This window comes from Phodopus roborovskii, unplaced genomic scaffold (genome assembly GCF_943737965.1).
Source record: "Phodopus roborovskii unplaced genomic scaffold, PHOROB, whole genome shotgun sequence".
Classification (NCBI taxonomy): domain Eukaryota; kingdom Metazoa; phylum Chordata; class Mammalia; order Rodentia; family Cricetidae; genus Phodopus; species Phodopus roborovskii.
The window spans coordinates 56,510,320-56,756,459 of NW_026126480.1; the positions used below are offsets into that span (position 1 = coordinate 56,510,320).

At 43.2% G+C, this 246,140-nt stretch overlaps 6 protein-coding genes and 1 non-coding gene across 8 annotated transcripts; 3 read left to right on the forward strand and 4 right to left on the reverse strand.

Moving 5' to 3' along the window:
- Positions 1-8,534: 8,534 nt before the first annotated feature.
- LOC127228797 (solute carrier family 22 member 19) lies at positions 8,535-38,008 on the reverse strand. The gene is made up of 10 exons (XM_051193866.1): positions 37,580-38,008; positions 36,427-36,530; positions 24,080-24,234; positions 23,819-23,987; positions 22,041-22,164; positions 15,142-15,257; positions 11,242-11,456; positions 10,648-10,756; positions 9,594-9,797; positions 8,535-8,782 (listed from the first exon to the last, which is right to left on the reverse strand). The coding sequence occupies exons 1-10, from the start codon at positions 37,979-37,981 to the stop codon at positions 8,725-8,727; spliced, it is 1,656 nt and encodes a 551-aa protein (XP_051049823.1). The 5' UTR covers positions 37,982-38,008; the 3' UTR covers positions 8,535-8,724.
- Positions 38,009-54,630: 16,622 nt separating this feature from the next.
- Positions 54,631-90,219, reverse strand: LOC127228796 (solute carrier family 22 member 19). Its single transcript, XM_051193865.1, has 10 exons — positions 89,692-90,219; positions 87,600-87,703; positions 87,092-87,246; positions 86,821-86,989; positions 83,796-83,919; positions 73,809-73,924; positions 65,291-65,505; positions 64,745-64,853; positions 56,439-56,642; positions 54,631-54,799 (listed from the first exon to the last, which is right to left on the reverse strand). The coding sequence occupies exons 1-10, from the start codon at positions 90,091-90,093 to the stop codon at positions 54,739-54,741; spliced, it is 1,659 nt and encodes a 552-aa protein (XP_051049822.1). The 5' UTR covers positions 90,094-90,219; the 3' UTR covers positions 54,631-54,738.
- Positions 90,220-97,686: 7,467 nt separating this feature from the next.
- Positions 97,687-129,139, reverse strand: LOC127228798 (solute carrier family 22 member 19-like). Its single transcript, XM_051193867.1, has 6 exons — positions 128,709-129,139; positions 127,624-127,727; positions 118,098-118,252; positions 117,424-117,592; positions 102,186-102,309; positions 97,687-97,806 (listed from the first exon to the last, which is right to left on the reverse strand). Exons 1-6 carry the CDS (start codon positions 129,108-129,110, stop codon positions 97,687-97,689), a joined length of 1,074 nt encoding a protein of 357 aa, XP_051049824.1. The 5' UTR covers positions 129,111-129,139.
- Positions 129,140-154,239: 25,100 nt separating this feature from the next.
- On the forward strand, positions 154,240-171,208 carry Slc22a8 (solute carrier family 22 member 8). The gene is made up of 11 exons (XM_051193868.1): positions 154,240-154,375; positions 155,107-155,463; positions 165,393-165,496; positions 165,976-166,130; positions 166,640-166,808; positions 168,509-168,632; positions 168,812-168,927; positions 169,771-169,985; positions 170,321-170,429; positions 170,566-170,769; positions 170,856-171,208. Exons 2-11 carry the CDS (start codon positions 155,131-155,133, stop codon positions 170,947-170,949), a joined length of 1,623 nt encoding a protein of 540 aa, XP_051049825.1. The 5' UTR covers positions 154,240-154,375; positions 155,107-155,130; the 3' UTR covers positions 170,950-171,208.
- Positions 171,209-177,913: 6,705 nt separating this feature from the next.
- Positions 177,914-185,583, forward strand: Slc22a6 (solute carrier family 22 member 6). The gene is made up of 10 exons (XM_051193870.1): positions 177,914-178,379; positions 178,712-178,815; positions 179,057-179,211; positions 180,873-181,041; positions 181,491-181,614; positions 181,750-181,865; positions 182,796-183,010; positions 183,151-183,259; positions 184,982-185,185; positions 185,471-185,583. The coding sequence occupies exons 1-10, from the start codon at positions 178,011-178,013 to the stop codon at positions 185,559-185,561; spliced, it is 1,656 nt and encodes a 551-aa protein (XP_051049827.1). The 5' UTR covers positions 177,914-178,010; the 3' UTR covers positions 185,562-185,583.
- Positions 185,584-194,302: 8,719 nt separating this feature from the next.
- Positions 194,303-194,409, reverse strand: LOC127228985 (U6 spliceosomal RNA). The gene has a single exon (XR_007835078.1). It is a non-coding gene; the product is annotated as a U6 spliceosomal RNA (small nuclear RNA).
- Positions 194,410-222,136: 27,727 nt separating this feature from the next.
- On the forward strand, positions 222,137-236,273 carry Chrm1 (cholinergic receptor muscarinic 1). 2 transcript variants are annotated; one of them, XM_051193871.1, is made up of 2 exons: positions 222,137-222,619; positions 233,775-236,273. In XM_051193871.1, the coding sequence occupies exon 2, from the start codon at positions 233,845-233,847 to the stop codon at positions 235,222-235,224; it is 1,380 nt and encodes a 459-aa protein (XP_051049828.1). In that variant the 5' UTR covers positions 222,137-222,619; positions 233,775-233,844; the 3' UTR covers positions 235,225-236,273. The 2 variants fall into 2 exon arrangements, with proteins under 2 accessions (XP_051049828.1, XP_051049829.1); XM_051193872.1 differs by lacking the exon at positions 222,137-222,619 and adding an exon at positions 223,054-223,149.
- Positions 236,274-246,140: the final 9,867 nt, after the last annotated feature.

Genomic DNA, 246,140 nt, shown 5'->3' on the forward strand with positions numbered 1-246,140 from the left:
GGGCATTTACTGCTATGAACTTTCCTCTTAGCACTGGTTTCAAAGTGTCCCATAAGTTAGGTTTGTTGTGTCTTCATTCTCATTTAATTCTAGGAAGTCTTTAATTTCTTTCTTTATTTCTTCTTTGACCTAGTAATGGTGCAATTGCCCATTGTTCATTTTCCATGAGTTTGTAGGGTTTCTGCAATTTGTGTTGTTGTTGAATTCTAACTTTAAAGTATGGTAGTCTGATAAGATACAGGGGGTTATTCCAATATTTTTAAATCTCTTGAAGTGTGCTATGTTGCTGAGTATGAGATTGATTTAAGAGAAGGTTCCATGTGGAGCTGAGAAGACTATTTTAAACAAAAGATACAAATGAGAAATTGTCCCCTGAGATGTGGTCGCTGACCATGATCTCGTTTCCAGGTAAACCAGCACTTTTCAAATCATTCACGTCATTCACAAAAGTACAAATAGTATTGATGAAAACTTTCCCAACAAAAAAACTTTATATGGCTGTACATGTGTAATTGAGAGTGTGTAAAATAAAAAAAAAAATTTAAAAAATAAAATTTAAATTTAAAAACAACTAAAACTAGTTAAAATTTTTAAAGAGAGAACATAATTTAAAGTAATATCCAGAATGTTAAAACAGTATTTTAAAACTCTATTAAAAACCATGTCATTAACAAATAAAAGATCTAGGGTATTATGTAGTGTTGCTATATCTTAATTTTTATGTGGAGTAAGATGATGTTTTTTAGTATTAACCAATACATGTTATGTCTTATCCCAATGCTATCTCTCTGTGTCTCTCCCTGTCTCTTTGTCTCTCTTTCTCTGTCTCTCTGACTCTCTGACTCTCTCTTTCTCTCTCTGTCTCTGTCTCTGTTTTTTCTGTCTCTTGATCTCTGTTTCTCTCTGTCTCTCTGTCTCTGTTTTTTCTCTCTGTCTCTTGGTCTCTCTCTGTTTCTCTGTCTCTCTGTCTCTGTTTCTCTCTCTGTCTCTCTGTTTCTCTCTCTCTTACTTTCTTTATTTCTGCCCTGCTGCCATTCATCCTGGTTTGTCCCAAGTGGAGCTGATTTGTGCCTGTGACCTGGGCTTAACTATGTCAGTTTCCTCTCTCCCTTCTGGAAGTGCTTTCCTTCAAATTGTAATGATTATCCTACCAAAGCTTTTCTTTCCAAACAAGGCATCCAGAAGTGAATGTTACACCTTCTCACCAGGAGTTAGCAGGCCATGAGAAGGAAATTATCCAAGTGAAACAAGGCAATGTTTGACTCTGGGTTCAAAATAAATTGCTCTGGTATTAATTTACTTGTCTAGTCACCCATGCTGAGGAACAAAGGTTGGAGTAATCTATCATGGAAGGACCTGGTCATCCAGAACAGACCCACTTATCCCACCAAGGACATGAAGATATGCATTTATACTGTGAACTTGGAAGCTGTGTGTGTGTGTGTGTGAGAGAGAGAGAGAGAGAGAGAGAGAGAGAGAGAGAGAGTATGCACGTGTGTGTGCACATACTTGTTCTAAGTGGGTAAGAAGAGGGCATTGGGTCCCCTTGGAGCTGGAGTTACAGGCATTATTAGTGAGCCACCCAACAGAGACTGTATCATGGGCCTCTGAAAAAGCAGCAAGCACTCTTAACCACTAAGTTATCTCTAGGCCCCTGAAGACACTTTTTAACATTCACTAGGACTCAGGCTTCACTTTATCATCACATGCATTTGCAGTCTTATTCAAGGGATAAAGCAAAACCTAAGCAGAATTAAATCATTGTTTTTGTAAAATATTTTCTATTAGAATGGTGACTATCTTAAATGCCATCCTAGAGCCTTCATCCAGTAGCTTATGGAGTCCAGTTTCAGAGAGGGAGGAGTGATGAAGAATGGGGTCAACACCATGCTGGGAAACCTACAGAAACAGCTGACCTAAGCAAGTGGGAACTCATGGACCCCAATCTTACATCTGGCGAATCAACATAGGACCAAACCAGGTCCCCTGAACGTGGGTGTCAGCTAGGAGGACTGGGCAGTCTATAGGGCCTCTGGCAGTGGAGCCAGGATGTATCCCTAGTGTATGAACGGACTTCAAGAGCCCATTTCCCATGCAAGGATACTTCCTTAGCCTAGAGACACAGGGGAGTGCCTAGGCCTTATAGAGACACAGGGGAGTGCCTAGGCCCTATCCCAAATGACTTGACAGATTTTGATGATCCCTCATGAAAAGCCTCACCCTCCCTGGGGAGTGGATGGAGGATGGGATGGGGGATCGATGGGGGGAATGTGAGGATGGGAGGGAGAGGGAACTGGGATTGATATATAAAATAAAATTGTTTCTAATTTAAACAAAATTTATTAATAAAAAATATTTTCTAAAGCAGAGAGAGAACATGCAAATTAACAAAATCAGAAACATAACATAACAACATAAAAACAGACACAGGAAATCCAGATAATTTTCAGGTTATACTTTCAAAATCTGTATTCCACAAAAATTGAAAATTCAAAGGAAATGGACAAGTTTCTGTCCAAAATTAAATCAAGAACAGACAAACAACTTAAATAGACCTATAATCCGCAATGAAATAGAAGCAGTCATCGAAAGCCTTCCAACCAAAAAAGGTCCAGGGCCAGATGGATTCAGTGCAGAATTCTACCAGACATTCAAGGAAGAACTAATACCACTACTCCTCAACCTGTTCCACAAGATAGAAACAGAAGGTTCATTGCCAAACTCTTTTTATGAGGCCACAATAACTTTGGTACCCAAACCTCACAAAGACACAACTAAGAAAGAAAACTACAGACCAATATCCCTGATGAACATCGATGCAAAAATACTCAATAAAATACTGGCAAACCGAATTCAAGAATACATCAGAGAAATCATCCACCATGACCAAGTAGGCTTCATCCCTGGAATGCAGGGATGGTTTAACATACGAAAATCGATGACTGTTTGATCTGCCACCTTGCACACGGACCCAAAGATACATTTGCTACAATGTCCTACTAGGGTGCATCTTTCTTGAGAGTTTGGAAGTCCTGTGTCATCAGTTGTCACATTTAGTGATTCTCCTGGCTGTAGAAGTTTATTCAGGCCTGTGACCATGTGGAGAGACCGTGTAATGTGTAATCCAAGTTGCTTCAAAATGGCAGAATTCCTGTTGGTAATAGTGTCTAGTTCTCCAGTTAATCAGTTTATAGAAGTAATACTAAAAGACCTAAAAAGTAATGTTAATGATGGACTAACCTAGAAACCAATATCTGTTCCTTGGAATTTGCTAGCTTCCTCTCACAAGGCCCTGAGATAAGAAGATTCACACTGCCCCTCCTTTCCTGTGAGTCAATAGGTGGTAAATAGAGTCAAGAGATAGCTGTAACTCTGGTTTGCCCACACAAGATTAATTAGCACACCTGAGGCCCTAAGGTCTGCTGACCCTAATAGCAGACCATCCTGCCTCCAAGGGTCATGTACTCAATGGACAGAGGGTCCCACCCCCTCCCTAAGCTTGTGGGGTTGCCTTTAAAAACACCTGGGCCCAGGGGAGGGGGCTTCTCTCTAGCCTGCGTGCTGGAGGAGCCCGTTTGAGCAAACGTTTCCTGTTCATTAAAGCCTCTTGCGTTTAGCAGCAACTGGACTGGACATTGAGTTCTTGGGGTATCGACCGAACCTGGAAGACTCCTCATTCTGAGGGTCTTACACCTTAAATTCCAGACCCTGTCCCCTGGCAGTAAGTAGGCAAAAGGTCACATTCTTTGCTGTTTATGACAGGACCTGTGATCTTGGCTTCATAAGATAACAGAAAATGAGCTTTGTTAACCCACCCAGGAGCCCTTGCAAATGCAGACCTCCGGGGCTAAGGAAAACTGATTGGTCTATAAAGCGCAGGCTTGGATGGTTTAAATTCATTGGCCGCACCACCGGGGCTCTGGATGCTATGAAATGATTGGTTTGTGATGTGCAGGCTTTGTTGTAAACCTATAAAAGCTGTCTCAATTCTGTACTCAGGGTCCTCAGTCCTCTACCCCTGCGTGGCGCATGACTGTGGACCCCAGTGCACTTGGAATATGAAAGACCTCATGCTTTTACATCAAGACCGCTTCTCGTGAGTGATTTCCTGAGCGGGAGTGTGAAGGTCCACGCTCTGCGGGTCTCTTACCTGCTCAGTCTGTATAATGTTACTTGCATGTACGACCTACTGGTAGTGAATGACACATTTGAGGTTCTTCCCCGGGAAGATTATTTCTCCTGCTCTCAGCACTCCTTAGTTGCCTGTAGTTCTCTGTCTTGGGTTGAGATTTCCCCTCCCATGGGCAGAAAGACTGTAAAATCAAAATAAATGAAAAACTTTCTTATTCCAAGAGGGAATGGCCAGGCCATGGTTGATCACAAATCTGGACTAAGCAAAATCAAATTTCAACAATGTAAAAAGTTCGGTGACTGACGCATGATACTCTGGGCTCCAAAGGGCTTTTTTCTCCAGCCCTGCTGTTCACAGCACACAGTTTCTAGGCTCAGGCTTCCTGCTCCCCACAGCTGCTGCTGTCCTTGGCAGTAACTTGATGGTTCTGCCATCTCCAAAATGCTGTAGTTTCTACTGCACCTGGGCTGTACCTTTCCAGGTAGCCTCTTTTGGGATCTCTTCAGAGTCTCAGACCCTGCCTTATGCTGACAAGTCTCAACTTCTCTCCATGACCTCTTTACTCCCTGGACTTCTACTTCAACTGAGGGTACATATTCACCAATGGCCTCTCCCAGCTCTCGCGGTGCCAAGCCTCACTTGCTCCGCATGACCCCTTTATGCTTGCAAAGCCAGTACCATCAAAAAAACTCTTACATTATCAAGTTTGGCTTCCAGTACACAGTACTTGGACTCCTCTGAATCAGAGCTTCTGTGTGCTGACCCTGAGGAAACATTTCCCAGAAAATTTCCTCTCAATGGTGCTGAAACCTTCTTAATTACAGCTGATTCTTCAGCCCTGATGACCAGCACCAATTGTCCCAGCAAAGAAGTTTCATTTTAGTGGCTCTAACCCAAAGTATCAACCAGATAGAGTGTTTAGGGCACTTTCAAAACTTCCTTCTCAAACTTCACAAGCAAGGCCTCCATTGTCTGCACTGATTTCTGCACTATCTTCTAAGTTCCCACTATTTTTCATTAACTTTTCAATGGCTTTCCCAGACCAGAGTTCATAGATCACCACACCCCTCCTTAAAACATATAGTTAGGTAGCTTTGGATGCTGTCCTGGAACTAGCTCTTGTAGACCAGGCTGGTCTTGAACTCACAGAGATCTGCCTCCTCTGCCTCTCAAGTGCTGGGATCAAAGGTGTGTGCCATCACCACCTGACTTAGTTAGCTTTCTGTTGCTTTGATGAAACACCATGACCAAAAGTAACTTGGAGAGGAGAGGATTTATTTCATGTATGTGTCCACATCACAGTCCACCATCAAAGGAAGTTTGCAGAAATTCAGTGCAGGAAACTGGGAGCAGGAACCTGGGAGGCAGGACCCTGAAGCACAGGTTGTGGGGCATAGTGCCCTCAGGCCATCCTGGTGGGGACATTTTCTCCATTGAGATTCCTTCTTCCCAAATAGCTCTAGTTTATGTCACATTTATGTAAAACTAGCCAACACAGGTATGCTTTTCCTTCTCTTCAGAACAGAGTATTGTTTTAGTGTCTCCCTAGGGCTGGTTTGGTGGCCATATTTACTTTAGTCTGCTTTTATCATGGAAAGTTTTTCTTTCTCCTTATACTATGGAAGATATTTTTGCTGGGCAAGCTCAGAGACTGGTTGGTCTTCCTGCTCAGGGATTGGTTGGTTTTTATGCTGAGTTGTTCAGTGGCAGAGTGTGTTATTTTTGGCTCTGGTCTCAGGACCAAAGTGTGTTATTTGGCTCTGGTTTCAGAGTCAGGTTGTGTTTCTTTGGCTCAGGGCCAAAGTGTTTGTTTCTCTGGTTTTGGTTTTAGGGTCAAAGTGTGTTTCCTTGGTTCTGGTTTCAGGGCCAAAGTGTGTTTGTTTCGCTGGCTTTGTTTCAGGTTCAGGGTGTGTGTTTTTTGGCTGGCACTTTGTCCTACAATAACCAACCTAGGTGCCAATTGTCAGATGAGTAGATAAAGAAAATGTGGAGGCTGGAGAGATGGCTCGGGGGTTAAGAGCATTTGTTGCTTTTTCAGAGGATCTAGGCTTAGTTCCCAGCATCCACATGGTCATTTATGACCATCCCCCACAGCAGTTCCAGGGCATCTGTAACCCCCTTCTGGTCTCTACAAACATAAATACATGCAGGCAAAGCACCCACACATAAAATAAATCTGGAAAAACGAAAATGTGGTATGTATATATACAATGGATATTTAGTCAGCTGTGAAGAAAATAAAATTACATCACTTGCAGGAAAACTATCACATTGATTTTATTGTTTTAGTTGTCACAGAGAAATGCATCTAAGGGTTCTCACTGTATTTCATAGAAGTCTTTAGAATTGAACTTTAGAGAAATGAGGGGGAAAGTTAAGAGCTGTGGGGAACCTGTAGTAGACCTAAAACTTTTAGCCTTGTGAGATGAGCACTCTCTTAGTGTTTCTGTTGCTGTGATGAAACACCATGACCAAAAAGCAAGTTGGGGAGGAAAGCGTTTATTTGACTTATAATTTCAGATCACAGTCTGACACTGAAGAAAGTCAGAACTGGAACTCAAACGGGGCAGGAACCTGGAGGCAGAAGCTGATGCAGAGGCTATGGAGGGTGTTGCTTACTCACTTGCTTCCCCTGACTTGCTCAGCTTGCTTTCATATAGAACCCAGGACCACCAGCCCAGGGATGGCACCACCCACCATTGGTTGGGCCCTCCCCCACTGAATACTAATTGAGAAAATGCCTTACAGCAGGATCTCATCGAGGCATTTCCTCAACTGAAGCTCCTTCCTCTCTGATGCCTCTGTGTCAAGTTGGCATATAAAACCAGCCAGTACAAACATGGACAGGCCGCTAAGGGACTGTTACATGTTGGGTCCTAGGTGTCCCCAGCAGGTGACACTATTGGGAGGTGGTAGAGACAGAGGGTGATACCTTGGAGTAAATTGTGACTCTGACGTTAGGTTACTGGGAACCTATAACTTCCTGGGGTTTTTTTTTGTTTGTTTGTTTGTTTTTATTACAATCATGAAGTTAACAACTTAATTACACTACAGGCTGTCTGCTTTGCTTCACCAAAGGGCAAGGAAATAGATGAAGCATCTACAACTGGAATCTTCTGGCAAAATACCTGTTTCTCAGTCTGAGTTTTTTACATTATTATACATTTTCAATGTCGCAACACTTAGCAGGTGCTTACACTATTATTGTTAATCTATATAAACTTAAATATATTTCAAGTAATTCCAAAGTCTGATGTTATCAATTATTTGTAATCCACCTTTCCCCCATAAACCGTAAAAGAAGCCGTGCTTAAGGCCTAGTCTACCTTCCTGTTACAGCCTCCCACAATCTCATTAGTTGAAGATGTTTGTCTTAGTTAGGGTTTACTATTGCTGTGAAGAGACACCATGACCACGGCGACTCTTATAAAGGAAACTGTCATGGTGGCTTACAGTTCAGAGGTTTAGTCCATCATGTGGGAGCACGGCAGGGTGCAGGCATATTTGGTTTTGGAGCTGAGAGTGCTTACATCTTGACTCAGAGGCAATAGGAAGCTGACTGACTGTCATACTAGTGAAGTTTGAGAAAAGACCTCAAAGACCACCCCACAGTGGCATACTTCCAACAGAATGTGTGACCCAAAATAAGGTGTCCTTCAGCCTGAAGGTCTGGATCAAAGGCATGTATCATCCAGTCTCCTCCAACAAGGCCACACCTCCTAATGATGCCATTTCCTATGAGCTTACGGGGGGCAAATACATTCAAATTACCACAGCATTACTTCAAAAATAATGATAATTTTCAGGGGGCTCCTTCATGGAGGCAGTGGATTAATAGGGTAGGATTTGAAGGGTGTTTTGTTTGTGGACTTATATTTCTTTTCTCCATGCCCCTTCTCCTCCTCTTCTCTCTCCTCTTCTCTTTCTGTCTCTCTCTGACTCTGTCTCTCTCTGTATTTATTTTTTCTCTCTCTTTCTGGGTCTGTCTGTGTGTCTGTCTGTCTTCTCAGCTGCCATGAAGCAGGCATCTTCCCTTCAGCACACACTCTCCCTCCATGTGATGCCTCACTCAGGCACTGATGTAGTGGACTAAAAGGGCCATGGCAACAAAGCCAATGATACAGGGACCACTATAACTCTTTCTTCCTTCTGTTAATTTTCTCAGATATCTCATTACAGCAGTGGAAATCTTCAAATCTGGGTTTTACCAGACACATGGCCTTTTGTTTACCTAGTGAGTCTTATGAGGTACCCACCCACCCTTAGACTCCAAGACTTAGAGGGAAGGTTTCAATCCATGAAACTGCCATGGATCTACATTCTATCCATAAACTTGACCACTATCACTGACTACAGAAATTTTGGTTCAGGTTTTCTTCGATATATTATGACTTTCTGCAAATTTCTTGCTGTGGTTTATTATAGTTATTTTATATATGGTAAACTGGTATAATTTTAATTTAATTCACTACTTATACATATGACTTATATGGAAAAACTGATAACATTTACGAACAATCCTGGGGCACTGTATCTTGAATGACCTTTTTCTTTGTTTTTCTCCTTGATTAGAGGTCAGTCGTTGGAGTCCTTTAAAATGGTGTCACTTTGGCAACAGCATCCTTCTTTGTCTCTCTTGAGCTTTTCCTCCTGGAACAAATACAGCAAATACCATAAACCAAAACAACATGGGAAAGGGCACAGAGAAGACGGATATCCCAGCATTCATTAGAGCAACCTTGTCCTTTACCCATCAGTTTCAGGAAAAGCCACAGTTCTCACAAAGATTGGAATAAATCTTGTGGATAAAAGACTGAACCCTCTGGAAACTTCTGGAAACCAGCTCTGATTCCTCCTACTTTTGTTATCATGGTGTTCTCCTTTCCTTTTATGGTTTTATTGATGATTCCATGAACATTTTATTGTCTGAATTACATAGCAAACACAAGAGTCCTTCCCTCAGATACATTGTCATGGGTGGCAGGTTCTTCGGTCTTGCATATAATCTGTAAGTTAGGTAGTGACTGTCACATCCTAAGTCTTAGTTTCAGGAAGCTTACCAGCATTCACTGGTCTAAGGAATGAAACGCCATTTATATTTGTGTGTTATTGTGAAATATCTTCCTGGATATGAACTTCATAATGGGGCAAAGTAGACATAAGTTACATGAACTTGTCAGGATATGTGTTTCATAATGTCAGTGTAAAACAGAGGATACATGCACTTATTATATTTACCATTAAATCTTCTATCACCACCTGGTCAGAACTGGTTCTTGTGATGTAGAGTTTTCAGGTATGTATGAAATCCCTATATAGAGGGATGTACAAAAGGTCCCTAAGCCAATGCCAGTGACCATATGTGAAAAAGCAGTTGTCAGCTTGCCGAGAGACACTGACCCTGAATTCACAGACCACTGACACACAAGTCCCTGACAGGGAAGGCTGAGGTATTACTCACTCATTTTCCACATCTTGGATGGAGTCAGGCAGAGGCTGATTCTTGGTCTCAGGAAGGAGAAGGGCAATGAGGCCACCGATGATGGGGAGGACTCCATAGATGATCCAGGGCAAGGAAGCCGAGTACATGGTGAGGATCATAAACAGAGGAGATATGGCGGCCCCAGCACTGCCTGCAATTCCAGTGACTCCTAGACTGGTTGCCCTTGGGGCACAAAGTATAAATCAAAAGTAATCTAGCAAGTTCACACAGAATTTGTTACTTTACATCTCATATTAAGTCAATGAGCTGTGTAATTGACTGAAGGATGCTGGTAACTTATTCTTGACCTTCAAATTTTGGTTTCATTTGGTGTTATCTTTTTGTCAAGATCAGAGTATTATGATACTTGTCTATCACTTACAATAAAATGTGCTATGGAGGATAAATACTACATATTTTCTGTCATATGTGTATGCTACACTTTAGTTTTTATTTGTGCATACATGTGGGTGGGGGTCTGGGTATTGACTATGAAACTAAAAGAAGGTCTTAAGTGGAGGGAGGGATTTATAGTATGTGACATGAAAGGAAAAGGGGGTACTCAGGAGTAGACTGGGAATGTAAGTGGGAATGGAGAGATGGGAGTTAGATAGATAAAAAGATAGTATCTGAAAACATTCTATTGAAATAAATTTTCTATGCTAATTTAAAGACACACAACTAAAAAACAAAAGACATGTGTGGAAGAAGTTAGCAATAGTGGGCAGAGATAAGAGAAGGAAGATAATGGACAGTGAATGTCATCATACCTGCATAAAATCATAAAAAATAAAAAAACGACCAATCCAAAATAAAACATTAAAAAATTGTATTTTTCTAGGTGATCCCAAATTGTACAGGAGATGCTGGTTAGTGCTACATTGGGTTTGGATCTATCTGACAAAAATAAAATTGTGGCCATTCTTGTTATCATCACAACTGCTTGCTTAATTACCCAGCAGTTTTTCTTTATCCTTGTCCATTCAGGAATAGTGAATAAATGGAGAAGAATCTGCCTGACCTTGAGTCGTACCTGATTACGGTGGGGACCAGCTCATTTGCATGTACAAGAATACTCGTTATACAGGCAGAAGAAATTGCTCCTCCCAATGTTATCAAAATTATGCGCAGGGTCTGCATTTCTGGATAGAGACAGATAAATGTGCATGTAGAAATTTGCAGCTCCACAACCCCAAATGATATTAATTTTGTTGGAAGTTTGTATAGCTCTAAAATACAGTGGAGTGAGACTGCAGAGAGGTGTAAATTGTCAGTGGTTACAAGCTGAGAAAGGGGACCTATCTTCGTATATTAGTTTACAATGAAGAAAAGCTTCTGAAAAAATTGTAATACACCAGTGACTGATCCATTGTTGACCTAAACCCATTTGAGAATAAATGTAGCAGATACTTCTTGCATGCAATAAAGACACATATCTGAACCAAATTTTACTGAAATTTTGGCTGTTATTTTAATATTTCAATGGAACCATGTATTCTAAATGCTTGAACTGCTTATAGCAAATCCATAGGGTATCCTTTCCCCCAATACCTATAAGGTAGGAACTGACAAATCTGGAGAAAAGGATGGGTGTATTTTCTGTGCTCATCCTGTATTCTATTCTCACCTTGAGGCAAAAATATGGTGGAGAGAATGAAGATTCCCAACAGAGACAGGAAAATCAGTTGGGTTATTCTGCGACCCATGTGGTTCATTAAAAAATTTCCAAGAACATTGGCTGGAATGGATATCACACCATAGAGACACTGCAGTAGGAACACATTACTGCTCAGGTATTGGAGGTGGATAAGCAGGCCCAAAACAGGTATCAGTGACAAAAATCTGTAGTGAACAAAGAGAAAAGTCACATTATAAGGTTTGGAGTGGTTGCTCAAACATAACATAATTATCTCAGGCAGCTCATTTTAGTTTTTAAAATATTGAGGCATCTGTTTTGTAATCACAAAAACATTCTATGATGAAGGAAACAACATCAATGTTAAATTTTGTTGTTAAGGGATTAGGGAATTCTTGGGATACAAGCTGGGTCCATCCAGGGTTTTAGAGTTTTTCTTATATCTTGATCTGAATAAAAGTTCTAACTTTATATCTACATATACCTACTGATATGTATACAGTTATGTAGTTGATATTTGAAGTTTTATTTCCTTTGAAGTGGAAACAAATTATGAAGTTTTGATTCCAAGTTTTGCTATGACTGAAGTTCTAAGCAACAGTTTCTAGTAATGAACTTGTCAGAGTGATTAGGTAAACACCCTGTGGTAGTATGATCCAAATCCTTTGGATTTCCCCAGCCATATAAATTCCTCATTGTAAGGAGTAAGGTTTTTCTGCCTGCCGCTTGTCTTGTCCTGCCGCCGCGCCAGCCCCAATTAACACACTGAGACTCTGTATTTGATATAATGCTGTTGGCCAGGTACTAGTTTCTTATCGGCTAGCTCTGTCTTAAGTATTAACCCATTTCTGTTGATCTACGTAGTTTCACGTGCTTTCATCTTACCAGGGAGTGGGGCCGGCGTATGGTCTCCCCAGTCTCTCCATCTTGACTCCTCCTTCCTACTTCCTCTTTCCTCCTTGTCTCCTAGTCCCTCCTATCTTCCTTTCCTATTGGCCAACAGTGCTTTATTCATTAACCAGTATGAGAAACATATTTACAGAATGACATCTCTCATCATCTCCTCTTTTCTGTCTAAATAAAAAGAAGGGTTTTAACCTTAACATAGCAAAATATATCACACAATAGTTATCAAATAAGAATCACAGGTAACAATATTTAGTCCATTAACATTTAGTAAGATTTAAGAAAATATTCCATCATCTATTCTATCTTTGTGAGCCTAAAGTCCTATATGTTTATCTTTAATCTAACTAAGGTAAACTATAGCCATAACTATCTGTCTTCAACTCTCTCAAAGACCACAGAAGGATAATATGTAAACTCTAGAAATGACAGAGACAACTTACTGCCTGGTCAGTCATCTGAAGTTCTGTAATCTTTCATCTTCAGCCCATAGGGCATAGTGTGTCTGGCAGACTCTTCAGCAAAGCAGGAAACTTTAAACTGTCTTCTTGTATTGGCAGTTTGTCAGTCCCTTTTCTCTGTGTCCTGAAGACTGTCTGGCAGACTCTTCCATGAAGCAGGAACTCTGTAGCAATGTCCATCTTGAATCAGCAGTCACTTTTCTGTGAGTCCTGCATGTCCAGTTTATACAGCATAAAGTCAAACAGTCCAGACAAGAGCAGTATCTTGTCCAAATGGCTAGTCTTGCCATATTGGAAGTAAACTCCATAACGAGTTTCTTCAATGTCCATCTTCCTTTTTGACGTGGATGGTGCTGCCAGGAGCAATTGTGCCTCATTGTCAAGAATAACCCTAAACCATTTTAAATGCCATATTCTATAGGTCTTTGAAAGGTTTGAAGAATGCCTACTTATCTCAAATATATCTCTATATATCTAGAAATCCTAACTAACTTAACTATAAGTTTTGACTATCATAGGTAACTATCTAAAATCTATATTAAATTATACATTACATTTAAAATGAGCTATATAAACACAATACCTAAACAAGAGGAGAAATACAAATATCACAAAATTGACCTTAAATTGTATCAATAAATGAAAATCCATTTTAAAACAAAGTATTCATATCTATACCATAATCCCCTTTTTACCTTTAAAAAGATTTGGCTGTGATCATTAATCATTTATAACCAAACCCATTTATATGAAACAAACATTTATAAACAATATTTGGGAATTTGGGCATTGTTCTTTCCAAACTACTTCCTGCTGATAGGGGGCGCTGTCATGGGGATCCTAAGAAGATACAGAAATCCTGGCTGTAGTCTTCAAGGCTGCCTTGTTCAAGCTGTTTTGAATGTTGGATCACCAGGAATGCTGTTTCAGGGGCTCTGGCTTGATCAAACCACATTAGCCTGGAAGGAATCCATAGCTTTTCATTTTCTGTGGAAACAAAAATAGAAATCCTTTTCCCCAGTAACATGTCCTTAGACTTAAATTTTGAAGTCAAAGCATTTTTAAAATATATAAATTGAATTAATTCAGCAGTATGTCCTTTAACAGTTTCTGTTATTCTCTCAGCAGTCAAAAGATACAAAGACAATATAATGCCATGCAGTATGCATATTCTCTCTATTTATTTATTTATTTTATATAACCAAGTCCATTTAAATGAAAACAAACATTTATAGACAATATTTGGGAATTTTGGCATCGTTCTTTCCAAACTACTTCCTGCTGGTAAGGGGTGCTGGATTCTCTCCATTTTTATGTGGCCTTTTCATTACTTTGTACATGCAGAACATGGCATTTAAATGTTTTAATATTAGTACTCCACTGACATGAGACACTATTGCTCCTGACAGCACCATGCACTTTCCCGAAAATATGTTGGACACTGTTGTTGCTCCTTCTGGAGTCCATCCTCGCCTCAGCTAATGGCCTCTTAGGCAGAGAATTGCCCCCACCTTGACCACTGATTTGGACATGCGGTCCTATGTGCTTGCAGGAGACAAATATAAAAGACTGCTGAACCTTGCCAAGTCAGGGTAAGACAGCCTTTCTACCTCCCTGCTGTTGTTGTGGTCTGTCAAGTACTCTTGGCCTTAGCCAAAACTGGGTGTACCAATGTTGCTGTGAGACCTTGGGTGACTGTCCAAGTAGCCTGCTGTTTCTGTCCTCGCTGCACTTTTTTGGAAGTTGCCCATCCACACTTCCTGTCTACCCTAGTATCGTTATTTTCCTTCTCAGGTCTTGATGAGGTTGGAGATTAAAATATTATGCTCTCTTTCTAGTTAGATATATTAGGTACTAGACTTAAGTTTTCCAGCTTAAGACAACTCTATTGTAGATTCCATTATGCCTTCACCCTAGGACTAGATATCTAGGTCGTTTTGTTCTCGATTTTCCTTTTCTTAGAGCACCCTTGTTTTTGTATACAAAACCTAGTTTTGTATAAAGCCTAAATCTTTTCTTTAGACTAAAAGGGGAATTGTAGTGGAATATTCACTTTGTCTCCTTCTGTGGCACTGACCACACCCATTGGGGGATGGAGCCAGGGGTGGAAGTGACCTGTGGAACTAAGTTGGAGGAGGCATGGGAGAGTGCTCTCTTGCAAGCTGCAGCTGCACGGGGACAGGAGGACTTCCGGAGGAATTCTTGGAAGCAGGAACCTATTGGTGTTCACCTGTCTATATTATGAGTTATTTCTCCCTGAATAAACATCTGTTCGGCCTAATTGTTTATCCTGATCTTTATTAAACCTCGATACCTCATCACTTATATTCAAGTCTATTAATGAGAAGATTAAAGTCTACACTGCATTTTGAGACAGGGTCTCAATATGTAGCCTGGGCTGGTCTTGAACTCTGTATGTAGACCAGGCTGACTTCAAACTCATAGAGATCTGTCTATATCTGCCTCCTGAGTGAGGGATTAAAAGCACCAGCCAGCACTACACCATTTTCAGAGTGAAGCCCACCTCACAGAGCACAGGACACAGATCCGCTTACGTAGGTTGGGTGCACGGAACAAGTCCAGCAAGGAATGCTTTGTCTGTGCTGCTTCCAGTTCCTCCTCCATGGTGCTTCTCACAACCTTCAACAACACCAACAGACTGTTGTCACAAAATGATAAACACTGTGAGGCATGCTGGTAACCCACAGAAGATTAGATCGATAATTATTGTTTCTGTCTACTGAACTTATATAGACATCATAAAACACTGCCAAGTATAGTAGTGGTGAGAAATGTGAGCCCAGGAGAGGAAGGAAACTCAGGCATTTCTGTTGTGGGAATTTGGTCTGATAAGCCAACAGTATTTGGGAGGCTTGGCCCAACAGGCGTGGTCTTCTCTGGAGGTACATGACCCAATAAAATTAGGAGAGAAGAGGATCATCGGATCATGCGATCTTGGGTGTAGGCGAGCTGGCAGCGAGCCATGTGGGAAAGGGGTTATTGCACAGTGGCAGAGAGCTGGTTCCTCAGGAAGAAGGGTAGAGAGACTGATGATATAACCCAGAATCCTCCTTCTGTCTTGTAATCATTGTGCACGGAGTTGATATTAATAAACTGTAAAAGCAATCCCCAGGCTTCCCACATTACATTTCTACAGTGAGGACATGTTAATCAGGAGACTATAGTTGAGTGTAGATTATTGAAAGGTAGGAATAGGTTAGAGATACAGATTAGGAAAGGAAACAAGTGAAGACTTATTTAGAATATGGTCCCACACTCCACATACAGCAGATGAATTTACATGACATGGCATCTGAGCCTGATGTTCCACTGATAACTCAAAAAAGTTTTTTTTGAAATAAAAATATAATTACATAATTTTATCCTTTCTTTTCCTCCTTCCCTCCATCCTATCCTATGCAACCTGCCTTGCTCTCTCTCAAATATATGACTTCTATTTCTTTAATTACACACACACACACACACACACACACACACACACACACACACACACACGATATGCTCAGTCTGTATAATGTTCTTTGTATATGTGATTCCAGGGATGATCACTCGGCATTAGACAACCAATTTGGCCCTCATCGCTAGGGAACTCTTTTGTTCCCTGCATCCCTTAGTTGCTGCAATTCTTTGTGGTTGAGGCTCTGTGGAATTTCCCTTTTCTATCGTCAGAAAGGTTGTAAGAGCAAGAGGAACAGAAAGTCGGCTGTGAGATTTTTGTCTTCCAGATATGTCAGAGAAACTACATTCATGAAGTCTCATCAGTATGGTTGCTTTAACAAAATATGAACAAGGGCGACACAAGCATACATGCTAACTCAGAAGGGGGAGAGCCATTGATTGTTAATGACTGAAAAAACAGTCTTAGGCTGGACCCAAGACTGATGAACTCCTAGTCATGTTAGTGAAAAGAGTTAAAGTCTGAATTAATAAAGTTAGAGATAAAGGGAGAGACACTAAAATGATAATAAAACAGAAAACCATAAAGATACAACACAAACTAATATGCCAACAAATTATAGAACCTTAAAAATAGATGAAATTATAGATGCATATTGCCTAATAAAATTAAAGCAAGACAAAGAGAATAATTTAAACAGATATATAAACTTCCAAGATTCAATGGATTCGCTGTAGAATTCCCAGCATTCAAAGAAAAACAAGCATCAACATGGTTAAAATTATTCCACAAAATAGAAGAGAAAGGAAGGCTTACTTTTTTTTTTTTTTAACGAAGCCAGTATGACCCTGATGCCAATACTGTCTCAACAAAACAAAAAGTTTTAATTCTGGCCAATAAAATTAAAAAAAAAAAAAAACTCATCATGGTCAAGTTGGCTTCAGAGATTCAGTTCTGACATAGGTAAATTAATAAATCTAATCAATTACATAAATGCACTTAAGACAGAAATCATATAATTATCTCAATAGATGCAAAAAAATTCAACAAAATCCACTATCCTTTCAGGATTGAAATCATGGAGAGGCTAGGAATGGATGGGCTGTATCTCACTCAACATAGTAAAGACTACATGTTACAAACATGTAGATGACTCTGTTGGTTTCTTTTCTGCCATTATGATAAATGACAAGAGAGAAAGGTCTACTTTGGATTACAGTTTCAGAGGGCCAGAGACTTTCATGGTATAAGTCTGGGGAGACGTGGAGGCATGAGCGGAAACTGGGTGAGCATGCTGCACCTGGACATAGGAAGCAAAGAGAGCAGCCAGTGGAACCAATCTATAAAGTCTCAAAGCCCACCACCACTGGCTTACTTCCTTCAGCGAAGCTCCGTCTAAATGTTTCATAACTTTCGTGAATATTGCCACCAGCTGGGGATTTAGTATTCAGACATGAACCTACAAGGGACATTTTATACTGAAACCACAACATGCCATTGCCTCGATGAGCTTGTAACTACCTCGTGATGCAAAATGCATTTACTACAATTTTAAAAATCCCCATAGTCTTTAATAGTCCCAACATTGTTCAATAGTTTAAAGATTCTTCTGGGACTGAAGGCAATCTCTTAACTGTGATCACCTGTAGAAACAAACATATTACATACCAACATGATAGATAGCATACAGTGTACATGCCCATTACAGAAGATAGGAGTGGGGGCATAGTGAGGAAATAATTGAGCAAAACAGGACCAAACCCAGCAGGAAAACATCAAGTCCTATAGTTCCATGTCCAATGTCTGGGACATTAGTTTTAAAGGGATTAGATGGTGCCATATCTCCAGCTATATATTGTTTGCCACACATGACTTCTATCTTAAGTTAGTTCCACTTAGTGCATGTGGCTTTTGTTGGCAACTGTCCCACAGCTCAGATACAATATCTTTGCATCTCCATCTCAATTTAGTTTCACCTTCACAAATTCATGCAATGGCCTGTCAAAGTCACATTGCAGTGACTCCAACTCTGCCACATAATTGTCTGGCTTCCTCTAATACCTATAATTGTAGAACAAAACTCCATGAACTACTCTGTCTTGCATTCTTAATATCTGCAAAGCCAGTTCATGTTGCCAAGTACTGTTACCAGTTAAGTATGAATCCTGGCCTTCTTGGACCACATTTGTATCAGCATCTGTATGTTTATCCCAGGAAAATAGTCTACTAGGCCATTGCTTTTGAGGATCAGGGAATCTTATCAACTGTGTCATCAGCTCATGCTTTGTACTTTTAAATAAGTTTGAATTCCCACAAGTGGGTGTTGTAGTGAGATATCCACCCTGCTCATACCTGTTACACTGATCACACCCATTGGAGCATGGGCACAAGGGCGGACATGATGGGAAAGGCTAGGTCTGGGGTCCGGATACCAGCTTGCTCTATTGCTTTGCTCTCTGGGTGTCGTCCATGGAGCTGGAATCCGCGGCAGTCATCTGTTTCATGTGTAAGTGAATTCTCCCAGAATAAACATCACACAACCTATACTGAGTTCCAGTGAATCTTATTTCCATTCTATAAGGTGGTGGTACACACCTTTAATCTTAGACAGATCTCTGTGAGCTCAAGGTCACCCAGGGGTATATGAGATTGAATCAGTCTAAAAGAGTAACAAATCATACGGCTTTAATCCCAGATCTAGAGTGCTATAAAAGATAGAAGCAGGGACTTCAGCATTCATTCAGTCTCCAGCCACACTGAGGCTTGGTGAGAGCTTGTGGAGACAGGATGAGCCCACTCAGCCTGAGGTAGAGATATAAAACGAGTCACTGGCTGCTTTGCTTTTCTTAACTTCAGCTTAAAGTTTGAACCCCAATACCAGTCTCTGGGTCATGTATTTATTTGTGTTGCACACTGCCACTCCTTAAGGAATTATAAGTAGTGAGCTACTGCTATTTAGGAAAGGCTCATAAATCCCTCCTGAGGATGCATAGGGAGTTCATTAGATAATGGTTGCTGGGGGAAGAAAAGCCATTTTTCTTCAGTGGGGTAGCCAAGCTATTGTAATGAAATCTTCACAGTTCACAATGTTTCTATAAGAAACTTGAATTAAAATATTTGTTTAGAAAGAGAGAGAAAGAGAGAGAGAGAGATTAAAGTAGAAGTGGGACTAATTGGGAAGAGGAAGGAATCAGCAGAATTGTGAGGGTATAAAAATGGAGTTGGTATGATGAAAAAAGACAAACATACACTATGTACATGCATAAAGCTGTCAAAATGAAAACCAATACAACATATAACCAATATATTCCAATAAAAGTAAAAAATAAATAAATACAATCCCATGAAGAAGGTTCTAAAAACTGAGTTTTCCCTAGTTTGCTTTTTTATTGCTGTGATAAACACCATGGCCAAATACACCTTGGAAAAGAAAGGGTTTGTTTTATCTTACAGCTTACGGTACACCTTGGAGGGAAGTCAGGGTGGGAACTTGGAAAAGAAAAGGTCACAAGGAATGCTGCTTACTGGCTGACTCTCTTTGGTTCTCTCAGCTTGCTTTCTTATATAGCACAGAACTGCCTATTCAGGGGCGACACCCCCACAGAGGGCCAAGTCTCCCCACATCAATCACTGATTTAAAAAAAAAAAAAAAAAAAGGCTCTACAGATGAGCCTACAGGCCAATCTGATTTTTCTCACTTCAGAGTTCCTCTTCCCAGATGACCTTAGCTTGTATTGACAAAAAAGAGACCAGCACAAAATTTATGAAACAAAATGAAGAAAAACAGAGGGGGTTTCTCTGCATAATCCTGGCCATCCTGGAACCTGCTCTGTAGACCAGGCTGGCCTCAAACTCACACTACTCTGCCTCTGCCTCCCAAATGCTGCAATTAAAGGCATGTGATTCTTTTTCTTAGTTGTGTCTTAGTGTGTTTTGGGTACTAAAGTAATTGTGGCCTTGTAAAAAAAGTTTGGCAATGACCCTTCTGTTTCTACTGTGTGGAACACGTTGAGGAGTATTGGTATTAGTTATTCATTGAATTTCTGGTAGAATTCTGCACTGAAGCAATCTGGCCCTGGATTTTTTTTTTTTTTTTTTGATTGGGGGACTTTTGATGATGCTTCTATTTCATTAGGGGTTATAGGTCTACTTAAATTGCTTATTTGGTCTTGATTTGATTTTGGTAAGTGATCTCTATCTAGAAATTTGTCACTTCTGTTGAATTTTTGAATTTCGTGGAATACAGGTTTTCAAAATATGACCTGAAGAGTCTCTGGATTTCCTCAGTGTCCATTGTTATGTCTCCTTTTTTCATTTCTGATCTTGTTAATTTGCATGTTCTCTCTTTGCCTTTTGGTTACTTTGGATAAAGGTTTGTTTATCTTGTTGATTTTCTCAAAGAGCCAACTTGTTGTTACATTGATTCTTTGTATTGTTTTCCTAGTTTCTACTTTATTGATTTCAGCCCTCAATTTTATTATTTCCTGGATCCTACTCCTCTGGGGTGAGTTTGCTTCTTTTTGTTCTAGAGTTTTCAGTTGTGCTGTTAATTCTCTAATGTGACTAATCTCCAGTTTCTTCATGTGGAGAAAATGTGGTACGTTTACCCAATGGAATACTACTCAGTGGAAAAAAAAAATCAATGGAATCTTGAAATTCGAAGGCAAATGAATGGAACTAGAAGAAACTATCCTGAGTGAGGTAACCCAGTCACCAAAAGACAAACATGGTATGTACTCACTCATATATGGATTTTAGACATAGAGTAAAGGATCAACCAGCCTATAATTCACACCGCCAGAGAAACTAGGACACAAGGAGTAGTCTAAGAGATTCATACAAGGTCCCTCACAGAAGGGGAGAGGAACAAGATCTGAGCATGTTGGGAGTTGGGGGGCAGTGAGTGGAGAGGGGGCTAGGAGAAAGAGAAGGGAGGAGAGGAAAGCATGTGGGACTAGGAAGATTGAGTCAGGGGAGGAATAGACGAGAAATCTGGCACTAGGGAAATGTCCAGAGATCTACAAGGATGACCCCAACTAATAATCTAAGCAATAGTAGAGAGGCTACCTTAAATGCCCTTCCCCAGTTGTAGTGAGATAGTCTGTCTGTGGCACTGACCACGCCCATTGGGGGGTGGAGCCATGGGCGGAGTGACCTGTGGAAGGAGGTCAGAGGGGAGCCAGGAAAGGCGCTCTCTTTCTGGCATGACTCGGACAGGAGAGGATCGGGTTGAATTTCCTGGTGTTCATCTGCCTAGGTTGTAAGTTATTTCTCTCTGAATAAACATCTATTCGGCCTATTTGTTTATCCTGATCCTTATTTAACCGCGATACCCAGTAATGAGATTGAAGACTATCTTTATATGCCATCCTAGAGTAGCTGCTGGAAGCAGAAGCAGACACCCACAGCTAAACACTGAGCTGACTCTTGGAAAGGGTCAGACCAGGCTGGAGAAACCCATAGAAACTTCTGACCTGAACAAGAGGGAGCTCATGGACTCCAGTCTGATGGCTGGGAAACCAGCATAGGACCGACCCAGACCCCCTTAATGTAGGTGTCAGTTAGGAGGACTAGACAGTTTCTGAGGCCTCTGGTAGTGGATCAGTATTTATCCCTAGTATAAGAATGGACTTTGGGAGCCCATTCCACATAGAGGGATACTCTCTCAGCCTAGACACATAGGGAGGGCCTAGGCCCTGCCCCAAATGATATGACAGACTTTGAAGATTCCCCATGGAAGGCCTCATCCTCTCTGAGGAGCAGAAAGGGGATTGGTGGGTGGAACAGAGGAGGATGGGAGGGTGCGGAAACTGGGATTGATATGTAAAAAAAAAAACTTGTTTCAAATTTAAATAAAAAGTTATATATAAAAAGGCATGTGCTACTGCCACTGTGATTTTAATATTTTTTAATTTAAATATCCTTATGAAGTTTTTTAGTGACTACACATTGTATATCAGGCACTTACATGAGTACATGTCAAATTTGTGTTCCATTATGCTTACCTCCATGGTTAGGGCATCTCTAGAACTCTTCATTCCATTCTTGCATGCAGCTTTTTGAAGTTCCTTTAAGCCCTTTTGTAGTTTGTTGGTCATAATCAGCCACCGAGCTGACTCTGACAGCCACCTGCTCAAGATGTTGGAAGTCAGACTATTCTTAAGCAGGCATTTTAAAACCACATTGATCCTTGAACAATTATATTCTTTAATTTAATACCTACCACTCATTCAGTTATATTAATAAATATAATCTTACACTGTCTAGACCAACACTAGGAAAATGGGAAATCACTCATGTATACATTATACTCATATTTCTAGAATGCAGACCTGGAATTAGGGTGGTCTGCTTATTCTTACCAAAATATGTATTACATGGAGTTCACAGAACTACAACATGAAGGATGCTTGTATATAGACATTTTCCAAATTTCTTGTTAAGGTGAATAGTTAATGTATTCTTACTTTGTTCTTTTCCTAAAAAATGAACCACTGGATAAATTGTGTACTTTAATTCTATCATTTAGAGTGTAATCATTCCTACTCCTAGCAACTATTGCTTTTTGGCCACAAAATGAAGTTAACCCTACCTTCATTTACAATCTATAAACCAGGGAGAGCAGCATTTTAATTTTTTTTTCTGTTTTTTGTTTGCTTGTTTTGAGATAGGGTTTTTCTGTGTAGCCTTGGCTGTCCTGGAACTCAGTTTGTAGAACAGGCTGGTTTCGAAGAGATCCTCTTGCCTCTGCCTCCCAAATGCTTGGATTAAAGGCATGCACCACCACTGCCCAGGTATAGCAGCATCACAATTTTGATGGATATGCTGTGAGGATGAAGTGGTATGGAAGAACATACTAGAGGTTCTACCTCTTTTCTGTGTGGATTCATCTCACTATATTAGCCTATAAACATTTAATGGCCTTTCCTAACCAAATATGCCTCCTTTGCTGATAGTATCATCATAGCACTGCTTAATTCTTTTTCTTTTTTAATAGAAAGCAAGGGAATCCAAAGAGCCAGTGAGAGAAGTAGGCCATTCTGCCTACAGCTTTAAACTGGAGAGGCCATGATTTTCCTTCATTGAACAGTTGTGAAGATAAACTTACTTTATATACCTTTTATTAATATCAAAATTACCATAATTTTCAAAGCATATTTTTTGTTTGCAAAATCACCCATTGAAATACAAACCACAACAGAGACAAAATGATCTTTAAATGCTTATTCTATTACTGTCTGGATAATTTAGACTTAGTAACAGGGACAGGCAGAAAGGCCAAGAACATTCTAGTAAGGATTCATTGCTAATTTCTGCTTTTGGGTGTTTTTTTCTCTAGTATATAAAATAAATTTGTACACAGTAAAATTTGAACATCAGTATACTTTTTTTCTGTAAATACATCACATGCATTACTTTGGATATACTTACATGAAAGTATTTATGAATACACTGAAATGTTGTGTATTTTATCCAGCTATTAAACAAAAATGCAGAACTAACAGGTAAACAGAATTTTCAAATAAAGAATGGGTATTTGTCAGAAAACGTGGGTCTTTCCCACATATGTACAGTGATTTTATAAAATTACTTATTGCTTATCTTGAATTCAGCCTCCACAGTTTTATCTGACAGAGCTGCTTGTCCTTCTGTCACATAAGTACAAAGAGGAGTGCACACTGCTGCCTCATGGAGACCAAACACAAATGCATTTCTTATGTCCTGATTCCATGTACATGGTCATCCCTGGATTCCATAACAGAAGAGGAAAGAAATCTCATACCTTGTGGGAATAAGGAAGAGGAACATTGGTACAGACATTGCCAGCTGGAGGTGGTGCCAGTTTCGAATAGCAAAAGCCAGGCCTCCCAGTATTACCTGTCCAATACCCCCAGCAGCAAATGCCAGTGCCATTACCAAAGCTTGGAATTTAGGGCTTGTCCATTCTAATACTGAAAGAAACGAAAATAAAGTTTGACTTTTAAGAAAGCTGCAAAGGTCAAACCCAAAGCTTGGACAATGTCCATCAAAAGCTTTGACTTACTGAGCAAAACACTGTTTGTCCTCATGGATGAGGAAGAAATCCCTGCCAGGAAGCGAAATGAGCAGTAGATGAGGAAGGAGGGAGCAAAAGCCACACAGGTTTCAGTGATGGCCAGCTGCAGTAAAGCACCTGTGAAAACAAACTTCCTCCCAAACCTGAGGAAAAGGAAGGGTTTGATTATGGGAACAATAAGAGTTTGCATAAACAATGAAGACAGAAATTAAAAAGGACAGACATCCTCTACAGCAAAAACCTTCCTTCCAACCTCTTTTAGATGGGGATCTTACCATGTAGTCCTTGCCAGTCTGGAATTTACCATGACTCCAAAGCTACCTTCAAACTCTGAGAGATCTGCGTACCTTTGCCTTCTGCTCCTTTTGATATCTTTTCTTTTCTTTTCCTTTTTTTTTTTTTTTTTTTTTTTTTTTTTTTGGATTTTCATGACAGGGTTTCTCTGTGTTGCCCTGGCTGTCCTGGAACTCTCTCTGTAGACCAGGCTGACCTCGAATTCACAGCGATCCACCTGCCTCTGCTTCCCAAGTCCTGGGATTATAAGCATGTGCCACCACTGCCTGTCTCTTTTCAGTTTCTTATCATTAGTTTTATATGTGTTGAGCCATCTATGACAGTCTACAAACCTGGAATTTTAACATAAGTGTGTCATACTAAATTATGCATGTAACATATCTACTAGCTATTTATTTAATCATAGTGGCAAAATATCTGATGGAAACTACTCAAGAGAAAGATTTATTTGGGCTCACAGCTTCTGAGGGCACCACCAGCCATCTATGGTGTCAGGAACAGATAACAGAGTTCCTCCTTTGCAGTCTAAACCAATTAGATTCATTCGAAAACCAAAGTGGGAATCTCCTTTAACATCAACCACAAGCAACCCAATTCTGCCAATCAAGTCCCACACTCTAAAGTCTCATAACCTTCAAAAGAGCATCCCTCAGCTAGGGAACAAAGTATTCAAATACACACACCTATGGTTCAAAAGATTTAAATTCAAAGGAGAAAATATGAAATGAGAATCAATCACTTTTATACGAGTGCTTATATACAACCTTTTGATTATTGATTCTATAGAATCCATTGATTATTCCTATAAAGGATGATCTCTGCATTCAGTGTCTTACATTTTACCTTCTTGAATTTATATATTAATATATTATATCAAACATAACACATTTTTCAAAAAGTCTGTTCCTTCCCCTCTTTCCTCCTTCTTATACTCACATGATGCATATTTTTGGCCAGCTTGCTGATGTCCCATGACTTCATTGAATGCTAGTAACTTTTAAATCTATCTTTTGGATTCTTAATTTTTACAGTTTTACTGTCATGTTTCTTTTCTCTAATTCATTATTGTATTAATGTCATCTTATACTAACTGTCTCTAGGGAAAATTTTGATTTCTTGTATTTTTAAAATCCAGATTTCTATTTTGTTCTTTCATGTACTTTCTATTGTTGATGTTCATATACACTGGTTTTCTAATTGACATTAATACTTTGTCCATGTCCTATAACATCCTTTTGTATATATTTAAGATATATCTTTTAGAGTATTTATCTAGTAAATCTCTCACAGAGACCATTCCTAGTATGTTACATTTTGAATGAGTTATACTTCTTTTTTGTTTTCAGAATTATTACTTTATTATTCTTATAAGAATTCATATTTGATTGTTGTAATGTGGAAATTTGGAATTCAGATTCTTACTTTTGCAAAGAATGTTCTTTCTTTATTTTATTTTTGAAGTATAGGGGCCTGGAACTTTTATGTCTTTACCAAACGGTTGCAAAGACAATTCCTTTGTCCTATGTTTTCACTGAACCCTTAAATTTCTTTACATCATACTGTCTAAAGTTTTTATGCATATTTCATGGAATGCCAGGATAGCTTCAATTTTTGGTGGTAGACTGACATTTGTCAGGATACTCCTTGAAGATGAAACTTATCTTTCTCTAATATTAGAACTAGTTTGATGTATAAGCTTAAGATCTCCATTTTGCAGGAGTGACGCACATCTTTATTCCCAGCACAGAAAAACCCTGTCTAGGAAAAAAACCAACCCCCCCAAACAAACAAACAAAAAACCAACCAAACAAACAAAAATCAAAACAAAAACCCTCTGTGTTGTTTACGGATGTGTGTCACCATTAGTTATATGATGTTGTTCTATTTTCACACACGTCTGCTGGATTAGCTAAAAATAAAATGATAGAGCAAATGCAACCATATTAGAAAAATACTCAATGTGTAAAGGCTAAAAAACCTCAATAAAAAAACAGAGATAATGAGAATGAATTAAAGATAAAGACCTAGACATGAGCTAGTTCTTTGAACAGATGAAATAATATTGTCAATTAACATATCCTATTCAAGAAAGAGATGGTTCGAGAGACTATTGGACAGATATACTTTCTAGAAGACTATTTATCCAAGTGTAGTTGTATCCATCTGTAATTCTATAACTTGGTAAACTGAGGCACCAGGACCATGATTTGAATGCTACTCTAGCACACAAAGAAATTAGAGGCCAGTGTGATTTTTATAGTAAGGCATTATTAGGAGTTTTGTTTGCAGAAGTCTTGTTTCTTATGCTGCCAAAGTATAGGAATTCACAGCAGTCCAGACATAACAATAAGTCATAGCTTATTTTTAATCAGGGAAGTGAGCAAGAGCACTAATTCTACTCCAGAGTGGAAAGCCAAATGAGCCAAATGACAGCAAAGCTTTCCTCTAATATCTGAGATTGTATATCTGTATCTATTAGATGCATTCCTCTTGTCACTTCCTAGAATGGTCTGGGTATTCCCTCCTTGGAAGGGGAGCAGGCTTCTTAGAATCTGTTTTTAACCCACAAGTCAGACTATTAAAATTAGGTACAAACATTACTTAACTGTTTATGAAGGTAGAAGTGCCCATGGAGTTGAGAAATTTACTAGAGCAAAGTTACTTTGGGCATGCCCCTCAGAGGGGGTCTCTGTGGGTACCAGCTTTATTTTTCACAGACTACTGCCCTTCCCTTTGTTTATGTAGTTTCCTATCTCATGGCCAACTGCTTGCCTTTCACTTATAATGCCCTGTATTCCCAAATCTGTTTCAACCTTAACATCTGTTTCAACCCTTGTTGTGGAATATTAATTTAAGATGTATTTCACTTGTTTATGTTGTGGAATATTTATTTATGATGCAAAGCCTAGATCTCAGTGCAAAAGCACAAATATGGTTTAATAAAGAGCTGAATGGCCAATAGCTATGCAGGAGAGGGATAGATGGGGCTTCCAGGCAGGAACAATAAATAGAATGAAATAATGAGAAGAAGAAGCAAGAAAAGGGGAAGGAAAGAAGATGCCAGGGGCCAGCCACACAGCCAGCCACAGAATAAGAAGGAAAGATATACAGAAATAGAGAAAGGTAAAAGCCCAACGGCAAAAGGTAGATGGGATGATTTAAGTTAAAAGCTGATTAGAAACAATCTAAGCCAAGCCCAGGCATACATAAAAAAGAACAAGTCTGTGTGGTTATTTGGGAACTGGATGGCGGGTCCTTCAAAGAGCAAAGAGTAACTACCATCAAACCCTAGTAATCCTAAAGTTTGGCAACTTGAGGGAATACACGTAAAACCAATATATGCTACCTAGTGCTACATAATGAGACACTGTCTTTAAAAAGGGAATAATAAATTTACAAACCAAGTAATTAATACTTTAATGGGGTTTCACTGAGATATGGAGAGACATGTAGACACTTACTTGGCAAAAATAGGTTTCTGTTTAAAAGACATGTTTTCAGGTACAGAATCCAAATTCTTTTTCTTTTCTTTTCTATTTTTTATAATTTTTTTAATTTTACATGTCGATCCCAGTTCCCTCTCCCTCCCTCCTTCTTACCCTCTTCCCCCCTCACATGCACCCTGACCACCCTCCCCTTCCACTCCCCTACCCCAATTCCACATGTAGGGCTATGCCATCCAGGTGGGGTCATGTAAATCTGCCAAGTCATTTGAAGTAGGGACTAGGAATCCTCTCCTGTCTCTAAGTTAAGGGAGTATCCTCCATGGGGGATGTGTCCACAAGGTCCTTTTCTGTACCAGGAATACATCAGACAGTGGTCTGAGGTCCCTCAGTCCTTCTAGCTGAGACCTATATTCAGGGGGTCTGAGTCAGTCCCATGCTGGATTCCCAACTATCAGTCTGGGGACCCGTTAGCTCCTCCTTGTTCAGGTCAGCTGTCTCTATGTGTTTCTGCAACCTGGTCTTGTCCTCTCCCTCTGCATCTGGATTCTAGTTCGACTCAGTGTTTAGTTATGGGTGTTTGCTTCTGTTTCCAACAGGTACTAGATGAAGGCTCCATGATGGTGGATAATTTAGCTGTTGATCTCACTATCCGGGAAGGGCATTTATGGTAGCCTTTCCATGGTTGCTCAAATTGTTAGTTGGCGGCAGTCTTGTAGGTCTCTAGACTTTTCTTTAGGTTCAGTTTTCTCTTCAAACCAATAATAGCCCCCTCTTTTATGTTCTCTCTCTCTCTCTCTCTCTCTCTCTCTCTCTCTCTCTCTCTCTCTCCCTCCCTCCCTCCCTCCCCTCTCTCTCCTGTCTTCTATTCCTACCCTGGCTCAATCTCCCTAGTCAGCTCAGCCGTTAAAGACTAGGCTCACAACCATAAATATCAGAATCCAAATTCTTATGCCACCAATTGTGATGACCATTGTTGTTAGATGGTCTTTGCATGACTAAAAGTGTGACTTTTAGAAATCTGCTTTGAGACAATTTAGCCCTTTCCACCTGTCCTCTCAGCCTTTCTTCCCAGCCCATCTCCATTCCTTTATGTTGCCCACCAACCAGAAGCACTATCTACCAGGGACCTCATAGCCACCACACTTGCCTAGCGTCCACAGAAGACAACAGCAATCAAAGAAGAGAACACCCACCTAACAAAGATAAGACCAAATATCTGCACTAAGAAACACCTCAAATATCACAGTTCCAGATGCCTAGATCTCAGTGCAAAAGCACAAATATGAACTACCAAGATTATATGACTCTGCCAGAACTCTATTACAGTAGGTTCTGAGAAACACAATACAGCTTGAGCACAAGACAAGTTCAAAATAACAATCATGAACACATTCAAGGACCGTAAAAAGGATAATGATTAAATACCTTAATGAAGTCAGTAAAAACAAAAATCAACAGTTGAATGAAATAAGAAAATAATATAAGACATAAAAGGAGAATTTAACAAAGAAATAAAATCACTAAAGAGCCCAAACTGGAAATTAAAAATTTAGGATGTCAAATAAAACCCTCAGAAGTAAGCTTCATCAACAGATTACAAAACATGGAAGAGAGAACTTCAGGTTGAAGGCAAGGTAGAAAAAATAGCTCAGTCAAAGGAAATGTTAAATATAAAAATACCCAGGTAGTTTGGAACAACACAGCTGGGAAATCTGGAACACTATGAAAAGACCGAATGTATGAATAATAGTGATAGGAGACGGAGAGGAAACCCAAGTTGGAGACATAGAAAATACTTTCAACAAAATCATAAGAGAAAATTTCCCCCACTTAAAGAAGGAAATGCCTATTAAGATACAAGAAGCATAAAAAGCACTAAATACATAAAAACAGAAAATAAATTCCCCATGACACTTAATCAAAATACTAAATGTACAGAATAAAGAAATGATATTAAAAGCTGCTAAGGTAAAAAAAAAACTAAGTAACATAGAGAGACAGGCCCATTAGAATAACACCTGACTTCTCAAAGCAGACTAAAAGACAAAAGGACTTGGATGGATTTCTACAGACTCTTAGCAACCTCAGATTACTGTACCCAGCCCAGACTACTATAACTAGCAAAATTATCAATCATAGTTGACATAGAAAGAAAAACATTCCACAATAAGACCAAATTTAAGCAATTTCTACATACCGACTCAGTTCTACAGAATGTTCTAGAGAGGAAACTTCAATTTGAGGAGGCTGACTGCACCCAAAAAGTCACAAGGAATAAATAATTCTAGGAGAAAAAAATCTCTACATGGTAAAGAAAGGAAGAAAGAAAGAAAGAAAGAAAGAAAGAAAGAAAATAACAGGAATCAACAGATACTGCTCATTGATAACTCTTAATATTAGTGTTCTCAATTCCCCCAATAAGAAGACACAGAAGTAACATATTGGATTAGAAAACAGGATGCATCTTTTTGCTGTCACTCAAAACACATCTTAGCACCAAGGATAGGCATCACCTCAGGGTAAAAGGATTGAAAAAAGTATTACAAACAAATGGACCCAAGAAACAAGCAGGTGTGGCAATTTTAATATCTGATCAAATAGATTTCAAACCAAAACTAATCAGAAGAGATAGGGAAGGACACTACATATTTACCAAAGGAAAATATCCACCAAGAGATATTACAATTATAAATATTTATGCACCAAACACAAGGATACCCAAGTTCATAAAAGAAGCACTATTACAGTTAAACTCACATGTTGTAGTTAAAAGCTATAATTCATCAAATGGATATCTACAGATGTTTTACCCCAAAAGGAACTTTACAAAGTCGTGGAAACTGAACAAGTCACCACTGAATGAAAAATGGTCAAGACAGAAATCAATTTGGACACTGTTAGCACAGGCACTAGGAACTGTAATTAATAAATGGGACCTCATGAAACTAAAAAGTTTTAGTACAGCAAAGGATAGCACCATTAAGGCAAAGCAGCAGCCTACATAATAGGAAAAGAATCCATATCAATTACACATTTGATAGAGAATTAATATCAAAATATATAAAGAACTAAAAAAAACTGAACACCAACAAACAGAAACCCTATTAAAAATTGGGTACAGAAGTAAGCATAGAGTTCTCAAAATTCAAAGCACATTATGGCTGAGAAATAAAGAAATGTTCAACATTATTAGGCATCAAGAAAATGCAAATCAAAATTATTTTGAAATTTCACCTTACACCAGTCAGAACTGCCAAGATCAACAGCTCATGCTGGAGAGGGTGTGGAGTTAAGGGAGAACTCTCACACATTGCTGGTGAGACTGCAAACTTGTACAGTCACAATGGGAATCAGTGTGGGGTTTCCTCAGGAAGCTGGGAACAAGATTTACCTCAAGACCTAGCTACACCACTCTGAGATATATATCCACAGAACTCTACATCCTACCGCAGAGACACTTGCTCACCCATGTTCATTGCTCTATCCATAGTAGCCATAAATAGGAAACAACCTAGATGCCCATCAACTGAAGAACAGATAAAATGTGGAACATTTATACAATGAGCTATTATTTAGCTGCCAAGAAATAATATAATTTCATTAAATTATAAAATTCAAGGTAAATGGATGGAGCTAGAAAATAAAATCCTGAGTGAAGTAACCAAGACCCAAATAGACAAATAGTGTATGTTTTCTTTTATGTGTGTGTCTTAGTTAATATTCTACTGTTGTGAATAGATGCCATGACAACAGCAACTCTTATAAAGGAAAACATTAACTGGGGCTTGCTTACAGGTTCAAAGGTTTGGTCCATTATCATCATGGTAGGAAGCATGGTGGCATGCAGGCAGATATTATGCTGGAGAGATAGTTGAAAGTTTAACATCTTGATTGGAAGGCAACCTGGTCCTAACTTAAACATTTGAAACCTCAAAACTCAAGCCTCCAACAAGGCTACTCATACTCTAACAAGGGAACACCTCCTTATAGTGCCACTTATGATCCTACAGAGGCCATTCTTATTCAAACTACAATGTGGATGTTAGCTTTCAAGCTTTTTCATGTGTATGATAATCTCATAACTACAGAGTATATAGTGAGTAGGGAGGAAGAGAAGATCTCTGAAGAAAGGGAAAATGGGATATATTGTTATGGAGAGACAAAAGGAAAACTATAATAGGAGGATAAAGTAAAGAAGGTGATGAGAGAGAAAGGCAAAGGAGGGATACAGGAAAAGACAACCAACATTAAGGGGCATTTGAAAAACCATATGGAATTCTACTACCATAAAGGCTCCCTAAAACACACACACACACACACACACACACACACACACACACACACACACACACACACACAGTCTAAATGGAGACAATGTCCCAACTAGACATCTTACGCTACCAAGGAACACTTCTAATGCCAAGAAGAGGTTACATTTTGTAGAGTTATAGGCAAAGGGATCCCATGGAAACCCTTAGACTTCAGACTATTGCCAAGGTTACTGGTTACTCACCACAACCTGATGGCAAGACCCTATTTATTTTTTAAGGCTTCACTTACATATATCACTGAAGATGGAAAAGTCTAAGTGGTGCCTAACTAGTAGGCTCACCCCTACTAGTTCACAGTACTAGACGGTTCTCTGACTATCACCCAAAGAGAAAGGCAATCATCAATAGCTCCCAGCTACAAATCCTGTAATCTGTGACAATGACCTGCCCGCAAGATGTACTGGTGCAACAAAAACATAAATGTTAAGGGAGTAATCAACTACTCTCTGATTGGATGGCCCCTGCATAAGGTAAATGGTCAATTCTTAGGTATTGGAACCCTGTCTCAGGTAAAACAAAGCATGAGATGGATTGAATGTATAGGGCCAGGAGGACAGAGAGGAAGGTTGAGATCATATGTGGCTGATGTATTGATAAATTTATGGGGTCGTGATCTATTACAGCAATGGAATTATACAGATTAACATTCCTCCATTATTAGATAGGAACCATAAACAACCTCATGATTGTGGAAAAAATATTATAAAGTACTATACAAGACAGATACCAAATATCCAGGCTGTACAAAAACAGAATACACGTGCTGAACAAACAGAGGAACCAAAAGCCCTACCTTTAAAATGGCTAACAGAGGAAACTGTCTGGGTAGGACAATGGCCTATGACCTCTGAAAAGTTATAAGCTTTAGAAAGCCTGGTTCAGGAACAGCTAAATGCTAGACATATCGAGGAGTCAACCAACCCTTGGAATTCTCCTGTATTTGTGATCAAAAAGAAATCTGGTAAATGGAAAATGCTTACAGACCTGAGAGCCATCAATAAAGTTATCCAGCCAATGGGCTCTTTACAGCCTGGAATGCCCTTGCCTTCTTTGATACCCAAAGAATGGCCTATTATAGTTATTGATTTAAAGGATTGCTTCTTCACTATACCTTTAAAAGAACAAGATAAAGAGAAATTTGCCTTCACGGTACCTAATTACAATAATTCTCAACTGGTGAAGAGACGCCCCCTTTCCCTACCCTTGTAATTTTGGGATAATAGTCATCGTCTTTGGGTTGGTTTTAGTTATTTAGGGTTGGGTATGGAAGGTGATGCTTACACTCGGGTTTATCTTTTAGACAGTAATAGGAAATGGTTGGGAAAGGTATGGTTTAGATGGGATATAGGTAGATTAGCCTATTTTCTTGTGAATTTGAGTAAGAATGATATAGTATTTTATAGCTTACATTGTTATGTATTCTTATATGTGGTAAGCTATGTAAAATTAAGTTTATATTTTGTTATATTGTGTGAAATCTTTCCACTTACAATGTTTTATGCACATTATTCTTTACCATATTCTATGTATGTATACTTTTCTTGTATTCAAGACATTTTGTATATTGATACAATTTGGGATATTTATCATGCTGCCCTTTATAGTTCTACCTCTTGTCTTGACATTTCTACTCTACCTCTATTTTAGAGATTTATATGTATGTATATGTATATAGTTATATTGTTTAAGTATTTGTTCCTGCTTTACTCAGGGAAGTTTTAATCAGTTTTTTAGCTAAGTTCCTGAGTATTACAGATTATAGTCACTCATGTTTCCTGTACCTATGAGATTAGTCAGATATAGATGCTTAATCTTCAGTCACTTCATAGACATGCAGAACATGGCATTTAAATGTTTTAATATTAGTACTCCGTTGACATGAGATACTGTTGCTCCTGACAGCACCGTGCACTTCCTGAAAATATGTTGGACACTGTTGTTGCTCCTGCTGGAGTTCATTCTCGCCTCAGCTAATGGCCTGTTGGGCAAAGAATTGCCCCCACCTTGACCACTGATTTGGACATGCAGTCCTTTGTGCTTGCAGGAGACAAATATAGTCCTATGTGCTTGCAGGAGACAAATATAGAAGACTGCTGGACCTTGCCAAGTCAGGGTAAGACAGCCATTCTACCTCCCTGCTGTTGTGGTCTGTCAAGTTCTCTTGGCCTTAGCCAAAACTGGGTGTACCAACGTTGCTGTGAGACTTAGGGTGACTGTCCAGGTGGCTTGCTGTTTCTGTCCTCACTGCACCTTTTGGAAGTTGTCCATCCGCACTTCCTGTCTACTCTAGTATCGTTATTTTTCTTCTCAGGTCTTGATGAGGTTGAAGATTAAACTATCACAACTATTATTCTCTCTTCCTAGTTAGATATATTAGGTACTAGATTTACGTTTTCCAGCTTAGGACAACTCTATTATAAATTCCTTTATGCCTTCACCCTAGGACTAGATATGTAGGTCATTTTGTTCTCGAATTTCCTTTTCTTAGAGCACACTTGTTATTCACTGTTTTGTATATAGTTTTGTATTAAGCCTAAATCTTTTCTTTAGACTAAAAGGGGAATTGTAGTGAGATAGTCCTTCTGTGGCACTGACCATGCCCATTGGGGGTGGAGCCATGGGTGGAAGTGACCTGTGGAGGGAGGTCAGAGAAAGAGGGGGGGGGAGCTCTCTTGCTGGCGTGACTCGGACAGGAGAGCATCGGGTGGAATTTCCTGGTGTTCATCTGTCTAGGTTGTAAGTTATTTCTCCCTGAATAAACATCTATTTGGCCTATTTGTTTATCCTGATCCTTATTTAACCGCAATACTAAGTGGCCAAGAACCTCAGACTAGTTAGGTCATGGGAATAGGGAAAAACTACTATTTTTCTGCTAAAGGAACATAGCAATATGATGTTGCCTACTGACATACTGCTAAGCCCATAAGTCAGTACCTAGCTCAGTTATCAGCATAGAAGCTACTTCTTGCAAGAGACAGGAATTAACACAGAGACCCACAACTGGACAATGGGCAGCGAGTGAGAGACTTTGGGACAATTGGTTCTACCTGGGCCGTTTCCATCTCTTACTCTCAGGGATCAGGGAACTATGTGGAAGAGGTGGAGAGACTGTAAGGTCCAGAGGGAGGGTGTCTCTAAGAAAAGTCTCCCCAGACACACAAGGATCGATGCACATATGAACTCACCAAGACTGTGTCTATGCACTCAAGCCAGACAAGGTCCTAGCCCTGAGAGGGAGGGGGCGAGGCCCCAACCCTAATCAAGAAGCTATCTGAAATTTATACTCACCAGGATAGGAAACTTAAGTTTTTTGCCAATGGGGTCTCATTGAGTATTTCAGACACACTTCAGGGTAGGTCCCAGGCCCAGGAGTAGTTGGCCATCACAAATAAACTCAATAGTATCTTTGTTGACTTTTGATCTCATTTTAATTTCTTTAGACATTTTTTTGTCTCATTGGTCTTTTGCTTATTTTGATTTCTGCTTTTGTGCTTTTTGTTTGTTTGTTTGTTTTTCTTCCTTCCTTCCTTCCTTCCTTTCTTTCTTTCTTTCTTTTTTTTTTTTTTTTTTTTTTTTTGAATTCTTGTTTGTTTTAAAATGAGAGAGAAAAAAATAACCTAAAGTTGGATGGGTAAGGAAAATCTTGAAGGAATGGGGAAGGGGGGCAAACATGATAAAAATATATTGTATGAAAAATTTCTTTTCAATTAAAAAAAAAAAAGAAATCCCCTTTGGCAGAAGTGAAAATAAAAACAACAGGCATAGCTTCCCAGCACGTCAGTCAGTTGCACCTTTTACTGGATGCCCCAGGAATCAAAGAACATTCGACTGTCATGCTTGAGCAATTATGGCATAGTTTCTGTTCTTGTCACCATGATTGTTTAGGGCAATGTCTGAGAAGCATGGCTAGTAACCCAGGCTAAGAGTGACAATGGTGTTTTCTACTAAATATTTTATTACAATATTCAAATAGGTAAATTCTATATGGTGAAACATATTTGTCTCATTACCATAGTTACCTTCGTATCTTTCTAAATCATGTGGTTTCACCTCTTCTCTAAACCATATGTTGAATAGCTACTTCGGTGTTCACACAATACACGGACTTTTAAACACTTAACATTTCCATTTGTGTTCAATGATCTCCAGGCTCAAAGATACATATAGAGAAATAAAATCTGCAATGATTATTTCTTAATGAATGAATAAATGACTCACAGATGATAAAAATACATAGAGAGAGTTTTAAAGCACAGTCACTCACCTGTCTGATAAATGGCCACCTACAATATGTCCTAAAAACATGCCAGACATGAATATAAATTTAGCCACTGAATTCAGTGCCTGAGATCCACATACCAGGTCCCACTGAAAGAGAAGAAAAGCAACATGACAGCCTGTCAGTGTAAGTTGTTCAAATTTCTTCAACATGAGCTTCCAATTATACTGTACCAGCCCCGTATTCCTCTACACTTGCCATTTTCATCGCCACCTGACATCTACCAGTAAGTCTCAGCTTAAACAAACCTGTTTCTGGGAATCTCCTGTAATTCTGAAGGTTATAGTGATGACTTGTAAATTGTGCTAAGAAGTTCTCAAATATCTATGCAATGGTGGAACATACCTTTAATTCCAGCACTTGGCAGGCAGATATCTAAGTTTGATGCCAGCTTGGTCTACAGAGCAAGTTCCAGAACAGCCAGGGTTATACAGAGAAACAATGTGTCAAAGTCCCCAACCCCCAAAATAGAAGTTTTCAAATGTGTCCCAATAATGTAAGTATTTGAGACCATTGAAGAGTTTGTTGGATCTTGTTTGTTGTTGCACAATCTCCCAAATGACTACTTCAAGTGTGGAGACTAGGCACTGATTCTATCTATCTATCATCTAGTCTATATCTATCTATCTATTATTTTGATAGTGATGAACTGTAGGGCTTTTAACATTTGGAAAGTGTGCTAGCCATTAGCCACATTAAAGTCATAAAGGAAGGTAACTTTCTGGGGGGGTTAGTGTTAGAGTTTGAATCCTTGACTTCACATGCGCTACACAATTGTTACAGCACCGAGACACATCCCTAGCCAACCACTGTATTTTTGCATAGTCTTCCAAATATCTTAAGTTTGAAATTAAAGCTAAATTATACTGACTTGTCATGTTTTGAGGTTCCACATGAATCATTCGCTTACACTGACTTGGCACAAAAATTACTTCTTAAGCAATGATCATCCCTATAATGAAAGGACAAGGAGAATAAATTCTTAACATTTTCAAAGCGATCACTAGATGCATTAAATATGTGCCTTACAATAAATACAGAGATCATCACAGTAGTTAAAAGCAAAGGCTAGTCTCAAAACATGTGCACTATTTAGGCTACCAGTAAAGCACCATCATGAACTCTTGAACTGACTGACCTTGGACACAGTGGTGGAGAGGAAGGTGCTTCTGTCGTACACCCAGCCGTCCACACAGGGCTCTGTGTCTGCCTCTGTCACATTAGAGAAGGTGCCATTCAGATGAAGGAGATGCCACTGTGGCTGGACAAAGCGACGGCACTTGTCTGGCCTCAGGTTGGAGTCCAATGGGATGGAGATCCTCAGGAGGTCATCTTGGCTCAGGATTCCGCTGTCATTGTCAGAGACAGTGTCATTGTCAAGGATGGGGACCCAGCAGCGATGACTGGGTATGGCTGCAGTGAAGTTCTCCAAAAGAGTGTGAGGAACCACCAAGCCATTGCAGATCAGGAGGAAAGCCATCTGAAGTAACTGGAACCTCCCCAGGCTGCCAATGTGAATAAAAAGGTCCTGAAAGGCCATCTAGGCTGAATCTGTATCTCCAGTGGGAGGCAATAAAAAGTTCTTTTTCACTAAGACACACTAAAAAGGTTAATCCTGTGCTCTTCTTCCTGTGCTCCTCTTCTGAGTCAGGGTTAGACAGGGACCAATAGGAATAGTCTGATGATTTGCTTTAAGTAACTGAATCTGTTAAAGATCTACTTTGTGAGAAATTTTGTCAGTGCACTGCCCCCTATCAGCTGTGAACATTGATCTTCAAATTCTCTGAAAACAGTTGAGTTAACTTACTATTTCATGCAGTCCTTTATAGAATATATAATTTCCCGGAATCCAGCGTAAAGTGGTTTTCATTTTTCTGCTTCATGGGAGTAAATATTTTGTTTAGTATTTGTTTGTGTAAAAGGGTCACTGGAAGCCAGTAGATCTTAAACTTTGGAAGTGAACTGTGGTGGGCCATGTCCCTATGATAGCTGGGGTCTGCATCAATGTCCGTGGCTCCTGTTCCACTGAGGGCTGTGTAAATGCTCAGGGTCTGGTCAGTCACCTGAGACCATGGCAGAGGCATATGAGTGCCCTTGGCCTGATGGGGCGGTCCCAGCATCCCAGAATGACAAGCTCAGCTACCATCCAGGTCCACATCCTGGGCTTTGGGTTAGCACACCCTAACACCTACTTCTTCTATGACCCGTTGGAGCATGTGAAGGGACTGGTCCTATAGGACCATAGCTGCAGGATCTCCGTGGCTTGAGGCAACAGCAGGATAACCAAGAGTTTTGGTGAGGGTCAGTGACGATGGTGTCCCAGAGGCCTTGAACAAGACCAATGACTCATTTCCATGAACATTTGTGGGTGGGGCTGATTAGACAAAAGAGTATACCGAGTATCTTAGAGTTTCTATTGTTGTGAAGAGACACAACCAAGGCAACTCTTATAAAGGAAAACATTTAATTGGTGGGTGGGGCTTACGTTTTCAGAGTTTCAGTGATATGGTGGCATGCAGAAAGACATGGTACTGGAGGAGCTGCTATATTTTGATATGCAGGCAACAGGAAGTGTGTAGTGGCATCTTGTTCGGCAGTGGTGGTGGTTGCATCCCAGGGGCATGGCTTCAGGTGTGCAGATAGGACTCCTCCTAAGGAAGCGTAGGAGTTGGCTCCTGGCAACCCGCCTGCGTGGCCCATTGCGCCCCCCCCCCATTTCCCAGAGCTGCCAAAGGCTTTTCTTCCGTATCCACATGCCTCTTTTGCGCAGTGCCCAGCACAGTGACCTGTCTAAAGCCATCTCTCAGTTTTCAGGGACCCACCACTAGACACACCCCTCCATAGCTGAAGCTTCAACCCAGTACAGCTGCCCAGCTCTACTGGCCCGTCAGCACCTGCTGCGCCTGCAGTTTGCTTCATTTCCTTTCTCTCTAACAAAAATTCATTCAGTTTGGGTTTGTTGTGTGTTGTTTAGAAATCATTGTAATATATTAGGAACAAATCATAGTTTAACATCTTTACCCCTTGGTTTGCTTTGGTGGTATACCTCTGACACCTGCTGGCCAAACATAGTTATTGCAACTTAAGGTCAACGAGGAAACCACCAAGCACCTAGACTTCAATCTTCTGGGATTTTACTTGAAGTACATTACTCTATATGTTGCAATTTAAGCTAAATAGATGGATGGATGGATGGATGGATGGATGGATGGATGGATGGATGGATGGATGGATGGATGGATGGATGGATGGATGGATGGATGGATGGATGGATGGATGGATGGACGGACGGACGGACGGACGGACGGACGAATGATAGATAGATAGAATTAACTGCTCCATGCCAATTTCTGCAATGTATGGAATTTTAGAAGAGGTATACGACTAAGATTAATGACAAGCTTTCAGATAGAACATTGTTTTTGGAAGGCAATCTATATGCCATCCAAATAATCTCTAAAGATGGGAATATTAAATCTCTAGAATCATATGTGAATGAGGAGAACAAGAAACTGACTGATTTAATGAAATCATTGGAAGCTTTTGCTGTCCAGGGAGTTCAAAGACTCTGAGAAACAATAATGAATAGATTACAGGCCATAGAAGGCGCTCTTAAAACGGATACACTAGGAGTTAAGATACCAACAAAAGAGAAAAAAATATTTAACATCACCTGGACCTTTCAGAGTCAGAGGTGACTTACCAAAGGTTGTATCATCATCATCATCATCACCTGCTATGATCTATCCTGCTACTATTTCTGAAAAACCAGCAAATATTGAACACCCAGAAGGCTATTTCTGAATGTAAATAGGAGCTGATACATATGAAAGATTCAAAAGATAGTAAGGAAGCAGTGGTTTCTTATGGCATGCATTTACCAAATATGAGGTAGTTAGTAAAGGCATGGGCTACAAGAAACAGAATAACTCCAAAAGGCTGGCTTCAATTAGTCTCAGCTATTCTAGAACTTGGGACACAGCTGCAGTGGAAGTCATATTGGAGGGAAGATGCCAAAGCCTTTGAACATCAAGGCAGAATCAAAGGTTATGTGGCTTCCCAAGAACAAATTATTGATGAGGGTCTTTATGTTGATACAGATTCTCAGGCTACATACATTGAACACATCTTGTCCCTATGCCATACAGCACCCTTGAATGTTTGGGACAAGATTCAATAATAAGGGAAAAGAATTGGGTCATATACTAAGGTTATACAAGGCTCAAAATAACCCGTTAGGGACTTTTTTGCAAAGACTGACCAAAGCCATACAAATAGGGATAGCAGATACAGAAGCTAAATGAGTACTCATTTAATCTCTGGCTTTTGATAATGCTAATTTAGAATGTAAAAATTGCTTGGGACCTTAACAATAAGATCAGGACCAATGGATAAATGGATCCTGCACACAGCCAATGTTGAATCTTTTGACTATAACACTGATGTTTGGATAGGAGAAGCAACCTCCAAAGGTATGAGGAAACATCAAAATACCAAATGTTTTAATTGTAGTAGAATAGGCCATCTGAAAAGAAATTGTAGACAAGGCATTCCTAGAAATAATGCTTCTTCTAGGAGTAACCCAAATAGAAGGCCCCAATCTTCAGGATTATGTAGATGTGGCAAAGGCTGACATTGACCAGTGAATATAGATCAACAAGAGACAAACAAGGCAACACTTCACCATCAGGAAACTCCTTGAGGGGCCTCTGGAAGGCCTCCATGTCCAATGTGGTCCAGTCATTCCCAGTCACTGTGGAAGACAATACTTCCAAGAACAATTAGGAAATTCAGTACCTATTGTAAAAAAAAATCACACTGCTCTGGATGGTAGAATATATTTGGAGGGTGAATCAAAACTCCACAAAGGAAACAAACAAACAAACAAACAAACAACAATTTTGGCAGACTTCCATAAATGACCAAAGACCAAAACTAAGGGTACAGGTAAATAGCACTATACTGGAGGATTGCTGGACACAGATGTGGATGTTATCATTATACCTTCAGAATCTTGGCATTCAAGTTGGCCTTTTCAGGAGGTAGATGTTCAGTTCTTAGGGATTGGAACTCTATCTCAGGTAAAACAGAGCACAAGATGGGTTGAATGTATAGGGCCAGAAGGACAGAAAGGAAGGCTGAGGCCATATGTGGCTGATATAGCAGCAAATCTATGCAGTCATGAGCTGTTGCAGTAATGGGATACCCAGCTCAACATTCCCCCATTATCAGAAATGAACCATAAACAAACGTTTTTATGAAAAAAAAACACTATAGAAAACAGACACCAATAATACAAGTGACACAAAAACAGAATACAACAGTGTCAAACTCACAAAGGAACCAAAAGCCCTACTCTTAAGGTGGCTAACTGATGGACCTGTCTGGGTGGGGCAATGACTTACAACTTCTGAGAGGCCAGAGTTTCTAAAACAGCTGGTTCAGGAATAGCTGAATGCTGGGCATATTGAAGAATCTACAGCCCTTGGAATTCTCCTGTATTTGTTATTAAACAGAAATCCGGAAAACGGAGAATGCTTACAGACTTGAGAGCCACCAAAAAGTAATTCATTCAGTGGGCTCTCTAGAGTCTGGGAAGCCCTTGCCTTCTATGACACCTAAATAATGGCCTATTATAGTTATTGACTCAAAAGGCTGTTTCTTCATTATACCTTTGCAAGAAAGATAGGAAAGAATTTGCCTCCATGGTGCTTACTTAAAATAATTCTCATCCTATCAAGAGATATCAATGCAATGTCCTTCCACTGGGAATGTTAAATAGCCCTACCCTGTGCCAATATTTTGTGCAAAAACCATTGGAAATAATTTATACACAGGTTCATGGATGATAGTTCATTGGCTGATTCTAAGGCAGAGATGTTAGAAAAAAAATGTTTGAGGAAGTGAAGAACGTTTTACCTCGCTGGAGATTACAAATTGCCCCCAAAAATACAGAGAGGAGGGAGTCTATTAAATACTTAGGATATGATATAGGTCTACAGAAAGTGAGACCACAAAAAGTACAGATCAGAAGAGATCGACATCAGACTCAATGATATTAAAATATTGCAAAGAGAGATTTCCCAGCTACAGACTATTATTGGAGTAGAAAGACATGATCTAAAAAATGTGAAAAAGACCCTAAAAGGGAACAAGGACTTAAATAGTCCAAGATTATTATCAGTGGAAGCTGAAAAGGAATTCAAACAGGTAGAAAAGAAAATACTAGAAGCACTTGTGAACCGCATGTATCCAAAGCTTGACTGCACTCTGGTTATGTAATCATCTAGGGAATGCATTCCAGGGATTTTGATGCAGAGGGAAGATATCATATTGGGATGAAGACTTCTAGCAGATAAACAGAATTTAAAAATTAAAAACATACATAGAAAAGAATTCTGATTTGATTTTGTTTTATTTGAAATTTTTTTATTTAAATTTGAAACAAGCTTGTTTTACATGTCATTCCAAATTCCCTCACCCTCCCCTCCTCCCCGTCCCAGCAGCAACCCCTATCCCATCCCCTGTCACATCATTTGGAGCAGGGCCTGGGCCCTCTCTATGTGTCTAAGCTGAGAAAGTATCCCTCTATGTTGACTTGTTTCCCAAAATCCATTTGTATACTAGGGATAAATACTGATCCATTACTAGAAGCCCCATAGCCCCAGTCCTCCTAACTAATACCCTCATTCAAGGGGTCTGGGTCGGTCCTATGTTGGTTTTCCACATGTCACACTGGGGTCCATGAGCTCCCGCTTGTTCAGGTCAGCTGTGGGTTTGTCCAGCCTGGTCTTTTCAATTTCAGGAGGTCCCATTTATTAGTTGTTGATCTCAATGTCTGTGCTACTGGTGTTTTGTTCAGGAAGAAGTCTCCTGTACCAATTCATTCAAGGGTACCTCACACTTTCTTTTCTAAGAGGTTCAGTGTGGCTGGACTTATGTTGGGGTCTTTGATCTACTTGAACTTAAGTTTTGTGCATGGTGATAGATATGGATCTATCTGCAGTCTTCTAAACACCAGCACCATTTGTTGATGATATTTTTTTTCCATTGTATAATTTTGGCTTCTTTGTAAAAAATAAGGTGTTTGTGGTTGTGGGGATTAATATCAGGGTTTTCAATTCAATTCCACTGGTCTACCTGTCTATTTTTGTGCCAGTACCAAGCTGTTTTCAGGACTATAGTTCTATAATAGAGCTTGAAGACAGGGATGGTGATGCCTCTGGAAGTTCCTTTATTGTACAATGTTGTTTTGGCTATCCTGAATCTTTTGTTTTTACATATAAAGTTGAGTGATTGTCCTTTCAAGATCTATAAAGAATTGTGCTGGGATTTTGATGGGGAGTGTATTGAATTTGTAGATTGCTTTTGGCCAAGATTGTCATTTTTACTATGTTGATCCTACCTATCCAAGAACTAGTATCTTCTTTAATTTCTTTATATAAAAACTCAAAGTTCTTATTATATAGGTCTTTCACTTGTTTGGTTAGCATTACCCCAAGATATTTTTATGATGTTTGTGGCTATTATAAAGGGTGATGTTTCTCTGATTTCTTTCTCAGTTCCTTTATTGTCTGTATATAGTAGGGCTAGTGATTAATTTTAGTTAATCTTATATCCTGCCACTTTGCTGAAGGTGTTTATCTGCTGTAGGAGTTCCCTGGTAGAGTTTTTTGGGTTGCTTATATAAACTATCATATCATCTGCAAATAGTGACAGTTTGACTTCTTCCTTTCCAATTTGTATCCCATTGATCTCTTTTTGTTTTATTATTGCTCTAGCTACAACTTCAAGTACAATTTTGAAGAGATATGGAGAGAGTGGGGAGCCTTGTCTTGTTCTTGATTTTAGAGGAATCACACTGAGTATCTCTCCATTTAGTTTGATACTGGCTGTTGGTTTGCTGTGTATTGCTTTTATTATGTTTAGGTATGTTCCTGTTATCCCCGATTTCTCCAACACCTTTATCATGAAGGGATGTTGGATTTTGTCAAAGGCTTTTCCAGCATCTAGTGAGATGATCATGTGGTTTTTCTTTTTTCAGTTTGTTTATATGGTGGATTGAATTTATAGATTTTCATATGTTGAACTATCCCTGCATCCCTGGAATGAAGCCTACTTGATCATGATGGATGATTTCTCTGATGTTTTCTTTGATTTGATTTGCTAGTATTATATTGAGTATTTTTGCATCAATGTTCATGAGGGATATTGGTCTGTAGTTTTCTTTTTCAGTTGTGTCTTTGTGTGGATTGGGTACCAAGGTAATTGTCATCTTGTAAAAAGAGTTTGGTAATGAACTTTCTGCTTCTATTGTGTAGAACAATTTGAGTAGTATTGCTATTAGCTGTTCTTTGAATTTCTGGTAGAATTCTGCATTGAAGCGATCTGGCCTGGGCTTTTTTTTTTTTTTTTTTTTTTTTTTTTGTTGGGAGACTTTTGATGACTGTTTCTATTTCATTAGGGGCTATTGCTCATCTGTTCTTGATTTAATTTTGGTAAGTGATATCTATCCTGAAAATTGTTCATTTCCATGAGTTTTCGAATTTTGTGGCATACAGGTCTTTGAAGTATGACCTGAAAATTCTCTGGATTTCCTCCGTGTCCATTGTTATGTTCTCTTCTCATTTCTGATTTTGTTAATTTGCATGTCTTCTGTCTGTCTTTTGATTAGTTTGGATAAAGGTTTGTCTGTTTTGTTGATTTTTTCGAAGAACCAGCTCTTTGTTACATTGATTCTTTGTATTGATTTCCTAGTTTCTACCTTATTGATTTCAGCCCTCAAATTGATTATTTCCTGGCTTCTACTCCTCCTGGATGAGTTTGCTTCTATTTGTTCTAGAGCTTTCAGTTGTGCTGTTAATTCTCTTGTGTGACTTTTCTCCAGTTTCTTCATGTGGACACTTTGTGTTATGAACTTTCCTCTTAGCACTGTTTTCAAAGTGTCTCTTTGCGCATTCATTTTCATTGAATACTAGGAAGTCTTTAATTTCTTTATTTCTTTCTTGACCCAGGAGTGATGCAATTGAGCATAGTTAAATTTCCATGTGTTTGTAGGGTTTCTGCAATTTGAATTCTAATTGAATTCTAATTCTAGTTGAATTCTAATTTTAAAGCATGGTGGTCTGATAAAATACAGGGGGTTATTCCAATTTTTTGTACCTGTTGAGGTTTGCTATATTGCCCATTATGTGGTCGATTTTAGAGAAGGTTCCACGTGGTGTTGAGAAGAAGGTATATTCTTTCGTGTTTGGATGGAATGTTCTATAAATGTCTGTAAAACCCAATTGGGTCATAATTTCTGTTGGTTCTTTTGTTTCTTTGTTAAGTTCCTGTCTGGTGGACCTTTCTAGAGGTGAGAGTGGGGTGTTCAAATCTCCCACTACATGTGTGTGATGTTTTATATGTGATTTGAGTTTCTTTAATGAATGTGGGTGCCCTTGTATTTGGGGCATAGATGTTCAGAATTGAGACGTTATCTTGATGGATTTCTCCTGTGATGAATGAGAAATGACCTTCTTCATCTCTTTTGATTAATTTTAGTTTAAAGTCTAATTTGTTAGATGTTAGGATTGCTACACCCACTTGTTTCTTGGATCCATTTGATTGGAAAATCTTTTCCCAACCCTTAACTCTTAGATAATGTCTGTGTTTGAAGTTGAGGTGTTTCTTGTATGCAGCAGAAGGATGGATTCTGTCTTTGCATCCATTCTGTTAATTTGTGTCTTTTTATAGGTGAGTTAAGACAATTAATATTGAAGGAGAGTAAGGACCATTGATTAATTGTTTTGGATTTGGTGGTGGTGTCGTATTGTGTTTGGGTTTCCCTCCATTTTTTTTTTTTTTTTTTTTTTTTTGGCTGTTGGTAAAGTAGGATTATCTATTGCCTTTGTTTTTGGGGTGTAGTTAACTTCCTTGAATTAGAGTTTTCCTTCCAGAACTTTCTGTAGGGCTGGATTAGTTGATATGTATTATTTAAACCTGATTTTGTTATGGGATATCTTGGTTTCTCCACCTACACTGATTGAAAGCTTTGCTGGGTATAGTAGTCTGAGCTGGCATGTATGGTCTCTTAGCATTGGTAGAATATCTATCCAGGACCTTCTGGCCTTTAGAGTTTCCATGGAGAAGTAAGGTGTAATCTGTAAGGTTTACCTTTATATGTTATTTGGCCTTTTTCCTTTGCTACTCTTAATATTATTTCTTTATTCTGTATTTTTTTTTTGTGTTTTGATTATTATGTGGCAAGGGAACTTTTTTGTGTGTGGGTCACTCTATTTGGTGTTCTGTAAGCATCTTTTATTTCATTGGCATGTCTTTCTTTAGGTTGAGAAAGTTTTCTTTTATGATTTTGTTGAATATATTTTCTGCACTTTTGAGTTGGGTTTCTTCACCTTCTTCTATACTTATTATTCTTAAGTTTGGCCTTTTCACGGTGTCCCATATTTCCTGGATATTTTGTGTTAGGGATTTGTTGAACTTAAGATTTTCTTTGGTCGATGAATCTAGTTTATCTTCAGTGCTTGAGATTCTCTCTTCCATCTCTTGTATTCAGTTGGTTATGCTTGCATCTGTAGTTCCTGATTGTTTGCCTAGCTTTTCTATGTTCAGTATTCCATCAGACTATGTTTTATTTTTTTTTTATTGTCTCTATTTCAGTTTTCAAGCCTTGCACTATTTAAATTGTTTCTTGCAATTTTTAGTTTGTTTTTGCCTCCATTTCTTGAATTTTTTGTTTGTTTTTTTCTTCCATTTTCTTAAGGGATTTTCTCATTACCTCTTTGAGGGTCTCTATTATTATCATAAAATTATTTTTATGGTTGTTGTCTTCTGCTTCATCTGTGTTGGGATGTTCAAGTCTTGCTGGTGTGGAGTCCCTAGTCTCTGGTGATGTCATATTGATCTTTCTGCTGTTGACTGTGTTCTTACACTGTCGTCTACCTATCCCTTCTTCCAGTGAGTACTGGTGGCTTCTCTCCCTCTCCTGGTGGGTACAGGACCATGTTTCTCTTCTGCTGGATGTAAGCAGATCCAATAGTCTGATGGCTCTTCTCTTCCAGTGAGTGGTGGTAGGACTTCTCTCGTGGTTGAAGATGGGGCCAGGATGCTGGCAGACTCTGGATGGGCTGGTCCACTGGTCTGGGCTCCCCCAAACATAGTGCCCATTCCTCAGGAGGCTCTGAGCAGGGCACCAGAAGACAGGCCAGAAACAGGCCCACACTTACCCCCACCCGTGGGTAGAGGTGGGACTAGGACACAGGCAGACTCTGGATAGGCTGGTCTGCTGGGATGGGCTCCCCTGTGTGCAGTCCCCAGTCTTCAGGATGCTAGGAGCAGGGCACTGGAAGGCAGGCTCCTCCTGTGGGTGGAGGAAGGACCAGGATGGCAGGCTCTGGATGGCCAGTCCACTGGGACAGGCTTCTCCACACACAGTCCCCAGAAGAAATTATAGTATCTTCCAGTAATGAGGAAATATCCTCCTTATGGAAAGATAATGAATATTGGCAAAGAGCTTGCAGTAATTTTTGGGAAAGATTAGCAACAATTATCCCAAAAGTGAGAGAATAAAATTCATAAAAAAGACTATTTGGACCCTTCACACATTGTAAGGAAAACACCAATCTCTGGAGCAAATCAGGTAAGGCAGGATATATAGTTGATATAAGTAAAGCAGTTAAAAGCCCTTATAACTCTATTCAAAAGGCAGAATTGTATGCCATTTTCATGGTACTTATGGACTTTACAGAACCTCTCAATATAGTTACCAACTCCCAATCAATATGCAGAGAGAGAGTTGTCTTACACATTGAAACTTCTGGATTTATTCCTGATGATACAGAATTAACATCATTATTTCTACAATTACAAGAAATAATCAGGAATAGGAATCATGTATGTATGTATGTATGTATGTATGTATGTATGTATGTATGTATATATCACACCAGATCCCATACAGGTTTGCCAGGTCCTCTAACACAAATAAGGTAATGATAAAATTGATTATTAATAGAAGGTTCTGAGTCTGGAGGCCTCAGCATTTCATTTAAAAAGCACCACATGAATAGCAAAGGTTTAAAAAAGGATTTTTCCCCCACCAAAATCCAGAGACCCGAGGGCAGGCCCAAACCATCCAGCACCTTATCAGCAAATCTCTCATTTCAGAAAACACAGAATGAAGCAAAGAGACGGCATATTCCCTTCAAAGGCCTGCCTTTATGATCTACTTTTGACACTTTGAATATTGATCTACTCTCTGGGGACTAATGCTGAAAATATAAACTTTTAGGCTACCTAAGCTCAAACATATTAAACCCTGATCACTGTGTGACTGGCACATTGATCTGACTTACTTTATAAAGAGGAGATTAGATGTTCAACAAAATAAACATACTGCAACACAATAGCATACAGTATCCAGACTGTCATTGTGCTTTCCATCTTCATGTGGCTTTTTTATTACTCTATTCTTCTTCTTTTATTGTTTCATTTTTTGAGACAGGGTTTCTCTGTGTGACTTTTGCCTGTCCTGGAATTAACTCTGCATACCAGGTTCACTTTGAAATCACAGAGATCTGCTTGCCTCTACCTCCTGAGCAGGAATTAAAGGCATGAGCCACCACACCCAGCTACTTTCTCTTTTTTCTATTTTTTTTAAACCACTTTATCCTGTTTCTTTTTCTCTCCCAAGCCTACATATATTTTAAAACACACTGTAAACCTTTAGAGGTTTTTCTTTATCTGAATCTGTTTTTACTGTAAATCTTTATCTTTTTCTGGCCACAAGTCTTTTATCTGAAACAACATTGGTCAAATGAAAGCCACAGCTGTTTTAACTGAAGTCTATGCAAGATGGTGGGGTATGTTTACTGCCAGCACTGAGAGCTGTGCTCACCACCTTGGTCTAAGCTGCCATCCAGCAGCATATTCGTCACAGAAAAAATCTATCAATACAAAATCTCAATTCTGAACATCTATGCCCCAAATACAAAGGCACCCACATTCATAAAAGAAATGCTACTAAAACTCAAAGCTCACATAAAACCTCACACACTTATAATGGAAGACTTCAACACTCTACTCTCATCACTAGACAGGACCACCAGTCAGAAACTTAACAAAGAAACAAAAGAACTAACACAAGTTATGTCTCAATTGGATTTAACAGACATCTATAGAACATTCCATCCAAACACAAAAGAATATTCCTTCTTCTCTGCTCCACATGGAACCTTCTCTAAAATTGACCACATACTAGGTAACATAACAAACCTCAATAGATACAAAAAAATTGGAATAACCCCCTGTATCTTATCAGACCACCATGCTTTAAAATTGGAATTCGACAACAACATAAATCGCAGAAATCCTACAAACTCATGGAAACTGAACAATGCGCAATTGCACCATACCTGGGTCAAAGAAGAAATAAAGAAATTAAAGACTTCCTAGAATTAAATGAGAATGAAGACACAACATACCCGAACTTATGGGACACCTTAAAAGCACTGCTATGAGGGAAGTTCATTGCACTAAGTGCCCATATGAAGAAAATGGAGGACAATCACTTAGAGAATTAACAGCACAACTGAAAACTCTAGAACAAAAAGAAGCAAACTCACCCTGGAGGAGTAGATGCCAGGAAATAGTCAATTTGAGGGCTGAAATCAATAAAGTAGAAACCAGGAAAACAATACAAAAACAATCAATGAGACAGAGTTGGTTTTTTGAGAAAATCAACAAGATAGACAAACCTTTATCCAAAACTAATGAAAAAGCAGAGAGAGAACATGCAAATTAACAAAATCAGAAAGGAAAAGGGGGACATAACAATGAACACAGAGGAAATCCAGACAATTTTCAGGTCATACTTTGAAAACCTGTACTCCACAAAATTTGAAAATTCAAAGATGAACAAATTTCTGGATAACTATCACTTACCAAAATTAAATCAAGAACAGACAAATAGACCTATAACCCGCAATGAAATAGTAGCAGTCATCGAAAGCCTTCCAACCAAAAAAAAAAAAAAAAAAAAGCCCAGGGCCAGATGGCTTCAGTGAAGAATTCTACCAGAAATTCAAGGAAGAGCTAATACCACACAATAGAAACAGAAGGTTCATTGCCAAACTCTTTTTATGAGGCTTGGTACCCAAGCTACACAAAAACACAACTAAGAGAAAATTACAGACAAATATCCCTCATGAACATTGATGCAAAAATACTGGCAAACTGAATCCAAGAATATATCAGAGAAATCATACACCATGATCAAGTAGGCTTCATCCCTGGATTGCAGGGATGGTTTAACATATGAAAATCTATCAATGTGATCTGCCATATAAACAAACAGAAAAAGAAAAACTACATGATCATCTCCCTAGATGCTGAAAATGCCTTTGACAAAATTCAACACTGTTTCAGATTTCTTATTTTCTCTATGCTATTATTGTCTTAAGACCTCGGAAGTTCAGTTTTAGTGTTGATCAGTGGAGTTCTGGTAAGCTAGTAGAGCACTGATTGCTATTATCAGTCACAAGCTCAAGATTTTAAATTTACTTTGGTTGTTATTAGATTCCTTCATTCTTACCAAGACATGTAACTTCTGCATTCAAGTTCATTTGAATCCTCAAGTGTATTACTATTCAGGAGGAGGAGGCAGGGTACCTTTAGAACTTTTTCACTGGAGTTGCTGATGCCCCTAGTAATAGCGTTGAGGATAACAGACTCAGTAGAACTGGGAATTGCTGGGCTTGTCACTGATAGTCAAAACTTTAAGCACCTGAGTCAATGGATTGCTCAAGATCTACCTGAACTGAAAACACCTGTCAGCTACCTGACGTCCTCTCTAGACTCCCTGACAGTGGTTATACTACAGAACAGATGTTCACTCTTCCTGGCTCTCAGAGAACATGTTATTTTTATGTCAATAACTTGGGAATAGTCAGAGGAAGTTTGAATCTAGTTAAACAAAAATTTAAGGAAAAAGAACAATTGCATTCAAATAGTCAAAATTGGTATGAGTCCCTATTCTTCTGGTCCTTATGGTTAAGTATCTCACTTAGCGCCTTGGTAGGTTCCTAATTACTTACTTTACTCACTCTCACTTGTGGGCCATTTGTTCTGAATGCATTATAAAATCTGTAAATCATTATAAAATCTGAAACTAATGGTTCTGAGGAGACATTATGAACACCTGTGACCTATTTCTATCAGAGAAGATCTCTAATGATTTACAGAACTTTGTAACAGGAGAGAGGCATGTTGCAGAACAGCTGACTCTGTTTTTTTCTTTATAGTTTAACTCTGCATTATTCCCTACAGTGTCTGCTGTCATCATCCCAGAAGCCACAGACTAAACTGATGCTCAACTTCTTGATTTGTTATTCATCAATGGTATTGTGAATTGCACATTACAAATCGTTTCCATTGTCTTGAGAATCAACTTGTCATAAAATCTTTCGTGGTATGTTAACTGTCTGACCACCAGCCTATAATGTGTACCTTTCCAATGATCATAACAATTACTGCAAAATTCTCTTTTTAATCACATGCTTGCTTACTATAAAGTGGTTCCTCAACTTTAGTTGATTGTCATTTTTATGTTGCTACCATGGAAAACTGAGAATTTGCCTCCGCCATAGGTAAATGTTTCCCTTGAAACATCTTGGTGGTGCTAGCTCCTGGTATTGACACCACAACACAACAAAATCCTTCCGTTTATGATAGCTTGTTACCCATTAGCCATTTGTTTCAGACTCCAGTCCCTGGAAGATATGTTCCCAGTAACCCTGACTTTATGCACCCCCCAAAAAAAATGTACAGCTGTAACCACCTAGTTGTTGTTATGACTAAATGCTTTCTTGGCTTCTGTAACCTGCTTTTCAGACCTTCATTTCACCTTAACTTTGTAACCTTGAAAGATCAAAACACCTCTTGCTTTTCTGGCTCAGATACTTGAGGTCTTCTTGAGGTTTTTGCCTTTAAAATCCTTTCCTCAGCCCCATGCTCACAGCAATCTCAAGTTTGGCTCAGAGATTTTTGTCCTGCTAGTAGTAATCAATACATTATTTGATTATAGTTGGAATGAGTCTATAGTCTTTCCCTAGGGGGTCAGAAACTGAGAACATACATATATTCAAAAATGGCATACCCTACAGCTTTGGCACCAGGGGATATAAAAATTCTTTGACTGAACTTAATTACTGTGGTTATCTGTTACGATCTCCCTTAGGTCATTTTATTTGGAGGACACCAGCAAGATCCCCATGCCTTTAGGAACTCAGCCTTTCTTTCTAGAGAGAGGGTTTCAGTGGAAGTATCCCTGACAAACCTTGTAGTCTTCTGCTCCTCTCAGTAAGTCTAGAGCAGTCTGGAACAACTTCAGTGTTCCCATACAACAAAACAGAGTCCTTGTAACATTCCTAGTGAGTGGTTGAGGAAGACCAGCCCTATGGGGAGCCTTCTTCTGGATCTGACAGGTAAGCCTTTCTGGGGGAGGCCTCTTCTAGACTGGGAAGAATATGTGAATATGTCTCCAGCAGTCCCCCAGTGCTTAATTGGGACAGGCATACAGAGAGATGTGATTTTGTAGTTCTGCTCTCAAGAGAGATCCAGCTTCAGTTTTGTTTGAACAAATAGCCAGGCAACTTTGTAAATTACCAAGGAGGATATTTAATTGATTTTCTTGACTTTGCTAGTGGGGCTTTTTTTTTTTTTTTTTTTTTTTTTTTGTCTGTTTCTTGAGAGGGATGTTTGGCTGACTGTGCAGTGTGATTTAAAGAGAGAATGATCATTGGCCTTTGACCAAGTTTCTTAGATTTCACTGCTTGGTAGCACTCTCTGTATGCCCATTGTTTATGCTCACTGTTCCTTTGGTTTGTTTTATCTTTTTGTCTGCAAAATACCTATTTCCCCCTTTCCATTCTGGGATAGGAAGTTTCCATCCACACAAAACCACCCCCAGATCACCCCCAGGGTCACCTGCTCTCACTTGGATTCTCACTTGTCCCCAAAACTTGGGAACTATGAAAGGAACGTTCATAGCACCTAGTGCCTTCATAAAGAATTTGGAGAAATTTCATACTAATGTGTACTGAGATATTTACTTTGTCTCCTTTTGTGGCACTGACCACTCCCATTGGGGGTGGAGCCAGGGGCGGAAGTGGAACTAGGTCTGAGGAGGAGCTAGGATTGCTTGCAGCACTGTGACAGGAGCACTTCCGGAGGCATCTTTGGGACCAGGAACCTGCTGATGTTCATCTGTCTATGTTGTGAGTTATTTCTCCCTGAATAAACATCTATTCAGCCTATTTGTTTCTCCTGATACTTATTAAACATCAATACTAACGACTTAACAGCACACCTGAAATCTCTAGAACAAACAGAAACAAAGACACCCAAGAGGTTTAGATAGCAGGAAATAATCAAACTGGGGTTGAAATCAATAAAGTAGCAACAAAGAGAAACATACAAAGGATCAATAATAAAGAGTTGGCTCTCTGAGAAAATCAACAAGACAGACAAACCCTTACCCAAACTAACTAAAGGGTAGAGAGAATGTCTAAATTCACAAAATCAGAAAGGAAAGGGGGGGAAATAACATTAGACACTGAGGAAATCCAGATAATTATGAGGTCATACGAAACCTTTACACACATTTGGAAAATCTAAAAGAAATGGACTTATTTTCTTGATACCACATACCAAAATTAAACCATGATCAGGTAAACAATTTAAACAGACCTGTAATCCCCTAGGAAGTAAAAGCAGTCATTAAAGGTCTCCCAACCAAGGATCTATACCTCTTATTTCCTTTTCATCTTCCTATGTAACCACCGCAACCCTTCTGATGGAGACATCCCTACGGCATCCACACTTCCTTGGCCACTCTTGGTCTTGTGTGAGTGTCCACTATACTCACAGTCAATGTTGGCCTCTGTCTTTCTATTGTGAGAGGCCCTGTACCCTCTTGGGAGTGGGGCAGGCATAGACTTAGGGGTGCTACCCTTTTCATGCCTGTGTCCCCTTTTCTAATTCAGATCCCTATAACAGGAAAGCCCGACTATATCCTCAGTTTTCTGACAAAATCAAAGCCCTACATTTCCTTCTGGCATCTGTTGTCTGTACCCATGGACAGATCAGGAATGATTGTCAGGACTTCTTTTGTCTCTGTTTACTTCAGTGGACACGGAAGGTACTGTGGCAAAGGCAAAATTATCCTGGAACATGACATTTTGTGTGACATGTTTCTTTATCCTGTTATTTATTTGATCATGGGCCAATTCCTGGAGTTCTTTAAAACTTTGTCACTTTGATGATAGTGCCTTCCTCTTTTGTTTGTCTTGAAACTTTCAACCTAGAACACAACAAACACCAGTAACATGTAAATGAACCTGAAAGGGCACAGAGAATAAAAGTATCACCTGAATTAATAAGAGCAAACTCATCCTTCACCTATCAGCTTTTATAAAATCCAAGATTCCTACTAAAGGATTTGAGCAAATCTGAGGATCTAAGAACCAACTTCTCTCTAGTGACTCTGTGAATCTGCTTTGATGCTTACTATTTTGGTGGTCATAGCATTCTCCAAGGAGGTTTGAAGGTAAAGTAACATGGAAATACATAACAATTTAAATATCCTCCCCATTCTTTTCTGCTCCATGACCTCATTATTGACTATGCCATTTTTTCTTTCTTTCTTTCTTTCTTTCTTTCTTTCTTTCTTTCTTCCTTTTCTTTCTTTCTTCCTCTCTCTCTCTCTCTTCCTTTCTTTTTCTCTCTCTTTCTTTCTTTTTTTTTTAGACACTGTGACTACTTCTCTCTCAGTAATTACATGAACAAACAGACAAAAAGTTCAGTTAATATATAAAAGGGTTAACTAAATATCTACCAGTCTTCTCAGACTTGAATATTTGTTTTTCACACAGTAATTGTTACAGCGAGAGTGTGACGTGCCCCTCACAGGGCTGTGTGTTTGAACACTGAGTCCCCTGCTCATAGTGGTGTTGGGGGGCAGTGTCTGTGGAACCTTTGGGAGTTGATGCCCAACAATTGGACATAGTTGCCAAAGGTGGGCCTTTAAACAGCTCATAGAAGGTTCCAGACTAGCTCTCCTGTTTCCTGTCTGTGGTTACATGTTCAGCCTGGACTATGTCATCTTTTCTATGTGAATGTTTCATCCTTTGCAAAACTGAGATGTTCTGAGTCTAATAACAAAGAGTCCTTCCCTCGGTTGCACTGTCGTCTGTGTCTGGTTATCTAGGCTTGTATGGGATTGTCTCTAAGCTGTTCAGTGATCATAGCAGACTCCCAAGCCTCAGTACTCATTGGACTGTTGGTAACTGAGTTTGAAGTGTGAAATTCCATTTGCATTTGTGCATGGTTGTGAAATATATACAAGAATATCTGTTTCATGGGTTAAAGCAAATCCTCAATGGAGACTGTTTCCTGCCAAAGAAGGAGGTCCTGAGTTCAATATCTAGGACTCGTATAAAAGGTAGGCATGGGCACACATGCTTCTAACCCTAGTACTGTGGGAAGAAGAGTCAGGAATCTCAGTGGCACTTGTTGGCCTCCATCCCAGGCCCTGGCTAATTGACAGAAATCTCAAAATGAAACAAAACTGAGAATATAAGAGGCCCTTATCTGGCCTCTGCATAAGTACATACATCATACATGTAACACATTAACGCATACACTTCATATGTCTTATAACAAGAACATATTGGACAGAATACATAATTTTGCCTACTTACCAAAAACTCTAGTATATCCTAGTAGGGCTGGTCTTTGTGTCTAGAGAAATCCAAGCTCATTTGAATCTCCTTTATAAAGGGATATAGGTAAGACTCATATGCCAAATGCAATGACCAAATGGGAAAATGCCTAAATGTCTGACTGCTTAAGAGATATGGTCTGAATCATATTTTACATTCTATATTATAGACCATTGACATACATGTCCCCTCTAAGCAAGAGATAGATGTGTTACTCACTCATTTTCCACATCTTGGATGGAGTCAGGCAGAGGCTTATTCTTGGTCTCAGGAAGGAGAAGAAAAATAAGGCCACCAATGATGGAGAGTACTCCATAGATGATCCAGGGTAAGTTGGTAGAGTACATGGTGAGGATCATTAAAAGAGGAGACAGGGATGCTCCCATATTAGTAAAAAGTCCAATTACTCCCATTGCTCTTGCCCTTGAAGCATAAAACATAATTCATAAAAATATTGTGCAAACTTGAGCTCATTGCACTTGTGATTTAGCATCTTGCATTAATCGTGAGAGTCAAAGTGCAGTACATTTTAACTCACGGATGTTGGTAACTTACTTTGCTTTGGAAATTTCTGTTTTATTTGATAGTAGTTTTTGACAAGGTCAAAGTATAAAGCCACCTATAATATAACCCATACTCAGAAAGGTAAATGCCACATTTTCTCTTGTGTGTAGTTCTTAGATTTTAGCATTTGTGGAAGTCTCTCTCTTGTGTGTGTGTTCGTGTGTCAGTGTTATGGGTATAGGGTATGAAACTAGGAAGGTCAACATGAAAGAGGCAAGAAAAAGTCCTAAAAAGAAGAGATTATTTGTTTCTGTAGGGCTATACATGACTTCATGTCCAGGCCTCCAGTAGCACAGACACTGAGATCAACAATTAATAAATAGAATCACCAGAAATGGGGAAGTTTCTGTAAGGCAAAGGACACTGTCAAACAAGACAAAACAACAGCATTAAGAATGGGAAAAGATCTTCACCAATCCCACATCTTTCAGAGTGCTGCTTTCCAAAATATACAAAGAACTCAGGAAAATAGACATCAAAATACCAAATAATCCAATTTAAAAATGAGGTACAGATCTAGTAGAGAATTCCCAAGAGAGGAATCTGAAATGGCCAAAAGTCTCCCTGGCTCTCCTACGCCCTCTGCTTGAGGTGGTTGTTTGGCCAGCTCAGGTCCAACACCTCCCACTCTCTCCTTGGAACTTCCTGGGTAGGCTCTGTGCGTAATGGACTTTCCATGCCACACAGGATCATCCAGAGCCTGCCCTCACCTCAATCTTGAACGTCCTATGCCCTCTGCTTGAGACCTCCAAGATAGCTCTGACCATCCAGAGTTATTGACATCGAAGTCCTGACCCACCTATACCCACCAACACTGGGAGAGGAGAGTAGAGAGAGAGACCCCACTTTCACCCTCCAGAAGAAGGAATGGGAAGATGGCAGTATAAGAACACATTTAACAGTAGAAAAACCAATATGACACCTCCAGAATCTAGGAACTCTGCACCAACAAGACCTGAACACACCAATGCAAATGAAGCAGAAAAGAATTACCTTAAAAACAACTTCATGAAAATGATATGGGCCCTCAAAGAGGATATGAGAAAATCCCTTATAGAAATAGAAGAAAAATCAAACAAACAAACAAAAACAAAACTGAAAAAAATAGAGAGAAAGACGAACCAAAAAAATTTCAAGAAATCAACAAATCTCTTAAAGAAAGCAAGGGAAGCCAAGAAAAAAAACAATAAAACAGATGAAGGAAAAAATTCAAACAATTAAAGACCTGAAAACTGAAATAGAGACAATAAAGAAAACACAAACTGAGGAAATGCTGGAAATAGAAAAGCTGAGTAAATGATCAGGAACTACAGATGCAATCATAACCAACAGAATGCAAGAGATGGAAGAGAGAATCTCAGGTGCTGAAGATAAACTAGAGGAAATCTTAAATCCAACAAATCGTTAACACAAAACATACAGGAAATGTGGGACACTGTGAAAAGGCCAAACTTATGAATAATAGGCATAGAAGAAGGTGAAGAAGTCCAGCTCAAAGGTGCAGAAAACATTCAACAAAATAATAGAAGAAAACTTTCCCAATCTGAAGAAGGACATGCCCATGAAAGTACAAGAAGCATACTGAACACCAAATAGACTGGACCAAAAAAAAAAAAAAAAAGCCCTCGCAGCATAATAGTCAAAACACAAAGCATACTTAATAAAGAAAGAAAATTAAGAACAGTGAAGGAAAAAGGCCAGGTAACATTGAAAGGCAGACTATCAGAATTATACCCAACTTCTCTATGGAAACACTGAAAGCCAGAAGGTTCTGGATAGATGTTCTACAAACACTAAGAGACCATGGATGCCAGCCCAGACTACTATACCCAGCAAAACTCTCAATCACTATAAATGGAGAAAACAAGATATTCCATGACAAAACCATATTTAAACAATACATATCCACAAATCCAGCCCTACAGAAAGTTCTGGAAGGAAAACTCCAACCCAAGGAAGTTACCTACACTCACAAAAGCATAGGCAATAGATAATCCCGCTTTACCAGAAGCCAAAAGAAAAATCGAGGTAAATCTACTCACAATACCACCACCACCACCACCAAATTCAAAACAAACAAGAATTAACAACCAATGGTCCTTAATTTCTCTCAATATTAATGGTCTCAAATTGCCTATAAAGACACAGGTTGAGGCCTGAGGTCTGCGTGCAGGGGAGTCCACTGTAGCAGCCCGGCCCATTCTGAGGCTGCCAGCAATCTGATCCCACCCCTCCAATCACAGGAGGGGCAAGCATGGGCCTGTTTCCAGCTATAGTCCTGATAACAGTCTGGTATTGGCACAAAAATAGACAGGTAGACCAGTGGAACTGAATTAAAAACCCTGATATTAACCCACATACCTATGAATACCTGATTTTTTTTTTTTTTTTACAAAGAAGCTAAATTCATACAATGGAAAAAAGAAAGCATCGTCAACAAATGGTGCTGGCATAGCTGTGCTGGTGTGTAGAAAACTGCAGATAGATCCATATCTATCACCATGCACAAAACTTAAGTCCAAATGGATCAAAGACCTCAACATAAACCCAGCCACACTGAACCTCTTAGAAGAGAAAGTAGAAGGTACCATTCAAGGAATTGATACCACTTCCTGAACATAGCACCAATAGCACAGACACTGAGATCAACAATTAATAAATGGGACCTCCTGAAACTGAGAAGCTTCTGTAAGGCAAAGGGCAAAGTCAACAAAACAAAACGGCAGCCCACAGAATGGGAAAAGATCTTCACCTACCCCACATCTGTCAGGGGGCTGATCTCCAAAATATACAAAGAACTCAAGAAGCTAGTCACCAAAACACCAAATAATCCAATTAAAAAGTGGGGTACAGAACTAAATAGAGAATTCTCAATAGAGGAATCTAAAATGGCTGAAAGACACTTGAGAAAGTGTTCAATATCCTTAGCAATCAGGGAAATGCAAATCAAAACAACTCTGAGACAACATCTTACTCCTGTCAGAATGGCTAAAATAAAAAAACACCAATAACAGTTTATGCTGGAGAGTATGTGGAGAAAGGGTAACACTCCACCATTGCTGGTAGGAGTGCAAACTTGTACAGCCACTTTGGAGATCTGTATGGCAGCTCCTCGGGGAAAATGGGAATCAGTCTACCACAAGATCCAGCAATTCCACTCTTAGGCATATACCCAAAAGATGCACATTCATTCAACAAAGACATCTGTTCAACTATGTTCATAGCAGCATTATTTGTAATAGCCAGAACTTGGAAGCAACCTAGACATTCCTTAACTGAAGAATGGATGGAGAAAATGTGGTACATTTACACAATGGAGTACTCTCAGCAGAAAAAAAAAAAGGAATCTTGAAATTCGAAGGCAAATTGATGGAACTAGAAGAAACCATCGTGAATGAGGTAACCCAGTCACAAAAAGACAAACATGGTATGTACTCACTCATATATGGATTTCAGACATAGAGCAAAGGGTCACCAGCCTACAATTCATACCAACAGAGAAACTAGGAAACAAGGAGGACCCTAAGAGGGACATACATGGTCCCCCAGAGAAGGGGAAAGGGACAAGATCTCCTGAGCAAATTGGGAGCATGGGGGAGGGGAGAGAGAGTTAGGAGAAAGAGAAGGGGAGAACAGGAGGGGAGAGGAGAATATAAGGGGGAAAATAGAGGAGAGCAAGAAAAGAGATTCCTTAATAGAGGGAGTCATTGTAGGTTTAAAGAGAGATCTGGCACTAGGGAAATGTCCAGAGATCCACAAGGATGACCCCAACTAACAATATAAGCAGTAATGAAGAGGTCACCTTAAATGTCCTTCCTCTATATTGAGATTGATGACTACCTTAAATGTCATCCTAGAACTTTCATCCAATAGCTAATGCAAGCAGAAGCAACACCCACAGCTAAACACTGAGCAGAACTCCTAGAATCCAGTTGTAGAGTGGGAGGAGTAATGAGAAAAGGGGTCAAGACCATGTTGGGGAAACCCACAGAAACACCTGACCTGAGCAAGTGGGCACTCATGGACCCCAGACTGACAGCTAGGGAACCAACATAGGACTGAACCAGTCAGTTAGAGGTCCTGGGCAGTCTATGGGGCCTTGAGCGCTGGAACCAGTATTTATCCCTACTGAACGAATGGACTTTGGGAGACCATTCCCCCATGAAGGAATATCTTCTCACCCTAGATACATGGCGAAGGGCTTAGGCTCTCCCCCAAATGATATGATTTGATGATCCCCCATGGAGGGCCTCACTCTCCCTGGGGAGTGGATGGGGAGTGGAATGGGGAGTGGATGGAGGGCATGGGAGAGTGGGAGGGAGAGGGAACTGAGACTGATATGTAAAGTAAGATTGTTTCTAACTTAAATAAAAATTATAAAAAAGTAAAATAAAGGCTGTATACAATAATTAAATGGAAAAACTGGGAGTAATACTTCTAAAATCAGGAAGGATACAACATTGCATACTCTTTCTTCTCTTACTTGATATAGAGCTTGATGTTTTAGCTACAGCAATTAGACAGATCAAGAGAAGCACACAAAAAAGATGACAGCAGGAAGGGAAGAAGTCAAACTGTCCCTATTTGCGGTTGACTGATTCTTTACTTAAAAGATTTTATTGACTTTACTAGAAAACTCTTGGACCTACTAAATACTTATTAAATCATTATTTGGGGGAAAAAAAGCAGTAGCCTTCATTTGTATCATCAGTTTACTCTACGGAAAAGAAATTAGGTAAAATATCCCATTCAAATTACCGCCCCAAGAAGTATCTAGGAATATGTTTCATTTGGTGCAACACTCAATTCAAAGTCTCTTTCTCTTAACACCTTAGGCTTAATACCTAAAGTGATGAAATGTCTAGAAAAACTTTAGGGTTACCATTTAAGATATTAGATTGGCCAAACTTTCCAAATAGAACACCAAGTAGATTCTGTGTGACACAATGGTACACAGACAAATCTCAGGTATCAAGAGATGGAACTACATGAAAAGAAAAAGGTATTGCACAGCAAAGCAAATGATTGGGAGAAGAAATAGCTTTGAAGAAAGCTTTACTAGCTACACGCCAAAGGTTTTCTATCCAGAATTTTCAAATTGCAGAAACTAAACACCGAATAAATAAAACAGTTCATCAACAAATGAGCAAATAAATCAAATAGATAGTTTCTGAAAAAAATCAAAGACAGAAACACAAATGGCTGATGCTCTTTTAAGAAATGTTCAATATCCCTAGAAGTTGAGGTAAAACAAATTTAATCTACTTTGAGATTTTACCTCACCTTAGTCAAAATGGCTATCATCAAGAAATCTGACAGAAAGCAAGGAAAGAGATACCATAATAGAGAGAGCCATTATGGGCTTAACGAGAAATCTGGCACTAGGGAAAGCTCCAGGGATCCACATGGATAACCCCAACTAAGAATCTAAGCAATAGTGGAGAGGTTACCTTAAATGCCCTTCCCCTATAATGAGACTGATGACTACTTTAAATGCCATCATAGAGCCTTCATCTAGTAGCTGATGGAAGCAGAAGCAGAGATTCACAGCTAAGCACTGAGCAGAACTCTTGGAATCCAGTTATAGAAAGAGAAGGGTGATGAGCAAAGGGATCAAGACCATGCTGGGGAAACCCACAGAGACAGCTGAACTGAGCAAGTGGGAGCTCAAGGACCCCAGACTGACAGCTGGGGAACCAGCATAAGAACGAATTAGGCCCCCTGAATGTGGGTGTCAGTTGGGGAATTTGGACAGTCTATGGGGCCTCTGGTAGTGGATCCAGTATTTATCCGTAGTGCATGAATGGGCTTTGGAAGCCCATCCGTGTGGAGGGATACTCTCTCAGCCTGGATACCTGGGGGAGGGCCTAGGTCCTGTCCCAAATGATGTGACAGACTTTGATGATCCCTTATGGGAGGCCTCACCCTCCCTGAGCAGTGGATGGGGGTAGAGTGGGGAGCTGGTGGGGACAATGAAATGGAGAGGAAACTGGGATTGATATGTAAAATAAGGTTGTTTTTTATTTAAATAATGATTAATTAAAAAAGAAATCTGATAACAAATATTCAAGAAGCTGTGTGGAGAGAGTATCACTAATTCACTGTTGGTATGATGCAAATTAATATAGCTATTGAGAAAGTCGGTTTGGAGATTTCTCAAAAAAAATTAAAAGTATAACTACCAAAGAACCTAACAATTGTACTTTTGGACATGAATCCAGAGACCTCCATATTCTGTTATAGAAATATCTGCACCCCATGCTTATTGTTGGCATAATTATGATAGCAAAAACTGGGATGAAACTAGCTATTCACCAACAGTTGATTTGAATATTGAAAATGTGGTTTGTATACATAGACAAAAAAATGGAATACTAATCTGCTCTTGGGAAGAATGAAATTATATAATTTATAGGAAAATAGATGGACTTAGGATGTATAATAATGAGGTCTCACAGCTCGGAAAAAGCTACAGGTTATCCCTTATTTCTAGACTCTAGTCAATAATGTGTATGTATCTGTAAATAAATATACATGTGTGTACAGTATAACAAGTAGAAAAGAGAACAAGAAAAGTGGAGCGTTAGGGAATGCAGAAGGAATGAATTCTTGTAATGGACAGGAAATATAAAAGTTATTCATTGAAATATATATATTTTAAGTCTAACTAATTTTAGTGTGTGACAAAGCTGCTTTGGAAATCAGTATGGTGGTTTCTCAGAATATTGGGAATCAATCTACCTCAAGACCCAGCAATATCACTCTGGGGAATATACCCAAAGGATGCACACTCACACCTCAAGGACTCTTGCTCAACTATGTTCATAGCAGCATTATTCTTAGTAGTCAGAACCTATAAACAACTTAGATGCCCCTCAACCAAAGAATGAAAAAGGAAAACGTGCTACATGTACACAATGGAGTACTACTCGGTGGTAAAAATAAACAATGATATCTTGAAATTTGCAGGCAAATGGATGGAACTAGAAAAAACCATCCTGAGTGAGGTAACCCAGACCAAGAAATAAAAATATAATATCATATGTACTCACTTAAAACTGTATATTAGACATAAAGAAAAAAAACAATCTACAGGCCACAACCCCAGAGAACCTAGATAATAAAGATGACCCATCCATAATACGTGGATCCATCTATGAGGGGGAAAAAGATGAGATCTCCTGAATTAAATTTGGAGCATGGGGAGGTGGGTGGAGGGAGGAGGAGAGAAGGGGAGTAGGGAAAATTGTCTAGCTCAATAACAATAAAAAATGGCAAAAAAATGTGTGTGATATTTTTTGATTTGCAAATATTTCTTATTATAAAGTTTATAATGTTAAAATTTAGAGGTAGGGGAGATTGGTAGTGTGCATTGATATGAAATGATGAGGTGGCTACTGGCATGAGGAAGAGCTAGTAGAAGAGGGAACAAGGGGGTGAAAATGTTTGTGAAAATGTTATTATTAAATCCATTACTTACAATACACAGGCAGGTACACAAGTACATGCAGGTGTATGTACCCACACACAAGTGTCTGTACCCCCCCACAGATGTGTGTGTGTGTGTGTGTGAGAGAGAGAGAGAGAGAGAGAGTGCAAAAAGATGTGATGTAGCACCAGCTGAGAAGAAAGAATTCAGCAGGAATGGGTCATAGTTAAGAGTGATTGATAGAAGGTGAACACAACCACAGTACAGTCTGTATCTGCATGAAACTGCTAAAACAAAGTTAAATCTCATAAAAACCTAATTATAAATTAAAATAACTGAAGTTCTACTCATAGCACTTATGTTTTGGGTGTCTCTAATTATTCACATAAGATATTTATTAGTGTGTACAGCTGGTTCGCAGCTGGACTTAATCTATCACACAAAAAGCAAACTTCCAATAAACGTCTATACTTGCAGCATTATAATTGATTACTGTTGATAAGTACCCAGGTGCTTACATCAACTCACGTACCTGATCACTGTGGGTAGAAGTTCATTTGTGTACAGGTTATTACTGCTCAAAAACATCATGGAATTTGTGATTGCCAGTATCATAAAAACCAAACGGAGAGTCTGCATTTCTGTGGAGAGGAAAATGACAGTGATCATTTCAAGATAAAGGAATTTACTTTTCACTTCCCAAGTGGGAATAGAGAGTGAGTAAACTGTACAGAGAGGTATAAGTCCTCACTGACTAATAATTTAAGAAAGGTGACCTATCTGCATGTATGGTCTGTGGAGAATCAACACTTGTGGTCTACTGTATTCACACACCTGGCATCTCTGACATTGCTTCAGAAGTAGAGAGCTTCTTTAGTCTAGGAGACAACTCATTGGCTTTCATCTTTACTGATTTTCACTCTTCCCTTAGTATGTGAGTGGATGAATGTTCCTAAATGTCTGGTTATATTCTCGGGATATATATTTATTTCTCATAAGTAGGATCTGAATAAACATTGAGGAAAGGTACAGGATCTTTTTTTTTTTTTTTCTATCTCACTCTAAGCTCTTTATTCACCTTGTGGGACAAACACTATAACAAGCATGGAGATTCCAAACAGGAAACTGAGAAATAGTTGATATATCCTACAGCCAATGTGGTTCAGTAAAAAGCTTCCAGCAACAGAAGCTGGGATGGACACTGTTCCAGAGACACATCGCAGTAGGATGACATTAATATTTAGATGTTGGAGATGGATGGAGAAGCCCATCAGAGGGATAATTGCTGTAAATCTAAAAGAAACAAAGTAGAGTGTCAAATCATATAAGCAAGAATATCATTACCCCAAGAAGACAATTTTTGTTGTTAAAGCATAATGGCATATCTATACTTTGGAATATTTACTTGACTAATAATTAATAATCAACATGAAATCACTGTATTCTGATATGATATGTTATTTTTTTGGATTTCTAAGGAAAGATAGAGGATTGTAGAATGCATGTTAGTTCAAATCAGCTTGACTTAGGTTATAACTTTTGTAATTTTAAAAATATTTTATTAATTCTATGAAAAGTACATGTAATGTATTTTGATGACATTCTTCCCTAACTCTTCCTTGTAACTTCTCCCTTGCCCATCCATGCATCTTTACCACCTGCAGCTTAATAGCTTCTTTTTTATGTAACTTCTCCCTTGCCCACCCATGCATCTTTACCACCTGAAGCTTAATTGCTTCTTTTTATTTTCATTGAAAATATAAGTTTTGGTTGTGAGCCTAGCCTTTAATGGATGAGCCATCTCTCCAGCCCACTGAATCCCCCTCCCCCTGGGGACAGTCCCAAACCATCCAGCACTGCATCTGCCATCATTGGAGCCTTGACCCCACCCCTACACAGAGAGAACGCCCAGAGACCTGGGGTACCCTCCCCTTCCCCAAACCATGAAGCACTGCATTGCCCACCATTGGAGCCGTGGCCTTGCCCCCCACTGGGCGAGGAAGATCAACCACCTAAGCCAAGGCTCCACCTACAACAATTGGAGAAAGAGACACCCTGAATCACTAGCTCCACCTGCACCCACTGGAGGAAGAGATGGGTAGACAACAGTATGAGATATATTCAACAACACAAAGAGTAATATAAAACCACCAGAGTCTAGGGATTCTACACCAGCAACACAGATGAAGCAAAAGAAAACAACATTAAAAATAACTTTATGAAGATGATAGAGGCCCTTAAAGAGGAAATGAGAAACTCCCTTAAAGAAATGGAAGAAAAAACAAACAAAAAATTGGAAGATATGGAGGAAAAGACAAGCCAAAAAAGTTCAAGAAATCCACAAATCTCTTAAAGAAAGCAAGAAAAGCCAAGAAAACACAATCGAACAGGTGAAGGAAACAGTTCAAGACTTGAAGACAAATAGAGGCAATAAAGAAAACAAATTGAGGGAATGCTGGAAATAGAAAAGGTGGGTAAATGATCAGGAACTATAGATGCAAGCATAACCAACTGAATACATGAGATGGAAGAGAGAATCTCAAGTACTGAAGGTAAACTAGAGGAAATAGATTTCATTGACCAAAGAAAATCTTAAATCCAACAAACCCTTAACACAAGACATCCAAGAAATGTGGAACACCGTGAAATAATAGGTATAGAATAATAATAGGTATAGAAGGTGAAAAGTTGAGCTCAAAGGTGCAGAAAACATATTCAACAAAATTATAGAAGAAAACTTCACCAACCTAAAGAAGGACATGCCTATGAAAGTACAGAACACCAAATAGACTGAACAAGAAAAAAGGTCCCTGGCCACATAATAATCAAAACACCAAACATACAGAATAATGAAAGAATATTAAGAGCAGTAAAGGAAAAAGACCAAGTAACATATAAAGCCAGACCTATCAGAATTATACCTGACTTCTCAATGGAAACTCTGAAAGCCAGAAGGTCCTGGATAGATGTTCTGCAAACACTACCAGACCATGGATGCCAGTCCAGGCTACTATGCCCAGCAAAACTCTCAGTCACTACAGGTAGAGAAAACAAGATATTCCATGACAAAACCATATTTAAACAATACATATCACAAATCCAGCCCCACAGAATGAACTGGAAGGAAACTCCAACCAAAGGAAGTTAGCTACACTAACAAAAACACAGGCAATAGATAATCCTACATTACCAACAGCAAAAAAGGGGGGTTGGGCAAACAACAAATCCAAAAATAACAGAAATCAACTATCAATGGGCATTAATATCTAATATCAATGGTCTTAATTAGCCTATAAAAAGACACAGGCTAAAAGAATGGTTAGGAAGACAGAATTCATCCTTTTGCTGCATACAAGGAACACCTCAACTTCAAAGACAGATGTTATCTCAGAGTAAAGGGTTGGGAAAAGACTTTCCAATCAAATGGAACTAAGAAACAAGCAGGTATGGTTATCCTAATATCTAACAAATTAGACTTCAAACCAAAATCAATCAAAAGGAATTTGTCACAGTAAATATCCATCAATATGAAATCTCTGTTCTGAAGAACATCTACACCCCAAATACAAAGGAACACACATTCTTAAAAGAAACATTACTAAAACAAATCACACATAAAAACCCCACGCACATATAGTGGGAGACTTCAACACTCCATTCTTACCACTGGACAGAACTACCAGACAAAAACTTAACAAAGACATAAAGGAATTAACAGAAGTTGTGGTCCAATTGGTTTTAATAGACATCTATAGAACATTCCATCCAAACACAAAAGAATATACCTTCTTCTCAGCCCCACATGGAACCTTCTCTAAAATCAACTTCAACAGATACAACAAAACTGGAATAACCCCCAACATATTGGCAAATTGAGTCCAAAAACACATAAGAAAAACTGTCCACTATGATCAAGTAGGCTTTATCCCAGAGTTGCAAGGATGTTTCAACATAGGAAAATCTGTCAATGTAATCTACCGTATAAACAAACTGAAAAAGAAAAATCACATGATTATCTCACTAGATTGTGGGAAAGCCTTTGACAAAATCCAACACCCCTTCATGTTAAAGGTATTGGAGAGATCAGGGGATAAAAGGAACATACCTAAACATAATAAAAGCAATAGTACAGCAAGCCAACAGCCAACATCAAACTAAATGCAGAGAAACCCAGTGTTTTGGGAATAAAGCAAGGCTGTCCACTCTCTTCATATCTATTCAATATTGTACTTGAAGTTCTAGCTAAAGCAATAAAACAACAAAAGGAGATCTAGTGAATACAAATTGGAAAGGAAGAAGTTAAACTTTCACTATTTGCAGATGATGTGATAGTTTACATAACTGACCAAAAAAAATTCTACCAGGGTACTCCTACAGCTGATAAGCACCTTCAGTAAAGTGGCAGGATACAAGATTAACTCAAAAAAAATTCAGTTGCCCTCCTATGTACAGATGATAAATGGGCCAAGAATTCAGAGAAACATCACCCTTCATAATACCCACAAATAACATAAAAAATATCTTGTGATAACTCTAATCAAACAAGTGAAAGACCTGTTTGACAAAAACTTTAAGTCTTTAAAGAAAGAAATTAAAGAAAATGTCAGAAAGTGGACAGATCTCCCATGCTTTTGGATAGGTAGGATCAACACAGTAAAAATGGCAATTTTTTTTTCCTTTTCTTTTTTTTTTTTTTTTTTTTTTTGGTTTTTTTCATTTTTATTTTACATATGGATCCCAGTTTCTCCTCTCCTTCCCTCCCTCCTTCCCATCCACCACCACCACCTTCCCCTCTCATCCCCCTCCACTCCACAAGTAGAGAGATGCCTTCCAGGAGGGGTCAGCTAAATCTAACCCTGCCTCTAGGTTATAGGAGTATCCCTCCATGGGGAATGTGCTCCCAAAGTCCTTTTGTGAACCAGGGATACATCCTGGTTACACTGCCAGAGGTCCCTTAGACTGCCCACGACTTCTAACTGAGACCCATGTTTAGGGGGTCTGAGTCAGTCCAATGCTGGTTTCCCAGCTATCAGTCTGGGGGTCCATTAGCTCCCCCTTGATTAGGTCAGCTGTCTCTGTGGATTTCTGTAGCCTGGTCTTGTTCCCATTTTCTTATTAAAAATGGCAATCTTACCAAAAGCAATCTATCCATTCAATATAATCCCCATCAAAATCCCAGCACAATTCTTCTCAGACCTTGAAAGAACAAAACTCAGTTCCCTCTCCCTCCCATTGATATGTAAAATAAGAAAAAATAATTTTAAAAAATTCAGCTTCAAAAAAATAAAGTGCTATTATGAAGGAAAAAAGGAAGAAAGAAAGAAAGAAAGAAAGAAAGCAAAACTCAACTTTGTATAGAAAAACAAAAACCCCAGGATAGCTAAAACAACCCTGAACAAAAAAGGAACTTTCAGAGACATCATCATCCCTGACTTCAAGCTCTACTATAGAGCTATAGTCCTGAAAACAGCTTGGTATTGGCACAAAAACAGACAGGCAGGCCAATGGAATCAAATCAAAGAGCCTGATATTAGTTCACACACCTATGAACACCTGATTTTTGACAAAAAAGCTAAAACTACACAATGGAAAAAAGAAAGCATCTTCAACAAATGGTACTGGCATAACTGGATGCTGACATGTAAAAGATTATAGATGGATCCTTATTTATCACCATGCACAAAACTTAAGTCCAAATGGATCAAAGACCTCAACGTAAATCCAGCCACATGGAACCTCTTAGAAGAGAAAGTGGGAGACACCCTTGAACAAATTGGTACAGGAGACCACTTCCTGAACATAACACCAGTAGCACAGACACTGAGATGGACAATTAATAAATGTGTCCTTCTGAAACTGGAAAGCTTCTATAAAGCAAAGGACACAGTCAACAAGACAAAATGACAGTCCATAGAATGGGAACATATCTTCACCAACCCCACATCTGTCAGAGGGCTGATTTCCAAATATACAAAGTACTCAAGAAGCTAGTCACCAAAACACCAAATAGTTCAATTAAAAAATGAGGTACAGATCTAAATAGAGAATTCTCAAGAGAGGAATCTCAAATGGCCAAAAAGTACTTAAGAAATTGCTCAGGGAGGGAAGGAGAGGAACTGGGATTGATATGTAAAATAAGAAATATATATATATTTGCTCAACATCAGGGAAATGCAAATCAAAACAACTCTGCGATACCTTCTTACACCTTTCAGAAAGGCCAAAATCAAAAACACCAATGAAAGTTTATGCTGGTGAGAATGTGGAGAAAGGGAAACACTCCTCCACTGCTGGTGGGAATGCAAACTTGTACAGCCACTTTGGAAATCAGGAAAATGGGAATCAGTCTACCTCAAGATTCAGTAATTCCACTCTTAGGTATATACCCAAAAGATGCACATTCATATAACAAGGACATCTGTTCAACAATGTTCATAGAAGCATTATTTGTAATAGCTAGAACCTGGAAGCAACCTAGATGCCCCTCAACTGAAGAATGGATAAAGAAGAGGTGGTACATTGACACAATGGCGTACTACTCACAGAAAAAAAAAATGAAATTTTGAAATTTACAGACAAATGGATGGAACTAGAAGAAACCATCCTAAGTGAGGTAGCCCAGACACAGAAAGACAAACATGGTATGTACTCACTCATAAGTGGCTATTAGACATAGAGCAAAGGATCACCAGCCTACAATCCACACCTCCAGAGAAGTTAGGAAACAAAGAGGACCCTAAAAGAGACATACATGGACCCGCCCCCAAGAAGAGGAAAGGGACAAGATCTCCTGAGCAAATTGGGAGCAGGAGAGGGGGAGCAGGAGAGGGGAGAAGGGGAGGAGGGAGTAGAACATGAGGGGTCAGGAAGGTCAAGTTGGGGGAAGAACAGAGAAAGAGAGCAAGGAAAGTGATACCTTGATAGAGGGAGCCTTAATGGGCTTCATGAAATCTGCACTAGGGAAATGTCCAGCGATGTACAAGGATGATCCCAACTAAGAATCTAAGCAATAGTGGAGCGGCTACCTTAAATGCCCTTCCCTGATAATGAGGTTGATGACTACCTTAAATGCCATCATAGAGCCTTCATCTAGTAGCTGAGGGAGGCAGAAGCAGACATTCACAGCTAAGCACTGAGCAGAACTCCTGGAATCCAGTTATAGATGGGAAGGAGTGATGAGCAAAGGGGTCAAGACCATGCTCTGGAAACTCGCATAAACAGCTGACTTGAGCAAGTGGGAGCTCAGAGATCCCAGACTGGCAGCTAGGAACCCTGATATGATTGAACCAGTTCCCCTGAATGTGTGTGTCAGTTGGGGGCCTTGGGCAGTCTATGGGGCCCCTGGCAATGGAACCAGTATCCCTGTGGAGGGATACTTTCTCAGCCTATAGGCATGAGAGAGGGCCTAGGTCTGCCCCAAATGATGTGACAGACTTTGATGATTGCCCATGGAAGGTGTCACCCTCCCTGAGGAGTGGATGGGGGTTGGGATGGTGCATTGATAGGAGGAATGGGAGGATGGAAGGGAGAGGGAACTGGGATTGGTATGTAAAATAAGATTGTTTTTAATTTTAAAAAGTTTAAAAGTGCCTCTGCAATGCCATCAAATCTACTGATTAATACTTGACTAAATAACTAAGAAAAGATGCTAGACTCTGAAGAATAAAAGTGAATGTGGACTGGCAACGGATAATCCAGATACCCAGCATTCTATACAATATTGAATGAAGAAAAATGTTAACTTAAAGACTTTTTAAAAATTGTTCACGTAAAAAATATTGTCTCCCCTGAAAACTTTATCTATTTGGTTTTATTTAGATGCCCAACAGAGGCCACACCTTGGATCATATATCACTTAGAAATTGACAGCTCTAGTCCTCTAGAATGTGAGCAGGCTTCATGAAACCACCTGAAGACCTAAGAGAAAAGATTTGAGCACAGAAGGAATTCTCTCCCCAGACTTTTTCTCTCACAGGTTGAGAAAGACAACCTAAGACAGACACAGTCAATCTGTCCTGTGACCGAAGTGCAGGTGTTATAAAAATAATTAAAAAGGAGGAACTATGGAAACCCACAGAATAGACTCCCTTCCATTTTGATTTAAGGTCAGAGAGTTTTTGCCTGCTTTTGCTCTTCTAAGGTGAAACAATAAGATGTCTGGCTTTAGTATGAGTGCACTGGGATGCTTGGTGTATGTTACGGTCACCTCATGCCCTGCCTGAACAATAGAATACTTAACTCAGGATATAATTACTTGATGTTTGGAGTATTGAGAAGGTAATTTTGCTTGCTGGTTCTTTGTATTTTGCCCTTTCCCCCTCTTTTGATGGAAGTATAAAAAGATTGTGCAAATAAACATGAGTGGTTCAGTTTTTACCAATGCCCTCCTGACTCAAAAAATAAAAGAAAGAAAAAAGGAAGGAAAAAAGAAAGAAAGAAAGAAAATGCAATATTCTCAAACAATATTCTGATTTAAATTCCCTTACTCTGCTCCTCTCAGATGTCCCCATCCTTCTCTCCCATGCAGATCCACACCCTTTCTGTCTCTCATTAGAAAACAAACACACATCTAAGGAATAATTAACTAAGATAACCAAAACAAGTCTGAATGAAAAGAACAATCAGGAAAAAAAAGACTGAAAGAGGAAAGCACAAGAAATAGATATAGATGCAGAAATACAAATGTTTTTAAATCCCTTAAAAACACAATATTGGAAGCTATAATGTCCACATAAATGACCTGTAAGATTTTTTTACAATATTATTTGACAAAATATCATCCAAAGATGCCATTGAGCTCCTCTTGTGATGGCCATATACTGTTGGTAAGGGGGCCTACCCTTAAGAGTGGTTTGTTTCCCTAGTGAGATTCCCTTGAAGTAAATTTTTTATTTGCAAGTTGACTGGGTCTTCCATGTCACTACCTGATATTTCCCCGAGTTATGGCTATAATTTTCCCCTTTGTATATATTTGTTGAGATTTATATACTTGTGTAATTTATGTTTCAAATTTTATCTCCTTTGAAATGGAAACAGAGGAATAGTCAAAGTCTGAACCAGGAATGAAAGTTCATCAAGAGTCTGTATTGATGAACCTGCCAGGATGCTCTAAAATTACCCCACACTGTATAATTCATTCTATGTTTATATATTCAAGACACCTAGAATACTTAAAGATATAGAAATCTTTCATTTTTTATCCCCAGCTCTGTTGATGAGAAAATACATTTCTATAGTGTATTTTTTTGCTTGTTTTTCAAGACAGGATTTCTCTGTGGCTTTGGAGGTTGTCCTGGAACTAGCTCTTGTATACCAGGCTGGTCTTAAATTCACAAAGATCCACCTGCCTCTGCCTCCTGAGTACGGGGTTCAAAGGTGTGTCCATCAGCACCCAGCCCATAGTGAACTTTGTTTTTGGTTATTTGAGACAGAGATTATCTGTGGATCACTGGCCATCATGGAACTTGCCCTGTAGACCAGGTTGGCCATGAACTCATTAATTCTCCTGCTTCTGCCTCCCAAGTTCTGGGATTAAAGTCATGTGCCACCATCTCCCAGCCTCTATACTGTTTTAATAGACACTAAAGGAAGCATACCTCAAAAGACACAGGAGAAACATGCGTCTTCTCAACTTGGGTGCACGGAGCAAGTCACACAGAGAAGGTTTTGTCCTTGCTGCCTCCACCTCTTCCCTCATGGCGGCTCTCACAACCTTCAGTAACAGCATCAAGAAACTTTAGTTTTCACAGAATGGTGAGAACTTTGATGCATGCTGGGCACTCACAGAATACCAAACCAGTATCTACTAGTTCTGTCTAGTGAAACACATATAACAGATCAGTATCTACTAATTCTGTCTAGTGAAAACCACAGACAGCAGGAAACCTTTAGCAAGCATAACAAAGGTGGTAAGAAGTATGGACCAAGGAATTAGAGTTCTTGTGCTGTTTCTAGAAAGAATGGACCTTTTCAACAGTAGATGGCTACAGAATGTTGACGTCAAGTGAAGAGTTATTTAGATTCTGTTCCTAAGCTCCATTCATACTAGAATGAATTTGAATAATACAGCAATGTAGTATGGTTCTCTGATGTGTTTGTTCATGCATGTATGTGTGTTTGATTTTCTTTATTACTTTTTGTCTCATACTTAATTTTAATCAGTGTTCCATTGTTTAGTCATTCCTCCACTGGTGGAAAAAAAGACTCAGAAATATCAATTCTTTATATACATTTTGGAGTCCTGTTTTTCTTTTTAAAGAATACACAGGGCACTCTTGAAATGTTGGTTGCCTGGTTGGTTCATGTTTCAGAAGCTGAGCAGCTCTTAGGAGATAAAGCTTACCTTTCCTTCATAGCTCATCCGGGGCTTTGAAGGTAGTAGGTGGCATTTGTTTATGGATATGACTCTTGGTCCACCATGATGTGACAAGTTTTTATCACAAACTCCTGCCTCAGTATTACCATGCCTCTTTACTATGATTAACTGAATGTTGTGAATCTGTGAGCCAAAATCAATTTTATTCCATTTTGTTGTTTCTGTTATGAGTCTTGGTAACAGCAAAGCAAAAGTAGCCCACAAAACAAATTGCTGCCAAATGTGCTGTTGTTCTGACAAATGAAACCATTGTGCAGACCATGTGTTGTGATTTAGTCGTGGATTGTGGGAGTTTTCAGAGGCAGGGTAGAGACAATGGCTCTTGTGGGAGTTTGGTATACAGAAATGCTGACACAAATCTGAACAGTGAAGGGTTGCTCCATGAGATTTCAGTTGGGAATAGGCACTTCACTGGGAATTTGGGAGATGGACATTCGTCTTTCCCTTTTGAAGACACCACTACCAATACGAACAACCACCACCAGATTCTGGCAGTATTCTGGCTATGTTCTGAAAATGAGTGAAGCTAAAGACAAAGAAGTGCACTATTGATCAGACGAAATGTCAAGACTGCACAGCATTTGGGATGTGATATAGTGAAGAACGCAGGTGATGAATGCCGATGCTGAGCTAGGTTCCTGTTTATGTACTCTAAGACCCAAGCTCTCAGGGCTCCCTTTTTATCCTTTAGGGTGAATGTTTCCTCCTCAGTTAATGTATTCAAGATAATCCCGATAGAGGGTGGAACCAACAGTCTAGACAACTTCAGGGTACTTCTGGGAGTGGATCTGAACACAGGAGACCTACCTATCTATGGATCACCCGTAATTTCCACCTGCCTGGTCTCTGACCCTCACCGCTAGTCCTCTACTGGAGTCCAGGGCCCCTCACAGTATCTGCAGGACCACTCTGAGCTCCTGACCACAGGATCCTTGACCCCCATAACAGGGCCTCTGCTAAAGAGGCCTCAGCTGGAGAGTGCCAGGTCCCAGTAAGACCCACCTATCGGTGCAGAAACATCCTGAGTATCAGCCCAGCCTTTGTCCTCTACTGCCAGGCCTTGGCTGGAGTTGAGTCTGGGCCCAATTGGGGTGGCCTCTCCCCTACACTCTCCCCGGGGAACTCCCTGGATTGGCCCCGATCCCCCTGCTCCTGTGTCCTGTCCCCATCGAGAGCGCTCTTGGAGCTCTGATACACCTCCACCCACCCCCACTGAGAGCCTGCCTTACCCCTACCTTGCCCACTGTCCCACCATTCTGGTTGAGCACTGGGACAGAGGGGGAGCCAACAGTCCAGACAACTTCGGGGGAACTTCTGGGAGCGGCTCTGAACACAGGAGACCTGCCTATCCACGGGAGACCACCCACAATTTCCACCTGCCTGGTCTCTGACCCCCACTGGGCCCCTCCCAGAGACCCGCCTATCTCTGCGAAACCACTCTGAGTTCCTGCCAGCAGGATCCTTGACTCCCATAGCAGGGCCTCTGCTAAAGAAGCCTCAGCTGGAGAGTACCAGACCCAGGCTAGATCTGCCTTTAGGCACAAGGAACATCGAGAGTCCCTGCCTTCGGGATCTTTGACCCCCATTGCCAGTCTTCTGCTGGAGCCTGATCGCTGACCCCCTTCCCCGGACCCCTGCCTGTGGAGAGACCTCCTAGAGAGCTTGAACCACCCAGAGCTATAGACATCGAACCTCTGACCCACCAGGGAAGTACCATACAGAGAGAGGGAGAGACCCCACCAACACCTACTGGAAGAAGCTATGGGAAGACAGCAATACAAGAAAACACCTAACAACAGAAAGACAAGCATGACACCACCAGAATCTAGGGAATCTACACCAACTAAACCAGAACCAAACAACAAAGCAGATTAAGCAGAAGGGAACGACTTAAAAATTACCATCATAAAAATGATAGAGGCCCTCAAAGAAGATGTGAGAAAATCCCTTAAAGAAATGGAAGAAAAAACAAACAAAAAAGTAGAAGAAATGAACAAATTTCTTAAGGAAAGTAAAGAAAGTACAGAAAACTAAGAAAAAACAATTAAGCAGGTAAAGGAAATGGTTCAAGACTTGAAAACTGAAATAGAGAAAATAAAGGCAACACAAACCGAAGGAATGCTGGAAATAGAAAAACTGGGCAAAAGATCGGGAACTACAGACACAAGCATAACCAACAGAATTCAAGAGATGGAAGAGAGAATCTCAGGCGCAGAAGATAAACTAGAGGAAACAGATTCATCGACCAAAGAAAATCGCAAATCCAACAAATCCTTAACACAAAACATCCAAGAAATGTGGGACACCATGAAAAGGCCAAACCTAAGAATAATAGGCATAGAGGAAGGTGAGGAAGCCCAGCTCAAAGGTGCCGAAAACATATTCAACAAAATCATCGAGGAAAACTTTCCCAATCTGAAGAAGGACATGCCCATGAAAGTACAAGAAGCATACCAAACACCAAATAAGCTGGACCAAAGAAAAAAGACCCCTCTACATATAATAATCAAAACACCTAGCATACAGAATAAGGAAAGAATATTAAGACCAGTGGGAAAAAAAGGACAGGTAACATATAAAGGCAGACCTATCAAAATTACACCTGACTTCTCCATGGAAACCCTCAAGGCCAGAAGGTCCTGGATAGATGTTTTACAAGTACTAAGAGACCACAGATGCCAGCCCAGGCTACTACCCAGCAAAACTCTCAATCACTAAATGGAGAAAACAAGACATTTAACGACAAAACCAGATTTTCCCAGTATGTATCTACAAATCCAGCCCTACAGAAAGTATTGGAAGGAAAACTCCAACCCAAGGAAGGTAACTAAGCCCACAAAGATGTAGGCAACAGATAATCTAACTACACCAGAAACCAAGGGTAAAGCAGGACAAATATATTCACAATACCACTGTCAACAACAAATCTGAAACAAACAAGCATCAACAATCAATGGTCCTTAATCACCCTCAACATTAATGGTCTTAACTCACCTATAAAAAGACACAGGCTAACAGAATGGATACGAAGACAGAATCCATCCTTCTGCTGCATACAAGAAACACATCTAAACTTCAAAGATAGACATTACCTCAGGGTAAAGGGTTGGGACAAGATCTTCCAATCAAATGGAACCAAGAAGCAAGCATGTGTGGCTATCCTAATATCTAACAATTTAGACTTCAAACCAAAATTAATCAAAAGAGATGAAGACAGTCATTTTGTATTCATAGCAGGAGAAATCCATCAACATAAAGTCTCAGTTCTGAACATCTATGCCCCAAATACAAAGGCTCCCACATTCATAAAAGAAACGCTACCAAAACTCAAAGCTCATATAAAACCTAACATAATTAGAGTGGGAGGCTTCAACACACCACTCTAACACTAGACAGGACCACCAATCAGAAACTCAACAAAGAAACAAAAGAACTAACTGTTATGTTTCAACTGGGTTTAACAGACATCTATAGAACATTCCATCCAAACACAAAATAATATACCTTCTTCTCTGCTCCACATGGAACCTTCTCTAAAATCGATCACATACTAGGTGGCATAACAAACCTCAACAGATACAAGAGAATTGGAATACTCCCCTGTACCTTATCAGACCACCATGCTTTAAAATTGGAATTCAACAACAACACAAATAGCAGAAAACCTGCAAACTCATGGAAACTGAACAATGTGCAATTACACCACACATGGGTCAAAGAAGAAATAAAGAAAGAAATTAAGGACTTTCTAATACCCAACGAGAATGAGAACACAACATACCCGAACTTACAAGACACCTTGAAAGCAGTGTTACGAGGGAAATTCATTGCACTAAGTGCCCATATGAAGAAAACAGAGGATAGCCACATAAGAGAATTAACAGCACAACTGAAAGTCTTAAAACAAAAAAAGAGGATTAGACACCAGAAAATAATCAACTTGGGGGCTGAAATCAACAAAATAGAAACCAGGAAAACAATACCAAAAAATCGATGCAACGAAGAGTTGGTTTTTTGAGAAAATCAACAAGATAGACAAATCTTTATCCAAACTAATGAAAAAACAGAGAGAGAACATGCAAATTAACAAAATCAGAAATGAAAAGGGGACATAACAACAGACACAGAGGAAAACCAGACAATTTTCAGGTCATACTTTGAAAACCTGTATTCCACAAAAATTGAAAATTCAAAGGAAATGGACAAATTTCTGGATAACTATCACTTACCAAAATTAAATCAAGAACAGACAAACAACTTAAATAGACCTATAACCCGCAATGAAATAGAAGTAGTCATCGAGAGCCTTCCAACCAAAAAAAAGTTCAGGGCCAGATGGATTCAGTGCAGAATTCTACCAGACATTCAAGGAAGAACAATACCACTACTCCTCAAACTGTTTCACAAAATAGAAACAGAAGGTTCACTGCCAAACTCTTTTTATGAGGCCACAATAACCTTGGTACCCAAGCCCCACAAAGACACAACTAAGAAAGAAAACTACAGAACAATAACCCTGATGAACATCGATGCAAAAATACTCAATAAAATACTGGCAAACCGAATTCAAGAGAAATCATCCACCATGATCAAGTAGGCTTCATCCCTGGATTGCAGGGATGGTTTAACATATAAAAATCTATCAACGTGATCCACCATATAAACAAACAGAAAAAGAAAAAAATATAATCATCTCCCTAGATGCAGAAAAAGCCTTCGACAAAATTCAACACCCGTTCATGATAAAGATCTTGGAAAGATCAAGGATAACAGGAACATACCTAAAAATAATAAGAACAATATACAGCAAACAAACAGCCAACATCAAACTGAATGGAGAGAAGCTTAAGCCAATTCCTCTAAAATCAGGAACAAGACAAGGCTGCCCTCTCTCTCCATATCTCTTCAATATCGTACTATAAGTTCTAGCTAAAGCTATAAGACAACAAAAGGAGATCAAGGGGATCCAAATTGGAAAGGAAGAAGTCAAACTGTCTCTATTTGCAGGTGATATGATAGTTTACATAAGCGACCCAATAAACTCTACCAGGGAACACCTACAGCTGACAAACACCTTCAGCAAACTAGCAGAATAAAAGATAAACTCAAAAAAATCAGTAGCCCTACTTTTTTCAGACAACAAAGAGGCTGAGAAAGAAATCAGAGAAACATCACCCTTTACAATAGCCACAAACAACATAAAGTATGTTGGAGTAATGCTTACCAAACAAGTGAAATACCTATATAATAAGAACTTTGTGGCTCTAAAGAAAGAAATTAAAGAAGATACCAGAAAATGGAAAGATCTCCCATGCTCTTGGATAGGTAAGATAAACATAGTAAAAATGGCAATCTTGCCAAAAGCAATCTGCAGATTCAATGCAATCTGCATTAAAATCCCAGCACAATTCTTCACTGACCTTGAAAGGATAATAATCAACTTTATATGGAAAAACAAAAGACCCAGGATAGCTAAAACAACCCTGTAAAATAAAAGAACTTCAGGATGCATCACCATTTCTGACTTTAAGCTCTACTACAGAGCTATAGTTCTGAAAACAGCCTGATATTGGCCAAAATTAGACAGGTAGAACAATGGAATCCAATTAAAAATCCTGATATTAACCCATACACCTATGAACACCTGATTTTCGACAAAACAGCTAAAAGGATACAATGGGGCGAGGACAGCATCTTCAACAAATGGTGCTGGCACAATTGGATGATGGTGTATAGAAGATTGCAGATAGACCCATGTCTGTCGCCATTCATAAAACTCAAGTCCAAATGGATCAAAGACCTCAACATCAATCCAGCCACAGTGAACCTCTTAGAAGAGAAAGTAGGAGGTACCCTTGAACAAATTGGTATAGGAGACTGCTTCCTGAACATAACTCCAGGGGCAGAGACACTGAGAGCAACAATTAATAAATGGGACCTCTTCAAACTTAGAAGCTTCTGTAAGGCAAAGGACACAGTGGACAAGACCAAACGGCAGCCCACAGACTGGGAAAAGATTTTCACCAATCCTACATCCGACGAAGGGATGATCTCCAAAACATACAAAGAACTCAAGAAACTAGTCAACAAAACACCAAATAACCCTATTTAAAAATGGGGTACAGAAGTGAAGAAAGAATTCTCAATAGAGGAAATCAAAAAGGCTGAAAGACACTTAAGAAAATGCTCCACATCCTTAGCTATCAGGGAAATGCAAATCAAAACAACATTGAGATACCATCTTACTCCTGCCAGAATGGCTAAAATTAGAAACACCAATGACAACTCATGCTGGAGAAGATGCGGAGAAAGGGGAACACTCCTCCACTGCTGGTGGGAGTACAAACTCGTACAGCCATTTTGGACATCAGTATGGCGGTTCCTCAGGAAAATGGGAATTAGTTTACCACAGGACCCAGCAATCCTCCTCTTAGGCATATACCCAAATGATCCACATCCATGCAACAAAGACATGTGCTCAATTATGTTCATAGCAGCATTATTTGTAATAGCAAGAACCTGGAAGCAACCTAGATGCCCCTCAACTGAAGAATGGATAAAGAAGATGTGGCACATCTACACAATGGAATACTACTCAGTAGAAAAAAATAATGGAATCTTGAAATTCGCAGGCAAGTGGATGGAACTTGAAGAAACCATCCTGAATGAGGTAACCTAGTCACAAAAAGAGGAACATGGTTTGTACTCGCTCATATATGGATTTTAGACCTAGAGCAAAGGATCACACCACCAGAGGAACTAGGATACAAGGTGTATTCTAAGAGATTCATATAAAGTCCCTCACAGAAAGGGGAAGGGACAAGTCTCCCAGAGCATAGGGGAAGTGGGGGGGGGCAGTGAATGGAGAGAGAAGTAGGAGAAAGAGAGGGAGAGGAGAGGAAAACACTTGCAACTAGGAAGATTGAGTCAGGGTAGGAATAGAAGACAGAAGAGAGAGAGAGACAGAGAGAGACAGAGAGAGACAGAGAAAGAGGGAGCCATTATTGGTTTCAAGAGAAAACTGAACCTAAAGAAAGGTCTAGAGACCTACAAGACTGCCACCAACTAACAATTTGAGCTACCGTGGAAAGGCTACCATAAATGACCTTCACGGATAGTGAGACCAACAACTAACTTATCCATGGAGCCCTCATCTAATACCTCTTGGAAACAGAAGCAAACACCCATACCTAAACACTGAGTCAAACTAGAATCCAGATGCAGAGGGAGAGGACAAGAACAGGTTGCAGAAACCCATAGAGATAGCTGACCTGAACAAGGAGGAGCTAACGGGCCCCCAGGCTGATAGCTGGGAATCCAGCATGGGATTGACTCAGGGCCCCTAAATATGGGTCTCAGCCAGAAGTACTGAGCAATCTAAGGGACCTCAGACAGTGGAACCAGGAGGTATCCCTGGTGCACAAAAGGTCCTTGCGAACACATTCGCAAGGTTAAGGGATGCTGCCTTAACCTAGAGACAGGAGAGAGTCCTAGTCCCTACTTCAAATGACCTGACAGACCTATATGACCCCCACCTGGATGGCATTGTCCTACATGTGGAATTTGGGTGGGGGATGGGAGGGGAGGGTGGTCAGGGTGCATGTGAGAGGGCAGAGAGGATAAAAGGGAGGGAGGGAGAGAGGGAGAGGGAACTGGGATCCACATGTAAAATAATAAATAAAAAATTAAATTAAAAAAAAAAGAAAAGAAAAGAAAATCCCACAGAGGAATGGCCATAGGCTGACCTAAACTAAGACACCCCTCATGTGCCTGGAGGCTTTCTCCTAGGTGATCTTGTTAAGTTGACAACTAAAATTAGCCATCATAGCTGTAATTCTTGTCAACTCGACACCCAAGCACATAATCTTTCAACCATAACCTTCCACCTCTTCATGATTGATAGGAAATGAGTCTATGGAGAAATACAAATAATTTGGAAATCCAAATACCAAGTCACATTTTTAACTCAAAGGAGTCTCTCTCTCTCTCTCTCTCTCTCTCTCTCTCTCTCTCTCTCTCTCTCTCTCTCTCTCTCTCTGACCTGTCCAATACTGCTTTACTTTGAAAATCAACAAAATATGCCAACAGAGCCCTTCTTTTCATAACTCAAGCTTTTATATAATGAACTAATTGATGTACTTCCAGCATTCCCATTTCAAAAGAGAAAAGTGAGGGTATACAACAAATGACTGGGCCAATGCAAGACTGAAACCCAAAATGAAAACCATTAAATACTGTAGATCCACGTCTGGTATCTGCACCTCATAATGGAATCTTCTGGGCATGAAAGGAATTAAATAGTCTTTAATACTTTTATTCATGGCTATAGGTTAGAGTTCATTTCAGCTTCTTGTATTTAGTGGGTGTCAGTTGTTACAGACTCAAAACTGGTAAAAGTGATGAAAATAAGTGACTACTCATTCATCATTTCTAAGTGACATATTTCTATCACCTTTTTTTCAAAGCTACAAGAAATCATGGAAAATGCAAAGGACAGGATGAAAAATTGAGAAGACATGGTTGAAAATGTGTGAATCTATCTTCCAGATATGCCATGGGCATTGCACTCTTTTAACTGTCATTAACTGTGGTCACATGCATGATACCTGACCAAAGTTATGCCATTCAATATACCATCTTTGGAAGAGCTCACAAAATCCATTTCCATTTGACAACCTATTTTTAATTACCCTTGATTGTGTGCAGGACCTCATAAAGCCATACCCTCACCTGAGGCTATATGGGCAGGTGATAGTTGCTAAGGAAGAGACAGAAATTTCTTCAATTGCCCATGTTCTGTAGGTAAATCCTCAACATGTGTCTGTAAATAACCTCAATTAAACACGTATTAGATAACAAAAAAGAAGATACAAAAAGAGACTAGGGGATCTGAATATTGATAGGACTAGTTTTGAAGACTATGAGAATCATCAGGTGTGATTATGTACTGAAGGGGTATAAATGAAACAATACTTACATGCATGTGTAAATGTTCAGACTTAATCACTATGTATAACACATATATTCTTTAAAAAGTTTAAAAGTAAAAGACATCATAAAAGATGTTATTTTTTTCCACAAAGTCCTTTTTGAATGAAAGAAGTGGATACAATGATTTAATGATGGCACATTTTATCTTGGGTACTAACTAATACATATGGCAGGCTTATATTTCCTTTCTGTCATACCTAGCTTGCATTATACTCACCTCTATGGTTAAGACATCTTCAGAGTTCTTTATTCCATTCTTGCAAGCAACTTTTCTAAGCTCCTTTAAGCCCTTCTGTGGTTTGTTGTTCACAATCAGCCACCGAGCTGACTCTGACAGCCACCTGCTCAAGAAGACATGGCCATAAATTTTAAAGGGGTCACTTTCAACACTATATTTTATTCTTGAATAGATTTATTTTTTAATCTAATACCCATCCATCATTCCATTATGACAAAAATGTATGATCTTGTGTCATGGGGTACATTGCCTAGGAAAGCAGGAAATGATTCAGTCACATGGTGCACCAGCACTTCTTGAATATAGATCTCTAACCACATTGGTCTGTCCTCATATGGATAAAGATTTTAATGCAGGTCTTAGAACTAGAATACGAAGAATATTTTTCCAGAAAAATTCCAATATTCTTGTTGTAGAGAATATTTCTTCATCAAGCATCTGTTCCCTAAATTAAGACATCTGAATAAATTTTGTTCACTAGTTATGTTACCAGAAAAGTAATGATACCAAGAAAACACTGTCTTCCAGATACTACAGGACTGACACACATGAATTCACAGAGCCTCTGATAAATGTATTTCTTATGTCCTGATTTCATGGACATTGTAATCCCAGGATTTCAAAACAATCCACACACCTATGAACACCTGATTTTTGACAAAGAAGCTAAAACTATACAATGGAAAAAAGAAAGCATTTTCAACAAATGGTGCTGGCATAACTGGATGCTGACATGTGGAAGACTGCAGAAAGATCCTTATCTATTACCACGCACAAAACTTAAGTCCAAATGGATCAAAGACCTCAACATAAATCCAACCACAAGAACCTCTTAGAAGAGAAAGTGGGAGACATCCTTGAACAAATTGGTACAGGAGACCACTTCCTGAACATAACACCAGTAGCACAGACACTGAGATCGACGATTAATAAATGGGACCTCCTGAAACTGGGAAGCTTCTATAAAGCAAGGAAGACAGTTAACAAGACAAAATGGCAGCCCACAGAATGGGAAAATATCTTCACCAACCCCACATCTGTCAGAGGGCTGATTTCCAAATATACAAAGAACTCAAGAAGCTAGTCACCAAAACACCAAAGTATCCCTGGTGCACAAAAGGACCTTGCGAACACATCCCCCATGGAGGGATAACTGTCTTAACCTAGAGACAGGAGAGAAGCCCTAGTCTCTATTTCATATGACCTGTCAGATCTACATGACCCCAACTGGATGGCATTCCCCTACATATGGAATTGGGGTGGGGGGATGGGAGGGGAGGGTGGTTAGGGTGCATGTAAGAAGGCAGAGAAGGTAAAAAGGAGGGAGGGAAGGAGAGGGAACTGGGATAGACATGTAAAATAATAAATTTTTAAAAAGTGGGATACAAATAGAGAATTCTCAAGAGAAGAATCTCAAATGGCCAAAAGGCACTTAAGAAATTGCTCAACATCCTTAGTCATCAGGGAAATGTAAATCAAAACAACTCTGAGTTACCATCTTATACCTGGCACAATGGCTAAAATTAAAACAACCATGACAGCTTATGATGGAGAGGATGTGGAGTAAGGAGAACACTCCTCCATTGCTGTTGGGAGTACAAACATGTACAGCCACTTTGGAAATCAATATGGCGGTTCCTTGGGAAAATGGGAACCAGTGTACCTCAAGATCCAGCAATTCCACTCTTAGGCATATACCCAAAGGATGCACGTCCAAACCACAAGGACATCTGTTCAACAATGTTCATAGCAGCATTATTTGTAATAGCCAGAACCTGAAAACAATCTAGATGCCCCTCAATTGAAGAATGGGTAGAGAAAATGTGGTACATTTATACAATGGAGTACTACACAGTGGGAAAAAACAATGAAATCTTGAAATTTGCAAATGGATGGAACTAAAAGAAAATATCCTGAGTGAGGTAACCCAGACATAGAAAGACAAATATGGTATGTACTCACTCATAAGTGGATATTAGACATAGAGCAAAGGATCTCTAGCCTACAGTCCACAACCCCAGAGAAGCTAGGAAGTAAGGAGGACCCTAAGAGAGACATACATGGGCCCCCCAAGAAGGGAAAAGGGACAAGATTTCCTGAACAAATTGGGAGCACAGAGAAGGGGGAGTGAGATAGAAGAAAGAGAAGGGAAGGAGGGGGAAGGAGAACATGAGGGATCGGGAAGATCGAGTCGAGTCAAAGGAAGAATAGAGGAGAGGAAAAAAAGAGATGCCTTAACAGAAGGAGCCATTATAGGTTTAAAGAGAAAGCTGGCACTAGGAAAATGTTCAGGGATCCACAAGGATGAATCTAAGCAATAGTGGAGAGGCTCCCTTAAATGCCCTTCCTCTATAATGAGAATGATGACAACCTTAAATGCCATCCTAGAGCCTTCACCCAGTAGCTGATGGAAGCAGAAGCAGAGATCCACAGCTAAACACTGAGCAGAACTCTTGGAATCCAGTTGCATAGAGGAAGGAGTAATGAGCAAAGGGGTCAAGACCATGCTGGGGAAATCCACAGAAACAGCTGACATGAACAAGTTGGAACTCAAGGACCCCAGATGGACAGCTGGGGAACCAGAATAGGACAAAACCAGGCCCCCTGAACATGGGTGTCAGTTGGGAGGCCTAAGCAGTCTATGGGGCCTCTGGCAGTGGAACCAGTATTTATCCCTAGTGCATGAGTGGCCTTTGGGAGTCCATTCCCTATGGAAGGATACTCTCTCAGCCTGGATACACAGGGGAGGGCCTTGGTCCTGCCCCAAAAGGTATGACAGACTTTGATGATTCCCCATGGGAGGCCTCACTCTACCTAGGGAGTGCATAGGGGTTGTGTGGAGGGGTTGAAGGACAGGAGGGAGATGGGAACTGGGATTAATATGTAAAATAATATTGAGTTTTAGTTTAAATAAAAAATATTTTAGAAAACCTATATTCCTCCAGAAGAAAAAGAGGAGGGGGAGAAGATGGAGGAGGAGGGGGAGGAGGAGGAAAGCTCCTACCTTGTGGGTATAATGAGGAAAAACACTGGCACAGACATTGCCATCTGGAGGTGGTGCCAGTTTCGAAATGCAGATGCCAGGCCTGCCACTATTAGATTTCCAAAACCTTGAGCACATGTTATCAGTATCGTCACCAAGGCTTGAAATTTAGGGCTTGTCCATTCTACCACTGAAAGGAAAGAAAATCAAATCTCAACTCCTAAAAAAAGGTGGAAAGGATACCTCCATAAAACAAAAACTTGTAGAATGGCCATCAAAAGCTCTGACTTACTTAGCAAAGTACTATTCATGAATATGAGTAAGTTACAAGCCGCACCCAGAAGGCGAACTGAGCAGTAGATGAAGAAGGTAGGAACCAGAGCTGCACAGGTCTCACAGATGGCCATTAGCAGTAAAGCATATGTGAAGATTAACTTCCTCCCAAACCTGAGGAAAAGACAAAAGTTCCATCAGAGAAGTAATGCAGGTGTTGTTACAAATAAGTCAGTAAGAATTTTCTCTATTCCCTGTGGTTAACTTTTATCATTTTTCTCGTCCATGCCTGCCACATTGTCTCTTAGTTTTGTTTTGTTTTTTGTTTTTGTTTGTTTTTTGTTTGTTTGTTTTACCTCTTCCATGTCTAATAATATGCTAGTTCTGTGTCAACACAACACACAGACTTCTAAATACTAAGTGAAATTCTGTTTGTGTTTAGTGATCTCTAGGGTCAAAGAGTGAATGAGTTACAGCTAATGAGGAATATTCACATGTAGAGAGGGCTGCAAAGCATGGACACTCACCTGTCTATTAAATAGCCACCTAAGGAATGCCCTATCACATTTCCAATGGTGACTGTGAATTTAGACATAGAATCCAGTGCCTGAGATTCACATACCAGGTCCCACTGGAAGAGAAAGAAACCAGCATGACAGCCTGTCAGTGTAATTTGTTCAAAATTCTTCAACATGAGCATCCAATTGCACTGAACCCATCTTCCTTTCCAGCTTCCTTTTTCACTATTACCTAATTTCTACCATCCAATTATAGCTTTAATAAATCTGCCCCCACTAGTCTTACTGTGATTATTGTAGGTTATACTAGTGACTTGTAAACAATACTAAGTTCTCAAATTTGGCCCTATAATGCAATAATCCATGACCCTTAAATTTTTTTAACTGGACTCTATGTATCAGAGCACAGCTTCCTCCATGATTCCTCTTTGAGTAGAGCTCAGCTAGATCCTGATCACTGTTTTTGTTTTACTTATTTACTTTTATACTTTTGACAATATAGTTGATGGAACTCAGGGCCCACACATGGGTAGAATACTAGCAATTACCCACACTCTGGTCTATCAAAGAATGTGAACTGATGGGAGTTTTTGCAGTGCCAAGTAACTGAATTTTGAGTCTCACAAGTGCTGCAGATATACTCTGTCATGGACCTCCATTTCTAGTCATCACTGTGGCTTTGTATAAACTTATGTTTTAAGTGTAAACCAAACATGAACACTTCACTTAAACTAACTTTATACACAATAATTACTTTTTACATATTTTTCTTATTATTATTTACACCATTCTTAGAATTTTCATACATGTATACAAAACACTATGATAATCCAACCTTTGTATCCCCCACAACTCCCTCCAAGATACCTGAACACATCCTTCTCCAACCCTCACATCTTTTTCCTTTTTCTCATATTCCATTGTTTGGTTAATGTTGCCTATGTGTACATTAGAGTGCAGACAACCTAGTATTAGCCATACCCCTAAAATATGATAAAAGTCCCTCCCCAAGCAACCATCAACTCCCAATACATCCTCAGTGGGTCCTCCTGAGCTCTGTTCCCATCTATGCTGGAATTTTGATTGATTTGACCTTGTGCTGGTCTTGTGTAAGTAACCACTTTGTCACTGAGTTCACTTATAAGGATGTTTCCTCTCTGTCAACTTCTTTTTATTGTTATTAAAATTTCAAAAATAAAATATAATTGTACCATTCCCTCCTCCCCATTCCTTGTTCAATCCCTTTCTCCAACACCTCCCTGAAGGATGGACTGAAAGCCCCATGGAAATCTGTTGTTGAGTAAGCCAATTTCAAAATACAATTTAAAAGAAGGTACAATATTTGGGTGAATAACACTGATCTCAGAAGTCCTGGGATATTTAGCAGAAACCCTAGTGCCATGCATGTGCAATAACTTTGTACAAATTATTTGTCAGGGAAGCCCCACAGGCCTCCAAAACAACTCAGGCTGTTACCATTGCTCATAGATTCCTGCCATAACTAAATGTTAAGACCCTGCTATTGAAGAGACCACTTTTTTTTTTAGGACATAGAGATAACTGTCAAACCAGATTGAAAACTCTCCTTAATGGTCATTTTTCATAGTGGTAGATGTTTCTATATAGAGTGCAGATAGACAAAAGACGTCAATGGCCTTGCTTAGCACTTGACCCTCATGCTACAATACCAACCTACAAGACAAAATGGCCATTGTTGAAGTAGTGACATAAGTGATATAAAATAACCAACCATTTGGATTGGATTTATAGCTTGGTACAGAGGAAGAAAATAATGACTGACATTGTAAAACCAGTTAGAAGCCCATGACTTGGATGAAAATAGGCCTCTACTGTTGTTATTTTGCTAAATGATCCTGTTGTCAAATTTCTTCTACAAGCTGCTTCTTAATCTGAGGTCATGCCTTGAAAGAAAGGATCAGAAACATAAATCTTCATTCATACTAGAAGTCATTAGAATTATTGAATATGATCCTTGCATTTAAGAAGACAATGAATAAGCAAAAGCATATATGCTATTTGTGCTATTGCTGAACTGTTGCAATGAATTCAGTGAGGGAAAGGTCTTTTTGAAGCCACTTACCTCAGTTACAGTGGTGGAGAGGAAGGTGCTTCTGTCGTACACCCAGCCATCCACACAGGGCTCTGTGTCTGCCTCTGTCACATTAGAGAAGGTGCCATTCAGATGAAGGAGATGCCACTGTGGCTGGACAAAGCGACGGCACTTGTCTGGCCTCAGGTTGGAGTCCAATGGGAGGGAGATCCTCAGGAGGTCATCTTGGCTCAGGATTCCGCTGTCATTGTCAGAGACAGTGTCATTGTCAAGGATGGGGACCCAGCAGCGATGACTCGGTATGGCTGCAGTGAAGTTCTCCAAATAGTTGTGGGGAATCACTATGGCAGTACAGAACAAGAAAAAAGTCATCTGAAAAATCTGAAACCTCCCCATGCCTCTGACTGAATTCAAGAGTTCCTGAAAGGCCATTGAGGCTGGATGACTGTCTCCAATGGGGAGCAGAATTGCTTACACCAAGGTAAGTATACACCTCCAAATAAAGTTCCGTTTCATAGAAACAAATTAAATAGGGTTGATCTTGAACTCCTCTTAATGTATCTCTCCTCTTGTCACAGCAGAGTCATAGAACTGGGACCTGTAGTATTGTTGCCATTAGCAAAGGACCTGTTTTCTACAAACCAAACAAAGTTCTTCTAATACCTTCTGCAATCTGGTCTGTTAAACATTTGCTTCTTAGAAATTTATGCAACAGCCCATGTTCAGCTCTGGGAAATGACCAGCAAACTCTCTGAAATTAAACCAAGTAAATTATTTCCGTGTCATGCAGACATTGGTGGAATGCTACTTTAGTAGCATCTGCAGTGAACTATTTTTCACTTTCTGTTCCTTAGAAGTATTTTGCTTCATCTTGAATTTGTTTAACAGTTAATGAAAAGACTGGAAGTTAATGCAAACAAATTATGGTGCAATTGTCCATCTTTGTTACCTAATATGATCTAGATCGATCCATTCCCATTGTAAACATATTTTCAAAGTTGTGGGAGACTGGACAAAGACAGGACCTTAAAGTCCACCAGTGAAAAGCTCACATAGATATTTGATGATTCAGATAGTAAATGAGAGGACCTTTTGACCTCTCAGAAATGTAGTAAGTGAAAGATAATTAGATAATTAGAGTTCAGAGAGTAATGGAGGCACACAAGGAGGTATATTCTGCTATTCTATATTCATCTCTATGTGTATAACATACCTATCTTCAATATATATATGTGTGTGTGTGTGTGTGTGTGTGTGTGTGTGTGTGTGTGTGTGTTGCAAGTGTAAAAGTCAGGCCTCTTCTATCACTTGGCAACAAGCTAAGGAAATAGTAAGGAAATGTCCTACTTGCTCATTCTATAACCAAACTCCTTTACTAAAAGGCAGTAACTCTAAAGGTATAAATAGAAGTGAAATATGGCAAATGGATGTGTTTCACTTTGCAGAATTTGGAAAATTAAAATACGTGCATCATACTATAGATACATTTTCAGGGTTTTAATGGGCTACTGCTCTGAGCTCTGAAAAGGCTGATTCTGTTATCACACACCTATTAGAGATAATGGCCATTATGGGCATACCTGAACAAATAAAAACTGACAATGCTCCAGCAGATGTCTCCAGCAAATTGAAACAGTTTTTTGAGTATTATAACATAAAGCACATAACGGGTGTACCACACAATCCTACAGGACAAGCAGTAGTTAAGAGATCCAATTGTACGTTAAAAGAAATGCTCCATAAACAGGCAGGAGGAACCAAGACACTCAAACACAGATTACATAATGCTCTATTAACATTAAACTTTCTTAATGCTGATGAAAAAGGAAAAACAGCTGCAGAAAGACACTGGACAATAGAAAAAACTTCTAAACTAAATCAGCCAGTGTACTTCAAAGATGTATTGACCTCAGAATGGAAACCAGGATATGTGTTACGTTGGGGTAGGGGTTTCGCATTTGTATCTACAGGAAAAGAAAAACTATAGATACCATCTAAGTTAATCAAGATCTGAGTTGAACAAGAGAAACATATTAATGAAGAGAAATGACAAGTCATCCAACAAATTAGGTCCCATGAGATGTGCAGAGACCTCTCAAAGGTAGGGGAAGTGTTATGTTCTTGTTCTTACAGGAAAACAGAGAAAACCTATCTTCAAACAGCCAAAAGACACTGAACATGTAGTTACCTACAGAGAGAAGACAGCTCTCCAGAAACAATCACTTAATGAAGAGGAATCTGATTTATGATAAAAAATATTTAATTCTAGTAAACTATTTCTATACAGAAATCTATTTCTCTTTACTATCTAATATTCTTGTAGTCCCAATTCATATAAACCAACTCTGGCTTTGGAGATGGATTTGGCTTTCCTTCTCTAAATTCAAGCATGTTGTTAAGATTAAATTCATGGTTTCTGCCTTAAATCAAGAAGCCAATTGGTGTAAGGCAGAAGAAAACAAAATCTGTGGATTCATTCGCTAATACGCAATTTTCTCTCTGAAATCTTAATTTTCTCATATACATTTGAATGCTTATTGTTGCATTTCCCTAATGCATACCTTAAAAACTTAAAAATGTTACTGTAATATTGAAGTTTAAATTTTCCACAAGGAATACTAACAATTCCTAACAGCAATCTTTGAACTCTCTGGAAAGAAGATGAGGCCCCATGTCGTCATTTCCACTTACTTAACCTGATCCATATGGACTACAAACATCACCCTAAAACCAGTTTGAGACTGTCTTGCTTGAAACAACTAATGACTAGCTAGCTGTAATGGTGCACCTTCTTATTACTCTCTGGCCAGAGTTTCAAATAGAACTACAGTCAAGCATTTTCTGCCACACAGTGACTAGCTACATGTGTCACAGCCAGTTCTGTTGAGAAATTTGGTTGCTAAAAATTTTCTTCCCATAGGATCCCATGGAGCAATCATCCTCCCATTTCAGCAGGAAGTAACCTTAAGATAACGACACCCCCTTTCCCTACTCTTGGAATTTGGAGATAATATTCATCTTCTTTGGGTTGGTTTTAGTTACTTAGGGTTGGGTATGGAAGATGATGTTTAGACTCAGGTTTATCTTTTAGATAGGAATAGGGTATGGTTGGGAAAGATATGGTTTAGATGGGATATAGGTAGATTAGCCTGTCTTCTTGTGAATTATTGAGTAAGAGTGAGATAATAGTATTGTAGAGCTTACATTGTTATATATTCTTATTTGTGGTAAGCTATGTAAAATTAAGTTTATATTCCCTTCCCAGAAGAATTGTATATTATATTTTGTTATATTGTGTGAAATCTTTCCACTTATGATGTTTTATGCACATTATCATTATTTTTACCATATTCTATGTATGTATACTTTTACTTATGTTCAAGACATTTTGTATATTGATACAATTTATGCACATTTATTCTTGCCATATTCTATGCATGTATACTTTTCTTGTATTCAAAACATTTTGTATATTGATACAATTTGGGGATATTTATCTTGCTGCTCTTTATAGTTCTACCTCTTGTCTAGACATTTCTATTTTACCTCTATTTTAGGGATTTACATATATATAATTTACATATGTGTGTGTGTGTGTGTGTGTACATAGTTATATTGTTTAGGTATTTATCCCTGCTTTACTCAAGGAAGTTTTAATCAGTTTTTTTAGCTAAGTTCCTGAGTATTACAGATTATCTTCACCCATGTTTCCTTTAATTATGAGATTAGTCAGACATAGATGCTAATCTTCAATCACTTCATAGGCATGCAGAACATGGCATTTACATGTTTTAATATTAGTACTCCATTGACATGAGACACTATTGCTCCTGACAGCACCGTGCACTTTCCTGAAAATATGTTGGACACTGTTGTTGCTCCTTCTGGAGTTCATCCTCGCTTCGGCTAATGGCCTCTTGGGCAAAGAACTGCCCTCACCTGGACCACTGATTTGGACATGCGGTCCTATGTGCTTGCAGGAGACAAATATAGAAGACTGCTGAACCTTGCCAAGTCAGGGTAAGACAGCCTTTCTACCTCCCTGCTGTTGTTGTGGTCTGTCAAGTACTCATGGCCTTAGCCAAAACTGGGTGTACCAACGTTGCTGGGAAACCTTGGGTGACTATCCAGGTAGCCTGCTGTTTCTGTCCTCTCTGCACCTTTTGGAAGTTGCCCATCCATACTTCCTGTCTACCCTAGTATCGTTATTTTCCTTCTCAGGTCTTGATGAGGTTGGAGATTAAACTATCACAACTATTATTCTCTCTTTCTAGTTAGATATATTAGGTACTAGATTTAAGTTTTCCAGCTTAAGACAACTCTATTGTAGATTCCGTTATGCCTTCACCCTAGGACTAGATATGTAGGTCGTTTTGTTCTCGATTTTCCTTTTCTTAGAGCACCCTTGTTTTGTATAGTTTTGTATAAAGCCTAAATCTTTTCTTTAGACTAAAAGGGGAATTGTAGTGGAATATTCACTTTGTCTCCTTCTGTGGCACTGACCACACCCATTGAGGGTGGGGACAGGAGGACTTCCAGAGGAATTCTTGGAAGCAGAAACCTGCTGGTGTTCACCTGTCTATGTTGTGAGTTATTTCTCCCTGAATAAACATCTGTTCGGCCTAATTGTTTATCCTGAACTTTATTAAACCACGATATCTTGCTACTCCAAATGACTTGACAGATTTTGTTGACCCCCTCCTGGAAGGTATCACCCTCCAGGAGGGTGGGAGGGTGATAGGGGGGATGGGAAGGAGGGAGGGAGGGAGGGAGGGAGGGAAGGAGGGAGGGAATGGGAACTGGGATCGATATGTAAAGTAAGAAAAAAATAAATTTAAAAAAAAAAAGTCAGGCCTTGTCCTTGTTTTTCCCTAGAGCTAGCAGGCTTCCTACTGTAAAGGGGGAAACTCACAAACAGGTTTCAATGGCACCAAACTACCAGCCTGTTGTTACTGATTGAAAATTTTCTTTTTACTCTTCCTTTATGCTCCAATAATGATTTAAAAACACTTGCCTTTTCAATGACTACTCTCAATGATCAAGCATCTAAGTTTCATGGCAAATGACTAAATATTTATGGAAGTTATAAAAATCTAAAAGAATGGTTTAAGATATGTGGAAATGAGACTTAAAATTATACATATGCCATTAAACTTTGAAATCCAAAGTTTAACACATTAATCGATTGAGTTCTGATATATATTAATCTAGCCTTGGTAACAGTTACATGAACTGGTTATTAAGATTTTTAAAAAAACAATTAAAATTATCATAGTCACAGGCTCAAAATTTTTAAACTTCCTTTGAATGTTTTCTTTTCTAAACATGGAGTTTAAAAAGATAGGATTGAGGGATGGAGGCAAAGAATAATGAAAGAGATTACTTGAGAAGAGTGCATTTTGGAGTCAGGTAGAACCCTGATGCAAGGGAAACTCACACAAATCTACAAGGATGACCCCAGCTAACACTCCTAGCCATCATGGGTAGGTAGCCTCAACTGGCCATCTCCTGTTATCAGACTGGTAACTACCCAATTGTCACTGGAGAGACTTTGTCCAGTAACTTATGGAAAAGATGTAAAGCCAAGCACTAGGCTGAACCTAGCCAATCCTATTGAGAGAGAGGAAGGACTGTATGAGACAGGGGGGGTCAGGGTCATTACAAGGGAACCCACAAAAGCAACCGGCCTGCTCATAGGAGCTCACAGAATATGGACCAATGGCTAGACCCCCTGCATATGTGTGACAGCTTGGTTTACTTGTGGGACCCCTGGCAGTGAGATCAGGGCCAGTTCCTAATGCTTTGGTGAGTTTTAGGAACCTGTCCCTAATGCTGGGTTGCCTTACCTAGCCTTAATACAAGGAGAGGAACTTACTCCTATTTCAACTTGATGTGCTATGCTTTGTTGGCACCCATGGGAGACCTTCCCCTTTCTGAACAGAGGTGGGAGAGGCATGGATTGGGGCAGAGAGGCAGAGGGGAAGTTGGTGGAGGGAATGGGAGGACTGAGGAGGACAAGCTGTGATCAAGATGTAAAATAAATGAAAATTTTAATTTAAAAAAAAGTACTTCTCCCTGTGCTGCAGCTTATATCTCTGTCCAGCTTATATCTACCCAGTCCCCCTCTGGTGGTGACGTGAGGACAGCAGGTCAGAGGAAAGAACGTCCATGCTTCTGTCACAGACCCATCCTCCAAGCCCTCAAGCTCTCCCTTCCCTTTGCTCTCTTTCCTGCCCAGAAGGCTCTGTCTTCTTACAGATGAATGTTCATGTTTATGCTGACAACTTCTCAGTCTTTGTTTTTGCTATGACTCCAGGAATGAACCTGCTTGAGCTTTGTGCAGACATTTGTTAACTGCTGTCCCTGCAGTGAGGATTCCAATACGGATGAAAACAGGCAGTGAGACAGACAACTCTTCTTACACATCCATGGAGCTTCAGGGAGTCATGACTTGGCTTCATCTGCCACAGTGCCACAGTTCAAACCTGCTTCACGCCCCTCATCTGATAAGCACTCCAGTCAGTGAACAGCTTAAGCTCTCCTGCCTACCACCTGCCAGTGGGAGTCTGTCCTTCCCCGCCCCCTGGCCTTGGGGCTCCTTTCCACCCTCCCAACTACCAGGACTGAGCAAAAGGACTGAAGGTTTCAAATATATGTCCAAAATCCCCCTAAGCTCCTTAATGTTACCTTCCATCCATAGTCTCTATCTATCCCAGCAGATCTCTGCCTCGCTGGCAAATTCTATCTGGAAATCAACCTTGGCTCTACTATGCTCCATAACCAGCTCGCCTCTCTAGCTTCAGTGATCCTGCAAATCCACAAGGCCCTCAGCTTACTGACTTCTGAGAAAAGAGGCATTTGTCTCCTCTTCAATAGAAAATTCTGTTACTGTGTAAATGAGAGCACTAAGAACCTATGTGAGCTGGTACACAGAACTGCGCCTCTGGGAGCAGACACCAATGCAGAACTTTCACACAGTCTCCTTTGGACTCTTGCCTCATGCCTCTCCTCAGCCCTCTGACCTCTATCCTAGTCATAGGAACAATTGCCATCTGTCTCTTCAGATTCTTTCAGGAAAGAATTAGTGAACTGGCCCATTGCTCAGTGAACCAAATACTTCTTACAAAATTCTCCTATCCATTGCCTGCTGGTTTCATTCCAGACTCCCTTTACTAATGTCCCCACTCAGGTGGAAGTAGTCAGAGGACAACCATCGCTTATCATCAACAAAAGACTGGGGTTTGCTAGGAAACAGAAACCTAAAGTATTTCTCAGAAGCCCTTAATGGCTATATGAACATTGCTGGCCACAACTCTCCACCCCTGACCTGTCTGACAGAATCCCCTGGCTAACCACCTGATTCCCCCTGGCTAACCACTTGAGCAGCCTCCTCTTGCCATCAACCCATGGGAAACCAACAAGCTTTTGCAGCTGCTGCTATCCTCCACTGTTCAAGGCAGCTGAACAGAATTTTTTTATTAAACTGTTCTTTCTCTCTGAGGAGAATGGCTGTGTTTGTTAATTTATCTGTGCATGCTTATAATTCGCTCTCTGGAATATTTAATGTAAATGATAATTTCATAGTCATAATTAAATCATTGTGTGATGATAGGGAATATCATTGCTACTGAATTTTTTAAGGTATAGTAGAGTTTGTGGGATACATGATGATTTCTTCCAGAGTTTTAAAATTTTCACTGTATCTTGATGTGGTGAGGGTTATACAACTATATGTATTCATTTACATTTGTGCACCTTAATTTCTTTGAAATTGAAACTGAAACAAACAAATAGATATACTCAGGGACCAAGTTTGTACTATGACAGAGGTTCTTGGCATCAGTCTCTACTGCTAAATCCAGTAGGTGGTGATGAGCACACTCCTCACTGTATAATTATGTGTTCCTATATTCTAAACTCTTTGACTACCTCCCGCTCCAGAAATTCCTTGCCTTTTATCTCCAAATATATCACTGAGAAATTTTATCTTCAAACCACCTTAATTTAATAGGCTCTACGTGAAGCTTACCTGACTAGGGACAGGAGACACATCCGCCTGCGCAGGTTGGGTGTACGGAACAGGTCCCACAGCAAAGATTTTGTCTGTGAGGCCTCCAGCTCCTCCTTCATGGTGGTTATCACAACCTTCAACAACAACATTAATGAACTGTTAAACGTCACAAAATGATGGGCATTGTGGGTATACTGGACACCTGCAAGGAACTAGATCTATAGTTACTGTTTCTGTCTAGTGAAAAATATAAATATCAAAAAGCAGTGTCCCCTCCAGAAGAGAGGATAGGCAAGAGCCTTCAACCTCTACCCACAAAGAGAGGGAGAAACCCCACCTGTACCCACTGGAAGGAGAGATGGGAAGAAGACAGTATAAGAACACATCCAACAACAGAAATACTTATATAACACAGAGACTAGGAATTGTATGCCAGCAAGACCTAAGCATCCCAACGCAGATGGAGCAGAAGAGAATGACCTTAAAAACAGCTTCATGAAAATGATAGAGGCCCTCAAAGAGGATATGAGAAAATCCTTTATAGAAATAGAAGAAAACTCAAACAAAAAAATGCAAGAAAACAACATATCTCTTAAAGAAAACAAGAAAAGCCAAGAAAAAAAACAATCAAACAGATGAAGGAAACAATTCAAACAGTTAAAGACATGAAAATTGAAATAGAGACAATAAAGAAAACACAAACTGAGGGAATGCTGGAAATAGAAAACCTGGGTAAACGATCAGGAACTACAGATGCAAGCATAACCAACAGAATATAAGAGATGGAAGAGAGAATCTCAGTCACTGAAGATAAACTAGAGGAAATAGATTCATTGATCAAAGAAAATCTTAAATACAACAAATCCTTAACACAAAATATCCAGGAAATGTGAGACACCGTGAAAAGACCAAACTTAAAAATAAGAGGCATAAAAGAAGGTGAAAAAGCCCAGCTCAAAGGTGCAGAAAACATATTCAACAAAATCATAGAAGAAAACTTTCCCAACCTAAAGAAAGACATGCTTATGAAAGTATAAGAAGCTTACAGAACACCAAATAGACTGAACCAAAAAAAAGTTCCCTCAACACATAATAATTAAAACATGTACATGTAACATACAGAATAAAGAAAGAATATTAAGAGCAGCAAAGGAAAAAGGCCAAGTAACATATAAAGCCAGACCTAACAGAATTACACCTGACTTCTCCATGGAAACTCTGAAAACCAGAAGGTCTTGGATAGACTACTATACCCAGCAAAAACTCTCAATCATTATAGATGGAAAAAACAAGATACTCCATGACAGAGCCAGATTTTCACAATACATATACACAAATCCAGCCCTACATAAAGTGCTGGAAAGAAAACTCCAACCCAAGAAATTTAACTACACTCGCAAAAAACATAGGTAATAAATAATCCCACTTTACCAAAAGCCAGAAACACTGGAAAATTTTACACAAAATACCACCACCAAAAACAAATCCAAAACAAACAAGAATCAACAATCAATGGTCCTTACTCTCCCTCAATATCAATGGTCTTAACTCACCTATAAAAAGACACAGGCTAGCAGGATGGATATGAAAACAGAATCCATCCTTCTGCTGCATACAAGAAACACATCTCAACTTCAAAGACAGATGTTACCTCAGAGTTAAGGATCGGGAAAAGATTTTCAAATCAAATGGCCCTAAGAATATGAAGACATCTGTGCCCCACTATAACATGCCAGGGAAGATATGTCTGCTTGTGAAATGTTGGCATCACTGCCATGGACTGAACAAGTCACTTTTTGATTGGAGTTGAGGCCTGTACCAAACTCCTATCTAGTACCTCAAACCTGGGTGAAAACACATAGCTGGGCAAATTATAGACCTTAGTTGGAAAATATGGTGGTCTAAATGAGAATGGCCCCCTTAGGCTCATGTATTTAAATGTTTTGTTCCCACTTGGTGGAACTGTTTAAGAAAGATTAGGAGGGGTGGTCTTGTTGGGTGAGATGTGTCACTGAGGGTGGGCCTTGAGGTTTCAAAAGCTACGCCACTCCCTGTTAGTTAGCTTGCTCTCCCTCCTCTCTCTCCCTCTCTCTCTCTCTCTCAACCCTACTCTAGTACCATGCTTTTCTGCTTGCTGCCATGCTCTCCACCATAGACTCTGACCCTCTAAAACTGTGAGTCCCAAAATTAAACACTTTCTTTTTTTATTTTTTTTTCTTATTTTACATATCAATCCCAGTCCCCTCTCCCTCCCATCCTCCCATTCCCCCCGGCCCCCCATCCCATTCCCCATCCATGTGAGGCCTTCCAGGAGGGATCATCAAAATCTGTCAATTCATTTGGGGTTGGGCCTAGGCCCTCCCTCCTGCCTCTAGGTTAAGGGTGTTTCCCACCATGGGGAATGTGCTCCCAAAGTCCTTTTGTGCACCAGGGATACATCCTGGTTCCACTGTCAGAAGTCCCTTAGACTTCCCAGGCCTTCTAACTGAGACCCATGTTCAGGGGGTCTGGATGGTCCTATGCTGGTTTCCCAGCTATCAGTCTGGGGTCCATTAGCTCCCCCTGTTCAGGTCAGCTATCTCTGCCGGTTTCTGTAGCCTGGTCTTGACCCCTTTGCTCATTACTCCTCCCTCTCTGCAACTGGATTCCAGGAGTTCAGCTCAGTGTTTAGTTGTGGGTGTCTGCTTCTGTTTCTATCAGCTACTACATGAAGGCTCTAGGGTGGCATATTAAGGTAGTTATCAATCTCATCATCAGAGATGGACATTTAAGGCAGCCTCTCCACTGTTGCTCAGATTGTTAGTTGGGGTCATCCTTGTAAGTCTTCAGACATTTCTCTAGAGTCAGTTTTCTCTTCAAACCTATAATAGTTCCCTCTATTATGGTATCTCTTTTCTTGCTCTTGTCTGTTCGTCCCCCAACCCAATCTTCCTGGTCCCTTATGTTTTCTTCTCCCCTCCCATGCAACAAAGACATCTGTTCAACTATGTTCATAGCAGCATTATTTGTAAGAGCTAGGACCTGGAAGCAACCTAGATGCCCCTCAACTAAAGAATGGATAAAGAAGGTGTGGCACATTTACACAATGGTGTACTACTCAGCAGAAAATAACAATGGAATCTTGAAATTCTAAGGCAAATGAATAGAACTTGAAGAAACCGTCCTGAGTGAGGTAACCCAGTCACAAAAAGAGGAACATGGTATGTTCTCGCTCATATGTGGATTTTAGACATAGAGTAAAGGATCATCAGCCTATAATTCACACTGCCAGAGAAGCTAGGATACAAGAAGGAACCTAAGATATTCATGCAAGGTCCCTCACAGAAGTAGAAAGGGACAAGATCTCCTGAGCATATTGGGAGTGGGGGTGGGGGGAGGCAGTGAGTGGAGAGGGAGTTAGGAGAAAGAAGAGAAGGAAATGCCTTTTTTTTATAAGTTGCATGATCATAGTGATTTGTCATGCTAATAGGAGAATTACCAAGACAGGAAGCTACTGTTGCTGTTTTGGGAGTTGTTTTCTTTGGATATGATGTGCCAGTAAATTATCATCTAAATATCTTTATTTGTGTCCATATAACAATGCTGCTGTTGGCTATGGTAAGAGAAACTTCTTTTTATAGTGCATGCAGTTACTGCAAACTTGAAACTGGTCAAAGTGCTGAAAATAAGTGATTTTTGAGCACTCATCCTTGACTGGACATCTCTATCACCCCTTCCAAGGCTCAAGGGAAAACATGAGGGATGTAAGAGCCAGAGGGAGGGGTGGAGTACATAGAATTCTCTTCTCAAGGCATTTTATGGCCATTAACATTTAAATTCTTAGCTGTTGTTGTTACCTGCACAAGACCTGCCCAGATAGTCTAGTCAACCTTCCATCATAGAAAGTAGAGAAACTTGTAACGCCATTTCCCTTCTTCAGGATTTATTGATCATTGCTAGATGAAAGGAGCCATAAAGAGCTACTGGTCTTCAAGACTGATAGTCAATTAATGATTTCTGGGAGAAGAAAGACATTTTCTTCAATGGAATAACCACTATAAGTTGCCCACTGACCTGTAAATAACATCTCATCCATGTTTCCATAGCTAACCCTAATTCAACTCTTTGGTTTATACACAATAGAAGGCATGAAAGTACAAAAGGATTATTTAAGGAGAGGAAGGAGACAAGTAGGGATGAGAGATGAATAAGATCAATGACTGATAAATGTGATAAAAGTATGTTATATATATATATATGAAAATGCTATAACACTCATCATTATATATAACTAGTACATGCTTTAAATGTTTTAAAAATGAATGAAATCCTGTGAATAAGTTTTTACAAATTAAATCCAATAAGCAAAAGTCCATTTTGAAAAAAATATATGTATGCAATATAATAAAAAATGGCATATTGCATCTTGACACCTAGACACGTGTGTGTGTGTGTGTGTGTGTGTGTGTGTGTGTGTGTGTGTGTGTCAGGCTTGTGTTTCCCCTGTGTCATAACAAACTCCCATGATACTCACCTCCATGGTTAGGGTGTCTCCAGAACTCTTCATTCCATTTATGTGTGCAACTTTTCTAAGCTCCTTTAAGCTCTTTTGAGGTTTGTTGGTCATAATCAGCCACCGAGCTGATTCTGACAGCCACCTGCTCAAGAAGATATTGAAAGTAAAATCAATTTTCATGTGGTCATTGTTTGCACGTTTTCCTTGGATAGTTTTATTATTAGTCTAATGGTTACAATGCATTCTGTTATAGCAGTAAATATAATCCTATGGTGTTTGGCACCTTCACTGGGAAACAATTCACCCATAGAGTACATTTGTACTTCTGGAATACAGAATCACAGTCACGTTGGCCTCCCTGCCTAGACTTGCATGCAAATATACATGGAGTTCACTGAATTGAGACATAAGGGACACCTATATAGTGCTTTTCTGGGTTCCTTTTTGAATGTAGGAAGCACTTATTCATAAAATTTTTTTCCAAAATTAAGGATCTCTGGGAAAATTTATGTAATAATTATAACATCAAAATTACATCCATTCCTATCCCAGGCACCTGATGGCATCTAACCACTCATTAAAGATGAATCTGACTCAGTTTCTCATACATATAATGGGAACATCAGTGCCATGATGTTGATTGATGTATTGTGAAGATTTAAATTATATGAATGAATCTGACAGAAAGTTTACTTCTTTGTCTGTATGAATTCATCTCACTGTATCAAGCCTGTAATCACCTCTTAAGAGTAATTTTTAACCAAGTATTCCTTCTCTGCTAATCCAATACTATAGCAATTTTAGAGTGTTTTTAAAAGAGGAAAGGGTATGATTTTGCTCTAGGAGCTAAGACCACATAGCCTCTTAGAAGCAGTAGAGGACCCCAGCTTCCCACTCAGGCCCATTCAGGCAGTGCAGACACTCACTTCACCAATCTGCAGAGGACAATTATGTCTCAACCATAAAGACTTCGTCCTCTAGCTAAGTGTCTCTAAGTTAAAAGAAAAAGGCAACGTAAGCAAAAAAAGAAAACACTCAACCAACAAATTTCTCCAGCTGTTTCAGTCCCCCACAGAAACAACAGGATAAACCAAGAAACATCATGCTTCCAAAAACGACTAACCCCATAATAATGGCCCACAAGAAAAATTACAAGAAAAAAATCCCAAATAATTCAACATGATTATAACTATATTTAGCCTTCAAATAATATGTGAATATGCTCCAAGAGATCAAAAACAAAGAGAAAAATAAATAAGGAAGTCGATGCAAGATACAAAAACAGAACTCTATGAAAAGGTAGAATTACTAAAGAAAAACCAAATTAAAACGATGCTGAAAATGAAAAAATTGGTAATTCAGATAGAAACCTCAGTGGAGCCCAGGCTGGCATCAAACTCATGATCCTCCTGCCTCTGCTTCCTTCAGCAAATCCTACTATCATGTGCCGCCAAAACAGGCTGCTTAGCTTACATTTTCAGTTGCACTAACAATGGGTGCCTCTGACTGTTCTGCCTGCCTTTTTCTCCTGCTGGGTTGGCTCATCCAGCCTTGATGTGGGGACTTTATGCCTGGTCTTACTGAATCCTGTTAGGACATGATCAGTGGATGTGACAGGGACGCCTCCTCTTTTCTAAAGGGAAATGGATGAGCAGTGGTGGAGGGCAGACTGGGAGGAGATGGGGAGGGGAGGCTGGGGTCAGGGTGAGGGAAGAATTCATTTAAGTAAATAACAATTTTGGGAGGGGGAAAGGCGCCTCAGTGGAAAGCTTCATCAACAGAATGGATGGGGGAGGAAATGAAGCATCGGGGATGGAAGACAAGGTAGAACAGGCCATTCAGTGGAGGCCAGTTACAGATTTCTAAATGTATATGAAAGGACTGTTGCTTGCAGAGTTCCAAGTCTTTGACCAACTTCAGAGAAAGCTGAGAGCCCATGGAAAGGCCTGTTTTTAACTCCAGGTTAAGACTACAGGTGTGTCCCAGCACTCAGGAGGCAGAACTAGACATTTTTGTGAGCTTGAGGCCAGCCTGGTTTACAAAGCTAGTTCCAGGACAGCCAAGGCTTCACAAAGAAACTCTGTCTCAATGAGAGAGAGAGAGAGAGAGAGAGAGAGAGAGAGAGAGAGAGAGGAAAGAAGGAAGAAAGGAAGGAAGGAAGGAAGAACTACAGATGTGACAGATGTGTAGAAAGTTCCACATCGCAGCAGTAGTCAAGGAACTAGGGTGAGCCAGATATGACTCTGGGTAAGAACTACAAAGAAGACAGCCTTAACTCACAGCAAAAGATATCAGCCCAGTTGGGAGGGCCTCACTGGGCCCTCAAAGGAACACTAGAGCTAGTTCTTCCAGTCCTGAAAAACAGAGGAAAGGAGTATCTCAACCCTAGGGGTACTTAGTCTTCCACTGAACATGCAAACACCCCCGCTGCCTTTAAAAGGAGACATAACTTTAAAAATAAAAAGTCCCATAACAAAAACAGAAATAACAAGGAAAAGCAACACAGCATTTCTCTTCCGTAAATCACTACTCCCATAATAATGGCTCCTAACTGTTGAAGAATATTTGTTTAACTATGCAAAGATGTGCTGCATTTGTTTAACTTTGTAAAGATGTGTTGCATTTGTATAATTATATAAAAAATATGTTGCTGTTTTACTTGGCCTGCCTGATTGAGCTAATAAAAAGCTGCATGGTCAAAAGTGAGGGGGGAAGTATAGGCAGAACTTTTGAGCAGGGAGAGTAAGTAGGACAAGGAATTTGGGCTCAGGGGAAGAAAGAAAAAAGGAGACTACAGTGAGATGTCAGGGGCCAGACAGACAGACATGGAGGAAGCAGGAAAGTAGGATATACAGAATGAAGGAAAGGTAAAAAGCCCTGAGGCAAAATATAGATAAATAGAAACAGATTAAACTAAGTTAAAAGAGTTCATGGGACAAGCCCAGGCTAAGGCAGAGCATTCACAATTGATAATAAGTCTCCATGTCTTTATTTGTGAGCTGGTTGATGGCCCAAAGAAAATGCCAACTACAAATGGTGCCCAACATGAGGCCTGAATTTCCACATAGGGCCTGAGAAATCTGAAAAGAGAAAGAGAGAAAACAAACAGGAAAACCAGATATGGAATCCTTAAAAGACACTATTGTGCTGCAGAACACTTGAGCAGCCAGCATGCTAAGTAGAAACAGCAAGCTAATAAAAATGCCTGCCAGAGGGTGGGCACTAACTTCCTAGAGCTGGGGTGGTTGAATGCAACTATTGGTTAAATGCAGTTCCCAGTTAAATGCAACTCTCAGCCAGGGCCCCAGAATTAAGGCTCATCTCTCATGAACCCAAGGAGAGAGGTGGGCCCGCCACCAGAAGGCCTAGGACCTAGTGGAGGGCCTAGCTGATGCTTACCTGTTTAAGGCTTGGCTTATGTGGTCAGAGAATGCTACATGTAGGCAGTAAAACAGGTCCAGACCAAAAAACAAAAGCAAAAAAAAAAAAAAAAAAAAAAAAAAAAAAAACTTTAAACAGGTTTCAGTGTGTGGGGTAGAGTAATATAAAAAGAATAAGCTACATAAAGATGAGAAGTTCATGGGGAATCTGGATCCTGTATGATGCTTTGTTGACTTTGAATTTTTGAATGCTGATGAATGAATGACAGCTGCTGAGAGACATGAAACTGTTAAAGGAATTTCTGAATTAAACCAGCCTAGATACTGTAGGTATGTCTTAACTTTAAAATGGAATTCAGAAAATATATTTCATTGAGGGAGAAATTATGCTTTTGTTTCCATAGGAAATGAAAGGCTGTGGATTCCTTCCAAATTAATAGAGATCAGATTTGATCTGGGGAGACCTCCTGAAAATCTTGGCGATAGACATAAAGGAATAAATCTACAAAAACTACAAGACAGGTGACATATATGCTGGTCCCCTGCCATGGGAACAGCTCTGAGACTAGATGAGACATGATTGATCTTGTTGGCTACAGAGTCCTCATGACCTATTATTACAGCCATCCTTTCATATGACAATAGATAGAGGTTTGGTTATATAGTCCTAACAAACTTATAAAGTTGACAGATGCCTTTGACTTGCTCAAACATAAAGCAAAAAAATATCATCTTTGGCTGATTTGTGTATAACGCACAGTTCATATACCTGTTAATGCAGATATGTATGTTACCTTTGAAAGTTTTGTGCTTTTAGAGTAAGAGGATTAGATATCAATGAAAATGGCTAGACCAGATTATCCTGTCTTTCTTGCTATTTCTTCAGAGTTCTGCATTCAGAACAACTTCAAGGCTGCTAGCTGAGATGGTCTAGCCTCACAGATTTTTCTAGACAGGACCCTGACAAGCCTTGTGCATTCCCATTACACAAAGACTGTACAACAAATGTTATAGCTAGTTTTGTTATTACTTGAACATTGTTTCAATTATTTCAAGATCCCTAGGAATGTGATTAGCTCCCAGACAATAGTAAGCATTCTAGAGAAGTCAACACCCAAAAGATGGGGTGGGTAGTTTTTGGTCATTCACAGGGTTATGGATGTTTGTCAGCATTTAGTGGAGATATAGACTATATAAGATAAAAAGACAACTATTCATCTCAAATATTTTACACTGGTATGGATTTTTGTATATTGATACAAATTTCAGATTTTTTGTTATACTGTGTATTTGTTTCTACTCTTGTTTAAGGTATTATACCTATGTATCTCATTTGAAAATGCGATATAAATTTCTAATCTTTGAAAGCTGTTATTACAAACTGTTTAAAAATGCAGGTTAGTGACTAATCATCTATAACAACTAAAATTATAGTCATGTTAGGTATGTTTTCTGGGTTAAACATATTTTTAGATAGGTTATCTTCAAATGCTTCAGAGACCTATAGAATATAGGTGTTTAATAACCTAAGGATTTTTATGACAATGAGACATGCCTGCTCCTGGCAGTATCAATCTACTTCATAAAAGGATGATGAGCATTAAAAACCTCCATGTGCGAGTTTGCTTTCATTGTGTCAAGGCTAGCCATTTGAGCAAGAAACTGCCCGTGTCTCAACTGCTGACAATATACTATACAAAGTAGACAAGCAGAAGACAAAAGAAAAAGAATGGCAAACTTTGCTAAGATGTGGGACAGTCCTTCAAATTTCCTGCTTCACAGGAAAGTCTACCAGATATCCTAGTCTTGTAAGCCAAATATGGATGGCCCAACATTGCAAAGGAAGCTTGGCTGACTGTCCAGGCAGCCAGCTGTCTCTGTCATTTCTATAGTTTTGGAAGTTGATTGCTCTGTACTTCCTGTTTACTCAGGTAATATTATGTCTTTCTCAGACTCTGATGAAGTTGAAGACTGGATAGTTATAGTTTTCCTTGTTACCAAATTCAGAAAAGAAATTTACATAAGAAATATAAAGTTTATAAGGTTGAGAAACATAAAAGCTTATTGTGAGTTCTAAAAAAATAATTTTGAATTGGTAATACAAGTTAAGATAGAAAGCAAATGAGGTACACAACTTTGGACTCACCAAGGTAGGATAGATAATGGAGTATTTTCTCTAAATTTGCCAAATGCAAAGGGACTAGATAGTATAAATGTAATTCTTAATAATTGTTCTTATTATATATAGCCTTACTACATTAAAGCTAAAACCTCTCTTTTTATTTAGACAAAAATTATGTAGAATATTTGTTTAACTATGTAAAGATATGTTGCATTTGTTTAAATTTTGGGAAAATGTATTTCAATTGTTTATGTGGAAGAATATTTGTTTAACTATGCAAAGATGTATTGCATTTGTTTAATTATGTAAAGATGTGTTGCTGCTTCACCTTGCCTACCAGATTGTATAGTAAAAAGCTGAATAGCCAATAATGAGGGAGGAGGTATGGTCAGAACTTCTGAACAGGGAGAGTAAGTAGAGTAAGTAGGAGAAGGAATTTAGGCTCAGAGGAAGAAAGAAAAAGGAGAAAAGGAGATGCCAGGAGACAGACAGACAGACAGAAAGATGGACATCAAAGAAACACGTTATGGAGTTTATTCCCAAAATGGCAAGACTAGACATTTGGACAAGAAACTGCTTTTGTCTGGAATGTTTGACTTTATGCTGTATAAACTGGGCATGCAGGACCCACAAAAAAGTAACTACTAAAACAAGATGGACAGTTCTACAGGGTTTCTGCTTCATGGAAGAGTCTGTCAGACATTATACAGGACACACACCAAAAAAGTTACTGACAAACTGCCAATACAGGTGGGATAGTTTAAAGTTTCCTGCTTTTCTGAGGAGTCTGCCAGACACATGGCCTATGGGCTAAAGATAGAACATTATAGAAGAACTCTGGGTAACTGACCAGGTAGCGAGATGTCTCTGTCATTTCTAGAGTTTATATACTATCCTTCTGTAGTCTTTGATGGAGTTAAAGACAGATAGTTATGGTTATAGTTTTCCTTAGTTAGAATTAAAGAAAAGTTACTATAGACTTTAGACTCACAAAGATGAGATAGATGATAAAATAATTTCTTTAAATCTTGTTAAATTTTTTTATCATGATTCAAATGGCAAATTTTTATATATATTTATTATTATTTCTTATGTTACATATTGATCCCAGGTCCCTCCTCTCCTTCCTTCCAATGCCCCCTGGACCCCCTTTCCCATCTTATCCCCCCCCCACTCTATAGGGAGGGTGATGCCTTCCATGAGGGATCATCAAAATCTGTCAAGTCATTTGGAGAAGGGTCTAGGCCCTCCATCCTATCTCTAGGCTAAGGGAGTATCCCTCCATGGGGAATGTGCTCCCAATGTCCTTTCATGCACCAGGGATACATCCTGGTTCTACTGTCAGAGGTCCCTTAGACTGCCCAGGCCTTGTAACTCAGACCTGGGTCTATGATCAGTTATGGAACAAACCTTGGTTGAACTCTGGCTGTTTCTCTTGGCTGTGCATTTAGAGCCTTCAGTTATATCACAAAGATTTGATGATTTAGTAACTAGCCCTATTTAGCAAGATCAGCCTAGCATATAACCACTAGCCCCATTACTATACTAACCATTCTTGTTCTCATAACCCCTGATCTTTCCATCCTGCCAACATCCATTCTTTGTGATTTTCTATATTCTGCTTGCAATAATACCTGGTCCTCAGCCATTCTTTTATCTCCCCTACCCCCTTTCCTACATGCTTGCTCTGCTGGCTATATAAGCTCGGCAAATAAAATTTGCCCTTGACCAGAATCCTGTCTTGTGGTCAATTCCCTGTGTCTCTTGCCCCCACCCCCCCCCATCCCTTGGGTTTTGGGGTTATAGGTTGAAATCTCTCAGGTCGAGGCAGAGACCCACATTCAGGGTGTCTGAGTCAGTCCAATGATGGTTTCCCAGCTATCAGTCGGAGGGGGGGCATGAGCTCCCCCTTGTTCAGGTCAACTGTCTCTGTGGGTTTCTGTAGCCTGGTCTTTACCCCTTTTCTTATGACTCCTCTCTTTCTCTGCAACTGGATTCTAGGACTTGGGCTCAGTGTTTGGCTGTGGGTGTCTGCTTCTGTTTTCATCAGCTACTAGATGAAAGCTCTAGGGTGGCATATAAGTTCGTTCTCAATCTCATTTTCAGGGAAAGGCATATAAGGTAGCCTTTCCACTATTGCTCAGATTGTTAGTTGGGATCATCCTTGTAAGTCTCTGGACATTTCTCTAGAGTCCGTTTTCTCTTCAAACCTATAATGACTCCCTCTATTATGGTATCTCTTTTTTTTGCTCTCCTCTATTTGTAACCTGACTCAATCTTTCTGGTCCCACATGTTCTCTTCTCCTCCCCTTCTCTTTCTCCTAACTCCTTCTCCACTCATTGCCATCCCACTCCCAATATCCTTAGGAGATCTTGTTCCTTTCCCCTTCTGTGGGGGACCTTGCATAAATCTCTTAGGTTACTCTTTGTATCCTAGTTTCTCTGGCAGTGTGAATTATAGGCTGGTGATCCTTTGCTCTATGTCTAAAATCCATATATGAGTGAGTACATACCATGTTCCTCATTTTGTGACTGAGTTATCTCACTCAGGATGGTTTCTTCAAGTTCCATCCATTTGACTGTGAATTTCAAGATTCCATTGTTTTTTCCGCTGAGTAGTATTCCACTGTGTAAATGTGCCACATCTTCTTTATCCATTCTTCAGTTGAGGGGTATCTAGGATGCTTCCAGGTTCTTGCTATTACAAATAATGCTGCTATGAACATAGTTGAACAGACAGATGTTTTTGTTGCGTGGATGTGGATCATTTGGGTATATGCCTAAGGGTGGAATTGCCGGGTCCCATTTTACTGTACCCATTTTCTTGAGGAACCACCATACTGATGTCCAAAATGGCTGTACGAGTTTGCACTCCCACCAGCAGTGGAGGAGTGTTCCCCTTTCTCCACATCCTCTCCAACATAAGCTGTCATTGGTATTTTTATTTTAGCCATTCTGGCAGGAGTAAGATTAGGTATCTCAGAGTTGTTTTGATTAGCATTTCCCTGATGGCTAAGGATGCTGAGCATTTTCTTAAGTATCTTTCAGCCATTTTGGATTCCTCTATTGAGAATTCTCTATTCTGTTTGTACCCCTCTTTTTAATAGGGTTATTTGGTGTTTCGGTGACTAATTTCTTGAGTTCTTTGTATATTTTGGAGATCAGCCCTCTGTCATTGTGGGGTTGGTGAAGATATTTTCCCAGTCTATGGGCTGCCACTTGGTCTTGATGACTGTGTCCTTTGCCTTACAGAAGCTTCTCAGTTTGAGAAGGTCCTATTTATTAACTTTCGATCTTAGTGTCTGTGCTACTGGAGTTATGTTCAGGAGGCAGTCTCCTGTACCAATTTGTTCAAGGGTACCTCTCACTTTTTCTTCTAAGAGGTTCAATGTGGCTGGATTTATGTTAAGGTCTTTGATCCATTTGGACTTGAGTTTTGTGCATGGCAATAAACATGGGTCTATCTGCAGTCTTCTACACACCATCATCCAGTTGTGCCAGCACCATTTGTTGAAGATGCTTTCTTCCTCCCATTGTATAATTTTACCTGTTTTGTCAAAAATCAGGTGTTCGTAGGTGTGTGGGTTAATATCAAGATTTTCAATTTGATTCCATTGGTCTATTTTTGTGCCAATACCAAGCTGTTTTCGGGACTATAGCTCTATAGGAGACCTTGAAGTCAGGAATGGTCATGCCTCTTGAAGTTCCTTTATTGTATAGGGTTATTTTGGCTATTCTGGGTCTTTTGTTTTTCCATATAAGGTTGAACATTATCCTTTAAATGTCTGTGAAAAATTGTGCTAAGATTTTGATGGGGCTTGCATTGAATCTGTAGATTGCTTTTGCCAAGATTGCCATTTTTACTATGTTTATTCTACCAATCCAAGAGCATGGGAGATCTTTTCATTTTCTGGTATCTTCTCTAATTTCTTTCTTTAAAGACACAAGTTATTGCTATATAGGTCTTTCACTTGTTTGGTAAGTGTTACCCCAAGATATTTTATGTTGTTTGTAGCTATTGTAAAGGTTGATGTTTCTCTGATTTCTTTCTCTACCCCTTTATCATCTGTATATAGTAGGACTACTGATTTTTTTTTAAAATCTTGTATCCTGCCACCTTGCTGAAGGGGTTTATCAGCTATAGAAGTTCCCTGGTAGTGTTTTTTGTATCACTTAGGTAAACTATCATATTATCTGCAATAGTGAAAGTCTGACTTCTTCCTTTCCGATTGGTATCTCCTTGATCTCCTTTTGTCGATTTATTGCTCTAGCTAGGACTTCAAGTACAACATTAAAGAGATATGGAGAGAGTAGGCAGCCTTGTCTTGTTCTTGATTATAGAGGAATCACCTTAAGCTTCTCTCCATTCAGTTTGATGTTGGCTGTTGGTTTACTGTATATTGCTTTTATTATGTTTAGGTATATTCCTGTTATCCCTGATCTCTCCAAGACCTTTATCATGAAAGGGTGTTGGATTTTGTCAAAGGCTTTTTCAGCATCTAGTGAGATGATCATATGGTTTTTCTTTTTCAGTTTTTTTATATGGTGGATCACATTGATAGATTTTCATATGTTCAACCATCCTGAATCCCTGGGATGAAGCCTACTTGGTCGTGGTGGATGATTTCTCTGATGTGTTCTTAAATTCAATTTGCCAGTATTTTATTGAATATTTTTGCATCAACGTTCATGAGGGATATTGGCCTTTAGTTCTCTTTCTTAGTTGTGACTTTGTGTGGCTTGGGTACCAAGGTAATTGAAGCCTCGTAAAAAGGTTAGTAATGAACCTTCTGCTTCTGTTGTGTGGAACAATTTGAGGAGTATTGAATTCTGCCCTGGTCTTTTTTTGTTTTTGTTTTTGTTTTTGTTTTTTGTTTTGTTTTGTTTTGTTGTTGTTTTGTTTTGTTTTTTGTTTTGATTTTTGGTTGGGAGGCTTTTGATGACTGTTTCTATTTCATTAGGGGTTAAAAGTCTATTTAAATTGCTTATCTGTTCTTGATTTAATTTTGGTGATAGCTATCCAGAAATATTTCCATTTCCTTTGAATTTTAGAATTTTGTAGAGTACTGGTTTTCAAAGTATGACCTGAAAATTGTCTGGATTTCCTCTGTGTCCGTTGTTATGTCCCCCCTTTTCATTTCTGATTGTGTTGATTTGCATGTTCTCTCTCTCTGCTTTTTGGTTAGTTTGAATAAAGGTTTGTCTATCTTGTTGATTTTCTCAAAGAACCAACTCTTTGTTACATTAATTCTTCGTATTGTTTTCCTAGTTTCTACTTTATTGATTTCAGCCCTCAAATTGACTATTTCCTGGCATCTACTTCTCCGGGGTGAGTTTGCTTCTTTTTGTTCTAAGGCTTTCAGTTGTGCTGTTAATTCTCTAATGCAACTATCCTCCTCCGTTTTCTTCATATGGGCACTTAGTGCAATGAACTTTCCTCATAGCACTGCATCCAAAGTGTCCCATAAGTTTGGGCATGTTGTGTCTTCATTCTTGTTGAATTCTAGGAAATCTTTAATTTCTTTATTTCTTCCTTGACCCAGGTATGGTGCAATTGTGAATTGTTCAGTTTCCATGAGTTTGTAGAGTTTCTGCAATTTGTGTTGTTGTTGAATTCTAACTTTAAAGCATGGTGGTCTTATAAGATACAGGGGACTATTCCAATTTGTTTGTATCTGTTGAGGTTTGCCTAGTATATGGTCTATTTTAGAGAAGGTTCCATGTGGAGCTGAGAAGAAGGTATATTCTTTTGTGTTTGGATGGAATGTTCTGTTAAACCCAATTGGGATGTAGCTTCTGTTAGTTCTTTTGTTTCTTTGTTAAGTTTCTGCCTGGTGGTCCTGTCTAGTGATGAGAGTGGGGTGTTAAGGTCTCACGCTATGAGTGTGTGAGGTTTTATATGAGCTTTGAGTTTTAGTAATGTTTCTTTTACCAATGTGGGTGCCTTTGTATTTGGGGCATAGATGTTCAGAATTGAGACTTTGTACTGATGGATTTCTCCTGTGATGAATATGAAATGACCTTCATTCCTGTTGATTGATTTTGGTTTGAATTCTAACTTGTTAGATATTAGGATAGCTACACCTGCTTGCTTCTTGAGTCCATTTGATTGGAAGAATTTTCCCCTTACCCTGAGGAATGTCTGTCTTTGAAGCTTAGATATGTTTCATGTATGCAGCGGAAGGATGGATTCTGTCTTCATATCCATTCTGTTAGCCTGTGTCTTTTTATAAGCAAGTTAAGACCATTAATGTTGAGGGAAAGTAAGAACCATTGATTCTTAATTCTTGTTTGTTTTAGATTTCTTGTTGGCGGTGGTATTGTGAGTATATTTACCCCCCACTTTTTGTTATAAGCAGTTTTTGCCAGCCTGGTCCCACAGCCGTGTCAGCCCCAAATAACACATAGAGACACTGTATTAGCTATAAAACTAATATTCTTATTGGCTAGCTCTGTCTTAAATATTAATCCATTCCTATTAATCTAAATATTTCCATGTGGTCTTATCTTATCAGAGAGAGGGTTGGGACCTCTGTACTCTTGGTCCTACATGTTGAATCTTCTCCTACCTCTCCCCGAATCCTCCCTGTCTCCTAGTCCCGCTTATCTTACTTTCCTATTGGCCAACTTGGCTTTATTCATTAACCAATAAGAGAAACATATTTACAGAATTACATCTCCCATCAGCTTTTGCTTTTGGGTTCTGGTAAAGTGGAATTATATATTGCCTATGTTTTTGTGAGTGTAGTTAACTTCCTTGGGTTGGAGTTTTCCTTCCAAAACTTTCTGTAGTGCTGAATTTGTGGATATGTATTGTGAAAATCTGGCTTTGTCATTGAATATCTTGTTTTCTCCGGCTATAGTGACTGAGAGTTTTGCTGGGTATAGTAGCCTGGGCTGGCATCCGTGAACTCTTAGTATTTGTAGAACAATCTATCCAGGACCTTCTGGCCTTAAGAGTTTCCATGGAGAAGTCAGGTGTAATTTTGATAGGTCTGCCTTTATATGTTACCTGACCTTTTTTTTTTTTTTTTTCCTTTGCTGCTCTTAATATTCTTCCTTTATTCTGTATGTTAGGTACTTTGATTATTATGTGGCGAGGGGACTTTTTTTTTTTTGGTCCAGTCTATTTGGTGTTTGATATGCTTCTGTACTTTCATAGGCATGTCCTTCTCCAGACTGGAAAAGTTTTCTTCAATGATTTTGTTGAATATGTTTTCTTCACCTTTGAGCTGAGCTTCTTCAACTTCTATGCCTATTATTCTTGGCCTTTTCACGGTGTCCCGCATTTCCTGGGTGTTTTGTGTTAAAGATTTATTGAATTTAAGATTTTCTTTGGTCAATGAATCTATTTCCTCTAGTTTATCTTCAGTGCCTACAATTCTCTCTTCAATCTCTTATATTCTGTTGGTTATGCTTGCATCTGTAGTTCCTGATCATTTCCCAGTTTTTCTATTTCCAGCATTCCCTCAGTTTGTGTTTTCTTTATTGTCTCTATTTTAGTTTTCAGGTCTTGAAATGTTTGAATTGCTTTCTTCATCTGTTTGATTGTTTCTCACCCCCCCCCCTTGGCTTTCCTTGCTTTCTTTAAGAGATTTGTTCATTTCTTGCATTTCTTGCTTGGCCTTTCCTCTATTTCTTCCAATTTTTTATTTGTTTTTTCTTCCATTTCTTTAAGGGAGTTTCTCATATCATCTTTGAGGACCTCTATCTTTTTTATGAAGATATTTTTTAAGTGGTTCTCTTCTGCTTCTGTAAGGATGGAAAAATTTAGCCTAACTCTCCCTAGACTCTGCCCCCTAGAAGTGAGTAGGCAAAAGGTCACATTCTTGACTGTTTACAACAGGGTGGTTTACCACAGCACCTATGAGTGAATGAACAGAAAATGAGCCCTAGCAAAAGCAGACTTCCTGGGCTTGGATAGTTCAAATTGATTGGTCTGCACTAGATGCTATGAGATGATTGGTTTGTGATGTGCGGGCTTTGTTGTAACCCTATAAAAGCTGTCTGAACCCTGTACCTAGGGTTCCCAGTCCTCTACCCCATGTGGAGTATGGCTGTGGACCCCAGTGTACTGGAACATAAAAAAAAAAACCTCATGCTTTTTCATCAAGACCGCTTCTCGTGAATGATTTGGGGGGGGGGGCACCTTTCCTGAGTCAGGGTGTGAGGGTCCATGCCCTCCACAGGTCTTTCACTTCATCTGCTTTGGTGTGTTCACATCTAGTTGATGTAGAGTCCCTAGATTCTGATGGTGTCATACTGGTCTTTCTATTGTTGGGTGTTTTCTTGTATTGCTGTCTTCCCATTACTTCTTCCAGTGGGTGCAGGTGGAGTCTCTCTCTTTCTCTCTCTCTCTCTCTCTCTCTCTCTCTCTCTCTCTCTCTCTCTCTCTCTCTCTCTCTCTCTCTCTCTCTCCTGCTCTCCCAGTGGGTATATGTGGGTCAGGAGTTCAATGTCTGTAACTCTGGATGATCAGAGCTCTCTAGGAGGTCTCCAGCAGAGGGCAGATGATGGGCCCCAAAGATCAGGTGAGTACAGGCTCAAGGTGGTCCTATGTGGGTAGGCAGTTCCAGTATGCTCAGAGCCAACCTAGGAAGTTCCAAGGAGGTGGAGGGTTGTTGGACCGGCACTCTGGCCCAATGCTCACCCTGAGCAGTGGGCGCAGCAGGACCAAGTGTAAGGGGGAGGCAGGCTCTGGGTGGTGTATGGACCAGAGTACCAGGCCTGTACCACTTTAAGACTTTATTTTTAATTTGTTTTATGTGAAAGGGTGTCTTGCCTAGGTGTATTTCTGTGTACCACATTCATGCCTGGTGCCCTTGGAGGCCAGAAGAGGGCACTGGATTCCCTGGAACTGGAGGTGATAAGTGCTTGTGAGCTACTATGTATCAAACCTTCGACCTCTGGAAGAGCTTCCAAAATTCTTAACCACTGAGCCATCTCTCCAGACCCCTGCCTACCATTTTAAACTAAAGAAACCATGAATGTTCTTCCTTAATTAAACAGTAAGAATAATTTACTTCTTATCTTTTATCCATATCACTGCAAAGATAAATGTCACAAGTTTCCAAATGGTTTTCTTTTTAAATCCACTCATACAAATACAAACTACAGTATAGGCAATCTAATTCTTTAAAGATTTTCTCATGTGAAATGAAATATTTTTGCAAAAATTCTATTATAACCTGAGTAATTAAAACTTAGTAGCAAAGACACATAGAAAGCCAAAGAACATTCTGGTAAGGATTCATTTCTACCTTCTCTTTTTTAAGGTAGCTTTTTTCTAATAAATAAAATTAACTTATGTATAATAAAATTTAAATACCAAATAGTACACATTTCTCTTAAATATTCCATATCTAATAGTCATAATATGTATGCACTAAATACACTTCCTCAGAAATAATTTATTTATCCACAGAATGAATATAAGGGGATTTTATCCAGTTATTAATAAAAAATCAGGACTCATAATTAGAATTTTCATATAAATAATGAGCCCTCCTCAGTATAATTATATCTCTTGCCACACATGTACAATTTTATAAAGATACTTATGATCTTAAATTCAAGTTTAATTCAGTTTCGTTGGTTCATCTGAGAGTCGTGCTTATCCTTATGTCTCCAAATACAAAGAAGTGTGCCCACTGTCAGATGTAGACCAAGGACAAATGAATTTCTTTTGTCCTGATTCCAAATGTCCATGGTCATCCCAGGATTCCATAACACAGAAGAGAAAAGAAATTCGTACCTTGTGGGTAAAAGTAAGAAAAATATTGGTACAGATGTCACCAGCTGGAGGTGGTGCCAGTTTTGAAAAGCAAAAGCCAGGCCTGCCAATATTATCTGTCCAATTGCCACAGCACATAATAGCAGTGCTGTTGCCATGGCTTGGAATTTGGGTTTTGTCCATTCTATCACTGAAAGAAAAGAAAATGAATCTTGGCTTCGTATTAAAGTTGGAAGGACATCCAGGTCAAAACCAAAGCTTAGAAAATGCCTATCAGCAGCTGACCGGAGCAAGCAGGAACTTTCGGACTATGGGCTGACAGCTGGGGAGCCTGCATGGGACCTAACTAGACCCTCTGAATGTGGGTGATGGTTACATGACTTATCTGTTTGGGAGCCCTGGCAGTGGCATCAGGACCTAACCCAGAGGCATGAACTGACTTTCTGGAGCCCATTCCCTAAGGTGGGACACCTTGCTCAGCCTTGATACGGGGGGAGGGGCTTAGTTCTGCCTCAACTTGGTGTGCCAGACTTTGTTGACTCCTCAAGAAAGACCTTGCCCCCTGTGATGAGTGGGTGGAGGGTGAGAAGGGGTAAGAGGGGGAAGGAAACTGGGGTTGGTATGTAAAATAAAAAATAAATTTGTTCATAAAAAAAAAAAACAAAAGAAAATGTCCATCTAAAGCTTTGACTTACTGAGCAAGCTACTATTCGTCAGAATGGATGAGACAGAGATCCCAGCCAGCAGACGTAGTAAGCAGGAGACGAGGAAGGAGGGAGCAAATGCTGCACAGGTTTCAGTGATGGCCATCTGCAGTAATGCACATATGAACAGCAACTTCCTCCCAAACCTGAGGGAAAGGAAGGGTTTGATTATAGGAACAATGCAATTGGAATACCAATTGAAGACACTTTAAAATGATAAATAATCAAAAATAACCAAGAATAACCAAGCTACTTTCTGAGTTTATAAATGGTATGAACCCTCTTCCAGAAACAGATGGAAATAGATGAAGAAATCCACAACTAACCATTGGCACAAGCTCCTGGAGTACAATCAAAGTGAGGGAGGAATGATAATATGAACAAAGGAGTCAAGACCATGGTGGGGAAACCCACAGAATCAGCTGGCCCAAGCTAGTGAGAGATCACTGACTCAGGTCTGACAAATGGGGAATCTGCATAAGACTGAACCCGACTCCCCTAATATAGGTGACAATGATGTGACTGGGACAATAAATGAGGCCACTGGCAGTGGGTCCAAGATCTAACACTAATGCACAAACTGACTTAGTGGAGTCCATTCTATATGGAGAGATACCTTGCTCAGCCTAGACACAGGGATGTGGGGTTGGGGAGGTGCCTTGGTCCTGCCTCAACAAGATGATGGGACAGACTTAGTAGATTTCCTAGGGGAGGCCTCACCTCTCTACGGAGCAGATGGAAGGTGGGAGTAGGAGGAATGGGAGGAGAGGAGGGAGGGGGAACTGAGATTGAAAAGTAAAAAATAAATTAATAAAAAAAATTTAAAAGCCACAATATATCTGGACTTTGGTGGTGCACGCCTTTAATTCAAGCACTTGGAAGGCAGAGTCAGGTGGATCTCTGTGAGTTCAAGTCCAGCCTGGTCTACAGAGCTAGTTCCAGGACAAGCTCCAAAGCAATACAGAGAAACCCTGTCTCGAAAAGCAAAAAATAAAAACAAAAACAAAAAAAGCCACAATGTAGGTATAAGAACTAGTACAAAAGTCTGAAGAAATAATTAAGCCAGATGAAGAGTGAAGAAATACAAAATAGAAAGATTCAAAAAGTCAAAAATCAGAGTTTAATTGTCAGCTAAGAGGGGAATCCTCTCTGGCCAGTTGAATAAAAACCTGTGTACTGGCTGATTTTAAATAAGCAGGGTAACTGATGAACCACTGTGCTATCTGCTACTCTCATTATGACATTAATTATACATTCAATTGTATGAAGTTTGTGCTTCAATTTAGAACAAGGAATGGATAAAAAGTAGTGTGTTAGACAAAATGATAAAGTGTCAGTCTTTGTAAAACTTAGTCAAAACAATGCATAGATAGGTACATCATCTAAACCATACGAATTCTCATCGGAAAGAGTCATCTGTAAAATTAGTGCATGTTCTACTTCTTGGACAGCAAACCTCTGATGGTAACCTAGTTATCTATTCACAGAAGGCAGCTCAGGACACTTATGAATTCCCACTGTGAAGCAGTTAGAAAACAAACAGAAAAGGTTGTACAAAAGAAAGAGAATGTTGAAATTCATGGCCCCTAGTTGTTGGCACTGTTCTAGAACCTTGGGAATATGGGGCATCGTTGGAGGAAGTACTTCTCTGAAGACTTGGAGTAGAGAGCCTGGAACCAGTGTTTATCTGTTCTCCACTTTCTGATCTGCAGTATACAAGTAGATAGCCTTCATCCCTTGTCACCATAGCCCCAACCCCTCGTTCATTCATGTCTTTCCAACATTATGAATGTACCCTCAAGCATGTGCACAAACAAAATGCAGAGAATATCTGGCCTTGGGATGCTTAGCCCCAACTGGTGCATCTACAATGCAACCACTAAAGCTCAGAAAGCATCACAGAAGAGGGGATAAAATGATTATAAAAGCCAGATGGCCAGGATGTTTACTGTGAAATAGTTTCTTTTATGTACAACAGGAGTTATAACCATAAAATCTGAAGAATATGGTCACCTAAACAAGACCAGCACACGTTGACTTGACAACACGGATGAGAGCTATCTTATAAGACCCCCACCTTAGTTGAAGAGCTATGGGAAATTAATGACTGCTAAGAGGAGAATCAGTCTTCTTCAGGGATGGACCCCCTGGTAGGTTATCCAATCCCAAGTGTCAGCCCTAACCATACACATACAGTAGGGCTTAGTAAGTTACACTTATCTGTGGGTGTGTGCATATGTAAAATAATAAAGGAAAAGCTCATGAACTTGAGGGATAGTTTGAGGAACACAAGAGAAGCTAGATGAAGAGGTAAAGAAGTGATATAATTCAGTACAGAGATTAGGATGACCACTAATATGGAACACGCCTGAATGATCTCTAACTGATAGAGGGATATTAGATGTTGAGAACATGAGGGATCAGAAAGGTTGAGTTGGGGTAAGAATAGAGAAGAACAAGAAAAGAGATACTTTGATAGAGAGAACCATTATAGGTTTAAAGAGAAATCTACCACTAGGGAAATGTCCAGAGATCCACAAGGTTAACCCCAACTGACTCTAAGCAATAGTAGAGAGGCTACCTTAAATGCCCTTGCCCTATAATGAGATTGATTACTACCTTAAATGCCATCATAGAGCCTTCATCCAGTAGCTGATGGAAGCAGAAGCAGACATCACAGCTAAGTACTGAGCAGAACTCCTGGAATCCAGTTGTAGAGGGGGAGAAGTGATGAGCAAAGGGGTCAAGACCATGCTGGAGAACCCATAGATACAGCTGACCTGAACAAGGAGGAGCTCATGAACCCAGTCAGACAGCTGGGGAACCAACATAGGTCCAAACCAGGCCCCCTGAATGTGGGTGTCAGCTAGAAGGTCTGGGCAGTCTATAGGACCTCTGTGTAACCCTGGAATATCAGGTTTCTCTGTATAATCTTTATTTTGAAGATTGACTGTACACTGTGACATTTCTTGAAGACAAATAATTATAATCAAAGATTAACAGTTCTAATGGACAAAGGTCTAAAGTTAATTAGTTCTTAGGCTAAATGGAAGAAAAGTAATTCATAAGCACTCGCAGAACATAGCACTTTTAAATCTCAAAACATATTTTCTGTACTCTGCGAAACCCTAGACCAAAAAAAAAAAAAACCATGTAACTCTTTCTTGGGCTATGAAGTGAATTATTTTCTGTACCCTGGCCAGTTAGAAAAATCTTTCCCCTCAACACTCCTCCACTGCTGGTGCAAACTTGTACAGCCATTTTGGACATCAGTATGACGGTTCCTCAGGAAAATGGGAATCAGTCTACCACAATACCAGGCAATCCCACTCTTGGGCATATACCCAAATGATCCATATCCATGCAACAAAGACATGTGTTCAACTATGTTCATAGCAGCATTATTTGATAAAGAAGATGTGGCACATTTACACAATGGAATACTACTCTGTGGGAAACATGGGTCTCAGTTAGAAGACCTGGGAAGTCTAAGGGACCTCTGACAGTGGAACCAGGATGTATCCCTGGTGCACAAAAAGACTTTGGGAGCACATTCCCCATGGAGGGATACTCCCTTAACTTAGAGGCAGGAGCAAGGGCCTAGTCCCTACTCCAAATAACTTGACAGATTTAGATGACCCCTCCTGGAGGGCATCACCCTACATGTGGAGGGGGGGAATGAAATAGGAGGGTGGAGGGGCATGGGAAAGTGGAAGAGAGGGGGGAGGGCAGAGAGAACTGGGATTGATATGTAAAATAATAAAAATAAATAAATAAACTTTAAAAAGGAAAATCTTTCTTCTCAGTATATCTGAACAAAAGGCATTTTTGTTTCTAGATATTTATTAATGGCTCCCTGTCCCATGTGCAATTTCAGGACTGAACATAAAAACTTAGTTGGCTGGTGAGCTGAACTTTGAGTCTTCAGGTTATAAACACATACCATGAAACTGAGGTTAGGAATTTGTGCAGAGAGTTAATCATTGTCCTAATTTATTGGCCAGAACTAGCAAGGAATTTTTTCACCCACTTTTTATTAATTTATTTTTTACTTTCCAATCACGGCTCCCCCTCCCTCCTCTCCTTCTTCTCCCCCCACCTGCCATCTGCCCCTCAGAGAGAGTAAGGCCTCCTGTAGGAAGTCTATTAAGTCTGTCCCATCATCTTGTTGAGGTAGGACCAAGCCCTCCACTAGGCTGAGCAAGGTATCTCTCCACATAGAATGGGCTCCACTAAGTCTGTGCATTTGGACCCACTGCCACTACCCAGCAAGCATCATTGTCCCCTATATCAAGGGAGTCTAGTTCTGTCTCATGCAGGTTCCCCATTTGTTAGACCTGAGTCAGTGATCTCTCACTAGCTCGGGTCAGCTGATTATGTGGGTTTCTCCATCATGGTCTTGACTCCTTTGTTCATATTATTGCTCCTCCCTCACTTCAATTTTACTCCAGGAGCTTGTGCCAATGGTTAGTTGTGGATTTCTGCATCTGTTTCTATCTGTTTCTGGAAGAGGGTTATGGCTTCTCTGGAGTTGTGTATTATAGGCTGGGTATCTTTTGTTTTATGTCTGGTATCCACTTATGAGTGAGTACATACTATATTTGTCTTTCTGGGTCAGGGTTACCTTTCCCAGGATGGTTTTTTCTAGTTCTGACCATTTACCTGCAAATTTCAAGATGTCACAGTTTCTTACCACTGAGTAGTACTCCATTGTATGTATGTGCCACATTTTCCTTATCCATTCTTCAGTTGAGGGGTACCTAGGTTGTTTCCAGGTTCTGGCTATTACAAGTAATGTTGCTATGAACATAATCGAGCAAATGTCCTTGTGGTATGTGCATGTTTTGGGTATATGCCCAAAAGTAGTATTGCAGGGTCTTCAGGTAGATTGATTCTTAATGGAAAGTGTTTATCTTAAAAACCACTAGCAAGGCATCTGGTCTAATCTAAAACTATTTTGAAGCTTTATATCAGCTAATAGTGCATAGCATCTTGGCAGCTAGAGAAATACAAAACTGTTTTCCTAATGTCAAATTGAGCTGTGATCTAAAACAGCTCCTAGGGAAATTCATAAGCCCTGACCATGTAGTAATTCTTTGTATTCATTTTTATTCATCAAAACTCTGTAGAAACTAACATTATAAATCCAATTAGACAATATCTCTTAAGGGGGAGTCACCTTTTAAACAATCACAGACAAAAATGCCCAGTAGACTGGGAATGTATTTATGAGATAAACACACTACAATACAGGGAATTTTGCAGCAGTACTTGTGAAGTTACAGACAGAAGCAAAAGGTATTCTGGAGTCTATAGCCTTGTGGCCTTGCCTAAATGAGGTTTCCCATCAGAGAGTTTCCTCCTGGTGTGCTGACACCTTGGATGTTAATTACCATCTGCTGTTCTTATGACATGGCTTCTGACACCATGTGAACTGTAAGAATAAAATGGTTGCATCAAAGGCTCAGGGACCATTGAGGAAGTCAAGATGGAGAGATTGTTAAGAGCCAAAGGTCAGAAAGATGGAGCAAAGCAGAGTCTTCTAGACTTAACAGGACACTGCACCCATCAGCTTGCAGAAGCTATGGTTGACCACCAAGACCTGCACAGATCAAGCCAGCCAACACCAGCATGAAGTGGGGAGGAGTTCATGAGTCCTTGTCCATAGCTGAGAAGCAATTAATAACGGATGGCTACTGAAGAAAGGAGACTCAGTTCTTCAAGGGTGTAGACTCTAGTCGATGAATGGCCTGACACCCAGGGCAGCACAAATTGAAATCAACAGCTTTTTTTTTAAAGAGGGGGTGGGGAGAACACAAAGTTGGGGGACTGTAGGAATGGGGAATACATTTGGAAGGAGTTAGGGGGGATTGAAATGAATATGATAAAATATAACACTTGTGCATATGAAATTCTCAGAAGATGGTAAAAATTATATTCCTAAAAGAATATGATGGAGGAAGAGGCTATGTTAATATTAGCAGAGTAGATATCAGAACAGATGTTTGCCCAGGTGTGGTAGTGCATACCGGCAATTCCAGACACAAAGATTGAGGCATAAAGATTATTATTGAAGACTATTTGGAACACACATAGTTTGCTAAGGTTGGCTATGTAGTGAGACTCTGTGGGAAGATCTGTCCTCCCACATCCCCTCTATCCCCAATAATCTTGGTTGCTGTCCTCTAAGGGAAAGTAATTCACACCATGTCTAGGTAGAACAAGATGTCAAAGTTTATCTTGATCATAGTTCAAAAAAAGCAATGGTCAATAAAAGTTGAAATAAAAGATATTTTAAAAAGAAAGAAATAAGCAGTGCTGGGACTGAAGAGATAGTAGATGGTCAAGCTTCTACCCTTATATAGATTAAGAGACCAAAAACAGTTCAGCAGGGTTGCTGCCTGGTAGGACCTTTTCCCACTGAGCCATCTCTCCAGCCCAATATACTTGCTTCATTTTATTCACAAATACCTTACGGTATGACACTTATGGGCTCATATCCAAAGGACTCTACATCTTTTTTTAACTTATTATTTTTGCTTTATGTGCATTGGTATGAATGTGTCAGATTCCCTGGAAGTGGAGCTACAGTTTTAAACCGGGTGCTGGGATTTGAACCTGGGTCCTCTGGAAGAGTAGTCAGTGCTATTAACCACTGAGCCATCTCTCCAGCCCCAGCACTCTACATCTTAATACAGAGATACTTGCTCAATAAGCCACAGTGTGAAGTCTACCTCTTATATCTGAACTTAGAAGTCGTGATATACCATGTTCCTTCCTGCCTTCCCCTGGGGTGGTCTTTGGGTGTCTTCCTTCCTGGCAAGAACGATACGTTCTTGGAAGCTGTCTTTACCCACAATTCAGTCTTTTACAGTTAGATATACAAATATGTATAAAGGTGTAAGTACTCACAAAGTTGAGAATACACTAAGTACAGGCAAAGGTGCCTCTTGAATGTTCCTCAGAGAGAAGCTCTGTAGGAGTCAGCTAGAACCTCCTAAAACCAGCTTTGTTTTCCCTGATCTCTCTCTCCTGCCTCATACCCAGATACCAGTCTCCTTACTCATCACCCTCAGTATTCCTGGTGTTGAAAACATTGTATTAACCACCCCCAAAAATAAAATAAGACAATCCACAAATAATACTATGAATAAATATTTTAATGAGCCTTCACTGAGAAGAGGAAGAACAAATTATAATGCTGAATCTCAAATTTGCACTTATGTAAACAGTACTTTCAAATACATACAACAAAAACACAAAGTTAAAGGAAAAATTGTTTAGTGGAGTGAGAGATTTTAATATTACTCTCATTAATCAACAAAAAAAAAAAACAGGATATATCACAAGACTTGAGTTATATGAGTGAACATTACTTCCAGCCAAAATTCCTTACTTGGCACTTGCACAGTACTCTTCCATGAAGAGCAGCAAATTTGCTACAGTCTGATGTGCCTCCAGGACTCATACTTGGGAAATTACTCTCTGGTCTGATAGTACTAAGAGGGACCTTTCAGATTTTGTTAACTGTGAGCAGGGATGCCCTGAGCAGAATGGCTATCATCAGGAAATCTGAAAACAAATATTGAAGATGACGTGGGAAAAGAGAAACATTTATTCATTGCTGGTGGGAATGAAAATAGGTGGGGAGGTTCCTAAAAAAATTAAAATTACCATATGACCTACCCATATAACTCACGGCCATAGAGACACCTACTCGTCATTTTTTATTGCTGCTATATGTGTGACAGCAAGGCCACAGAAACAGCCGAGTTGCTCATCAACAGATGAACCAATAATGGAAATGTAGTACATGCACACAACGAAATATTCTTCAGCTGTAAAGAAATCATGAGATTTGCAGGAAATGGGTGGATCCAAAGGGAATGATACCAGTTCTCCCATATGTGAGGATCATAATTATAATGCACATATGTAAACAGGTATAAATGTGGGTAAAGCCTGAGGAACCCAGAAAAGAGGCCAAATACTTGGTGATCGGGAAGAATGAGGGCGGGAAAAAGACAAGGGACATGGAAAGGAAAAGAATATAGAGGGCAGCAACAGAAAGGAGAGCTAGAGAGTGCAGGAGGGGATGTGGAGGAAGAAAACCACACAAACATACTTTGCTTGAAATACCATGTAGGGCTCAGGAGATGGCTCAGTGGGTAAGAGCACTGGCTGGTCTTCCTAAGGACCCAGGTCCTAGTCCCATCACCCACATGGCAGCTCAAAGCCATCTATCACTCCAGTTGAAGGGTAACTGACACCATCTTCTAGCCTCCATTAGCACAAGGCACACACATGGAGAACAGACATACATACAGGTAAAACACCCACACCATAAAAAACGTCTTAATAGTGCTAAAACCATGATGGCTTCTTTTAAGGGGACTATGTAAAGAGTGAGATTTGTTGGGGTACTTGTAAAGGAGTGGGGAGGGGCAGTTGGGGTGGGTAAAATATACATTGCTGACAACTGTGAAATCGTCAAAGAACTCTTTTTAAAAAAAAATATGAGTGTGGAACCCTCATGAAAGGAGTAGTGGTGGCCTTATGAAAAGGGTGCAAAGCCAGTACAGTTGCATCTCATGCCTGGCAACTTCAGTACGCTCTCCATCTGCCACCAAAGATGAAAGGGGAGAACCTGACTCCATGAAGTTGTCCTCTAATCTTCACATTGCAAATTGGGGCACGTTTGCTTACACACACACATCATGTGCATTTAATAGATAGAAAGATGGATGGGTGGATGATGGATGGGAGAACGGATAGATGGACAGACAAACAGACACTAAATGCTTAAAGTTGAAATAAAAGAGGCACAATGGAGCTGTGTGAATTGTGTCCTATCTGAGGACCCAGCGGGTCCTGAGGAACCACTACAGGAAAAGGCAGAACTTGCTTGACAGAAATGGTCCTCTATTTAAAAATAGGTGTTTTTTTTCAGGCACCAGATCTAGGTTATCCCACAAACTGTGATGACAGTTGTCATTAGATGAATTGTTTCATATGCCTGTGTCTTTGGCAGAAGCAAAAATAAAAGTGACAGACATAGCTTCCCAACATACCAGTGGAACCACAGGTATCAAAGGACATTCCACTATTGTGCTTGAGAAATGGAGACACAAAGTCCCTTCTCGTGCACCACAGCTGTTCAGTGCAGTGTCCAGCAGGGAGAAAACACAGTTCCTCTGACAAGAGCATCAATGCTATTTTCTATATTTGAACATTCAAATAGGATTAAAGCATTGCATTGAACATCTTTGTGTCATTTCCATAGTTGACTTTCTCATATTTATTAACCACGCTGTGACACTATCTCTCTGCTCCCATCCTGATATACCCCCATATCTCATGGAGGGGATTCCTGTGTCCATACAACACATAGACTTCTATTCAAACAACACTCATCACATTGACTCAAGGTACAGCTAGAAGAATATAATTTAAAGTGGCTATCACAGGTGCCTAAAATACTCATACATAGAAAGAGCCAAAAACCAGTGACACTCACCTGTCTGTTAAGTGGCCATATAGTGTATTTCCTACAAACATACCAGTCAAGAATAGAAACTTGGCTATTGAATCCAGTGACTGAGATTCACACACCAGGTCCCACTGAAAGATATGAAACCCAGAAGAGTAAGACTTATAGCCTGTCAGTCAGACTATACAAAAATGCATCAATGTGACCCTCAAGTCTCATTCTAGCAGCCCCCTAAACTCCTCTCCCATTTCAACACCACCTGACTTCTACAATCCTAGTCTCAGCTTAAACACACCTGGCTCCAGGAATCTTCCTCTAGTAACTTGGACCTAGTTCTTTAGGGTGTACTACTGACTTGCATCCCATGGTAAGAAATTCTCAAACTTGACCATATACTGCAATAATTTGAGAGCCTTAAAAAAAATGTACTGGATCCTATACCTGAGCATGGCCTCTCATAGCACTTTGAGGGCTGAGATTGGGCCCTGACTTTATTAGATTAGATAGGTAAATAGATAGATACATACATACATATGTACGTACATATGTACATAGGTGATAGACAGACAGATAGATATGATAGATATAGATGTTAAATATGGATATATGACAGTAATGAAGTTGGAGTTCAAGGCCTTGTGCACAACCCCATTCTATCCTAGCACAGAAGGGAAAGTACTGAGACTCTTTAGAGTGCTAGGAATTGAATCCTGGGCTCACACACACCATGCAAGCATTCTACCAGTGAGCCATACTCCCAGACAACCCACTATGGTTTTGTTAAATCTCCTAGATATTTATTATTTGAAATTAAAGCTGAAAAATAAACACTGACTTGTAATATTTATAAAAGAGCAATGAATTATTTGCTTACACTGATTTGACATGTAAGAATTACTTCTTAAACTGTAGTCATCCCCTAGAGTGAAATAACCAGGGGAATAAGTCCTCTTCATTTTTTGAAGTTATACACATTGAATATGTGTTTCACATTTTATAGGTAAGTGATCAATATTGGCTAAAAGATGAACTCTAAGCTCAAAGCATGTGCACTATTCATACTATTGCTAAACATCCATCATGAATTTATGACAGGAAATGAAGCCATGTACCTCAGTCACAATGGTGGAGAGGAAGGTTCTTTGATCATACACCCAGCCGTCCACACAAGGTTCTACCTCTGGCTCTGCCACACTGGAGAAGGTGTCATTCAGATGAAGGAGATGCCACTGTGGCTGGACAAAGCGATGGCACTTGTCTGGCCTCAGGTTGGAGTCCAGAGGGATGGAGATCTTCAGGAGGTCATCTTGGCTCAGGATTCCACTTTTATTATCAGAGAAAGTGTCATTGTCAAGGATGGAGACCCAGCACCGATGACTGGGTATGGCTGCAGTGAAGTTCTCCAGTAAAGAATGAGGAGCCAGTATGACATTGCAGATAAGAACAAAACTCATCTGAAGGATCTGGAATCTCCCCAGGCTGCCAACTTGATCCAGGAGATCCTGAAAGGCCATTGGTGACCAATGACTGTGCTCAAAGGAAGGCAAAAACAATTGATCCTGGGTGAGGCCAAAGGTTTTTACAAGTTCTGGTTCACTATAGAGTAGATCCTAACCCCTTCTTATTATGCCCCTCTTCCCTTGATGAGTTAGGTAAGGAGCTGCTTCCTCTAAATTCACCAAGAGGAACATTCTGCTAAATTGCTTTCTGTGATGAATCTGTTAAAGATTTACTTTGTGAGAAACTGTGTGCACTGCTCCACAGCCATCTGCAGACACTGATCTACAAATGCTGTGAAGACAAACAAGATGGCCTGTTATACAACATGCAGTCCTTTACAGAACACGCACTTTTCCAAACTTATAAGTTAGGTGGTTTTCACTTTCCTAATCTGCTCAGTATTTACCTTGGTTAATACAATTAATGAAAAGAATTGAAAGCTACATTGATGCACATGAAGTATGGAACGATTCTTGCCCTTGGCTACCTGATGGGCCTCAGGTCCAATGCCCATGAATTCCCATTGTAAATACATGTTCAGATGGTAGGATGGTGAACTAAGACAAAGTATTAGGTTTCAAAGAAACCTAGGACAAGTCCCCCTCAGTACGTGTGGCTCTTCCAGCACTCATCACCCCGCCCCTACCCTAACCCTCTTCCTCCCAGGAAGTAAACTTCCACTTCCCTTCCCCAGCTTTTGATCCCTGTACAACTCAGCCATTCTACAGTTTGCTTTTTCAGCAGTTTCTTCCATCCACCTGCTCTAACCATTCACCTATCCTCAACTCTGTTGTAATTGTTTAAAGTGGCCCACAAGAGAAAGACCCATGAGACAGAGCTTGGGTTGGAGGGCTTTTATCCACAGGAAAGTGGATGGAAAAAGCGGGGAGGGGAGAAGGAAGACAGCCCTCTGGGGACAAAAGCGACAGAAGAGAAGAGAGAGAGACTAGAGAAGGAGAGAGAGAGAGATGGGCAGAGAAGCAGAGAGAGAAGATGGGAGGTGGACTATTAAACCCCAGCTGCTTCAATGATTTGTGGCAGAAGCTGCCAGGTAACTAAATCCAAGTACCCAGTTTTCATTGTTTGTAACAGGTTTTTGACCACGGTGGGGGTGGGGGTGCAGATCTCAGCCTGTCTTGCAGAAAAACATGGCCTAAGGCCCCTCAGCAGCAAGGTTTTCTGGACAATGAGGTATGTGCGTGTGTATCGTGTGCAGCCACACAGACACACCCTCCTTTTGAGTCCCAGTGGAAGTTCTCAACCATCAAGCTACATTGACTCAGTTTGTTCTTCTGTCATCTCTAGGATACTGCCTTCATCATTATGGTCCAAAATGATTCACCCTTCAGCCTACACTCTGCTTTTCTGAAAGAGAAGATGCAAATGCTCAGATCCCAAACTTTTCTCTCTTTTTCTCACAGATTTTTTTTTAATGATTTATTTTTATTTTATGTGCATTGGTATCTGTGTGATGATGTCAAATCCCCTGGACCTGGAATTACAAGCAATTGTGAGCTGTCATGTGGGTGCTGGGAAACGAACCCGGGTCTCTAGAAGAGCAACCAGTCCTCTTAACCACTGAGCCATCTCTCCAGCTCCCCCAAACTTTTCTTTGTAGTGAGATACTCATCACTTCCGGCTCTGCCTCCACCCCCCAGTGGGCATCTATGCCACAGGTGTGGACAAGGTGAATATCTCACTACAGAGCAACCAGTTCTCTTAACCACTGAGCCATCTCTCCAGCTCCCCCACACTTTTCTTTTAAGATTTTATTTTTGTTTTTAATTATTTGTGTACTTGGGAGTGGGTATACATGTAATTCCAATGCAAAGGCCAGAAGAGGACACTAGGTTCCCTAGATCTGGAGTTACAGGCAGTCGTGAGCCTCTAGCTATGTGTGCTGGAATCTGAACTCAGGCCCTCTGCAAAAGCAACAAGCACTCTTGGCAACTGAACCATGTCTCCGGCCCTTAAACATTTTTATCTGTTTGTTTGTGTGTGAGAGTGCACTCACAGGACACTTGTGGCGGTCATAGGGCAATTTTCAGGGGTCAATAGAAAGCTTGGCTGCAGTGCCTTTAATCCTGCAGGCCCAGATCTCAAACACTGAAACACGTTATACTCAAACACTCAAACACGATATACTGCCCTCTGGTGGAATCATCTGCATTTTGCTCATTGTGTGACATCAGGTAGACAGTCACTTGTGAAAAGGGCTCCCAGAGGGGTCAGCATGAGACAAGAACAATACAAAACCTAAAAGAGACAAAATCTCAATCTTTCCTCTCCACTAGAGACTCTCACCATTTCCTTAGTGATGAGCACTGAAAGTAGGTACAGAATGACCACAGTTCCTTGTCTAAATGTCTGCACACAACATTTGCATTGTAAACATGTTTGTTGGTTATAATAGGGTTTCACAAGGCCCAGGAGGGACTTCCAACTTGGTATCAGCCTGGCCCTGAACTCTTGATCCCCACGACAATTTAAAAGCATCTCATTCTGGAGAGACAGAGGCAGAAGCAGGTAGGTAGATCTCCTTGAAGCTGGGGTCAACCTCATGCACATGGCAAGTTCCAAGACCATGTCTCCAAAAAAATAACTTAAAATGTATTTTGCACCTATAATCCTAGGACTGGACAGGATCACCAATTTGAGGATAGCCTGAGTCACATGGTAAGAATATAGTCAAAATGCAGAGGGTTGAAGGGAAGGAAAGAGGGAGAGAAAGAGAGAGAAGGAAGAGAGGAAAAAATAATTGATTCTCCCCTATAATCTCCACAAGGACCAATTCCTCACACACAACCAACCTAACTCCAACACTTCGTTGAAATAAAGGGTACTCAGCAATGTTGGTATCACTGTAACTTGTTAATTGATAGTCAATAAATATCATTTGCATGAGAATCTCGTCCCACACATAACCCTGATCAAGGTCCCAGCATCCTGGTCGTCATGTGACTTTCTTCCCAGCTGCAGCTGTACCAAGGCAGTGACATATTTGGCTCACTTACCCCAGTAGAGACCCCACAATTCCATAACTGCCACATGATGTCGCTCTCTAGCCAGTCCCTCAAGGCTGCAGGCTGAGGGGCTACCTAGGAGCTCCTAGCCTCTGTTGGATGCACAACCTACGCCCTGGCCCTCCCCAGTGTCCAGCCTAGTCTCCTGAGCCCAACATAGTCCCCAGAGCCCAGCACACGCAGAAAGCTGTCACCCTCCTTCTCTCCCACTGCACTACACACACTGATACTGGGGGGGGGCGCATTGGCAGAGCAGCCTCTTGAACTACCCAGAGGGTCAACAGCACTCCCTGTAAATCCTCTCCTCTGTCTTTGCCCCAGAGTGAACACCTCCCACACCCTCTCGGGGGAGGCTGTCCTGATAACTGCAGAGTCACTGGCCCTTCCCAAAGAAGCCACATTAGACATAAGGGCCCATGGGACCTTAGTGGGGCTAGAAGGAAACAGCACCATTTCTTTCTACAGGAAAGATGACACACAAGCACACATCTCTGGAAGGTACACACACCACCTGCCAAGGAAGCACAAATTAAAGGCACCGTCTCCTGGCAACACAGAACGCCTGCAAAAGTGGAAGGGAAAGAAATACCAAGTAAGCACTAAACCGGAATAAAACATTCAGCAAGCTACCAAGAGACTGCAAAGAAAAATGCTCTCCCCATTTCGTGTAGTCAAGCAGAAAGTTCCCCATTATAGCGTATATCTTGATAGATGATAGATATATAGGTAGGTAGATAGATAGATAGATGATAGCTAGGTAGACAGATAGATAACAATGAAGCCTTAACAACCCTGTCTTCAGAGTTCATCCATCCAGGCCTGGTGATAACCGTGTGCTTAATAATTGCCCTTGTTCAAACAAAAATCCTACTTTCCCTGTTAATAAGACAGCAAGTAGATAGGAAGGTAGGTCTGCCACTTTTGGAGCCAGGCTCATCTGAAGATAGGCTAGGTGGTTGTGACAGAAACTGGGCAATAGGACACCGGCTTCCTTGCTGGTGACATTTCAGGGGATCAGGTAACAAAACCCTGAAGCATAGCCAGGGAGCAGAGCTATCAAAGGGCTTGCCCTGCTTCCAAAGGGATTGACAGACATTTCCCAGGGCAGACCAGACTTCTGCCGGGAAGGTTTAAGAGCGAGCTGGGGAAGGCTCTTTGCTTCTTTCCAACGGAGACAATTAAACTATTTTTCCTCCTCAGTGTGATTAGGAACTACCCTCAAGCAGCCTTCCTCTTCCCTTTCCTGAAGCAGGAGCAGCTTCCTGCAAATGACAACAGTAAACCCAAAGGAGGAAAGACACCAACCACACCGCCACTGCCCGCTGGGAATCTGCCCCCAAAAGTCCACGCCTTTGCCACGCGGCTAGAGTATGCTAGAGAAGTGACAAACATTTAGATATTTGGCCTATTAAAGTAGCTTCTGTTTTCACTCAACTGTTTAAAAAGGAGTTTTCAAACACAGAAGCAAACTGAAAGAAAAATTGGAAGAATAGTATAGTGAACACCCATCTAGTCACCACTTAGACTTGAAAGATGGAGCAGTATTCAGACTCCAGCATGCTCATCGTAACACAAAAGATCTTGAAAGAGAAGCCAGAGATGAAGGAACTGGAGAGGGGGGGTGGGAGGGGTGTAGATGCAGGTACAGGTGTGTATGTGTGTCTGTCTGTCTGTCTGTCTGTCTCCATCAGTATCCTTGTGTGTGTTGCCCCATGATCCCCTCAGATATCAAAATCCATGGATGTACAATATTTACAGTAACATTTTTATAGACCCCATTCAGCATATCTTCCTATATACTTTTAATCACCTTTGAATTATACAATATACTGTAAAAAGTATGTCAATGGTTTTATTTTTGAGAGAGGGTCTCACTGAATACCCTTGGCTGGTCTAGCACTCTAAAGGCATGCACCACTATGGCCTATATTCATATTTTTTAAAGGTATGGCCCTGGCAGTCCTGGAACTCATTGTGTAGAACAGGCTGGCCTCAAACTCACAGGGATCCACTTGCCTCTTCACAACCACACCTGGCCCAATGCAATTTTTTAAATACTTTTGAAGTGAGATTAGTACAATGTTTCTCATTGCATGGGTCGTGACCCCTTTGGGGTCGAACAACCCTTTCACAGGAACCATGCATATCAGATATTTACATGATTCATAACAATAGCAAAATTACAGTTATGACACAGCCACAAAAATAATGTTATGGTTTGGGGTCACTACAGATGAGGAACTGCATTAAAGGCTCTCAGCACCAGGAAGCTTGAGAACCACTGGGTTAACAGAATAGAGGCTGTAGAAGCTGCAGGTGCAGAGGCCCAGCTGTCCGTAGTTTTGCTGAAGCACTTGAAAGCCAGCCAAAATAAGCCCAACTCAGAAAGACAAACATCAAATGTCTCGTCTCATACATGGACGCTAGACTAAAAAAAGATGTGAAAGGAGAAAGGCTGTTTGTGAAAGGAAGGGAGACAGAGGGAAAATGGAGGTAGGATCTGAGAGGGTACCAAGGGCATGGATGATCGGAATACATTGCAGACATGCAAATGTCATGTTGAAAGCATTATGCTGTAAAACTAAGAGGCTAGCCAAGCTGGGTGTGGTAGCACATGCCTATATTCCCAGCACTTGTGGAAGCCAAGGGCAGCAGGATCTAGTCAAGGCCAACTCAACAGCCATCTGGTCCACTCACCAACACCTACTCCATCTACAAGCTGCTGGACCTCAAGGAGGAGCCAGACCCAGAAGCACGCTATGGCTACCAAAGATGACATGGCTGTGGTCGAAGAAGTCTCCGTGATGGTCCAGTATCTTCTGGTGCTTCAGAGACCTTGAGCCAGACTGATGATTTGTGGCAATGAGTATTTACATATAGAGCTGTGTGGGCAAAAACAAAAACAAACGACCTACAGTTTCCAGTGCCACTGCTTTAATGAATTTATGATGGAGAGGTGGGAAGGATGGAGGAACAGAGAAGTGCTGCGAGGTAGAGAGACCATTTCAGCGTCTGAGTCCTGAGCTACCGCCAAGAGGGCACGCTGCTGTGCATGGTCTGTACTGCTGTGTGAGGCTATATTGATGTCTGTGATCCCTCCTGCTGCTGGGAGCCATGTTTGGGTCTGTGGTCCTGCTACAGCCCAGGAACATGTTAATGTCCATGACCCATGTTACCAACAAAGGCCATGTGAGTGTCCATGATCCGTGCTGCCACCCAAAGTCCTCTTGATGTCTGTGGGCCAGGCTGCCACTGGGGACCGTGTTGGTGTCCATAGCCCATGCTGCCACGGAGACCACGCTCTTAAAAACTGTGGTAAGGAAGCTGTCCACAATAGATGCCTACTGGAGGGGTGAGGTGAGGAGGGGCTGTCCATGGGGAGTTTGACATTGCTTTTTTGTTTGTTTGGTTGGTTTGGTTTGGTTTGATTTTGGTTTTTCCAGACAGGGTTTCTCTGTATTGCTTCGGAGCCTGTCCTGGACCTAGCTCTGTAAGGCAGGTCTTGAACTCACAGAGATTCACCTGCCTTTGCCTCCAGAGTGCTGGGATTAGAGGCGTGCACCACCAACACCCAGCTTGACCATTTTTTTTTAACCTTTTTTTTGGGGGGAGGCCACAAGGGCTGGGGGACATACCCCCTCCGGGACTGTCCTCCCAGGTATGTGTGATAGGGTGCATTATGCGAATTTCCCAAATAATCAATAAAAATGAGTTATAATAATAACAATAATAATAATGAAATCAGCCAATTGGAAAACAGCAGAAATATAATAAATTCTAGAAGACATTCACTTAAAAAATAAAAGCATTGTGACATCACTGCTAAGCCCCTCGGTATGCACCTCTGAAATAACTTAACTCTTTAATGGATGGATTCAGAGTTGCTCTAACAGCTGAAATAATAGAGCTGCTCTCTCCTGGAATATTTTCAAGGAAGGGAGAAGTGACAGAGCAAATGCAAGCATGGTGGGGAATGATTTCCTGCTTTGTGCCCTACAGGGTCCAACCAGTTAAACAAACCACTGTCATAAAGATAAGATGATGGGTGCAGTAAGCACAGCAGTCCTGAAGAGGCGAACACAGGACAGGTGAGGAGAAGAGGAGATGAGACACCATGGAGCTGACTGGGGGGAAGGGGTGAAGTCCCAGGGAAGAGCAGGTGACATATGAGCTCACTTGGATCACAAAGAAAACCAGAGAACATGATCCAGAGAGTAACCTGAGGGGTCAAAACCCTGGACTCAGAAAAGAGCCTGGAGTGACAGCTTGATGGGAGAGTCTGGTAGAAGGTGCTGAGAGAGGAGCGGTGATCAGGGCCAAAGGAAGGGTGAGGAGAAGGGATTTTAAGAAGAAATCAACCTGACTTAGTTTCTTGGATGCCCTGGCTACCTAGTTGAAACAGACTTGGTGGACAAAATACTCTCAAGGCAGATGGACACTTTCAATAAAGTGGCAAGATGAAAAAATTAGTACACAAAAGTCAGTTATCTCCCTGCACATCAATAGCAAGCATGCCTGTAAAGGAAATCAGGAAAACAACTCCATTCACAATAGTCACAAAAATAAAATAAATACCTACAAGAAAGCCTAACCAAGGACAATGAGGACCACTGTGATGGAACCGTTAAGGTACTCACAGAAGAAACTGGAAGGACACCAGAAGGTGAAAAGACTTACCATGCTGAGCTACCAAAACATGGCTGAGCTACCAAAAGCCATCTACTGGCTTGCTGAAATCTCAATCAAAATTCTAGAGTTATTCTTCTCAGACATGTAAAAAAACAATCTTAGAATTTATATGGAAGCACGAAAGGCCAAATATAGTCAAAGCAGTCTTGGACAACAACAACAACAAACACTGCTGGAGGTAATCAATACTCCTGACTTCAAGTTATACTATAGAGTCATGTAACCAAACAGTATACTAAAACCAATAAGACAACCAACCCAACTGAAAAATGGACAATGAAACTAAGCAAAGGGATCTTGAAAGAAGAAATAGAAATGGCTTATAAACACGTTTGGGTTTTTCATTATTTATTTTATGTGTGGGGTTGCTTTGACTATATGTATGGCTGTATACCACATATGTACTTCCCAGAAGACTAACAGCGAGAGATACCACCACTCCTAAACAAATACTCAAAGAACTCTATGTTCTACTTACTGTAACACAATAAATACATGACCCAGAGACTGATATTAAGGTTCAAGCTTCAAGCTGAGGATCAGAAAAGCAAAGCAACTGGGCACTAGCTCTCACTCTACCTCAGCTCCACCAAACCTCAGACTGCTGCTTCTCTTCAATGTGGATGGAGAATCCTGAGACTTCAATGTCCTCCTATCCTCAATGTGGCTGGAGAATGAATGCCTGATACTGACTACTGAAGACCCTGCTGCTACCCTAGTGCTGGGATTAAAGGTATGTGATCCCAGGTGCTGAGATCATCTTCATGTGAGCTGTTTCTCTTTAGGACTGGATCAATCTTGTGTAGACCTGGGTGGCCTTGGACCCACAGAGATCCATCCACCTTTTAATCCTGAGCCCTAGGATAAAAGGTGTGTACCACCACCTCCTAGCTTCTGGCTGCTGGGATTAAAGGTATGTATCACCACTGCCTGACCTCTATAGCTTGAGGCTGGCTTTGCTTTTCTGAATCCTCAGGCAAGCTTTAATAAATAATAAATAATATATAGCACCACATTCTACTACTGGAAATAGCTAGAAATAGTTGGAGACAGCCTAGATGGCCATCAACTGAGGAAGGGATAGTAAAACTCAGAACATATACAAAATAGCTATAAAACAGCTATAAAAGAAAATGAGTTATGAAATTTGTAGGTAATGAATGGAACTAAAAAAACATTACACTGAGTGAGGTGACCCAGGCCCAGAAAAAAATCACATTTCTCTCATATGTAGATCCCAGCTTCTCATCTTTGGCTGTGTGAATTTAACCTGGAGTACATGTGGAATCCGGGTAACTGCATGCCGGCCACTGGGGAGAAGGGAGGGAAGACAGTAAAATGAAAGTAAAAGGGTAACTACTGGGGGCAGAAAGGCTTAAGCATAGAGTGGGGGGGGGGAATGAGAAGGCTTAACAAAAACGAAGGATGCTTGAAAACACTGTATGGAACCTGTGGTTTTCCAACCCAAGAAACAAAATTACCTAACAGAGACAGTCGAGCACAGGGACTTGAAAGGAGGAAAGAATGCTAGAAGTTAAGGTTCATGTGGGTGGGATATCCAAACTCAGGATACATAGAGAAGCCTCATGGAAATCCATTAGTTTGTAAGGCAGTTTTTCAAATATAATAAATGTAAAAGAGTGATTTGAACAGAGCACCCAGCTGTGAAATAAAATGGCCCCCAAAGGGAGTGGCACTATTAGGAGGTGTGGCCTCGTTGGAGGAAGTGTGTCACTGTGGGGGCGGGCTTTGAAGGCTCTTTTGCTCAAGCTTCCCTTAGTGTAACAGTCAGTCAAGTTCCTGTTGCCTCTGAGTCAAGATATGGCACTCTCAGCTACTCCAGCACCACGTCTGCCTACACACCACCGTGCTCTCCACCATGATGATAATGGATTGAACTTCTGAAACTGTAAGCTAGCCCCCTCAATTAAATGTTTTCAATTATAAGAGTTGCCATGGTCTGGTGTCTCTTCACAGCAATAAAAACCACAGCAGCATAGGTGGACAACATTGTTTCCAAAGGCATGAGTTACTAAATGACCGTCTCAGTGAAAAGCACACCATATCTGCCTATGACTTACTACTGGTCAGCCAGCCCCAGAGACATTCAGAACAACACAGGCTAATGCCATTGCTCTTGGCTGCCCAACAGAACTAGACAGCAAGACAAGGATGTGGGGAGAAGCTCAGTTTCTGAAGACAATGCTCGTGCTGGTGGAAAATGTAAGCAGAATGTACTATCTCTTCTATCAAAGAGTTAAATGACTTTAAGAACATTGTAAAGGAGCAACTTAGCAAAAATTTCAAATTCCTCTGGGTCAGCACTTCTTGAAATCAAAATATATCCTCAAGTTTCATTTCTCCCTAGGAACTGTTCTGTTCTGTATGTTAGAATGTTGGGCTCAGCTCAGACCTCTCAGAGTGAGGCAAGGAACCCTTTGCACTAGCAATAAAAACCCAGCAAGACCACGACTGGGTGCATGTGGTCATTTAAGTACAGGCAGTTAATAAAATGCTTGTGGGCTTGGATTTGGATCCCCAGCACCCAAATCATGATTGTCAAATCATGATGCAGTGGCGTGTATCTATAACCCTACCTACAGGAGGTGGTGGGTGGGGACGAGCAGATCCCTAGAGCTCTCTAGCCAGTCAGTCTAGCTGCTCCAAGAGAGACTGTCCCAAGGTGGATCGTCTAAGGAAGACACCCAACATTGACCTCTCTGGCCTCTACACATATATGTACATACATGAACATAAGAGACTCATGAAATCACCCATGATTAAAATGTCAAACTTTATTCTAATTATTTATTTATTTATCTTAATAAAAATTCATTTATTCTTTGATGTTTTCATACATTTATAAAATATATTTTATCATATCCATCCACCCCTACCATTCTCAAATTCCCCCTAGTGTCCCTGCCCTGTCTCTTTCCCAACTCCATGTATTCTTTTTTAAATTTTGTAATTAATAACCACAAGTCCAATTGGTGCTGCCCATATGTTCAAGGGGGGGAGGCTCTCCACCGGGGAATGGGCAATCTTCCCGAAGAAAGGAAATTGGCTCTCCCTCAGCAGCAACCAACTGCCAACAGCTCCTCCACTGGGGTGGGACCTAGGGCCTTCCCATCCATGCTGGAATTTGGGTTGGCTTAACTTTGTGCAGGTAACCACAGCTGTTATGAGCTCCAGGTATCTACTGCCTGGAGCAGATCCTATAAAATCAAGACCCTGATTTTACAATCCCTGAGTGCTAAGGATCTAAACCTGAACTTCTAGCTATTCACTGAGCTACCACCCAGCCCTGTTTTGTTTTTTGAGACAATATCTTATATTTCCTCCTGCCTCCATTCCTGAGTGCTATGATTGCAGGCATGCATAAGACACCACACCATGTCTGTAAGTATCTCTCGGTGGTATTCTGCATATCCACAGTATTGAGCAATGATCACCACTACCCATCTCTAGAACGCTGTCATGGGGAATGGAATTCTGAACTTGTTAAAAACAACTGTCTTCCCAAACCCTCACATCCTGTAAAAACCTCTACCTTAATTTCTGTGTGTCTTAATTTTCCTTTTCTAGTGCTTCCCAGAAGCAAAATTATAGTTATCTGCCCTTTGTATCTTGTTTCACTGAGAAAATCTTGTTGAGGGCCCATGGATGTTGTAGTATGTAATAACATTTCACTCCTGTTTACTGATTAATAAATATCCAATTACATATATATCATAATTTTTTTCATTCATCTGTTGTTGATGGAGGGCCATGATTTTGCCAAAAAATGTCCAAGCCCAACCCTATGCTAAGGCCTATGCAGTGACTCCTTGAAGCCACCAGGGAGCGCATAGGGACCACCAGGCTGGAGCGCTAGAAGGGCTGTTTATGGAAAAGGAATCAGAAGCCTAGTTTTGTGCATATTAAGTAAGAGCAGAATTCCGAACACACTTGAAAGGCAAGCTGGCTGGGTCTGAATGTGGACCAGATAGGTAACCGAGCTTTCAAATCTGTTAACTGGATTCGGAGGAAAAACAGGCATGAAGATCTATCCCGAGAAGCCACACATGTAATCCTGATCCAACCCCCCCCCCAAAATGGAAAGACTCCACCGGCCACCCACAGTTTTCCTGCAAGCTGTCCTCCAGTGTGAGCCACCCACACACAGGGATCTAGGAGGGAAGGGTGGGAGACTGAGTCCAGCGAGGATTGGGGTTGGTCCCTGCCTTTCCACAGCAACTATGCCACATCCAACCTGTAGCTTTGATGCTTCACAGACAGGGAAACTGAGACTTTGTGCTGTTGTTACTATGGTGTCCTGAGCAAATGCAAAAGCCAAGGTCTGAATGCCACCACATGGCTCATGGGAACTTCTCCAGGCCCAGTGCCCGAATTTCTCTGTGATTTAGGTCTTGCACCTTATTTCCCTCTTTATCTGACAATGATATATGGTCCTTGAGATTGGTCCACAGGCCTCTGGTAATGCCACCAGAGCGCCTGGCTGGTTTCTGGCAGCTACCTCACATTGACCAGAATTCCCACCAGTGTAAAGCCCTCCACTTTTCTCACATGTATCGGTACTGAGCCCACTCTCCCCCGCTGCATCCCTGTGCAGCTCTCCCCCGCTGCATCCCTGTGCAGCTCTCCCCCGCTGCATCCCTGTGCAGCTCTCCCCCGCTGCATCCCTGTGCAGCTCTCCCCTGCTGCATCCCTGTGCAGCTCTGCCCCGCTGCATCCCTGTGCAGCTCTCCCCCCCCTGCATCCCTGTGCAGCTCTCCCCCGCTGCATCCCTGTGCAGCTCTCCCCCCCCTGCATCCCTGTGCAGCTCTCCCCCCCCTGCTGCATCCCTGTGCAGCTCTCTCCCACTGCATCCCTGTGCAGCTCTCCCCCCCCCGCTGCTGCATCCCTGTGCAGCTCTCTCCCACTGCATCCCTGTGCAGCTCTCTCCCACTGCATCCCTGTGCAGCTCTGCCCCGCTGCATCCCTGTGCAGCTCTCCCCCGCTGCATCCCTGTGCAGCTCTCCCCCCGCTGCATCCCTATGCAGCTCTCCCCCCACTGCATCCCTGTGCAGCTCTCCCCCCCCCCCCCGCTACATCCCTGTGCAGCTCTCCCCCCCCGCTGCATCCCTGTGCAGCTCTCTCCCACTGCATCCCTGTGCAGCTCTCCCCCCCCCACTGCTGCATCCCTGTGCAGCTCTCCCCCCACTGCATCCCTGTGCAGCTCTCCCCCCCCCTCCCCGCTGCATCCCTGTGCAGCTCTCCCCCGCTGCATCCCTGTGCAGCTCTCTCCCACTGCATCCCTGTGCAGCTCTCCCCCCCCACTGCTGCATCCCTGTGCAGCTCTCCCCCCTCCCCGCTGCATCCCTGTGCAGCTCTCTCCCACTGCATCCCTGTGCAGCTCTCTCCCACTGTATCCCTGTGCAGCTCTCCCCCACTGCATCCCTATGCAGCTGGGTCTTTGGATCTGAGTGCAGGAACTGACATTTATCCCTGTCAAATTCATCTTGTTCGTTCATCTGACAAACATTTGTTCATTGCCCACGCAGTACCAGGTGCTGATACTGAAATGAGAGACAAGTCCCCTGGCCTTAAGGAGCTCTCACTGACAAAAATCATACCAATAGCCACCAGTTACTAAGGACCTACTCTGTGCCAGGTACACATGGTTAGTGTCATAACCACGAGTTGTCTCATGATCCCTCACAGCACTGCAGGGTAGGTGGCATTGTCTGTATTTTGCAGATGGGAAAGCCAAGATTCAGAAAGCTTATGTGGGCTGGGGAGATGGCTAACTTGGTAAGATGCCTGCTGTGCAAGGATGAGGACCTGAGTTCAGGTCCCCAATTCCCACATAAAAAGCAGGACACAACAGCGATTAGAGAAGCAGAGATTGGTGGATCCCTGAAACTCATTGGCTAGCCAGACTAGCCGAATCTCTGAGCTTCAGGTTGAGTGATCTTGGCTCAATTAAAATAAAGGTAAGAGCTGGAGAGATGGCTTATCAGTTAGGAGCACTTGTTCTTGCAGAGGACCCTGGTTCAATCAATTCCCAGTTTCCATGTGGTAGCTCACAACCATCCATAATAACACTGTGCCTTATAGACACACATAAGGACAAAACGTGTGTGTGTGTGTGTGTGTGTGTGTGTGTGTGTGTGTGACACATACATATATATGTAAATCTAAGACTTTCTTTTTCAAATAAATAAAGGTGAAGAGTGATTAAGGAAAGACACCTGTGGTGATCAGCAAGCTTGTCAATTTGACACAAGTGGGGGAGAATCTCAATCAAGAAAATGCCTCCCTAAGGCCGGTCTGTAGACAAGCTTGTTGGATATTTTCCTGGTTAATGGTTATTGCAGAAATCCTAGCCCACTGCAGGTGGTGCCACCCAGGAGCAGGTGGTCCTGAATTGTGTAGTAAAGCAGGCAGAGTAAGGATGGGATGCATGTCAGTAAGCAGCACTCCTCCATGACCTCTGCTTCAGCTCCTGCCTCCAGGTTCCTGCTAACTTCTCTTCAATAACAGATTACAGCTGTAAAGCGAAAAAAGCCTTTTCCTCTCCAAGCTGCTTTTGGTATGCTGTTTATCACAGCAATGGAAAGCAAGGTAGGATAATACAGACACAGACACACACACACACACACACACACACACAGAGAGAGAGGACAGGGAGACAAGAGATGTAGCTCAGTGGCAGAGCACATGCCTGTGGCATATGTGAGGTCCTGGCTCAATTGACAACTCTGAAAAAGAAAATGTTAACTGACTTGTGGGAAGTGATACTGCTACAAAGTAACAGCACTCAGCCCTCCCATTGCTTTGGATGAATTCTGATTCTCTCCTCTCACTTAGATACCCTCTATCCCAGCAAACTCAATAAAGTTTACTTATCTGAATTTCATCGACAGTGTTGAAGAAACTAGGGTGAGTTCAGAGCCCTAAGGAGGAGCATCAGGCCTGACAGCCATCTATGGTGATGGACACTGTCTTCAGCTGTGTAAACTCACTACGCTGGATGCCACATGATGCTCTTCCACCCTCAGCCCTGTCTCAGATGCTCTTCTTTAACACGCAGCTGTATATCTGGGCCCCACTACCAAGTCCTCCACATGTACACTCCAAGCTTTTTCTGGTCTCGCCTTCATCATGACTATGTGACTTCTGCCAGTCCCCCCTCACCAGGACTCCCTCCCTTTCCAGGAGGGAAACCTGAGACCCAAAGACACTTGAGTCAGGACTTCTCTGGCTCAAAGCATCTCCCATAGCATCTGTGGCTTCTTCCCTGGGGTACCATCTGCTCCTGGCAGCTCACCTCATCTTTCTCACTCAGTTCCTCCATCTCTGATCTTGCTGAGGGAGATACTCCTTGGAAAAAACCTGTGTGCCAGCCTCAGGCAGGAAATAAAGGAGACTGGGAAAATGCACTGTTTGTTTGGGGAGGACACTTGTCAATAGATTCCAGGCTTCCAGTCAGGACCTAAAGATGCAAGGACATACAAACCACTTCCCAGCACACACTCTTCTCACAGCCCCTCAAAACCTAAACCACTGTCACTGTACCCGTTCACAATTGAGGACGCTAAGGCCCAGCAAGCAACATCCAGGGCTGAGCTCGGCTTCTGCTAAGGTTGCACTCTGGAAACAGTCCCAGGGCTTCCAGGCCCCAAAAGGATGATCACAGAAGACTGGATTCCACTAGAGACAAACCCCACAAGCTAGGGATGTGACTTCAGTCTTAAAAAGACTCTCGGGACTTTGTCTAAAAGCATCCAGCTTAACTTTAGTCACCAGGGTATTCCATTAAACATGAAACTACCAGATTCCTGCCATGAAACTGAATAGTGACATGTATGCTACAGCCAAACTCTGCCTTCACAACCTACAGTCCACAGGTCCAGTGACAAGTAAGCACATGACTTCAGGTTTCTGAGGATGCTATAAAGAGCATGTTGTAGTTCACAGAAAGATGGAGGTAGGGGCTGCATTAGCCAGTGTTGTCTGGAAAGGCCTCTCTGGGGAAGTGACATTTGAGGGATTGAAAAGAAGCTGGCCTTGGGACTGAGAAATATGGAGAGGCTGAGAAGGGGTGAGTGCAGTTTAGTGCCAAATGGATCCACCCCCACTGTGGATGGCATCTTGGAAAGGATACAAGACCTCAGAGAGAACTGGAAGCATGTGGGAAGGTATCCCTAGGGTGCCTGACACCCCGCACAGGCTCCGTGGCTCCTGTTCCATCCACTTTCCTCCTGTGGGTTTGTGAGTCCCCAAAGTGATGTTGCATAGTCTACATTCTTCTTTCCCATCTTTAATACCCATTTTTTCTTTCAGAAAGCCCAGCCCAGGGGCTAGAGAAATATTTAACCAGGTCATAATTACACCTAACATGATAAAACTATCCCATGTATGATTGCAAACACATTATATATTTAGCCAGGTCATAATTATGTTTAACATGCTGTAACTATCCCTTGTACAACCACAAACACATTTCAAATATTAGAAAGGGTGGCAATATTCTTGGGGGGACAGTTTTTTAATATCTCAAACTTAAATATATGACAGCCACTGATGTTTTCTTTATCGATATTACATTACATGATTAAGAAGAAAACAAATATCTGCACAAATGCATTCTTAACAAAATACAACACCCTGTTATAATCCTGATTTCTGCAACTGGCCATGTGACCTTAGCTGGTGTTTATAGCTACCTTTCTCTACTGCCCACTCTGTATTTCCTCCACCCCCAGCAAGCACTTCAGCAAGTCTTGGCTCTTTTCCTGGAGGAGTGACCCACTTCTTCACTCCTGATGGGTCTGTGCCCTTAGTCATCCTGCCTGAATTAGACTGTTGCAGTTTCCCATTGACTTTGATCACAGGGCATGGTAGCACCAAGAGATGCCTTAAAGGATCTCCTGCCCTCCAGACATAAACTTTCTTACCTCCACTGTAGAAAAGCAATGCAACTCCCCCTTGGTAATCTGACCAATCACCCCTCCTAATACTGACATTGCTTTCTTAGCCTGTTGGTTTAAGGGCATTAGAAGCCCAAAGTGACCAGGGGGGAAGTCTGAGCTTCCGGTTTAATGGAATGTTTGTTGTGTCTCCTGGCAGGAGTGCTCCCCACTCTGGAACTAAATTTATAGGCCAGCAGAACTTAAGGTCATGGGAACAGGAAGCAAAATTTTCCTAGTGGATCACAGGGGGTGACAGAGAATGGAATTATTGCCTTTCACACCTTGATTCCTGGACCTGTGGATCCTGGCTGAGAGAAACTGTACCACATATTGGATACTGACTCAAAGCATGTATTGTCTTCTGGAGAACCCTATCCCAGATCTCTGCCACCTAATTGGCACTACTTCAAAAGGCCATTCCATCTTTCTATCAGGCCAGCTGCTTCAGGGTGGTGGGAAATATGGTAAGACCGGTGGGTTCCATGATTGTGGGCCCACTGTCTCACTTATCTGGCTGTGAAGTGAGTTTCTTTGTCAAAACCAATACTGTATGAAATAACCATGACAGTGAATAGGCATTCTCTAAGTCCATGGATAGTGGTTCTGGCAGAAGCATTACATGTAGAAAAGGAAAATCCATAAACAGAATAAGTATCAACTCCAGTAAAGACAAAGCATTGTCCTTTCCATGGAAGAAGTGGTCCATTGTAGTCGGGTCACTGGCTGGTCACACCAGGTAATGGTGCCATATCTGGGGATCAGTGCTGGTTTCTGCTGATGGCACACTTGGTACTCAGCAGCAGCTGTGGCCAGGTCAGCCTTGGTAAGCAGCAGCCCAAGTTGTCAAGCCTATGTGTAACCCCCATAACCACCGTGGCCACTTTGTTTATGAGCCTACTAGGCAATGGCAGAGGTGGTTGGAGAAAGAGACTGATGGTGCACAGAGTGGGTCATCCTATCTCCTTGGTTACTGAACTCCTCTTCCACTGAATTTGCCTTTGGATGAGCATTGACATGGGACACAAGTATCTTCACATCCTTTGTCCATTTGGAGAACTCTCTCAGCTTACTTTGTCCCCAGATGTATTTCTCACCAGTTTTCCAATTATGCTCTTTCCAAGTCCCTGACCATCCAGCCAATGAATCTATTTCATACCTGGAAATACTACCAGTACCACAGGTCCATTAGTCAGGCCACCATAAAATTCACTTTGTCTATGCTGACCGTTAAAGGCCAGGCCATTAGGGACATTGATTTGTCTTCAATACTGCCACCTAGGCTCTACTACTTTGAGACCCAATTAAACCCATTGGATTTAACTTGTTCAGCTGAGCAGCAGTGTCTCCAACCCTCAGGTCTGGCACAAGGAAAAGGGCAACAACAAAACTCTTCAAATGTGATGGTACCCCTCTCACCATTTTGCTTCTTGTAGGATTAGCACAGGGCATGTCTTCCAGGCCTTCCCACTGTTCTGGTTTAGATTTTACACAGCATACCCACTCTGGCATTGCAGTTTCCCTGAGCCTTAAAATCCCTTCATCAACATTAAGCCAAAGGATATCTGGCATCTCCAACTCCTTTTCAGTAGGGCATCTTTTGACAAATGCTAAAGCCAACAATTCAGACAAACCACGCCATTTTTTAACTGTGCAAGCTTCCATATTAAACCTAGAATCTCCACTCAGAGGGCCCACATCAATAAACTCATCTAGTTTAATGTTCCTTCCACCATTATCCCACACCCTTAAAATCCATTCCCACACATATTCCCCAGACTTCTGCTTGAATGAATTAGCAAACTCATTAAGCTCTTGAGTAGTGAAGTGCACCTCCTCATGGTCTACACTTTTTACCTCCCCTCTAGAAGCCTGCTTTGCCTCGAATCTGATTATAGGTCTAGAGGAAAATATTGTTGGACCCTGATGGACATCAGTATTCTCTTGCCTGGCATGTCCTTCAGAGAAAGTCTGCTGGCTAAGCAGAAAATAAAGGATTAATCTCCTCAGTCAAAGGTAAAAAAGGCAACATTTGAGGGGGTGGAGGTGGGAGTTCCTCTTCTGTTGGTGGGAGGATTACTCCCTCAAGTGAGATAGACCTCTGAGAATCTGATGCTCTAAGTTCTCAGCTTCAATAGGGTTCTCCCACAGAGCAGGATCCCATTCTGTATCAGTCAATGCCCTGACTTTTACCACAAGCACTCTCTAAAGCTTAAATTTTTGCTGTAATTCAGCCAACCTTATAAAGACTGCTTTAGTTTGATTTTCTGCAACTTGAGCTCTGTGGCTGCTGGAGAGATTTTCTTCCAACACATGCTTAGGAACCTTTACATGTACCGGGAGTCTGTTGATTTCATCTCTGAGTTCCTGGTCCTTCACCATATTCTGAGATTCTGGAAGTCTGTTTACCACAGATCTCATTCTTTTCCTCTGTCAATTTACCAGAGATGCTAGAAGCAACTGGTCAGCATCATTGCTTCCTTACTTTTCCACAAATCGTCACAAGTTTTGTATACCGAGTCACCAAATCCAATGAAACTCACAACTGGTAAATCATGATAATCAAATTCTTTTGTTTTCTTAAGTTTGTAAAATAGTTCACATCACAGGCTTTCAGTACTATTCAAGCTTCTAGGAGAGGCTTCAGTAACTACAGGTGTTAACAAATTGGAAAGCCTATTCCAGATCTTTTAAAAATTCATACTTAGACTTCTGCTGCTCTAGAATCAGTTTTGGTATCAAAATTTATATTAGTCAGGGTTCTAGAAGAACAACTTACAGAATGAATCTATATATAGATAGATTCTGTGTGTGTGTGTGTGTGTGTGTGTATTTGTGCATGCATGTGTGTGTGTGTGTGCGTGCGTGCGTGCGTGCGTGCGTGCGTGTGTGTGTGTGTGTGTGTGTGTGGTTTATTAGAATGGCTTATGGGCTTTGCTCCAGATCATCCAATAATAGCTGTTTACCAACAGAAGGTCCAAGAATCCAGTAATTGTTCTGTCTGTGAGACTGGATGTCACAACTGGTCTTCAGTATACACTGGAATCCCAAAGAAACAGACTCTAATGCCAGTGAGGGAATGGACTTGCCAATGAGGGCAAGCAGACAAAGAGACCAAGCTTCTTTCTTTCGTGTCCTTTATATAGGCATCTCCAGAGTAAAGTGGATCTTCCCACCTCAAAAGATCTGGATCAAAAGTGGGTCTTCTCACTTCAAATGATTTAATTAAAAAAATCCTTCATAAATGTACCCAGATGGTTGGGTTTTAGTTAAGTCCAAATGTAATCAACTTGACAACCAAGAATAGCCATCACAGCCAGCAAGGAGGAGGTACAAGAACATGTCTAGGGCAGTCAGTCCTACCTTGCTCTACCAGGAATCACTTCATAAAGCCTGTGGCCCCCATGGGTGGTAGAAACAGAGAAGGCAAAGGAATTCCAGAAGGTGGGAGGAAGGGTCGCCTACACAATTGGAAAATTTTCACAGAAAAAAAAAGTCCAGATTTCAAGCTATTTTTAAAATATCTGAGGATCTGGCAACCCAAAGCCTGCATATCCCCATGGCAACAGCAGCTGGTGTGGAGCAGGAGCTACCCCCCTTCAGACTGGCCGTGTGCTTTACAGCTCTTCATGGACACAAACAAACATACTTGCATGCACACACACAATCTCAGCAGCTCTTCCTGGACACACATATATGCTCTACAAGCTCATATTGGGCAGACAAACACACACACACAAATATACTCAAAGACTCTATAGCTCTTCATGAACACATGCAAACACATAATCTACAGCCCACAGATACACACACGCACACACACTACAGCTCTTCATAGATATTTCTCTAGTGAACAAGCTCATTATTGATACCTCCCCTTACACACACACAAACACACAGATACACACATACACGCAGACACACGCACGCACGCACAGAGTCTGTTGCCAATACTTGACCCATCCAATTTATTCACATATCCTCAGTCTCTCAGCATTAGAGTCTGCCAATGCTAGCATAAGGCCTTTGCTGAACAAAGAAAAAAAAAACTGTGCTGAGAAAATTGAGACTATGGCATTTGTCCCATCATCTTGGAGCTAATACCCAAGTAATGATTTTTGTTTTGGGTTGCTAGTGGTTTTTCGATGTTATTTGCTGTTTGCGATTTTTGAGGAGGATTGTTTGGGGGGTGGGGTTATTGTTTGGTTTGGTTGTCATTTTTTTAAGACAGGGTCTCACTATTTACCCCAGGCTGGCCTCGTCCTTCTGAGTGCTAGGATTACAGGTGTGCGGCATAGGCACTAGGTCCTTTCCCTCAGCTCCTTAGGATGCTTACCTATTGTAGAGTGAGTTCCCGCTCCCTCCAACACCCCAAGGCCACATAAACTTGTGCCAGATCACCCTCCCAAACGCCCTCCATCTTCAGGGAAGAGGTGCAGTTTGGGATGCAAACCAGAAGGGGGCCACTCTCTCTGGATTTCCTATGGCGCTGGCTGTGAAGAGTCATTGCTAGCCTTACTCAACTAGCAGGCTCCAGCTGCAATAACACGATCTCTGTAAATGCAGGTCCTGTAAGCCTGTCCTGTGCCACAGCTGAGGCCCAGGCTGCTTAGCTGCGTGATGAACTCAGGCAAGAATTGCTGGGCCAGAAACTATTTATTTCAGTTGACTGGAAAGATCTCAAGAGGCCCACCCACTTCAAAGTTCTGCTGGTCTGTCCCTGTGAGGTGGCACTCCTGCTCTCTAGGAACCTTTTCTTCCTTCTTTCATCCTATGAGAGCTCAGACCAGACCTATTCTCTCAGGCCCTACTCTCAAATTAAGTTCCCTGACTTTGATTCTGTGGGCTTATAGACTTTATATAAAACTCCAACAATCCTATAGCCCCTTCTTACAGGTAAGAAAATTGAGGCTTAAACAGGTGATTACCACTTGGCCAAGTTCAGCTAGCAAATGGTAGAGATATTCACAGCCAGCCCTGTGAAGTCTCCCTTCCCTGTAAGTCAGCTATAGCCTGGATCTTAAGGGTAGAGCTGGGTTTTAAGGGTAGAGAACAACCTCTTATTCATGTTCAGCATGAAGACACCCCACACAGACCGCCTGTTCTTGGGGCTGAATCTGGGCTCTCTGATGAGTTAGTGATCAATCCCAGGGCTAAGAGGCTCCTGCACAGCCACTAGGAAAATACAAAGCCTGGTCCTAGGAAGTTTAGCCTTACCATCCTCACCTATGAACATTCTAAGCAGCAAGGCAGGGATGTGCATGTTAAGTTCCTGCCTTGAACTTTTGAAAGGGTTTGGAACAGGTAGGCAGCAGCTACTGACAGCCATCCTAATAAAATAACCACAAGAGGTAAGACACTCAGACTTGAACTAAGTGCACTTAGGTACCACTGAGCCTGGCTCAGTCAACTCCTGACTCCTCATTGGATTCAGGGTTCGTACATTCTCCCTCTCCCACTCCTGAAGGACAGAGAAGCCCAGGGATCACCAAAGCCTCTGAGACTATCACGGAGATGGCCTGGCCCTTAGGCCAAGGTCATTATCCTAGGCAGAAGCCGAGGTTCTGCTCAAATGAATTCATCTATGTCTTCTCTTGTTACCACCGCCCGCACTCACTGCTCACACACTTCGACTCTGCCTGATGGACTCACTCTACCCAGTCATCAAATCCTGGTGATGGTATCAGCTCCTCCATACAGCCCATTCTGACCTAGTCCTCCAGCCTGGCCATCTTTGACACTAACATACTTTGTGCTATAATTATTTCTGAAATGCTGTCCACTCAGACAAGCACAGCCACAGCACAGGGCTTCAGATATACAAGCCATGGGCAGGTAGATGCATGATGGGGGAATTCATGGCCACAGAAAAGTTGTTGGAACCCCTACTTCTCCTTGTTCAAGATTCTCTTTTGCAGCAACGCCCCTGCCTCCGAGAATTTAAGACTTAGAAAGATGCCAAAGAAGCTGGAGACCCAGCCTGTGTCCCTTTGCATCTGGGCCTCAATCCCTCGAAATAAGATGAGGACACGGGACTAGAGGATTTCTTGGACCCTTCTTGGTCAAATTACACACCCCTGATGAGACCTGACAGGTTGCAGGAGAACCTGAGGTCGGCTTCAGCTTAAAGACTGAAAGAATTTAGATAAAAATGAAAAGGAAGGAAAAAAAGGCGGGGGAGGGAAAAAAGAGAAAGGAAATCCGATTTCCATGTCCCAAATTAAAAATGCATTTAGCATGTAAGATCTCTCAAGTGCATATCTTCTTTAAGAAAAAAAAAAGTCAATTTGAACACACTGAATTTTTAGAATCACAGCAGAGGCAGCCTGGGACAGAAGGTACCAAGGAAAAGAGTAAGTGAGTAAGGAAAATGGTGGGGAGGGCGCTCATCCTGGAGCACCAGCTCTATTATACACATTATGTAGAGATGTTATGAGCCCAATATATTATTAAATAAGAAGTTTCTGATGGTTTTTTTGTTTGTTTGTTTGTTTTTCCAAAGCCACTTAACTAATGAAGAGAAGAGGCCCAAGAATAGGTGATTTTCCCCAAGGTCATACAAGTGTATCCTACAACCCCCAATAGTCTTGATTCCAAGCACATCCGCTGGGGCCTGGGGGTGCTGCCCGGATACAGCGGCCCCTCACTGGGCATTGGGCTATGTATACTCTGGCTCAACCCCAGCAGCCTCAGGGAAGTCACCAGGAGCCTTTAAACAACATCCCACTGGGGCAGGAACAGATGGACCACTCAGGCCAATTAGGAATCAGAAAAATCCTAACAGGGTGAACACCCAGAACAGGGTGGGGGAGGAGTAGAGGGGGATAGCTGTGGCTGCCCAGCCTGTTGCAAGCCTCACAGTCAAAACCTTCCTAAAACAACCCCTTGGCAGCCTTGGAGTATAATTCAATCTTCCTTTGATGCCTCCAGATCTCACCCTGCCTCAGGCCACTCAGAGAACATCAATAATTGCTGAGTCCAGGTGGTAAGCGAAGAGGAGGGGCTGGAAAAGGGGGTCACCAGCTGACCTTGCCCTGTAGTGGAGGGAGGAAGAATGGGCAGGCACTTCAGCAGGAGGATCTCAGCCCTAGCTTGGGGACTAGATGTCACCTTTAAGAAGGGGGCACAGAAGGAGAATGGGAGACCCCTACCAGACAAAACAGAGAACCCCAAGCAGGCTCCTCTCTTGCTCCCATAGCAGGTGGGGTAGCGCATCTCCCAGGGGTCCCAGCAAATAGAAACAGCCAAAAGCAAGCTAATCATGATTTAAAAGACACACCAGGTTAAGCAACTTTACTAAGGAAGAAGCAATATGCCGTGCCCTGCAGAGTTCATAGGAAACTTTGATTCAAACCAGAAGAGGCAGTGTACGCTTCTAATCCCAGCACTTGAGAAGAGTCTGGGGGAGGAGAATTGCTATGAGTTGAAGGTCAGATTAAACTGTATAGTGAGATCCAGTCTCAAAACCCCAAAGAGGGGAGGGAGGTGGAGAGAGGAGAGGGGAAGGGAGAGGGAGGAAGAAGAAGGGGGGAGGGAGAGAGAGCAAGCCTGGGCTCTTGAGGACAGAAATGAGTGAAGCTCTGACCTACTTCCTGGATGAGGACCCTAAGCAAGTTACTTAACTTCTCAGTTTCCTAACAATATTACGCTAACAGTAGGGCTACTGTGAATGTCAAGTTGGCTGCTAGACCCTGTCTTAGACATAAGTCTATAGGAGAAAAGACTAGAACATAACACAGAACTCCCTGCCCAGTTGGCTCTTGGGTGAGACCGAATTACTTATTTGGTTTGTGTTGGCTTGTTACATTTTCTGTCTTATACAAGAAATGCACATTATTAGGTAATTAACCCATTAGGTAATTAACTCAGAGAAATAAACAAAGCCATAGGGATTGCAGTTGGTCCCCAGAGAGGAGCAGCTGGGAGAAGGCAAGGGAGTCCACGAGGGATGGAAGAATGGTCACTCTTGTCTGAAACTCAGACAAGAGTGGTCCTGGCTTTCCCAGGAGCTCAAGGCATGGCATCTCTGAGACCATAAGGACCAGGGCTCTGGCCTTTCTGTCTGGGTATGCTCTAATATTCTCCATGCATCTACTCAGGATACCAGGCAGGAAAAGATGGTACGTTGCAGGAATACTGCCTCTCATGGACAGTAGAACCTCTCCCAACAGTTTTTCTCGGCTCCAAGTCCTCTAAATATAAACTCAGAGGAACCCTGAACCCTCAGACCAGAATCCCTTCTGAGACTTTTCTCTTAGGAAAGGCAGCCTGGGTTGCTCAGCCCTTTGTGCAGCCAACAGCCCTCTGGGCTGAGCCACACTCCACTCCCCAGCCCCATCTCCACCCCCAGCAGCCTTGGCTGAGGCAGTCCTTTCTGGAGAGCTGGACTTGGTGGGTGCACAGCATTCTCACTGCCGGATGTTAATCCTCCAAACAAAGTCAAACATTAGCCCAGGAGACAGCTTATGCCTTATATAAGGCCCCCAGGGGAGACACAAACAGCCTGTTCAAGCTCAGCTGTCCTACCACAGCGGCTGCCGGACCCTAGGACAGAGCACGGCCACCACCACCTCCACCTCCAGCCCCACTGGACCCAGCCCCAGCCACCAGGTGAGACAGGGATTGAAGGCCCCCAAGTCTAGCACCCAAGAACACCCCAAAGCCAGGCCCTGCTTCCTCACTGTGACTGGTCAAACCCCTGGTGCCTTCTGTGACCTGCTTGGACTCTTCTGATGCTCCAGCACAGGGGACCCACCCCAGGGAACAGCAAGGAGGCTTTGAGCTTGGGGAGGTCCTTCCCAGCCCACACGGAGCAATACAGGAATGTGTATTATTCTCCCCCTCACTCACCTCCAGCCTATGCAACCAACATTCAACTCTAGACCCTTGGTCCCTACTATATGTCCTGTGCAGCCCAATGCATGCACACCTATAACATATAAGCACAGGGTCACATGCCTACATTCACTCAGAGTTCATGCTGCATCTTAAATGTATGCATACAGTAGATACCTCTGTGCCCACACCTATCTCTCTCTCTCTCTCTCTCTCTCTCTCTCTCTCTCTCTCTGTGTGTGTGTGTGTGTGTGTGTGTGTGTGTGTGTGTGTGTGTATCCACTATTGGTATTCCATAGCCTTTCATGCAACTGAGTACACCCTAATGCATCCACACACCAGAGCCTCCACATCTTTACACATGCACACAGATATAGCTCCATACATGGATGCTCATACATGAAACTGGATTCTTCATGCATGTGGTTCTATGATGCTCCACAGGCCTACATATTATACACATACACATCACACACACATCTCTTGGCCTGATGCCTTGCCTACAGTTTTGGTTCATCTTGCCTGATGCCATGACCTTCTCTGAGATTCTGGACCGTGTTGGAAGCATGGGCCCCTTCCAGTACCTGCATGTGACCCTGCTGGCCCTCCCAATCCTTGGAATAGCCAACCACAACTTGCTACAGATCTTCACAGCCACCACCCCTGCCCACCACTGTCGCCCACCCCCCAACGCCTCCGTAGGGCCCTGGGTGCTCCCCTTGGGTCCGAATGGAAAGCCTGAGAAGTGTCTCCGTTTCGTGCATCTGCCCAATGGCAGTCTTCCCAATGACACCCAGGGGGCCACCGAGCCATGCTTGAATGGCTGGATCTACAACAGCACCAGAGACACCATTGTGACAGAGGTAAGTCTGGCACCCTCTCTCGGGTCGCCTTATCTTAGGTACTCCCTTAACACCCGACAGCACTTGTGGATAGAAAGAGAGGCAGGAGGGCCTAGACTTCCCAGGATTGGAGGGCAGAGGACTGGGCCAAAAGGAAGGGTCCCAGTACTCAAGAAGAACTCAGCGGGTTGGTTATGGCACACTCAGAGCCCAAGTGTTCCTTCAACAATCCACAGAGAGACTGTTCTTTGGCTGGCACAGTAATGAGCTCTGGGGATTCAAAAAAATGTACAGCTCCTGCTCCTACTGGGGTGTTATCGCTTGTTGGGTAGCTTCAGTGGAGTGTAAAATGACTTCTTACCTCACACTATGCAGTGACCTTGGACTGTGACCTACCACCCTGGACTGGTTATAGGGACAGGAAGGGGTAGCCATTGCAGGAAGCCCTCTACCACAGCAGCCCTGGAGCTGAGGCTGGAACACCAAGGGTTAACCAGGCTAGGAGGGAGAAGAGGGACATTCCATCCTGTCTAAAGCATGGGGTGGGGGTGGAAGAGGGATTTCAGGGAGCAGAGGTCCAAAGACTCCTGAGCAGATCCCAGGGGCATCAGTGGCCCACACAGGCACTATGGTTTTACTTCCCAGTCACCCTTCCTGGAGAAGCTGACTCTCACTTGTCCTCTCTAGGAGATAGAGATGAATCAAACCCTTCAATGAACTGACAGGCCAATCAGGAGACTGTGGCAGGAGGAAGATGTGGGGATGGGAATTGGTGTTTATTGAATGTCAGCTGACTGCCGGGCTCTTGGGTACTTTGCAGATACTGTCTGGTTGCTGTTGAGGGTGAGGCACCCAGTCTCGGGGAAGAGAAGTGGTTGTTCAATGCAGTGTACATGGTCAGTTTCATGGCTGGATTTTAAAGCAAAATGGCCCTGAGTATAAAGAACAAGGGAGGATTTAGCCATATATTGCAGGGAAGCCTAATAAAGGGACACCCTATGAGCCCCACAAGTGCATGATCCAAACATTGCTTCACTAGAAGACCTTTGCCTTGCAAACACTCCTAGGCTGCTGCTCCATGGGGCTGGGCTTACTGAAATCCTAAGGAATGCAGCTTCTTTATCACCATTTCACAGATGAGGAAATGGAGGCTCAGCCCTGACTTCCTTCTGTGGGCAGAGGTGGGATTTGAATCTATATAATTATTCATGTAGTTAACAAACATTTATTCTAAATAGGCATTTGTAATATGCCAGACACAGCTTTAAACACCTTGCAAATGTTAACACTTTTGATCTTTTTTATAGCTATTAAGTAATTAGTATTCAAACCCCATCTTTCAGATGGGAAGACTGAAGCCCAGATAGCTCAGATTCACACCATGAATAAGCAGGCTCAGGGTCTGAACATGAGCACTGGGCACCAGAGCTATGTCCCTGAGTAGCACATTTGCTGCCCTCATGTCCCCTAGACATGTCACATCTATTATTTTTCTGGTCTATGTCAATCACAGTGTTCAGAATGCATCAAGTATCCAAGACATTGGGCACATCTTAGTGTTATAGTGCAGAATGCTGAGACCGCAGAGTTGAGGACGACACTGGCCTTCCAGGTGCTTACCTTTAGAGGGAACACAGATGCAACCCTTTAGGCATCTAGTAGTTGGGTGCAGTCTTCATGGATTCACTGCTGTGTTCCCAGCACCTGGAATAATACTTGGCACAGGGGAGGGGCTCTGAGGAATAAATATTTGTGGAAGGAATAAAAAAAGTTCCATAATCTTAAGATTCTGAAAACCCAATGAAGAGGCTTCTAACCAGCACAGGAGCCAGGAGGTCCTAAAGGGCCTGTTGGAGTCAGCCACGTTTTCTATGAATGTAAAATAGAAAAGATAGGGAGCAAGCCCAAGCGGGCAATACACCCCAGATACAAGGCCCAGAATGCCAAATGCAAAGACTCAGATGCATAGACTGAAGAATAGACCAGAACCTAGGCTACTGGACATGGGACAGGAGAGGGCAGCAGGAGCACCTGGTATGGTCACTAAGGCAAACATGTGGCCTCTGTAACAAAGGATGAGGAGCCATTGGATGCGGTGGCCTTCAAGGAGTGTGGCAGGCTGAGGCTGTCACCTGAGGAGCCTCACTCTGCAGGATAGAAAGTGGCTTATAGGGAGAGTTTTAGTCTAGCAGCAGGGTAAGCTAGTAGCAAGCCACAGAGGACTCTGGGAGGGAGGTGACAGATAGATGGAATGGTGGGTTTAGAAACTAGAAGAGAATGGGGAATGAGAATCTGAGGATCTGGGACTGAACAAACATGGGAGCAGATAGGAAACCAAAGATATTCCCATAAGTTTCTCAGTGTATGTGTCACTTGCTATGTGTCTGGGAAGATGATGAAAAGGTATAAAAGGCACCATCCATCACTTCCAGAAACAGAACCCAAGGAACAACAGTCTAAAGGAAAAGCTGTGCATGGTGACACATACCCATAATCCCTGTACTCAAGAGGCTGAGGCAAAAGCTCAAGACCAGGCTAGGATACATACTTCCAGTCCACCCTGGAATATACAGCAAGATCCTGTCTCAAAAATAAAGAAGAAAAAAAAAGGGGGGGGGGGATGGAGATGATGGCTCAGTGGTTAAGAGCACTGGCTGTTCTTCCAGAGGTCCTGAGTTAAATTCCTAGCAACCACATGGTGGCTCACAACACAAGATCTGGTGCCCTCTTCTGGCTTGCAGAGAGACATGAAGACAGAATACAAAAATAAATAAATCTTTGCCGGGCATTGGTGGCACATGCCTTTAATCCCAGCACTAGGTAGGCAGAGGCAGGCAGATCTCTCTGAGCTCAAGGCCAGCTGGGTCTACAGATCAAGTCCAGGACAGGCTCCAAAGCAATACAGAGAAACCCTGTCTCAACAAAAAAAAAAAAAGGAAAAATAGAGAGAAAAGGAGGTAGAAAGGTAGAGGAGAAGAAGGAGGAAGTGAAGGAAGAAAAAGCAGGCTCACAAGGAATAATGAGATGGTCTCCTCAGGAACATGATATGAGTTCACAGGTGTCAGATGGATACAGGTGTGTGCATGAGTTCACAGGAACCAGATGAATCCAGGTGTGTGTATGAGTTCATTTAATCCTCAAAGTCCTCGGAGTTTAGCACCTTAATTATCCTGCTTTCATCGATGAGGAAATTGAAAGACAGGTCACTAGCCAAGGTACAACATTCACAAAGAGTAGAATGCATAATTCAAGTCCCTGAGGTAGGGTTCCAGAGGCCATGCTTCTTAAGTCTGCACAGAACCTAACTTGTAATCCGTGAAACTGTCCACCCTTCATCCCACAGAGAGAGTTGGGTGGTCTGATTTGTCCACAAATGTCCCACCCCTGCCCTGCAGTAGCTCCTTCAGGTCAGGAACAGTATCTCTCCCACCTATATCTGCCATCACAGGACTAGGTATGCAGTAGGTGCTTAAACAATGCTAAATGCAGGGTAAGCTCCTCCTACATCTACCGAGGCACTGCTGACCACTGGGAAGCAGCTTCCTTTCCAGGTGGGCTTCCGGGAGCCACACCAAGGGCAGAACCTACAGGGCCTCATAGGAAGTCAAGCACCAGCTCGCCTTTATGCCAGCCCGATTTCTGGTCATCATTCCATTCTTTGAGATGGAAATAGAGGGGATCAGCAGTCCTCAGGGGTACACCCTTATCCATGTCAGACCTCATTTAGCTCTGCATTAAGTTGTAATTCCCTAGGGACACAACCATGACAAGCCCACAAAAAGGTTCTCCTGCCCAACCCAGCTACTGGAACATTAATGGCCAGACCCAACAAAAACAAACACAGGCACTGTGCATTGTTCGCTCAGCCATAGCAAATACAGGCTCCATCTGCTTGGGGGTGGGGTAGAATGAAAATGAGGCTGTGCCTACCATATGAGGGAGGCAATCGGAACTCTTCTGAAGGAACTTTAACTAGTAAGAGGAAACAAAGACCTTTCTTCTATGTCTGGAAAGCATGGGACCCTGGGTGCTGACCCCTAGGTTCCCAGGAACACAACTTGGAGCCACATACACTGACCCATCCCACAGCCCTCTGGGCGTGGGCCCAGCCTCAAGTGAGCAGAGTGTACCTTTTGAAGGCCCCTGGGCTTCCTCTTAGCTTGGTATCTTTCCATCCTGATTCCAAGGCTACAAGAAGCCCGTGATCTCTACCCAAGATGGGACCCTTGCAGGGTTTCTGATCAATCATCTCTAACCTCCCTGATCCTCATCACCGAATCCCCAGGCTGTTCAGATTCAGGACACTTACCCATCTGTCTCTTGTGTTCAGCCCCATTCCTGCTCTGATCTAAGGACGTGGGAGTTTCACCCTCCCTACATTTCTGGACAGCCTAACCCCAATGGCAGCCATTATGTGAAAAGTTCCTGATCATTTGCATAGAGCAATGCAGTACTACCCTAAATCCCAGCACTCACTCAGTGGAGTCCTCTGTGTGCAGATTCACTTTCACCCTTGTGTGAGAGGCAAGTCAGGTGCTATCCCTGCCAGTCTATAGATGACACTGGGCTCAGATCCAGATAGGAGCCTGCACAGCTGTAATGGTGGGCCAGAAGAACCTAACTCCTGAACCATGCCCCTTATTGGACATGTGATGATGATAATAATAATAATACATAATACAATTGCTGTAAGTTGGATGCATGGTGCTTCCAGATTTAGGGCTGGGTGCTCCTCATCCCTTAAGTCATTCACAGCTCTAAGAAGTAGGCACCAGGTACAGCTGGGGACTCTAACCACATAGACATTAAACATCTGTCCCAGGGCATGGGAGATGTCTCGGCCAGTAGAGTGCTTCCCACGTAAGCATGAGGATCCCAGTATCATCCCAAATACCAGAAAAGCTGGGTACAGCAGTTCTAGCCTGCAATCACAGCACTGAGGAAGAGGCAGAACTGACAGCCCGTTTGGCTGACCAGAAACAATTGGTGGAGAACAATTAGAGAAGTCACCTCTGGCTTCCACATGTGTGTGCACACACATATAAATACACAAACATGCACACCCATGCAAATGTGCACAACACACACACACACACACAATCTGTTGGAAAATACTAGCTCCTAAGCAACAAAATTGTTGTTTTGTGTTCTTTTGATACTTCCCAAGATACTTGGCTTGTCCTCTTTGGTCTTCATGACCCCCAAACAGGTTCCATCAGGCGTATGAGAACACACAGGGCCTACAGCAATATTCCCTAAGGTCTTACCTGGTTCCAAAAGACCCTCAGGTGAAAAGAATCTGTTTCATTCCCTCATGCTGAAGGGCGGGGATATGGGGTAAAATCTTGGTTGAGTCTGCTTTCTCTACATACAGTAGGATTTGATTGTGTCTGCCTCCTGAATGGCTTGTGGAAACAACTATCATCCAGACTGCTTACCCTCTGAGAGACTTCCCAAACACTCTTCTTGCTACCCTAACTCTTAAACCATGATGGCTGAGGGTCTCGGATCTGCACCTCACAGTTTGTATTGCTAGGCAGGGTGGCCATAGCCACATTCTCTTGTTACTTCCAATGAGCTTCATCACTCCTGAAATCAATTTGCAGTGTAATTGAAGTTCGGTATTTTTTTCTTTTTTAATATTTAACCACAAAGTGCTTGTTCTGAGCTTCTAAATATCACTGGAGGATGGTACTACTCCAGTGGAAGTCATGTTGCAGTTTTGAAGGTTTCTCTCCTCACTGACCCAGGGATAGTACCTATCCCAGCACACACACCTCTCACAAAGGAGGCAGTTTTCCTCATAGAATTTGGAATGCAAACCTCTTATGCAGACGTGGAGGGTGATACAAACTCCAGTTTCACCTGCAACTTTTTGTTGCTACAACAAAGGCTTCAACAGTAAGTCATGGCTTGACTATTACTAGTAAAGAAGTGTTTCTTCTGTAAGAGTTCTGAAAAGGAGTAGCATTCCAGACTGATGGTTAGATCTGCAGGGCCACCCAGGGACCCAGACTGACCAAAGCTCTGCCATCTGTGTGCGGCTCCTATACGGTCATCTCTATTCCCATCCATAAGAAAGGAGAAAGCATGTAAACCCAGGCTAGGGCGTCCCTCTTAAGCCAATGAGGTAGAAATGCCACATGCCTCTTCCACCTCCTTATCAAGAACCACATGGTCCCGCAGCCGCAGCATCACTCAGGGAATGTGCTTTTTACTGCATGGCTCCCCACAGCTGCAGCATTACACAGGAAGTGTGCTCTTTGCTTTGAAGGAAGGAGGTGGACTAATCTATGTCAGTAGTAGGCCTTTCCTTTAGATTTTCCTGAACGGCATGTCACAAAGTACCAGAAGTCTCTCGAACAGCACCATCATCCTTCTCTTCCTATGCCCTCACCACTGCTTTGGTGCCACATCATACCATGTAGACCCCTTCACTGTTAGAAATGTCTACCGGGGTTACTGGACATGTTGGCTCACCTGAAGCTAGCTGGAACGTCTGGAACCTTGCTTCCAGAGGAGAAAGGCAGAAAAGAACTCCTTGGGCTCTATGGGTCTCCCCCACACACACACACACTCCATTTCTGAAACACTATTAGGAGGTATTTCCAGGGAACATTCTTCACTTCATTACACAAGTAATTCAGGATGTCTGGAGCAAAGAATGTGTGCTGGGATTAGCAAGGGATTAGAGTGGGCAGGTTGACCAGGCCAAAGCAAGCTTCGGTGGCCTTATAAACCTCTCAGCAGGGGTGTCTCAGTGGATGTCTTTACCTAGCCAGCAAGAGGGAATCAGAATATTCTTAGCAAAATAGAAACCTAAAAGCTACTTAAGTCACTGGGAAAGACTTGTCATACACTTGTCACCACAGCAACCTGCTGAGCCTGTTTCCTCGCCTGTAAAATGGGGACATAACATGGATGTAGTCAGGACTGACCAAAGCAAAAGTATAAAAAAGCTTAACTTAGGACAGAGCCTGGAACAGGGAGCCCTCAGTAAACATCAGCTGTCACTGTGCATTAAAAGGTGAGATGGTGAGGCCCATATTAAGATAATTGTAATGAAAATAGAAGGACAGGAAGATGGGCTCAGCAGTTAAGAGCACTTGCTCTTGCAGGGGACCTATGTCTGTTTCCAGCATCCACATGGCAGTTCACAACCATCCATCCATAACTTCATTCCGGCAGGATCCAGCATCTTCATCTTACCTTTGGAGGCACATGGGGCGCACATATTCATATGCAAGCAAAACACCCAATACACAAAATAAATAAACCTAAAAATTAGAAAAAAAATCCAGTTTCAAAAACAAATAAACACTTTTAATCCAAGCACTAGGTAGGCAGAGGCAGGCAGATCTCTGTGAGTTCCAGGACAGTCAGGGCTATGTAAAGAGATCGTGTGTGTGTGTGTGTGTGTGTGTGTGTGTGTGCCTGTGTGTGTGTGTCTGTGTGTCTGTGTGTATGTGCCTGTGTATGTGTGTGTCTGTGCCTGTGTATGTGTGTGTCTGTGTGTCTGTATGTGTGTGTGTAATATTCAAACTTGCAGATCAGATGACCGTGAGGTGGGTAGGGTCTCTGCAAACACCAGGGCCAGCAGAGTTTTGATCCAAGTGAGGCAAGAAGTCCGTTTCAACACGACTCAGTAGTTTTGTGTTGGTTCGAATTTCTAATCTGACCCTGGGCAGTTTATTTTAGTTATATTTAAGTACAGTACAATTTTGAAAAAGTTTTATGGTGGCAATTAGCTCAGTCTTGAATACACAGTAAAGCTTAAGGCATCACTGCACTGAAACTCTTAGTAAATACATGTGATCTCTTTTGTAAAGATGGGTTCTAGAGATTGACTTAGAAACAATGCTCAAGGTGACGGTCTAAAGCAGTGGTTCTCAAGCTTCCTAATGTTGTGACCCTTTAACATAGTTTCTCATGTTGTGGTGACCCCCCCCAACCATAAAATTATTTCATTGCTACTTCATAACTGTAATTTTGCTACTGTCGTGAATCATAATGTAAATATCTGATATACAGGATATCTGATATGCAACCTTTGTGAAAGGGTCATTTGACCTCAAGGGGTTGCAGCCCACAGGTTGAGAACCACTGGTCTAGGGTTCTCATGAGAGTCTGGGGGAAGCCAGGTGTGATGGCAAACACCTTTAATCCCAGCGCTGGGGAGGCAGAGGTAGGTTGATCTCTGCATTCCAGGCCAGCCTGAGCTACAAATCGAGTTTCAGGACAGCTAGTGACACAAAGAAACTCTGTCTCAAAAAACTAAATAAATAAAAGTCTGGGAGAATCAGGTGTGGCCTGGAGCTACAGACAGCACAGGTCACCAGGCTATTAATTACATACATTCCCAGCATTCTGGCTGGAAAACAGATTACACATGTCTTTTTTGAAGAAACAACCCGGCATGTTTAACATTCCTGGTTTCCCTAGTGCCTATCTGTAAGCACAAGGGCAGCATGTCCTCTACAGGGCAGGAGAGGGGGGAGGAGTCAAAAGGGGACACCAGCATGCCTCTTACATATGGAGTTCTTAGAAGTATAGAATCAAGTTTGTCAGAGGCAGGGAATTGAGGAGATTGGCGCGGAGTGGGCACAGGAAAACTACCCATCAATAGATCACAGCTGTAGCTGAATGGGAAGAATAAGCTCTGAGTTCTGTTGCACAACATGGTTACTACAGGCCTCGTAATGAACTGCATATCAAAACAACTAAAAGAAGAAACTTTAAATGTGTCACCACAAGAAATACAAAGCAGGAAAGGCGATGGACGGGTTTCTGTAGCACCATTTATTCTTTGCTAGTATATCAAAAACAAGGCACGATTCTCCACACGTATAACTAGGGTTTATCAATTCAAAGCCACGTAAATTTTAAAAGTAAAATTTTATGTGTGGAGGACCTTACAAAGAGTGGAATGACAAACCCTGTTAAGTCTGGGATGTTCTGGGATATCATCCAGGTAGTGTTTTCAAGTAGACCGCAGACCCCATGGTCTGAAAGCCAGAAGGGAGGCTGGGCTGCAGAAATGGATTTGGGCTCTTCGGCATAAAGAGTAATCTCAACCCTACGAACAGGTAGCCATGTCTGGGGAAAGAAGATGAAGAGAAGGATCCAGAGGGAGCCCTGGAGAAGCTAAAGGGTCGAGGCAGGAAGAAAGAAGCCAGGGGGTTGGGGTGGGGGTGGGGGGTCAAAAAGCAAGAGGAGAGCCAGGTGGAGGGAAGCCACCAAGGGCTAAGCCAGGTCAGGGTGCAGAGGATCTTAGTGCGGGTGACAAAGAAGCTGTGGGGAGCTTTGGAGAGCGTGGCTTCAGTGTGTTGGCCAGGACAGAACTGAGAAATGAGTGGAGAGGGTAGGTGACAGCAAGGGTAGTTTCTCATTCACGAGACTTCAGGGAGTGTAGAAAGGGACATTTATGGGAAACAGATGGAGAAGGGATAGGAGAGAAAGCAAAGGAGGAAGGAGGAAGGGAGGGAGAGGAGGGAGGGGAGGGGAGGGGAAGGGAGGGAAGGGGAGGGAGGGGCCAAAAGAGTAAACTTTAAGAGGAGAGGTCAAGGATGCCGGAGGAGGGCCTGGCCTTGGAAATGTGGGGGAAAGGAGGAGGAAGACTGGAAGCTGCAGGACACAGATGGGCTTCCAGTGGAAGAGGCTGAGGTCAGAGGTCAATGGGGCAGCTAAGCAGACTTTGTAAACTATACAACAGGTCACACAGTTGAGGAATGTTGTCAGCACACAATCATGGGCCAAGGACATAAGGAACCCCACAGACAGAAGAAATTGGTGCCTGGGAGTAAAAGACCAAGCTCGGGGAAACCAAGGCATGTGTGTGTGTGCATGAGTGAGTGAGTGAGTGTGTGTGTGTGTGTGTAGGTCCAGGGTGAGCATGGCTGGGGGCACTGGACTGTGTTGAACTGGCAAGGCCCTATCTTGATCTTGTGCAGTGGGACTTGGTGTGCAGTTCCAACAAACTGAAGGAGATGGCTCAGTCGCTCTTCATGGCAGGCGTACTGGTTGGAGGGCCTGTGTTTGGAGAACTGTCAGACAGGTGAGGCTTGGGAGCACACTCCATGTGCATCCCCTCCTAACTCTGTGCTGCCCTTGTATCCACAGAAGCAAACACTGGGAGAGGTAAGAAGTATGGTCCCCTCGGGGCAATTACCAATTATCCCAAAACCCTCATTCGAATCTTCTGGCCTCTCAACCAAAGTTTTCAGACCCAGTGTGATTGTGACTACATAGTGTAAAGCTGGGGAAGGTGGACTGCTTAGAGATACATGACCTCTGCTCAGTCAGCTAAGCTGAGGCAGAAGAAATAACTCATTAACTCAATGTTCCTACTGCAAACTTGCTGAAAAACAGCAATTAACAGCAAGGCTCTGTCTGGTAAGGGAGTTATATGCTCCACCTGGTCCTTGAGAGAGGATTGGGGGTTGTCTTCAGCCCTTTGCCCCAAAGCCTGCAAAGTCACTCAATCTGGCAGATACACAGTAGCTAACCTGGCTCTTCCTCTCTTCTGAGTTGCAGGTTTGGCCGCAAGCCCATCCTGACCTGGAGCTACCTAATTCTGGCAGCCAGTGGCTCGGGTGCTGCATTCAGCCCCAACCTCTCCATCTATACGATCTTCCGATTCCTGTGTGGCTTCAGCATCTCAGGCATTAGTCTGAGCACCGTTATCTTGAGTGAGCCACAGTGGGGGCCTGAGCAGAAAGGCTTTGAGAGCACTGGCCAAAGCTGACAGAGTGGGTTAGATTCAGCACAGAGGGCTACCTTTAGTTTCTCAAGCCCCTTTTGAATTTCACAACAATCACAAACATAATGACAGCAGTTATGAAGCTGTAGGATTTGCCTTGAGTCAGGGTACTCTGCTCAACATATGATCCTATTGAGTGCATACCTAGAAATGAGTGATATTATATCTGTTGTACAGATGATGAAGTTGAGGTACAAAGCAAGGGAAGTTGCTTGCCAGTGAAGAGACATATTAACAGAGAACTGGGGAGGAGAGAAGCCCAGATTTGAGTCCTATGTCCTTGAGTTTCAGGTGCAATATTTGCAAAATGGTGATAATTAAATCCTTGAGATCAGATGAAGTCAGGTAGCTACTGGGAGGCAGAAGTTGGTACCAATTCACAGGGAGGTGCCTGGGGCCTGATAAGACCCTAATCTGGTCCTTGGGCTCCTCTCACAGATGTGGAATGGGTACCCACCTCGATGCGGGCCATCTCATCAACATCAATTGGGTACTGCTACACCATTGGCCAGTTCATTCTGTCCGGCATGGCCTATGCCATTCCTCAGTGGCGCTGGCTACAGTTAACAACATCTGTTCCCTTCTTCATCTTCTCCCTGTTATCCTGGTATGTGGCCCTCTTCTGTTCTCCTCTCTACCCAATTCCACCAGGGACAAATAAAAGCTCCATGCCTAATATCCAGCACCATCTGTCCCCAGCGCCCTTGTGCCAGAGTCAAGGAAGGCCCTCCAGTGTGGAGCAGTTACAGGTACTGCGGCATGCTGCAGGAGAGGGCAGGTGTTGGAAGCACTGAGAGATGCCCGCAGATGGAGAAGGGGCATGAGTTGAGAAAGATAGGAGGGGGCTGGTCCATCATGAGCACAGAAATCCAGGGAGAAGGTGTCTGTGGGGCTGGCAGGCCTACCTAAAGTTCTGCTCGTGGGGGGAAATGGCCCAGAAAATACAGACCCACGTGGTGAGAAGGAGGACAGAAGGGAGAGGTCTATGCAGGCTAGAGGATGCTGGGGGGGGGGGCGGGATTACGAAAGACATTTGGAAAAGAGTTTCTACAGAACTGGGAGGTTTTCAGATGTAAAGCATAAGCATAGAAGAATGTCTGGAGTGGAGCCCCAGCCTAGGAACCTATGAGAAGGGAGGTGGGAGAGACAGAGTGTGCAGAGGTCTCATTCTTACCGACCTGTGGAACCCAAATCCACACAGAGAGACAGAAAATTAGCCTGCATAACTCATTGTTGAAGCCCAAGTGCTAGAAGTCACAAACATTCTGAGGAAAAACAGTGAAACTGTGGAGTAACTATTTGTAATTATGCATAATGCCCCATTCTAGACTCTTAATTAGTGTTGTTGCATCTCTTTTTGATGGGAGCATTATTGTCCCTACCCAGAGATGGGGAAACTGAGGCACAGGGGAGGTTACAGGGAAAAGCACAGACTTGAGATGGAACGTCACCTTGGAAATGAACATAGAACTGTCAGAGAGTGGGAGCAGGAACATGTGCACAGCCTGGGGTGGGAGCCGTCCGAGTTGGGGGACAAAGGGGACAGACAGTCAGCAGAGTACAGCTGAGAGCTCAGTGCCCTTTTCCCTGTAACTGGGGCAGGTCTCACCCATCCTAAGAAGCCTCAAGATTTTTCTAGATAAGATGAGGATGATGTTGCTGGTTACCCTAAGTTTTGTGGGGCTGACCTACTGGAAGCCTTCTCGACTGGGAGCCATTGCTGCCATTATTCTCGGGGAGACAAAGCTGGAGCCCTAGGCTCAGCCATGCGCATGAGAAAACCTCCCTCACAGTCTCAGTGAGACCAGACTCATGGGACTATCAAGACAGAAATGGATGCTGTAAGTCTATGAGCAACAGACTCAAAAAAACTGGCATCAGGGGTCTGAGGCCAGCTACCAAATCCACCCTCCAAAGACTCTGAAGGAATCCAGGCCAAGGAAGGCTAGGGAAGTAGAAGCAAATGCCCTCCCCCAGATGTCCAGCCTCAGGCATGCCATCCTTTCCCCATTCCACCTAGCTTAGTCCAGTCCTTGGGGCTCTTAGCTAAGGAAGATATCCAGCAACAACCAGCAATCTAGGTTTGGAAGCATTGGAAGGCTGTTTTAGGAGAGGGGGGAACAGAATCTTGGAATTTGTGCTAACTAGAGGCAACCCATGTACAAAGATGGCCCAATGTGAAGCTCCATAGAAAATGCAATAGGCACCTCGTGTTTCTTGGCCTCCTATCCTATGGCCTTGGATGCAGATGTCTCAAAAGGGATTCTAGACCAGGAGCCACTATGTTTTGACTCTGCCCCCCCCCAGGTGGGTACCAGAGTCCATTCGCTGGCTGGTTCTATCTGGAAAGTTCTCAAAGGCCCTGAAGACACTCCAACAGGTGGCTACCTTCAATGGCAAGAAGGAGGAGGGGGAAAGTATCACCATGGAGGTAGGTGGGGAGGGTTATAGTTAGGGCAGGACCATGTGTCTGCCCTCTCTGACCTCTATTTCCTTGACTTTTATTCCTTCTGTTCCCCAATGCATCCTCTGGAACAACTAGACTTGAACCTCCTTCCCTCCAGCCAGCTGGGCCCAATAACAGCAACCCTCCTTCTCTTATGTCCCAAGGAACTGAAGTTCAACCTGCAGAAAGACATCGACTCAGTCAAGATCAAATATGGCTTATCTGACTTGTTCCGGGTATCCATCCTGCGCCGTGTAACCTTCTGTCTCTCCCTGGCCTGGTAACCTGCCACCTCACCCTATCCATGCCCTGCACAGGGTTGATGAACAAGGAGGTGTCCATCAGGACAAAGTCTAGTGTACCTGCAAGAGAAATCAAGGGAACACCTCCTGGGAGCTCCTGTCCCAGAAGTCCCTGCTTCCCTCTGAGGCCACACTACCCCACACAGGGCAGGTGCTCTAGACCCTTCAGTGCACATCCTGGTGACGGAACGTTTAGCTCTGTCCTCTGAAACCACGCAGAGCAGAGCTGACCCTGCAGGCTGCAGACTTGCAGGAAGCAATTATGTATCTGCCAAGTTTCCCTCTTCTGACTGATCCTACATCTTCCCCAGAGCCCTTTTGTGACCTGGTTGGTGAGACCATTTTCCATCCTAGTCTTCCCCAGGATCTAGTTTGCCCCACATTTTGCCATAATTCTGAGACAGAAGGAGAAATTATGTTCACACTGTTCACAGCTTGAGTTTCACCTCTGCCTCTCTGGATATTACACTTCTACTGAACAAAAACATCATTTCCTGCCTCCTCTAGTCTCTGAGAGTCCCTCCAGTCCTGTTATTCTATGGAGCCAATCTTGGGCACCTTTGCCATGAACACCCTAGACCATGACCATGCAAGACATAACCAATCAATCCCAGCACTTTTCATTGAGCTCAGACACAGTCTTACAAAACTCAACTGTACTCTAGCAGCCTATATCAATCGGCTATATCTAACACACACACACACACACACACACACACACACACACAAAAACTATTTATCATCTTGGTAACTCAAGAATAGTTGTGGGAAGAGATCTCAGCTTGGCTGCAAGTGCTGACCAATGCCTATATGTCTGTCAGGTTTTCTACTGGTTTTGCCTACTACAGTTTGGCTATGGGGGTAGAAGAATTTGGAGTCAACATCTACATACTCCAGATCATCTTTGGTGGGGTTGACATCCCAGCCAAGTTCATCACAATCCTCTCCATAAGTTATCTAGGCCGGCGCATCACCCAAGGCTTCCTCCTGCTCCTGGCAGGAGGCGCCATCTTGGGACTCAACTTTGTGTCTTCAGGTGAGGGGTTGAGACTACTCTAGGACTCTCTGGAAGAAGCTAGCACAGGCTGGAAAGTGAATTCCAGCTTTGTTATCCCTCCTCCAATTCACTGTGTTGGCTTTAAACAGATCCCTCCTTTTTGTGGGGCTCAGGTTACTTTCCTAGAAAACAACCCAATTGGCCTGCCTATACAACAAAGCATTAGGAGCAGCAGATGGGTTATTACTCACCTGTCCCTTTTCGTATGAGCTGCTGGGCAATCAAACACAAAGGGAGACAAAGTCTGCTAAGGGAGGAGAACATTCAGGTGCTCATCAACACCGAGGCCCACCCTCCAACCCCTTCCCATGCAGAAATGCCGCTCGTGAGAACAGCACTGGCTGTATTTGGGAAAGGATGCCTGTCTGGCTCCTTCAGCTGCCTCTTCCTCTACACAAGTGAACTCTACCCCACAGTTGTCAGGTAGGTGATGCACCTGGGTGAGGGGCTAACAGATGGAACTGTAGCAATCTCTTCCTGCCCTCTGCCCAGGGCTCCCAGGACTGTCCTTTAAAAGCCCTCTGCACAGGCTGCCAATCCCTTCTCTGAACCCTCCCAGGCAAACAGGTATGGGTATTAGTAACTCATGGGCTCGAGTGGGAAGTATGATAGCTCCACTGGTGAAAATCACGGGTGAGGTGCAGCCCTACATCCCTAATGTCATCTTTGGGACCATGGCCGTACTGGGAGGCAGCGCTGCCTTCTTCCTGCTTGAGACCCTCAACCGGCCCTTGCCAGAGACTATCGAAGACTTAGAAGACTGGTGAGTTCACTGCCTCTGGCCCCCAGGGCTCCTCTTTGAGCAAACAGGCCAGAGATCCAGGCTTTTCTTAAGCTCTATGCCCCTAGGCACCGGCAAGTCAAGAAAACAAAGCCTGAGTCAGAAGCAGAAAAGTCACCTCAGACAATCCCTCTGAAGACTGGTGGATTGGACCCCAGCTGAAAACAACAGAATCTCCTTCCCTGCCCTCCAGAGATGGATCCCAAGCAGTTCCCTTCCAGGGCTCCTTGAGCACCTTGGAGGTTGGGGGAGAGCCTGGGTGGGCCCATGCTCTTAGAACAAAGCTTTCTGAGAGTTCAGTATCTCCACCATCACCACCTCCTCCATAGCTCACAACCCAGACCTCACCTGCTCAGAGCTCTGGCCACAAGGCTTCCAATACTCACCTCTGCATTCATCCTCCCTGCAACCCAGACCCTGGCAGTCTACTATCCACCCTGTCTGAATTGGCCGCTTTCCTCCATCATCCCACCTCCATGTCCCCTGAGGTCCCCTAGAAGCTCTTTCCTTCCTTGGTGAGAAATTTCAATAAACCAAAATGAAGAACTCAGGCCATGCTGCTTCAGAAAGATGGCTGGCCACCATGTGTAGCCACATACATGTCCATCTGTACTGCCTGGACATACAGATATGAGCATTCAGCTGCATGCAAGCTGGGCCGCTGTGAACACATACATGTATCCTAGTCTGTCTGTGCAGCTATAACAGACTACCACAGGCTGGATTGCCTAAACAATAGAAATGTATTGCTCATAGTTCTGGAGGCTGGGAAGTCCAACCAAGGTCCAGGTATTGGCCTTCGGTGTCTGGTGAGAATCTTCTTACAGTGTCTCCACAAAACAGGTTCCCTCCAGTGATTCCATCGGGTACTAATCCATTTCCTGAGTGAGAAGAGATCTGTATTAGTCAGCTTTTTATTACCATGATAAAATACCTTAAAAGGAAGATTTTATGTGGGCTCTCAGCTTGAGGTTTTGATCTGTACTCACTAGGCACTGTTGCTTCAGAGCTAAGGTAGAACATCAAGATGCAGAACACTTCACCCTTCTTCAGGGGTTTGTAGTCCTGAGACCAGCTAATCAAATAGTTCCAGAACCCTACCTGAGACCCTGCCTTTGTTAGGGTTTCTACTGCTATGGTAAAACACCATGACCAAAAGCAACTCAGGGAGGAAAGCGTTTACTTCATCTTACTACGCTCAGGTCACACCCCATCACTGTGGGAGTCAGGGCAGGAACTCAAGGCAGGAGCTGAAGCAGAGGTCATGGAGGATGCTGCTTCCTGGCTTGCTCATTCTGACGTTCTCAGCCTGCTTTCTTATAGAACCCAGGAGCCCAGAAGTGGCCCCACAGTGGTCTGGAAGCTCCCACAACAATCACTAATCAAGAAAATACCCCCCCCCAAGTTTACCTACAGGCCAGTCTCATGGAGGCATTTCCCTGATTAAGAATCTCTTCTCCTCCTAACTTGTGTTAAGTTGACAAAAAACAATGAACCAGGACACTCAGCTTGGATCAGCTCCTTTCAAGTGCTCAAGAGAGGCCATTGGTGACCACAAAGGACATGCTAACACACTCTATGAATTCCCATTATCAACCACAGGGCTAATGACTGCTCTCGAATATGTATTTAGAGATTTGAGAGGGTGCTTAATAGACATGAAAAGGATTAGATTGCACCCTGCCTCCACCTTTCGGTGATTTCTCACGGGGATAAAACTTCAAGACCCAGCAGAATCTGCCCCAACCTGCCTCAGCAATTTGTTTTTAGCACTCCACATTTCCAGGCTGAAATCCGGCCACACTTCATTTCTTTCTGCTCATAAACTAACTGCCCCAGCCTTTCACTCAGCACTTGAACTTTCCCTGTCTGACTCCCACTACATTTGGCTCACCCATAACTCATCTGGGGTGGGTCTCAACTTGTGCAACTTCCTCCCAAAGGACTTCTGAGGCTCTAAAGTCTGGGTTACATGCCCTACTAATCGTACAATGAATTGTGATCTCAGTTGTATCTTGGTGTAGATTTCCCCAGAAGCAGGCCCCAAGGCAAGGATTTGACAGAAAGTGGTTTATTGGATAGGATAGTCAAGAAAATAGGAAGTAGGGGAGTAAGTCTGAGAAAGAAAGCAAAGAGGAGGGAGGAGAGGGGAGGGAGCAAAAGGGCAGAAGGGTCCCTCTGCTACCCTCCCCAGGTCCCATGTCATCCAGCCTCATGGGAAACTGTCATTTACTCTTAGTAAATTTGGGGCTGGTACACTGACCATGGAGACCTGACTTCTATGGTGAGGCTATCAGGGCTCCACTCAGAACTTGATGTCTACTGATGGGGTTCCAACCCTGGTGCCTAAGCTAAGCCGACAATCAGGCCAGCAATGCCTCCCCTTAATTGAACTGGATCTCCACCAGACAGAGAAGAACTGGGCTCAGTGTGAATCACTGTCCTCCACCTTTTCCCCATCTATCGGGATGGGGACTCGGGATTCAGGATGGCTTCTGGACTGTCTTAGCCATGACCCTTTCTGCACTGTTCCAAGGTGTTTCTTGCAGACACATAATGAGGGAAAGAAAGAAAGAAAGCTCTTTCCATACTTAAGATTCACAGTGAAACACGAAACTCCATTCTGCCTTCTCTCCATTGCCGCTGTTCCTCAGCCCTCCATGCTTCCTCTATTCCCTTCTGTCTGTCCCTGAGCAGGGACAACTAGATCAGTGAATTGCCACCCAATATGGAGCACCCTCTGGGTCACCTCATGGATGAATGATCTCATATCTGGTTTGTGAGGTTTTGCTGTTTTATCGAGACGGGGTCTCATGTAGCCCAGTTTGGCCTCTGATGGGCTGAGTAGCCAACTGAAGATGACCTTGAATTTCGGATCTCCAGCTTCCACCATTCTTAGTGCTAGGATTAGTTGTGTGTCACAATGCCCCATGTTATGTGGTTCTAGGAATTCAGAGTTTGCTGCATGTTAGGCAGGTACTCAGCTCACGGCTGGCTTTTAAACAGTAGTTTCGGGTGGGCTTATACTGCCTGCTGGTTGGTGTAGCCAGGAACAAGGCACAAGGTTCACTTTGGTTCTGAAATTTCCGGCTCAGATACTGGCAAGCAGCTGGAGTCTTCTGAACTCTCCAGGTCACTTCAACCCCATGCTTCCAGAACATGATCTGAGCCAAAGTGTCTTCTTTGATCTGTAAATTATTTATTTGAAAGGTGTCACAAAGTAATAAAAATCACATGTAGTCCCACACTTTGAATCCCATTGACTTAACAGACTATAGTCACACAAAGTCAGCACTTATTCCAGAACATCTAACCTATGTGACAGTGACTCACACAGCAAAGAGAACAAAGAAGCCTAAAGAGCCGTGTTCAAGGCTTGCAGTGTGATCATGGGCAACACTGCTCCTGTCTGGGCTCGATCTCCTAATCCCCGTCACCAGATCTTCTCACCTGAGTGATGGCTCTCGGTTCTAGTGGCATGTGGTTCTGAGAAGAGAAGTACATTTCTGCCAGATCCCCAAAGCTGATGCCCTCCCCCTGAGCACAACTGAAATTTGAGCCAATGATCCATTTAGCACAGAGGCAACCCATCCTGAATTTTTAGTGACCCACGAGGTCAACAAGGGACAGTCCCCAGATCGGAAAATCCTGGGATCTTGCCACAGTTCAGTTCCTGGAGTCCCCAGCAGAGGCTTTTATAGATTCAGCCAGACGTGGAGCTGGGCAGGAGCTGCGCTAGCTAGTGTATGTCAACTTGATACAAGCTATGGTCATCAGAGAGGAGGGAAGCTCTATTAAGAAAATGCCTCCATAAGACTAATTGATGGGTGCGGATGCAGACCACTGTGGGTAGGGCCACCCCTAGGCTGGTGGTCCTGGGTGCTTATAAGAAAGCAGAATGAACAAGCCATGAGGTGTAAGCCAGTAAGCATCACCACTCCATGGCCTCTGCATCACCCCTGCTTACAGGATCCTGCCCTGTTTGAATTTCCTGTCCTGATTGCCTTAAGCGATGGACTATGATGTGGAAGTGTAAAGCAAATCAGTCCTTTCCTCCCTAAGTTGCTTTGGTCATAGTGTCTATCACAGCAGTAGTGACTCTAAGTAAGACAGGCGCTCAGAGAGAAGTTCTTATCCAGAGAAGGATTCGGCACAAGTGTAGAAAGGGAGGGTGCTTGCAGGAGGTCAGCCCACTACCCTCAGCATTCCACCTACTTCCCTACAAGAGCACTAAGTCTTGGCAGGAAACTGACCCCACAGCCTCTAAGCTGTTTGTCCAGCTGTCCTAGCCTCCCCAGGCCACAGGTTCTTATATACCTTGGCCTGGAGAATGTATCAGGCATCTGGACACCCATTGAGCCCAAACTAGAATCAACACATACTGGGAGGGAAAGGCTGGGATGAATTACAACCTCCTCTGGGCCTCTTCTCTATACAAAGTTAGCTCATCTCCAAAACCCCTTTAGCGTGGCAGTGAACACCTCTAGGGCCACAGTTAAGGGTTCAGCTTTTAGCCACACACAGTGGCTCCAGGCCTATGATCTCAGTACTTGGAAGGCTGAGATCAGAGAACCATGAGTTTGAAACCTGTGCCAGCCTGGCACATATAATGAAACCCTGTTGGAGGAGGAGGAGGGAGCTAGCTTTGAAGTTAAGACCCTACTCTAATCCCTCATGTGCCTGAGGGCCTAAGTAGACAATAAACCCCCTCCCAATTTAATGTAGAAAAGTACAGTTTTCATAAGCATAGTATCTGGCCTTCTTTCCTGGTGGGAAGTTTTTTAAAACAGAGTCTCATAGCCAGGTGGTTGGTAGTTCATGCCTTCAGTCCAGGCACTCAGAAGGCAAAGGCAGAAGGATCTCAAGGAGTTTGAGGCCAGGACAGACAGGGCTACACAGAGAAGCCCTGTCTTGAGAAAACAAACAAACAGACAAAAAGGTCTCATGTAGTCTAGAGTACCATCAAACTCACTATGTAGCCAAGACTAAGCTTGAGCTACTATCCTCCCACCCAAGCTGATTTTGAACTCCTGAACTCAATCCCCCTGCTCAGGATCCCCATACTTGGATAAAGGTTTCTTTAAACTCATTACCTGTGTTGGCTTATTTACCCTCTGGGAACAAAATAAAGGAGACATGAAAACCACCCGTCTTGCAAGCAAGGGCACTGAGATACACTGGAGTTAATAACCTGCTCCTGGTCACACAGCCTGAGAATATGGCAAGAGGCCTGACTCTGGGATTCAATGTTTTACACCAGATGCACCTTATAAATCAAAGCCATACAGTAGCAACCTGCCCTCAGCCTTCCAAGTCTGTGATCCAACCAATCAGATGACAGAAACATTCAGTTAGCGTGCAACACTGGCTCTGATTTTGAGTAACCAAGGTTCAGGAGCCAAAAACTATTGGAGGAATTCAAGTTAGGTCCCAGACTTGTGGCTAAAAATAATTTAGTTCATGCTCACTGTTTAAAAACAAAAACAAAAAAAACAGAAGAGGGGGATAAAGAGGTGGCTTAGTGGTTAGAAGCATGGTCTGCTCTTGCATAGGACCCTGGTTCAATTCCCAGCACCTACGTAGTGGCTCACAATTGTCTGTAATGCTCCAAGGAATCTGACCCTGTCTGTGGGTATGAATATGGTGCACAGATACACATGCAGGCAGAACACCCATATGTGTGAAATAAAGTAAGGTATTTTTTAGAAATAAAAAACACAGCAAAGGGAAATTTTGAATCAAGACAAAGAAGGAAACAGTGGCCAGTGACACAGCTTGGCAGGTAAAGGCACTTGCTGCCAAGCCTGATGACCTGAGTTCAATCCCCAAAGCCCACATAATGGAAGGAGAGGACCCACTTCTACAAGTTATCCTCAGACCTCCATGCATAAGTTGTGGCACAGGGGGGTGTGCAAACACACACACACACACACACACACACACACACACACACACACCATAGATAGATAGATGGATAGATAGATGGATAGATAGATAGATAGATAGATAGATAGATAGATAGATAGATAGATAGATAGATTAATGTAGGCAGGCAGTGGTGACAGGCACCTTTAATCCCAGCACTCAGGAGGCAGAGGCAAGTGGTTGTCTGAATTCAAGACCAGCCTGGTCTACAGAGCAAATTCCAAGATAGCTAAGGCTACACAGAGAAATCCTGTCTCAGAAAAAAAAAAAAATTAAGGTAAGCAGTGTGGTGGTGTGCATTTGAAATCCCAACACTTAGGTGATGGGGCCAGGAGGAGGCATTCAAGACCAGCCTTGGCTGTGCATTGACCTGGAGGCCACCCTGAGCTACGTGAGACCCTGTCTTTAAAAGCAAATAAAAAAGAATAATCAAGAAGGTGAAAACTGAGACCCAGAAGAGTGGTCCCCCATTATGTCTGATTTTGCCTTTGGTCCCCATGACTACTGTTGTTTCTTACAGTTGCACAGAGCCATGGTCCAGCAAGAGGGGACTCTTGAAAGACCAAAGATCAGGGTTACTCAACTTAGCAAATAAGAATATAAGATTCTCAGTCAGATCTAGATTTCAAATCAACACATAATTCTGGATCTAAACATGATCTGTGCAATATTAGGGCTATACTGGAGTTCGGATTCAACCGGACTTGCCATATTGTCTCTGGTGTTATTCCCAAAAACAGACTATGTTGTCCACAGAAACCACATTTCCCAGCTCAGACTCCTCAGCAGAGGAAAGACAGAAGGTCCCACCTTGTCCCTTTCTGCATCCAGGTGCCCAGATAGCAGCCCCCTGTGAATCCACTCAGTCTCAACTAGCCCCTCCTGCCCTTTATACCCTCTTGGAGAAATTCCACTGACATCAGGGATACTCACAGGGTTAAAATCCTCCTGACACCAACCAAGTCACTCTTTAACTCATTATCTTCAGGCCAAAGATTAAAAGCTGCCTGCGTAAGAGTCAGGGCTCCAGCAGACCCTGAAAGCTGAGCTGTCCAGACCCCCGAAGTGAAGAAAAGAGGAGAGGGCAAGGGAGGGCCAGAACCAGGGGAGAGAGAAAGGAGGGGCGGTCCACCAGCCTGCTGTCCCGACACAGAGCCGGCTCCGTTCCAGCTCCAGGAGCCACTCAGCTGCAAAGGCAGCAACAGCCCCACTCCTCAAGCAAAGGGCAGCAGGCAGGCAGACAGAAGTTCTAGAACTGGAGGTCTTCAGTCCCTGACCACTCAGCCTGGCCCAGCCCCATGGCCTTCAATGACCTCCTGCAGCAAGTGGGGGGTGCCGGACGCTTCCAGCTAATCCAGGTCACCTTGGTGGTTATCCCCCTACTGCTGATGGCTTCCCACAACACCTTGCAGAACTTCACGGCTGCCATCCCTGCTCACCACTGCCGCCCACCTGCCAATGCCAACCTCAGCAAAGATGAAGGTCTGGAGGCCTGGCTGCCCCTAGACAAGCAGGGACGACCCAAGTCTTGCCTCCGTTTCACTTCCCCACAGTGGGTACCACCCTTTCACAACAGCACAGAGGCCAATGGCACCGGAGTCACAGAGCCCTGCATTGATGGCTGGGTCTATGACAACAGCACTTTCCCTTCAACCATCGTAACTGAGGTAAGGATTTGGGGGTCCCTCTCTCTCCATGTGACACCACTTCACCTCTCAGACAGACAGACAGACACACACACACAGAGAGTCAAGTCCCCAGGGGCCAAGATCGGATGAGATAAAAGCATTCAAGAGGATGGCATTTGTAGAAGGTGGATGTGGAAGCTGCGGAGGGTTTGAAGAGCGCTTAGCTCCCAGGAGCAGTGAGACAAACAGCAGAGGAGAGTATGACTGAAAGAGGGTGGCATGGGCCCCAGAGGACCTTCCTAGAGGAGGTCGAGGGGCTTCCTTGCATCTGGGCTCTTCCCTGCCCAACTCTGGCTTCCCTCTCTCCACAGTGGAACCTTGTGTGCTCCCACCGGGCCTTCCGCCAGCTGGCCCAGTCCCTGTACATGGTGGGAGTGCTGCTGGGAGCCATGGTGTTTGGCTACCTGGCAGACAGGTCAGTCCTGGGTAAGCCAAAGAGCTGGGCTAAGCTGGGATTGGGGGGCTCTGGCTGGATTCGAGGCAGGAGTGGCTGGTTTAAGTACAAGACTCAGGATTCTTCCTAGATCCTCAGAAGACCGAAGCCCAGGGCCTCACCCTAGGCGGCTACTTTTCTGTGTAACTCAGCCTGCTCCCCCCCCCTACACACACACACAGCAGTCCTCAGGCCCCTGACCACAAGTCTTGCCTCCCCACAGGCTGGGCCGTCGGAAGGTGCTGATCTTGAACTACCTGCAGACAGCTGTGTCAGGAACCTGTGCGGCCTATGCACCCAACTATACCGTCTACTGTATTTTCCGGCTCCTCTCGGGCATGTCTTTGGCTAGCATTGCAATCAACTGCATGACACTAAGTGAGGGCTGCTCACCTATGTCCCTTCTCACCACCCAGCCCTGCCAGCCTCCTCCCTCAGCTCTCCCCTCCTGAGCCCCCTGCCCTCAGCCCAATGCCTCCCTTAGATCTGCATTTCCAGTCAACACCACCCTGCCTTCCCCAGCTCACACCATAGTAAGATTGCAGACTCATGGTCAGAGTGTCCAAGACAAGCCAGATACAGGAGATCTTAGGAGTAGTGAAGACTGTATCCAAAGGAGATCCAAAGGCTAGTGAGACAGGCCAAGCATGGTGGCGTGTGCCCACCATCCCAGGACTCAGGAGGCAGATGTGTGAGGACTGTCCCAAGTATGAAGCAGATAGATCTATACAGGCCATTCTGGGCTAAATAGCAAAGAAGTGGGGGTAGCAAGATGTCTCCATGGATGACACTTGCCACCAAGTCTGATGACCTGAGTTGATCCCCAGGACCAACTGTTGCAAGTTAGCTGTCCTCTGACTTCCACACATCTGCCATAGTATAAGCACAGAGAGGGAAGATGGGAGGGGGGGTAAAGGAGGGAGGGAAAAAGAGGGGGGAAGGGAAGGAGGGAGAGAGGGAGAGAGAGAGAATAAATGCAATTGTTTTAAAGGAAACATCCTATCAAGAGATACTAAAGGCAATCCCATCCAAGAAATCAGATTTCACACCACTTTTGTTGGTATTGTTTATTTGTTTTGTTCTGATACAGAATCTTAGCATGTAGCCTCCAATTCATGACACTCAACTTCCCCATCCCAAGTGTTGGAATTACAGGCATGCACCACCACACCCTGATCTCACTCACTTTTTTAAAAATAATATAAAATACCATAATTATGTTAATACTATGGCTATCTAATATTTTTAAACAAGGATAAGGCAGTATCACATGCACCAAACACACTTAGTGACTGAGAATAGTGTGGACCATTAGTATGTTTCCTCTAGTAGATCTATCTGTGTGTGTGTGTGTGTGTGTGTTTCTCTGTGTCTCTCTCTGTCTCTCTGTCTCTTTCTCTCTCTGTCTCTCTCTCTGTCTCTCTCTCTCTCTCTCTCTCTCTCACACACACACACACACACACACACACACACACATGCAATTTCCCAGATGAATCTGAGACTGGGAAAAAGAAAAGTAATTTACCTGAAGTCATCTCTCAAGTCCAGAAAGAAATCCAGGAATATACAATTCTCTAAGACAGGAACTACTTAGGTGTGAAATTGAGCAGAGACATGCCTAAGGCTCCAGCTCCAAAATCAATATGCATATTCAAGTGTATCCCACAAGGAGCCTAGCCTGGCCTCTTGAGACCTTAACACAGCAGTGGTCCCCTTCCTGCCTGGACTGGTGTTCTGACCACTGAGGGTGAATGAGGGGATGGGAAGTGGTGTCTGCTGAGAACAGACTGAGTGGTCAGGGTAACTCTGCAGGGAAGGGGATGTAGTCAGACCCTGGGGGCAGAGCCTAAGAGCAGCAGGAGCATGGAGAAGGCAGCCCCTGGGGGTCCTACTTCCATCTAATGTCTCCACTCTCCCTGCCCTGGCACCCAGCCTCACTGAAACACCCTCTACAGAGCATTGGGAAAGAAGGGGGGACAAGGGAGGAATCTCATTCTGCCTGGCAGCCCAGTTACTTGCACTACTCTAACCCTCTCCAGATGTGGAATGGATGCCCATCCACACCCGCGCCTACGTGGGCACCTTGATTGGCTACGTCTACAGTGTGGGCCAGTTCATCCTAGCTGGTGTGGCCTATGCTGTGCCCCACTGGCGCCACCTGCAGCTTCTGGTCTCTGTGCCTTTTTTCGTTGCCTTCATCTACTCCTGGTACGTGGGATCTGGGGTGGGAAGCAATGATCCAGAACCCTACATGGCTACAAGGGACAGGCCATCTCCCAGAGGTGGGTACATACTTCCCCAGAAAATGTATCCAAGACAGAAAGCTGACCCCAAGCCAATGCTTCTGTTGAACGGATTCTGAAGCCAAGGATGTAGGGGTAGGTTTTGTCCTGGAGGAGGGTGGCAGGTCTCTGGCACCCCACAGTTTGACTACAACATTCCTACTGATACTCCTCTTCCCTACCCAGCACCCAAGAGCTAAGTTCTGGGTTGAGAATGAGTGATTATCAAACTGGCCACTGCTTGATGATCACTAAGGGTCTTAGCAAAGGCCCTGGTCCCCAAAACATAAATAACACTCTACTGTATATGTCTAATCCAGAAGACTGAAACTGAGACCAGGCTCACATCCGCCCTCTCTCCATCTCCACTCCCAGGTTCTTCATTGAGTCAGCCCGCTGGTACTCCTCCTCAGGAAGGCTGGACCTCACCCTCCAAGCCCTGCAGAGAGTGGCCAGGATCAATGGGAAACATGAAGAGGGGGCTAAGCTGAGTATAGAGGTAAGCCACCTTAGTCCCTAGATGCTGCCTGAGCTCCAACCCACATACCAGGACCAAGACCCAGGACTCAAGCTGGACCAAGGGCATCCTCTAGGAGGAGCTCAGGCCCTGAGTCATGCCCATCCACCACATCAGGTGCTCCGGACCAGCCTGCAGAAGGAACTGATGCTAGGCAAAAGCCAGGCCTCGGCTATGGAGCTACTGCGCTGCCCCACCCTACGCCGCCTCTTCCTCTGCCTCTCCATGCTGTGGTACGCTCAGACAGACAAGCAGGCTGGGGAGGGCATGGATGCCAGGGGTGGAAACGGAAGGCGAGGGGAGAGAAGGCCAGCAAATCTGCTATGAGGGATAATGAGAGCACAAAAGAGACCAGAGTCCTCCAGCTCAACCAGTCCCCGTGCTCAAACTGGTCTCCCAGCTTCTCTCACCAACCCTGTTCCTGTATAAACCACCTCATCAGGACCGATTGTCTCCAGAACCCACAGATTTATACTGTGAGGACAGCCCAGCATGCTTTGAAAAACACTCAGAGTCTTCACTGCTCTGGTGGTGCCTGGGGGCAAGCTAGCACCGGCATGAGAGGACCCACACTTACCCCCAAAAGTACACTTGGCCTAAAGATGGTATAACCCCAAATCTTCCTTTCCCTGTGCAGTGTTCCCATTATCTCTCTCATATGCATCACCATGGCAATCCCGTGATAGTTGAGTGGGGTGTGGTCAGAAGAACGATCCAGCCAAAGAATTTTTTGCTGGCAATTTTAGGTTTATTCCCTGTAGAGGATTCTATCCCCAAACCTAAGCATTGTGAACCCCTGAACATTCATCCCAGAAATACAGATAAGTCCCAGACAATTCCAGCCATTACCAACACCTTGATGTGTCTTATGGAGTAACCTCAGCCCAGCAGATAAGATAAAGACTCAGAGTATAAGCGTTACCTAGCAACAAAGTGTAAGTTCCCCAATCCCCTGGGGTGTCTAGTTAGCACGGGATTGGAGGACTGCCCCAATACTTGAACTGTGCAGTTTGAATATGCAGTTGTTAAGTGTCTGAAGAAGCAATAGGCAAAGTAGATCCTAGATGCCAAAGCAGGATACCCCATGCATCCCTGTATTTATGAAAGAATACACTTGCTTAAGCCTGTCTAACCAGCCCCACATCCCTCTCCCTCCCCACCAGGTTTGCCACTAGCTTTGCTTACTACGGGCTGGTCATGGATCTGCAAGGCTTTGGGGTCAGCATGTACCTTATCCAGGTGATCTTTGGTGCTGTGGACCTGCCCGCCAAGTTTGTATGCTTCCTCGTCATCAACTCCCTGGGCCGCCGGCCTGCACAGTTGGCCTCCCTGCTGCTGGCGGGCATCTGCATCCTGGTGAATGGGGTAATACCGAAGGGTGAGCATCTACCAGCATCTTGGCTCTCAGTCCCACCCACCCTACCCCTTCAGACATAACCCAACTTCTCAGAAGAAAAGAAGCCGGTACCTCCACCCTCAATCCCTATGTTCCTACTCTCCCCATTCCTTTCTCTTTAGACCAGACAATCATACGCACCTCCCTGGCTGTGCTAGGGAAAGGCTGCCTGGCTTCCTCTTTCAACTGTATCTTCCTGTACACTGGAGAGCTGTACCCCACAGTGATCCGGTGAGTGGGAGCCCAGGGCATGGAGGGGGGCGGTCTAGGGAAAGACAGTCCTTGCTCACACTAAAACCCCAGAACCCAGAGCATAGCCCAGCACACAAAGCCTCCCTTCAAAATAAAAGAAAAAATAAAGATAAAAAAAAAAAAACGAAACAAAACCATTAATCAGGGAAGGATATATAGGAACCACCCAATTACACATGTCAGGGTGTAGCTGACAGAGATATGGCTGTCCAGCCTTCACCTAACCCTAGAGGAGATCTAAAAGGGTCACCAACCGGAACAGGGTAGAGAGCCACATCTCAGAGACAATGAACTGAACACAAGTTCCAAGCTGTTACCATGTCCAAACTCCATCTAAAACCAGTAGGTCTGAAACCCAAAGACACAAACATGCAGGCAACTTCCTACAAGAACCACGCCGGACAATATGCCAGCCATATGAATAAGCTCAGCACCACTTTATAGAGAGATGGGAAAGGCACTAAGAAATAAAAAAAATATCTACTTCAAAATTCGAATGCAATCATCTCATGAAATGTCAAAGATGAGAACCTTGAGGCATCTTGAATACTATCCCATGCCTCTACAGGTTTCCAGACAAAATGTATACGGTGTACCAAGCACTCGGGTAAAACACGTACTATGTACCAAGCACTTTCTTAACCTTTTCACAAATATTAACTCACTTATTTCTCATAGCAGACCAAGGTAGGCACTGTCATTCTCCTTTTAAAATGTAAAACAGAGTAGGCGACTTCTGCAGGGTCACACAGCTAGCAAGGGGGCCGCACTGAACCCCAGTGCAGCTGTCTCCCCAATCGATATTTTTAACTTCTCTCATAGAGAATGCTCTTAGTTAGCTGGATTTATTTATTTTTATTTCACATATGAATGTTTTGCTTACATGTATGTATACATACCATGCCTAGTACTCACAGAGTCCAGAAGAGGACATCAAACCCCAGGCAACTGGAGTTACAGACAGATGGTTTGTGAGCTGCCATGTGGGTGCTGAGAACTGAACCTGCGTCCTTACGAGAGCAGCCAGTGCTCTTAGCAGCTGAGCCATCTCTCCAGGCCCTCATAGAGAATGAATGATCTTAACACACAAGCAATGTGCAGCTCCCAGATCCCTTCTCCCTGGACATCCTAACTAATAGGTCTCTGTGAGCTGGAGACAGCTAGAATTCACAAGGTAGGCAGGTGTGCTAGGGTGTATCTCGGGGGGCAGGGCAGCTGTCCTGTAGGTGTGAGGTCCTTAGTTCCATCCCTAGCACAGCCAGAAAGGGAAGAGGAAAACAAAAAACATTCTAGATGATGGTAACCTAAGAGTCACTGGTCTTTGTAACAGCTGGAAACCCAGAGATGTAAAGAGATTGGCTGAAGGTCACGCAGCAGCTAAAGGACAGGCAGAACTCAGTTTCAAGTATTCCAGTTCTCTGATGACAGTCCTTCTCAATTTTTGTTGTTGTTGTTGTTGTAACAAGTCACCACAATGGCCTGGGGATGCACATCAGTAGTGAAGTGTCTGCCTGGCCTGTGCAAGGTACTGGCTTTGATATCCAGCGCAACCAACAGCAAAACACAAAACTGCGGAATCATTCGCTAATTAAGTAGGAAAGAGGAGGCACAAAGATGTCCAGGGCTGGCAGAACTTGCCTGCTCCAAATGTGGCCACTAGAACCCACACCAGAGCTCTAACCAACACTCACCTGACCACAGGCAGACAGGCATGGGCATGGGCAGCACCATGGCCCGGGTGGGCAGCATCGTGAGCCCCCTGGTGAGCATGACTGCGGAGTTCTACCCCTCCATGCCTCTCTTCATCTTCGGCGCTATCCCTGTGGCCGCCAGTGCTGTCATTGTCCTCCTGCCAGAGACCTTGGGCCAGCCACTGCCGGATACAGTGCAGGACCTGAAGAACAGGTGGGCACACCCCCAGAGGATGGGTGACTTACTCCAGGTCACCCACACAGGCTGGGGTGGCACTGAGGCTCAAACCCAGAATTCTTCCAGATTAGCATTTTGTCCCTTTGTCCCTGAGTAGAAGGTTCTACCAAAATCCTTCTTAGGACTCTCAGCTCCAGGAAGGAGCAGTTGCTATCTGGGGGCAGATAGCAGGTGGCTAGTCACAGACTGAGGGGACAGCCTGCACCATCTCAGACCTGGACAGGAGGCTGCAAACCCAGATATCTGCTTTCCCTCTACCAGGAGCCGAGGAAAGCAGGGACAACTACAGCAGGAGCAGCAGAAGCAGATGGTGCCACTCCAGGCCTCAACACAGGAGAAGAATGGACTCTGAGGAGGAAGGGACCTCTCATGGCACTAAAGGGGGTGGGGCTCTACGGTCCTGCCACCTACCTGAGGAGCAGGAGTGGAGGCTGCCATTCAGGAAGTGCCTCCCCAGGGGTCACTTCAGGAGACCCCACAAGGAACAACAGTTGAAAGATCTGGCTGTGTGTAGATTCTTAGGTGGAATGTGCTCTTTGTCAACCATCTTCCAACTCAGTGTTCACACTGAGTCTGCCCCTCCCCAAGCTCCACTGCCCTCCGCCTTTAGGACGTTACAAAGAATCCCAGACAATTAAAAGACTCTCTTCTCCTGCCTTGGTCCCTCTCTCTTCTCTACCTCCACATATCCTCCTATCCAAACATTTCTGTTTTAGCTAAATGCCTTGTGCTCCTTTCCCTTCCCAGAAAGCAGAGCTCGATGAGACCCTGAAACAAAAGCAGCCAATCAGCGGCTCTGCTTTGGGCTCTTTCCCCCTTTGTGAAAACAGATGGAAACTTCTAGCAGCAGAAGAGAAAGGTGATTATAGGTAAGGTCAGGGTGCTGCCCTCTTCCAGCTCAGACCACCTAATCTTTCCTGTGTTGGCTGAGTTTTCAGGGTTGCTTTGTTCCCAGCCCAGGACTGCTGGAGGAGAAAGGTGAGGGTTGGGCAATATTGAACAGTCAGGAGACCCAACACTGACAGCTATTGGAATTATTTGAATATATTAACTTGGTTTCTCCTCCCAGTCACCCTCTGGAGGTAGATATTGTTTAAGAGTAATTTGGTTTGGCTTCATACTTTGGTTTTCTTGACACAAGCTAGAGTCATCTGAGAGAAAGGAACTTCAGTTGAGAAGATGTCCCCATAAGTGGTCTGCAGGCAAGCCTGTGGAGGATTTTCTTGGTTAATGATTGATGTGGGAGAGTCCAGACCACGGGCCTGGTGGTTCTGGGTGCTGTAACAAAGCCAGCTCACCTAGCCATGGGGGGCAAACCAGTAAGCAGGTTCTTCATGGCCTCTGCTTCAGTTCCTGCCCTGACCCCCACAGTGATGGAGTGTGGCCTTGGACCTGTAAGATGAAATAAACCCTTTCCTCCCCAAGTGTCTTTTGGTCATGCTTTTTGTCCCAACAATGGAAATACTATCACAGGGTCTTGTATACCCCTGGCTAGCCTTCCTATGTAGCTGCAGATGACCTTGAACCTTGATCCTTCTGCCTCTACCTCCCAAATACTAGTATTACAGGAATGTGCCACAATGCTCAAATCTGAAAGTAGTACTGTTTTACTCCTACCTCAGTGTCTTTCAGTCAGTATGTCAGGAACATTGTAGCATTTTCTGTGTCCAGAACAAAAATGGAACACTCCAGAGAATCCACACCTACCTCGTTCTGGCAGGGTGCTCCTCAAAAACCACATTCTCAGGCTTCACCCTGTCATGCCAGGTCCCACACAGGCTTTTGTCTAGTCCAAAGCCCTTCCTTATGTTTTTGTCCCACTCTCCAGAAGTTTCACAGCCCCAGAGAAATTTAGAGGACGTAGGCTTCACCAGCCAAGCTTCCAGGTCCTTTGGTAGGTTGGGTAGAGGAACCCACAAAGACACCCACAGCCAAATCCCTAGAACCCTCCATTGTGTTGCCTACAACAGAAAAGGAATCTTGCAGATGCGATTATATTAAGGATTCTGAGATGAGGAAACTATCCTGAATTATTTGGATTGGCCCAATGTGATTGCAAGGGCACTTGGGAGAGACAAATCAGAGAATAGGAGATGTAACAGCAGAATCAAGAGGTTGGTGACTCAAGAAGGGACAAAAATAAAGAGCAATTTAAGTCAAGACAGAGGCAGTAAGCTTCATTACTAAATTAAAGTAACTACTGATCATTTTCAATCAAATAAATACATTCAGCATTACCAAAAATAATAATAATAATAAATTAAGTGGTATGAGCCTCCAAACCAAAGAATGAGTGTAACTCCCAGGAGTTGAGATGAGAAGGAAATGGATTCCTTGAAGCTACCAAAAGGAACACAGCTCTGTTGACATAGCAACCTTTAGATATCCAGACTCTATCTATACATGAATAAAAGATTTAAGCCTCTATATTTGCGATGATTTCTTGCAAACAGCAATAGGAAACTGGTATGCCTTTGGTTAGTTTCCTCCTGGTAGAAACATTATTTTTCCATGTACTATATTTATGTTTGGTGTACAGCCTAGGTAAGCAAAGTCCCCTATTATCAAATTCACAGGGTTTGCCTTACCCCTGGTTCCTGTAGATATTTTGGAGCTCCTAGACTCCTCTCTGCTAAATCCTCACATGCCTACCCCAGCCTCCCAGTCGCCAGCCCTCCAGACTCCCAACCCCCTGCTTAAGTGTTTCAAAGACGTGCAAGAAAAAGAGTTCATCATAGGTACAGGGGCCGAGGTTTAGCTCCACTGGTAGAGTACTTACCTAACAGGCATGAAGCCCTGAGTTCCAGCCTCAGCACTGAGTAAACCAAGCATGGTGGTTTGTGCCTATAATCCCAGCACTCAAGAGGTAGGACAGGAGGAACCAAGTTTGAAGCCAGTCTGGTGTTGGTGATATGCACCGTCTTAAGGGGAGAACAAAAAGAGATGAGCACAGGGAAGGGAAAGGAACAGAAGGAAACACTGCATGGATCTGTGCCTTACTGTGCCTCCTCTTTGAAAAAAAAAAAAAAAACAAAAAAAAAACAAAAAACCCTCAGTAATCTCTTAGGGCAGCGATTCTCAACCCATGGGTTACAACCCCTTTAGAAGGTCAAATTACCCTTTCACAGGGGTCACATATCAGATATCCTGTGCATCAAATACTTACATTATGATTCATAACAGTAGAAAAATTACAGTTATGAAATAACAAGGAAAATAATCTTATGGTTGGGGGTCTCCACCAGATGAGGAGCTATATCAAAGGCTCCACAGATGGAAAGGTTGAAAGCAGTCTTTGGGTTATCTCCATGCAGCTCAGATTGTGACAACATTCCAGTAGCTGAATCTCTTGCAAACTGATGAAGTGCTGATCTTGATCTGGAGACTCGGTTTCCTCCACCAGCTCTAATTCATTCTTACCCTGTTTTGCTTAAATCCCTCCTCAAGAGAAGTCCACACCCGCACTATGATTTAAGTCACATCTGTGTAAGCCAAGCCAAGTGTAAGGACCCAAGTCAGCTATGGTTTAGATGTAGGTGGTAGATGATGCTAGATGTTCAGATGGAATGTCTCAAAGAACAGCAGTCACTAAAGCAAGGACTGGGGGACCAAAACATAACACAGTAGAAACTAGAATTACCTCAGTAATTGCATGCCATTGGCACGGACATTTAACCAATTCCAAAGCCAGTTACTGAACTCTACTTGAACTCACCACTTGCAATTATAGTGCATGGTTTTAAAAGCATTGAGAATAGAAGAGGAAAAGGTTCCAACCATCAAGGAAAGCAGGGTCCAAAAGAACTCTTCTACTCAGGGCTGGAGAGATGGCTCAGAGGCTAAGAGTACTGCCTGCTCTTCCCGAGGTCCTGAATTCAATTCCCAGCAACCACATGGTGGTTCACAATCATCAGTAATGAGATCTGGTGCCCTCTTCTGGCCTGCAATACATAATAAATAAATCTTTAAAAAAAAAGAAAAGAAAGAAACCTCTTCTATTGTCAATGACCAGAAAACTGAAGGAAACATAGACACAGGATACCAGGTAGCACCAATCCATACTTGCTGTGAGAAAGGGAACAAGACAAATGATATGAAAGTAGATTCTGGACCTCAGCACAGAAGCAAGATCCAAACAGAGCCAGGCAATCCCATGAAGTTGAGAAGAACAAATGAGAAGGTCAAGGTGGCCAAGGCAGCTAGAGATTGCAGAAGTGAGAACATATAGGGATGAGAGAAGAAAATACTGAGTCCCACCGGTTTGAAGATTCAAAAGAGGATTCCTATTGGTGGAGATGTAGCTCAATTAGTAGAAGGCTTATATACCTCAGTACCACATGCAAACCAGGCATGGTGGCTCACACTGGGAATCCCAGCACGCAAAATGTCAGAAGTCAAGGTCATCCTTGGCCACATAGCGATCTCAAGGCCAGCCTGGGCCACATAGATTGTCTCAAAAAATACGTGAAAAGAATTTCTAGGACCAGCGAGTTGCCTCAGAGGGTAAAAGCACACAACACACAAACCTGACAACATGATTCTGACTGTAGAAGTAGTGAACTGACTCCTGAAAGTTATATTTTGACTTCTATATGCACACACAGAGAGAAGAGAGAAAGAGAGAGAATAGAATTAAATCTTTAAAGAATTCCTAGAACTTGTAAACAGAACTCAAGCACCCCAATTCAAATACAGACAAAAAAAATCATAAACACAGGCTTTGCCATAGAAGATACAGTAACAGATGGTAAGTACTTAAGATGATCAGCCTCAGTAGTCATGAGGAAGACGTAAAATCAGACCACAGTAAGATGCTGGTTCACACCCATACAAACAGCTAAGGTAAAGTTCTGGATTCTCTACAGCCATGTTGCCCAGGGCATCACCTGGGGGCTCTACAGAATCCTCACCAGCACCAAGACTCTCAGCAGATGTGGCCTCTTGACTTTAGACTTCCTGCTACTCCATGTGACCAAGACACAGCCAGAAGGCTGAGGCTCAGGTGGGGAGGCCGATCTACACTGGACTTTGACAAGGGGGGGGCAGTGATTTGAAATGGAGTCCACCAGAGAACACCCTCACATTGACAGGTCCACAGCTCAGCAGCGGACCCCAGTGGAGGCCTTCCTACTCAAGCTGAGTTTTCTCTATAACTCTCCCAATTATACCAAATGGGTTATCGATAAATTTGTTCTGTCTTTGAAAACTAAATTAAGACTGACCACACCAATGTGCTGAAAAGAAAAAACAGAAATCCAGTTCTGGCAAAAACCTAAGTTTGTAGCCATTTATGAGCAATGGAACAACAATGAGCCAAAGCAAACCTTTGCACTTTGTAAGATGACTTACCTCAAGTATCTGTTACAGTGACAGGAAGCTGACTAACACACAGACTTCCAAATCATAATACCAAGGACTGGACAGTTTACACAACAGAAAAGCACTTTCTCACCGTTCTGGGGGCTGAAAGTCCATCATGGAAGAGTCAGCAGGTTTATGCCTCTTCCCTTGGCTACCTTCCCAGTGTGTCCTCACATGGCCTCTCCTCCACAGGCACGCATACATCCCTGATGCTCTCTTTTTATAAGGACATCATATGTTTGGATTAGGAACTTACTTTTTATTATTTGATAATTCCCTATGTGTGAATAACTTACCTTTCTCCTATCCACCCCAGCTCCCCCTTCCCACTCTACCCAGGCTCTCCCAACAGGTTCGCCTGTTTTTCGCTTCCTCAATCAGTAAGGAGAGGAGCTGTGGAGACCTGGCCACCTCACACAGGGAATGGCCTGAGTCCTGCATCCTCTTCTCTCCTCCAATAGGAACAATCCTTTCTCAATAACACAAAGGCCAGCAGCAGTGGCATCACAAAGGTTTGCATGGGTGGCTGGATCTTCCTTCCCTTCTATCAGCATGGCTGAGGTCAGGAGCCTGGGCCATTTTCCATCCTCTCTGTCCCCATCTGCTTCAGTTACCTTCCTGCATGCTGCAGCTGAGTAACTGATAAAAGAAAGTTTTTGCTTTGGCTCACAGTTAGAAGGAATACAATCCATCCCAGCAGAGATGCAGGAGCCTGAGGCAGCTGGTCACATGGCATTTGCAGTCAGGGACCAAAGGGAGAAGACTGCCTATAATTCCACTTCTTTTCTCCTTTTTATTCAGTCAGGAACCCCAGACCACAGAACAGTGCCACCCACATTCAGAGGGGAGGGTCTTCCCACCTTAGGCAAATTTTTCCAGAAGTACTCTCATAGACACACGAGAAGTTTATATACTGCCAAGATGTCCATCAAGATATCTTGACTCTCTCCCCCACCATCTTGCCCTCCCACATTCAAACACAGACTGTGTGGCCCTGACTTGAGTTTGTTGAAATGGGGAAGACCCTGAAGCTACAGTGTTTGCCCAAAACACAGAGCTAAGAGACTCTTCGCAGAGGAGACACAGAAAATCCCTTCAAGAGGCAGCTGTCCACCCAGCCCACACCAGACAAGACATTGCAACAGGAGCAGAATGTTCACCTTCACCTCAGAATGCCAAAGGACCCTGGGAAATCGGACAAGTCCGGAAGGTAGGTAGGCTGGAGATTCTGAGTTCAGCGTTTTAGTGACAGAAGCAATTTCCTGACTTCACTTAAAAATTGCTCTCGGTAGCTGGGACTAGGAGATGGAGCACAGCCAAGGAGCTAAGATGGAAGACAACAGAGCTGTGGAGTTCCTTTCATCTTGGTGATTTAGTGCCTCTCTCCCAAAACACATGCATGTGAGCACACAGACACACACACACACACACACACACACACACAGATTGCATCATGCTTGTCTGCTGAGTAGCTCATTGGGCTGCATTCTGAATGTTACAGCTGTAACACTGATCATGCTCTTCATCTCTGTCCCAGCCAATGGGTGGGCAAGAATAGCCCTCCTCAAATCAGCCTCTCATGGGAAAGGTACACAAAAGAATTCAAGGGGCCAGAGAGATTGCTTAGCAGTTAAGACACCTGCTCTTCTTCCAGAGGACCCAAAGTTGGTTCCCAGCACCCAAGCCAGACAGCCCTCAACCATCTGTGACTCCAGTTGCTGGGGATCTATTGTCCCTGGCCTACACAAGCACCTGCACTCATGTGCAGAAGCTATGTCATATTGTGCCCACATACAGACACACCTACACATAACATAAAATACAAAAACTAAAACTAGGTGGGTTTATTTTTAAAGACTTCAGGAACAGTAAATAAAACATGGAAACTGAAACAAAGAACTAGAACACCAAAGACATTTCTGCATGCTCATTCTGCTCCTCCTCCTTAGCCCGGTTCATCTGTGGGCTCATCTTACAAAATGACCACCAGTCCTAGCTCTGATCCATTGCCTCTCAGGCTTAGGGCTCAACACCAATCAGAACACTTTTGTGCTCTTAATTCAACTTCTCAGGAAAAGTTCTGACTGGTTTGAGGCAATGAACAGATAGGCCTCCCCATCTGCATTTGGCTCGTGGCCATACGTCACCTAATAAATGCACTTTATTGCTGACCTTTTATTGCCCTGATAATTCCTGACAGATGTGATGTTAGGAAAGAGGGTGTATTGGGCTCACAGTTTAAGGATAAAGTCCACTGTGGTGTGGAAGCCATGGTAGCAGGACCTTGAGGTAGCTGGTCATATTGCATCCACGATCAAGGAGCAAAGACACTTAGCTCATTGCTCCCTTTTTAATCTATCTGGGACCTCAGCCCATGGAATGATGCTCCCCAAATTTGGGGTGGGTCTCCCAGCTCAATTAACCTAATGTATATATCACCTCCCAGACAGGCCCAGAGATTTGTTTCAATGCTAACTCTAAATGTCACCAGATAATCAGTGCAACCATCACATGTACCCAGTCTGTGCTATGCAAAGAGAAGATGCCCCGAGAAAGGGCCGTGGTCAAGCACAGGTCCAGTCTCCCCTCATACAGCATCCGTCTGAAACACTGGGAAGACCTGACACAGAAGCACCGGGTGACTAAGTATGGCGTGGCTAGTCCTTCCTCCCTCTGTCACACACAAGTGCCCTGTGGAAGTCCCCCCAGGCACAGTTATGAAGACTCCCTTCTTTCCTTGAAGATTTCTTTATTTTTATTATGTGTGTGGATGGGTGTTTTCCTGTGTGTGTGTACACTACATGCATGCAGTGCCCTCGAAGTCCAAAAGACAGTGTCAAAGCCTCCAGACCTGGAACTGTGAGCCTCTACATAGGTGCCCAGGGAGCACATGCTCTTAAGGCTGAGCCATCTCTCCAGCCTGGATATTTCTTCTTTATTTTCTGGGCTAAGATGGCAGAAAATCTTATCTACTGGCTTCAAAATATCTTATCAACCTTCCCTATTCTGCTTTCCTTGGTCTCTTCCTTTTTAAAATTTTTTAATTCATTTTGTAGTGTGTGTGTGTGTGTGTGTGTGTGTGTGTGTGTGTGTGTGTGTATGTGTGTGTGTGTGTGAAGAGAAGAAGTGTGGAGCTCAGAGGACAACTCTACGGCTCTTTCTGTCTACCTTTATGTGGATTCTACAGATTGAACTCAGATTACCCTGACTTTTACCTCCTGAGTTCCCTGGCCAGCCCCTCCTTATGCTCCCCCACCCCCACCCCACACCTTTTTCCAAGACAGGGTTTCTCTGTGTAATAGCCCTAGCTGTCCTGGAACTCACTGTATAGGCTGGCCTCAACTCACAGAGATCCGTTTGCCTCTGCTGGGATTAAACGTGTATGCAACATGCCTGGCCCCTTTCCACTTCCTTTTGTTGTTGTTGTTTGTTTTTGTTTGTTTTGTTTTGTTTTATTTATGGGCATTTTGCCTGCATGCATATATATGTGCACCACGTGTGTGACTTCTACCGTGGATCCCCTGAAAATGTAATTTCAGTTGTCAGCTACCATGTGGGTTCTGGGAATTAAACCCAGATCCTCTAAGGAGCACCCAGTGCTCTTAACCATCTCTCCAGCTACCACCCTTTCCACTTCTTAAAACTCTTTCTTTTTGTTTGGGTTTTTGATTTTTGTGTTTGGTTTGATTTTGTGGGGTTTTTTTTTTTTTCTTATTTTACATATTGATCCAAAAAAATATGGAATGCTTCACGAATTTGCATGTCATCCTTGCGCAGGGGCCATGCTAATCTTCTCTGTATCATTCCAATTTTAGTATATGTGCTGCCGAAGCAAGCACTGGTTTTGTGTTTTTGAGACACGGTTTCTCTGTGTAGCTCTGGCTGCCCTGGAACGTTCTTTCTTTCTAGGCTGGCCTAGAATTCAGAAATCCGCCTGCCTCTGCCTCACGAGTGCTGGAATTAAACGCATGCACTACCACACCCAGCTACTCTTAAAACTCTACTTTCTAAACTGGGCTTGGTGGTGCTTACCATCTTAAACTCCATGAGTTCAAGGCCAGCCTGGTCTACAAAGCAAGTTCCAGGACAGCCAAGGCTGTTACACAGAGAAACCCTGCCTGGGGGGTGGAGGGGACCCTCAACTTTCTGCTTTGCAAGGCTGACTATACTCACTGAACTGGCAACGCACCTGCCGCTCTTCTGTCCCAAACAGCAGGCAGTTTGATTGAAAGCTCAGATTTCTTACCATCTGAAGAACCTGAATAAATGAGCATCCTGGATTCCTTTATAAATGAAGACTAGATTCTAATCTCCTGGTCACCACATGATTTTTGGGTTGTTTTTGTTTGTTTGTTTGTTTTAGGTTTAATATCTGAGCAAAGTCAGATACACATTCACTGAGACAATTCCAAACATGTCTGTTTGGATGCCAGGAATTATACAAACCTCTTCCAATGGACACTGTGGATTGGGCTATCACCCACCATATGCAGCCTTGGACCACTAGAAAGTCTGTTTTATAAATACAGCCATGACACTTTTTCCTTGGGTCAACAGTATCAAAGCCTGTGGCTGCCTCCCAAAAACATCTCATTAGGCTAATAGGCAGCTAACATGCATAACCCAATGTGAAGCTGGACCTTCTGAGACGTTAAGCAAATGAAATGGCTCACAAACCAGCAGGGACTACTTAAGCAAGAAACATTATTGCAATGAAGACATTCGCCCAGAACCACATGGCTGTGTCTGATAAGCACAACAAACCTGGTGGTCATCTGAGAAACATAAGTCCCAGAATGCCTCCTGAGAACGCCTAAACATTCCACTACCTGGGGGCGGGGGGTGAGTCAGCAGTCTACATGCCATGCAATTGATAACTACAACAAGAAAAAGTTGCTAGTTGTAGGTTATTAAAAATAAATAAATAAATAAACAGTGCTGGGGCAACAGGATGGTTCAGTGAGTAAGGATGCCTGCTGCCAAAAGTGATGACCCATGTTCGATCTTTGGAAGCCACATGGTGAAGGGAGAGAACCAACTCTTGTAAGTTGTTCTCTGCCCCTCACATGCATGCATGGTGCATGCACACACACAGTCACAATAAATAAATGTAAAAGAACATCTTAGCCCAACTTCAATTATTTTCTAGTAAATTAAAGACGCTAAAAAGCGTGCCTTTAATCCCAGCACTCAGGAGACAGAGGTAGGGGAATCTCTAAGTTGGAGGCCAGCCTCTCTCTCTCTCCGTGTGTGTGTGTGTGTGTGTGTGTGTGTGTGTGTGTGTGTATGCGTGTGCATGCGTGTGTGTTGCATGTAGATAGGTAGGTATATAAGCATGTTTAAATGTGTGGGGTGACATCGTACATGTGTATGCATTCCTGTGTGCATGCTGCATAGGTGTGAACGCCAGAATTGATGTTAGGTTTCTTCCTCAATCACACTCCACTCTATTTACTTGTTGTGGGGTACATGTACACTGTGTGGAGCTATATGCTGGGGTGATTGGTGTAATAAAAATCTGAACGGCTAATAACTATGCAGCTGAATATAGGCGGGACTTCCAGGTAGAGAGAGAAAACTCTGGAAAGAAGAAAGGCAGAATCGCCAGCCAGATATGGAGGAAGCAGGATGGATAGTACAGAGATGAAGTAACCATGTGAAAGAACATAGATTTTAAAATATAGGTTAATTTATCAGAACTAGTTAGGAACAAGCTTAAGCTAAGGCTGAGCTTTCATAATTAAAAAGTCTCCGTGTTGTTATTTGTGGGCTGGTGACCCAACTGAGATACTGAGTGCAGCTTGAGCACATATTAGACCTCAAAGCCTGTCTTCATAGCGATACACTTCCTCAAACAAAGCCACACCCACTTCAACGAGGCCACACCTCCTAATAGTGCCACTCCCCTTGGAGGCCATTTTCTTTCAAATAACCACACTCGAAGAATTTGATGTGGTTGGAGAGAAATCCTTGTTTGTAAATTTTGTTATTGTGAGATTTGATTAATTGTTTGTGTGGTATACATACTTATTGTGTGTTATATATGTGTGTGAACATGAGTGTGTGCTTATGTTCATTCTTTGTGGACTTTTGTTTCTTTGAGGCACGGCCTCACTATACAGTACTGATTGATAGAGAGCCACTCAATTGTCTTTGCCTCCCGAGTACTGGGAACCTTGTCCTCTTTTCTATTAACAATGAAAATGACAGTTTTATAATCATCCGAAAGGACACAAAAGTGAGTTCTTAATTTTAGGAAGAATGGCATGTCTCTTCACCATTTCAATTTAAAAGTAATGATATATCCTTTGGCAGTATAATTTTCTGTAGGCTGTGGAGCTGTTTGATTGCACCTAGAGAGGAAATAATTTCAGAAGGAGAATTCTTTTCTTATATTGATTTAAAAGAACAACAAAATTATTCAGTGATGAAAAGAACTGAGCTACCAAGCCCTGAAGAAACATGGAGGAATCCTAAATGCATATTACTCAGCAAAAGGACCAATCTGAAAAGGCTATATATTGTATAGTTCTAAATATATGTATTTGAGACAGTGTCTCACTAAAGTAGCTCTGGTGCTGGCCTGGAATTCACAGAGATCCAACATCTATGGCTGGCTATCTTGTATTCCTTTAAAAATAAAAATAAAAATAGGCAAAATGGGGAAGACAATAAAAGGATCAGTGGTCACCAGTGGTTGGGAAGGAGGAAGGGTAAAACAGACAGGGCACAGAGAAATAGGGGACCATGAGTTCAGGCTTTCGGGTACTATACTGGTGAATACATACCATTACACATTTGTCAGAATTTATAGAATGTAAAATACTAAGCATGAGCTGTAAAGTACACTATGGGCTCTGATTATGGTGTGTTAATATCACATTTGTAACTGTGTAACTGATTTGTAACTAATTTGTAACTAATGTAACTAATTAATCCATTACTTGTAACAAATGAAAGCCACTCTGGTGTGGACTGTTTGACAGCAGCACAAGCTGTGTGTATATGGCAGGAGTGAGTGTACAGCAAATCTATATACCTTCTAGGAACCTAAAAACTGTTCTGATTGGTTGTTTGATAGTTTTGTTGTTGTTTTGTTTTATTCTTCTTTTAGTTTTGTTTAAGATGTACTATATTATGTATACTGATGTTTTACCTGCATATATGACTGTGTACTATATGTATACTTGCCTAGGGTCAATGGAGGCCAGAAGAAGGTGTTGGATCCCCTGGAACTGGAGTTACAGATGGTTGTGAGCCACCACATTGGTGCTGGGAATCGAACCTGGATCCTCTGGAAGAGCATCTATCTTCTTAATCACTGAGCTATCTTTCAGCCTCTTTATATTTTATTTTTAGTATATGTGTATCTGTGTAGTATGGTACATGGGTGTGAGGACATATACAAAAGACAGGAGGAAGATGTTGATATAGAAATGAATACATGGACTTTGGTTTATTGATACAAATTTAAGGTCAATTTTGTTATAGTGGATATATATTTCTACTCATTTATGGTATTATGTTCATGCAGCTCATTTAAAAATGTGATGTATCATTAAGAAATATAAATTAGTCCCACGTGCTTTCCTCTCCTTCCCTTCTCTTTCTCCTAGTTCCCTCTCCCCTCACTGCCCCCTCACTTCCCATGTGCTCTGGGGGACTTGTCCCTTCCCCCTTCTGTGAGGGACCTTATATGAATCTCTTAGAATCCACCTTGTATCCTAGTTCCTCTGGCGGTGTGAATTATAGGCTGGTGACCCTTTGCTCTAAATCCATATATGAGCGAGTACATACCATGTTCCTCTTTTTGTGACTAGGTTACCTCATTCAGGATGGTTTCTTCAAGTTCCATCCACTTGCCTGCGAATTTCAAGATTCCATTTTTTTTTTTCTTCAGAGTAGTATTCCATTGTGTAGATGTGCTACATCTTCTTTATCCATTCTTCAGTTGAGGGGCATCTAGGTTCAGGGGAGGAATAGAAGACAGGAGAGAGAGAGAGAGAGAGAGAGAGAGAGAGAGAGAGAGAGAGAGAACATAAAAGAGAGAACCATTATAGGTTTGAAGAGAAAACTAAAGAACCTAAAGAAATGTCCAGAGACCTACAAGACTGACTCCAGCTAACAATTTGAGCAACAGTGGAAATGCTACCATAAGTGCCCTTCCCAGATAGTGAGATCAACAACAACTTATCCACCATCATGGAGCCCTCATCTAGTACCTGATGGAAACAGAAGCAAACACCCACAACTAAACCCTGAGTCAAACTAGAATTCAGATCAGAGGGAGAGGACAAGATCAGAAACACATAGAGAGAGCTAACCTGAACAAGGAGGAGCTAACAGGCCCCCAGACTGATAGCTGGGAATCCAGCATGGGACTGACTCAGACCCCCTGAATATGGGTCTCAGCTAGAAGGCCTGAGCAGTCTAAGGGACCTCAGACAGTGGAGCCAGGATGTATCCCTGGTGCACAAAAGGACCTTGTGAACACATCCCCCATGGAGAATACTCCCTTAACCTAGAGACAGGAGAGAAGTCCTAGTCCCTACTTCAAATGACTTGACAGATTTAAATGACTCCTCCAGGATGGCATCACCCTACATGACGAGGAGGGAGGAATGGGAGGGGAGGGTGGTCGGAGTGAATGTGATGGGGGGAGAGAGGAAAAAGGGAAGGAGGGAGGGAGGGGGACTGGGATCAATATGTAAAATAAAAATAAATTTAAAAAATACAGAAAAAAATACAAACTAATAGTCATCTGTAATAGTCAAACATGTAGTCATGTTAGTTAGGTTTTCTACATATGCAGAGATATATTTCAGATAATATACTTCAAAGATATACAGAATATGGCATTTAAAATGTTTTAAGAACTTAGGCTCTTCCAACAGTGAGACACATCTGCTCCTGGCAGCACCAATTACTTCAAGAGGATAATGGGCATTGAAGAAGCTCCTTATGGAGTTTGCCTTCAATGTGGCAAGACCTCCCATTAGGGCAAGAGACTGCTCTTGCCTGGACTGCTTGACTGTATGCTGTATAAACTGGACATGCAGGACCCACAGGAAAGTGAGTGCTGAACTAGCCAAAACAAGATGGGATGTTCCTTCATGGAAGAGTCTGCCAGACATTCTGCAGGACACAGAAGAAAGCAACTGATGAACTTTGCCAGTACAAGGCAGAACAGATCTTCAAATTTCCTGCTTCACTGAAAAGTCTGCCAGACTCTATGGGTCTGAAGGCTGAAGATGGATGCTCCAATGTTACAGAAGAATTTTCGGTGACTCTCCGGGCAACCAGATATCTCTGTCATTTCTAGAGTCTTGGAAGTTGCTTACAATGCACTTCCAGTTTACTCAGGCAACATTATATGCTTTGGGGTCTTTGATGGAGTTGAAGACATATAGTCGTAGTTATAGTTTTCCTTAGTTATGATAAAAGATAAATTATATATAAAACTTTAGACTCACAAACATAGGATAGATGATAGAGTATTTTCTTTCATTTTGCCAGATGCAAATGGACTAAATATTATAACTATAATTCTTTTTATTATATGTATTTTTACTATGTTAAAGCTAAACACTTCCTTTTTAATTAGACAGAAAAGGAGAGATGGTGTGCGATGTCCTTCTGTATGTTGTGAATATGTGTTGCTTTTATTGGTTGATAAATAATGCTGATTTTGTCACTGGCCAAGCAGAATACAGCCAGGCAGGAAATCCAAACAGAGATGTGGAGGGAAAGAAGGTGGAGCGAGGGAGACGCCATGTAGTTTCATGGTAAAATACAGAATAATAGAAATGGGTTGATTTAATTGTGAGAGCTCCTCAGTAATATGCCTGAGTCACTGGCCAAACAAGTATAATTAATATTAAGCCCTACAGTGGTTATTTGGAAACTGGCAAGTGGGATGAGAAACCTCTAATACATGATATCACTAACCACCTTACTCCTTTAAGACAAGGATCTTTGGAAGAACCGGAAGCTGCTACACTGGCTGGCCAGTGAAGTTCCAAGATCAGTCTATCTCTACCTTCCCAATGCTGGGACATCGGGTGTGCAGAGCCACCTTTTTCTATGGATACTGGGAATTTGAACTCAGGTCCTCACACTTGTTCCCAGCTACTTGTTCCAGTTTTTTGAGACAGGGTTCCATGTAGTTCAGACTAACTTGAAACTTGCTATGTATTAGAAACAACTTTGAACTCTTGTCTCTGCCTCTCAAGTTCTGGGATCTGAACCACAATGCCAGACATGTAAAACTGTTTTAAATAATAAAATCAATCATTCAAAATAAACTGAGCAGGAACCCCAAAAGGCATTTTCTATAAGAACAACATTGTTTAAATGTAAACTGTGATGCCCAATTACTATTTATTTCAGGGCTGCAAAGGAACACAAACCTCTTGAATGTGGTGGGGGAAAAACTAGAAAGTTATTGGGAGGATGCAAGAAGGGTCTACAAAGCCCTTGATCCAGGACCTGAGTGTAGCTCACAGAGGCTTGCGGGGCAGGCAGCTGGACTCTGGATCACTCTCCACTCTGTCGGGTGTGGACAGAGTTCTTGTGACTCCTCTCTCGGGCTGGGTTACAGTCCTTCGCCTTTCCCTCCCTCATGCTCTCTCCTCCATCTCCTTCTTCTCCTCGTCTTAGTGCTTCTTCTTCTCTCCCTTTCCTTTTCCCTCCACCCCTTTCCCTCCAGCTATCTCCCTCTCCCCTCCCCGTCCCTCTCTCCAGTTTTTCCCACTGTACTTTTATCCTGGCACAATTTCAGCCATCCAGCTCCAACTTCAGATGTCCTTACAAGTCCTGCTTGTCTGAGTCATATTTGCAAATTCATAAGAATGTAATTCGCTCAGACCGATCCTGGAGTCAGATGTCTTTGCTTGTGTCTAAGGAGAGGCAGGTGCATTAGTGTAAGAAGACTGCAGCTGCCCCAGGAGACTGAGCACTTAGAGCTCAGAAAAGCAAATAGGCTAAACAGACATCCCAAAAGGCATTTTCTTCTAACAGATGATGAGAAATATCGGTGGCAGAGAGAAGGTGAGAGGCACTCCTCATATGTTAGCTTGAAAGCAAGACCCTCAGCCCTGCCAGGGGAGAGGTTTTCCTGTAACCATCTCAGTCTCCTGTACCCCAGTTCCTCCTGCATAACAGGGGATTCTTGTGTGTGCACCACCTTCCCCTGATGAATTAAATCCTTTCCACAGCTGGGCAGTGATGGGAAGACTGATGTCTGGGAGTTTGGCCAGCAGGTGAGTGATTGACAAGGCTGAATTAGGGAGCAGAGACTGTTCTGACAATACTGTTTGAACTTGTTTCTTGATCATTCATATGAATTAGTTTTTATCGTTTCAAGGATTTAATGCTGATTGGGGCAGGAGTAAAGATCAATCATGTCACCAGGGGAGGAATCCAGGATTCCTAACACCCAAAGTCACTCTCCACTTTTGCATCCAATGTCTTAGTTGAATGTCACAAAAACAAACACAGACCTAAGAATCAGAGGGGCTGGAGAGATGACTCAGAAGTTAAGAATGCATACTTCTTCCAAAGGACTCACCCACCCATGCCAGGCAGTTTACAATGCCTAGAGGTCCCCCTTCACGCTCCCAGTCGCCGGGGTAACAAGTGTGTGCCACCGTGTTCAGCTGAAGATAATAACTTAAACACAGAGTTTCTTTTGAAAGTAGAAGTTCTTTTATTACTTTCTTTGTTTTCTGATTCTGAGAAGCAAACCCAAGGCCTCATGCATGCTAAACAAGTGATCTTCACTAGACTGCATCTCCAACCTCCTGCTTTAACTCCTTCTGGCTCCCTCTCCTCCTCCTTCCCTCCATCCTTATCCTCATCCTCTCTGTGTACTGAATGTTAAACTCAAGACCTTTCGCAGCCTAGGTAAACGTTCTACCACCAAGCCACAACCCAACCCTTGGGGTTTTTTGTTTGTATAGTTGTTTGGTTGGTTGGGTGTATTTCCTTTTTTTTTTTTTTTTTTTTTTTTTTTTTTTTTTTTCTTTCCAGAAAGTGTCTCTCTATTTACTCCAGGCAGGGCTTGAACTTGAAACCTTCCATTACAGATATGTACCCTCATGCCATCATGCTCAGCTCCTTTTTTAAAATTCACCTTCTGTGTTTCAGGTTAGGTTCAGAAAGGCCTTCCCAGAGTTGGAAAACATGGTAATATGCTTATGTAAAGTCCTGGGTTTGAGTCCCAGCACCCCCCCCAAAAAAAAGCAAAACAAAAAAATTCCCCCCCCCTTGAATTCAAAACTACTTACCCATACTTCCTTCAAAAGTGCTCTGCTTGTTTGAAGTTTGAGGTTTTATCCTTCATATGAAATTTAACACAAAGTAAAACATATCATTTTTTTTTTGTTTCTTTTTTATTTGTTTGTTTTGGCTTTGTTGTGTCTAAATTAGTCGTTTACTCCCAGCCCATTTACTGAATAGTCCCATGCTTCCTATCGCACACTGTTTCTAAAATTCAGCCCCACTGAGCAATGTGTCTCTATTGCAGAGCATGCAGCACTCTGATGGGTTCTTCCTGTGAAAGGGCAAGGGCACTTGACAGGGATGAAGATACCTCACACACCTTTTCAGCTTATCTGAAAAGGAACAAGGCTTATATAAAACTGCACACAGGTTTTTGCTGTGCCCTCCCCCTACCCTGGGGCAAAGAACAACCCTTCCTCTTGTTGAAAAAGGACAAATGTGTCCCACAAGTGTCACTGACATCACTGACTTTGCCAGGACTCCGCAGGGAAACAAAGGAGATGAGCATAACACACACTGCAGAGAAAAACGCTGAGCAAACATTCATGTTCTCCTTCAGATCCATCCTCGGAAAACAGCCATCAATCCTTCTCCCCTCTGTCCTCTTCCTCTCAGTAACCTCTGAAGCCTCCTCCACTGACTAAAAACAATCCAGGTAGCTATAAATCTACAAATATGAATCAGAAACTCAAACGTCCTATTACAAATGAAATTCATCAGTTGTTGCTTGAGTATTCTAGAAGGAAGCAGACAGACAGACAAACACACACATTCAAGGTGATATTTTTGTTTATGATCTAGTAAAGTTTGCCTGAAGATCAGAGTGCAGAGCTAAGCCACTAGTTAGCCATAGAGGACAGGCAGTGGTGGCCACACTTTTAATCCCAGCACTTGGGAGACAGAGGCAGATGGATCTCTGTGAGTTCAAGGCCACCCTGAGCTACGTGAGAGTGAATCAGTCTAAAAGAGAAACAAAGCTCACACCTTTGATCCCAGCACTTGGAATGACACGCCTTTAATCCCAGCACTAGAGAGGAATATAAGATGGGAGGAAACAGGAGCAGTCCAGGCAGTCTGAGGTTTGGTGGAGAGCAGTACAGTCTGAGGATTTGTGAAGATAAGCTCACTCTTTCAGTGTGAGGTAGAGGCAAGAGGTAGTGGCCAGCTCCTTTGCTTCTCTGATCTTCAGCTCCCCCACCCCAGTGTCTGACTCACAGTTTACATTATTCAGACCAACTAGAATTCACGCTACATACACACTAAACAGAAGGAAACGCCTGAGGAAGGCATTCTGGTGTCAACCTCTGGTCTCTACCTGCCTGCACAGGTGGGTACATCTGCACACAAGTGTGTACGCACGCGCGTGTGCACGCGCGCACACACACACACACACAAATGCACTCATGCACTCACGAAAACCTCAAAGAACTCAAAAAGTAGTAAGGAGGGAAGTGGAGAGATGGCACCGGCTGCTCTTGCAGAGAAGCAAGGTTTGGTTCCCAGCACCCACAAGATGGCTCACAATCTTCTCTAGCTCCAGTTCCAGGAGATCTGACATCCTCTCCTGGCCTCCTAGGGCACCGGGCATACACATGGTACACAGGCAAAACACTCACACACATTAAAAAATAAAAATTAATTAGCAGATTGGACATGAAGGAGCACATCATTAATCCTGGCACTTGGGAGGCAGAGGCCAGAAGAACTCTATGATTTTGAGGCCAACCTGGTCTACAGAGAGTTTCAGGTCACCAGAGCTACACTCAGTGAGATCTTCTCTCAAAAAGTAATTTTTTTCTAAAAAAAAAAAAAAAAAAAAAATAGCATGAGGCCAATCACCTGTATCCAGACAGGTGAACCAACCAGTTTAGCACAGGAAGAAAGTGCAGATGAAGCTGCCTAGGCACAGCATCTTCAGCATCTTCAGCATCTTCAGCAGCACAGTCAATTGACATGAGATTAGGGGCTTAATACATATTCTACTAAAAGAGAAAATACAAGAAAATTAAGAATTAAAACAGAAGACTTTAAAATGTCATTATTTAGAGGGAATGTGACCATTTACCTACTTAAGCCAACAAAATCAATAAACAATTAAAAATAATGAAAAGAGCCACACAAGGATATTGGAAAATCAAATTATCAAAACAGCAATAGCAATAAATTAGAAACTACTGTCTAAAAACATAGTTTTGAAAATTAAGATGCTACTAGGAACAGCACCCAAAGCTCAATGCTATTTAGGCAATTAAGGATTCCCAAGACATCCAGAGAGAAAAAAACATTAAGATTATTTTATGATCACAAATATCATTTCAATAAAGGGGAAGCATTTCATACTCTTTGCAATGTCTTACTCCTCGAATTAACTTATAGAAATTTAATGGGCTATAACCCATTAAATTAAATTTAATGGGCTATAATCCCATTAAATGGGATGATTTTTAGGAACTCTGAAACTTTCACTCTAAAATTTAAATTTCACATTGAAGAACAAGGAACCAAGACTGTGGAGTCAATTTTGAGCAGAAAAGTAAAAAAGCAGCTAATTGTCCAGGTGCTGTGGTTTCTATGCTATTTCAGGACTTGGGGTGAGGGATGGGGAACAGGGGCTAACTGAGTTTCAAGACCAGGCTGGACCACAGTAAATCCAAAGCCATCCTGGACTATACCTTGTCTTCACAAAGCTAAACAAGTAATTAAAAAGACAATACAAAAGGCATGCTTTTATTGTTTTTAATTATGTGTATGTCTATGTTTTTGTGTGGGTGTGTGAGTGTAAGTGGGGATGCCCCTGGAGGCCAGAGATGTTGGATCCCCTGGAGCTAGAGTTATAGGGTTATAAGCCACCTGATACAGGTGCTGAGAACCAAACTTGGGTTCTCTGGAAAAGCAGTAAGAGCTCTTACCACAGACATATCTCTCTAATCCCATCTGCAGTCTTTTAAGAGATGGAACAAGACTAGAATTATAGACCAGGGGATATAGGCCAGTGTCTAGGGTCTGTGAAGTCCTGATTTCAATATCCAGTGCACACACATACACAGAGAAAGGGAGAGAGAGAGAGAGAGAGAGAGAGAGAGAGAGAGAGAGATTTAAAATTACTACAGCCTGGTGGTGGTGGTACACAGCTTTAATCCCAGCACTTGGGAAGCAGAGGCAGGTGGATTTCTGTGACTTTGAGACAAGCCTCATTTACAAAGGTGAGTTTGGGGCCAGCCAGGGATCCAAAGAAAGACTTTGTCTGAAAATAATTAAATTAAAAGTATTGATTCAGATGTCTGTAATTAAAAAAAAGAAATAAATAAAAATAATACTTCGAGTGTCATATTGTACCAGACATGGTAGCAAACACCTGTAATCCTGTCTTAAGGGCAGCCTAAGCTATTAGCAAGACTCTATCTCAAAACAAAAGAGAGGGAAAGAAGGAGACCAAAGAATAGAGAAAAGAGGGAAAGAAAATGTGGGAGAAAATGTGGGCAAGCATGCTACTGTGACAGGTGTGACGGCACACACCTGCAAACCCGATGCTCCTAAAGCTGATGCAGAATTGAAAGTTCCCTGGTGGCACAAACTATAATCCCAGGACCCAGGAGGTGGATTCAGGCAATCCAGAAGTTCAAGACTATTGCTGGCTACACAGCAAGTTCAAAGCCATCCTGGGCTACCTCAAATAAAAAGAATTCCAGAACTCCAGTACAACAGGAGCAAAGAAAAGGAAGATCTTCTCACAGATGAGCAAATCCACAAATATAACCATACAATGACTATGATGTCACTGTACCCCCACCAAGCAGTTTTACAGTAAGCTCCAACTAGGAATGGATCCAGATTCTCTAGTTTCAAACCCATTTGCTTCCCACTTTCTTCTTAGCCAAGTTAAATGCAAGTTACCAGAAAGCCAGATAAAGCTGAGAGCTCATACCACACAAAATTAAGAGTTCAGTAACTCCACATTGCCCACTTATGTGGCTAGTGGAAGTGGGAGTTGGTGTCGCCATTCTAGAAAGCAATAGGCAGTATTGCACTCACACACAGAGAGACAGATGAACGGACAGACAGACAAGCACCTCTAAGCAGATATCTACAGGGACATTCACTGCCATGTGTTTGAAGTTGTGGGTGCAAGTGGTCATCTAAATATCCATCACTAGCAGTGTTTAGGTAAAATACATAGAGAAGCATCTTAAGGTATCCCTCAATGCCACCACATATAAACACACATGATCCTGGAAATACCTTTAAACGGTGCTAAGGGAAATGAGAAGTGAACAGAATGAGTTCTTTCACCTATACCATTTCAGTGCAATAAAATAATTGTGCACAAAGAAGATACACAATGTGCAGAAACATACAAATCAAAGTTCTCATTTAATGCAACTGTTGACCTAGCAGGAAAGGAACTTGGAGTTAGGCATTATGAAAAGACAGAAGAAACACAAAATAATAGGTCCTGGAGATGTTGCTCAGTGGTTAAAGAGCACTAGCTGCTTTCCCGAAGGACCTCGGCTCAGACCTCGGCTCAATTCCTAGCACCTACATGGCAGCTTACAACTGTTTGTAACTTCAGTTCCAGGAGATCCAACACCCTCACAGACATACATGCAGGCAAAACACCAATGCACATAAAAAATAAAAAATTAGGTCAGGCAGTGGTGGCACATGCCTTTAATCCCAGCACTCAGGAGGCAAGTGGATCTCTGTGAATTTGAGACCAATCTGGTCTACAGAGTGAGTTCCAGGACAAGCTCCAAAGCTACAGAGAAACCCTTTCTTGAAAAAAACATAAGTAGATAAATAAATGTTATTTTAAAAAATATAAACCCCTGAAAGAAACTGCTATGGGGGCAAATAATTAATTCAGCCCTCTGTACTTGGGGCCAAAAATAAAAATCAGACCATGAAAGTAGAAAGCAGGGTTAAAATTAAGACAACCAGTTAGGTCCTTTGTTAAAGGCTCCTTCCTTCCCTAAAGCAGGTACCAACATCTGGGAACCTAGAGGAAATGAAGAACAATGGGAGAGGGGAAGGATCCTACCCTGCTACCCAGCTCCTGTTCCTGCCTTTAAGAGCAGTTTGTTACCTCAGCCAGCTCTTGTCACAGTTCAGGCACACAGCTAATCTGTTTTCCTCATCCATTTCTGGACTTTTTGTAATTTGTATCTGCAGAGCCCTGAGCTGGTAAGGGTGACACACCAGGAAGATCATGGGAGAGTCACTGAGACTGGCCCCATCCATCCCTCCCTGCCCTTTCTGGGCTGGTAGGAACCGGTACCAATGGCCTTGGAGAGATCAAGTGTCAGAGGGATAGAGGATGGCCATGGTCTGCGGCTCAGAACAGAACCCAGGTTCCTGGTCCCCATGCCAGCTCTGACTTTCACTTCTGGAAGGACCTGAGGGTAGAAGCTAGCAGAGACCTGAGGAGCCCTAGCAGAGACCAAGACCAAAGTGGAGCCTCATTGCCCATGTACTCCTGTCTGGGCCCAACATCACACCTCTCCCTGCTCTTTACCCAGCCAATCCGTAAAATTTAGTTCCTCTAAGGCAAGATTCTCTAACACATTTCACAGGCCAGGAGTTCCTGCCCATATGGATGCCACCCCCAGCCTGACTCTCATCCCAATCCAGGAAGATTCTTGAGCCACTGTCCTGCAGGCTGGGGCCCAGACTAGTGTGAAGTGGGTGAGACACTACAGTTGAACTCAACTCTCTTGCTTCGTCATAATCCTAGCCCAAATAGGCCACTAGTTAAAATTTTCATATTTTATCATAGTTTTGAGCATTTATTGTTATATTTTAATGTTGCATTAATGTTGTGATGATTGCTTGCTGTCCCTCATTTAACTCTGCTCTCAATCCTTCCCTGCATACACACATACTTTCCTGCAGGTCAAGGACATTCAAGGACTTTTTGTTTGCTTTTTAATCGCTCGTGTGTGTGTGTGTGTGTGTGTGTGTGTGTGTGTGTGTGTGTGTCCATGCTCACATTATGAATGGAGGCAGGCATGTGTCAAAGATACTTATGGAGAAATGAGGCCAAGTTTGGGTGTCAGTCTTACATCTTGTTTGAGGTAGAATCTCTTGTTCAACACTATGTTTGCCAGGCTGGCTGGCCCACAAGCATGCAAGGGTTTTCCTGCCTCCATTGCCCAACTTCCCATAGCAGCACTGGGATTACAGATGTGTGCTTCTACCTCTGGATTTTTACAGATGTTCTGAGGATTCAAACTTTCGTGGCAAGGACTTTACCCATTGAGCCATCTTCCCAGTCCTCAAGGACTTTTACAATCTGTGCCCTAACAAGGTCTCTAGGACTCTCTCTGTATGATTCACAGTCCCAACCTCCAAGCCGTTGTGCAAACTACTACCATAATCTTCCACTGTAGAAACTTAACAATACGGGGCTGAAGAGAAAGCTCAGCATCTGAAAGTACTGGTTGCTCTTCTAGAGGACCAACCAGGGTTTCATTCCCAACCCACACTGCCTGTAATTCCAGTCTGGGGATCTGATACCTTCTTCTGACTTCTACAGGCACTTCCTGCACACGGTGCACATACATGCAGACAAATGCCTATACACATAAAGTAAAATCTAAAGGTTAGGGGAAGAACAGGGCAAAGATTTATTACTTAACTTTTTTAAAGGAAAAGATGGTCTGTTTTTGCTACGGCAAAAGCAACAGTAGTAGAAAGTCCTTTAGACAAGAAAGTGTCTGGCACACTTGAGGACAGATTGGTGGAGCAGAGCAGAGGAACAGGTGTGGGAAGGACGAGGCAGCTCGGAAAGATGGGATGTCAGAGCATCAGAGGACATCAGAGCCCACATATCAAAAAGAACCTTTCTAGAAGCTGTGTTGAAAAAAAAAAAGCACAGATCAATCTGGACAGAAGCAAGAAGACAGTGTGGAGGCAGTAACTCAGGATGGCATGGGCAAAGGCCACAGCGACCACACTCTGAGTATATTCCAGGAAGGGACTATTTGCTTCTTAATGAGTTTGATTTGGGATGTGAGAGAAAGAAGGAGGGTAAGATGACTGCTCCATGATTTTTGTCCTGAGTTTCAGGGAGTACCCAGTTGTCATCTACTGAGAGTGACAATGCTGCAGCTAGCTTAAGTTTGGGGGTTGAGATGAGTCATGTCGGAGATGATTCTAGACATCCAAATGGAGCCGGCTGGCAGGAACAATGACAGTGATAACAGTAATCACAGCTGTACATAAATCGAGCTCTGGCTTGGGGTGCAGTTCAGTAGTGGAATGCTTGCCTAGCAGGAGTAAAGTCCTGAGTGTCATCCCTACCACCACGACCACGATAATAATAATAATAGAAAATTCAAAGCCATCATACTCACTCTGAGCCAGGCACTTTCCCAACACTTGACATGTCTGACTCATAACATTCCTCATAACATTCCTATGATGTGGAACTGTCATCATCCCATTTCACAGATTAGGACATCTACAAGTCTGGTGTTCGGTGGAGAGCCTACACTAGCAGTGCATACATGGAAATCATCAGTGTGTAGGTGACATAAATTCACCTGGTAGTGGGTGTGGAGAACCACAGGCTGAAGCCAGATTCCTCAAAATTTAGAGTGGAGAGATCAGGAACACCAATAGAGGAGATAGGAAGAACACCACCAAGGGACCAGGAGGAGACATTAGAGAACAGTACAAAAATTGCACAGTGCATGGAGCCTCCTGGGTGATTCTAGTGAGGGCTCGGGAGATAGAGTAGGGACCTGGTCTCAGATATAAATGAGGTTCCACTGAAATTGAACTGAAAGTTACCCATGTTATACCACAGAAAAGAATGTGAATGCATCATGTCCATAACATAAGACTTTGTAGAAGCTGGATGTGGTGGTGCACACTTTTAATCCCAGCACTGGTGAGTCAGTGGCAGGAGCATCTCTGTAAGTTCAAGAGCAGCCCAATCTACATAGCAACCTCCAGGACAGTCAGGACTCTATAGAGAGACCTGTCTCAAAAAACCAAAACCAAACTGAAATTTAAAAAAAAAAAAATCAAAAAAGACTTTGGCCAGATGGTGGTGGCACACGCCTTTAATCCCAGCACTCAGGAGGCAGAAGCAGGTAGAGCTCTGTGAGTTTGAGGCCAGCCTGATCTACAGAGTGAGTTCCAGGACAGGCCCCAAAGCTACAGAGAAACCTGATCTCAAAAAACCAAAGCAGATAAAGACTTTGTGGAAAGTTAAAGTTAGAGATAGCACAGTAGGTCACTGGGTAGAAATTTCACAACAGAACAATTAGATTGGGCCATGATTATTACTGGATATTCTTAGGTTTCCAATGAAATGAAAAGCAGAGTGAAAAGATTTAGAAGATTAACAGCTTGACTGGTGGGGTGGCAAAAATCATGTTCAGGAGAGCTTTCAAAGTAGAGATTGTCACATGTAAGGACACATGGGCCGACTGGTAAGATAGCAGGAAAGGTCTCAATGATGTCTCAAAACTCTTCAAAGCCTCCCCTCTCCTCAAGGACCAAAAGGCCCAAAAGTCCACGTTTGTTCCGAGGACTGAAGGATACTTCCCACAGGTGCACTGCCCAGGGCTGCCTTCAGGACTCAGCTTTCTAGCCCATTGCTCCATCAAACAAGCCCAGATGGGTTCCTGTACACCACAAACCTCAGTATCCACCTGGTTTTATGGGCACACAAAGTGTACTAACTATGGTGGCTTGCACTCGGGTTTCACAGGAAAGCTTGGAAGGCCAAGCAGAAGTTTCCCATGATATTGAAGACATCATGTGCAGTGATATGTAGTAGAGCCATGGGAATGGAACCACAGTGGTGACCCCAGAAAGGGAGTACTTCTAGGCACACCCATCCAGGAAAGCTACTGACATCAACACACAGCTGTCCCTCCCTCAGACAGTTGTGATTTAGACAGCCACCAGCAAAGCCAGAGAACGTTCAACTCAGTACCTTGAGGGCTGACTTCCTCATACAGTGTGCATATGGTGACAGACTCAGGGACTTAGGATGCAATGTCTGCCCTGATGGATTTCAGTCTTGCATTAAGACTTTCCTAGAAGGGAGACTGCCTAGTTTGCTTCTCTATCGCTGTGATAAAACACTGGCAAAAAAGCAACCTTGGGAGCAAAGGGTTTATTTGACTTACAGTCCATCTTTAAGGGAAGGCAGGGCAGGAACTCAAGGCAGGAACCTGGAGGCAGGAACTGAAGCAGACCACAGACCTACACTGCTTACTGGCTTGTTCCCTTCGACACGTTCAGATACCTTTCCTTTACAGACCAGGCCTATCTGCTCAGTGGTAACACATCCACGGTGGTCTGGGCCCTCCTACAGCAATTAGCAATCAAGAAAATGTCCCACGGACACACCAGCAGGGCAATCTGACTGAGGCAGTTCCCCATCCCTAGGTGTGACTAGTCAACAACCAAGGTCAGCCACCGAAAAGTGCATATACCTTGTGTCTGTCCTACACCGTGTATTGGAGATAAATAGACTGGTTTGATTTTACAAGTTCGGAAGTAAAAGGCATTTGCCCTGAGACTCAGGGCAAACTTGAACTATGGCCTCCTTAACTGATGCTAGAACAATGTAAGAACTGGGGCTATGTGCTGAAATAATTACCATGCTTGTTAGAAAGAGTGTAGGGGTGAGATGGGGTCTTGGTTTTGTGTTTTGGTTTTTTCTCATCGTTATGACAAAGCATCTGACAAAATGACAACTTGAAGAGAGAAAGGTTTATTCTGACTCCCAGTTGGGAGTTAGGGGTGTAGAGTACAGCAGAGAAGTCATGGCAGCGAAAGGGTAGGCAGCTGGTGACATCACACCCACAGTCAGGAAGCAGATGGAGATGAATGCTGCTGTTCAGCTAGCTTTCTCTTTTTCTGTGCAGTCCAGAGCCCTAGCCCACCGGGTGGTGCCTCCCGCGCTTAGGTGGGCCTAATCTAGACAATCCCTCACAGAAGTGTCCACAGATTTGTCTCTCCAGTAGTTCTATATTCTGTCAAGTTGACATTACAGGGAACCTAGGACAAATGCTATGGTTTCAGTACAGTTTGTCCCCTCCAAAATTCAAGTTGTAATTGAACCCCCACTGTGAGGAATTAAGAGGATGAAAACAACCCCACTCTAATGCTTAGAGATGCAAACTGTGGGATATGATTAGGATTAGATAGTGGTGGGCTGTTGAGATGGCTCAGTGGGTAAAGGAACTTATACCTAAACCTGATGACCTGAGTTCAATCCCTAGAACTCACAAATCCCACAAGATGTTCACAGACTTACACACACACACACACACACACACACACACAAATAAAGCAGGATTTTATTAAAAATTAAACAATAGATTAGGTAACGTCATCAGTGTGGAGCCCCTCACCCATGATTTAATATTGGCATCTTTATAAGAAAATGGAGACCAATAGACCCATACATGCATAAGATGAGTGCCCTGTGTCTCCTGCCATGTGATACTATGGATGGCCTCAGGGCCATCACCAGATACAGCCCCTTAACTTTAGACCTCCAGAATCATAAGCCAAAATACAGTTCTTTTCTTTATAATTCATCCAGTCTGTGGTAAACAGCCCAATACATTCCACTCCAACATCACACTTACCTGCCTAAATTCTTCCTGCTTGTAATCTGTATTTTTTTTTTTTTTTTTTTTTTTTTTTTTTCCTACAAGGGGTTCCCTCACCTTCAACCAGGCTAGGGATAGGATAGAATTACTCCAAATACTTGTCCTCATCTGGCCCAGGCCCAAAAGCCAAGTAGGTTGCAGCTGCAGTTGGAGAAAGAAAGGGACTGACTCTTAACCCTTGAGAGCCAGAATCTCAGAGGAAAGCGAGATGCCCTGGATAGGAAGCCAGATTGGGGCTTGGAGGTGTGGGTTATAAAGAACAGTTTAGAGCTGGGAACCAGAGTCTCACTCAAGAGCCTGATTGAGACATGAAATCTGGGGCTAGGGCTTGGGTTTAAGGACAATGAAACTACAGTCTGGTTGGGAGGGTGGCCACCGTGCTGACCCCTGCCAGGAGACCTCAAATAGTGGCCCTCAGGACACTGAAAAGGGCTCAAGGAAGGGAGAGCAGGACTGAAGTCTGAGTCCTCTATGGAGCTAGACAAGGAGGCCACAGGAAGCCTGGGACACAAAAAAGAGCACCCTCAGGAGAGCGGAGGAAACAACCCTGAGGTGGGGAGCATCCAGGAAAGGCGGAGGCGGGAAGGAAGCCCGTGAAGGGACAGGAATTCAGGCTGTCCTGTGTCAGAGCTGGGGGGTTGGAGTCTCTGTGTCAGGGTGACCCAAACGTGATCCTCAGCAGCCAGGCCAGAGAAATCCCACATCAAAAAGGCCCTGCAGGAAGGCAAACCTGGTGCCCCACTTCTGTGATCTGAACACAGGGGAGATCAGAACACCCAGGTCCTCCTCAGCTGCAAATGAAGTTCAAGGCTCTGGGGACCCTGTTTCAAAACAAAAGTGAAAACACATTCGACTTTGAAAAGCTCTGCTCGGTTCCCACTGGGAAGAAAGCCCTACTAGTTTCCCAAATAGTTTCTTTTCTTGTTTCTAGGGGTTTTAATTACACTTACTGAGGGGGCAGGAGGGCTGCCACAGTGCCTGCATGGAGGTCAGCGGACAACTCATAGGAGTTGGTTTCCTCTTTCCACTGTGTGGGTTCAGGCCATCAGGCTTGAGGGCAATCTCCTTCACTCACTGGATCATCTCGCAGGCTCTGGTTTGTTTTTATTTTTAGTTATTTTGTGTTTCTATGTGCATACATGATGGAGGGGGCACGCATACCACAGCATACATGTGGCTTTCAGAGTCAATTTCATGGAGTCAGCTATCTTCTTCTTCTCTGTGGGCTCCAGGGACCAAGCTCAGCTCTCTAGGCTTGCTAGGCAAACATCTCGAACAACTGAACCATCTAGCTAGTACAGTTTGCTGTGAGAAAAATCATAAAAGCTTTTCCTCCTATGTATGACACCTACTAACATCCAAAAAGTGGGTTGTGCTGGCTGAGCCTCCCATCTACTCCCCTGGAAACTGAAGTTCAAAGAAAAGGGATGAGGAGAAAGACAAAACGCAGACAAACCCCAGGGAGACTACCTTCAGAAAACAAGAGAGATAGAATACCTCGGTGCCAGCTGGTGCATCACTGCCTTCATCTCTACCAAGTGTGTGGATAGACTAACAAACTGACAGAGACAGGGGCCATGACTCCTCTTTCACAAACAGGGTTTCTCTGTGTAGTGCTAGCTGGAACTCACTCTGTACACCAAGCTGGCCTTGAACTCACAGAGATCTGCCTGTCTCTGCCTCCTGGGTGCTAGGATTAAAGATGTGTGCTGCCACCACCTGGCATCCCTTTGCCTTTCTTCACCTTTCCCCCACTCCTATTCCCAGGAAATTTGTGGGTTCTGCTGTTCCTGGAATCATTCCCAAGACCATCTCATCCCACCTAGCTCAGGAAACTGCACAACATCTATCTCTGGCTTCTGTTCCTTTCCCAGTATTGACTGCAGCGCTGGGCACAGACTGTAGCCTGTTCTCTTGGGATAGAGCTTCATTGCCAGTCTGGAGGATATAGTGGGCTGTACTGTATGGTCTTTAAGTTAGTGACACTCTGGAGGCCTGTTTCCCCAATTAGCAAGAATCCCCATGAGGATGGTGGAGCCCACTGCCATATTCAAGCAATTGTGGAACCACTCCACTGGCTATTGTGGTTAAGAAAGCCAGATCAGGCTGGACATGTGCTCAAGGTAAAAGTCCTTCACTGACCTGAAAAGCATAGGAACACAAAGCCACCCAAGAATTGAGGAGGCTTGGGGCCCAAATACACTAGCCTCTCACAATCCAAACCCCAAACAGACAAAGCAGCTCCCTTTCTCCCTGCCTTGCTGCCATGTCCTGTTGGGTACTCTCCCTGGGAAAGGTGCTTCCTTCTTTTCTAGGTCAAGCCCAAGAGCTCAGGGAAAAGGGAGGAAGGAAAAAGGGAGGAGGGAGAAAAGGAAAAGCAAGGAAGGTTGTGCCACACACTTGAGACCAGGACTCCAGGCCCTTACAAACCTGCACCAGCACCAATGAGCTGCCACTAGCTCGCTCTCTCGCTCGCTCTCTCGCTCCAGCCCTGCTTCCACGCGCCCTTCCCCCTTCCCTGGCCAAGGCCAGGAGCTTCTGCCTTAATTCAATTCCAGAGTTAATCACCGAGTGTTTGGCGGACTGAGTGAACGTGAACAGGCAGCTGAGGTTCTCTCGTCTCATCAATCTCTGCCCTGGCCAGGCCTCCATCGGTGCTGAATCGGACAGGAGGCGCCAGGGGGGCGAGAAAGGGCATGTGGAGGGACCAGGATCTGCAGGCCTTAGCACCCATGAAGGCAGATGCCCACAGACACCATAGAGAGAAAAGAAGGGGCAGGGCACATGATGTGCACACACTGACACCTGGGAGCCCTCCTGATAAAGGCAAAAGCAATAATTAGATGTCAAATGGCCTGGTTCTGCCCCTGCCAGCTGTGTGAGCTTAGACAGGTTCCTGAACCTCTCAGAGACTCAGTTTCCTCACTTACAAAACAGATTTATGTTTTTTCAAGCCAAGGTTTCTCTATGTAGCTTTAGAGCCTGTCCTGGAACTAGCTCTGTAGACCAGGCTAGCCTCAAACTCACAGTGATCCCCCTGCCTCTGTCTCCCCAGTGCTGGGAATAAAGGTATGTGCCACCACTACCGGGCCAAAAAAAAACATTTTTTTTTCATTAATTAAAACCTCTTAAAACTCTGAAAACCAGGCCACCACATGCATGGTGCACAAAAGTTTCCATTAAAGAATGTGAGTGCAGGGCTGGAGAGATGGCTCAGAGGTTAAGCGCACAGACTGCTCTTCCAGAGGTTCCTGGTTCAATTCCCAGCATCCACATGGCAAGTTACAACTTCCTCTAACTCCAAGATCTGACACTCTCACACAGACATACATGCAAGTAAAATACTAATGCAAATAAATTTAAAAAAAATAGTTTGAGTTAAGACTGGGGCTGCAGAGCTCAATACTTCTTGGTACTCAAGAGGCCTGGGTTCTACCTCACAGCCATCCCCTTGTGATCACTGCAGGCAAAAGGATGAAAAATTCAAGGTCATTCTCAACTACAACACAGATTTTACGCCTGGGATACATGAGATCTTGCCTCAAAATAATAATCATTATTGTTGCTGCCACTATTATCATTCCTGCAGAATGATGGACAGTAGAGACTTTGTCTTGGGTTTCCTGGAATGTCCTTTCTTCTTGTAAATAGTGTAGAGGGCTTTCAGCTAGTTAGGCTCCAAGCTGGGGGCAAAAATCACAAACTGTGAAGGGGTAAAGACAGCAGATTGAATTAACCTAACCTCTCCAGGTCTGTTTTCTATCAGCAAAATAGGAACCAAATTGCCCTGTGGCATGAAGATTAAGTGAGAAAATGCAGTGAGGAGTTAATGAGTGTGTGGCTAGAGACAGGACTCCATGGGTAAAGGTGCTTGTGGCCAAGCCTTACAACCTGGGTTCCGCCTCAGGCACCTGACCTGCACAGGGGTGCCCTGACTCCAGTGTACCTGCACCTTCGAGGGCACGCACGCACGCATACATACATACATACATACATACATACATACATACATACACTACACACGTACATACGCACTTACCAAGTTTGGGTTATGAACTAACTGGATAGCCAGTACACTACAGCCAGCTCCTGTCACCTTCAGGGTGGTAGTGGTGTTACCACTCCTTAAACACCTCCGCCTAGGAAAAGTAATACTGTTTTCCTTCCAAGGAGAGGGGAAAAAATGGGTGTGTGTCATCCAACCCGGGCACCCAGCCAAGCACTCTGAGTACACCTGACATTGGATGCGGCAGCAGGAGGGATGGAGAGCCGCTTGCACTCCTCTGCAGTGACTGTCCAACCTTGCACAGCAGTCCACCTACTTCTCTGACTACTTCATCAGCCTGCGCAGGACCAAGGTTCTTGCTGACCTCTGGGTCCTTTCCAAATTACTGTCTCGGATTTCGAGTTTTAAACTACACATGGGACTTAATATACACGTTGGTTTCTTAGGGGAAATGCGGCAAAAGAGAGGGAGCAGCAGGAGCAGGGCAGAGGAACACACACACACACACACACACACACACACACAGGGAAAGTTTTATGAAGACCCATCACACTTCTAAGCAGCAGTTTCACGTGAAGCTAGATCTGTGCCAGGAAGCGTCTACCCCATGGTGGGAGCTCTGGGGCCCTGCGTCTGGTAACTAAACGAAGATTAATCAGTTTCCGAGCTGTTTTTGGCTATAAAGAGTTTAGCAGAAGGCTCAGGCAGGCCAGCTCCTCTTCCTTGGATCTGGACCGCGCTTCTAGAGTACAGTCCACTCCCAGACAGCCACTAGTGACCTGAGTCCTGTCCTCGCAGGCAGAAACCGGGTGTTTACAAACGCCTTTTGAGAGTACAGTTCTGAGGCTCAGTCTGAGATTATCTCAGTTCCCAGTGCTCGAATCCCAAACCAGACCCAGGGTGCAACCTAAACCGCTGGGCCCCATAGGGCCAGAGAGTATTCTTCTGGACCCAGATCCCAGACGGCTCCAGGCTCCCGGCTGTAGGGTGAGAGATAAACAGGGACTACTCCCCCTCCTCGGTTATCCCCTTGCCGGGAGCCGGACTAAATAGGCTCTGAAGGGGAAACAATAGTTGAGTAGAACTGTGTCTGCGGTAGTTTAAGAACCAGCCTGCAAAACCTCGATTTCTTGACTCATCATTTTGTCATGGCTGCGTCTGCCCTGGCCCATCTACAGTCCAACCTTAGGTTGTAGCTTTGCCTTTTAAATCTAGAAAATAGTCTGTTGGGGTGGAGGGAAAGGTCCGGAAAGATGAAGACTAAAGATTTCAGGCAATGGAAGAAGTGAGGAGGAGGCAGGCTGGCGGGTAGCCTGCCTGCCTTCCTGGGTGTTGACACCTCTGACCCGCCGCCCTGCACAAGGGCCCTCAGGACCACCTGCACTTCACAGGCCGGGTAAAACAGGATGAACGGACCTCCCTTCCGAGGCCTCGGTCCTTTATTTAGCACAACGAAAGAGGCACCCTGAAGTGAAAGATTGAGTGAGGTTGTGGTTCTGCCTGGGGATGAAGCCTAGGTGGGGAGAGGAATTTAAGTAAAGAGATGGTACAAGTGCTCTAAGGGAACACTCCCCACACCGCGGCCTTTGAAAACAAAACTACCCTGACCTGAAAGGTGGCTCAAGCATGGGAGGCACTTGCTTCCAACCAGACACATCTGAATTGAATCCTCAGGACTCACACGGTAGAAGGAGAGGACAGATTCCTGCAAGTACATCCATCCCCTGAGGTCCACCTGAGCTCTGTATTACAGACACATGGGCCCACACTATACCAAATAAATAGAATTTTTAATTTATTTAACTATTTCATGTGCATTGGTGTGAAGGTGTCAGATCCCCTATAACTGGAGTTATAGACAGTGTGAGCTGCCATGTGTATCCTGAGAACTGAAGAGTCCTCTGGAAGAACCGCCAATGCTCTTAACCAGTGAACCATCTCTCCAGGCCCCGAATCTTTAAAAAGAAAAAAAAAAATTTAGAAAATTACTAGTTCTTCCTTCCTTCAAACTACAACCGGGGAGCTGCCACCGGCTTCCCAGCCCCAGGATTGGTTGGACACACAGAACCCGCCACAAAGCCCGAGGCACGTGCCTTTTTGTGAATCTATTCGATCTGTAAAATGGGAGTAATAAAGCCTACCACACGATAAAGTGATTGACAGGTTAATTCATGTAAAGCACTTAGCAACGCCCGGCGGGAGTAAGCCCTCAATGCCTATTATAAATAACAATAACGGCTCTCTCTTTTGGGGGCCCCCCGTTTGATGCCACTGCCCCTGCTACCTCTATGTCACTGATAAAACAGACCTAGGGAAAAGCTCTAACTTGCCAGGCAATTCGAATGAACCAACCGAAAGTTGGATTCGAACCCAGGACAACTTCGCTCTTTTTCTACTTAGAAGTACTTATGATTGGGCCAAGTCATCAAAAATAGCAACCAGCAGGAGCGCAGACCCGGAGTCCTGCATAGGCCCCGCCCCAACCTGAACAGAAAGGAAAGCTAAAGAAGGTCAGGGCTTCTGGAGAGGGGGTCGCGCGGGGGCGGGGCCGGACCCCCACGTGCGCCGCCTGCAGCCGCTTAGCGAAGCCCTTTGTCGGGAGCAGCCGCGTTCGTGCCGCACTCGGCGGCTTAAAATAAAGACAATGTTCCCAGCCTCCCTGCGGCTAAATCCGGCTCGAATGCGGGGGTGGTGAGCGAGCCGGGCGGGAGCGCTTCTCCCCGCGCTGCCTCCCTTCTTCCCTGTGCCTCAGTTTCCCCAACTGGTAAGGGGGAGACCTAGCCAAGGTAGGCAGGAGCGCCAAAAAGCGTGATATGACAACAGGAGGGACAGGGCTATAGCCCCCTTCTGAAGCTGCTCAAACTCAAGAAAACTGCGTGGACCAAAGGTGGGGGCCACTCAGGAGGAGGCAGGGGAAAGCTGGACACCCTCCCCTCCCGCCCACAAAATAAGTGTTTTTATTTCTAAAGGGACATGTGCAGAGGCGGTGGGAGAAAAGGGAGACCAAGAAGATTGGGGGAAGGGGGCAAAGAGGAAGCTTGAATCAGACTCGGAAATGGATGTGGAGGCCTAACTCCCCCACTCTAAACCACGTGTACAAGCTCAAGTACACGCATCCCCACTGTTCTCCCAACCCGCAGCCCGCAACCTAAGGACAGCCCAGCAGGGGGCATCCCACCACAGGCACTCTGGGTTCTGACCTAACCCTGGAGGTTTAATGACCCCGAGAGCGAGAGGAGTTGCTCGGATCCTGCCGCCCACCCCCCAGCTGCAGTATCCGACCAAACTCAGAAAGAAGGCATACTGGGTGCCTGTTGGCACCCTGGCTCTTCAAAATTATTGACATTCCCGCATGTACCTACCACCTGTGACCCGTGGTTGCTGGCCCACGCCCCAGAAACGCCAATGTCTTCCTTCCCTGGCTCCTTAGGCAACTGGGCTCCAAGCTCAACTCTGGGATAAGGTGCTTGGTGGGAAAATGAAATAGGGAGGAAGGATGGAGCGGGGCCCCAATCCTGTGCCCCAGACTCCAAAACCCTGAGCTTAGAACCCCCCAGGACCTAACTTCAAACTGGCTCACCCGGTACTCGGCTCTCTCGTTTCTCTCCTATATAAAGGTGATCTTGGTTCCAGTCCTTCCCACCTCCCACCCACCGCTTCATCAAAGCCGGTTGTAGCTTTCCCAAGTCTCCGCTCTCCAGGGGTCTCCGTTGGGGCGTTGCTAGACCCAGGTCTGTATGACAAAGAACACACACACACACACACACACACACACACACACACACACACACACACGTCTCTGTCTCTGAAGAAACACAGAACTCGAAGCCGGACTGGGGAAAGGCTGCTGGCTGAATTGCTGGGCTGAGAGCAGAGGAGGAGTGGCTCTCACTCCCCAGGTACACACACCTGTGAACCTAGAGTGGGAGTCAGGGAAGACAGAGTTTGACAAGCTGGGAGGAGAGCTGTCTGTCTGCCTGTCTGTTTGTCTTCCAAGGGGAAGCTGGGGGTGGAGCAGGCAAGGAGGTAGATGCTGCCTCGCTTGTCAAAATTAGCCAATTCCACAGTTGGGCAACACTTAGACACACACTGAGTACAGACACACTCACGCACATGCGTTCTGGATAGACTGGCAGGGTCACACCTGTATTTACTGAGGCTGAATGGCGACATGAGCACACCGGGATGCACACATGCCGGACACTAAACAGCATATGGAACAAACATACAGGCCCCCCCACACACACACAAACACACAAACCAGACACCCATATATCCTCACATCGGAGCTCTGCAGACTCTAGAGCACACTGCCCAGCATGTGGGCATGTCACTCAGCCCCAGGGCGGGTGCGCCAGCCCTCTGGGTCTGTTCCAAGTTGGAACCTCTCACGTGAGGCCCAATGTGTCATTTTCAAACAGAAGGAATCTAGCTCCCTCACAGCAGGGAGGAAGAGCAGGGTGTGTGGCTGGGTGGGTGGGTGGGTGCGTGGGCATGTTCATGGGAGGAGGGCATGTGTGCAAAGGAAGCAGGCATGTGAATAGCGAGGCATGTGTGTTGGGACATGGTGCATACGAGTTGGGGGCTTTCCGGTTGGGTGGGGGAAGGAGCCCGGGAAACAGAGTGTGCCTTTGTGATGGTGTGTGTGTGTGTGTGTGTGTGTGTGTGTGTGTGTGTGCCGCCAGTCTGTGTGCAGTGGGTGTGGGTGTTTGTCTCCCTGTATCCGCCTTCTCTCTCCTGGACTTTTAGCCTTCCTGGGCTCCCTCTCCTTCCTCATGTCCTGCCTCCTCCCTCTCAAGGCTCAAAGTGGATGCCCTTGTGTACAAGGGGGGCGCACTCCAGGACTTAGTCCAACCCCAGATGCTGCCTGAGGGTTCTCTCCTGCTCCCCCTCCCTTTCTTTCCTCCCTAGCCTCCCTCCCTCTCTTTGCCTTCCTCCCTCCCCCCCAAGGCTGGCGTGCCAGGGGGTGGGACATGCCAATCACTGGCTGTGCCTCTCCTGCTGCCAGCACAGGGCGCAGCTCCCCCCGGGAGCCAGGTGTTTGGGTCCCAGGAGACACTGCAGGCCCCCCCGGAGAAGCAGTGAAGCAGAGGACCCCACAGACCCCTCTCCGGTCCCACGGTGAGTACATTTGGAAAGGTTTGGGAGGGGCTGTGTTGAGCTGGGTGCAGAAGCAGCAGGGTCCTCTGGGACAGGGTAGGGACAAGGATGAAATGGAAATGGGGTGGACTCGAGAGGGAAGGTGGCCAGGGAGGGGTCTAGAGGCCAAGAGGGCTCTGTAGCAGTGAGCATTGGCTGCTCCAAACAGCCTGCTGGTTTTCAGTGTATTCATCTGATTGATGTTTTTCTGGGCTTCAGTTGGTGGAGGAGATGGAAACCCTCTTAGGAAACTCAAACTTGAGTTCAGAAGAGATTAGATGGCCAAGTAGTTAGCAGATCCCCCAGCACCCTAAAGCAGAAGGGGAGGGGCAGGAGGCAGCCCTTGCCACCAGCACCCCGTTGAAGGATGACCCCATGTACATACTCCTGGGGACACCTCCTTCTCTCCTCCCTCAGGGCACCCTGAATCCCACCTTCCCCATCCACCTTCAGCCCCCCCCCAAGATGGATTGAATAAGGCTGCTGGCCAGATGGACAAGCTGGATGCCAAGGTGGGTGTTGGGCCAGAAGCCAGCAGGAGACCAGGCTAAGAGCCCCCATTGCTCTTTGGAGACAAATAAGCACATGGACAGCCACATCACCCAGAGAATATGGCCCTGGCATGCAGGGGTCCTAGAGGGACCTCCCTGTCTTTTTAGTATCTTTAGCGTTCACAAGGCAGGTCACAGCCAATACAAGGGTCTCAGTCAATACAAGATACTAATGTACACATGTGTCCTCACGTAAGGATGAGTTGAAGCCAGGGGCTCTGATTCTTGCAGTCGCCACTTCTAAGACGGATGTCTGGAGAGGGGGCAGTTGGTTCATGAAGACCTGTACACCTTAGGGGTGCTTAGTGCCTGTGGAGAGGGGTTCACTTCTTCCTACGTACACATCTATCTGCAGCTCCACCCCATTGGCCCAGTGCCCCTTGTCTCACTGGCTGGAAGGGCTCAGGCAGTCTCTCCAGGAGCCAGCCGTTCTCCTGTCCCAGGGTAACCAGCTGCTCAGTGAGCTAAGGAAAGATCACTACTACCCCTAGACCTCAGCTATTAGGCAAACCATGATAGCTGCTGAGACATGCAAGAGGAGGAGATGATGGAACAGGGTTACAGAGGGTATCATTCTTGATTTCCCTGCTGAACTGATGGTGGCTGTAGCTTTGGTGGATCTTGGCGAGCAATGGGAAGTCCTAAGTGTCTAGAGAGGTCTAGGCAGAGCTGTCCTAATGTACGGTCAGAAAGAACAAGGGTGAAAACCTAGAACGGAAACGCTCATGGCCACAGTAGGGAGACATACCAGTCCCATTGGTACTTGAACCCACTCTCCTCACCCTCGGCACAACAGTGTGCTACCCACCTCTGTGAGCAGGAAAATAGGCTAGAATGGGAAAGGGAAGGGCGTAGTGAGCTTTGTGAGGCAAGGCGGGAGCTTGGGCTCCCAGGCAGGCGAGCAGGGAAGAGGTGGGTGAATCGCTGGGTTTCTGCTCTGCTGTGATACCATGGTGATGACTAGAAAAATGGGGGAGGGAAAGAGAGAGAAGAAAGGAAAAGGGGGGAGTGCAAGGAGTGAGGATCTGGGGACATGCAGGGAGGAGGATGAGGGGGCCCAGCATCTCTGATGCTGCACTTGCAGAGCAAGGTCTAGGCTGCAGCCTGCTAACAGCTAGGCTTTTCTCAGCCTGGTTAATGATGGCCAAGTAGTCAAGACCCATCACCAGTGAGCAAATTGGACCATGGTTCTAAAACGAATGCTCCTCTTTCAGATCAGCGGTATATTTATGAAGCATTACTGATAGCCACTGACCTCCACTAGGTTAGCTGGTGCTCCCACTAATGGCTTGAGCATTAAAAAATAAATAAAAAAGAGAGATTGATTCCACTCATTTATTTCATTGTTTCCAAGGCCAGGGGATCAGGGTGGATGTTTTGAGAACCTTTAAGGAATCAAGAGCCACCTGAAGAGAAAGGTTAACCCAGGGGGAGCCACCCAGAAAGGCTGGCTTCTGGGCTGTGGCCCCCACAGAAGGGATAGTCAAGAGCTTTGAGCAGGACCTCCTCCTTATTACTGCATATGTGAGGGCCACTCTGAAAACCACCTCCTCCCTACTGTTATCTCTGCAGCAGCCAGGTTTTCTGACAGCTTCCAGCCCCAGAATAACAAGATGGCCCCACACCTCCTTCTTAAGTTTTTGCCAACATGGTGCCATTCTCTGCCTCCCCATCTCACTCCTTGACCAGGCTAGGGAAAGTCGAATGTTCAGGAATCCTTCTCCCCATCCCTCCTACCTCCCCCAGTGGCTTCTTCCCTTTGCCCTTCCTTTCACCAGCCAGATCCCTGGTCCCTAGGGATTGGTCCAGGGCGCTGGCAGTCATCAGTCTGGCCTGCCTTGTGTTAGAGGCTCTGACCTCATCTCTTAACTCTTGGAGCCCACATGAACTTAAACACACACATATATACACGCACCATCACACCACCCACATTAACTTAAACACACACATACCACCACCACCCCACATCTATTCCTGAACCTCACTTAGCCTCCTCCCTTCGCCTCTCACTAAGACTGCATTTTCTTGAACCATTGCACAGAAGAAGAGGTTCTCCATATTTTTCTCCTATGCTCTCATGCCAGACAGTCCTTTACCCCAAAGAAAAAAGGCCTGGTGGATAAGGGGTCATAAAAGCAGAGGGACCCCTAAACCCCTCTCTGGAGCTGCTCTTGATCCCCACAGGCTCATCCTCAACCTCCAGAGGCTGAAGTCATTAAGGAGGCCCCCGCTCCTTGTATACATTCATTCATGTATTTCTTCCATAAATACCTGTAGAGCAATTACTATGTAGCGAGTCCTATGATAATGGGATAAATGAAGCAAGCAGAGCCCCTACCTTGCCTCTCTATCAGAGTCATGGCTAGATCTCCCCCTCCCCCCACACTGTCATGATTCATTCCACAGATAAATGACACATACTCAGGCCAGAATCTAAATCCGGGACTGTTAGTTGATTCAAGCTAGGGTTTGACCAAGCTAGTGGAGATAGGTAGAGAAACTATTACAACTCCCCTGCACACCATGTCAAGAACAGTTTAGAGTAGGGGCTCCCAGAGATGGGTCTCAGAGGCAGACAAGCTTTAAGGTCACCTCTTTTTGCAAATCGGAGATAATAGAATCTATTCTCAAGGAGTTATAACAAGTAAATTAAATTATGCATATAATGCGTAGAGCCATGTCTGGTATACTCAAGCAGCCAGTAAATATCAGTTGCTATGATAATAATAGTAATATTATTAAAGGCTCCCAACAGTCTTCACCAGGAGGCCACAGTCCTGGGCAGAAAAGCACCCCCCCCATTTCTCAACACCTTCTTGTACCCAAAACATGAAAATCTCCAAGATCCCACCCATCCCCACAAAGCTGTGGGCTCTCCCCACTGTCCCCTAGCCTCATTCAGCAATGCACACACCCTCACACACAAACAGTCATATCAGAAACTCAGTTCCATCCTATAAAAGGGCTCTCAGGTCAAGAGAATGACTTGCCTAATGTCAGTGAAACAAAAGCTTGAAGCTAAGGTTGATCTTAAGGGGGTTTTGCCTGACCCACTCTGCAATCCGTATCCATCAGCTCTTTCCATGACTGTTTTTGTTTTAAGATTTTTTTTGTTTCTGAGAGGTAATGGTCCAAGAGTTACAGGCTCAGTGAGTAAACATGCTTGTCATGCAAGCATGAGGGACTGAGTTCAAACCCCCAGGACCTCCATAAAAGCAAGCATCTATAATCCTGGTGCTCCTGCAAGAAGATGGGAGAGAGGTACAAGAGAAAACCTGGAAGTTTACAGGCCAGTGAGCCTGGCACAGGCGGTGAGAAAATAACTCATTGCATGTGCGAGCACATACATACACACATACACACACACACACACACACACACACACACACACACACACACACGGTCAGGCATGATGCTACATACCTATACTCCCAGAACTCAGAAGCTTGAAACAGGAGAATTGCTGTGAGTTCAAGACCATCTTAGGCTAAATAGTGAGACCTCAAACTAAATAATTTATAACCACCCATAGCAGGTGGCTCACAACCACCTGTAACTCCAATCCTGGGGATCAGACACTCAACTTCTGGCCTCTACCAGCACCCACACTTGTAGCTTACACTCAAACAGACAGACACACTTACAACATAAATTTTTTAAAAAGCAAAATGAAACAGGTGGTGGTGGTGCATGCCTTTAATCCCAGCACTTGGGAGGCAGAGGCAGGTGGATCTCTGTGAGTTCGAGGCCAGCCTGGTCTACTCAGCAAGTTCCAGGACAGCCAAAGCTACACAGAAAAAAACATGTCTAGAAGGAGGAGGAGGTGTTCTGCAGATGAAGGGGAATAATGTATATCAAGTGCCTGACCAATGTAACCACTGAAAAAGATTTGACAGGGATTTTTTTCTATCCATCCAGGCAAGACTGCCAGCTTCCTCACCTCCAAGGATATTTGGATCATTTCTCTCTGGAGTACTAAAAGTACTTGTTTTAACTAGGTACAATGGTTCACATCTCAGCACCTAGAGGCAGAGAGGTAGGTGGGTCTCTATGAGTTTGAGACTAGCCTGGTTTACAAAGTAAATTCCAGGCTAGCCAGAACTATATAGTGAGACTCTGTTGTGAAGGGCAACAGGGTCCCACCCAGAGTTGATGTCCCTGCAGCTCCCAGTAAAGGTACCTGAGTGAGCCTTCAGCTTCACATTAGGGACTCAGGTCTTCTCTGTGCAGCATCTGGAGATGTTACGTTCAGGATCCTGCATGTGTCCCAGAGATGCGAGAATGGTTCAAATCCTCCTTTGTACAAAATAGCAGATTAAGAACCAGGGAGGAGCTGGGGATGGGGCTGGAGAGACAGGACACTGTGACAAGTAGCTCAAGACAGGGAATCAGGAAGGAGAGCAGAGGTTGTTGACTGTCTGCTTTGGAACTCCACTAGTCAGCTGTGGAGTGAGGGACAGGATGAGAATGAAAGGCTGAGAGATTGTGCCAGTAACACATGGAGGAAGGGGTGGCACTGAGCTTTGTTCCAGAGCCAAGGGTCCCAATGCCAAGATTTGGGCAAGTCAAGGGAGGCACTCAACTTGAAGCAAAATTTGAGGGGTCACTGGGGTATAGGGTGTGACTCAGTGGTAAAACACATATGAAAGGTATGCACAAGGTTCTGGGGCATGCCCCAGTACCAGAGAGAGAGAGAGAGAGAGAGGGAGGGAGGGGAGGAGAGGGAGACAGAGAGAGAGAGAGGGAGAGAGAGAGAGAGAGATTCATAACACAAAGATAAAATTGCAACTTTGTTGTTGATTTGCTTTGGTTTTTTTTTTTTTTAATTTTTGGTTTTGTTTGTTTTGGTCATGGCACACACACACAGAGAGAGGGGAGAGAGAGAGAGGGAGGGGGGGTTCTGTATAACCAGCCCAGGCTGTCCTGGAACTCTGTAGACCAGACTAGCTTTGAACTCAGAGATCCACCTGTCTGTCTCCCAAGTGCTGGTATTAAAGAGGTGCATCACCAGCATACAGTTTTGTTTTGGGTTCTTAAAACAGTCTCAAATAGCTCAGACTATCATCAAACTTGCCATGTAAACGAGATTGGCCTTGAACCCCACATCTTCCTGCCTCTACCTCTAGAGTGCCAGAATTACAGGAGTGTACCACCACACCCAGTCTGGAACTTTTTAAAAAATCAAATAGCAAGAGGCTGGAGAGATGGTTCAATAGTTATGAGCACAGGCTGCTCTTCCAGAGGACCTGGGTTCAATTCCCAGAGCCTACATGACAGCTCTTAACTATAACTCCAATTCAAGGAGCTCTGACACCCTCACACATACATGCAAGCAAAGCAGGAATGCACAAAAACAAAACAAAACAAAACCCAGATGCAAACCAGACTTTCATGTAATCCTCAAATTTAGAAGGCTGAGGTAAAATAATTCTGAGTTTAAGGCCAGTCTGGGCTACATAGTGAGACTTTGTCTCAATCAATCAAATCAATCAATCAGTACAACAGATTAGCTCTTTTTTGTAAATAAAGCTCCATGGGAACTAAAGCCAGGTTGGGAGTAAAGCTAACAAGACAGGATTGCACAAGTGTAGGGCTGGATCCTACCTTCAACATTTTAATCATCATAGATTGTATTTGCATTGATTTTTCATATTATGTACAATATTAGTTTATTTACTACCAAATTTGGGAGCACCTTTAAATTTTGTGGCCAAGATACACATCATCCTCACCCTAAGCCTGAGTCCTCTGCAGTTGGAAAGTGCATCCTCTGGGCAGCCAGTGAATCTAGTCAAGTTCCATTATAGGTCTTTGCTCAGCTCTGCTGCTCCACAGCACCCGGGAGTGACACAGGGGGACCGCACTCAGTCTAAGAGCAAGGAGATCTTGGTAATGCTTTCTATCCCCTGTTGCTTGGCCTCAGCTATTCCCTTTATGCAATGGGCACTAAACAGCCCTAAGTTCAGAAGGCTGTGCAGGGCAAATTCCCAAGATAATAACCACCAGCAACCCCACCAGGGAAGGCACCAACCTGATCCCAGCCTCTAGCCCACTACCTTACTTTAGAAGGGGTGTGACAAAACTCGGCAAAAAAGGTAAATCATATTTTGCAAGATGTGGTAGCTCATGCCTCCCATTCTTTTTGTTTGTTTGTTTGTTTGTTTTTGTTTTTGTTTTTCAAGACAGGGTTTCTCTGTAACTTTGGATCCTGTCCTGGAACTAGCTCTATTATAGACCAGGCTGGACTCAACTCACAGAAATCTGCCTGGCTCTGCCTCCCTAGTTCTGGGATTAAAGGCGTGTTCCACCAACGCCTGGCTAATCCAAGCATTATGGAGGCTAAGGACAAAGGCCCAATCATGAGGTCAAGGCCAACCTAGGTTACATAGCAAGTACAAAACCAGCCTGGATATACATAGCAAGACTCTGTCTCCAGAGCTGGGGCTGTAGTTCAGTGGTAAACTGCTGGCCTGGCTGCACGAAATCCTGGGTTTGGATCACAATGCTGTGGGGGAGAAGGTGGGAAGCAGATTGTGTTTAGTGCAATGCTTTTAAAATTCAAATCGGTAGGTTAGTTGCCAATGTCACTCTTGTAGCCCTGGAACTCTATTAGTAGACCAGGCTGGTCTTGAACTCACAGAGATCCACCTGTCTCTGCCTCCCAAGTGCTTGGATCAAAGGCGTGCGACACCACAGCCCAGCCCTGGAACCCACTCTTGATGGTACATTTCATATGTGGTCTTCTGCAGATTCTCTTGCTGTTTCACGTGGGTCTCACTCTGTTCTGCTATCTGTAAACTTATACCTGGGTCATAGTCATAGGTTCCCATTGAGGTTCGGTGTGGGGGATGAAGCCCAGACCCTGTGAATGCTGGACAAGCTAAACAAGTGATTTAGCACAACCTGTACCCAAATCCTCTAGGTTTTGTTGTTGTTGTTATTGCTCTTTGTTTTATTTTGTTTTGAGATAGGATTTCTCATTGTAGCTCTGGCTGTCCTGGAACTCACTGTATACACCAGCCCAACCTTGAACTCACGGAGATCTGACTGCCTTTGCCTCCTGAGTGGTAGAATGAAAGGTGTGTGTCACTACCCCCAACCTTAGGAGAAACTTTTTTTTATTAAAATACATTACATCATTTTCCCCCTTCCCTTTCTTCCCTCCAGTCCCTCCTGTGTACCCCCAGAATCTGCTCCCTCGAGAAGTCACAGCCTCTTTTTCTTTAATTGTTATTGCTACATAATACGTAGGTATGTATACCTAAATACATACACACAACCTGCTCAGTCCATGTGGTGTTCCTTGTATGTATATGACTTCAGGGCTGACCCCTTGGTGTTGGATAACCCATTAGAGACTCATCCCTGGGGAAAACTATTACTCCCACTTCACTCCTAAGCAGAAGGGAATCCTCATTCTTACACAGACTGTTAGTGGGGACCCGATGCTCACAGTACCTCCGGAGCCATTCTAAGCACTTGGTGTTCAAAAACTCTAATCCTCATAATAATTCCTTGAGGTGTTAGCTTAAAGGTCTTAATAACCCCTACATCTTAGTGGAGGAATTTATGGATATCAACATTACATCACTTAGCAAATAATAATCATAAATTAATAATCAATAAAATAAGATATGGTGGTACAAGCCTTTAATCCCATCACCTGGGAGGTAGAAGCAAGATCAAAAGTTCAAAGTCCTCTCACCCTCTGCTATATGGAGAGGGGAACAGGCCTCTACCACATGAGAGCCTATCAAAAATGAATGAATGATTTACTTTTAAATATCTCTTTCATTTTTGAGATTATAATATATCATTTCTCCCTTCCCTCCCTCCAAAATTTCCCATATACGCCTCCTTGCCCCCTTGCATATTCATGGCCTCCCTCTTTTTCCTTAATTTTCATTCCATTGTGTGTGTGTGTGTACACCTAAATACATAAAAGCAACTCTCTCAGTCTGTATAACGTTACTTGTACATTTGTTTCCAAGACTGACCATTTTGTCTGGATAACCAATGGGTGGGCTCTTCCTGGGGAGACTGCTTCTCCCACTCTCAGCCTTCCTTGGTTGCCTATAGATCTTTTTTTGTGTAGTATCGCAGCCTTAAACCCACTTCAGCATGTTCAGCTCATGTTTAGACAGCCGTGCTGGTGAGACTCTATGGGTATATTATCTGACATTCCTACAAGACACCATCTCACAGCAAACTCCCTGATTCTCAGGCTTATACAATCTTCCTGTCCCTCCCCCTGAGCCTTAGGTGTAGGAGTTGTACTGTAGTGATTTTTTTTTTTTAAAGATTGACTTATTTTTATTTTATGAATATGAGTCTTTCCCTGCATGTGTGTCCATGCACCACTTGTATGCAGTGCTCACAGAGGCCAGAAGAGGGTGTGTGCTCTCAGGAACTAGCGTTAGACATTTGCAAACCGCCATGACTGGGAACTGAACCCAGGCCCCCTGGAGGAGCAGTAAGCACTCTAAACTGCTGAGCCATCTCTCCAGTGCCTATGATTTCTTTTTTCTTTCTTTCTTTTTTTTATTTGTAAGTTTCATCACAAGTAATATTATCACCTACTCGGTAAATGGTGAAGCATGGATTCAACCCCAGATGGGCTTCCCCTGCCATCCTAGCACTTGGGGAGGAAGATGAGGAGGAACTGGAGCTCAAAGTCAGCCTTGATTACATAGAAATTTTGAGACCCTGTATCAAAAAGCAAAACAAAACGCGGCAATACCAACTCCTTGTTTGTTACATCTCCCACAGCCTTTCAGCTAACGTCAAGTGTAGTATTAAATGCAGGCAGCCTCACTCTGGAGTCTAAGTTCTTTAACTGTGGTGCCTGCCACACATACTCCCTCAATGGTCAAGTGTCTCAGACACACGAGCACACACCGCCAGCCACAGGCCTTATTGCTCACGTTGTCACACACTGATCCTCCTTCCCAATGCTGAGAGCTCTGTCACAATAACAGTTCACCAAGAGCCACGGAGATGACTTCCGCCTACATATTCCCGGTCATACATGCTCAAAGGCACAACACATTAGTCTGTCTGTCACAGACCAAGTTCCCAAGCAACACCAGGGCCTGGAAGGCTTTTGCTTAACGTTTTCCCCTTAGGATCTTCCAAACAGTGTAATCCTAAAGGTCATGGCTTTGCACTAAGACCCTAAATTTCTTCAGTGGACAGATGGGGGCACATAAAGGGAACCCCCCCAAATCACACAGCAGCTAGGCTATAGCAGAGTGGGACCTTTGCTTTGGCTGTGGGCCTCCCCTGCCTCCTGGCCTTTCGTTTTGCACAAACTTAGTGTCCGGGCCACACTCCAGTCTGAGGGGTCTTCCCGTTCCCCATGCTGCCCTCTTCTCAGCTGGGGCCCAGGAACAAAGCAAAGAGGGAGGGGAGTCTCCCACATCCCATCTGGGGCCAGACCCTCACCTAGCCAGGAGCTGAGGCCATCATCCCTGTTACCTATTTCACATACAATCCATGGAAGAATGTGTAGGCATAAACATACATACAAGCATTCCGTGTACCCCACTCCTGAGTCTCCTGGAGCTCAGGTGTATCCTCAGACTCACTATGTAGCAGGGGATCACTCTAAACCACTAACCCCTCTGCATCCACCTCCCAAGTGCGGGATTACAGATGTGTGCCACCACTCCCAATCCTCATTTTCTCTGGAGCCTTCTCCTCCTTCCCATCACCCTTTATTTAATGAAAGAATCACACTGATCTGCCCGTGCACAGCAAATGGAGGAACTGGGCTCTAATCCTACTCAGCATCTTGTCACTAGAGCTGAGGCTGGAGCTGCTCTGTCACCATTGCCTCCAGCGAGAAAGGGATGACAAGGGCCTTCCTGCTAGGGATGAGCAGGACAGTTAAATTAGATAACTTGATTAGATGCTTAGCACTGTGTCTGGCATGTAGCAAGCCCCCCTTAAATGAAGACTTTAATAAGGTTGAGTAAAGTACTTGGAAAATTTCGCAGGACTGTATACAAAGTAACTCTTCCAATTTCGGCTGCATGAAATTTAGGGAAAATAGGATTTAGGAGCTGGAGAGATGGCTTGGCAGTTAAGAGCACTGGCTGATCTTCCAGGGGACTCAGGTTTAATTCCCAGCAACCACAAGGCAGCTCACAATGTCTGTAATTCCAGTTCAAGGCGATCTGATGCCCCCTCTTCTAGCCTCCTCAGGCACTGCTTACACATGGTGTACAGATAGATATACAAGCAGACAAAATACTCATACACATAAAATAAAAATAAATGAATATTTTTACATTTCTTTTTGAAGACAGAATTAGTAGCAATTTCCTAAATTGGAAATCGAGGTTTGAAGTCTGAATAGTGAAGCTGGAATGAGGGCTCCGATCCCTAGCTTTCAAGGCCACACATGCTACTGCCCAGTCTCCTTGTGGCTGGAAAGCACTTGTTAGCCAGTGTGTATGTATGTGCCAGTGCCTGGAGGTGATGCTGTCTGGCTCTGAGAGAGCAGGGGCTGTATCTTCTCACTGTCCACTCAGAATCGCCAGATGCCCAGTGGCCCAGCCAAAGCTCCTGTCCTCTCTTTTCAGGTGATGTCCTTTCTCTGAGGAAAACCTGTGACTGGAGGAAGGGGCTGCCCCTTCATCCCACCTATCTGAAATGAACACCTCAGCGCCCCCTGCTGTCAGCCCCAATATCACCGTCTTGGCACCAGGAAAGGGTCCCTGGCAAGTGGCCTTCATTGGGATCACCACAGGCCTCCTGTCTCTAGCTACAGTGACAGGCAACCTGCTGGTACTCATCTCCTTCAAGGTCAACACAGAGCTCAAGACAGTCAACAACTACTTCCTGCTAAGCTTGGCCTGTGCTGACCTCATCATTGGCACTTTCTCCATGAACCTCTATACCACATACCTGCTCATGGGCCACTGGGCTCTGGGCACACTAGCCTGTGACCTCTGGCTGGCCCTGGACTATGTGGCCAGCAATGCCTCTGTCATGAATCTTCTGCTCATCAGCTTTGACCGGTACTTCTCAGTGACCCGACCCCTGAGCTACCGAGCCAAGCGCACTCCCCGCAGAGCAGCTCTGATGATTGGCCTGGCGTGGTTGGTTTCCTTCGTCCTCTGGGCCCCTGCCATCCTCTTCTGGCAATACCTGGTTGGGGAGCGGACGGTGCAGGCCGGGCAGTGCTACATCCAGTTTCTCTCCCAACCCATCATCACTTTTGGCACAGCCATGGCCGCCTTCTACCTCCCTGTCACCGTCATGTGCACACTGTACTGGCGCATCTACCGGGAGACAGAAAACCGAGCCCGGGAGCTGGCAGCCCTACAGGGCTCTGAAACACCAGGCAAAGGTGGTGGCAGCAGCAGTAGCTCAGAGAGGTCACAGCCGGGGGCTGAGGGTTCACCCGAGTCACCTCCCGGCCGCTGCTGTCACTGTTGCCGGACACCCAGGCTTCTGCAGGCCTACAGCTGGAAAGAGGAAGAGGAAGAGGACGAAGGCTCCATGGAGTCCCTCACATCCTCTGAAGGCGAGGAACCCGGCTCAGAAGTGGTGATCAAGATGCCCATGGTAGACCCTGAAACACAGGCACCAAGCAAGCAGCCTCCCAAAAGCTCCCCAAATACAGTCAAGAGGCCCACCAAGAAAGGCCGAGACCGAGGCAAAAGCCAAAAGCCCAAAGGAAAGGAACAACTGGCCAAGCGAAAGACCTTCTCACTCGTCAAGGAGAAGAAGGCAGCTCGGACCCTGAGTGCCATCCTGCTGGCCTTCATCCTCACCTGGACACCATATAACATTATGGTGCTGGTGTCTACCTTCTGCAAGAACTGTGTTCCTGAGACCCTATGGGAGCTGGGCTACTGGCTGTGCTATGTCAACAGCACTATCAACCCCATGTGCTATGCACTCTGCAACAAAGCCTTCCGGGACACTTTCCGCCTGCTTTTGCTCTGCCGCTGGGACAAGCGGCGCTGGCGCAAGATCCCCAAGCGCCCTGGCTCTGTGCACCGCACCCCCTCCCGCCAGTGCTAATGGCCCCCCCTCTCCTGCATCCTTCCACCCCAGCTCCAGGGAGAGGCCGGTGGAAAGTGCTCGTGGGCTGTATCTTCAGCCTCAGGGCCCTGCTTAGGCCTCCCCTGGCTTCCCAGGCCCCTGGGTCACCTTCCCGGACAGCCCAGAGAGACTGCTAGCTTTCCAAACTTTGCTATTCCCAGACAGGGAGTGAAACCCGGGGAACTGGTTTTTTCTGTTCCCTGCTGTGTGGGAATAGGCTTTTCACCAGGAAGAAGGCCCAGGAGGAGGAGGATCCGGGCTTTGGACTATGTTTGCGTTTAGGCAGGAAGTCAGGAGCCAGCAGGGCCAGCCAGTAGTTTAACGGTGCAGTCTTCCTTGGCCCTGTAGGGGGCCCACATTGCAATGGGAGATAGCGCCCCCTGGGTCTACAGGTGGGAGCTGACACCAAGTTTGGGACAGAGCTTGCTGGAGACCCCTGGCTGGAGATCCCCTACCTGCACAGGCATAGCCCGGCCAGGTAGGCCCTAGGCATACTCTCCAGGATTGTCCAGCCTCCCTACAAATGTCCCCAGGCCACCCCTATGTGAGTCACCTCCAAGGCAAATGTCCAGGCGTGAGCAGGACAATGATACCAGAGGAGATCAGCTTGACTAAACACACCAAGTCCCGAAGCTGCAGCAGGACCGTCAGGTGTCCTAAATGACCCACTATGCCACTTGGGGGATGGGGAGTGGGGGGGATAAGGTGCCTGCTATCCAGTCCCACACCCATCCTCCTCTCTCCCTGCCCCTAAGTAACCTCGGTCCCTCCCTCCGGGCTCACAGCCATCACCTGGGTGGATCTGCTCTGGGCAGATCTAGCCAGGCCTCCTGCATGCTGCCTGCCTCCAGCCTTGCCCCACACAGGCCTGGCCCAGCCAGCAGGTTCTCTACTGTAAACTCCCTAGTCCAACCCATGCATGGCCTCCCTGCCACCCTCATCTCCAAGCCCTGCCTGGCCCCAGATGTTCTCTCCTTCCATCCTCAGCATTTGCTGAGTCTGTGAATAAAAGCCACGTAACCAGCGGGCACTAGAGGAATTCCTCCCTGTTTCAGCTCAAGGCCCTGGCCCCAAGGCCAGGACTTGGGGCAGGGAAGGTACAAGTACTGCATGCAGAATGTGGGCTGCAGCATTTAAGGTGAATCGGGGACCGACAGCACCGAATGACTAAATCAACTGAAGCCTGTGGGTCCTGGCACCCTGGGGCCCGTGGCTCAGGTGAGTGGTGCTAAAGTCGGCAGGCTTGACCTCTGGAAGTGAGGTGGCTAGGTGAAATACCTATGTGTTCTGTACATAGCTGCTCTAGAACCTTATCATACCCAGATAAAACAGAATTCCTCCAAACTCCATTGTAGATAGGGAAACTAAGACCCAAAGACCCAGGAGGATTATCTCACAAAGCAACACCCAGACTTCCACAACCTCCTGACCCCTAGACTGTGGAGATGACAGACCTGTAGGATACTCCAGACCAAAGCAGTCCATCAGGATAACCCTCAGGCCACAATATTGGTAAGGGTGGTTCCCAAAGTCTAATGAAAAGAAACCTGAAGAGATTAACCCCAGCCCTGAGCAGAGCTTATCAAAATGTAGTAGTGGCTAGGAGTCCCAAGACCAACCTCAGGGCCAGTGATTTGTGGAAAAAAAGCATACAGAACTCTAAAAAGCCACTAGAGTCACCGTCATAACAAAATAATTCAGAACAAAATGGCAACTCAATAAAGTACACAGAGCAGAGTCCCAGAGTAATCAGGCACAAGATGACAATTGTCTTTTCAGGGAGTCACAGAATGCCTACTTCTCCCACGGCGATGTATGACAGCCTTTATAGCATCCTGCCAGCTGGAAAAGGCACATCAGAACCTTGGTGTCTGGCATTTTTACTAGAGGCTGGGCATAGGGGCATGGCTCACTGTCCACATGGCTGACCTCAGTTAATGCCCAGCCTCTCTAGAGGTTTAATTGTTAGAATGTGGTTCAAGACCTCTACCACAAATCATATTTTCAAAACAGATGATCTGGTGTGGTCCAGGGAACACAGATGAGCAAAGATTTTCTTCTAGGTTGGATAGGCAATGGTTTACCATGATTCCCAGGAGCCAAACAAGGCCTGCTGAGCTAACAGTGACCCAGACCTGGAGCACCGCTGTCACTTGGGAACAGATATAGGTAAATTCTTGGGGTCACCATGAATGTACTAAAATGGGAATTCTGAGGATGGACACCAGCTATCTGTAACCAGTAGCCTCAAGGAGATTCTGGTACAGGCTAAATTTAGGGGGAGGGGAAACTATCCTAGAGGGCTGAGGTCCTAGATGGGATTTTTTTTAAAAGCTCAGCAAAGAAAGTTTCAGAGGAAGGAGTGGGGATTCACCCACACTGTTAGCTGCCTGAATTGAATTCCCTGAAGCCTTTGGTCCTTTGGTCCTTGAGGGCTAGTTTGGAGGTCCTAGCTGGGGAATGCATCTCCTGGTATACCCTGAACCCAAAAAGGGTCCTGCTCTATCTAGGAAGGTCCTTCCTCTTCAACTGAGCCTGCAACTTTGGATGGGATGAACAAGGAGGGGTAAGAGAGGAAAAAGACATCTTCCTAGCCAGCCACTAGTAACCAATGGGGTGACAAATGCCTCACTCATGCTCTGTCAATCACATCACCTATAACCTTTGGAACGGAATCTTCCAACACTGTGGGCAAGGGTAGCCCACTAGAGAGGTAGACATGGAGAAGCTGGCCAGAGCTGCGGAAGATACAGAAGTATGGGAATGACCCTCAGATATAAACCCTGTACCCCTGCAACACCAGCACAGCCCGCCTCCCCCTCACACACACAGGCTGTCAAGTGAGACCCTGGGAAGGTTTCTTGCTTTGCCACTGCTACCTTATAGCCCTATGTCCCCTTCAGGGATAATGTCCTGCCTGTATCAAAGGCATGGAGGTGGGAAGACTGAGGACACTGAACAGCAGTGCAAGAAGCAAGCTTTTGGGCCAGTGGCACTTGCCTCTACTGAAGACAAGGAAGGCAGGAGTGGGAGTAGCATCAGGGTCAGGAATAGGAGTAGCATCTCACACTTGTCACTTGTTTCCTGTCCTGGGGACCTCACCAGGGTCCTGCCTTGCCCCCCTAACCCTCCCCCCACCAATTAACTTTAGGCATGCCTCCTGTCTTCAGTGTCTTCCTCTCTAAAAGAGGAACAAGCCCATTGCAGGAGTCAGAGGGATGAGGCAAACTGGTAAAGGGCACTTAGTGGCTGTACCATCAGTGTCATCACAGAAGAAGAGGCTGCCACAGTCTAGTTTCTTCCGCAGGCCAAGAAGGAGAAACCTCACATCCTCACATGACTGGATTTGAAGAGTGTCCAGAAGCACATGGGCAGGAAGGGGTGTAAACTCCAGGTGAAATCTGGGTCCTGCAGACATCTGAAGAAAAAGTTCTGCAAACCAAGGAACATATGAACCAGAAGGGAGAGGGCGACTGCATGGGCATCCATCCATCCCAAACACTGCACCCACTTCTGCCCTGAGGGAGTCAGTCTTTTCACCCCGGGAACAAAGGCCTTTTCGTAAGGGCTGAATAAGGTCGCTTTGTGAATACTACCTCTTCTGCCATTCCCGCTAGACTGGAGCCTGCCTAAAGAAGTGGAACAGGTTAGGCTCCTCCTACACTCAAAGCCCCACCCATCTCCATTTCCACCGTGCCACTTTAGCGCCACCTGCTGGCAATGTAGGAAATAGGCTTCCCAAGAAACTTGATATTTGCCTTAGATCAGGTTGCCTTGATAATGGACCACAACATAAAATGATACAGTGCGTGCTCTTGGTCACCCCAGCAACTACCCCCAAACTTCAGGAGAATCCAAAGCCACAGATGACTCACAAGCTCACAAGTCCCTATAAACATTCAGAAAGAGCCGTTCTCTCTGGCTAGTATACCATCATGAGTGAGGCCATGGATGTTGAGGTGTCTTGACATTTAGGGATAGCTCCATCCAAGTCTCAAAAAAAAAAAAAAAAAAATAAGCAAGCCCTTGGCCTGAAGCCTTCATATTCTTCCTTTCCTTTTGGGTGACCTATCCTTGCAGAGTCTCCTAAGGCCTATAGAGTCCTTGGTTTCATTCTCAGTCTAGCTCAGGTTTCACAGGACTCAGAACTGACTCCAAATTTAAATTGTACTTGGAACCTGTAGAGCTAGAGTGCTGTTCGGGCTGTGCTGGGGTGACGCACACCTTTAATCCCAGCACTTGGGAGGCAGAGGCAGGTGATCTACAGAGTGAGTTCCAGGACAGCCAAGGCTACTCACAGAAACCCTGTCTGGAAAGAAAGAGAGGAAGAGAGAGGGAGAAAGAGAGAGAGAGCTCTTTCAACATGGTTGCCCCCTGCCCTGCCAGTCTTGGGCTCTAAAGGACTAGATGGCATTGCTTCCGAGACCGTTGCTTTCTTGACAAACCATGAAAGCTCAACAGTCTGACTATTTCATTAAAAAGGTCCAGCTCGCCCTTTCTTTTCCCATCCCTTGTCCTCCTGCCCCTGGTATTTGGTATTTCTGCCTTCCCGGAACCACCATTCACACGGTTGCTCAAGCCAGAGAGCTGGAAATCAGCCTAGACTCTTTTGTACTCCCTGTACCCAGTCTACCTCTAACAGTTCTCAAATTAATCCTGTTTTCTCCATCACACTGCAAGGCTCTTGCATAAAGTGCTAAAACAATCCCTCAATTCAGAAGTATCAAACATTTTCTGTAAAAGGCCAGAGAGCAGACATATTTTGACTCTACAAGCCAAGAGACAAAATGAAGGACACACATCAACACTAATGTATTACATAATCTCTCCCACCGCAGATGGGGGTAAATGTAAATAATATACTAGAGCAAATAAGAATGGCTGCATACCAATAAAACTTTATTTGAATCTAACATAATTTTCCCGTGTCATAGAATACTATTGCTCCTTTTATGCTTTTCAGCCATTATTTTTTTCAGATTTATTTATTTATTTTATTGTATGAATATTTGCCTGAATGCTTGCTTATGTATGTATGTGTGTCCAACCTTAGAGCCTGGTGCCCATGGAGGTCAGAAGAAAGTTATTGGATTCTCCTGGAACTGGAGTTATGAATGGTTGCTAGCCACTGCTATAAGCCTCTGGACTATCTCTCCAGCCTCAGCCCTCATTTTTAGGTTTTAAAAATCAGGGGCTGAGCCAGGTGGTGGTGGCACACACCTTTAATCCCAGCACTCAGGAGGCAGGGGCAGGCAGATCTCTGTGAGTATGAGGCCATCCTGCTCTACAGAGTGTGTTCCAGGACAGGCTCCAAAGCTACAGAGAAAATTTGTCTCAAAAAAAAAAAAAGAAAGAAAATGAAAAGAAAAACAAAAACAAAACCAGGAGCTGAAGAGATGACTCCATGGTTAAAAGCATTTGTTGCTCTTGCAGAGGATCCAGGTTCAATTCCCAGCATCCACAACGTGCTCACAACCATCTATAACAGCGGCTCCAAAGGATCCGATTCCTTCTTCTGACCACCAAGCACAAAGAGGGTACACACATACATATGCGTACATAAGGCAAAACTCATCCAAATCAAAAAAGTAAACACATCTTTAATACACACACACACACACACACACACACACACACACACTGTACTTTCCTAGGATAATCCCAGCATTCAAGAGGTGGAGAAGCAGGAGAATCAGGAGTTTAAAGCCAACTTGAGCTATACAAGACCCTGTCTCAAAAGAAAAAAAGAAAAAAAAGGAAACCCAAACCTAGGCACATCTCATCTCAGTTTGGGAAGCTGAGGCAGGAGGATCTCAAGTTTGAAGCCAGCTTGGGCTAAGAGTTCCAGGCTAACCTGGGATGCAAAGCAAGCCCCTTAGCCAGAGGCCTTCACATTCTGCCTCTTGGGTGAATGACCTCCCCCTGAAGATTCTGGAATCTCCCGGTCTTTGAACAGACTCTGAACTCACTGCTTCATGCCTTCCCTCTTTCTAATTCCTCTGCTTGAACTCTCATCCTGCTTTGCTTCAAGATCACCTATGCTTCCTTCAAGATCCAGAAAGACAAAGCAGCACTTACTCCAACACTGGGGCTTAGGGTACCTCAGCAGACAACAGATTCCAGCAGCCTGGAGGAGGGAGAGATGATCAGAGAGGAACTGGAATGCAGGAGCACTGGAAGACCCTGGGAGGGAGGGTTTGGTAGAGGCGGAAGGTGATGTCATGGGTAAACAGGAAAACAGCAATTAAGGAATAATGAGAGGGCTGGGGAGATGGGTCAGTGGGCAAAGTGCTTGCTATACAACTGTAAGGAGCACGTTTTGGAATTCTAGTGTCTACAGAAAAGCCTGGCACACCTGTAAACCCCAGTGCTAGAGGACAAAGATCCTGATGGATGGGAGAACTTTCTAATCAGCTGGTCTAGCCAAAATGGTAAGATTTGAGTTTGATGAGATACTCTGTCTCAAAAAATAAGGCAGAAGCCCAGCATGATGGTGGCTGCCTTTTAACCCCAGCACTCAGGTGGAGGCTGGCTGATCTCAATGAGTTGTAGGCCACCCTGATCTACAACACAAGTTCCAGGCCAGCCAGGGCTACAAAGTAACATCCTGTCTCCAAAAAAACTTTAAATTAAGGTAGAGAGTGATAAAAGGAGATATTCCATGTCAACCTTTGACCTCCATGTACATGTGCACATATGAATGTATACACACAGTGACAGTTTAAATGAGAATGCCCCCCATAGGCTCACATATTTGAATATTTGGTCCACATTTAGCAGAAGTGTTTCAGAAAGATTAGGAGGTGTGACCTTTTGGAGGAGGTGTGTCACTGGGGGCAGGCTTTGACGTTTCAAAAGCTTGTGCCATTCCCAGTTAGCTCTCTCTGCCTAGTGCCTCTAGATTAGGATGTAATCTCTCAGCTACCACTCCAGTGCCTGCCTGCCTGCCTGCCATGCTCATGGAGTCTTCACAGCAATAGGAAAGTAACTAAGACACACACATGTGCATGCACTCGCATACAAATACATGCACACGTGCATCCCTCCTCCTCCTCTCTGGTCCTCCCTGAAAATTTGTCCCCAAGTAGGTTTGTATATATGGGTCCTAAAGAGGATGGACCTTGTCTTTCTTTTTCTTTCTTTCTTTTTTGGTTTTTCAAGACAGGGTTTCTCTGTATCATTTTGGAAGCTGTCCTGGAACTAGCTCTGTAGAGCAGGCTGGCCTTGAATTCACAGAGATTCATCTGCCTCTGCCTCCCGAGTGCTGGGATTGATTAAAGGTGTGCGCCACCATTGCCTGGCTCTGGACCTTGTCTTTCTATAGTTCTGTCTACACTCACTTCACCCTTAGTGCCCTCACCACGCCCACTCATGACAATCTCAGCCTTGAAGGAGCTATGTTACTTGATATCTTGGCTGTCACTGAAAGAATCAATTTAAAGGAAGGAAGATGGTGTCTGCGGCTTCTGTCCATGGTCACTTGGCTGCACACACTTCTGTGCCTCTAGTGAGACTGTCTTGGCAGAGAGGGCATGATAGGCAAAGATGCTCACTAAGAAAGGGCCACACAAGCACATCCTTCAAAGACAGCACCCAATGAATAGTTGTTGCTCCAACCAGGTTCCACTTTCTGGTATCCTTTTTTTTTTTTTTTTTTTTTTTTTTTTTTTTTTTGCATTGGTGTTCTGCCTGCATGTGTATCTACAGAAGGGTGTCATATCTTGGAATTACAGACAGTTGTGAGCTGCCATATGGGTGCTTGGAATTGAACCCTGGTTCTCCGGAAGAGTAGTCAATGCTCTTAACCACTAAGCCATCTCTCCAGTTCCTCTGGCATCCCATTTTTAAAATTAGTACTTTCCTGATCCAGTTGCAGTCCACTAAGTAGAGACCAGACTTCAATACAAAACAAGGGAGATATTTCATATCCAAACAACAAGATCCAGAGAGACATCTGCTAAGGTGATGTGTATAGGGGTCCATCCTTGGACAAGATGGGGGTCTAAACTCTAGTCTTCATAATTGCATAGCAAGTCCTCTTAACTACTGAGCCATCTCTCCAGCCCACAGAGTCGTGCTTTCTCGGAACCAGATTGGTCATGGCAGAACCAAGCCAGGAAGGTGGAACCTATCCAAGGTTTTGTCTCAACACCATCTCCTCTTATGAGCTGCATGTCTCTGAGCTTTCATTCCTTCCCAGGAAAGTAGAGCTGATACATCTGAAGGAGTAATGACAGAGCTTCCACCCTTGAGAGGCTCAGTCTTAAGACAAACTTCAAAATGTAGATTGTAGCCCCATTTGTAAGTCATGATCAGCAATTTGCTGTTGTTGTTTTTCAAGACAGGGTTTCTCTGTATTGCTTTGGAGCCTGCCCTGAAACTAGCTCTGTAGACCAGGCTGGCCTCGAACTCAGAGAGATCCGCCTACCTCTGCCTCCTGAGTGCTGGTATTAAAGGTGTGTGCCACTACTGCCTGGCACCTAATCAGCAATATTTTTAAATTATCTTATTTGAATGGGTTTTGTCTGTATGCATGTAAATGTGCCTAGTGTCCAGAGAGGCCCAAAGAGGGTGCTGAATCCCCTGAAACTGGAGTTACAGATGGTCATGAGCCACCACGTAGATGCTGGGAATCAAACCCGGGTCCTCTGGAAGAGCAGCCTCCAGTGCTTTTCAACACTAAGCCACTTGTCTAGCCCCTGATCTTGTGCACACTTGGAAACATTTTGCCACTGCTCTGCCCTTAAGACTTCAGAATCTCCTCTAAATGAAGTATTTGTCACATGTGGGGGTAAAGAGTACGTTCTGAAGCTTTTGCTTGAGGGTTTTTTATTATATTTATTAATTATGTGTGTGCACACACCGCATGTACATGGGTACCACTGAGCATGTGCAGACATCAGAAGACAGTTCTGAGGAGTTAGTTCTCTCCTTCTGGAGATCAAACTCAGGTTCCTGGGTCAGCAGCAAGCACCTTTACATGCCATGCCGAGCCTCCTTTTGAACTTACAAAGAGAAAATACACACATATACACATCTACCAGGTCATAATGTATAGTATTTTTAATGGTGAATATGGTACAAGAGGTCTGAAAAGCCCTTTGATACTGAATTATGTAGGGTGGGGAGTGGTTCATAGGTGACTTCTCTAAGCGCCACACACTGGGTGACTCAGAATAACAAGGGTTGATTGTTCACCGTTCCGGAGGTCAGACATCTAAAGTCAAGGTGTTGGCACATTTGACACAGTCCTTTAGGATGACCCCCACAAAGAGCCACCTGGGAATACTGATGGAGATAGTCAAGCTTCTGGTTAGGATGGTCCAGAGGCAGAGTAGCTAACCAGTAGGACCTCCCGTTTCCTCTTCTTGCTACTCACTGCAGAATAGTCACCCAGCACAATGCTGCACCACCAGGGCTGGAGAGACGGCTCAGTGGCCAAGAGCACTGGGTGGTCCTTTCAGAGGATCTGGGTTCCTGAGGATCTGGGTTCTGGAGAACCAGCAGCTCATTGGTCACCAAGCAGGCTAAACTTTGGTAGAAACTGTTTCTTTAGACTGTTGCTGGTATTCTAGCTAAGGTGAATAGAAAAAGCCTCCCCAGAGAAAGTTATGCAACACTGAATAACACACTAAACAGTCTAGGATGACCCCATCTCCAAAAAAACGAACAAGAAGAAGAAAAACATCAGATTTTCAAACTCCTTGTCTGGTTTAGAAGTTTCCAGATGTCAGGCAAGGTGGCACATGCCTTTAATCCCAGAACTTCAGAAACAGAGGCAAATGGATCACTATAAACTTGAGACCAGCTACAGATTGATAGTGAGGTTATGACTCAAAACACCAAAAAAGAAAAAGGAAGATAGGGTGAGAGGGAGGGTGGATGGCGCAGGGAAGGAGGAAGGAGGGAGGGAGGAAGGGAGGAATGAAGGAAGGAAGGAAGGAAAGAAGGAAGAAATGCCTTTCAGACCTTGAGCTTATCTTACCTCACACTTGGGAAAGGAGGGATGTACTGATGCTCCCCCTCTGGCTTAACAAAGAAAATTCACAGGTATTTATACCTTCTAGAAAACAGAGATGAGAATTTAAATAGTATTGCCAAGGCAACGCATTATTAAATGAAACAGGCAATCGGAATCACAAGCTTTTTAAGTTAAAGGTTACTTTCTTGGGACAAAGCACAGCTCTGAAATCTGGCTGCCTGACAAGACCCCTGTTAGAAATAACATCCACAAAGATGCTACATGATGCAGAAAAGATCCTGCTTTTATTTCTGCTACAGAACAAGGGAGCATGCCTTCCTGTTTTATTTGGTTCTGTTTTGGTTTGGGGTTTTGGTTTTCTGAGACAGCATCTCACTGTGTAGGCCAGACTGGACTAGAACTTGCTGCAATTCCTGTCTCAGTCTTCCACGTACAAAGGTTATACAATGATAGGTTTTGGTTATTTGGCTTTTTTGGGGGGTGGGGGAAAGCTAAGAGATTTTATTGTTTGCTTGGAATTTATTGTTGTTTGAGTTTTACTTTTGCTTTGTTACAACAATTAAAGGGACCTGAAGTTTTAAGCAAGTCAGAGCTGTGGGTACAGTTCAAAGGCAGAGCGCTTGTCCAGCTCCAACTGACCTTAGTTTTGACCCCTCAGAGCTAGAAAGGAAAGGACAAGAGATGAGGGAGGAAGAGGAAAGAACCAAGATCTGAAAGACTGACCTGAGAGGGGAAAGGCAGGGAGGGAGGGGAGCAAAGGGAGAGGAGAAGAGAGAAAAGGAGGGAAGAGGAGCAAAGCAAGCCCAGCCCATGTCTGATGCCATCGAAGGCAAGGCATTAAATCCTTTGAAACTGGAGTCACAGAGGTTGGGAGCTACCATGTAGGCGGTGAGAACTGCAAGAGCTCCTAACT

Excerpts from the sequence above, each read along its gene's own strand:
- Chrm1 (XM_051193871.1), top strand. The coding sequence starts at position 233,845 with ATGAACACCTCAGCGCCCCCTGCTGTCAGCCCCAATATCACCGTCTTG.
- LOC127228797 (XM_051193866.1), bottom strand. The coding sequence starts at position 37,981 with ATGGCCTTTCAGGACCTTTTTATTCACATTGGCAGCCTGGGGAGGTTC. Across the intron at positions 15,258-22,040 it reads GAGATGCCCTAACCATGGAG|GTTGTGAGAAGCACCATGGA; the intron begins GTAAGCATAATG and ends GTGTTGTTGAAG. Across the intron at positions 8,783-9,593 it reads ATCCAAGATGTGGAAAATGA|GAGGAAAAGCTCAAGAGAGA; the intron begins GTGAGTAATACC and ends TATTTGTTCCAG.
- Slc22a6 (XM_051193870.1), top strand. The coding sequence starts at position 178,011 with ATGGCCTTCAATGACCTCCTGCAGCAAGTGGGGGGTGCCGGACGCTTC. Across the intron at positions 181,615-181,749 it reads GGGCTAAGCTGAGTATAGAG|GTGCTCCGGACCAGCCTGCA; the intron begins GTAAGCCACCTT and ends CCACCACATCAG. Across the intron at positions 183,011-183,150 it reads GAATGGGGTAATACCGAAGG|ACCAGACAATCATACGCACC; the intron begins GTGAGCATCTAC and ends CTTTCTCTTTAG.
- LOC127228796 (XM_051193865.1), bottom strand. The coding sequence starts at position 90,093 with ATGGCCTTTCAGGAACTCTTGAATTCAGTCAGAGGCATGGGGAGGTTT. Across the intron at positions 87,704-89,691 it reads TCTCCACCACTGTAACTGAG|TGGGACCTGGTATGTGAATC; the intron begins GTAAGTGGCTTC and ends TTTCTCTTCCAG. Across the intron at positions 64,854-65,290 it reads TATAGTGTTTGTCCCACAAG|AAATGCAGACTCTCCGTTTG; the intron begins GTGAATAAAGAG and ends TCCTCTCCACAG.
- LOC127228798 (XM_051193867.1), bottom strand. The coding sequence starts at position 129,110 with ATGGCCTTTCAGGATCTCCTGGATCAAGTTGGCAGCCTGGGGAGATTC. Across the intron at positions 118,253-127,623 it reads TATGGCCACTTAACAGACAG|GTTTGGGAGGAAGTTGCTGT; the intron begins GTGAGTGTCACT and ends CCTTTCCCTCAG. Across the intron at positions 97,807-102,185 it reads GAGACACCCTAACCATGGAG|GTTGTGATAACCACCATGAA; the intron begins GTGAGTATCATG and ends TTGTTGTTGAAG.
- Slc22a8 (XM_051193868.1), top strand. The coding sequence starts at position 155,131 with ATGACCTTCTCTGAGATTCTGGACCGTGTTGGAAGCATGGGCCCCTTC. Across the intron at positions 155,464-165,392 it reads GAGACACCATTGTGACAGAG|TGGGACTTGGTGTGCAGTTC; the intron begins GTAAGTCTGGCA and ends GATCTTGTGCAG. Across the intron at positions 166,131-166,639 it reads TCTGAGCACCGTTATCTTGA|ATGTGGAATGGGTACCCACC; the intron begins GTGAGCCACAGT and ends CTCCTCTCACAG.